Genomic DNA, 288,358 nt, shown 5'->3' with positions numbered 1-288,358 from the left:
CTGGCGCCTAGGTTTTTGCAGGCCCAAATATGCGCAACTTGAACAGGCTAGAAAAAGCCAAGTCAGCATTGGTAGTAGCCTTGGTATTCATCCCTCCAACTAATCTAAAGCTGCAATTCTAAGGTTGGCACACACCGCCCCGCCCACCCCCTTTTCCCGGGCTTAAGTGAAAGTAAAAGAAGAACAGCTGCCTGCAGAGCTTCCTCTTGTGCTGCCAAAGACCTCGCAGTTGTGCTCCTTTACTTCCAATTCTGACCAGTTCTTGGATCGTGTAGGTGGGCGGGTTTGAGAGGTGAGAGCCGGGTTTGTGCAGTGGGAGGGAAAGGCAGGAGCTGGGAGTCATGGAGGAGGTGAGAGGTGATTGCCAGACTTCTTTGTGCCGTGGAAGGAGAAGCTGAAGCTATGAACGGTGAGAAGGGAAAAGGTCAGAGGTGAGAGCTGCATTGCTGCCACAAGAAAAAGAGGATGAGGATGAAGCTGTTTGATGCAAGGGGAGGGCAGGCACTGGCTGTGTGCAGCTTGAGAAGGACGGCTGGGAACAAGGACTGGATGTCTGTATGCAAGAGGGAGGAGGGGGAAAGCTCCGGATATCTGTTGGGGAGAGAGAAAGAGCTCGGGTTTGGTTAGGGAGAAATCTGTTGATAAGGATGCACACATTAATGTTTTCTGTAAGGGGATATAAGTGAAATGAGTCTTTAAACTTTCAGATGCAAATGTATTGTTAGTCCAGTATGAAGGATCCTCTGTATCCAAGTGGACTATTTATTTTCATTATTGAAAAATTTCCAAATTATTACTTATTACATTGAACTGAAAGTGATGTATGAGTATGATATACAGGCAGGAGTGATGTTTAGATGGTGAGGGAAGTGGCAATGTGAAGCAGGAAGGAGGGAGCTGAGTCTCTGTGTGCTGGGGGAGGTATGTGCAGGAGGTGTGTGTGTGTGTGAGAGAGAGAGAGAGAGAGAGTCATGGGGAGGCATATCCTCGGTGGGGGTGAGGTTAAAGGGAGGCAGAACGAGAGATTGCTATGGGGATGTATGTGCCGGGGACAGGATGTAGCCACAGGTTGGCCTGAGCCTGTCCATTTTCACCTCAGGCCAGCCCAGCAGCAGTTGGTCTGACTGGCAGAACAGAAAATCAGCCACTAAGTGATAGTTTTCTGGCAGCTGATCAATAAACGCAAGTTGCACTCCCTCCTCCATCCACCACCACTGACATGGCCTGCATTTGACAGCGTGAGGACCTGTAGTAGCAATATTATCCTCAGAAGGTAGTGCAGGACCTCCCAGGCAGGTGTGTGCTGATGGCTCTGTAGTGTCCGGCTTCTACTTCCAACCCCCATCCCCAGGGCACAGACTTTCTGTTTCTGTGAGGGTGAGACACTGCAAAGCCATCAGCATGCACACTGCTGGGAGATCCCATGATGCCTTCTGAAGATGACATTGCTGCTGTGTCTTTGGGTGAGCTGATGGCAGCCTAGAGTAAGGGGCTATTGAAGCTTCAGGGCAGGGAGCAGCTGCAGAGAACAGGAGGATTTGGAGAAGAGATGTGGTTGAGAAAATATGTATCCAGAGGAAAGATATAAGGACACTCAGGGAAGGGGGAAGGAGAAATAAAGAGAAGCTGGATGGGGTTTGGAGAGAAAAAGGATATAGAGAAGAAATGGTGGACATGGGGGAAATGGGGGGATTCTGAACACAGGGAGGAACAGGATTTAGAGAGGGCATATTAGACACAAGGAAAGGAATGGACAAATTCTGGATTCAGGGAAAGTACGGCAGTTGCTAAGAAAGCAAATAGAATGTTAGAAATGATTAGGAAAGGAATGGAAAACAAAGATGAAAATGTTATAATGCCCTTGTATCGCTCTATGGTACTGTGTGCAGTTCTGGTCGCCGTATCTCAAAAAAAGATATAGCGGAATTAGAAAAGGTACAGAGAAGGGCTATGAAAATGATAAAAGGGATGGGTCAACCTCCCTTGAGGAGAGGCTAAAGTGGCTAGGGTTCTTCAGCTTGGAGAAGAGACGGCTCAGGGGTGATATGATAGAGGTCTATAAAATAATGAGTGGAAAGGGTAGATGTGAATCTCTTGTTCACTCTTTCCAAAAATACTAGGACTAGGAGACATGCAATGAAGCTACTAAGTAGTAGATTTAAAACAAACCGGAGAAAATATTTCTTCACACAACGTGTAATTAAACTCTGAAATTTGCTGCCAGAGAATGTGGTGAAATCAGCTTAGCGGGGTTTAATAAAGGTTTGGATAATTTCCTAAAAGAGAAGTCCATAGGCTATTATTGAGATGGCTTGGGGAAATCCACTGTTTACTCCTAGGATAAGCAGCATAGAATCTAGTTTGCTACTTGGGATCTAGCTAGGTACTTGGGACCTGGGTTGGCCACTGTTGGAAAGGCTTGATGGATCTTTGGGCTGTCCCAGTATGTCAATTCTTAATGTATGTTCTTATGAAAGACTGCACACAGAGGGTTGATCACTGACATAGGGAAGGATGGGGGAAGAGTAGGGACACAGAGAAGGACTAAACTTGAGAGAAGGAATGGAAAGAGATTCTGAACATGGAAAGGACATGCTGGGCATGAGGGAAGGAATAGGGGAGATTCTGGATATGGGGAAGGATAGAAGCAGGGTCAGAGAGGTGAGATGGTTATGGGAAGATGAGAACAAGAACACAGGTGGGATGCTGGACACAAGGGAAGAAACAAACAGAGACATAGAAGACATCATTTCTTCCCTCCATCCATTTGCACCATCTCCATTACCTTTCCTCTTGCCTTCCCATCTCCTCCATCCATGTGCCACCATCTCTTTCTTCTCCCCTCCATCCATGCATTAAAAGGTTAAGTTAGGGAGAAAAGCAGAGAGATTTCAATTGAACTACATGTAGGATGCTGTTTTACTGAATCTTTGTTGCTAACCAGACCATTATTTAATAATGTAAAACACATACTGTGAGCCTTAATGCAAAAATAATAATAATAAAAAAGAGGCTACATTTTAGCCTGAGAGACATATAGGGTCCTTTTTACAAAGCTGTGGTAGCAATTCCCACCTAGGTCCCATTGACTTCCCAGGAAGTCAATAGGAACTAGGTGATTCAATTCTTATGGGCTATGTTGCATTTGTCATGCCAGGACTTACTACCAAGGCTATGTATAAGGAACCCTTAATGCTGCAAACAATCTCCCTGGTTTGTCAGAATAATCTCAGAACTTAGGGAACTGAAAATGAGTGAAAAATAATGAATAAGCAAATAAAACATTTATAGCACTGAATAATATGAAATTCTTAACAGCTATTGACATTTTTTTCTTTGTTCCTGACACTGATTAAATTGATGACCTTACACTAAAAAAAAAATCATTAAAGGCATGTTATATTACTCATCTCTGCAGAGAAAGAATACCAAAGGCGCTGTATCAACTATATGAAAAGATGTCCTTCAAGATAACGTTTTCTACCTTGATTTTTAACAATGGTGCTTCACTCAGCATCCTACTCATAGTGATATTTCTTGATTACACATATATTTTTCTATAGGAGATATACTGTATATATACAGTATATATAGATAGATATTCTCATTCTCGGCTGAGAATGTTTCAGTGACCCCCTCATACATACACACATATACCTATCTACTATAAATATATAATACATATTGCCTCAGAAAGTAACCTCTGTGCCAGCACTAGTGGAGTGATGTATACATTGATGCATGTATGTACCCCTGATGAAGGGAGTGTTATGCAGCTTCAATAGCCGCATAGAATGAAGGAAGCTATGTTGTTGGCTCAGAGCCCATGCTGGAAACAGTGGAAATAGCAGTTAAGAAAATGTGTAACAATGGGGGCAGTGGACCAAGCAACCCTGGAAATAGCAGGTGCTACAGCCAGCAGTCTAGAAGCCGATTGTGTTGGAGTTAGAGGCAATGAGGATTCTTCATCAAATTTCACTGGGTGTTGGCTACTAGTATACTGTATTTTTACAGACTTACTCTTTAAATATTTTGAATTTTTAATGGTCAACAGGAAATAGTAATCTATTATTCACAATAAGGGTAGTATGTACAGTATAGGCATGGTGTCATTAAATGTTTTAATGTCCAGAACCTTGTTTTTCAGGGTTTTTTTTTGTTCTGTTATGTACATGTGATTTCATTTATCAATAATAGTGTATCCCCTCCTATTTTTTTTAACTTGTAAATCACTTAGAATTATTGATAAGCGTTCAATCAAATTTTAATAAAACTTGAAACTTGATATGAAAGTGCATGCCTCTACCATCAGAAAGAGATTGCACAAATTTAACTTGCATGGGAGGTGTGCAAGGAGGAAACCTTTGCTCTCTATGAGAAACACCAAGGCCAGACTGAAGTTTGCCAGAGAGGACATCTGGAATAGTGTTCTATGGACAGATGAATCTAAAATTGAATTATTTAGACACCAGAAAAGAGGAAATGTTTGGTGTACACCAAATACAGCATTCCAGGAAAAGAACCTCCTAACAACTGTGAAGCATGGAGGTGGAAGTGTTATGGTTTGGGAATGTTTTGCTGCAGCAGGATCTGGACAGCTCAACATCATAGAATCCACCATGAATTCTACCGTGTATCAGAGGGTGCTTGAGGAACATGTGAGACCATCTATAAGAAAATTAAAGCTGAAGTGGAACTGGACCCTGCAACATGAAAATGACCCAAAACATACCAGTAGATCCACCACTGGCTGAAAACTAAGAAATGGAGAGTCCTGGAGTGGCTGAGTCAAAGCCCTGATCTTAATCCCATTGAGATGCTGTGGGGTGATTTGAAACGGGCTGTACATACAAGAAACCCCTCAAACATCTCACAGCTGAAAGAATTCTGGATTGAGGAGTAGGCCAAACTTTCCTCATACCGATGTCAGAGACTGGTAGATGGCTACAAGTGTCTCACTACAGTTATTTTAGCCAAAGGGGGTAACACTAGCTATTAGGGTGTAGGGTGTCGTAATTTATTCATCAGTTAGAATACACATTTTGGTGGATATCTTTTGTTTCATGAGTAAATCAAGGAAAACTTGTGGTGTTTACCTGCATTTACATCACTTTCTTTTCCAGAGATAAATTTAAAAAAAAAAAAAAAAGATTTGACATTGATATGTGAACATTTCTTAAGAAAGAACTGAAAATTTAATGGGGTGTCCTAATTTTTTCACATGACTGTATATATGTGTATATATATGAGAGTTTCAGTATGCAGGAACTCTCACTCAAAAATCCCCACAAATCCTCTAGGAACTCTGCTAACTAGCAAATAAAGTCCAGAGTACATTTCTAACGCTCTTTAATTTTGACAATTATTTTTATGTGTGTATATGTGAAATCATTAATGTTATAATAAAACTTCTCTTCAAAAATAGTCTATGGGCAATTGAAACAACACCAGAAACATAGCAATGTTCCAAATTTAAACTGAATCGCCTAACTGAATGTTGGATGCGGTATGACTAATAATGGGCCAGTACCACATCAAGGGGCCGCACTAAAATATTCATCTGCCCTAGTCTCCCCATTACAATTATTTAGGAGCTAAATTTACATTATGTAATTAACCAGACATTAAATTTAGAATAAGCAATAAATACTATGAGAAGGTCCTCAAAGAATTTCCCCATGGCCAACATGTTTGACATGCCCAATCTAATCTCTTCAACATAGCGCAGTTTTTCAGAGAAAAGTCACTATAATTTAGATCAACCCGACCCTACCATTAGATTTTATATTAGGGGACTAAATCAAAGGGTTTTGATGGGCAAGGCATGTAGAGTTAGGACAACATGAAAGAAGAAAGAGTGGCGGGAAGTGGAAAAAAAAGGAAAGATCTAAGAGGAAAGTTGTCAAAAGCAGCACACACTTTTAATCCTAATAGCAAGCACACCAACAGCTAGGACAGATTTGATAGGCTCATATGGTAATATCCAGCGTCACAACATAATGAGAAGCCTGACCTAAAATTAGACAAAATAAAAATAGAAAAGCATCTCTACTAATGCACGGTTAATAAGCAGACAGGGAAATTTGCTAATGACATTATCACATGCATACGAGGAAAGACACTTTTGCTAACTTTGTAACCTTTATAATTGCTAAACTACCCTAGGGAGATATCCTTCTCACTGAATACATTCAGCATAGCATCAGTGGTAGCATATTTTTACTCCACATGTATACTCCATTTGTTTATTTTGTGAATGAACAAACTCCTTTTTGGCTCAGCTTGAATAAAAAGAATATTCAGGGTACACAAGGGCTGACACCACCACAAACACTCCATTAATGCTCCCTTCCCCCCCCCCCCCCCCCCTTCCCTTTCACTGCCAAAAAGGGACTGTTACACAGTCTTTATTCCTCTGTTGGATCCTTCCCTTCCCCACAACCTAAAAATGCTTGCTCTTACCTAGGACAGAACTAAGTCTGAGCTATCTTCCCTTTTTCCAAGCAACTCCCAAGTCAAATCTGTTGGTATTTTTTCCTCCCATAGAACATCAAGGAATCCATGCTGTGCTGCCTTCCATTAAATTAGTCTGCTGTATTGCCTGGAGTGTGAAGTTAGTGTCCAAACAGGTAACCTGAAAGGCTTCACCTTTTTTTTTGTTGTTGTTCTTTGTTGCTTTTATAAAGAGAGAGACTGCAGTGCTTTCTTAAGTGGAGGTTTTCTTCTGGAAAGAAAACTGAAAATTAGACTCCTTTCTAGAACCTTCCCTGCACCTTGAAACCATGGATACACCAATAGGACAGCATTTTTGTGATCAGAACTGTTATGCATGAAGTCTGATCTGACAATTCAAAGCATATTGATTTAGCCCTTTTACTAAGGTATGCTAACCGATTAGAAAGTGCTAATCGCTAACGCATGCATGTTAGTCTAAAAGAGGGGGTTAATTATTATATGCCTCAGGTACCAAAAGAGTACATTAGGATCATAATTTTAAATCAATATAGCCTCTGAATACAAATTTAGGAAAATTGTTTATTAAATATCTGAAAGCCTCTGCCCTGCAATGCTGAAGTTAGCTTTGATCTCACATGCAGAACTATACATTTACTTCAGATTCTAAGCAATGAATTACAACTAGACAAGAGCATGGGAGCAATCTGTGGCTTTTTCTATGTTAATGCAGAACAGGTTGTAACATTTTTGAATAGAAATAGATTTATCCATCAGAGTCAGTGCCTTTAAGGCAACTCATTAGTTAGAAAGTCAACACAGTTGTCCTCTATAGACAACAAAGAACAAAAAAAGGTGAGAAAACTAAAACTGCATTACAGTCGACTCCACCTAAGTGCATATCGGTTAAGCGCACACTTCGTTTATCCGCATGTGACCTGCACAGTCCCGTTTTTTGGATTTTTTTTTTACATTAAAGTAAATGGACATAAACTCTGGATAATTGCACAGATGTTATAAGTCCAACCGCCATTCTCTCACGTCACGTTCACTCCGGTTAACTGCATTCACACGTTCTGACAAGCCAATCAGATACGCACACGTTCATATATATTGGATGAGCCATGTGTTTCAGAACTACAGCCTAGGCCTAACCAGGTGTTCGAACTTTCGGAACTACAGTACTGTACCATGGTGCCGCGTGGACAAAAATCATTGTCTTTGAACGTGTCGATGTGTTAAAGAGACTTGACCAAAGGGAGAGTCAGGTCTCTATTGCAAAACATTACAGCGTTCCTCCTTGTCAGATTTCTCGGATTTACAAAAAAAAAAAAAGGAAGCGATATTGAAAGACTGGCAAAACAACAGCAATCCTACCAGAAAACGGAAAAGAATTGGGAAGGCTGGAGACGTTAAACAGGCGTTGCTGCGATGGTTTGCGGAAGCTAGAAGTCGACAACTGCCAATCAGTGGACCTCTGCTGATGGAAAAAGCAGCACAGTTATCTGAAGTAGAGGGCGCAGAAGACTTCGTCAGTGAGGACATGAAGTCTGCCAATCAAGTGGAGCAGGCTTCGTCCAAGGCAAGACAAATCATGGGCTGCATACGAAGGGGTTTCGTCAGTCGTAAGGCAGAAGTCATTATGCCATTGTATAGATCCATGGTGAGGCCCCACCTGGAATACTGTGTGCAAGTCTGGAGGCCGCATTATCGCAAGGATGTGCTGAGACTGGAGTCGGTGCAAAGAATGGCCACCCGGATGGTCTCGGGACTCAAGGATCTACCATACGAAAAACGGCTTGACAAATTACAGCTATACTCGCTCGAGGAGCGCAGAGAGAGGGGGGACATGATCGAGACGTTCAAGTATCTTACGGGCCGCATCGAGGCAGAGGAAGATATCTTCTTTTTCAAGGGTCCCACGACAACAAGAGGGCATCCGTTGAAAATCAGGGGCGGGAAACTACGAGGTGACACCAGGAAATTCTTTTTCACTGAAAGAGTGGTTGATCGCTAGAATAGTCTTCCACTACAGGTGATTGAGGCCAGCAGCGTGCCTGATTTTAAGGCCAAATGGGATCGGCACATGGGATCTATTCACAGGGCAAAGGTAGGGGAGGAACATTAAGGTGGGCAGACTAGATGGGCCGTGGGCCCTTATCTGCCGTCTATTTCTATGTTTCTATGACTTCAAAGCGACAAATGGATGGTTAAAGAAATGGAAAGTTTGTAATGGCATAAAATTTAAGAAGCAGCAGGACTAAAAACAAGATGCGGATGAATTTGGTGCTGAAAGATGGATCATGGAAGTGTTACCATCAGTCATTGGTGGATGTGAACCATGTGTCGTGTTCAACTCCGATGAGACAGGCCTCTACTGGCGTGCCATCCCTGACGGAACATTGGCTTTCATATGCAGCAAAGCTGTTGGCTTCAAAGTGCCAAAGGAACAATTGACATTGCTGCTCAGTTGCAATATAGATGGTAGTAAAATGCTGAAGCCACTGGTGATTGGGAAGAATCAAAATCCTCGGTGCTTCAAAAACATTAAACGCCTGCCTGTTGAATATGAAAGCAACAAAAACACATGGATGACTGACATTTTGGATTGAATGGTTATATAAGCTTGACAATCTGATGAAAAGGCGTAGGAGGCACATTGTAATGCTGTGTGACAACTATGCAGCACACAGCAATGATGTAAGACTAACCAACATCAAACTCATGTTTCTGTCGCCAAACACGACCTCTTTGATCCAGCCGATGGACCAAGGGATAATGTCAAACTTTAAACGTCACTCGTCTTATAATATGTAATGGCAGTGATTAATGCAAGCATGGAATCCAGCCACTGAGCTGGCGAGAAAAATGACAGTGCTCGACTCTCTTCATATGGTATGGAGTCGAGTCTTATCATCAACAATTTCAAATTGCTATCGACAGGCGAGTTTCATTCATGCATCTGATGAGACAACTGAAACAGACACTTCATCCATTGAACTCCCAGTTGGACTCTTGTCACAAGAGTTTGAGCTGTATGTTGCCTACATCATCTGATAGCTTTAATTCCGATATCTGTATAGTCATTAAAAATACTGCAGACAACCAAGAGTCTGATGATGATGGAGATACTGCTGCTGTCATCATGACTAATGAACCACCAGCAGAGACTGTTTCCTTATCGGACACATTGAAATTCCTACACACACTGCGTTGTTATCTGGAGATAAGTGGCTGTCACGACTATAGACAGTTTTACAGCATCAGTAGTCAGATACACAACATGAATCGTGCAATCTGCGTGCAGAAAACAATGACTGATTATTTTAGTAAAGTGTAGCCTATTATATTATTAGCTGTGTAAGCTGCGTAATACTTATGTGCTCGCGGTATATCAAATTCAATTTAAAAATTTTCCAAAAGCGTGTTTTTGGTTTAAAAAAGTTTTACTGCATTAGACCGAACAGTACTGTTTCTACAACTGTACCATATTACATTGTATTTGGTGTGTTTTTGGTGGAATAAAAGTTTTATTGCGTTTGACTACAACGTACTGTTATTTTTCATGATTAACAAGTGGTACTCCTATTAAGCGCACACTCCGTTTAAGCACATGTGGTGATCCGATCCAAAGGCCGTGCACTTAAGCGGAGTCGACTGTATTTCAAGAAAACTAAATATTGCTTTCATATACATGTGCGTATGCACACTTAAATACATTATATTTATGTTTATTTAAGATTTGATATACCGTTCCTGCATTTTAATGACCTAAGCAGTTTACAGTGTATCAAACTAAAATGAAATTAGGTACTTGAGAAAAACTACCCTATCTGTCCCGAAGGCTCACAATCTAGCTACATACACACACATGTATAAATATGCACACACTTAAAAACCCAAATGTCTGTGGGTGTGTATATACTCACTTAAAATACACACCACATAAACAACAAAAAGAGCAACATGCATAAACACAATACACAAAATAATGCAATAGTTTATGAAAATATTTTTTTCACTCAGCGTGAGGATGTGGTAAACATAGTTAATGTAGCTGGGTTTGAAAAAGGTTTGAACAAGCTCCTGGAGTTATCAATGTATACTTGGGTAGTAGCAAGGAATCTTTCTACTTTCTAGGAAACTATCAGGCTCTTGCAACCTGGACTGGCCACTGTTGAGACCGGGCTACTGGGCTTGATGGATGGACCTTTGGTCTGACCCAGTATGGCAATTATGTTCTTGTAATTTCTTTTGTTGGTTCTTTGAAAACGCTTAGTTTTTCTCCAGGACCAATGACTACTAGAATTTTAATTAGCTTTAGAAACATAGAAACATGATGGCAGATAAAGGCCAAATGGCCCATCTAGTCTGCCCATCCACAGTAACCATTATCTCTTTCCCGCTCCGAGAGATCCCACATGCCTATCCCAGGCACTCTTGAATTCAGACACAGTCTCTGTCTCCACCACCTCTTCCGGGAGACTGTTCCACGCATCTACCACCCTTCCTGTAAAAAACTATTCCCTTAGATTACACCGGAGCCTATCACCTCTTAATGTCATCCTATGTCCTTTCATTGCAGAATTTCCTTTCAAATGAAAGAGACTCGACTCATGCGCATTTACTTTAAATAGGTATTTAAATGTCTCTATCATATCTCCCCTCTCCCGCCTTTCCTCCAAAGATCTTTAAGTCTATCCCCATACGCCTTATGATGAAGACCACATACCATTTTAGTAGCCTTCCTCTGGACCGACTCCATCCTTTTTATATCTTTTTGAAGGTACAGACTCCAGAACCTACTATAATAAAATGCTAAACGCGCATGCGCACTCCTACCTGCGTGATCCATGATCTGTAGGTCTGTGGCTGGCAGGAGTGCGCATGCGCGCTTAGCTGTGCCAGTGGCCGACAGAGAAATTGAAAAGCGCTGGCCTCCCTGCTCTCCACCTCCTCAAGCCATTGAAGCGGCAGTCCTCCATCCAGGAAATATGGCCTTACCGGCTGCCCTACTGGCCGAAGTTTATTTTTAAGTTAAAAGCCGCTGTGGCGGCTCCTCTCACGAGCCGCACCTGCATCGGAGAAGGCTTCCGACGCAGGTGGGGATCGTGAGAGGAGCTGCTGCAGTACCTTTAAACTTAAAAATAAACTCCGGCAAGGGACCAAGGGAGCCGGCCAGACCGCGGGAAAGGAAGGGGGGCCGTAAGGGACTAAGGGAGCAGGCTAGACCGTAGGAAGGGAAGGTGGGGGTAGGGGAAAATGCTGCTGCTGATGTACAGGGACGTGGAGAGGGAGGGAAATACCGTTGCTGCTGCTGCACAGAGAAGTGGAGGGGGAAGGAAATGCTGCTGCTGCACAGGGAAGTGGGGTGGGGGGGAAATGCTGCTGCACAGGGAAATGGAGGGGGAGGGAATGCTGCTGTGGCTGCTGCACAGGGAAGTGGGGGATGGAGAGGATTGCTGCTGCTGCTGCTGCTGCTGCTTAGGGAGCAGGAAGAGAGACAGATAGATAGAAAGAAAGACAGACAGCGGGAGGGAGACAAAAAGAAAGGAAGAAAGACACAGGGGCAGGGAGAGAGACAGAAAGACAGACATACAAAGGGGGCCAGGGAGAGAGACAGACAGACAGAAAGAAAGACAGTGGGAGGGATAGAGACAGAAAGAAAGAAAGACAGACATATATTCTAGCACCCGTTATTGTAATGGGCTTAAACACTAGTTGTACATAATATTCTAAATGAGGTCTTACCAAAGTCTTATACAAGGGCATCAATACCTTCTTTTTCCTACTGGCCATACCTCTCCCTATGCAACCAACCCTTTCTCAGCTGAATATGTGGTAAAATCAAAATTAATGAACAATTATCTTCCCCATTGTACTTGGAAGAAGAAATATGTAAGTTAGACTTTTGTCTCTTTCTGTTTTTCAACGGTTATAGAAATGTTTGCAAAAAATAACCCTCTCAGTCAATATATAAATCCCCATTTCCACACTATTCAAATCATTATAAGATGATATTCTTTTTTCTCTCAGAAATCTCTTTAATTCAACAAAGATTTTATAAAGAAAAGTTTATTGATAGTTATTTTATGTAGTCATTGATCTGGAGAAAGACCTCAGTGGCTACACCCAAACAAACATATTTCATTCAAGTTCGGGTTATATGTAGCTAGCCTCCTCATTGGTCTACCACTCCACTAACAACCATATTAAAGTTTATTTCAGTTGAATATATAATTTTATAGTTATTTCAAAACGAGCACTTATCATATATTTAAAGCTGCTCGGTGCTCCCAAAAAAAACCCCTCTACATCACAGCCAGAGAAAAGCTATCACTTGGTTTTACTAAGATGCAATAGAGGTTTCTACCGCAGCCCGGAGCGCTAAATGCTCCATTGCTCATAGAATTCCTATGAATGTCGGAGCAGCATGTCTTAGTAAAAGAAGGCCTATATTAGCTGATTATTATCTTCTGATGATCTGAAAGCTTTACCCTTTGAATAACCAGGATGGTTTGGGGAATGTTTTTATTCTTAAAAATAAAATTCAACAAAACCAAAGCCTTAAATTTCACTTGTGTTTGAAACTGTGGAGTAATTAAAACTTAATTTTAATTTTAAATGGACACCAGTCGATAAATGTTTCTGAGATAATCCAGCTGGCTTAAATAAAACCCCCTTTCAAGTCAGTAATGTTTGCTTCCTTCCACAATGTTTCCCTTCATTTGCAGCCTCACAATAACATATTTCTCTTTGGGACTGCAAGACCAACTTATTTTGCAGCTCCAACAGAATGAAGATGTGAAGATGCTCAGACCACCCAAAAACAATAGCAAGGACAAAGAGGCAGTCAGTGACACTTTGTACACTATTACTCTATCAGCACTCAAAAACAGGTTCAAGCATATTATTTGTATATCTATTTATTTATTCATTTATTTGTTTTTGCTAATCCATACAGAAAAAAGTAGGGCCAGATATTTAAATGAGATATGCTTCTAAATAAGCATATTTGAAAAATTTACTAGGGCTGAGTGTCTACATTTGTACTTAAAATTTCACTAAAAGTGAGCACAATATAAGTGGATTAGGGAAGGGAAAACATTAGAAGTTTAGCACTAATTTTCATCACTGGGTTTATGGATTAAGCTCCTAAATCTAGCTAAATTTACAAGCAGAGGCCCTGATATTCAGCCAGAATGGAACCTGCTGTGACTCAATGGGTAAAAGCTCTGTTCTTATTTTCCAAATGTCATGGGTTCAAATCTCAAAATGGTAAGCTCCCCCAGTACATGTTCCTATTTTATTAATCATATACTAATATCCTATCCTATCCTATCCTATCCTATGAGAGCTTGGGCCTTTAAAGAGCTGAAATGGATTTACAAACAATTCCCTGGCTCCCATAGGTTTAAATGAGGAGACTGAAGGGTTGTCTATCCTATGAGAGCTGAATGATGTCATTTCTGGTTCAGCCTGAGTTGTGCCCTGCACCGGGAGTAGGATGATGTCAGACTCCTGATCATGTGCGAGTGGCCAGTTGTATTTAATGAGCAAACTTGCAAATCGTGGCCATGTTACAAGGCAATTGCAGCTCCCTCAAACCGGTAAGCGCAGGGTTTCTGTGGTTCTATTTTTACTTTTATTCCTAAGCATGAGTGAGGAAAGGCATTATCTGTTGTAGTTTGTCTTATATTTATGAGAAAGTAAGGCATGATTTTATGTGTTTACAGTTTCCCTCGACCCTGAAGAAAGGTTTCTTTTTTGAAACATGCATGTTGGGAGAGGTGAAGACAGCACAGGCTCACTATAAGCTAAGTGATGGTCTGTTATTGAAAAAATGATAGGTTTTATATATATTTAAAAAATACATCACTAAAAAAATGGCACTTAGATAAATAGGAGAGTGATTCATTGAATTAATAAAGGTTGAACCGACGAAGCATTAAGCAACTGGTTATATACCCGATTGCTGCCTGAATGTCCATACATATGATAGATGCACCCCCAAGGGTAGATGCATTCAATACTTGCTTGTCCTTTAAGTTAGTTGTATTAGACAAACCAGTATATGACTTGTCAGACTGAACAACAGTGGTTTGTTGATTACTTTGCCTATTTTATTAGTGGCATTCTACCTTCCAGGTGCACCTTGATGATCTCACAATGAGGTCACTATTGTGTAGCTGGAAACATCCATATACTCTGAACTAGAAGCCATGGAAAGGTATGTATCTCTTTTTTCTGTTCTTAACCTTTTGGAAATGAAGTTATCTATGCTATATATATATATATATATATATATATATATATATATATATTTATTTATTTATTTATTTATGAGCCTTGCGTGCTTAATGCATCTCTTCTCAAGACTGCACATTGCAGCATTCTTTACTCAGAAAAAGAGAAGCTTTTTAAATAAGCAATATAAAGATTTCTTTGTCATGAGCTGTGCTTGTTAATAGATCTTTCCTATAATTAGCAAATGCCATTGCTGTTTGACCACAAAAATAGAAGATTTTGCATGCAATATATCTATATTCATGTTCCCTGTTTATGTGGTGCATTATTAAATGTATTTTGAGCTTAACAAAGCAAAAATAAAAGCCCCATAAACCTATCTAGCAGAGCACATTGGAGACGTCCAAAGCCTGCCTAAGTCCCATCCACCTAACTCACACCTATTGATCGCCCAAACCACGCTCAAAAGTAGACCTGCTTTACAATGCCTATAAGACCTAGTTTTACAGTTACTTTGCAGTTTACTCTGTAACACACTGGTTAGACTTACAGTTTTCCACCCTGCCATTGCTGGTTCAAATCCCACTCACATTATAAGGACATTAAGGACATCTAAATTCCACCTAAATTCCACCTTATAAGGACATTGGATGGACATCTAAATTCCACCTAAAAAGCGATTCTCTAAAGAACGTCTAAAAATGTGGACGTCTACCTGACGCTGAGCGCGATTCTATAAAGGATGTCTAACTTTTGTAGAATCGTGTGTAGCTGGACGTCTAAATGATGCCTAACTTTAGACACGCTTTACAGAATCTACCCCCTAGTATAAGTTATGCACCTATCACCAGCACTTAGGTGCACACATTTACACCAGATGTATAAATGATTTTGCTTACAAGTATATACACATATATACACCCAGTTACTCTATTATCTATAAGGGAAATCAGCTTATAGGCATTTACTTTACTTTCCCTGTATAGAATATGAACCTATCAGGCACTCTGGATGATAATATGGTGCACTGTCATAGAATTACCTTCAAATGGATTATTCTATAAGTAAGGGCTAACATTTACATGGGGAAAACAAGCATAATTGACCAGAATAGCAGCACATATGTGTGTAAATGCAAAAAAAAAACCCCAAAAACAACATGCTTAAATGCTATTCTGTAAATATGCATGTACCTTGCAGAGCATGGGTAGGACTCAGACTTATACACATGGGGAAATTCTAGAAATAGCACTCAAAGGATGCCAAATAAAATCAGCACTAAGCACTGATTCCTGCTCCAGACTTATGCCTACTGGAGCCTGGAATATATGCTGGAGCCCAAGTTAGGTGCACATGCCCAGTACTGTACAACTACCGTGTTTTTCCAAAATTAAGATAGTGTTTTATATTCATTTGGGGCCCAAATGACATCATCAGTACATAGACGACCCCAGCGAGAAGGCTGCGAAGCAGCCTGTGAGTGCTGCTGGCCTGACGCTCCTCTGCAGAAAAGTATTTATGGTCGCAGTCAGCGGGGATCGGTTGGGAGGGAAGGATGGAGGGTCAGTGGGGGTTTGGCTGTACGGCAGGGGGAAGCGTGGTTGCCTACGACAAGGGCTTATTTTTGGTGAAACACGGTATGTATGTAACTTTCCAGAATGCCTCTGACATACCCATGCCCCTCCCATGACCACACCCCTTTCCATTTCTTCTCTTACCCTTTTGGGAGTTGGGTGCCCTGTCTTATAGAATAGCATGAAGCATATGCAAGTTTTAATGCGTACCATTTAACATCAGTAACTGGTTATTAGCATCCAATAAATGATAATTAAGAGCTCATTAACCAATTAATTTGTGCTCACATCAAGAGATGGCTTAGAAAAATCCACTGCTTATTCCCAGCACTTGGGACCTGGATTGGCAACTGTTGGAAACAGGATACTGGTCTTGATGGACCTTCGGTTTGTCCCTGTATGGCAATTCTTATGTTCTTATGATCCTGGAGTAGCCTAATGGGCGATGTAGTCAAACACAGAGATGGGGACTTGGGTCCATATCCTACTCTAACTATTACACTTATGGTGGAATGTGTGAGCCTTCCAAAATCTACCCAGATTCCACTGTACCTACATATAGGTAACACTTCAGGCATAAGGGCTATTAGTGTGGTATACAGTTGAGTCCTTTAGGTTTTGGAGGGCTCCCCAAATGCTATAAGAGAGTTATATTGAGGTGTACTTGGGCCTTTTTATGTGAAGCTCCCTAAGGTGCCCCACTGCTCTGCTAGGATGACTGTGTAGTCAGTCTACTAAAAATACTGGTCACTCCTACATCCCAATGGCTTATTTTGTACTTTTTTTTTTTTGGATGTGGGTTTGTTTTTTTTTTGGGGGGGGGGGTTCAAAAAAATAGATGTACATCTGAAAAATGGCAATTTTTGAAAGAACAAGATAGACATTTTACAGTTTATGAAATGAGCATGTTTGGTACTGGATTTTTGTGTATCTCTTGAAAAACGTCCAAACTCTGATTTGGACATCATATTGAAAATGCCCCTTCACTTGGATTAGGGGCTGAGAAGTGTGCTCACCCCCTGAAGAACTTGGCTACACTATTTTATTTAAGCTTTTGTTAAGGACTCTGTTGGATCCAATAAGGGAAAGGGGTACGAATTGTCCCTAAGTTTGGAGAAGATTAAGAGAGCATAAACCCTTTTTAATTTTTTGGGCATTGATTAAAACAACTGCCCTCTATTTGAGCTCCCATCCGGGATCTGTCCCAGGTTCTCGTTTGGTTTTCTGTTTTTGATATAAAGTTTGTTTGGGACTGTGACCAGTGGCGTTTTGATTCATTACCTACTCTTCTGGCACTCCACCTTAGGCATGGCAATATTCATTGTGAATAGAATGAAAAACCAAAGGGACTAGGTGTGCCCTGAGGACTAGTTTGGGAATGGTGACCTTAATCCCTCCAGTGGTCAGCTAAGTCTAGGTAAAAACTAGGTAAAAACATTCTTCTTTTTATTTATTTAAAACATTTGTAGCCCACATATCAAACATCTATGCGGATAACACCATTACATGCATAATAAAACTAGACAAGACTTAAACAAATCAAAATAAAACATCAATATACAGTATACAATTCAAAAACATCTACAAATAAATAAACGATCAGACTCTCAGTCCCTTCTAAAACATGCCCACAACATGTCCTACTTTTGTTTGGATGAACTGCAATATGAAAGATCCAAATTCTGACTTTCCAAAATCAGGATGTGCACATTATTAGCAGATGGGGGGAGGAGGGTTAGGCATTTTGCAGCATTCGTCTTCTTTGAAAATGAGTACCTAGCTGTTCAGTACACTTGCCTATGAAAATGTAATTTCTGTACCTAATTGTAGTCAAGTTTATTAAAATGTTGATTAATTGGCTATTGTGATTTCTAGGCAATGTACACTTAAAAAGGGATACATGTAATCAACAAGAAAACATAACAGTAATTGTCAAGACATTAACAGACATAACTCTAAAGAAAGTGGGATGAGGTAGAACTACAATATTTCCAGAAAAGCAGACATAAAAGGTTTAAAAAAAAACCCAATAAGAAGGGGCGGAAAGTTTCAGCCGTTAATCAAGAATAAATAAGAGCTGGAAAACTGGAAAGGCTGAAAAAAGCCTAGAACATAAGGAAGTTCTTCTTCACCCAGAGAGTGGTAGAAAACTGGAACGCTCTTCCGGAGTCTGTCATAGGGGAAATCACCCTCCAGGGATTCAAGACAAAGTTAGACAAGTTCCTGATGAACCAGAATGTACGCAGCTAGGGCTAGTTTCAGTTAGGGCACTGGCCTTTGACCAGAGGGCCGCCGCGTGAGCGGACTGCTGGGCACGATGGACCACTGGAGAAACAAATTGGAGAAAATATTTCTTCACTCAATGGGTAATTAAACTCTGAAATTCATTATCGGATAATGTAGTTAAATCAGTTAGCTTAGCAGGGTTTAAAAAAGGTTTGGATAACTTTCTAAAAGAGAAGTCCATAAGGGAAAATACTTAAGAGTATCTGATTACTCTTCAGTGTATTGTGAACCGTGTTGAGTGAATCAGTTCATGAAAAAGGCGGTTAATAAATCCCAATAAATAAATAAGCCATTTATTCTTATGTTCTTACTCTTTGGGATCTTGTCAGGTACTCATGGTCTAGGTTGGCCACTGTTGTAAACAGAATACTGGGCTTGATGGATCTTTGGTCTATCCCAGTATGGCAATGCTTATGTTCCTGTGGAGGCACTCTGTTGCAGAACTGTCTCTATTAACTCCCTTATAGAATTACCCTATAGCAGTGGCATAGCCACAATTTAGGCTCAGGTCCACCCAAAATTCTTACGACCTTGTTATGGCTGGTGGGGATCCCCAAATTTCAGCAGCTGTAAGGGTCCTCCAATGGCAAGAACTCCTCCCTCTCCCACTTGATCCAGCCCGCAGCACTATCTAAGCGCTAGCATTGCACTGGCCTCTTCCTTGCAGCACACACTCAGTTTTGCACATGTACAAAAAAATTAGCATGTGTGGGTAGGGTAGGACAGTGACAGTGCATTGAGTCACAGACTGGAGCAAGTAGGAGAGGGAGGAGCTCTTTCTGCTGGAGAACCCTTGCAGCTAGTGGGGCTTGGATATCCCCACCAGCTCTGGTATTTTTAACATTTTGATTTGGCCTGGTGAGGAGGGGATGTGGAGACCACTTGTGCCCATCAAGTTTGCCCAGTGGTTCCCCAAAATTTGGGGTCTGACTACGTCTCTGCCCCATAGAGAAAAATTGTATAACAGGTCACCTATTGGCAACCTATTTTAGAAAGCCAGATATGCCCCAATGTGTCTTTATAAAATACTAGCATAAATCCTGCAGAAATTGTGGGTAAAACCAACCCACATATATTTTATATCTGCTCGAGAGCAGGTGTAATTGTTTGTGCAAAGCATTTGTTTTATTATCTAGATGTCCTCTGCCAATTTTGTCAGAAAGTCTACATTTATTTTGTTTTCGTATCGAGGGGGGGGGAGATAAGAGAATATTATATGTATCATTGTTGATTATTAAGTGATATATTTATGGTTATTTGTATGGATATGTTATCACACTTATTATAAGTTTAAAAATTAATAAAGATTTAAAAAAAAAAAAAAAAAAAAGAAATAAAAATTCTGCTCTGAAGAAGACTTGAGGCGGTCCAGAGGAGGGCGACGAAAATGATAGGAGGCTTGTGCCAGAAGACGTATGAGGAGAGACTGGAAGCCCTGAATATGTATACCCTAGAGCAGGGGTGTCCAATGCCGGTCCTCGAGGGCCGCAATCCAGTCGGGTTTTCAGGATTTCCCCAATGAATATGCATTGAAAGCAGTGCATGCAAATAGATCTCATGCATATTCATTGGGGAAATCCTGAAAACCCGACTGGATTGCGGCCCTCGAGGACCGACATTGGACACCCCTGCCCTAGAGGAAAGGTGGGACAGGGGAGATATGATTCAGACGTTCAAATACTTGAAGGGTATTAACGTAGAACAAAATATTTTCCAGAGAAAGGAAAATGGTAAAACCAGAGGACATAATTTGAGGTTGAGGGGTGGTAGATTCAAAGGCAATGTTAGGAAGTTCTACTTTACGGAGAGGGTGGTGGATGCCTGGAATGCGCTCCCGAGAGAGGTGGTGGAGAGTAAAACTGTGACTGAGTTCAAAGAAGCGTGGGATGAACACAGAGGATCTAGAATTGGAAAATAATATTAAAAATTGAACTAAGGCCAGTACTGGGCAGACTTGCATGGTCTGTGTCTGTATATGGCTGTTTGGTGGAGGATGGGCTGGGGAGGGCTTCAATGGCTGAGAGGGTGTAGATGGGCTGGAGTAGGTTTTAACGGAGATTTCAGCAATTGGAACCCAAGCACAGTACCAGGTAGAGCTTTGGATTCTTGCCCAGAAATAGCTAAGAAAAAAAAATTAACAAATTTTAAATTGAATCAGGTTGGGCAGACTGGATGGACCATTCGGGTCTTTATCTGCTGTCATCTACTATGTTACTATGTTACTATGTATGTTACTATGAACAGGGACTCTCATTCCTTGTGACCCTGGGCAAGTCACCTAATCCCCCATTTGCCATAGATACATTAGGTAGAGTGTGAGCCCACCGGGACAGATAGGGAAAAAATGTTTGAGTATCTGAATGTAAACCACTTAGACTATAAGTGGTATATAAAGACATAACATAAATAAATAAATAAATAATTTCTTGCTCTCAAAAATGAAACACAGCTTTATTTTTATCAGTGCGGTTTCTGAGCTGGGATCAAGGATAGCTGCAATATTATTATCTTCTAATGCCAAATAGGATGTCATACGTCAGAGTAACAGAGAGAGCAGCCAATCGAACAGAAGGTAAATGTTTTATTTTGAGACATAATAGCTGACCCGAATTCTCCAATGGAAAATGTGATGCCTCGATCAGTTTAGAAAGCTTGTGGCTTTTATATAACTTCAAATTGTCAAATGAGGGCTGGCTAAGTTTCGGATGTCAAGGTAAAGCGCTGCAGCAACTTAATTTACTCTTCCTTTGAAAGTGTATTCCAGGTCCAACGAGAAGGTGAGATGGATATTCATAGGGGTAATTTTCAATAGGAAAGTATGTGCATGCTTCACTTTTCAACCCTAGTAAAATTGCCATGGCTAAAAAAAAATAGCTGCAAACTTTCCAACCTGGTGTTAGACAGGGTAAAATTTATACAAAACCTCCCCCTCATTCCATACAGTTAAGGTTAGGCCAAATGTTAGGTGCCAAAAGAGTGTTAAAACAACACTTAACCCCCCTCTTTTACAATGGTGCGCTATGCTTTTTAGCGTGCGGTAAATATTATCGCACGCTAAACATGTGCTAAACGCTATGGACGCGTTAGCAGTTTGCGCATGGGTTGATTCAGTGCGCGCTAAAACGCTTAGCACGCCTTTGTGAAAGAGGCCCTTAGATGCTATTCTACAATTTTGTACCTAACCAGCTGATATTCAGCTGGAGGCTGTCGGCGTTTTTTACGCTTACGCTCACCGGCTAGATTAACTCCTAATATTCAGTGCTGGGCCATGTTCGGACACTAGCACTGAATGCTGAGGGCTACATTTGGTGGGATCAGTGGCTTAGTAAAGGGAGGGAGGTAGACTGCCCCGGACACTCTCTTTACAGAGGGTACTAGCATTGGCGCCTCTCCTCTTCTCTATCTCCCCCCCCCAACATACCTCTTGAAATGTTCACCGGCGCAAGCGGCATCTTCCACTTGTTTCTTGTGTTGACCTCGGCTCCCTTCTGATGCCACTTCCTGGTTTTGGGACCAGTTTATGGCATCAGAAGGGAGCCAAGGCCGGTGTGTGAGCAGCAGGTGGAGGATGCTGCTCACGCCGGTGAGCATTTCAAGAGGTGTGCATCAGGGAAGAGTGGGGGAGACACGGTGTGGTGGGGGAAGGGTGGGAGGGCACATGGCACAGTAATGCCGGGTGCCAACCTCCTTCTCTATACCACAGCCTATGTGAGCCCTGGCCAATATTCAGCTGGGGCCTATGTGCCCCGGCTGAATATCAGCCAGGACCCACATAATTATATTTTAACTGTCACTCATGTGAATGTGCTTGTGAGTCATTATTAAACCAGCACAGTTAAAAAGATGTTCAACAACTGCACTTGCAGAAAGTGGATTGCTCAGCCTGTTTAAAAAGTTTCTTCAAATCAGGCCAGGCTGCAATATTACTGATCACTTTTGACCGAGTTTGCAGATTTTGATCAAGGAAATCTCTAACTGAAATACTTCATTATCATCATTGTCCTTATCATCTACTACTGTATATCAGAAAGAATGTGTTCTAATTCATTACTTGCATTTTCATCTTTATTATCATTCTCATACTGTCCAGTTATAGAGACGACTTTCACAAAGTTGGAATCATTGTCTATTGTTGTTCTAACATTTTTTTTGTCTGAAGGCAAACTCTGAATATCTTCAAGAACTGATGCAAGAATGTCAAATGTGTGGGAACCCTTCAGTTTGGGGGCCAGTCAAGCAGACTTCCTCTCTGTAGACTATAAATCTAGTGAACAGTCACCCCCAATGTAAAATCTTCCATCAGAAGACCATCAGTCTGTTGTGGTAGAGGCAACAGCTTGTCTTCAGCTTTATCTCTGTTTCAAAGTGATCCAGCTCATACTGTTCTGTTTGGCTGGAGACTAGTAACCAATTCAACAAACACAGGCAACTCTATTGTTCTCATAGGCTATATTCACTGCACAGCAAAATTTAAGATGAAATGATCAACTGTTTGTGTGACGAGGTTTGCAGTAGCAAAATCCTGTTCCAGATTTTGCTATTTCATTTGGTTTACTGAGGAATTGTCATTTACATCTTGCCTCCATTTTTATTTTTAACCACAAGCATCAGATGTAACTAGTTTAAGTAGTAAAAATTGGTGAAATTATTACTTCAATTAAAGTAACAAATGCTATCTCGTATTTCTTTCCAAGTAAAAAGTAACAAAACTTTTACCTAAGTACAGTAACTAGTTACATTTGCTAAGGGCTCCTTTTACGAAGCCGCGTTAGCGGTTTAACACACATAATAGCGCACGCTAATTTGCTAGCCGCTACCGCCTCCTCTTGAGTAGGCGGTAGTTTTTCGGCTAGCGCACGCTAAAAATGTGCGTGCGATAAAGCCGCTAACGCGGCTTCGTAAAAGGAGCCCTAAGTTATTATGCAACACTGCTATTTACAGGTTCCCAGTTATAGATGCCCCATGGTGCTTATTTTAGAATCACTATTGAGGTTTTAAATGTGCGCAGAGGGAGAGCGCTATATGTGTTGTATTTAGATTTTACCAAAGCCTTTGATGCTGTTCCATACAAGCATCGAATAAATAAACTGAGTACCCTTAGTATAGGTCCCAAAGTAGCAGACTAGGCCAGGAACTGCTTTAATGGAAGGCAGCAGGGGGGTCCTAATCAATGCAGATCGCTCTAAGGAAAGGGATTTTACCAGTGGTGTGTCGCAAGGTTCAGTTTTGGGGGCCTGTTCTTTTTAACATTTTTGTAAGTGATATTGCTGAACGGCTGTCTGGTAAGATTTGCCTCTTTGTGGATGGGACCAAAATCTGAAACAGAGTAGTCACCCTTGATGGCGTGGATAACATGAGTAAGGACCTAGTGAAGCTTGAAGAATGGTCTGAAATTTGCATCTAAGATTTAATGCTAAGAAATGCAAGGTCATGTATTTGGGCTTCAAAAACCCGAAGGAACAGTACAGTTTAAGGGGTGACGAACTTTTGTGCATGAAAGAGGAGCGGGGCTTTGGTATGAGAGCATGTGATGAACTTAAGATGGCTGAACAAGTTGAAAAGGTGATTGCAAAAGCTAGAAGGATGCTTAGGTGCTTATGGAGAAGAATGGCCAGTAAGAAAAAGGAGGTATTGTGTACAATTTTAGAGACCTCAATTTCAAAAACATATAAACAGTATGGAGTTAGTCCAGAGGAAAGCTACTAAAATGATTGGTGGTCTTTGTCATAAGGTGTACGGGGACAGACTTAAAGATTTCAATATATATAATTTGGAGGAAAGGTGGGAGGGAGAGATAGGTATTTAAATGTCTCTACAGTGCTGCATATATCTGGTAGCGCTCAAGAAATAATAGTAGTAGTAGTGGCATAAATGTGCATGAGGTGAGTCTAAATTGAAAGGAAACTCTGGAACGAGGGGGGGCATAGGATGAAGGTGAAAGGGGGTAGATTCAAAAGTTACCTCAGAAAATAATTTTTCACAGAAAGGGTAGAGAATGCTTGGATCAACCTCCCGATGGAGATGGTAGAGACAAAAGGTGTATCTGAAGTCAAGAAAGTTTGAGGCGAGTTCTTTGGATCTCTAAAGGAAAGGAGAGGATGGTAGATGGCATGGTTAGACAGACTAGATCGGCCATATTGTAACCTGCTCCTCTCTCTGAGGAAATTACCTGCTGCTCTCAAAATTTGTTTAGTCGTTAGCTGAAGTAATCAGTAGAAATTTTCCAGGAAGGAGAACCAGGGTTTCATGAAAATTTAAAACTTCACCCAGTATAAAAAACTAGAACTGGTGAAACAGAGCTTAAATTTTAAAACTCCGACACAGTCTGTAAGTGCGAAGAATTTATTGCACTGTAAATGTTTAACACAAATAAAGTTAAAATTCTTATTTGCAATGAATAGTTGTAACAAAATATCTATTCCCAGTATTTAACAGATATATAGGTTATATGGATTATAACCAATTAACTAATGGTTTTGTTCTCCCAATAGGTTTTTAACAGTTACCGGGAAATTAACACACTTTATGAAACATTTCCCTTCGCCTCAACAGTGAGTTTCTACAGGAAAAACAATATTATCAGATAAGTAAACTTTCTCTGATCTTTCTAACTAAACATTTAATAATAATAATAACTTTATTTTGTATACTGCAATACCACAAGCAGTTCAGAGCGGTTTACAGAGGAAGAGACTGTACACAGACAGCGATGATACAGAAAAAACTTTCAAATTACATTAGTAAGCCGAGAGTAGTTAGGTATATCCGGAAGCATTTCAGAGATACGATGAGACAGGAAGGAGTCAGAGAAATTTATCAAAGAGATAGGTTTTAATTGATTTCCTGAAGGATAGGTAGGAGGGTGAATTTGAAATGAAAGTGGTTAGACATTTATTCCATTTGCCTGCTTGGAATGACAGTGATCTATCAAGGAATCTCTTGTAGATACAGCCCTTGAGGGAGGGGAAGGCAAACAGATAGACATTACGTGTGCAAGTTGTGCCTGGAAATTCAAAATGGTGCGACAGGTAGATTGGGGATGAACCTGTTATGGTTTTGAAGCATAGGCAGGCAAACTTGAAGACAATCAGATTTAAGCAAATAGTAAAATCAAGGATTTGATTCTTTTTGTAAATGTTCTGTCTTACAGGAGCTACAGATCATAATTGGACTTAAACTCAGCAAACACGAGTAAGTATGCAGAACTTTCTTGAATCTTCTCTTTTTTCCTTTCTTGCATAGGGTACCAGCATGCTCAACTGCAGTTCCCAGTGAAGAGGAAGACAACCTACTAAAAAACTTAATAAGGCAAAAACCTATTCCCTAACAATACTTATATTTAATTACTATCCTTAGCTAGCTACAAAAAAAAGATAATTTAGAGAGTCCTATATTAAACCCTCCCACAAAGTTTAGGACAATCAGGTAAATAAAACCTCACAGTTTCAGGTTTGTAACAAATAAACATCAGTCCAACAAACTTTAGTCAGGTTCACTGTCGCCACAAGTTAGATTAAAGTTTACAAGGAACCTTCAAGGTTAAAAAAAAAATGTTTGAACTACTTTAATTTGATGGAACCTTGTTTCATACACTCAAGTGAATTATTTTGCAAAAACCAGCCAAGCAGAGTTTAAATTAAATTTTCCAGAAGAACTAGTATAAACCTTTCAATCAGGAACTCCTGTCACACTATCCACAGCATTTATTTAGTGTAAAGAAAAGCCACTATAAATGAGACCCATCTATCACCTTTTTAAAAAGTAATAAAATTAGACACCATCAAGAGTCCACATGTATTAATTCAATATCAGAATATGTAAGAACCAATAAAATACAAAGTACAGAGTCCAAATCCACAATATTAAAACAATCAGTTCAGCATCTCAGAACTTCACACACACCTAGGACCATACCGTGGACCCGACTTGTTTTATTAAAACAAGCACTCTTTACATAATTTGTGCTAGTATAACAAGGTCCCCATGCACCTGCTACTCGGCTCTGCTCTCTAGCCAACTCCAGGGTTACCAACGCTTCTGTGATTCTTTTCATTCCTTTCTCTGGCATGCATCCACTACACGGCTCTGTTCTCGAGCCATTTCCCAAGTATCCCAATGCTTCCCAGCCCTTCACCATGCATTCGCAAATCTAGTGATGTCATCATCACACCTATGTGGTGACATCATGTGTATGCACGGCATCAGCAAGAGCCAGACCAATATTGACGGCACTCCTGCTCTGCCCACCCATCCTCCCGGAAGCACTCCGAACATCTGTGACCCGAAATGGCCACGAATCAGGTCTTATTGGACTTTCCTCAGGGCTTCTCTTCTTCTGATTCAGGTTCGGCCTTCTGTACATATGTGAGAGCATGACATCATCACACACATGCAGCACAATCTGGCCTATCTACTCTCCCCAGAACAGGTCCAAGCTGTTTCCTCCACCCAGCCGAGCCTCAGGAAAGGCTTGTAGATTGTCCAGGTCACCCGCCTTGCTCCTCCTGGCCCTCCAAACTTGCAAAAATGACCTGGAACAGCCACATCATTTCCCAGATCTGGCTTGAATGTCAGATCTAACGCCGGACCTACAGTTAGGTCCAGGATTGCTACCCAGGCTGCCCCAAAACTTCCCCTGGTATTTATTTTTTATAAACAAATTTTTAACCTTGGTTACAATATAGAGGGGCTTTTTCAATAGGATATTTAAGTCCAAGTTTGGATGTTTTGAGAAACAAATCAAAAAATCCTGTAGAGAAATTGACCATTTTCAAAACAGCAAAACGTCTTTCTTTTATTTTCAAAAATAACCATTTCTAATTGTGTTTGCCCCATGGAAGTCCGTTTGCCTTAATGTCTCATTTACTTTTTAACATTTATATGACTACATTAAAGAACCTCAATTTAGCCACAACTGAAACAATTTTTACATACGCAGACAATATCTTTATTTTATTGGAAGTAGATCCAAAACTGAGCAACTTTGATCTAAATATAAATTCTTGTATTTCCAGACTCCAAATGTGGGCTACCTCTATTCAAATGAAACTTACGGCTTCTTTTACAAAGCCGAGCTAGCGGCTACGCTGTGCTAACGGCCCTGAAGCCCATAGAGATTTAAAGGGCTTTGGGGCTGTTGCTGTGCGGCTTTGTAAAAGAGGCCTTTGATGCAGCCAAGATAAAATTATTATGGTTTGGCCCAAAAATTGAACAGTTACCTCTCTCTGTAACTTTGAATTCTGGAGAATCTTTGAAAATTCCCAAAGGTATAAACTATCCTTCCCCTCTCTACACGGTATTCGCTATGCAGGCAAACTGGGAAAATCCCTTCTCTTCAGAATCAAAAGTCTTTGGAACGACCTTACTACCCCGCTGCGGAACCTGGGCTCCCTCCAATTATTCCGTAATCAACTGAAAACCTGGCTTTTCACTAAAATGTAATTCTATCCCCCTTACTCTTCTCTTCTATATATAAGTTCATGTAAACCTTTTTTTCCTTCTCTCCCTATATTTTAAGTTCTTGTAAACCGTGCCGAGCTCCACATCCGTGGAGATGATGCAGTATATAAACTTAAGGTTTACTTTAGTTTAGTTTAGATTGTATAGAGTTCTAGGAATAATATTGGACTCTTCTTTATCATTTTAATGTCAGGTTAATCACCTATCAAAGAAATGTTTTTTTCTGCTTACGAATGTTAAGGAGCACGATATTATTCCCCTCAGAGATATGGGAAACACTTCTGGCCATTTCTGCAATGCACTGGTAGAGTGTGGATTCTGTAGAAGAAAGAACTTCTTGAGATCAATGGAACTGTGAGTTTATTTATTTGTTTTAAGTTTGTTTTAAAGAACTTTGTTTAAGAAATACAGAGTCCAGCCCGCTAATATTTTAGGATATAAGTTAGGGTATCAGATTTTCCATCTGGAAAATCCAGACCCCTAGACCCGCCTCCAGGCCCGCCCAGCCTCACCCATCTCCACACTATCATGCCCCAGTTCTGCCTTGTCATGTATCTGATCCTGCCCCCCAATCCCACCCCAACCTCGACTTCAATCCCACCCCCCACTGCTTGCTCTCGTCGGGCAGGACATCCATGCATGCGATGCAATGATGTCACGTGACCCTCCTCCTCCTCCCTTCCGTGTCCCAACGTGACCCTCATCATTGTTCTACGTTCCAAATTTGTGCCTCCTGCGGGTGTCTACCTCCTCTGGCCTGCTTCCTTCTCCCAGCTGTACTTCTGTTGGCAAAGCTGCAAGTGGCGGCTCCTGCACACGGTCCCCTGGTCTTCGCAATGCCGTGATCGGTGGCTCATGCATGCAGCTCACTGAATTGGAAGCCTTCCCTCTGACGCAGATGGTTTAAAAAATGGAACTCATTCTTAATCTGTATATCACTGTTGTATGGTAGTGAGCTATGCAAGTGGTATTTTGTTGATCAGTTATCAACTGTTCTATCCACAGGGAGGAATGTGAACAGTGAATGTGTAAGAAGGAGACCGAAGAACATCAGAAGAAATTATAGAACAGAGAAATACAGTGGCAAATGCAGAAAGAGAAAGAGTAGCAAAGGAAAGATTATGAGTTATACAAAACTTTTCAACAAAAACAGGCATGACATACTATTACTACTAATCATTTCTATAGCACTGCTAGAAGTACACAGTGCTGTACATTAAAACATTCAAGAGACAGTCCCTGCTCAGTAGAGCTTACAATCTAATTAAACAGACAAACAGAACAAGTGGGGGGTTAGGTAGTTTCTCAGGCATGGGTAATATACTCTACATTACATGACAGAAAATGAGCAAGAAAGATCAGAGGAAACTACTGTATATGGCAAGAGACATACAGCTACAGAAAAATAAACAGAAAAGTTCACAATAAACTACCAAGCAGAGAGAAAAATGAATACAGAAACAGATGTAAAAAAACAAACAAACCCAACAACCCACAGTGAAGCTACAGAACAAAGAGGACTGCAGCAGGTTCTATGCATATTGAATGCGAGCCTGACACATGATGAATTCTCAGTGGTGAGGGATCGGGGGGTATATGCATATTTACTATTTTTATCTATCGTTGGTATAATCTAATTCCCACTATAAGGACACAACACATGTTTCATCTGAGCACAGAATGTGTCAAGGGAACAGATAATGCTGTGAGCAAGATGAAATGGCTGTGAGCATGGAGTGTTTTCTCGTCTGGAAATGCCTTTTCACAGAAACCCCGTTAGATATGCTGGCCTGGTGCATACTTTGAGCCACCTGCCAGTAGCATTTGTTGTTTTTAGGACTGATTTTGAAAGAGGGCTGTTTCACATTTATGTGAGCAGGTATTAGTCATTTTGAGGTCATTATTCTTTGGGCTGGACATTTAATTTGAATGTCTAATCTGGATATTTCAAATTATATGCATATATAGATTTACATATGTAGGCCCGGATTCTCAAAATGTGCTAATTGGGACCTGTGTTAAGTGCAGCTGCTGCCCTCTCCTATGGTGGCTACAACTTCTCCTATACACCTCGTCCTACTGGTTGAGGTAGAAGTGTTGGGCTTCTTCTCTCCTTCTTGCAGATTCCAACTTCTTCTCTCTCTATCCCACAGCCTTTCTTCATTTGAAGTCCAGTCCATCCATTTACCTCTGCGGTCATTTATCATCCCCCCAACAAATCCCCTTCCTCCTTTCTCACTGAATTTGACTCCCGGCTTTTGGGCTTCCTTGATTCATCTTCTCCCTCCCTCATTCTTGGGGACTTTAACTTTCACCCTGATGATACCACTGACAAGTATGCTGCTAAGTTTCTTGCCTTAACCTCCTCATTTGACGTACAGCTTTACTCCACAACTCCCACTCATCGGGATGGCCACCCCTTCCTCTCTGAGCACACTACCCAGACCCTTATCCAAGCTCTCGTAACCTCATGCCTAGATTACTGCAATCTACTTCTAACTGGTATCCCTTAGTGTCGCCTCTCCCCCTTGCAATCTGTGCAAAACTCTGCTGCATGACTCATCTCCTACCAACCTCGCTACACTCTCCTTAAGTCACTTCACTGGCTCCCTATCTGCCATCGGATACAATTCAAGATCTTATTGTGTGTTCATTCTGCTGCCCCTCAATATCTCTCCTCACTTCTCTTTCCTTATACACCTCCAAAAGAATTCTGTTCCTCAGATAAGTTGCTCTTCTCCTCCACTGCCAATTCCAACTTCATTCCTTTCATCTAGCTGCCCCTATGCCTGGAATAAATTACCTGAGTTTTTCTGTCAAGCCCCTTCCCTTCTCTTGTTTAAGGCAGACTGAAAGCCCACCTTTTTGATATAGCCTTCAATCCTTAACCCTACTCCTCTGCCCTCCAACCCAGCCAGCAGATTAACCATTCCCCTTAACTGTATCCATGACATCCTGTTTGTCTGTCTTGGCTGTTTAGATTGTAAGCTCTTTTGAGGAGGGACTATTTCCTTCTTCTTTGTGACCTGGTAGCGCTATAGAAATAATAGTAGTAGTAATTGACAATTAACAGTACGGTAATTGACCGTGTTGTTAAAAAAAACAATTAAAAAACTAATTAGGAAAAAAGGCACCTGAATCGCGTCTACTTACCGCACCAAACTTCAAGACGTGTGATATAAACTCAGTTTGCTCACCTTTAAATCACTTCTTTATAAAACTCCAGCTTTCATTCACAAACTGCTAATCCCTTATACAGCTAATAGAACTTTAAGATCTGCCGAACAGCATCTACTAACTATTCCATCGCTAAAAATAATAAATACGCGTCGTCAGTTTATTTTTTCAGTCACTGCACCCCAGACTTGGAATTCTCTGCCGAGCTTTCTAAGAGATGAAATTAATTTAGAAAAATTTAAATGTAAACTAAAAACATTCCTGTTTAGTGATGCATTTATAAACTAACTAGCTCCTAAGTGACTTTCTTAATAACCATGAGAATCTTTTAAAGTTATTCTTTCAAGTCTCACTTCCAATTTTTACTTTCTTTTTAAATTTTATCTTTTTAAAACTATTATCATTACCCTCCCCTTATGTGCCTTCCCTATATGTTTATTTTACCTTATTTAAAATGTAACTTCTTCCCTATATTTTCCTTTTGTTTCCAATTTGTCAAATTTGTCTTTAACCTTGTTAGTTTTATTTTCTATGATTTTGTTTTTACAATGTAATTTTATCATATTGTACATCGCTTCGAATTTAGATGAAGCGATTAATCAAATATGTATTAAACTTGAAACTTGAAACTTGATTATGGGCAGGGTTGACATTTGGTGCCACTAAGCATGAATCTATGTTGAAGATAGGCGCCAGAAATGTAGGCCTGTCCTGGCCTGCATTTCTGGTGCCTATCTTCGACAGAGACCACAATTCTCAAATTGGCACCATAGTTTGAGTGACATGCAACTGGCGCCGTTTATTTCAGGCGCTGGCCAATTCTGGCACCATTTTGAGAATCCGGGCAATAGTGATTAAATGTTGCCACTTACATGTACAGGCAGTCCCCGGATTAAGAACAAGTTTCAGTTTTTAAACCGTTCTTAAGTTGAATTTATATGTAACTCAGATCTGTACAGTACACAGTACAATCATTAAAGAACATTAAACATTAAAGAAGCAGTCCTCAAAATAAAGTATTATAGTTTAAATAGAAAGAAAAGATAGGTTTACACTTACTTTCGCTCTTTATCCATCTCACTGTTCCCTCTCCACTACCACGTCCAACATTTCTCTCTCCCTCTCTATGCCCAACAATTCTTTCTTCATTTCCCCATGTGCATCATCTCTCTTTCCCTCTCACTCAGACACCCATGCCCAACAATTCTCCTTTTCTATTCCCCCACCTCAGCATCTCTTTCTATCACTCCCTCTATTCTTCCATCCTGTGTCCCAAGTTCATGCTCCCCTCTCTCCCTCCATTTTGTGCCCCAAGTTCATGCCTCCCTCCTTCCTTCTCTCCGTTGTCTGAAGTTTGTGCTCCCTCTTTTCCTTCTGTGTCCCAACGTGACCCTGCCTCTCCCTTCCTGTGCCAATGGACTCCTTCTTCCTCCCTTCCTATGGAGGTGTTAGTGTGTAGTGTGCACAGCTTAGTAAAAGGAGCCCTAAATAAAGGAGCCCTAAATCCTATAACTTTTCCAGCCTTATCAATTAAGGCAATTCTAAGAAGCAGAGAAAGGAACCAACTTGAGTCCTCTGATCAAACAAGGATTAATTAAAGACTACATTTTTAAGTTTGCAGGGTGAAACTGCACGTTAATGTGATCTTTTACTATTATTTTTTTTTTTTGCTGCAACTACTGTACTGTATTTCTCCAGTGATGGACTTTGAAGATTAAGTGTATTTTCCTTTTAGGACATTTTCTTTGTTTGCCTACTATGGGGCTCTTTTACTAAGTGGCAGTAAACACTAACATGTGCTTACCGCCACCTTAAAACAGCGCTAGTGGCATGCAATTAGGAGCCACTGAAGGCTCAGTGCATGCCACTTAAAAAATACATTTTAGTCCCCCATTGCCCCAGGTACATTAGCTAGATTGTGAGCTCACCAGGACAGACAGGGAAAAATACTTGAGTACCTGAATGTAAACCACTTACGCTATTAGTGGTATATAGATAAATTGTCTTTAGTGCGGGGGGGGGGGCATATTTGGGTGCAGAGAGTAGTTTTGCCCTGCACTAATCAGTTAATGTGTGGAAATTGGCATGAACTAACCAATTAGTGCCGGAGCCTTTAATGTCATTAAATAGATGCATTGACCAAATTCTAATTTTGTAATTTGTGCATGTCCATTAATAAGAAAATGGCATTGTTGACCACCTACTGCAACATTCTTTATCTACCATGCCACACAGGCATTATAAAACAACTACAGACTGTACAAAACACAGCCCTCAGACTGATCTGCTCACTAAGCAAATATGACTACATCTCCACTGCATACCTAGACTCACACTGGCTCCCAATGCAAGCACCTGCCTCACCTACCTGAACGATCGCCTCATCTGAAACAACTCAACCAGGCCAAGGCCAAGAATAATCCAGACTCCATTTACTCGCCCCCCCCCCAAACAGAGGCACACTGTGCAAGAAGGTGTACGATGGCTTACTTCTAGCAACTCAGGCAGCAAAACTTGACTACCACCTCTCCAACTTACTAATAACAATGCCAGATTACAAAACCCTCTTAAGGGAAATGAAAACCCTGCTATTCAGAAAATTTGTCAAGACAAATAAATGCAGTACCTTAATTATCTCTGATCCTGTAATCAGTACCTAACCCTGTATCTCTCCTGGTAATGTCCAGCTTACCCTTTTGTAATCTGCCTAGAACTGTAAGGTTAAAGCAGAATATATGTCACTAATGCAATGTAATCTTAGAGCAACGCTAAAAAGAGGCCTCAGCACGTGGGAAACCCATGTGCTAAAAACAGTATGGGTCACTTTTTAGCAGAATCTTAGACCCCTCCCAGTTATCCCAGGGTGCACCAGGAAGGGGCATAAGACTCAGTTTGACCCAGGCACCTAAGGCCCCACCCTTCTGACCCACCTGGGCCAATAAGAGCCTTACGGCCTTCCCAGTGAATCCCAGGATGTACCGGGAAAGGAAAGGCCTGCTATTTTGAAGAGGTGGGCCTCCCAGTAGGAGGAAGTGGGCATCCCTCCTGGCAGATTTTCATTTACGGTACAGGGTTCAGGGGATTGGAGTGTCTGGGTGGGGTGTTGGGGGTTTAAGGGGTGTCGGGGGTGGGGTTTTGGAAGATGAAACAGGGAGAAGGGAGTGGGCATCTCTCCTACCAATTTCATATGGAGGGGTGTTGGGGGGTGTCAGACAGGAGGGAGTGGGCATCCCTCCTGCCGATTGGGAGGGGGTCCTCTATCTGCCACAGCTGGCTCAGATGATTGTAGCAGGAAAATTTCCCCTCAGTCAGCTAGGCCAGCTGGACCTCCTGTCTGCCATAGCTGGCTCAGCTGATCAGGGATAAATTCTCCTGCTGCAATCAACTTAAGGCAGATGCGGGCTGGCTTTAGGATCCTGTGGCATAGATAAGCAGCTGAAATGTAGGCCAGGGTTTCTGAGTTTACATTTCAGCTGCCTATCATAGCATGAATTGTGACTAGGTAGCCACTTTAGCCCAATAACGCCACTTCTAGCATTGGCTATGCCTACTTTGACATTCTACAGCCTAAAGTGACTACCTAGTCATGATTCCAGAGCTTTTTATTTAGGCGATGGTAGGCACTTAAACCTTGTCATTTTTTTGCCATTTTAATGGCATTTTTCAATTAACTTAGGCACCAGCAGGGCACCTACCGATGTCTAAGTTTAGGTGCCAGTTTTAGAATTTCCCCCAGACTGTAGAAGTCTGCCTAGCACTCTTATATAAGGTCTATTGTACTTAGAACTGTGGACCAATGACAAGTACTAAATGCTGCCTTGTTTTAGTGGGGAGGTATGGTGAACCTTCCCGCTTCTGTTTAGCCTTGGCAAAGGAGAGAGGATTCATTCAGAGTATCTACTATTTATCCTGCCATCTTTTATTCAATTTATATAAACATCAAGTCAAAATTATCTTGCCAAAAATTTTTCTAATTTGAAGGAAAAAGCTTGCATTAAACAAAAACAGATAAATGAAATCTTAGTTGCATATCAAAACTGTTATAGAATACTTAAACCCATGGAGAGGCATAATAAAAAAATTACGTCTAAGTCTGTTTAGGACCTAAGTTGCTAGTTGCCCAAAGTTGGACATGTATAAAATCTATTCTTTAAAAATATGTCCAAAATATATATAGTTTGAAATCGTCCACTTTTATGTCCAGCTGTTTGATCGTCCAGACCGCTAAGTCATCTGTCTTTATACCCCATTCTTGTCCAAATATTCGTCCACTTTAAAAACACCTAAAACAAAACCTTTTGGACGTGGGAGGGGTCAGCAAAGTGATGGAGTGGACACCCAGACATGGCAACAGAGTAGTGGGGCACTTTATAGGGCACTGCTGTGACCTTCACAAAAAGGGTGCCACATAAACATCTCACCACATCTCCCTTGCAGATTATGGTGAGCCCCCCAAAACCTACTAGAGCCATCTGTCTACCATCCCAATAGCCCTTATGGCTACAGGTGCCATCTATATGGCAGCACAATAGGGTTTTGGTGGATTTTGGAGGGTGCACATGTTTCACCATGAATGCAGTTGTTAGAGTGGCTTAAGGGCCTGGGTCCTCCTCTCTATGGTTCACTAGCCTACCCCCCAGACTACTTAAGCCACCTCTGTGCAGCTCTACTAAGCTTTCCTATGCCAGGTGTTTTATTTTGATTTTTAAGGCACAGTGGGGGGGGGGGGGGGACAGTGATCACTGGGGGAGTGTGTGGGGGGTCTGTACTTTGTGTCTGCAGTGGTTATCTGGTCAATTTGGACACCTGGGCATTGAGACCTGTTTTTAGATCGCCTCACTATGTATAATTTCTGTCTACGCAGTCTCGTTAAACTTTCGATTATACTTGCAGTATGACTAAGTCTAGGTCAGTCCACATCGCACCCTCACCACTCCTCCTAAAATGCCCCTTTCAGCTCTAGGCGTACAGTGGCACTGAAAAGGCCTAGGCTGTTTTTAGATACGTCTAAAACCTGTTTCAATTATCGGCACTTGGATGACCTGTCTTTAAGGTCATTGAAGTGCCGATTTGGGTGGGTTTTTAGACGTATTTGGTTTTGGTTTTTGATTATGAGCCCCCTATTCTTTAAAATAGTGCATCTAACTTATGTCACACATTAACGCCAAGGGATATTAATGTGAGACAGGCATTCCGGCTATTCTTGCATGAACTTTATAAAAGAGTTGCATTTCTGTGTCAACTCCTTCACTTGGGTTCTACCATTTATGCCAGCCATAGACATGGCATAAGTAATAGTGTCTAAATTTATTGCATAACTTCAGACTTAGGGCTCCTTTTATCAAGCCACGCTAGCGGTTTAACACACATAATACCGTGCGCTAAACCACCGGCCGCGCTAGCCGCTACCGCCTCCCTTGAGCAGGTGGTAGTTTTTAGGCCAGCGCGGGGGTTAACGCGTGGTGAAACGTCCAGCGCATTAACACCGCTAGCACGGCTTCATAAAAGGAGCCCTATAACAGATTTGATATTCAACTAAGATTTCCTTTATCTGTTTCTGTTTAAAGCTAGGCAAGATAATTTTGTCTTGATGTTTATATAAATTTGATAAAAATTAAAATTATATTAAAAAAAAGAAAGAGATTTAGTGCGGAACTCTGCTGTTATACAATGCTTAGTACCCAGTTTTTTTTTTGTTCCTTTAAGCAACCTCTACTGAAATTACCCCATATTATAAATATAATACAGGAAACATTGTTTCCATTAAATGATCCTGATGGATTTCCCTTTTTCTAATTCTGAGAGGATTTTTTTCAAGTGCTCTGCCAAACTCTCGTTCTTTCCAAGTTTCCAAGTTTATTAATTTTTTAATATCCCGACCATCAAGTGAATATCTGGCCGGTTAACAATGTTTTGTATAGGCTAAAAATATTATAAGATAAAGTGAACATAGATGACATAGACTAGACAAACTGGATAGTGAGGAAAGTGGGGGTGGAGGGGAGAAGTTACAAAATTTAGAGAGAAAGGGGGGGTGGGGAAAGGATAGAACGAAAGGGATAGGGTGGCATTGTTGAAGCAAGTACTTATTCGCAGTAGGAGGTAGAGAAAAGGAGAGGGAGAAACAAAAAAGAAGATTTGAAAAAAGTGATCTAGGTTCAATTAAAAGCGTCTTGAAATAAGAATGTCTTTAAGCCTGACTTGAATTTAATTAGATTTTGTTCGTCCCGTAGAAATTGTGGGAGAGAATTCCATAGTGTGGGGGCGGTTACTGCGAAGTTGGTTTTTCGGGTGTAGTAGAATTCTTTTAAAGAAGGAATAAACAGGAGTTTTTGGTCTGTAGATCTTAGTATACGAGGGGAACTTTGTGGAATTAGTAGTTTATCGAGGAATAGTGGTTGATGATAAAGTTTAATTTTGAAAGCGAGTAGGATGATTTTGTAGGTGATGCGATGATTGATGGGAAGCCAATGGGCCTCTTTAAGGAGGGGAGTGACATGTTCATATTTGCCTTTTTTATATATTAGTTTTATTGCGGAATTTTGTATTAATTGCAGTCGTCGTAGTTCTTTTTGAGGGAGTCCGTTAAGGAGGGAGTTACAGTAGTCTAACTGGGAGATGACTAGGGAATGGGTCAAGATGTTGATAGAATCAGTATTTAGGATAGGACAGAGTGATCGGATAATCCGAAGTTTAAAATAACAAATTTTAACGACCGAACTTATGTGGTCGTGAAAAGATAGTTCTCTGTCGAAGATGACGCCGAGAAGTTTAATTTTGGTTAGCATTTGTAAAGGTAAAGATTTGATTGAAATTGTTCCCAACAATGATTCAGATGATTTGATGGGAAGAAGAAGTCCACAAGATTTATCAATGTTGAGTGAGAGTTTGTTTGAATGTAGCCAGTCGCTTATGGTGTTTAATTTATTGTTTATTTCGGTTATGTCTGAAGTGTTAGTAGTATTGATAGGATGAAGGAGTTGTATGTCGTCGGCATAAGCGTAGATAGTAAATCCTATGGATTGAGCCAAAGTAAGAAGTGGAGATAGAAATAAGTTGAAAAGTAGAGGAGATAAGATTGAACCTTGAGGAATTCCAAATGTTTGGGGTATGGTAGGAGCAGTTTCGTTTTTTGCTTGAACTTTGGAGCAACGTTCATGAAAATAGGATGTGAACCAAGAGAGGGCACTTCCGGTTATGCCACAGTCTTTTAATCTGAGGAGAAGAAGGGAGTGATCGATAGTGTCAAAAGCCGCGGATAGGTCGAGGGAAATTAAGATAGTAGATTTCTGATGATCCTGATAGTAGTGTATGGTTGAGATAAGTCCTAAGAGTGATAGTTCTGTGGAGTGTGAAGAGCGAAAACCAGTTTGACATGGATGTAGTGCATGGGTTTTTTCGAAAAAATCAGTTAATTGCGAATGAATAATTTTTTCTGTAAGTTTAGAAACTAAAGGTAAATTAGCTATAGGTCTATAATTTTTAGATAGAGTGGGATCTGTATTATTTTGTTTGAGTTTAGGAAAGATGAGAGCTGTTTTCCAGGCAATCGGGACCAAGTTCTCGGAAAGAGATTTGGAAATCATTTCCCAGAGGTATGGGCCGAAGAAAGAGTAGAATTTTTTAAGAAGTGTCGGAGGGATACTTTCCAAGGGGTTATTAGAGGGATTAAGAGATTGTAAATTGAGAGATAGTTGAGATAAAGTGGGCATTTTGAAGCTATTGAGGGAGCTAAAGGGAAGTAGAGTCGAGTCAGCTGAAGTTTGAGCAGAAAGTGTAGGTGATGAAGAACCTAATAGTGATCTGATATCTTTGATTTTAGTGTCAAAGTATTGTGAAAGTTCCGCTGCTGAAGGTAGGGTTGAAGTAGGTGGGTTTTGTTTTTTTTTAGAATATTTAGAAAGCGACTGTGCAAGACTGAAAAGAGTAGAGGAATTACGGGTAGATGAAATGAGTTTAGCATAATAATCTTTTTTAGTTTGTTGGATAGTTTTTTTATAAGAGGATGCTTTTTCTTTGTATTGAATGAGGTGATTGTTAAAGCGTGTCTTACGCCATTTATTTTCTGCTGATCGCAATTGTTTGCGGAGAAGGGCTAGTTTTTCGTTATACCAGGGGTGGTGGTTTTTTGTTTTTTTTATTTTGGAGAATTGATTGTTGGTGGGTTTATGTTCGGATTTGGGTGCCAGAGAATCTAGTAAGGAGGATGTATGTGTTTCCCAAAGAGGGAATTGTTCAGAGAGTGAAAGAGAAGAAAAGTCTTTGAGATTTATGTCAAAGGAAGACTGAATGGTCGGAAGTGTTATTTTGTTAATGTCTCGAGTAAAAGGAATATTAGGTATTTGTTGATCGTGCTGGGGAAGTAATAGTAATTTTAATTGCCAAGTGATCAGAGTATGATCTGACCATGGTACCGGATGAAAGAGGAAATTGTTGAAAAGATGATTGATAGAGTTTGAGCTTAGAATCATATCAAGTGTGTTTCCAGCGGAGTGTGTAGGCATGTTGATAAGTGGAGAGAGGGAGAGATCGGAAAGCAAAGTTAATAGTTCAGAGGTATTATAATGATTAGGAGAGTTAAAATGTATATTGAGATCCCCGAGTATTATAGATTCAGGATAGGCAATATTAAAGTCAGATAGGGTGGAGGTAAGGGCAGAAAGTGAGAGTTTGGATACAGGTGGGGGTAAGTAGATCAAGAGGAAATTGAGAGAAGAACAGTGTTTAAGGGAGAAATGGAGAGTTTCAATTAGAGGATTGGAGAATAGGTTGGTAATATTTGACTGAAGAAGAATGGAAGTATGGTAGATGACAGCTAAGCCACCTCCTTTTTTTTTGTTTGGCCGGGGTTGAAAAATAGCTTTATAGTTGGGGGGGCAGGCTTGAGTGATGTAAGCATCTTCTCCCAGTGATAGCCAAATTTCAGTGAGACATAATAATTGAAGATTATGTTGTATGATAATGTCGTGTATTAAATGGTATTTATTCTTAATGGAACGTACATTAATCAGGCCTGAGTTAAGTTTAGAGGAGGGGTTATTTTGTTTAGGGTTGGAAATGTTGGTGGAATGTAATGGTATGGAGATATTATGCCTAGGTCGGATGATGGTGGGTGTTACAGGAGGTGTGTGTTTGTGTGGTCGATGGCCCCAAAAAGAGGGGATAGAGGACATTCTTTAATGTTTCTGTGAGGACTGCTGGACTCTTCCATTCCAGGGGTGAGGAACAAAGGCCGCAATCCAGTCGGGTTTTCAGGATTTCCTCAATGAATATGCATGAGTTCTATTTGCATGCACTACCTCCAATGTATGCAGATAAATCTCTTGCATATTCATTGGGAAAATCCTGAAAACCCACTTGGATTGTGCCCTTCATTCCCCACCCCTGGAAACTGTGAGGAAGCTGAGCTAATGCAATGGTTTGTTTCCATGAACAGCCAAAGGTCCTATCTTTGTACAGTTCACTTGCATAATATAAACATGTAATGACAGAAGCCCAATATTGCTTTTAAATCAATTCTGAGTTATGAGTAATATATGTGGCTATCTCCTCAGTTTACCTGAGTGCTCTGCTTGTTTCCTGCATTAATGCATTGCGCTTTCTACTGCAAGGATTCTTTTCTCTATAATTATTTTGCTAAGTTCATGCACTTGGTATTTATGGCAGGCTCCTGCTGGTGTAGCTGATTTTCTTGTCATATTTGCCTGTCCAAGTTAGATTGTAAGCTCTTCTGAGCAGGGCTGTGTGTGTTGCAGCAGTTAGAGCTACAGCCTTGGCACGCAGAGATTGTGGGTTCAAATTCCACACTACTCCTTGAGATCCTGAGCAAGTCACTTAGTCCACAATGCCTCAGGTACATTAGACAGAGACTGCCAGGACAATTAGGGAATAATGCTTGAGTACCTGAATAATTTGTAATCTGCATTGAATTGTAGGATATGCAGAATATAAATTTTTTTTTTTTAAATGTACATCACTATGTATGCTTTTCAGCGCTACAGAAGTTATAAATAGTATGAGTAGTAGAGCTGAAGCAGGCTTCCTTAGTTTTCACCCTAAGCTACTCTTCCAGTTCTTTTGAAAGAACAAAGGAGCAGCCTGTGATTATGTCCCCAAATACCAAATTCCATCAGCATTTACAGTTTGCACAGTATTGGTGAAGTTTATTTCACAAAGGCAAGTGATGACAAATGTGGTTTGCCAGCGAAGTGCAAATGTATGAATTTTTGTCAATGTTGCTTTATATCCATATCAACTGTTACAGCTGGATATGTGCAAAAATATATGGTGATGGACCCTGGTTAATTTTTGAATATGACCTTTATAAAATAGGCATAAATCAGGTACATTTTTTTGACATTTCACCTAGGCACCCTATGATGAAATTTCCATATTTGTTTCTGTGGGGAAAATAGGAAGTACATTTGACTCAAAGGGAGGAATTCAACAAAAGGCACCTAGGGCCAGATTCTGCAAATGGCGCCATTACCGGTGGCTGCCTACAAAAGTGGTGCCATTCGTGTGTCAATCATACTGCAGTGCCATTTGCGGAATCATAGCCATGTCAAAAGCAGCATCAGGAAATCATCAGGGTTTTACAGGCCTACATTCACGCCACCTACCTGTGATGAGAATCGTGTCTACAGAGGCAACTACTGCACTTATGTCCACTTCCAGTGCAAACCACACCTACTTTTGTTGTAGGCACTGGTAAGCGTCTCTATAGATGGGACCTGGATGGCATTCTTTGTAGGTGCCTGCAGGCATCTACATTTTTTAAAAAATTACTTTTTAATTGGATTTAAATTACCATGCCATTTATCATCAATTAAACCAATTAAGTTAGGCGGCAGTAGAGCATAAGAACATAAGAATAGCTTTACTGGATCAGACCAATGGTCCATCTAACCCATTTTAACCAGCACCAATAAATGATCTTTTTTGAGGGAATAAACAGCCAGATGGATAAGGGGGAATCCATAGACATCATTTACCTTGACTTCCAAAAAGCCTTCGACAAGGTACCTCACGAACGGCTACTTAAAAAGCTGTGGTACCACGGGGTGCAAGGGGATATATACCAATGGATCAAACACTGGTTGGCGGGCAGGAAACAGAGGGTTGGAGTAAAGGGCCAATACTCAGACTGGCAATGGGTCACGAGCGGAGTTCCACAGGGGTCGGTGCTGGAACCTCTACTGTTCAACATATTTATTAACGATCTGGAGGCAGGGACAAAATGTGAGGTTATCAAATTTGCTGATGACACCAAACTCTGCAGCAGGGTTAGAAACACGGAAGACTGTGAAGACCTGCAAAGGGACCTAACGAAACTGGAAGACTGGGCAAAAAAGTGGCAAATGAGTTTTAACGTAGAGAAATGCAAGGTCATGCATGTAGGGAAAAAGAACCCGATGTTCAGCTACAAAATGGGGGGAACACTGCTAGAGGTAAGTAACCTTGAAAGGGACCTGGGGGTGATGGTCGACACATCACTGAAACCATCGGCGCAATGTGCGACAGCCTCCAAGAAAGCAAACAGAATGCTGGGCATCATCAAAAAGGGTATTACAACCAGGACGAAGGAAGTCATCATGCCGCTGTATCGCGCAATGGTGCGCCCGCACCTGGAGTACTGTGTTCAATACTGGTCGCCGTATCTCAAGAAGGACATGGCGATACTCGAGGGAGTGCAGAGGAGGGCGACTAAACTGATAAAAGGTATGGAAAATTTTTCATACGATGACAGGTTAAAAATGCTGGGGCTGTTCTCCCTGGAGAAGAGGAGACTTAGAGGGGACATGATAGAAACCTTCAAAATCCTTAAGGGCATAGAGAAAGTGAATAAGGACAGATTCTTCAAACCGTGGGGAGCCACAAGCACTAGGGGTCACTCGGAGAAATTGAAAGGGGACAGGTTTAGAACAAATGCTAGGAGGTTCTTTTTTACCCAGAGGGTGGTGGACACATGGAACGCGCTTCCGGAGAATGTGATAAGCCAGAACTCTGTACAGGGGTTCAAGGAGGGTTTGGATAGGTTCCTGAAGGATAAGGGGATAGAGGGGTACAGATATAACTTGAGGTAGGTTATAGAAGTAGGCAGAAACCACTCCACAGGTCGCAGACCTGATGGGCCGCCGCGGGAGTGGACCGCTGGGCGAGATGGACCTTGGTCTGACCCAGTGGAGGCACCTTCTTATGTTCTTATCTCAAACAAAGTCCAAAATGCACAGATAACAGAGAGAAAAAGGTCCCAGTAACCCGGCAAACAATCCAATCAGCATAAATTAGTTTGCACTAGCAGGGTTCCGGTATCTTTCACTGACCTGGAAAAACCTCTCTGTAAAGTGCTTTAACAATTCTTAATTTTTCTTTTTAACTTTGTAATTTTTTCTTTTTAGTTATATGATAAGTTAGGAATAAACAACTTTAAGAGAAACAAAAACTTAAATCCAAACTTATCTTTAGTGTGGTGCACAGATTCCCTCTGCAGTATAAACCCAGTCAAGTTTTGTCTCATCCCCAACAAAATAGAAAATCATTGACATTGTTGGACACTTCAAATGCCAATCATGCAGTGTTTGCGAGCAAAGTCTGCAGGTTAAATCTTTAATCAATCCAGTGGATGGGAAAGAATATTTTCTCCGTCAATTTACGAATTGCAGAACCTCTTACATTATTTATATCATACAATGTCCTTGCATAAAACTCTATGTAGGCAAATTACCTGGTGCTTACGAGCAGGAATGATTGAACATAGGTCAAATTATAAATTGGGGAGACTCTCTGAACCTTTGGTTTCTCACTTTACTGAGGTTGGACAACTTTTTTCAGATCTAAAGTGCTTTTGTATTGACATAGAACCTTGCACAGAAAGAGGAGGCAATAGAGAAAAGTGTTTACTACAATGGGAGGCAAGGTGGATTTTTCACCTTGGTTTCTCTTTATCCAAAAGGGCTAAATAGTGCCTTAAATTGGAGCATTTTTTTCTAGACTGCAATTTTTTTCTGGTCATGTCAATGGGGTATTATTTACAGTTGTAGTTCCTTCCTGTTTGCCAGTGACAGCTGTCATGTCAAAATGTACGTCAGCAACAGCTGACATTCAATACATGAAATTGAAGCATTTTTTGGCACAATCATGATAAAATCAAAAGTATTTTTGTACAATCATAACAAAATTTAAAGTTATTTTTAGTGTATTAATACAGAACAGTCTTATCCTAAATAAATAAACAAAAAGAGAGAGGTTCAAGATTCACATCTCAAAAAGAGGCTTGAGACGCAAAAAAGATAAAGTCTGTGCTATTACGCATGTGCCAGTGTCCATTTAAAAATTGATTAATTTTCAGTTACTGGTTGTGCATGCTGGAGTTCAGTGAATGGATTTCTACATCCAATAAGTTCAAGCTGCTGATTTTAAAATTTAAAGAGATATCTAAATAACATTATAGTGTGGAAATATGTTAGTAAGAATGTTTTTTCTCGTATTTATCCCCTGCTAAAAGTTGACCCTTGAAAAAGCCGTTATTTAGGCCGAAACAGGTTCCATCGGATTTGAGACAAACCTTGACTGGGTTTATAGTGCAGAGGGAATCTGTGCACCACACTAAAGATAAGTTTGGATTTAAGTTTTTGTTTTTGCTTAAAGTTGTTTATTCCTAACTTATTACGTAACTAAAAAGAAAAAATTACAAAGTTAAAAAGAAAAATTAAGAATAAAGCACTTTATGGAAAGGTTTTTTCAGGTCAATGAAAAATACCGGAACCCTGCTAGTGCAAACTCATTTATCATGATTGGATCATTTTCTGGGTTACTGAGACCTTTTCCTCTCTGTTATCTGTGCATTTTGGACTTTGAAATCATTTATTGGTTCTGGTTATATTTTATATGTAAATATCTACATCTCAGTATTGTGAGTTATACCATCTAGCCCAGTATCCCATCTTCATGAAGGCCAATCCAAGTCACAAGTACCTGGCAAAAACCCAAATAGGGGAGAGTGAGGAAACACTTCTGCCTGGGAGAGTAGAGAGACCCATTAGCTTTGCTGCACTTTTCATCTTGTCAGTTGTTCCTGACCTCCCTGTGCTGATTTCAGGGGGCAGGGCTACATCGGAGTTATGAACTTGCCACTTCCTGAGGCTTTGCCACAGGGCGTGCCCTAAGGGGCACACCCCTTGGGAGCCCCTTTGGAGTCCCGGTGGAGTTCCGTGGCATTAGAGAAAACGGTTTGAGATATTTGCCTACTTTTTGTTCCTGTTGTGAAAATAAGCATAAGGTAAAGCCTAAATTGTTACCAACTAGTACTCCAACTCTCCCAGGCCTAACTGAGAGATAGGGCTTCTTTTACTAAGGTGCGCTAGCGTTTTTAGCACGCGCTGCATTGCCACGTGCGCTAACCCCACGCTACATGCCAAGAACTAACGCCAGCTCAATGCTCAATGCTAATGCCAGCATTGAGCTGGCATTAGTTCTTGGCACTTAGCGCGGGGTTAGCGCGCGTGGAAATGCAGCGCGCACTAAAAATGCTAGCACACCTTAGTAAAAGAGGGAGTTAGTTTTGGCTTCTAAGCCTACTCCTTCCTCTCTTATCACAGGAAATGTATCGGGTGCTTCATTAAGTTCTGGGGAAAGAATTTTCCCGTGTCCACCCGTCTCTTGTTTTTCTCCAGACATCTGTCCTAATGGTAGTCTTCCTTTAGGAGAAAACATAGCTTCAGACCTATTGATACAACAACCATTAGAGTGTAATAAAATTCGACCAGTTGAGTTTCCTATTGGGAACTCATCTAAGGAGGAAATTCCTCAGAATAGAACTTTAAAAGATATATGGACTGTGGTTAAAAGGTCTGAAGCTTTACTATAGAGTCCAGTACAAAAGCTTTGTGTTTTTTCAGATCAAGTAGTGTCTAAATTGGAAAAAACGGATGAAAAAAATGACCCAGTTGGAAGGAGCAATTAAAAAATTAGAATCTCAGATGGGTACTCTACAACAAACTAGTACCTCTGCAATCAAGGATAGTCTTTGGTTGCATAGGCAGTGTGAGATTATGGAAAACCATATGAGAGCTTCTAATCTGAGAATATTTAATTTCCCAAAATGCTCATTGCTCTCACCTGAGATACTACTTAGAAAATATTTTAAAGAGGTTCTACAATTGGGCAATGCTGGAACTATTGTGTTGAATAAATGTTTCTATCTCCCAGTGAGGGGATTGGTTAACCAAGAAGATGGTATATCCGATGAATCTAACCAGAGGAAAGACCCATTGGAAAATTTAACATTATTTCTTGAAACAAGTTATGATGATATTTCAGATTGTGGCACCCTCTTGGTTACCTTTGCCTCAGAGAATTGTAAAAGTATGGCGTTGAAAAATTATTTCTTGAAAAAAGATTTCCTCTTTTGTGGGCAGAAACCAGAAATGTTTCCAGACGTTTGTAGAGCTACCCAGTTTAGGTGGAAACAATTTCTTCAATACAAATCTCGACTATTATCTTTGGGAGCAACCTTTTTCTTATAATTTCCCGCTAAATGGATGGTTACTTATTTAAATATGTTATATGCCTTTTTCGAACCTGATCAGTTGGAAAGATTCCTGATAGATAGGGAAAAGGGTGTTCAAACTAAAACTTAAAATAGAAATACACAGGCTTGATTTTTCTTTTTCTTGTTGGTTATGTTTGTTTAAGAATGACCTCTTTTTCTCCCTTGATGTGGACTCATATTATTTTAGAATACTGTATGTATTATAATTGTTATATTAAAACAAAACAAAACCCAAATAATAGCAGCATTCCATGCCACCGATCCAGGGCAAGCAGTGGCTCCCCTATGTTTGTCTCAAAAGCAGATTATGGACATCCTCTGGCAACACATTCCAGAGCTTAACTATTCTCTGAGTGGAAATATATTTTTTCCTATTGGTTTTAAAAGTATTACTCTGTAAATTCATCAAGTGTCCCCTAGTCTTTATAAATCTTGACGCAGTAAAAAATCGATCCACTTGTACCCATTCTACACCACTCAGCATTTTGTAGACTTCGATCATAACTCCCTTCAGCCGTCTCTTTTCCAAGCTGAAGAACCCTAATGTATGGTGCAGTTTTGAGAATCAGGCCCTTAATACTTTAGTGTGTACAATCGTGTTAGTGCATGGTGACACCAGGAAATATTTCTTCACCGAGAGAGTGGTTGATCCTTGGAACGAGCTCCCGGTGCAGGTGATCGAGGCAAACAGCGTGCAAGAATTTAAGAGCAAATGGGATGCCCATGTGGGATCCCTTAGAGGGTTTAGCCAAGGGAACCTGTCACCAGGAGTGGGATCCCTAGGATAGTAGACTTGGGGGTGGGTCAGTAGAGTGGGCAGACCTGATGGGCTATGGCCCTTATCTGCCGTCATCTTCTATGTTTCTATATATTCCTTTGTTAAATTCCCCTCTAAATATAATAGTGATTTAAAAATACACATAAAATGCTGAGGGGACAATGGCGGATAGGATGTCATTGTGTCACATCTGCGCATGCCCTCCATACGCGATCCCAAGCTCTGGTAGAGCCAGGGCCATCCAAAACCCAAAGTGCGGGTTTTTAAAATCCATCTGGACATCCAGACAGTCCTCTAAAAAAGAGAGCATATCCGGGTAAATCTGGACATCTTGTAACACTAATAATTCAAGATGTTCTTTGTGGAAATATTTTAATGAAAGGTTGGCAGGGCAGGAGAAGCATTTTTGTTTATACTGAATTGCTCACACCTTAAAGGTGGTGTTTCCTAAATATGTACAGAAATTATGGGTTAGAGAAGAGTAAAGAACATCAGTGGGAAAGGGAAGACTTGGAAACAGAAAGTGATGGTTTTCAAAATTTACAACTCCCTAATGGTAACAAGTGTTTAAATTTGCAAGGCAACAAGATTATTCATGTAGACAGTATCATGCTTACAAAGATTTGTGTGTTGGCTTGGGAATATTTAGGCTTTCTGACAAATATAAGGGTTCTCAAAGCAACAGCTTATGAATTCAAAACCACAGATATTTCTTTCTTACCAGGGAAAAGGTAGCACTAAGGAACTTGACTTCCATATTAGAAAAGATTATAGCTGTAAGCCTAGGATATAAAGAGGTAGGTTTTTTTTAATTATCAAATGATTCAGCCATTATTAATAAGGAAATTAAAGATCTGCAATAGACAGAGAAGATTAATTTATATAACAGCAGTGGTGAGTAAAATGAGTGTGTGTCAGAGAGTTCACAGTGATTTTATTTCAGCTGAGTCCTGCCACCATTCTACTTAATAACAAGAGATGTGTCATAAAAAGTGTGTGGCATAACAGCAATAAAGAGGCCAGTGCAGATCCGGGGGCCAAACATTCTATTTCAGTTAGAGGAAATGGGCCATGAGAGTTTTAAAAGGCTCAGCAATGTTTTAGGTGGGCACCAGAACAACAGTATTCTCCCCAAATCGGGCAGGTACTGTAGGAAGCATAAAACCATATACAGATGCAATTTAGGATAAGCATGACTACTGATGCATAATTCATCTTTCTGAGATGGCATATTTAAAAGGGCATCAAAATGAGATTGCATGCTCTTCTTCCACAAAAGGTGTATTCCTCTCTTAGATGTTCTCAACAGATCAGCATATCTGATACATATGGATGGGAAAGGCTATTTTTGAAGCTTGTTCGGTGGCTTAAACAGTGTTTTATCTAAAAAAAAAAATTAGCTATTTGAAAATTGTCCTCATATATATGCATGAAGTTCCATAACATGTATAATTTAATCCACATTTAGGACCCAGTTCTATAAATGGTGCCCATAATAAAAACTAGTGCTATTCTATAAAAAGCACTCAGAGTTGGGCGCTATTGGATAGCACTTGGTGCCAGGATCCACACCCAATTATGGGCATGAGGATTTATACTACGTGAAACCTGGTATAAATTCTCATGCCTAAATTAGGTAAGAATTTCCCTTATTCTATAACACTATGAGCAACCAAAATGATAGAGGGGATGGAATTCCTTTCATATGAGGAAAGGCTAAAGAAAAGAGTTGACCAAGGGGAGATATGATTGAGGTCTACAAAATCCTGAGTGGTATAGAATGGGTAAAAGTTTAATTCGCTCAATGACAAAATATTTAGAACCGCAATCCTTAAATATTTTAATGCACTCTCTTGTCATATCAAGACTTGACTACTGCAATTCTCTTCTACATAATATTACTCAAAAAGAAAAAAAACGCTTACAAATTGTTCAGAACATAGCAATTAAAATAATTCATAAAGGTAAAAAATACGACCACGTAACACCTCTTCTAATCAAATCACACTGGCTGCCCATAAATAACCGAATAACTTACAAAATAGCTTTACTGATTTTTAAAACATTACATACTAATGAACCACAATTTATAGATTGTCTATTAATCCCCCATTCTTCAAATCGCTCTTTACGATCCGAATCCCAAGAACTATTAATGGTTCCCTCTTTAAAAATAGTAGGGACAAAACGCCACGATATTTTCTCTGTAGTAGCTCCTCTTACTTGGAACACCCTTCCTCTATATATCAGAAATAATAAAGATTTAAATCAATTTAAAACTAATTTAAAATCATTTCTTTTTAAACTCTCTTTTGATCTCTAAATTCACTTCATTGCCAATTTCTATTTTAGAATTTTTAATCCCTTCCTAATGTTTCTTCCCTCCCCTCTCAGACCACTCTCTCTCCCTTTTAGGGAAACAATATTTTTGTAACTTTTAGCCCTCATGGTCATTCCATATGTGTCATAGTATGTTTATATTGTTTTGTGTGTCCAATTCCCTTATTGCTAAAGTAGTATTAAGAAATTGTTAATTTTACCCTTTTAATGTTCAATATTATATAATTTAATCAATGTTTGCAATATTTTGTTAATCGCTTAGTTCGTAATAAGCGATACATCAAATAAAATTAAACTTGAAACTTGAATCAATTTTTTAACTCTTTCAAAAATTATGAAGACTAGGGGATACTCGATAAAGCTACATGGGAATACCTTTAAAACAAATTGTCAAGCTTTATTTGGAACTGAATTCATACTTACGATGGGCTGCTGAAACGTTCTCAGCCCAACCAACAAAGCTGGGGCAGTCTCCATCGAGGTCTATACACGTTTAGGGCTCCTTTTACTAAGCTGCGATAGCGTTTTTAGCGTGCTCAGAATTGTCGCACGCGCTAAATCCTTGCTATGTTACTAGAGCTAATGCCAGCTCAATGCTGACATTAGCGTCTAGCGTGCACGGCAATTTAGCGCATGTTAAGCACGTGCTAAAAACCACTATCGCAACTTAGTAAAAGGAGCCCTTAGTCCAGTGATTTTCCAATTTTGTGCTCTGTTGGAAAAATATGGAATGAAAAAATTGGAAAATCACTGGACTAACTGGGTCTTTTACTAAGGCACTTTAGCGGATTTAGCGCACGCTAAATGCTAGCGCAGCCATATAATATAATGTATATAGTGTATAGCCCTAGATGGAAATTGCCCCAACTTTGTTGGTTGGGCTAAGAACTTTTCAATGGCCCCTCATAGACACTATCTTCTAAAATTTGTAAGTCCTTGGCTAGGGGTTCATTTACCAATGCACTGAGAAATAAATGCAACTCAAACCTCGATGAATATCTTGTCTTTATTCATATAAAATTCTATTCCCTCCTTTTATCAAACTGTGCCACCAAGCAAGCCGAGCTGAATGCCGAGCCGCCCATAGGATTAGAATGTTAGCACGGCTTGATAAAAAGCGGAGTTTATTTGCTGTTTTAAGGGCATAATCCTTAAAGCCTACATGACAACAGCTATGAGAGGGGATATGATAGAGATGTTTAAATATCTCTGTGACATTAATGTACAGGAGGTGAGCCTTTTTCAAATGAAGGAAAACTCCATAATGAGAGGGCATAGGATGAAGTTACTGCAGCCTATCCTGATCTGTGATGCCATATAAGCTCTCATTCCTACTTCGTTTCCCCCCGTTAGAGGTTGTAAACTGAAAAAACACCATGAACACCTTCTTTCACATCAAGCAACTTTGAGGGGTAAAGACCTAGATCAACTGCTTTCGCCCACTACTTATGAGGAATTCAGAAAACATCTAAAAACTCAACTGTTCCTAAAGTATCTAGACAACTGACCCTCTCATCTTCTTTCTCCTCCATAGTGATTCCTCTGTCCTAGTAATCTCTCCTCAACAACGCATTTCCGGTCCTATTAACTCTCCTCTTCCCCCCCTCTTAAATTCAATCAATTTATACCTCGCTTAATCTATTGTAAACCGCATAGAACTTAACGGTATTGCAGTATATAAACTGTTATTATTATTGTTATATACAGGACACAGACTGTAGCAGTCCATCCGGCATTGGCTTCACTTCCCCACTGCTAGAGCTGCCATTTAAGCATCATAAATGAAGTTATAGCTGTTGATATGCCAAGTTTTGTTTCAATACTATCCTCTATTTAGAAATCTTTTGTGCCTATCTCAAACATTTTTAAACTCCACTACTGTTTTTGTCCCCACCAAGAGGGCATCCAGGCTACTACCCTCTCTGTGAAAAAGTATTTCCTGACGTTACTCCTATGAGCTACTAATGCAGAAGCTCAGTTTGATGAGCCAAGTTAGGCACTTTGTACTGCATAGCAGTGCTAGTTGTCTAACGCAGTGATTCCCAACCCTGTCCTGGAGGAACACCAGGCCAATCGGGTTTTCAGGCTAGCCCTAATGAATATGCATGAGAGAGATTTGCATATGATGGAAGTGATAGGCATGCAAATTTGCTTCATGCATATTCATTAGGGCTAGCCTGAAAACCCAATTGGCCTGGTGTTCCTCCAGGACAGGGTTGGGAACCACTGGCCTAACGGCCTCTTTTGCAAAGCCGCGCTATCAGCCCCGAAGCCCATAGAGATTTAAAGGGCTTCGGGGCTGTTGCCGCATGGCAGCCGCTAGCGCGGCTTTGTAAACGAGGCCATAAATCTCAAGCCTTGCTCTAAGCCTCTCTTATTAGCCTAAATTTGTTGCCTACACTTATGAAACTTTCATCAAAGTTAAAGTACATTACATTACATTACTGATTTCTATTCCACCTCAACCTTGCAGTTCTGGGCGGATTACAAAAGAGACAACTGGACATTTCCAGGATAATTACAGAGAGAATTCTGGTCATTTCCAGGAGAAATTACAAGAATAATGGAGCTGTATATTTCAAGAGCTACAAGATGCTGTACAAATAGGAAATAATGCAGATCCAGTATATATACCGTTAGGGAAGCAGTTGACATGCTTGAGGCTAAAGAGAAGGGAACTGGTGAAGGAGGGAGGAGGGGGGAGTTGCATTGAGGGGGGGGGGGGTCTGTTTGGGGTTAAGTACTAGTCCAACTCTTTTTTTCAAAGAGCTGAATATAAGCAATTACACTAATTACTAAAGATAGGCCCCTGAACTCCATAATAACCAACAGAATTAGTTTAACTTTGATGAGAGTCCCTGCTTTGACTGTACCGACAAAGGATTATATCAAGAAGAAATTGGACTTCCTAGTGTTTGAGCTAAACTCACGGAACCCCATTTTATGAACAATGTAGAAATCAGAATTGAGATGCCCATGCTTATTCCCAATGATATTTTTTTTTAACGGATCTGCAGACTTAGGGCCTTTCCTAAAATAACTGCAGGAGTGCATGTGCATTTGCCAACAAGTGCAATGGAAGCAGATATTTTACAGATATATTTGGCAAAAAAATCAATGGAGACGCCCCCTTGCTATTTGGATGAACTGCAGTGTAGGACATCCAAATTCTGCCGTTCCAAAATCGCAATTTGTAAATTTTTGGCAGATGGACTTTTTGGGCCATTTTGAGACGTCTATGTACTTTGAAAATGAGCCCCTTAGTATTGGTACTTATTTGTGTATGAGATCCATTTTGTAAACCTATACATATTAATGCTGTTAAACAACTACAGATGGCCCAATTTTATAAAGTGCACCTAAAATTTAGGCAGCAACTGGTGCAGCACTAAGCATGATTCTATAAAGTTAAATGCACTAAAATCACGCTAGGCATCCTAACTTCAGGTGTACCCTATTTATGCCTAAATACCTGCACCTAAGTTAGGTGCCTAACGGTGATTATTCACAAAGAGGTGCCACACCCATAATCCGCCCCTATGCCCAATGTTAGGTTGGCACTTTGGATTAGGTGCCTACTTTTTATAGAATCGTGTTTTTTTTTTTAGTTAGGTGCGTAACTTTCAATTGTCCAAGTAAAGCCAATTATGAGATGCTAAGTTCTAATTATAGGTGCCTATTAAGCCTATTAATCAATTAAGTTAAGCAGACTATGCAGAATTTGCCAGAGTGACATTTTTATTTTCAATTTGGAGGGGAAAATAAAACAAAGGATTGAAGAGGTTTGGGCAAATTCTTGGAGGAAAAGTCCATAGTCTGCTATTGAGACAGACATGGAACAGTAGCATGGAATGCTGCTACTATTTGGGTTTTTGCCAAGTACTAGTGACTTGGATTGGCCTCCGTAAAGACAGGATACTGGGCTAGCTAGACCACTGATCTGACCAAGTAAGCCTATTCTTATGTTCTTATCCTTCCTGTAAAGGGCTGGCTAAAGCAAGCAAGCACTCTATATGCCTGGGAGCATTTATACATCCCATTGTGTGTGTGTGTGTATATATATATATATATGACAGGTCATACATGTGTATGCCCTTTATGAGGCATAGCAAGGTGAGGTGCAAGGGGAACAGCCACTCCCCCAAACAGATTTTGAATAAAATGGCACCTCTATGCAAATTGGGCCTGCAGCACTTATTTTACAAAAGGTTTGCTCCCCCAGACATCAAATCCTGGCTACACTTCTGGTGGGGAATACATAAGTAGATTGTTGCTATACCAAGACCACACCAAAATCATGTCCCCAACATATTCCTTTGCAATTTCTATGTATTCTGGACACCCACATGTAAGATGAACCCTTTCTAAAATCATGATATAAAAAAAATTATTTTTTTTTTCCACATGTAAATTCCTGAATTATTTCATGGAAATTGCAAAAAGATTTCAAAATAATCACCATAAACTAGCTCTACATCAGACAATATCCACCTTTGGGTAAATGTAGTTTCAAATAGGTTAATGTTGTACATGTTCTTACAATATATTGAGCAAAACACAATTTTCCAGTATGTGAGTTTAACCACCCATCTTATATGATGACTTGCAATAACTGAGTTACATTTTGCCTCTCTATGCATATCTTTTATTCAGTCTTTCCCATAATTAATTATAAAAATGCATGGATAGTTATAATGGCAAGAGAAACATTGACTGCTTACTATCTTGTTTATTACTTATAAATTGATGTCAGTTTTCAGATCTTTTAAGAATGCCTCATGCTATTATGGTATATTGAACACACAGTGCATGAATTTTAGGCAAGAAAAATTCCAGTAGCTGTCACTAGATGTCAGCTGAGCCCTAATGCAAACAAAATCATAAGGACCTGGAAAGCTGCAGGAATCTATTTATCACAACTGAGTATAAGGGGACAAGTTCTCAGCCCAACCAAGAAGAGAATGATGTGGAGCCATGAAATTTACAGGCTATTCCACACTTTCCTCTTCTCTTTTAGAAGTGGAAAAGTCCCAGATATTCCAATGGAGAAATGTTTATGTAGATCAATGTAGAAACAAATTTATTTAATTTTCTATACTGCTCTCCCAAGGGAGCTCAGAATGGTTTACGTCAGGGATCTCAAAGTCCCTCCTTGAGGGCCGCAATCCAGTCGGGTTTTCAGGATTTCCACAATGAATATGCATTGAAAGCAGCGCATGCACATAGATCTCATGCATATTCATTGGGGGAAATCCTGAAAACCCGACTGGATTGGGGCCCTCAAGGAGGGACTTTGAGACCCCTGGTTTACATGAATTTATTCAGGCACTCAAGCATTTTTCTGTCTTTCCTAGAGGGCTCACAATCTATCTAATGTACCAGGGGCAATGGGGGGAATTGAGTGATTTGCCCAGGGTCACAAGGAGCAGCAGCAGATACTGTAATTTTTTTTAATTAAAAATTAGATATTAGCATAAAATGGCAGTCAATGGTCATTGTCATTATACTATATAAATGCTGCCTTATTCTCAAATGTAAACTTTAAAACATTAGTGGTATCTATATTTTATACCTGAAGCTTCAGTGCAAGAAAATATTAACAAACAAGGACCAACATTGCTTGTTTGTAATACATTTTTATTCATTTGGCAATTGCAGAGAATACCTAGAATTTTCTCTAAATGCAAAGCCAAAATACTTCATATGTGGGAAGATTCAGACCATAACCTCCCCTCTAGGACAATTATTCTGTATTTCTCAACAAAATTTCAAAGTTCAAGACCCTTTCCTCAAAAAAATTTTTTTTTGTGTTTTTCAGGCTTTTCCAGGAAGAAAGGTATTTTACTAAGTAAGCAATTATCCTCCACCCCCCCTTTTTTACTAAACTGTGATAGCAATGATTAGCACAGGGAGCCATGCAGAATGTTCCACGCTGCTTCCGACACTCATATCGCGAGCAGCGCAGAGCATTCAGCGTGGCTCCTTGCACTAATAACTGCTATCGCAGTTTAGTAAATGGGGGGGAGGAGGGGGCATATAAGGTTTGTAAATAAAATTAAGATCTCAACTTGTGAAGTTATTTGAAACTACTCTTCAAGAGATTTCTCCCAGAGCTGTGAGTAAAATACATGTGTGTATGTAGCTTAAGCAAGTGAATTCCTCATTTTTTCTCGAGCTGCAAGAAAGTACATCCCACTGGAGGTAACACTGAGCCAGCCATATGGTGCTACTCCCATAATGCAAATCTCCACAGTTCTCTCTTAATATACAATGACACTCATTTTCAGAGCAGATGAACATCTCAAAACAGCCAAAAAAATGTCCAAATCATGACTTTCAAAAGGCCAAAGTTGGACATGTTACACTACAATTCATCCAAATAGTAGGGGGGGGGGGGAGGTTTGGAGACATGTTTTGGGCGGGACTAGGATGAATCCAAAATTAGGACATCTTTCTGCAATAACGGAATGGGAAGAAATCTCAAAAGTAGAGAATGACACGGGGACAAATTTTTCCCCGTCCCTGCGGGAACTCATTTTCCCATCCCATCCCCGCGAGTTCTTTTCCTGTCCCTGCCCCATTCCTTCAAGCTCCATCCTCATCTGCACAAGCCTCAAACACTTTAAAACCATAAGTGTTTGAGACTTGTGCGGTTAAAGTAGAGCTTACAGGAATGGGACAGAGACAAGGACAGCGACAAAACTCGCGGGGAAATTGAGCTCCTGCAGGGATAAATTTGTCCCCATGTCATTCTCTAATCAAAAGCAAAAGAAAGGACTTTTTAAAAATCTAGACCTGTTTTAAATCACATCCAGGGTACAAAAAAGTGCCTTAATTGAGCAGCTGACCACTAGCAAGATGAAGTCATGACTCCTCTTTAATCTCCCAGTGGCTACCTACCCTATCCCCCCCCCCCCCCCCTAAGAAATAAAAGTAATGATAGATACCAGGCTCTATAACAGCTTTGGGTATTATGGCCATTCCTAACAGATCAGCAAGCAAGTGTAAAGAGAAGCCTACAGGTTAGGGAAGTGGATTTTGAACAATGGGACCCAGGTGTAACTCCCACTTTAACTCTTTCATTTCTATACAAATATGTGGGCCCTCCTGGAACAAAGAAATATCTACTGTATCCAAATTTATAAGACACCTGCAAGAGTGATGCCTATTGTAGATGTGCTAAGAACAGTCAAAATTTCTTTAATAACTACGTTGCAGCTCTGTCTGTGAGTTTTCTTCAGCGGGGTTTTACAATATATCATGTTTATTGAGTTTGATATAATTTGATTACTAGGGGCCATTTTACTAAGCGACGCTAAAAAGTGGCCTGTGCTATTTTCAGTGTGTCTCTAAAATGGTCACAATTTGGCTTTCCCTATTAATAGCCACACTACCATGTGAGCCCTTACTGTCACCTAATTTTTTATCTGGTAACGGCTCTTGCATTAATTGGTCAGTGCATGCCAATGTATATACGCTAACAGATTAGTGCAGGGCATGCAGACTCTGCCCCCAAACACACTCTGTGCTATAAAATGTACTTTTTAATATAAGGGTGGTGCACGCTAATACCACAGTTAGTGCATGGCTCCTGAACATGGCCCACTAGCACTATTTTTAAGCATGGAAATCTGTTGCAGAACATGGAAATGCAGAAACCTTTGATGTTTCAGGTATATTGGAATATGGAGATAAGCCTCTGTGAGATCCAAGGTGCCAAAAACTCTTCTGGAGAGAAAGCTGCTATGACTGTGCGCACTGCTTCCATACAGAAATAAGGAATCTGCAAGAAGCAGTTGACCAACTTGAAATCCAGAACGGGCCTCCAGGCTACCGAGCCTTTCTTTGACACGATGAAATATACGGAGTATCTGCCTAAGCCCAATTCATGATCTGGAATGGGTTCTATTGCTTCGATGTCTAAGAGACATTGCACAGTAGCGTGGACTCGGGCCTCCCTTTCCGGCCAACCTGTCGGAGAGTCCAAAAATAAATCCGAAGGCAGGCAAAAGAAGTCTCTCTTGTGCCCCTCCCAAATGATGTCCAGTACCCATTGATCCAATAAAACACAAGTCCACTCCTAATAAAAATGAGAAAGGTGACCTCCAATGCAAGGAAGTTCCGACTGACTCCTGGCATTATTGGGTCTTCTTAGGAGCAGCCGTTGCTCGGGAACCTGAGGCCGCCTGGCGTTGGAACTGTTGCAACAAGGGCAGTAGACATGGGAATATCTCTGAGAGGAAGATCCTGCAGAGCCCCTGATGAAATCTGCGGGAGGAAAGAAAATTAGTATGATCCCCGCCCACTTACTGACGTGACCTGTTCACAGGGAGAGACTTAGGACGGCGTTCAGCCACACTGGTCTTAAGAACGTCTCTTTGGCCTTTACCAAAGAGAAGCTGGCCCTTGGAATGAACTCTGCTTGAATCAGCCCAAGAAGCTGTGGCTGGGATGGAAAAAAGGAAGACAGCATCTTGGAGTGGTCCACCGAGAAGTGGAAAGAAGAGGATACAGTTTGAGCTCTTTGAGAACATCAGCAATGAGAAGAGAAACAGAACCAAGCTGAAAAAGCCTGCATACCGCAGGGTCATCCCCCAAATCCAGACTCTCAGTCCTGGCAATGGTTTCAGCCGGATCCAAAATAGATGCAGTGTCAGGAGACATAATGGGCATTACTTCTGAATGGCAACTGAAGCAATCGAGGTCCACTATGGCAAGACGAGAGGGCTCCCAAACAGGAAGCTCTGCTATGAACGAGTGGGGTCCTTAAACAAAGCTTTCCAGAGAAGCCAAATAAATTCCAGTGGAAATTCATGCCCCACATCAACGGCAGGGAGCTGTTGAGACACTACAAAAGTTCCCAGACTTGGAATGCAAGTGTTTTGTGCCAGCTGACAGTTTTGTGCTGGATGATATATATATATATTTTTTTTATAAAAGTCATAGACCCAAAATAACAAACACTCGAAAATATAAAATAGTGATATGGGATCTGGGGAGGTGGGAGACCTGAACCCTCCCCTCAAAAATGTGAAAATTAAATTAAAGCTCCTCACAAGCCATCCCTGAAGTTCCCATAGAACATAATGGAGGTGCTCACAGTTCTGTAGTGCCTTTGCCTGTCAGCATTTTTTTTAAGCATTTGAGTTGAGAAAAAGGACTTTCTTCCTCAGAAACAGCACCAAATGCAGAAAACTGAAGATCTTCCGACTGCCAGCCAGCAAGACACTGACTACAACCTCCACCCCCATGGATCCTCTGCCACGCGGTTGGAGGCAGGAAAGGCAGCCTGCCCCTTGAAACTCAGATGGGTTTCCCTCCAGATGCACACAGCCTCTGCTTGAAACCTGTGACAGGGTCACCAGCCAGCAGACTCCCAAGGGAAGGCATCCTAGGTACTCTAAGAAGGGTGGCACACAACAGGCTGGCTCCACAGATCCACCTGAGTTTCTCTGTGAAGCTGCAGCCTGGCACTGCAGGACTGCATCCTTTTCTCCGATAGGGGACCACTGGGGAGGGGTCTCAAGGCACAGAAGCCACCGAGAAACAAACTTTATGCGAAAAAAATAAGAAATAGAAGCAGAGCAACTGCAAAAGACTTCCACAAGGATTTCTTGAAGAAATTGTAACTGAATATGTATACTGGTTCTCAGGATAAGAGGGTGGAGCATGTGCTTAGAAAAGTTGTGGATTTATTCAACTCCCAGATTGCGGGTTGGGATTGAATACCTAGCATATGGAATTCGGAAGGGACATAACAGAAGACCCATTGGTGCAGATTGGTCTAACACAGTGGTCTCAAACTTGCGGCCCACCAGATACTATTTTGAGGCCCTCGGTATGTTTATCATAATCACAAAAGTAAAATAAAACAGTTTCTTGATCATATGTCTCTTTAGCTATAAATTACAATATTATTGTTAAGACTTAGCCAAAAGGAAAGATTTATAAACTATAAAAAGTTTTACCTCATGCAAAATTGTCATTTCTTTAATAAGACATTAACTATTTTTTCTGAGGCCCTCCAGGTACCTACAAATCCAAAATGTGGCCCTGCAAAGGGTTTGAGTTTGAGACCATTGGTCTAACAGGTTGAAAAGGAAGACTCATACAAAACAAAAATTTCAGGTTTCTTTAATCGGTGTTCAGTTATTTAAAGGCACAGAAAAAATTTGCCTAGTTTTATTAAATAAATGTACAACTGTTCCTTTTATGGACTATGCCTAGTTCACAATGAGACATCATCCACTAGAGCAGTGGTTCCCAACCCTGTCCTGGAGGAACACCAGGCCAATTGGGTTTTCAGGCTAGCCCTAATGAATATGCATGAAGCAAATTTGCATGCCTATCACTTCCATCATATGCAAATCTCTCTCATGCATATTCATTAGGGCTAGCCTGAAAACCCGATTGGCCTGGTGTTCCTCCAGGACAGGGTTGGGAATCACTGCACTAGAGTAGGGTGGATGTTAAAACATTTATGGAGTTCTTTCATCAAGAAGGAAGGAGCATCCTTTACAGATTCAGACAACTTTTATTGACTTAACGTGTTACCAAATGAATACATATGGGAAGTAGTTTTACAACAGCGGTCTAGTTAATTAAAAAAAAAACCCCAACAACCGACAATTCTATTTTATAAAGACAAGTTATATGTTTAGCTCACTTTATCCAAGAGGCTCCTACAATAATCCTTAGCAGTGCACAAAAGCTGTCACACAAAGTTACACCTCATTCAAGGAAAATGCAACTGTGCATATGAACTCTAAAGCAGACACATATTAAAAATAAATAAATATACAACAGCTTCATCCAAATGCAGATGCCAGGAACACCTCTTAATAGTGAACAAGCTCCAGTTGGCAAGTATACTTACACATGCACATATATACAGTACACATTTTAAAAAAGCCATTTCCACATGTACGCAACTCACACACAGAAAATACTTAGAGACATATTCAAAGTAGTTAAGACGGAAAACCCATTTTCAAAACTGTAGAAAAATAAAGCTTAAGGGTGTAGAAAAGTTTTGCTTCACATATTCCAAGGAATTCACGGTGGGAACGTCCAATGCAGTGGTTCCCAAACCTGTCCTGGGGGACCCCCAGCCTGTCAGGTTTTCCAGATATCCCTAATGAATATGCATGAGAGAGATTTGCATACCTGTCACTTCCATTATATGCAAATCTCTCTCATGCATATTCATTAGGGATATCTGGAAAACCTGACTGGCTGGGGGTCCCCCAGGACAGGTTTGGGAACCACTGGTCCAATGCATATGCAAGTCCTTCCAAGCGTGTGCAAATTTGAGTGCAATGCATGAGTCTGGGAGACACTTCGCAGGCTCCCGAAACCTAAGCTACGGCTCGGGTGTTCTCTCCTTAGAGAAGGCAAACAGGTCCTGGGCCCTTCCTCCAGACAGCTGTCGGACAACCCCAACACAAAGACTCAGTGAGCTGGAAGATAGCAGTGCGGTCACAGGTAAATCAGAACTTGGAAGACATTCAAAACGCAGATCCCCCCCTCCTCCTTCTTCAGCGTCCCGCCCCCCCCCCCGAACGCAATTTCCTGTTTCCGGCGGGGCGGAACGCGGCCGAAGGAGGGAAGTTGCGTCAGAGGGGGCGGGGCGCCGGAGAAGGAACTCGGTGGGGTCGGTGGCGATCGACCTCAGGCATGAGTTTGAAGGTAGGATGGATGGGGGATTGTTTGAGAGAGGGATCGGGTCGCGTTCGGGGAAGGGAGGGAAAGGTTTTGCTGGGCTGGAAAGAATGAGAGGGAGAGCAGTAACTGTGGAGGAGAGGAGGGGTGTTCGGCGTGCGAGGGCAGTCAAATGGTGTGTGACTTGGAATCTCTGCCAGTGCGATCTGCAGACCTGTAATGACGAGGATGTGGGGCTGCCGATGCCTCCTCGTGCATTGCGATTTTCTGAATGATGTTCCTGATGGAAGCACCAGGCGTTCTCGCACCCTCTCGGGCCGAATTCCGGCTTTGATTGGAACGAGGGGATTCTGTTGTAGTTGCGGGAGGCAGAGTTAATTGTGTGAAAGGAACGCAGGAATTGTCTTGACGTTTATGACCGCTGTGTTTGCTTGTTGTGTATCATTTGTCTACCCTTTTTGGTGCCAATCTTTCTTAGTTGTCTTCCATACCTACGTTATGCTTTAAAGCTCTTTTGGGGCAAAGGTACTTAAAGCCCTTTTGGTGTCTGATGGGGTTGGCAGTCACTTATCGTTTATAAAGAGACTTTTGTAATTTGGAAAAGTATGGCAGCCCCTTAAAACACTAGTTTACCAGCTACTAGAACTGCCTTGCATGCAGTACTGTAGATAGTAATTGGGCCATCAACGTTTGTAAGCATTTTTAACCACATTTTTTTTATTTCAAATAATTTTTATGTCAGTCTGAAAGTCTTTTATCCATATGAAATACTTAGGTATAATAATCTACTTCATATTTGGTAGATATATCTTTTCACAGCTCTCTTTAGTAAGGAAAGTTATCTAAAACCTGCTCACTTAAATTAACATGTATTTTTAAACGTTATGCATGTTTTATTGTATCTGTGTGGATAATGCGAGATATAAGTTATAAATAAAATAATTCAAAAATAGACCATAAGATGTTTTGTATTGAGTCAGACCAAAGGCTCATCAGTTCCAGCATCCTGTCTCTGACACTAGCCAATCCAGCTGACTGTGACATTCCTGGTAGATCTCAAAGAGTGTGTGGGTTGGGTGGGGAGGGGGAGAGAGAGATGCTGGAGCCACAGAGAAAGGGAAGGAGATATGCTGCTGGACTTTGGAGGGGAGGTAGAGGTTAAGGGGGGAAAAGGAACAGGAGGAAGGGGAATAGGACTGTGGAGTTTGGAGGGGAGGTAGGGTTGAGGGTGGAGAAGGAACAGGAGGAAGGGGAGTAGGACTGTGGAGTTTGGAGGGGAGGTAGAGGTTGGGGGGGAGAAGGAACAGGAGGAAGGAAGTAGGACTGTAGAGTTTGGAGGGGAGGTAGAGGTTGAGGGGGGAGAAGGAACAGGAGGAAGGGGAGTAGGGCTTTGGAGTTGGTATACCAAACCTTTGATACATATAATGATAAATTTACAGTTTATTTTAATGTTAAGTTTTTATTTTGAAGTTCAAATCAGTACATTTTTACCAATTCGGAATCTACCTAAAATTGCTTCTGACTCGACAGCCCTGAAGAGAAGCTGGACTTGGGGAGGGACAGAGACGGACACAGGGGGCAATAATGCACATGGATAGAAGGAAAGAGGGATGGAGGAGATGGTGTAAATGAATAGGAGGGAAAGGAAAGAATGGAAAAACTAGATAGATTTTAGAAGAAAGCTGAACATGGAAGATCAATGCTAAAGATGGATATAGGGTAGAATGTGAAAAAGTAAGGAGGAAAGAAAAGAAATAAATGTACAGGAGGCCTAGTAACAGAATTAAGAGCACAGGCAGAGGAAAGCAGAACCAGAGACTGGGAAACATGGAAAGGGGATAGGTTTTGATATACTGCTTTTATGCATTTGCAGTCATAGTTGTTTACATATTATATGCAGGTACATTTTTGGACATGGAGGGTTAAATCCTGCATTTCCTTGTGACTCTTGGCAAGTCAGTCAAATCTGGTTCTTGATCCACTGCACTAATCATTAGGCTAAAATCACTAGACAACAAAGATAGGAAAATTTATTTTATTTTCAGTTTAGTGATTGAAACATGTCAATTTGAGCATTTACATCTGCTAGCTTTTTATTTTGTACTGTACTGGAGGAACTGCATTTCTTTCTATTGCTTTAGTGTTGCATCGTGTACAGTCTGGCATCTTAGGGTTTCAATTTAACTTTTTTCTTCCATTAGTGTTTTAGTTTGTGGTTATCTTCCCCTCCATTTCAAATACAGGATGTCTGACTGCATGGGGGAAATAGATGTAGGTATACTTTGGTCAGTGTTGTGACTATATGTTGGCTCTCCTTCAGTGGCCCCAACTTAAAGATTAGTGAAGTCCCCTCTCCTAAGGAATCTCTTATAAAGAACTTTTTCAGAAGACATTTGATAATACTGCATGTCAGCTGGTTTATTTTTATTTGCATGTGCATTCATACCTTGGAAGAATTCTAATAATTAAAGCACAGCCTTCCTTGATCTTCTATTGGACTTTGTTCAGGAGGGATAAACATAGTGGCTTAAGACTTGCAAACTTGTTAGAGGAAAGAAGAGGAAAAGAGTGTATGATAGAAACTTTGAAATGTTTGATGGTCTTATAGAAGGGGTATTTTGATATTGAAGGTACAGAAAATGAAGAAATACTGCTTCTATGAGAGGAAGTGAATATCAGTACTGAAACAGAATTTAAACAATACTTAAGACGCACATAGAAGGCTGCAAAAAGAACAGCATTTAACAATAAGTTAATTTGTAGGACCATTATACCTATTGGGAACTTGTATGACCATCTATCTAGACTAGTAGAAGACCAAAGAGGAGAAAATTACAAATACTGACCTGGATAGGGAGTGGAATCCTGAAAGAGCTCACACTTTTCAGCTGACAGCAGGATGACCTGTTAAATTCCACCATTTACTGACATCGAAGAAACATTCAAGAAAAGGGTATACTAGAGAGAATGATTTCTTGTCATGCTGTTAAGGAGTATCTTATCGAATTGATTTCACCACTACTTTTGAATTTTTAAGTGAGTCTTCCAACACCTTATCCTTTGAAAATTGATCTTGGTAATAAACAGAAAGAAAACAAAAGAAAGAAAAAAAAGAAGATACCTTTTATTATTGGACTATCATTTCCTTTTCTTTGTTCTGTTTCTATTATCTTTGAAAGTGGACCACCATGGCTACCACATCACTTTTATCCAAAATTAATCTTGAAAGCTTTTCAGCGTTTTGGTTCAACAGTATTTAAAAGACAAATTTTAATGTTATATATTATTCATAATTGAAAATAAAACCCCAGTAAAAATATTAGCGTGACCTCTGCTATGGTGGATAAGTGTATTTACAAATGACATGCTTTTTACAGATGATAAAATAGTAATTGAGTTGGAATTCTACCTCCTTTTTTTCTTCGTGATATTCACAAAATTGGTGACAATTAGATAATTTTGTGATCTTGGATTTTTATATTCAGCATTTTATATATTTTTAATACTAGATTCTCTTGACAAAATAATTTGATAGTAGTGTAATTGTTCTTTTGTGGGATAAGTTAATTTTATACTGACAGCAACAAAAAAATTGAATGTAAAATCACCTTGCCCTACAATATTGAATGAATGATTTATATCTAATTTGCTATATCATCTTTAACTGACAGTGCAGGACAAGATGGTGCACAGCCTAACAAACAAGAAAATTCAAATAGAAAGGCGCTACAAATAATTGATAGTAAAGTGTTTCACTCATAACAGCACATCAAAATACAGAGATTCCAACAGACAGTACAGGATCCAGTATAAACAATCTATCTTGATTCTGATTTCATCCAGACCAGCTGATTGTGTATTGGATTTTATGTTGTGCTTTTGCTTCTAATATAAAAGTTTCACTAGCTTCAAAAAACATGAAGGGGGAAAAAAGCCTGACCGCTAAAACCTCAGGCAGAGATTTTCTGTGGTTTTCTTATTATCATACTTGGCAAGACTTAACAGATTTCACTTCCTTGTTTTTATTTGCAGGGTGGTTTTTTTTAAACCAGCTTTCACATTCTCATTCATAAGACTGGAGCTTGAAGTGATGAGGGCACAGATCATTTTGCTGCTGTTGAAGCTTTACAGATACACAAGATTTGTGGAATTGATAGTCCAAAGAAAACTGTTGGCTTGCTTCACTTTTTATTGGGAGCTTTCAAGCTGGCACTGCTTCTGGCAGGCTTTATGTTCTATCTTAAACAAGTGTTACATTTCAAGACTGGTCTTCCTTTTGCAGAGTCCACACACTTGAGTAATTCTATCTTTCTGAACCAAAACGCAGCATCATACTGAAAAAAAAATAACCCAAAGGCTGGTAGAATCTTTTCTATACGGTAACATAGAAACATGATGGCAGATAAAGGCCAAATAGCCCATCTAGTCTGCCCATCTGCAGTAACCATTCTCTCTTTCTCTCTCAGAGAGATCCCTTGTGCTTATCCCAGACTTTCTTGAATTCAGATACAGTCTCTGTCTCCACCACCTCTTCCGGGAGACTGTTCCACACATCTACCACCCTTTCTGTAAAAAAGTATTTCCTTAGATTACTCTGGAGCCTATCACCTCTTAACTTCATCCTATGCCCTCTCATTGCAGAGTTTCCTTTCAAATGAAAGAGACTCGACTTATGTGCATTTACATTATGTAGGTGTTTAAACGTCTCTATCATATCTCCCCTCTCCCGCCTTTCCGGCCTTTTCATATCTTTTTGAAGGTGCTGCCTCCAGAATTGTACACAGTATTCTAAATGAGGTCTCGCCAAAGTCTTATACAGGGCATCAATACCTCCTTTTATCCCAGGACAAGCAGGCAGCATATTCTTAACGTATGGGTGACGTCACCGACGGAGCCCCGGTACGGACACTTTTAACTAGAAAGTTCTAGTTGACCGCACCGCACATGCGCGGGTGCCTTCCCGCTCGACGGAGGAGAGCGTGGTCCCCAGTTTCTTCGTTTCCGCGGAGCGAAGAAGACGCATGTGCTTTCAACGGCTGTTGAAATATTCTACTTTGCCTTCCCGCTCGCGTAATTTTCTTCCTTTTTTGCTTTTTTCCCTTCGGGTCTCTTTTTCGTCTTAAAAAAAAAAAAAAAATTCTTTAATTTGTCTTTTTCTTTATTTTTCTGGCCGGCCCCGGCGGGGCCTGTTGCCAACATACAGGCCTCCGGGTTTGATTTTGCGGAGGCCGTGTTTCCATTCATGCCCCCTCAGCCGGGTTTTAAGAAGTGCCAGTGGTGTGCACGCCCGATCTCTCTCACTGACCCGCACAATTGGTGCTTACAGTGCCTGGGTCCAGAGCATCGGGCTGACACCTGCACCCGCTGTGCTACTCTTAAAAAACGTACGTTAAAGAATAGGCAGATCCAGCAGAACATCCTTTTTGGCACCGGATCTGCCATGGAGTCTGCCACACCATCGACGGCGCCGCTAAAGTCGGCACCGACTACCTCCACACCGCCTGATCCTTCCTCGGGGTCGATGGCATCAGGTAAGCCGGCTAAGAAGCCTTCCACTTCCCTTGAGCACCCTCCTGCCACGGCGGCGACACCGGTCCTCCCGGCATCCAGCCGACCCCGTAAACGCTCCACCCCGATTTCGGTGAGTGCCTCATCATCGGCCTCCTCATCGCCGGGGCGTAGAGCAGCAACTATGGTACTGAAAAAGAAAAAAGCGGTACCGGTGCCTCCTCTGGACGACCGCATTGCGGCCATACTCCAAACTCAATTACAGGAGCAGCTACAGCAACAACTACAGCACCTGTTGCCAACCATATTGACCCCGCTCCTTCCGGTACCGGACCGGCCCGAGCCTTGCACCATACCACCGGAGTCGACTCCATCGGTACCATTAAACACGTCCATGCCGGTGCTCGCGGCGGAACCCATCAACCCTCTCGTGCAACTACACTCTGATGCCGATCCTCTCCGACATTGGGACCGTCGCCAAGCCCCCCGAGACCGGCACCGCTCCTCTTCCCCCGGTACCATCTCCATGCGTTCTGGCAAATCTCTCTCTAAGACTCACCACGCAGAACCATCCACACCACCGTCCCGTCCTATACACACCGACGTCAGGGACCCGGACCTCTGGGAAGAATCCCAACCCGGTACCGACGATGAGGCTTCTTCAACCGACGAGGAGCCCTCCACAATCGATACCGGTTCCAAGCCTGAACAATCCTCGTTCACCAAATTTCTTCGGGAAATGTCAGCGGCTCTCTCTATCCCATTGGAATCTGACTCTAAGAAGTCACAGGCTTTCTTAGATGCCCTAGACTTCGAGCAACCCCCCAAAGAATTTCTAAAGTTACCCGTCCACGACATCTTACGGGAAACTTTCTACAAGAATTGGGAGAACCCTCTCTCGGTACCGGGGGCCCCTAGAAAACTGGATAGTCTCTACAGGGTCAACCCTATCCCGGGGTTTGACAAACCCCAACTACCCCTTGAATCTCTTCTTGTCGAATCCACCTTGAAGAAAACCCAGGGATCCAGTATTTATGCTTCTACCCCTCCTGGCAGAGAGGGCAAAACGATGGATAAATTTGGCAAGCGCCTTTATCAAAATTCAATGCTTGCAAACAGAGCCACTAATTACACCTTTCACTTCTCCTTCTACATGAAGCAACATCTGGTTCAACAACTCTCTTCATTACAAAAGTATCTTCCTGAACGTAAGGTCCCTCTTTTCCAACAACACATTTCCAGTCTGCTCCAACTCTGCAAATTCATGGTGCGCTCTATTTATGATTCTTTCGAGCTCACCTCTCGAGCTTTGGCCATGGCGGTTGCTATGAGACGTCTGGCCTGGCTGAGAGTTTCCGACCTTGACGTTAACCACCAAGACCGCCTGGCTAATGCACCTTGTCTTGGTGATGAACTTTTCGGAGAGTCCCTAGACTCCACCACCCAGAAACTCTCTGCTCACGAGACCAGGTGGGATACTCTCATCAAACCGAAGAAGAAGACTCCGCCTGCTCGCCCCTAAAGACAGCAGTCTTCATACCAACGCAGATTCTCAGCCAGACCTCTTCATCCACCTCCGCAACAACCTCGCCGACCTCGTCAGCAACAGCAAACTCAGGCTCGCTCCCAATCTCATCAACCTGCCAAGCCTCTCCCTTAGTCAAAACCTTCTCAGCCCTTTTGACTCCTTTCTCCAGGGCATAGCCAGTCTCTCACCAGCGTTACCTCTTTCTCAACCTATCGGAGGACGCCTGCAACTTTTTCTCAGCCGTTGGAAGGTCATCACGTCAGACCAGTGGGTCCTTACCATCATTCGCCATGGCTACTCTCTCAACTTCCAGACTCTTCCACCAGACAATCCTCCCGTAGAGTCTGCTTCTCACTCCTCTCAAACCCTCCTCCTTCTCAAGGAGGTTCAATCCCTCCTTCTTCTCAATGCCATCGAAGAAGTCCCCCAAGACCAAATGGGTCAGGGATTCTACTCTCGCTACTTCCTGGTACCCAAGAAGACAGGAGACCTACGTCCCATCCTCGATCTCAGGGACCGACCTCAAGGAGGCCTACACTCACATTCCAATCAATCAGACTTCACGTCGCTACCTCCGGTTTCAGATACAGCACCATCACTACCAGTACAAAGTGCTACCCTTTGGCCTCACATCATCGCCCAGAGTGTTCACCAAGTGCTTTATTGTGGTGGCGGCCTTCCTCAGGTCTCACAACCTCCAGGTGTTCCCCTACTTGGACGATTGGTTGGTGAAAGCACCTACGTCTCCGCTTGTGCTACAAGCCACTCAACACACCATCTCTTTCCTCCATCTTCTGGGGTTCGAGATCAACTACCCCAAGTCGCATCTGCTTCCCACACAGCGACTTCAGTTCATCGGAGCTGTTCTCGACACCACTCTGATGAGGGCGTTCCTCCCCTCCGACCGTCAACAGACCCTGCTCCATCTTTGCCGCCAGGTGCTCCTTCATCACTCCATCCCTGCTCGGCAGATGATGGTCCTCCTGGGCCACATGGCTTCCACGGTCCATGTGCTCCCTCTGGCACGACTCCACCTCAGAACACCTCAGTGGGCTCTAGCCAACCAATGGTCTCAGACCACGGACTTTCACCTCAACCAGTCCATTGTTTTGCCTGTCTTTTTTCCCAAACCCCACTCTCATCCTGGGGAACAGGCGCTGCATACGCTGGACTGTAAGCGTGCCCTTGCTTACTATCTTGATCGCACCAGGGCTCACCGCTCATCCCCTCAGCTCTTTCAATCTTTCGACCCTAACCGTTTAGGTCGCCCTGTCTCTAAACGGACGCTTTCTAACTGGCTTGCTGCCTGCATTGCCTTCTGTTATGCTCGGGCCGGTCTCTCACTGGAAGGTGCTGTCACGGCCCACAGAGTCAGAGCTATGGCTGCTTCCGTGGCTTTCCTCCGTTCCACGCCCATCGAGGAAATCTGCAAGGCTGCCACTTGGTCCTCAGTTCACACGCTCACTACTCACTACTGTCTGGATGCCTTCTCCAGACGGGATGGACTCTTCGGCCAATCTGTGTTACAAAATTTATTTTCCTAATGGCCAACCATCCCTCCTCCCCCTCTGTTAGCTTGGAGGTCACCCATACGTTAAGAATATGCTGCCTGCTTGTCCTGGGATAAAGCACAGTTACTTACCGTAACAGGTGTTATCCAGGGACAGCAGGCAGATATTCTTAGGACCCGCCCTCCTCCCCGGGTTGGCTTCTTAGCTGGCTTATCTTAACTGGGGACCACGCTCTCCTCCGTCGAGCGGGAAGGCACCCGCGCATGCGCGGTGCGGTCAACTAGAACTTTCTAGTTAAAAGTGTCCGTACCGGGGCTCCGTCGGTGACGTCACCCATACGTTAAGAATATCTGCCTGCTGTCCCTGGATAACACCTGTTACGGTAAGTAACTGTGCTTTTCCTACTGATCATACCTCTCCCTATGCAACCTAGCATCCTTCTAGCTTTCACTGTCATCTTTTCAACCTGTTTGGCCACCTTAAGATCATCACATACAATCACACCCAAGTCCCACTCTTCTGTTGTGCACATAAGTTCTTCACCCCCTAAACTTTACCGTTCCCTTGGATTTTTGCAGCCCAAACGCATTACCTTGAGGACATTACATTACCATTTGTATTCTGCCATAGTCCTTATGAGTTCATGGCAGATCACTGTGAATTCATCTGCTGGAAACGGACTCAGTTAAACATAGTATAATATCAAATTCCTTAAAATACAATAAGCACACATCATAATCAATTTCAAGATAGAAATTTCTTAAATAAAATTTTTTTAAAAGTTTCCTAAAAATCATTCAACGAACTTCTGATCTAATTAAAAATGGTACATCATTCCAGATTAGAAGTACCTGATAATAAAAAGATACATTCCATTGCGTAAATGATTGTTTTAGGGAGGGAAATTGAAGGTAAAACTGCTTCCTTAAAGCATATCCTGATCTATGTGCTAATAAGGAGAATAATTCCATCAGATAAGATCCCCCTCCCCCCCAATTTCCCTTATTGCATACGTTGAATGGTTTTTAATCTTTAAACAAAATGTTATTCTTGTGCAACAGAATTGGTAGTCTTGACCATTGGGTTAAACCCCCATTAGTTGTGAGGGTTGTAGAGAGCCACTGGGTCATTCCATGTCAAGTAATCAGATTCTTGGAAAGTGCCCTGCATGACCATCACAGATTTTGATGAAACTTCATATGCAGCGTCTACCATGTCTCAAACGAACTTTGGTAAAGTTTTAGTTTCGCCTGTGGAATATTTGTGGAGATATAGCCATTTGTTTGACCCCATACCACAATGAAATACAGTACGACAATGACATTCTGACAACTTTGAGACACAATATCTCCCGAGCTGTGTTTCCAAAAAAACTGAAACTTAGCTACCCTGCACAACTTTTGGAGCTCTGTTCATTGCTACCAATAACAATTTTTGCCGAGCACTGATTGAATGCCTGAATTACAGTAAACTTAGCCGAAAAAATTAGTGCTCCAAAAAAAGTCAAAGTTTGACATTACTTAGCTCCCACAATAATTGAGTAATAAATGCAAAATTTGGCGCATAATGTCTCAGTACAACGTTGTCTTCAAAAGTACAATTTCAACCTCCAAGCTCTTTCCATTAGTTTACAAATTAAGTGTAAAGTTGCTAATTTGTGTAAAAAGGCCAAAAATAGGGTATTTTCAGCCTGCTTTTACAGAAAAATACCTTTTAGAAACTCTTTCAAATCAGTCTCATTAGAAAGAGCATATTTCAAACCCCCTAGAAAAGTGGACTTCATTTTTCAACGCAGGTTAACAATGGCTGAAAAAGGGGGACAAAGTTGGGAGACGTTGCCACGGCAACAACCTCTATTTCAACATAGTTCTGTCATTTTTAAAGTTACAGTTTTGTATTGACGTAGTATTACTACTACTCTATTGCGTTGGTCCATGGTGACATTGTCACTACCAGTTCAAGAGTTTGAACTGGCAACCCCATCGCCATAGGGGTCACGCCCGATAGCTGTGCAATACCAGCCACGGGTGGGCCACTTCGTCCAGGTTCCCAAGCCTCGCATTTGGTTTCTTTGTCAAGGTTCCAAAGCCTTTTGTTGGTATCTTTCTGGTTCCAAAGCCTAGGGTGTCTTATCCTAGGTTCGCAAGCCTAAATTGGGTATCTTATATGGTTCCCAAGCCGAAGTGAAGTCCACTTTGATTTTAACTGCCAGCAATCTTTATAACATTCTGTTAAATTTTTGAGCCACTTTCTTCAATGCAGTTTCTGGAAATTGATATTGGCGGCCGGATGATGTAACTGAAGGGGCACAAAGCATGCAGATGAGGTGTTGCTCTGGAACCCAACAAACGTCTTGCCTTTCTGGTCAATAAAACGAATGAGCTGGACCGTGAGGATGCATAAATTTTATCAATGCATCATTTTGTTCAATTGAGACTTCAACAACGTTTCCTATCCACCATTGATTATCGTAAGTACAGGCAACGTAGCAACCAGGAAAGATTTCGGACACTTTCAAATTTGGAATGGCAGTATCAGAAATTTTGGCAACAAAATTTATTGTGTCATTTGAAACTTTGCTGACATGAACCGAGTTTGAGTCGACTGGTACAAATTGGTAGTGCTCTCTGGTACCGGCTACTGTGCTGCTTTCATGCCATCTTTCTTCTTGAAACTTTTTGCTTTCTTCAATTTCTTCTTTTGGAACATAAATGTATTTAACTCCGTGTATATTTTGGTCACAAAAGTTAAATAGATCCTTTGGCGTCAATATTTGATCCGTTGATGGTCTTTGGAGGCTAGCCCGGGCAGCCAGTCGTTTAGTTGTTCCACCAACTCCATCGCAGGGTGATTTTCCGTGGCTAGTTCCAAAAAAATTCCATTCAGCCTCAATGTTGAAATCATTTCTGTGATTGCACAAATTCACAAAGTTCTTGTAGTTTTTATATTGTGCAGCTGAGCCGTCACTGAAGTAGTATATTTTGGTAATGTTTGTTTGAGTTACCAAAAATTCGATCAACTTTTGAATAAACACGTGTACAGATATCGTATCATGTTGCATATGATCAGAAATAATGCAACAGTTTACAACTTGCAATGTGCCCACTTCATTGAGGTAATATGCAACAAAAGGATGTACCGTAGCTTGTGAATTTTCCCAGTGAAAGCCTTGGGCGGCATCCTGTACAACAAATGAGTAATTTTCAGCGAAATCCATCAAAACGATCATTTCCGTTTCTTTTAAGCCTGTCTTCAACATCTTCAAATATTCACTTTGATGTTTTGAAATGAAATGGTGGCTTGTCAATTTCCAAATCTTGCTTGCAAGTCTTTCAATAAAGTTGTCCATGGTTAGTACGCTTGTTTCTAATGTTTCACGGTCAGCGTGAACCCATTGCTTAAATTCTATTGATTCTTCTGGATCTAAATCCTTGAATATTTCTTCCAGGTATGCTGTTAGTGCTTCTTCACCAGGGCAGTTTTGACATCATTGTAGCATACAGTCCTTGACATTTAGGTCGCACACAGTTTTTTCCATAAGAACTTTGTAGTTCTCTTTGACATTGGCGCCTTGTAGCATGAACTTTACATTTTGATGTATCGTGCAGACACACACGGAGTGTGCACCTGATGCACCAACGGTTACACACCACTTTGGCCTGAGCTCACATAATTTGTAAAAACCAATTTCAGTTCCGTATTTGTTACAGTACGCCACGTACAGCTATTTTAAATTACACAACAGCAGTCGCTTTTGCTTTTGTACTTTTAAACCATTGAGGCGGACTGAAATGCAATCTTTTTTGCCAGGACATATTCTGCTGAATTCATCGTCTTCGTAAAAATCTTGAACTCTATTTGCAATTTCTTTTGGAAGGGACTTGCCAATTTTTGCATCAGGTATAGAACAAATGCCTTTCTCTTTCTTTACTTTTTGGGCTGTTCTGACCATGCGCTCTGAAACGCCAAACTTCATTGCTGTTTCCTTTATTGACCAACTTTTTGGGGCCATCGTCAATAATTGAACTTTCATTGACCTGTTGGATATTGCAATTTTCGTTTTCATTTCTTCAATGAGGTCAGTGTAATCTTCACATAACTTGCATTCTACAGACTGACGAGATGGCCCAACTTCTTCAGCTGAAACTCCAGCAGCAGATGTAATCTTCTTGGCTATCACATTCTGCACACGTTCAATTTTTCGTATCACATAGCCGGCTTTATCTCTACTAGCTAACCTTCGAATTTTCAATGGAGAGGTTCCTAAAGCAGTCAAGCTTTGATCAACTGCATCGGAGATGCTGATATCAAAATCGTCTGAAGATGAAGATGCTGCAGTAGCTTCACTCATTGAAACGTATTGGGCTTTGCACCTACTGCAAAGTTTCTGACCTGTTTTGATATTTATTTTTGCCACTTTTCTTTTTTTTTTTTTTTTTTTCTTTTAGTTCAATGATTTTATTGAATATTATAGGAATTATAAACAGAAAGCAGTTCAAACATATAGATCATAATGAAATTCATGTATCAAATATTCGTATCTACAATCATTTGAATAAAACTAGATTAATGAGAAGGATCCAGAGTATCTGGAACTGCTTAGAAAAGGAATAGAAGAAGACAGAGAAGCAGGAGGGATAAGAGAAAGAGAGAGAAAGATAAAAGAAGAGAGAGAGAATGAGAAATAGAGAGAGATAGAGAGAGAGAAAGAGAGAGGCAGAAGTGTCTATAGAGCAGAACGAACATATGAATCTAAGAATGGCCAAGGTGATTTGTTTCGTGTCAAGTTTGTGGAAGATCGAGAAAACAATTTCTTCTCATATGCATAAGATTCAAATTTATGGTACATACTTAAAGAGTTCCACCAAAAAGTGTAGTCTAGCAATGAGGATGATTTCCAGTTTTTCAGAATATGCATTAGAGCTGTCACGAACATGGTGTCAATGAGTTTAGGCGGGCAATTTGATTGTGCAAAACATGGGTGTTGAGAACGAAGAATTATAATGTCCATGGAGATCACTTCTGAACATTTAGTGATAGATTTTATGGTATCCCAAATACGAAGCCAAAAGGAATGAACCATATTGCAGTGGAAAAGCATGTGATCGAGAGTTCCGGGTGCTTTCAGACAGTTCCAACAGGTAGAATCTTGTTGTAGATTCGCTTTCCACTTACGATATGGAGTCCATACTGCATTCCACATAACAAAGTACATTGATTGTGAAACTCTGGATGATAAAAGAGGACGATTTGTGGAAGACCAGAAGAGTTCCCAATCTATTTCAGAAAGCGTGGTTTTCAAAATAGAGTCCCAATGGTTCATAGATTGAGTTGAAAAAGTGAAGAAGTGATCTCTTAGTATACCATAAAAAAGAGATATTGCCTTACCCTTCAGTAAAGCCAGAGTAGACCAATGACGAACAGTATGAATAGAGGTCATAAAATCAGGGCGTGTATGTATATTATCTAATATTCCAGTAAGCATAAGCCATTGTGATCGTACAGAGGATGGGAATGAGTATGTGGAACGGAAAATATCAAAGGGGACAAAAGAATTAGAGGAGATCAATTGATGAACAAACCACACACCCGCCCGCTGCCACCTTTTCCATGAGAGGGATCTTCCATTGATCTGAATTTTAGAGTTATTCCAAAGGGACATGAGTGGGCCTTCATCAGCGTGAATTTCAGCCGCTGCATCTAATAGGCGTAAAGCATGCTGCGTTGCACATAATAAAGAATACCTTCTCAAGTGTCTAGGTATTGACACTGTAAGAAAGCACGAGACGTGTAGTGGTGTACATAAAAAGCGTTCCATTTCGAACCATGCTGGTTGATCTTGAGGGTTCGAGTCAACTATCCATTGAGCTCCATATTTGGCTAATGATGCAATGTAATAGTAGTAAAAATCTGGTAGATTTAGGCCGCCATTAATCTTAGAGGCCTTCAGCTTGGCGAGAGCAATACGAGGTTTTTTCTTGTTCCAAATAAATTCAGAAATTTTCATATTAAGCCAATGAAAGAATTTTTTCCGGCATCATTAGACATGGCAAGATCGACTTTTAACAATCCACTTTGAACAATGTGATTTTTCTTTTCAAATGGATTACAACACGATGTTTGCTTTAATTCGTATTTGTCGAGATACTTTGCTTTTTGGTGGAGGCAGATTTGGTCTTTATCCATCAGTTCAACTTCAGAGCGCCGAGTGATAAGCAATTTTTCATCGGTTGACAAATTATGTAAAAAAATGAGCCCACATTTTTTTAGAATAAAATGTGCCGTCATGACACTTTGACAACAATTTTTGCCCAATGGCACAGTCTGGCAGAAAAGGATTATTATTAGTCGATTCGTTGGCATCCATTTTAAACTGAATTAATAATAATGTGGATCTGAAAAAGAAAACAAGTTGTAATTTGTGATCTGCATGCAACAAAATTATCACCTCAATTTCTAGTTAGGAATAATCATTAATTAAGAACACTATAATTGTACCCAAAGCTTGAGTAAAAAATAAACAGGGAAAAACAATGTGAAAAGTGACATAATTGTAAGTTGAAACGTAGGCCGTTGCCATGGTGACATCTCCCAACTTTGTCCCCCTTTTTCGGGCATTGTTAACCTGCGTTGAAAAATGAAGCCCACTTTTCTAGGGGGTTTGAAATATGCTCTTTCTAATGAGACTGATTTGAAAGAGTTTCTGAAAGGTATTTTTCTGTAAAAGCAGGCTGAAAATACCCTATTTTTGGCCTTTTTACACAAATTAGCAACTTTACACTTAATTTGTAAACTAATGGAAAGAGCTTGGAGGTTGAAATTGTACTTTTGAAAACAACGTTGTACTGAGATATGCGCCAAATTTCACATTTATTACTCAATTATTGTGGGAGCTAAGTAATGTCAAACTTTGACTTTTTTTGGAGCACTAATTTTTTCGGCCAAGTTTACTGTAATTCAGCCATTCACTCGGTGCTCGACAAAAATTATTATTGGTAGCACTGAATAGAGCTCCAAAAGTTGTGCAGGGTAGCTAAGTTTCAGTTTTTTGGGAAACATAGCTCGTGAGATATTGTGTCTCAAAGTTGTCAGAATGTCACTGTCGTACTGTATGTCATTGCAGTATGGGGTCAAAGAAATGGCTATATCTCCACGAATATTCCACAGGCGAAACTAAAACTTTACCAAAGTTCGTTTGATACATGTGGGACTTTGTGCATAAAGTTTTATCAAAATCCATGATGGTCATGCAGGGAGCCCTTGATCACTTGACATGGAATAACCCCACTGCTTGTTTTCATGCTCTACCTCCCATCACTCTGGAATGAGCTTCACCCCTTCAGTCTTACTGTCTACAAGAATTCGCGGGAGCCAGTCAAGAAGCCACTCAGCGCCAAGCAGGAGCGCCAAAGCACGCTCCTGTTTGTTGCCGCTCAGTGGCAGAAAAAAACAGATCTTGCGGCAGCCACCACTGACCGGGTTAGCAGCAGGGCAGAAGTGCAGAAAGCTCGCTCCTGCCTGCTGCACCTCTGGACCACCAGGGATTGGCAGAGGAGGTTAGAGGGCAGGGAGGGGGGACAGGGTGCAGAGCCTGACAGGGGAGGGAGGGAAGGAGGGGGCTGGGTAAAGAGCCTGACAGGGGTTGGGAGGGAAGGGGGCTGGGTGCAGAGCCTGACAGGGGAGGGAGGGAAGGGGACTGGGTGCAGAGCCTGACAGGGAGGGAAGGGGGCTGGGTGCAGAGCCTGACAGGGCAAGGCACTTGAATATTAAGCCGCCCGACTTATATTTGAGTCCACCCGACTTATATTTGACTTATATTTTTCCTCCTTTTGGGGGAGAAAATGGGGGTCTCGACATATTTGGATCGACTTATATTCGAGTGTATACATTAATCTCTTTTTAGCTTAGTAGGGTTTAAAAAAGATTTGCATAATTTCCTAAAAGACAAGTCCATAAGCCATTATTAAGATGGACTTGGGAAAAGACACTGCTTATTTCTAGGATAAGCAGCATAAAATCTGTTTACTCTTGGGATCTTGGCACATACTTGTGTGACCTGTATAGGTCACTGTTGGACTCAGGATTTTGGGCTTGATGGATCTTTGGTCTATCCTAGTATGATATCTTACATTCTTAAGCCTAAAGGAACCAGCAGAAATTACCAGCATTAAAGCCAACACACACACAAAAAACATTCAGATATACGTTCTGAAGACAGTTAGTGAACATGCTTTTCAAATGCTTTCCTTGGAGAGATGTCTGAAGGTATAAAAGCTTTGACTTCTTTGCTACTCCTATCCTTATAGAGTAATTATAAAACAAGAACTCAAGAAAGAGCTTGATGTATTATATACACAGTGGCCCTGATTCTACAAAGTGTGTCCCGATTTTAGGCAGCTGTAGGTGTCCTACAGCTGTCTAATCAGCCAATCGGGATGCACGTTTTTTTAAAAAATGCTCCCCAGGCAGGCCGCCTATATTGAAGGCGCCTCCGGGAGCCTAGAGAGGCCCGCAAGACGCCTAAGCTCGCCTAAGGGCCTTAGGCGAACCTAGGCGGCCCTACGCGTCTCCCTAGTAGAGGAAGAGATGCTTACAATATAGGCCAACAAAATGCTGGTCTACATTGTAAGTAGACGCGGCCGCTATACTTATTGCGGCAAGGGATCACTCTGCCGCTATAAGTATAGCGGGCCGCGGCCGCCTGTCCAATTGCCGGCAGGAGGGTGCCCAAACCCTCCTTCCAGAAGATGCCCCCCCCTCCCCGACACTACCGACCGCCCACCCCGACACTACCGATCGCTGGCAGGAGGGTGCCCAAACCCTCCTGCCGCCCCCCCCGACACTACCGATCACCGGCAGGAGGGTGCCCAAACCCTCCTTCCAGAAGACGCACACCCTCCGCACCCCCCCCTGCGCTAACAGCCCCCAAACTTCCCCCCCCACCAAACTAACCTTTTGTTGTTGGCCAGACGGGACTTGCCCGTCCAGCCGGCAAGCCCGCCTCGTCGAAATGAGACGGGCCCGCCCCTTCCCGGCCCATCCTTTCGAAGCCTAAGGCCTGATTGGCCCAGGCTCTAGAAGCCTGGACCAATCAGGCCTTAGGCATAGCGGGTCCGCCCATCCCCACTTAATCTAAGGCCTGATTGGCCCAGGCTCTAGGCACCTGGGCCCACCTCATTTCGACGAGGCGAGGCTGCCGGCTGGACGGGCAAGACCCGTCTGGCCAACAAGAAAAGGTTAGTTTGGTGGGGGGGGAAGTTTGGGGGCTGTTAGCGCAGGGGGGGGTGCGGAGGGTGTGCGTCTTCTGGAAGGAGGGTTTGGGCACCCTCCTGCCAGCGATCGGTAGTGTCGGGGGGGGGGCATCTTCCGGCAGGATGGTTTGGGCACCCTCCTGCCGGCAATCGGACAGGCGGCCGCGGCCCGATATACTTATAGCGGCAGAGAGATCCCTTGCCGCGATAAGTGTAGTGGGCCGTGTCTAATCTAACCCGATTCTCTAACCAGCGTCTGTACCATGGACGCCGGTTACAGAATCGGGGTTTAGTGTAGGCCCGATTCTGAATAAGACACCTCTCCTGGGCGTCCTATACTGAATCAGGGCCAGTGTGTGGAATTTATGGTAAAGTATTGGACTGGTTTTGTTAATCATTCTTTCTATGTTTTGACAGGCTCTGATTTTATTTTGGGATCATTTTAGCCAATGTGGTATACCACAGGGTTCGATTCTTTCACCGATGTTGTTTAATATTTTTGTTAGTCCACTTGCAGTACTCATCCAGTCATTTAATATTAGATTTTTTATGTATGCAGATGACATTTTACTTTTTTCCTGGTTTTTGCCTTTTAATATTAATTTAACACCATTACAGAAATATCTCAATGCAATTGCAGATAGTTTATTCTAGCATAAACTCAAATTGAATCTTGATAAGAAAATAGCATTCTGGATTTTAGGAACCTTGAGTCTCCTGACTTCAACTTTAACACTTTTTTAAAATAAATCTATATCACCAGTTTTGGGTTTTCGATATTTAGGAATTTGGTTTGATAAGTTAACTTTTCATCAGCAGATATCTAGGGCTCCTTTTACTAAGCTGTGCTAGCGGTTTAAGTGCGTTCTACATTGTATTGAGCTGGCATTAGTTCTTGGCGCGTAGCGCGGGGTTAGCGTGCGCGGCAATGCAGCTAAAAGGAGTAAAAGGAGACCCTAATGTAGTAAAATCTAGTTTCTTTTGTTTATGTTCTCTAAGATCTCTTAGAGATTTTTTGGATTTTGATTCTTTACATGCATTGATAACGATCATTATTGATTTCAAAATTGGACTATTTTAATACAATTGTATGCGGGATTAATTTTGAACCAAATTAAGCAATTGTAAACATTACAGAATTGTGCAATTGGATTACTATAGAGCAAGGATGTCCAACCTGCGGCCCGAGGGCCACATGTGGCCCCGTGAAGTATTTTGTGTGGCCCCGGTCAAGGACGATGCAGTGTTTCCCTGGGTGTTTACCGTCTTGCTGGCTCCCTCCTCTGTCTTGCGGCTCCAGAAATATTTTTTTTGGCCAATGCGGCCCAGGGTAGCCAAAAGGTTGGACACCCCTGATGTAGAGCTTCAAAATTTGAGCATATTACATCTTTATTTACGCAATTACACTGGTTGCCAGTTCAGAAAAGAATCAGATTTAAGGTGTCCATTTTTACATTTCATGCGCTTCATACTGGACTACCACTTTATCTATCAGCTTGCACTATTTTGTATACACCGTCGCATGTTCTTCGATCGCTTGAATCAAATAGATTGATTCTTCCTAACCCTAAGCAGGCCTATTCTGAATTAACTAGAAACTCTGCTCTTTATTTTTGGACCCTTTTATGGTGGAATGCTCTTCCAGGAAATACAAAAGATGAACAATTCTTTGCATGTTTTAAGACTTAAAATATATATATTTTTACATTGGTGGTATAAATTTGATATTTGTCATTGGGGTTATCTTTGAAGACAATAGCAACAGTTATAGTGATGGTTTGAATGGATGAATAATTGTGTGTGAATTATTGTCTTTACTTTCATTAAAATTTTATTGTTTTTGTATTGTAAGTGGCTTTAAGTCCTTGGATGGTAAAAGCGGGATATCAAATTTATTAATAATAACACTGCTTAAACTGAGAAATGAGATTTATATTAAATATTGTAAAGTTGTCAGCTTTCCCTAAGAATCCGAAAATTCTAAACGATTTTTAGAAATCTGAATTGGAACTGACTATTAGTAAATGGGAATGTTTCCACATATACTGTCCCACTGTCTGAATGCCATGAAGCTACTAAATCTTGTCTAATTGTTCTAATCTGTTTTTATAGTCTCAGTATCACATCCTCCCTTTCAGACTAGAGACAACTTGTGTTAGCATAGTGACACCTGGTTTGAATTAATCTATCTGTACATTTGCCTCTTAATGTAGAAAGGAGAAGAGGAGATCAAAGAAAGTACATGAAGGTAGGAAGGAAAGTTTGAAATAGAGAGGAGAACATTCCAGAATTCCCCAAATGCTTCTAATACCAAGCTGGTATGTGGAGACAACTGTACAAGGTATCCAATTATGCTCTGGTCCTGCCTATTAAGGGTTTCAAATTAGACTGAATTTAGGATGCTTTTTTTTTTGACTAGTCCAGGGGTCCAATTCCGGTCCTCGAGAGCCGGAGCCAGGTTAGGTTTTCAGGATGTCAACAATAAATATTCCTGAGATAGATTTGCATCTCAAAGAGGCAGTGCATGCAAATCCATCTCATAAATATTCATTGTGGGTATCCTGAAAACCTGACCAGGCTCTGGCTCTCGAGGACCGGAATTGCCTACCCCTGGACTAGTCTGGTGGGGAGGGGGATGGTTAAAATAATGTTATCAAAAGAGCCTATGTACCATTTTTAACACTGTACACGGTGAACAAGCAGCATGGTATGACAATTTGAAATGTATTGTGTGCATGTGAGCAGTCTGGGCATTCAATTGGGAGAACACATTAATGGCAGTAGCCCCCATGAACCAAACAGGCATCAGTGGCCTAGGTGAGCTAATGGGAGGAAGAGGAGGCAATCTTATCAGCCTGTCAAGAGATGCCTTTATCACCAGCCTGCTATTGCCCTACTGATGAAGGGAAGTGTGGTGAGAGACTACTTAGGATGAAGGGTCTGAGAATCTTTGACTTTCTTCCTTTGCCGCCATCTGGTAGCCCCCTAGATCCAATTTAAATGCAGTTAGCAATGGTAGTAAACTGAAGAATTAACATCTGTTTTATTTACTACTTAAATCTAGTCTGTATTTCTGTATTGCACTTATCCAGTACAGGTTCAAGGCAATTTACAAGTAAAGAGATCCATAAGAAAGTTAGGGGAAAGGTGGCAAACTAAAACATAAGAATAGCCTTAGTGGATCATGCCCAGTAGCCCGTTCTCACGGTGGCCAATCCAGGTCACTAGTACCTGGCAAAAACTCGAAGAGTAGCAACATTCCATGCTACCAATCCAGGGCAAACAGTGGTTTCACCTATGTCTTTCTCAATAACAGACTATGAACTTTTCCTCCAGGAAATTGTTTAAACCCTTCTTAAAACCAGCTACCGCTCTTACCACAACCTCTGGTAATGCGTTCCAGAGCTTAACTATTCTCTGAGTGAAAAAATATTTCCTCCTATTGGTTTTAAAAGTATTTCCCTGCAGTTTCATCGAGTGTCCCCTACCTAGTCTTTGTAATTTTTGACAGAGTAAAAAATCGATCCACTTGTACCTGCTCTACTCCACTCAGGATTTTGTAGACTTCAATCGTATCTCCCCTCAGCTGTCTCTTTTGCAAGCTGAAGAGCCCTAACCGTTTTAGTCTCCATCCCCTTTACCATCTTGGTCACTCTTCTTTGAACCTTTTCTAGCGCCACTATATCTTTTTTGAGATAAGGAGAGCAGAATTGAATGCAGAACTTCAGGTGAGATCGCAGATTTTCCTCAGAAATGGTCTGCCTTGCTTCTTAATTATCAAAAGAGCTGGAGGGAAAGACTGGAAGATCTGAATATGTAAATGAGGGGGTGCTGAAAAATTCTCAGCCCAACGAACTTCCTAAATTCTGAGTGTTATTTTGCCACTATAGCTGAAAAGAGTGCTATTTTATTTTACAAAATGCTAATCTGCAGAATCGTAATGCTATGTTTTAACATTGTTTCAGATCATTGATTGAATCATGTTAACAAAAAGTGGAATTTTCAAGTGTGGAACTCCGAGCAGTCATGAAGTTCCTATTCCCGCAGAAGAAAATTCCAAAGGAAATCCATGAATGTATGATGCAAACACTGAGTGACAAATGCCCATCATACTCCACAGTGAAGAAGTGCTGTGCAGACTTTCAGCATGGAAATTTTGAGACTGAAGATACAGCAAGGTCTGAAAGGCCTCAAAGTGTATTAACTCCTGAAATTGTTAACAATGTCCGTGACCTGATTTTGGCAGATCAGCAAATAGTGGCTAAAACAATTGCTGCGACACTACAGATATTCAAGGAAAGTGTTGAGTATATATTATGTGAATGGATGGATTTATTAGAATAAATCTCCACCAATAAAATATATATCGCCCTCAAAGAGAGGAATATATTTTATTTAAGATATATTAATTTGGGGAAAGAATATATAGCTCTGCCTGTTAAAACTTAGCTCTATAATATATGTGTATATTGAAGGACCAAGATTCAAAGCATTTGCAATCAAGCTAGAATTTTATTTCTTCCAGAGCAGAATTAATTATAAAATCAGGCAGGTAGAGCAGGTTACAGATAGGATCTTTTAACAAAGAGAATGTTCTACAAGACAAGATATTGCTAAAGCAGAGTGATTAATCAAAAATTACTCTCAATAGCTGGTTGAAAAGTCCTTAGTTGGAGAGACCGCATGGTAAAACTGAACACATGGCCTATAGGAGAGATGTTGCAGCAAGATGATCCCCAGGAGGGAAAAAAAAAAAAAAAGGTAAGGAAGATGTGTAAATCTTCTGGCTTTATAGATGTGGGTGGATTGAAAACTGGCCCCATGATGCATCAGAATCCAGGAGCAATTGCCTAATCCCAAGTCAGGAACTCAGGGGCTATGGCCAGGATTCACTAAGCAAAACGATCCTGTACTGATCGGTTTGCGAGCCCTTTGCGACCAAATTTCCCTCCTGCACTATTCACTAAGACCTATAGTGATCCGATCCCAATCCTCCCATGCAAATTAGTAAAACCCCATGCAAAATAGCCAAGCGATTGATTCACTAACAATTGCTTGGCTATTTTGAGTCAGGTTTTGGTACTGACAAACCCGACTGCTGCAGACCTGTCGGTAACTGAGTTACTGACAGGTCTGCAGGTTTTTTGACAGGCCTGCCTGTCTTTTTTATTCATTTTTTTCCATGACACAGATATTTTGCATGTAACATAGTAACATAGTAGATGACGGCAGATAAAGACCCGAATGGTCCATCCAGACTAATTTAAATTTTTTTATTTTTTCTTCTTAGCTATTTCTGGGCAAGAATCCAAAGCTCTACCCGGTACTGTGCTTATGTTCCTACTGCTGAAATCTCCATTAAAACCTACTCCAGCCCATCTACACCCTCCCAGCCATTGAAGCCCTCCCCAGCCCATCCTCCACCAAACGGCCATATACAGATACAGACCGTGCAAGTCTGCCCAGTACTGGCCTTAGTTCAATTTTTAATATTATTTTCTGATTCTAAATCCTCTGTGTTCATCCCACGCTTCTTTGAACTCAGTCACAGTTTTACTCTCCACCACCTGTCTCGGGAGCGCATTCCAGGCATCCACCACCCTCTCCGTAAAGTAGAATTTCCTAACATTGCCCCTGAATCTACCACCCCTCAACCTCAAATTATGTCCTCTGGTTTTACCATTTTCCTTTCTCTAGAAAAGATTATGTTCTACATTAATACCCTTCAAGTATTTGAACGTCTGAATCATATCTCCCCTGTCTCTCCTTTCCTCTAGGGTATACATATTCAGGGCTTCCAGTTTCTCCTCATACATCTTCTGGCGCAGGCCTCCTATCATTTTTGTCGCCCTCCTCTGGATCACCTCAAGTCTTCTTACGTCCTTCGCCAGATACGGTCTCCAAAACTGAACACAATACTCCAAGTGGGGCCTTATCAATGACCTGTACAGGGGCATCAACACCTTCTTCCTTCTACTGGCTACGCCTCTCTTTATACAGCCCAGCATCCTTCTGGCAGTAGCCACTGCCTTGTCACACTGTTTTTTCGGCCTTAGATCTTCGGACACTATCACCCCAAGGTCCCTCTCCCCATCCGTGCATATCAGCTTCTCTCCTCCCAGCATATACGGTTCCTTCCGATTATTAATCCCCAATGCATTACTCTACATTTCTTTGCATTGAATTTTAGTTGCCAGGCATTAGACCATTCCTCTAAATTTGCTGATCTTTTTTCATATTTTCCACTCCCTCTTTGGTGTCTACTCTGTAACAAATCTTGGTATCATCTGCAAAAAGGCACACTTTTCCTTCTAACCCTTCAGCAATGTCACTCACAAATATAGTGAACGGAACGTTTGAACTCTTCTGTGTTACACACGCAAAATATCTGCCCCATAAAAATAATTAATAAAAGACAGGCAAGCCTGTCAAAAAAATGTGCCCCCCACAAACAAACGTGCCTCCCTCCCCTCCCCCTCCCCCCCCCCCCGGAGATAAAAGCAGGAGGGATACCAGCGTTTAAAAAAAAAAAAAATGCATGCAGCACGGCACTCACTCAACCCCCTGACCGACACGGACCTGGCCCCCCCCTCCCTGACCAGCACGGCCTACCTGCGGCACCAAATAGTTGGGAGCAGGAGGGGTGCTCAGTCCCTCCTGCTCCTAGACCTCCAACCCCTGGCCCATCCCTGGTCAGCCCAGGTGGTTGGACCCAGCCCACCCACCCCGGTACTTTTAATATAGTTGGAAGCAGGAGGGGTGCCCGGTCCCTCCTGCTCCTATGCCGCATCAGTCTTCGGGAGCAGGAGGAAAGTCCTGCTGTTCCGGCCGCCCGCCGCCCAATAGTGGCCTTAGGCCCCACAGCGGCGCATCATCTGATGCACGGGGAGAGACCTAAGGCACTGATTGGCTGAGGCACCTCAGGCTTCTCCTAGGGAGGAGCCTGAGGTGTCTCAGCCAGTCATTGCCTTAGGCCTCTCCCCGTGCATCAGATGATGCGCCAGGGCGGGGCCTAAGGCCGCTATTGGGCACCTCTCCTGCTCCCGAAGATGAGGGAGCCTTTTTGCAAGGAGCAGGAGGGACCGGGCACCCCTTCTGCTCCCAACTATTTTAAAGGTACTGGGCTGAGTGGGCCGGGCCCGACCGCCTGGACCTGCCAGGGGTGGGAGGCCTAGGAGCAGGAGGGACTGAGCACCCCTCTTGCTCCCAACTTTTTTGTGCCGCGGGGGGGGGGGGGTGGAACTGTGCCGGGAGAGCTGTACCATGAGGGGGGCGAGGACCGTGCTGGTCGAGGGGAGGGAGAGATCAGGACAGGCAGGAGAGATCGGGGCTTGGGGGGGGGGGGGTGTCGGAGCAGTGCCCGATCTCTCTTCCCTGCTCGCCGGACTCTCCTGTTCTCTGCCGCTGTTCCCCGCAGTGCAGGCCCACTTTAAAACCACAGGCTTGCACTGCAGGGAATGGCAGCAGAGAACAGGAGAGTCTGGGAGCAACAAGAAAGATCTGGGCTGAACCCTGACAGCAGTGACAGGAGGCTGCTTCTCCTCTCACTACTGTCAGGGTGTGCGCTTGAGTGGGGATAGCTCTCTACTGATCCTGGCCATGGGTATGCTAACGATCGTCTCCATTTGCATGCAGGCCTTTACTGAATTCGTCGGCTGGCATGCAAATGGGGATCATGCACGTTTTGGAGGTTTAGTGAATCTAGGCCTATGTCTCCTCCCTGAGTCACAGACAGTATTTCAATTTCAACTTTTTCCTCTGTTTCTGGGTGGATGATGTCATCTGATTGAATTTTCTTATCTCTGTTTGAGTGGCTTAAGTTCTCACACTGTTGCTTTGTTGATTAGTCTGAGCTGCACATGGCCATGTCTTTCTCATCCCTAAATAGGTGCATTTAACATTGTCTGAAGGCAACTGGCTGAAAGCAGTGCTGGTTCAAGTCTTTCCAAACCCAAGTTAAAAATTCAAAATTCACTCATTTCTTGGTTCAGGCAATGACTTCAGCAAAATTAAATATATCATGCTACATATATAATTCATGAGCAGCTGGGTAAGCAGAAGCTGTCAGCCAAGTGGGTGCCCAAATGTTTAAAATGCTGTCAAGAAACAATGTTGAGTGGACACTTCAAAGTTGATTTTGCAGCATTTTCAGTAAGCTGGTTGCCAACTTTATGGAACGACTCAGGGGTGTGGAGCAAGGGCTGCAATCCTGTCGGGTTTTCAAGATTTCCCAACGAATATGCATCTATTTGTATACAATGGAGATACAATGCATGAGATACAATGCATGAGGTCTATTTGTATACAATGGAGATACAATGCAAATAGATCTCATGCATTTTCATTGGGAGCCTGAAAACCCAACTGGATTGCGGCCCTCGTTCCCCACCCCTAGACTAGTTACTGTTGATGAAATATGTTTATACCACTATGATCCTGAGACAAAACAGCGGTCCATGCAAAGACGGCACTCAGGTTCTCCAAGGCCAAAGAAATTCAAGATCCAAAAGTCAGCAGGAAAGGTCATGGCCACAGTGGTTTGGGATCAGGAAAGTGTTGTAATTACTGACTGTTTTCCAAAGGGCCAAACAGTTAATGCAGAATACTACTGCAACTTGCTGTGCTGATTAAAGGAGGCATTGAAAGAAAAAAAAGGAGAGGAAAGCTGTGAAAAGGAGTTCTCATTTTGCAAGACAATGCACCTGCTCACAAAGCTGGCAAAACGATGGATGTTTTGACGCAGTTGTGGGTTTCAATGCAAAGACCATCCACCCTATACACCGGATCTTGCTCCATCTGACTATTTTCTTTTTCCAAACCTTAAAAAGAGTTTGAAAGGGTGACAGTTTTCGAGTGATTTGGAGGTGATTGCAGCAGCAGAGCAGTATTTCAGTGATCAGATATCTGAGTATTTTGGGGAAAGGTTGCAAAAACTTCAGACACAATGTGCCAAATATGTTGAACTTAGAGGTGACTATATGAAATAACTTGTAAGTTTCTTAGCTCTATGTCATTCCCTTCTTGGTTGGGCTGAGAACTTTTCAGCAGCCCCTCATATTCTAGAGCAGTGTTCTTAAACCTTTTTACACCTATGGACTGGCAGAATTAAAAGAATTTAATAAACCCGTTTGCACCCTGTCTCCGCGAGCTTGGTCCCCGCAAACCATCTGATGCCATCCGCACAAGGCATTTTAATAATTTTATATTGAATGTATTTTATTAAAGTTTAAAAAGAAACAATATTACATTACATTACAGATTTCTATTCCGCCATTACCTTTCGGGTTCAAAGCGGATTACAAAAAGAGTTATGGAAGAAGGGTTACAACGTACAATATTCTGTACAATTGTCATTTTATAAATACAAATAATACAGAGCAAGGATCAGCAAAACCCCTGTTTCCCCTCTCCCCTTCACATATATCTCCTATACTATCAAGAAAACTGAATAAGCCAAATTATTACAGAATGCTACACAGAAATATCATGCTAACAGAATACCGCAGTCACACATGACAGGAATAGTGTTAGAAAAGTACAACTAGGGCACCTGCCCCCTGGTCAGAGAGAACCCTAAGCCAGCTGGAAGCTAAAGAAGCACTGCCTGGGCTTTGTAGTCCCCAGGATATATACTTCAAAACGGATATATTCTAATCACAAAATAGAAATAAAATTATTTTTTTCTATCTTTTGTTGTCTCTGGTTTCTGCTTTCATCTTCTTTTCATTCTCTTCCTTCCAGCGTCTGCTCTCTGTCTCGTCAATCCAGCATCTGCCCTTTCCATCCACTGTCTGCCCTTTCCCCCTTCCATATGGTATCTGTCTTCTTTCTATGCCCCTCTTCCCTTTCCATCCAGCCTGTGCACCCTCTCTCCTTTTTACATGATTTATTCCAGCTTCACTGCTCTCTTCATTTTTATCTCTCCTACACCAGATCTAGCATCTTTGTCCTTCTCTGCTTATTTCTCTGATGACCCCCTTCCCAGCATCAATCTCTCTACTTTCTCATTCCTGTCTCTCCCCTTTGCCTCATCTGATCTCTCCATTCCACCCTGACCCCTTCCCCTCCTCTAATCTCCTTGCCAGCTGTTTCCTTCCTATTTTCCTTCTCCCTTCCTTCCTCCCCCTGGCCAGCACTAACTCTTCCCTTTCCCTCTTCCCCTCCCAGCCGCATCTCTCCTTCTCCTTCCCTCCAGGTCCAGTAGCAACTGTCCTTTTATTTTCCCTTATCCAACAGCTTCTCAGCCTCCAATAATGGTTTTCTCCCCTCCCAGCAGCTCTCGATACTTGCCAGCGCAGCGATTCACTAAGGCAGGCTTGGGTCCTTTGATGGGTCGTGCCGCTCCTGAGGAAAGAGGAAGTTGCATCATCGGAGGCGGGCCGCGACTCAGCAAAAGCCCCAAGGCTGCTGAACTGAATCACTGCGCTGGCAAGTACTGAGAGCTGCTGGGAGGGGAGGAAGCCACTGTCGAAGGCTCCCCATGATCTCGCTGGCTCTGTGCAAACTGGCAGAAAATTCATCTTGTCGATCTCGCCAGCCTTGCGCGGACTGGCAGGAATTTTCTGTGAACTGGCGGTTGAAGAACACTGTTCTAGAGCAGTGGTTCCCAACCCTGTCCTGGAGGATTACCAGGCCAGTCAGGTTTTCAGGATAGCCCTAATGAATATGCATGGAGCAGATTTGCATGCCTGGCACCTCCATTATATGCAGATATCTCTCATGCATATTCATTAGGGCTATCCTGAAAACCTGACTGGCCTGGTGGTCCTCCAGGACAGGGTTGGGAACCACTGTTCTAGAGGACAGGAAAGGCAGGCTGTTCTTCCTGTAAGATACAGTGCTAACGAATATCTGGTTTTTAACGTTTTACAGTTTTATTGCTGAATGTTTAATTAATGTCTGTCTATTGTTTATTCATATCTATGCGACTAAAGGGCAATTAGTATAATATGTGTGTAATAACCACATAGTTTTAAGTGTTATATAAATTTTAAAATAAATAAATACTTAAAAGTTATTGATACAAAACCAAATCTTTTCCAGAAAAGGGAAAATAGTAAAACTAGAGGGCATACATTGAGGTTGTAGAGTGCTAGAGTTAAGAGTAATGTTAGGAAATTCTTTTTCACAGAGGGTGGTGAATGCTTAGAATGCCCTCCCAAGAGAGGTGGTGGAGAACAAAATGGTGATGGAATTCAAAAAAGTGTGAGACAAACACAGAAAATCTCTAATCTAGAACATGAAGGGTATAAATTGAAGAACTAGGGCCGGAACTGAGCAGACTTGCATGGTCTATGTCCCATGTATGGCTTTTCATTTTGGGATGGGCTGGGGAAGGCTTTGACAGGAAAGCCTGTAATTTGGGGTGGGGCTTAAGGTATCCAGGCCAATCAGGGTCTTAGGCCCTTCCCTGGTGCAACCCAGGATGCACCGGGAAGGGGAAGGACTGTGATTTTGAAGAAGCAGGCCTTCTGGCAAGAGGGAGTGGGCATCCCTCTTGCTGGCTTCTACAATGGCATATAGGGGAGGAGCTGGGGGGGTTGCTTGAGCACACCAGGACTGCCTGTTGGGGTCTTGATGGGGTGGTGGGAGGGGTGGATCTTTGTGTAGGGTGGGGGTGTCAGTGGGAAAGGGAAGGAGTACTGAGGGTGAGTGTTTGGGGGGGGAATTGTCAGGGTGATCCATGTGGCCTGGATGCACAACCAAGTTGCTGAGGCAAGAGGGAGTGGGCATCCCTCCTGTCTCTCGAGTGCATTGCTGTCAGGGGGTGCATGAATGGTATCGGGGACTTGTGGTTGTCATGGGGGTGGGGAGGTCGGCTCAAGGTTTTGTTGTTTTTTTTTAAATGGGGCAGATATTGTAACAGGCACAACATCTGTGTCATTTAGAAATATTTAAAAAAACAGGCAGACCTGTCAGTTATCGACAGGTCTAGGACCTGTTGGTTTTCTTGGGTTGGTCAAAGTGATCACCATTTTTTTGTGCATGGTGAAGAAAAGTTAGAACATCGATCGGTTGGCTAGTTTGCATGGCATTTTAATATTAATGACCTATTTGCATGGGTGAATTGGAGAATGAGTGTCGCATAGAAAAACACACGGTGAGCCATTTTGTGCATCAGGTTGGCAAATACGATCGGTCACTAAACCAGTCAAACCACTTTAATGACAATTGTTAGACAATCTGAGACTGTAGTGCATCTAGCCTTCTGTCTTCTGTTTTTGTCAGGATGCAGCCAGGCCCTCAATTTACAGCTTTATTGTACACAATTTGGAAGATGAGTTTACTGCTTAGATAACATCACCTTAGACATCTTGGTGAATGAGTGGAACAGTTACACAGCTTTATCACCTTGCAAGTAAGACATTTATTTTTATAAGAGGAAAAAATATCATATTTACAACTATTGCCACAATAGATTGCTGAAGTGCTAGTTCATAAATGATCTTTCTCTAGCCACTGATATAAACTGATAAAATTTTGTTTTTCAGAGGTTAGTCTTCATTTGCATATTAATGTTTTGAGCCACAGCACTGTCTTTTTCTCTTCTAATAAGGAAACATACATGCCTGGCCTTTCCCATGTAAAATTGTGCTTCAGAATCTAACTTATGTTAATTTCTGCATATTATATGAAGTGTCTACATCGCTGCTAACCACTGACTCAGTTACCTAACTTATATGCAATTAATACCAATCCCTACAAGCCTACTGCATACGCTTAAATATTGAGGGTTTGCTGACCGGTTCCAGCATTGAATTTCTGGGGAAAACATAGCCGGTTAGGTGCAGTGGAGTGTGTGGCATAGTGGTTAGAACTACAGCCTCAGCACCCTGAGGTTGTGGGTTCAAATCCCATGCTGCTTCTGGTGACCCTGGGCAAGTCACTTAATCCCTCTAAAAAATACTCTCTTCACCTTTATTTTCTTTTCTCTACTTTTTAATAAGTGAAAACATAAATGTAATGGGAAAATTCTACTTTAGTTAGAACAACTGTTATATGTTCTTACTTCGGAGGAAGAACCTCAGGTCCCAGTTTGCCGCTGGCTATTTGGCTAAGCCTGCAAACCACAGTGGGATTCTCCTTATTGGTTTCAACCTCCACCTTCCAGTTACTCCGAATATTTTAATGTTGTTTTTTATTTTTTTGGTTGCTTCTTAACTATTTATATTTGATTTCCCAAAAATATATATTCTAAGCACTTATATAATGAAAGTACTTAGCTTTGCAAATCAGCTGTCTGTTGCCGACGAAGGCCGCCCGTGTTTCGCTGTGTCAGGGCATTGGCCAAAATCTAAAAAATATTTGCAAACAAATCACTATCAACCTCATACTTCAATATATCGCTCCCTAACATCCACATTATCACTACTTTTTTTAGTCGGCAGTTCCTGTTCACAACTTCTAATGGTCGTGGTCTAGAGCAGCCTCGTTTTAAAATGAGTTGAAAGCTGACATCAGCTCACTCACTAAACTTTATTAACTGTATTATATGTTACAAGGAGCGGAGGTGCCAGAGCAAGGAGGGAGAGGGAGAGATAGGAAAGGAGAGAGATGCCAGGGCATGGGGGGAGGAAAGGGAAGGAGATACAGATGCCAGACTATGGGGTGGAATGGGAAGGAAGGAAAGGAGAAGAGCGATGCCAGAGCATAGAGGAGGGGGTGGAGACAGAAAAATGGAGGGGGGTGAAGCTGAGATGAATCATGTACAAAGGAGAGAAAGGGCACAGGATATACAGTTTATTGAAGGGACATAAAAAGAGGGAAGATATTGTATGGAAGAGAGAGAGCGCAGACACTGGATGGAAAGGGCAGAGAGGGTGGACATTGGATGGAAGGGGCAGAAAGAGGGTGGACAGTAGATGGAAGGGGTAGAGAGAGAGGGCCGAGGCTGGGTGGAAGGGGCAAAGAGAGAGGGCAGATGTTGCATGGAAGGGAAAGAGGACAAATGCTGTATAGAAAGATAGTGAAGAGAAGATGATTGAAGCAGAAACGACAAAGGCAGAAATAAATATATATTTTTTTTTTTGCTTTACATAGAATCAAGTAGTATTGTAACTATATTGATAAAAGTTTATAAATATGAAAGGGAAGCAAGGCATATTTTGGGGACTAAACCCCTTTCCTCAGGTCAGGACAGGATACCATAACAGCAGTATACTATACTGTCTTGAAGAAAGATTTGGCATCTGAAAGCTAATTGAAAAATGGATTAGTCCAATAAAATGGTATTTTCTTATTTCTCGTTATTTGTTTTATTTCTATTTCCATGGACAGAATCCCTAATCCCCCTTTTCCCACTCCTCTCACCCCTCCCACCAACGATCTGAAATCTCCCTTTACTTCTTCTTATTGTCATATCCCTACCTAACCCCAATGACTTGTACAATCCCTTCATGCTTACCTCAACGACTTCGTTGCTTGTAAATCTATTTAATTGATGTGAACCGCCTAGAACTCCCTGGGTATGGTGGTATACAAAAATAAAGTTATTATTATTATTTGTTAATTTGTAAAGTGGTGATTGTTATGTATCAGGTTTTTTTCAAATTTACATCTACTGTCTTTATATTTTGCACAGGATTAGGGAACATATGTCACTGTTTCTGTGGTGTTGCATTGTATGCAGAGTCTGGTTTCTTGGCGGTTCAGTTTAACTTTTGTCTATATATTTCTATTTTTAGTTTGTGATTATTCCATATTGGGCGAGGGTGTTTGTCTTCTTTGTGTATGAAAGGGACATGGTTTTCTGTTAGCATCAACTGTACAAGATCAATTGATTGTGCAGGATCTCACTGTAGTGTTTAAGATACTGCCTTTTCCTAGGTACACCTTTGTTGTGTGACTCATGGATTATTACTAAAAATAACTTTTTTATATAGAGGAGGGGGTTGTTAAAAAATGATCAGCACTGGCTGTCATATATACTAGATACGCCAGGGGATTTAATGACCCTATTCTAACCACCAAATTTCCCCGTCCTGCCCCACCCAGCTACTTTTTCATGCCACCCGGCTGGAAAAAATTTCTGGGGAGAATACTGATTGTTTCTAATCTCTGCTATATTTCTAAACTGACTGAGAAGCTTGTTTTTCCAGCAACATTTACAACAGGTTTCCCAAGTAAATGTTCTTCATCCTTACCAAACAGGTTTTTGTCCAGGACACAGTACAGAAACTGTTAACTTCTTTTTTAAGTGATTTATCTTCTTTTCAACATGCTAGGATATAGAGAATGACACGGGGATACATTTTTTTCTCATCCCTGTGAGTTCTTTTCCTGTCCCTGCCCCATTCCTGCAAGTTCTGTCCTTATCTGCACAAGCCTCAAACACTTTAAAATCATAAATGTTCCAGGCTTGTGCAGTTAAGGCAGAGCTTGCAGGGACGGGGAAATTGAGTTCATGCGGGGACAGGGAAAAATTTGTCTCCGTGTCATTCTCTAGCATTGGTAGTCTCCTTAGACCTTCAACAACTTTTGCTTTGGCTGAAGGAAATTGGCTTTTTCTCAGTCATAGTTTATCAGTGGTTCTCTTCCTCTCTTTATTGTAGAACTTTTTGAGTTGTTACTCTATCTGCTACTTCTTCTGTACATTCTCTGATCTGCAGTGTCCCTCAGAACTCTGTACTTGCTTCTTTGTTGTTTAACATCTTTTTAAGTCTGCTGGCAACATTTATTCAAAATTCTGCCTTTGTTGTTTATTATTATGCAAATGACATTCTATTGATTCTGTATTTGGACTCATTAGACCCAGACATTTCTCCTTTGCAATATTGTCTTGATTTGATATCTATGATTTATCAATAATCGACTTTACTACAGGAAATTTCTCTTCCTCTTCTTTGACCTAAAATGAATGAAAAACTTATTACAATGGTACCTTGGATTACGAGCATAATCCGTTCCAGGAGCATGCTCGTAATCCAAAATGTTCGTTTATCAAAGCGAGTTTCCCCATAAGAAGAGAGCCATAGTGCAAAATATAGACAGCAGATATAAATTCTCAAAATGGACACATTTTGATCACTAAACTGAAAATAAAACCATTTTTCCTACCTTTGTCTCTGGTTGCACTTTCTTCTTCTGACTGTGCATCCAATATTTCTTCCCTTCTTTTAGCCTCCTGTATGCTTCCTCTCCTCCAGACCTCATTCTCTCCCCAACTTTTTCTTTCTGTCTCCCTGCCTCCCTTTCTTTCTCTCTCTCTCTCTCTCCCCTTGTCTCCTTTCTTTCTATCTCCCTGTTCCCCCTTTTTTTGTTTCCCTTCTTTCTTTATCTCCATGCCCTCCTCCAAGCCACTAGGTTTGCCGCTGCTTCCATTGGGGAACAGGCCCCCAAGCCGCTGCCACCCCAAACTCTCCCTGCAGAAGCGTTGCGCTCACCAGCATTTTGCTCCCTGACGTCAATTCTGACGTCGGAGAGAAAGTTGCAGGCCAGCCAGGCAGCGATTGGCTGGCCCAGAACTTCCTCTCCGACATCAGAATTGACGTCGGGGAGCGGAATGTTGGTCAGTCCGATGCTTCTGCAGGGAGACCTTGGGGTGGCGGTGGGGGACATTGGGGAGAGGAAGGCTGATCGGCCCGGTAGATCGGGACGGTAACACGAGTCTCTCACAGAGCCCGGGATGGGCTCTGCGATCGACTCACATCTTCCTGATCTACCGGATGATTGCGATCGACGTATTGGGCACCCTGCCTTAGAGGCATTACATTTAAATTTTTGTAGCACACAATTTTTGCTGGTCTGTTTTCTTGACTGCTCAAACATTTACAGTGTGTTCAGAATACCGCTATTAGAATTCTTTGTGGTGCCACCTGATTTGATCATATTACCCCTTACTTGCCCACCAACATTGGCTTCCAATAAATTACTGTATACAATTCAAAATACTGATTCTTATACGATAAAATACTATAGAGGTTTTCCTTATCTCTCATCACTTTTAATTCCCCATACTCCTTCATGATGGCCAATTTTAGTTATTCCATAGGCAAAATTTGCCCAGTTGGAATCAATAAAGAAATCTGCTTTCATTTTTTAAGCCTCTTCACGTTGGAACTTTTTACCGTGGGAATTATGTGTTAATGTATCATATTTTAAATGTAGGTCAGCGCTTAATACACCTTGTCTTTGTAGGTAAACCACTTGTCTAAGCAGTATATAAAAACCCCATTCCCTTTTGCTGAAGATGCATCTTTTCAGCTCTGCATATTATGGTTTTTCTTTTGCCTGAGTTGGTATGTGGGGCATATGTTGCAGATTTTTTATCCTTCCCCTCATTTTCTTTGTCTTTATAGATTTTATTGGCATTCCAATTTCCTCGTTCTTAATGTTTTTATTGTAAACTACCTTGAAGTTTACATTGAAGGCAGTATATCTTATTGAATAAACTATAATAAGTTTATGCAAGCAAGAAAAACGCACATAGAAACACAACACAGATAAAGGCCAAGTAGCCCATCCAGTCTGCCCATCCGCAGTATCCACTATCTCCTCTCTATAAAGATCCCATATGCTGCCACACTTTCTTAATTCAGACACAGTCTTTGCCTCCACCACCTCTACTGGGAGACTATTCCACACATCTCGTACCATCCTTTCTATAAAAAAGTATTTCCTTAGATTACTCCTGAGCCTATCACCTCTTAACCTCATTCTGTGCCCTATGCTCTCTCACTTTGGAGTTTCCTTTCAGTTGAAAGAGACTTGTCTCATGCGTGTTTATGCCACATAGGTATTTAAACGTCTCTATCACATCTCCCCTCTCCCTCCAGAGTATACATATTGAGATCTTCAAGTCTGTCCCCTTACTCCTTATGTAGACCACCAACCATTTTATTTGACTTTCTCTACTGGGATTTCTCCACATCACATAAAAGAAATAAAGTCACACAGTGGTCACAACTGTGACTGGCAGTTGCTGTTCAGTAGAGACTAAGGACTGGCACATATGTGGTAACTACTGATTAGAACTAATGGTAATACAGATATTGAAAAATTTTGTACAAACTTGATTTTCACAAGCTTGCAAAAGAAATGCAGTTGAAGAGAGCACTCTGTTAACATCTGTCAAAAGAAAACTTTGATGTTAACTACTAAAGAGAGATTGATATCGGTAAGGTTCTTTACGTCAATTACTGGCCCCTACTAGGTTAAAGGATAAAAGATCACATCATTCATTTCCAGATTTACCTGCCTGTTTAGCTTACTAATATTTTCAATGAACCTTTTATTTTTCCTGAGAGAGCATGAAAAATGGATTTCAGAGTGGAACTTAACCATATACAATAAGATAGGCAATTATATTTTTATGTTCTCAGCAGAGCACCGACCTGCCCCAGTCTACCAGTTCACATGACACAAAAGTAAGAAGAATGCATGTGGTAACGGTAAGCATACCAGTTAGGAAATTATACAGCAGAACTGGAGAGCAGACTCCATTCTGAAAAAAAAAATCTGTGCCGTTTGATTGTGGTCTTAGCTCATCTTCCATCCTGAAATGAAAGGAATGTTGTATATGTTAATGTCCAGTAATTCTTCATGCACCTGCTCTGGCGTTTGGATACTCAGCTGTGCTTTTCCATCTTAGCTATAACAATTACTGAAAGAAAAAAAAAATCTTAACAGCAACTGAAAATGCAAATAAACTAGGAAAATCTAAAAATACATAACAGCACAGTTGCTCCTTTTGGTTTAACTTGGTTATGCAAGCTGCACATAAATGTAGCGTAGTCAGTATCATTATAATCCACATGAAGAATTAGCTTGGGCAGTCTAGTAACCGTCACAAGGACAGACAGTCTGTCTCTTTGCATGGGAAAGATTGATTTGGATAAGAAATTTCTACACTTAAACAAAATTAGACAGCTCCATCCTCTCCCTTTGCTATAACATTCAACAGTGGAACAGTTTGGTACTGTGAAGGCTATCCATAATGAATATGCATGATGAGAGTGAGAGAGATTTGCAGTGGAGGTGTGGCCTAGTGGTTAGAACTGCTGCCTGAGCATCCTGAGGTTGTGAGTTTGATCCCAGCCTGCTCCACTTGTGACTTTGGGCAAATCACTTAATCCTTCCATTGCTTCAGGTACCACGGTTAGAAAAATACTTCAGCACCTTATTACTATTCAGTGTATTGTAAACCCGCTTTGGGTTTTTCTCTTAATGAAAAAGGTGGTTAATAAATCCCAACAAATGAAATTAATAAATAATACAATATAATGGATGTAATATTTAATTATTTGTTTATTGGGATTTATTAACTGCTTTTTTCCTGAAGAAATTCACCTAAAGCGGTTTACATTGAATAGCAATCAGGTACTCTGAAGTATTTTTCCTGGCAGGCCCACAATAAGAACCTAAGAATTGCCGCTGCTTGGTCAGACCTTAGTCTTCGGGATGCTGGATCCTGTTCCAGTCTACGAATGGAGGCTTAGGCAGATACTATTTATGCTTCCTCATGTCACCCACTTCTTGTGAATTCCCTTTTTCTGAATGGACAACACACAATGCTAGCTGCTGTCTCCAGGGGAGTTTCTAGTGTCCTTGGATCTCACAGAAGCTTTTTTCCATATTTCATTATGGCCAGAGCATCGCAGGTTTCTGAGTTTCCATGTTATGCAACAGCATTTTCAGTTCACAGCTCTGCCCCTTGACCTCGCGACGGCTCCCTTACTTTTGTCAAAGTGATTGTAGTTGAGATGGATATCCACCAGCAGGGAGTCCAAGTCCTCCCTTCCTGGGACTGCGGGTGCTCCGGGCTCCAGCTCGTTGGGTGTACGAAGGTGTGTGGGGACTCTAGTATCTCTGTTGCAGTAGTTGGCAGGTTCAGGAGACGCTGGGCATCCTCCTGGTCCCTGAAGATTCTGGGGCTTCCTCTTTGTGTCCGGACACGGTAGTGTATTTCTTCTCAAGTCAAGTAGTCAGAACCCTTGTCAACAGATTAGGATTCTCTTGGACTGTCCAGCTCTCTCGGCTGGTTTTATTTGCAGGTTCTGGAGTCTTGGGCAGCCTCCTTGGAGGCAATCCCTTGAGCCAGAGCGCCCATGCACTCTTGATGGGAGTCCCTCATATCTTGGTGATCTCCGCTGAGTTTCCCTCCCTTCAGATGCTGCTCCCCGGACGGAACCAGCTAGTAGCAATTTGAGCTGATGGCTTCAGGAGGTAGCATTGGATTTCCAAGTGAATGACTCTTAGGACGGATGCCAGCTTCTTGGGTTGTAGGTTTCTTGCAGGGCCCACGCCATTCAGAGGTAGTGGAATCATGGTCCGCAACACCCACCAATCCTGCCACCTTCACTTACTCAAAGCAGCAGCGGCAGCACTGTAAACAGGATGTTTGCATCACTTCCTACACGGCAAAGGAAAGGCCCTGCCAGGACTGGCCACGAGCAGCCTGTTTACAGCACTGCCTCTGCTGACTGGCTACCACTGCTGCTTTGAGGGAGGGAGGGAGGTTGGCAGGACAGGACTGCTTCGGGTAAGTGAGGGGAGTCCAGGAGGCCAGACCCAAGTAGAGGGAGGAAGTGCAGACCTGGGGGGAGGGGAGATGTGCACCAGAAGTGTGTGTGGAGAGGGTCCAACAGGGTGAAGGGGAGGAGAGATGGATGGATGCTGGACCCATATGTGGGGTGGGGGGAGAGAAAGTGACCCAGACCAGAAAGGAGGTGGGAAGGGAGGAACAGATGCTGGACCTACAAATGGGGGTGTGGGGATCATAGAGAGAGGAAGAGAGTGAGGTGGGAAGGGAGACAAAACTATTCTTATAATAACTCTCAAGCAACCAAAAAGTACAGTTATCTGACATCTAACAATCCCCATGGGTGTCGGATAACTTAGAGTTTACCTATATATATTTAAGTCAATTTGAATGTGTAACCACAAAAAGGCTGTATACAAGTCCCATCCCCTTTCCCTCTAGTTACCTCCAGTAACCACTACCCTCAGCTTTCTTGATCAACTACTACTCCCATGAGACACAGCCCCCAGCTTTCTTCAGCCATTCCCAGTGCATACAAATAAACTCCCTTCTCACTCTACTTGTTCCAGCAACCCCCTACCTCCATTGTGGCCCCCAGCTTCTCTCTGTTGTCCCTCTCCCCCCACCCATGCTACTTATATTAAGTTTGTCTGTGTTTCCTCGTCTTGTTTGCAGCAGTAAAGGAGGTGGCAAATCATTCAGTCCTAGGGTGAGAGGAGGAGGATGTGGCCCTACAAGAAGCTGTTTACCAATACCTCTTTCTGCTGCAGTCTCAGTAGGAAAGAAAGTAGGCACACAGAAAAACTAACATTGGTACCTGTACAGAATTCCAAACAAATTCTGTATTGTGTATTTGCACATAATTCCCTTGAGTAAAACTTATTATTTTTGCTCCAAGATTCCAGAAAAAAAAAATAATATATATATATACAGTGTTCTCCCCAGAAATGTTTTCCAGCTGGGTAGCATGAAAAAGTAGCCAGGTGGGACGGGGAAATTTGGTGGTGGGGAAAATTAAGAGCTCCTTTTACTAAGCTGCAATAGCGTTTTTAGCGCGTGCAGAATTGCGCTACACAGCTAGAACTAACGCCAGCTCAGTGCTGGCGTTAGCGTCTAGCACATGCGGCAATTCTGCGCGAGCTAAGCGCGCGGTAAAACCGCTATCGTAGCTTAGTAAAAGGAGCCCTAAATGTGTACTATTTGTATTAGTTATTTTCCAATGTTCAATATGACTGCCTTTCTTATTTTTTTTTTATTAAATTTAAGAAGTATCCAATTCTAGAAGTGAATAATTAGATATTTGCCCTCTTTCAAATGGTATAGAGCAGCGTCTCTCAAATTTTTTAAACTCCGGCACACTAAACGGAGCAAATGTTTTTTGTGGCACACTAAATGCAGCAAATGTTTTTCATGGCTGGAAAAAAATTTCTGGGGAGAACACTGTTGCCGTTAGTTTTCAAGGTCCAATCACGTCAAAGAATGATGCCTATCTGGGCAGTTGTATAATAAAAAGAATGGCTAAGATAACATGAGAAGTGAAATTGCCATGAATCAGAGAGATACATACCCTGTAGGTCCTAAAAGCAGGCTTGTGGATTAGATATAAACTATGAAGGCAGTGGTGTACCTAGCATACGTGACACCCGAGGCCCATCATTTTTTTGACACCCCCTCATCTGAATGAAAAACATGATTTTTAGTAACAATCCACACATCACACAAGAGTGTACCTAGGAAAAGGCAGCATCTTACATACTGCAGTGAGCAGTACATCAATACACCCATTGTAAAACTAAACAAGCCAGACTAGTACAGATCATTCCTACACAGTCAATCCTAACTGAAAACGTGAACTCTCAGGCCTTGAGCATGCGCACATGCTCAAGGCCCAGCACAGGAGGCAGATCTTCGGGCACTGGCAAGACATGCTGGTGCCGGTGTGGAGGCTACACTGAAGTAAGAAGAGGGTTCGGGTGGGTTGGGGGACCTCAGGTCGCGGTGGGGGGGTGCCCGATGGTGGCGGGGGGGTGCCCGATGGCGGCGAGGGGATGCCGGTTAGCGGGGGGGTGCTCGCAAATCGAGGCGTGCTCGGTTTCCGAGGCGCCGATTTTGCGAATGTTTTGCTCGTCTTGCAAAACACTTGCAAACTGGTGCACTCGTAAACCGAGGTACCACTGTATCTTGAAAACATAAGCCGATAGTAGCTCAAAGACAAGCCGACCGGGTAGATAAAAAGTGAAACCTGAGAAAGATCTAAATTATTGTTCAAATGAGCTTCTATTAAAACCAAAGAATAAAACCACAGCACTCAGGAAAGTAAAAAAGGGAGAGTAAAATGGACTTACCGAAAAGGTCTCTGCACTGATGAGATAAACTCGTACGCAGAATAAATGTGAACACACGACAGTGGGGCTATGATATTTGATCCGTTGAAAGAGGCGCCAAAAAAATCGGCAGTGGATTGAATGCACACTGATAGGGGAGGAGCATCGGACTGTTAAAAAAGGCTGCTTTAATAAATAAATGAAAATACTGGTGAAAAACTAAATAAAAAACAAAACCATGCTAAAATGCCGAACCTGATTGCAAGTGGTAGTGAAAGTAGCATAAGGCACCCGTAGTACTGTTATTGCTAGAGCTGCTTAGAATAAAGAACCGTGCTGTACATGAGGAGAAAAAAGAAAGAATGAGGTGATAAGATGTAAAGTGCTGGCCCCTCACTGCACCACTTGATAAAACTAAGGAGCCGACTTGATAAAACTAAGGAGCAGGGATGCCCACACTTTTTGGGCTTGCAAGCTAGTTTTAAAATGACCAAGTCAAAATGATCTACCAACAATAAAATTTTTAAAAAACACAAAGCACACTGTACGCATAGAAAATATTAATTATCATTCCTATTCCGGGTGTTTTTCAAAGAGGTCAAGGCAGATGACTCTATGCACTGTCACCTCAGTAACAACCATAGAAAAATAGACAAATATACCCCCCTCCCTTCTTACTAAGCCACGATAACAGTTTTTAGCGCAGGGAGCTGCTCTGAATGCCCAGCGCTGCTCTCGACGCTCATAGGCTCCCTGCGCTAAAAACCACTATTGCGGTTTAGTAAAAGAGGACCATAGTGTAAAATATAGACAGCAGATATAAATTCAGACACATTTGATCACTAAATTTAAAATAAAATCATTTTTCCTACCTTGTCTGGTGATTTCATGAGTCTCTGGTTGCACTTTCTTCTTCTGACTGTGCATCCAATCTTTCTTCCCTTCTTTCAGCCTGTATGCTTCCTCTCCTCCAGACCTCATTTCCTCCCCCGACTTTTTCTTCCTCTCTCCCTGCCCTTTCTTTCTTTCTCTCTTCATACCCCCTTTCTTTTTTTCTGTTTCTCTTCTTTCCTTCTGTCTCCCTGCCTGCCCTCTTTCTTTCTTTCTCCTTGCCCTCCCCCAAGCCACTGCCAATGCCGCCGCCATCGGATAACAGGCCCCAAAGCCGCCACTGCCACCCCAAGCTCTCCCTGCTTCGGGCCGACCAGCATTCCTCTCCCCGACATCAATTCTTCCGTCGGAGAGGAAGACTGATCGGCCCAAGATCGCGATGACCTATTGGGAGAAATGCTGCCGGGTCCTGCCTTCGCGTAAACAGAAAGTAGGCAGGACCCGGTAGCAAGAAGAGCAAATTGTAAGCTTCACTGACCTGTCTCCCGCCTTAGTCCATAGCGAACGCATGCTTTGGGGCTCTAACGTGCGTGCCAGCTTCCCTTCTCTTTCCCCCCCCCCCCCCCCCCCCGGGACATAATTTCCGGTTTCGGAGGGAAGAGAAGGGAAGCCGGCACACACACGTTAGAGCCCCGGAGCATAAGTTCACTACGGGCTAAGGCGTGAAATCTCCAAGCTGTTTTTTTGTTTGTTTGGTTTTTATAATGTTGAGCAGCGGCGGCAGCAGAATTTAGCTGGCCAGTCATCTAAATTACCCAGGCGGACTGCCCGGCTAAAAGGCCGTAGGGAGAACACTGTATATTTATATATATATATATATATATATATATTTATTTATATTTATAATCAAAACTAGAATAGCTTGTAATGCAATAGCCTAAGCATTGATTGATTTTTGTTTGAATAAGGCCTGTCTCATAATTACTCCCTTTCCTGTAGGACCTGAGTTACAAAGACTGTTTTCCAAAGCTATAGAAACTGAGAATACAGCAACTAAATTATTTTAATAACTCTTTATTGGCTAAGGCAGATATGATTTCAACTTCTAAAGGAACTGAAATTTAGGGAATAATCTACCACTTTATCGCTCAAAACCAGGGAACGCTGCTTCATCCAGTGCAGAGTTTGGCTTTGACAGCATGAATGTTGAGCACAGCTTGATATCTCCTGAATTGCCTTCTTAGATTCAACAGATTTAGCATCATCAAGAAAACCTTCAACTACAAGAATTTATTGTTTTTAAATAGAGGAGATTCATTCTTTTGTGTAGCAAAACACCTTTACCCATAGGAGCCAGCTTTGCTTGAGCACCCCCAGGAGGGGTAATTTCTGTTGGGTTTAGCACGCTCAATGATTTTGAAAAATTGGTTTTTGTACCTTTATGTATTCAGTGATGATATTACTTCATTAACTTTTTCACCTTTCCCAGCAAATTCTTTACACTTTCTCATATAATGTATCTCTCTTTGCTATTTCAGGTTTTCTATGAAACAATCAGGCTTCAATTTCAAAACACCCTCTCATTGCAAAATTTGAGAGGCCTTTTATTTACTAAATTACAGTACATATTCTAAAGCCACAGGCTCCATAGGTCTTTGGCTTGGTTTTAAATCATCGTCTTTAAAGTGTCTTCCTAGGGGGGAAAGCAATGCCAGTTACTGCAGGAGGCAGGATGGAGGACAGAAATGGTGGTTATCGCGGGGAGCAGGGTGGAGGAGAGAAATGTCAACATGGGGAGGAGGAATGGAGGAGAGAAATGGTGCCTCCATTAATAGTCCACATTTTAAATGTCAGAAAACCCAGGGTTTCTAGTAATAGAGGGAATATATTATGTAATCTGATTTTCAGTCATGGGCATCTGTGAGGTGCTTCAGCAGTAAGCTGCATATTCTGTCCCATTGGATTCATAATGATTCCTTAGATTAAAAGTTCATTTTGTCATGCCATTTCAAGCTAATACATGAAAACCCTGGAAAGCACCTAATAGGGAGACTAGAGTGAAATTAGAGATCTTTTGAATGGTACAGAATAGTGTAAAGGAAAAATGGTTTGATAACCCTCAGGGTTGCCTCTGTCCCCAAAAGTTGTTTTCACTAACCAAACGAAAATACAACAGCATACAATGAAATTGGATGTTAAAAAAAAAAAAAATACAACTTCTAATTATGGCTTATCCTTGAGCTTGCCATTTGTTATCTTCCAGCATTGTAATGCATGATACCATTATATTATTAGTTCCCAAAGTGCTTGTTATTGCTATCTAATTATTTCTACTTACATTGTTTTGGGGCTTAATTTTCTTTTCACTGACTGACTACCAATTGAACTTGTAACTTTGGGCTCCCACAACCTTCTTACCATCCCCTCATTGAAACATTTAAGCACAATGAGGACTACAATTTTCTCTGTTAGCGCCCCCCCCTTTCTCTGGAACAGTATTCCAGATTACTTACGTGAAAAATCAACTCTTGCCAACTTTAAGGTGAAGTTAAAGACATTTCTCTTTCTCGATGCTTTTGTAATATAAACTGTCCTTTTAAGGGCGACTTAGATCCAAGAAAGGTTTTTACCTTCAGCCCTCCTCTCCCTTTGTTATTCTTTACCTTGCACGTTCTCTTTCTCTCTATCAATTGTAGTTCTAACCCTCCTCCCAATGCCTTTGCTTCTCAATATAGTAAAAAAATGAAAATGGTCTTTATGAATTACCATATAATAGTTGTTAAACTGTATCATGTGACTTTTTTCAATATTTTCTTTCAACTCCCATTTTTATTTTTGTAGGACTAATCATGGGGTGTATTAAAAGTAAAGAAGACAAGGGACCATCCATGAAATATAGGACTGATAATCCCCAAGAACCTGTTAGCACCCATGTTGGCCAATTTGGATCAGATTCCACTCAAGCAACACAGTCACCTATAATAAAGGGACCATCCACTAATTTCAATAGTCATTCCATGACACCATTTGGAGGCTCATCAGGGATAACACCTTTTGGAGGAGCATCCTTTGTAACTGGTCAGAGTCCTTATCCTGGTAGTATAACAGGTAAGCATTTGCACGTTTTCTCTCTTGCTAATAATCTACTTCTAACTTTTACTTGTGAATGAGTAGGTCAAAAGCCCAGAAGGTGACCACTATGAAAAGACATAGGTCAATGAAGTTCATAAGGCTGGCACAAGCAAGAAAATTGTTCTTGATTGAATAGCAGGAAGAGTGGATCCCACATGAATAGGAAATAGAGGAAGAAGCAGAGTTCACTGTGCATCAGGTTTAGTGCTGTTGCAGTAAACTGATTTTAACTTTTAAAGTCCATTCTGGACAAAAATTTCATTAAACACAAGGTACACCTCAGTGAACCATTCCAATTAGTTCATGTATGATCTGCACAAGGCAAATGATCATATGCATCCTGAATCATTCTGGTTATTCATGCCATAGTTTAAATCCCACATATATTCAAATATAAACTGAGTTTTTTGTGACACACCACAGGCCTCTTTTTGGACCTCCAGTACTGCCCTGGTGGTCCAATGGTGTGAGGAGCTGGAGCTACCAATCAATCCCTCCCTTCCTCACAGTGACTTTGTCTCTGCAACTAACCAGTCCGCCACCTTCCCTCCTGGTCCACCTGCAGGCCTACCTTAGGTTCCTGGTGGTCCAGCAGTGAGGCACAGCAGCCATTTGTTTACTATGGAGACTGCCAGGCAGGAGCGTAGAAGGATCTCTCCTGCCCTGCCTCACTGTTGAACCACCAGGGACCTAATGCATAGAATGGAGGTGAGACCTCCATTCTTTCTTGGGATCTTAGTTTTGCATGGTCTCAGTCAGGCTCCATTTGAGCTGCTGAAGGAGATGTCCTTGATGGATCCGATACTCAAAATGGGTTTTCTGGTGGCAATTACTTCAGTGAGAAGGGTCTTGTAGTTGCAGGCCCTTTCTTGCAGAGAGCTTTTCCTCAAATTTATTGAAGCTGGAGTCTCTTTGCGTACCGTTCCATCCTTTTTGCCAAAGGTTGTTTCAGCATTCCATGTTAATTAGGAAGTCAGATTGCTGGCGTTCCAGTCCGCAGGTTCCAAGAAAAGGGACCGGATTCTGAAGAAGTTGGAACTTGAAGAGTGCTTCTCTGCTATCCTAAGGATACCAACGAGTTCAGGCTATCGGACCATCTTTTCATATTTATAAATCTAGCCTGACGTGGGTCACCCACTTCCAAGGCCACAATTTCCTGATGGATCCATAGGGCCATTTCATAAGCATATATTGTTTGTGGGAAACAGTCACTTGTTTCTGTAATGGCACATTCGACTGGAAGTGTGGCTTTGTCGTGGATAACCCGCTGAAACGGGGAGAGAAAAATTAGTAGTCGCTGCGGGGACGGGGACAAGGCCATTCACCGCCCCATGGAGCGGTGAATGGTCTTGTCTCCGCAGTGAAGCCAGCACGGATCGCGTGGTCTAGCATTCCCACCCGATCACTGCATCCCACGTCCTGCCATTTCCCTCCCTCCACCTCACCTTAGGTGCCGAGTCCGACTTTAATTCTTCTTCTCCCAGCCACATGCTTTTAATAAGCCACGCGTGCACGGCTGCTTGAATTGTTGAATCGTCTCCTCTGATGGAACTGGAAACAGGAAGTTGGGTCACATGAGAAGATTCAAAAGTTCAAGCAGCGGCGCGCACAGCTTATCGAAAGCGTGCGGCTGGGAGAAGAAGAATTAAAGTTAGACTCGGCACTTAAGGTGAGGTGGAGGGAGGGAGATGGCAGGACATGGCGATCAGGCGGGAGGGGGCTTCTATACCGCGTGATCCATGATCGCGAATGTTCCCTCACACTAGGAAGGAGGGAGTGAAAGGGAAATAGAGATGCTGGGCCAAGGAGATGAAGAGGGAGAGAAATATCAATCCCACAGGCAGGAAAGAAAGGGGAGGACAGGCAGGTGAGCCAGATGCTGGAAGCAAGGGAGGGGGATAAAGAGGGAAAGAAGCTAGATGGGGTTGGAGAGAAGAGACACATTGGTGTGGAAGAGAGGGGAAATTTGGACACAGGAAGGTAACAGAGGGGAAATTATGTGCATGGGGGCATAGGGACAGAGACATAAAGGGAACATACATGGGGATGGTATATTGACATGGGGGGGAGGGGGCAATGCCAGATACAGAGGGGAGATATTAGAAATGGGGAAAATAGGAGCACAGAAATGAGATGGTTTGTGGGGACGGGACGGGGACCTTGCTCACAGGCTCCGGTGGCTTGCACAAATTACATTGTAACGCGCCACGAAGGTAAGAGGGAGGGAGATGGTCGGACCGCGCTAGAGATGCTGAAGAGCGGTAGAAAGGAACAGACGCTAAAGGGGGTGGCAAGAGGGAAGGGTGGTGGTGGAAAGGAATGGAACAGACTCTGAAGGGGGTGGAGATGAACAGATGCTGAAGGGAAATGTGAAAGTCAGAGTGGGGAGAAGACCCTGAAGAGCAATGGGGGACAGAGAGTGGGGAGAAGACGCTGCAGGGAAATGGGGAACAGAGAGTGGGGAGAAGACGCTGATGGGAAATGGGGAACAGAGAGTGGGGAGAAGATGCTGGAAGGGAAGAAGACAGAGATGCCAGACTATGGGGGGAGCGGAGGGAAGAAGATGGGTTTCCAGGCCAATGGTGGGGAGGGGGTGAAGGAAGAGGCACAGTAACAGAGCAAATGGAAGATGCAGAGAGAAGACAGATAGTGGATGAAAGGAATTCAATGAGAAGATGAGGAAAGCGGAAAGCAGAAACCAGACAACAAAGGTAGAAAAAAATTTTCTATTTATTTTATTTTTGCTTTAGGATAAAGTAGTATATTAGTTGTGTTGATAAAAATTTATAAACAAAGCCCTGCCAGCTGAACATCTCTTTCTCTAGTTCAGCAGCCAGAACTTTGATTTATAAGGAAGAAAAAACTAAATATTGCAGTACTGAGGCTTGTATGGATGCTGCGTGGACAGTAGTCACGGGGATGGGGCGTGGACAGGGATAGTGGTCGCGGGGACGGGGACAAATTTTTTCTCCGTGTCATTCTCTAGGCAGAAGCTCGAGCGGTCTCCCCTTAGATTTGTAGGGCAGTGATTTGGTCCACTCTGCAGGACATACATTTTCCAAGATTTTATAGAGTGGATGTAGAGGCATGAGGATCCTCAGTGTTACAAGCTGGCACAGTGGTCCTGCCCTAGATTTCTAAGACTGCTTTTGTATGTCCAGAATGACACACCTATTGCACTAGAAAAAGTATCTCACCCAAAGATTACCAGGATGATAACGGAGCATTGTGACATGCCAGAAGATCCCTTAATGGGGGGCGAGGGAGGTGACAAATTGTCTCGCATGGCTTCAGAATTTCAGCAATTGTTTATGCCATCTAAGATGGATTCGCTGGTAGCGCAGGTTACTTAATGAACTTCTCTGCCTAGTGAAGAGGATGTGATCCTGAAGGATACGCAGGGTCACAGAGTGGATTTGGTCCTCAAAAGACAATTTGAAGCGCTGGCTTTAGGCCTTAAGGCAGCAGCCGCAGCATCCTTTGTGTTTCCAACCCTGGTTGGAGGGCAGGAAACAGAGGGTTGGAGTAAAGGGCCAATACTCCGACTGGCGGAGGGTCACGAGCGGAGTTTCGCAGGGGTCGGTGCTGGGACCGCTCCTGTTCAATATATTTATAAACGACCTGGAGACGGGGACAAATTGTGAGGTTATAAAATTTGCAGATGACACCAAACTCTGCAGCAGGGTTAGAACCACGGAAGACTGTGAGAACCTCCAAAAGGACCTAACGAAACTGGAAAAATGGGCAAAAAAGTGGCAAATGAGCTTTAACATAGAGAAATGCAAGGTCATGCATGTAGGGAAAAAGAACCCGATGTTCAGCTACAAAATGGGGGGATAATTGCTGGGGGTAAGTAACCTTGAAAGAGACCTGGGTGTGTTGGTGGATACAACACTGAAGGCATCGGCACAATGTGCGGCAGCCTCAAAGAAAGCGAACAGAATGTTGGGTATCATCAAAAAGGGTATCACGACCAGGACGGAGGAAGTCATTATGCCACTGTATCGAGCAATGGTGCGCCCCCATCTGGAGTACTGTGTCAAGTACTGGTCGCCGTACCTCAAGAAGGACATGGCAGTACTTGAGGGAGTCCAGAGAAAAGCAACTGGTAAGAGGTATGGAAAACTTTTCATACACTGATAGGTTAGATAAGCTGGGGCTTTTCTCCCTGGAAAAGCGGAGACTTAGAGGAGACATGATAGAAACCTTTAAAATCCTGAAAGGCATAGAGAAATTAGACAGGGACAGATTCTTCAGACTTAGGGGAGCCACAAATACAAGGGGGCACTCGGAGAAATTGAAAGGGGACAGGTTTAGAACAAATGCTAGGAAGTTCTTCTTTACTCAGAGGGTGGTGGACACATGGAACGCGCTCCCGGAGGCTGTGGTAGGGCAAGGCACGCTACAGGGGTTCAAAGAAGGTTTGGATAAATACCTACAGGATAAGGGGATTGAGGGGTACAGATAGACATAGAGATAGGTATAGGAAAGGCAGGGACAGATAGACATAGAGATAGGTACAGGAAAGACAGGGTCACTTAACAGGTCATGGACCTGATGGGCCGCCACGGGTGCGGGCTGCTGGGCGCAATGGACCACCGGTCTGACCTGGCAGAGGCAACTCTTATGTTCTTATGTTCTTAAGCCTGTCACAAAATGCTAAGCCACAATGCAGGCACAGAAGGGGCAGTTTGCCCCCTGTCATCCTGATGGGGGTGGATTATGTGACTGACACTATCTATGATATGCTTAGAGTTATGAGTAAAGTCTCAGCTTATAAAATCTCTGTCTGCAGAATGCTCTGGATCAGGCAGTGATGGGAGATTTGGCATCTAAAGCTGCTTTAGCAGACTCCCCTTTAAAGGGCACATGCGGTATGGCAAAGGACTGGACAACCTGATGACAAGTGTAATGGACCATCATCCTAAATTCTTGCCAGACATTAAATCATGAGGATCAGGCAGTTTCAATTGTTCCTTTTGTGGGTACAGACCACGTTATGGGACTACTGTACAGACCACGTTATGGGACTACTGGATCCTTGTCTCAAAGGTTCTATCAAGGATCTAGACAGGTTTTGTAGCTCAAAGAGAGCCCGGAAATCCAGCTTGCATTCAGCAGCCAATTCTAAGAAGTCCCAATTATGCCAGGTCAGTCTCCAAGGTCCCCCACATAGAAGGGAGACTTTCGGAGTTCTGTGAGACTTGGATGCAGATTTCTTCAGACCAGTGGGTGCTGATATAATTCAAGAGGGTTAGAAGCTCAAACTTTATCACCCACTCTGGGACCTCTTTTTGGACTCTCTGATAGGAAGACAGGAGAAGGCTGTCAAGGTCAGAGCGACAGTGCAAAGGCTGTTACAGATTAGAGCTGTAGAGCCAGTTCCAGATGCAGACTCAGGCGCAGGGAGATACTCTGTATACTTCATCATGGCCAAGAAAAACTCAGACGATTGGAGACCAGTTCTAGATCTCAAGGCAGTCAATATGGTGTTGAAATTTCCCAGATTCTGGATGGAAACTAAAATCTGTCATTTCCTCAGTAGCTCTGGGTGAAGTTTTTGTCTCACTGGATCTGACATGTGCATATTCCCAGATCACAGAAAATTTCTCAGGTTTCATGTGCTAAGGAAGCACTTTCAGTTTTCAGTGCTGTCTTTCAGGTTGACCACTTGCTATGCACTTTCACCAAAGTAATGGTGGTTGCAGCAGCTCACCTGTGAAGGCAGGAGTCCAGGTTCATCCTTACTTGGACAATTGACTGATAAGAGCACCGTCCTTGCTGAACTGTCGCCAGGTAGTTGCTCAGGTAGTCCTGCTCTTACAGGATCTTGGGTGGATTATCAGTTTCATAAAGAACCACCTGGAACCAACTCAGTGTCTGGAGTATCTGGGAATCCTGTTCAGCATGGCAGAGGGCTGAGTGTTTCTTCCAGAGCCAGGCAAACTGAAGCTCAGATCCTAGACATCTTGGCAAACTCGGCTCCTACTGCTTGGCATTACCTGCATAGTCTGGGATCTGTGATGGTGATTCCATAGGTAAGAATGCATCTGTGACCCTTAAAGAAATCACTGCTTGCACATTGTCTTCTCAATCAGACTTATTCCAGAAGGAGTTAGCCTGGACGACAGAGAATTGACAGAGCTTAAAATGGTGGCTCCGGCTGGAATTGTTATCCAGAGACCTTCCTCTCCACATAGTTGTGGGCGATTCTAACGACAGATGCTTGTCTCTATGGCTGGGGTGGTCTTTGCAAGGCCGATGGCTGCCATCACAGAGAATATGGTCCATCAACAGACTGGCGTTGAGAGCCACTCAGTTAGCTCTCTGCTTTTTTCAATCATGGCTAAAAGGCAAAGCAGTCAGAGCATTCTTGGGCAATGGTACAGTGGTAGCATCTCAGCCATCTCTCTCCCCTTCGATCCATTCAAAATTCTGCTGCACAACTTATTCCGCGAGAACTGCCATACTTACATTACCCCGCTCCTCAAGTCACTTCATTGGCCCTCCATCCATTTCTGAATACAGTTCAAACCCCTCTTACTGACTTACAAGTGCTTCACGCTGCAGCTTCTCAATCTCTCTCCTCACTTATCTCCCCCTTGCTCCCTACCATGAACTCCATTCATCTGGTAAGTCCCCCTTATCCATATCCTTCTCCTCTACTGCCAGCTCCAGACTCCGTCCCTTCTGTCTTTTTGAAACATATAAACATAGAAAGATGACGGCAGATAAGGGCTACAGCCCATCAAGTTGCATACCTGGAACAGATTGCCTGAGTCATTACGTCAGGCTCCTTCTCTAGCTGTATTCAAATCCAAGTTAAAAGCTCACTTTTTCGAAGCTGCTTTCAACTCCTAACTCCCACTCACTGTAAGATACCTATGTCCATCCAGTTGTTCTTAAAATGTTTGTACCACTTAGCCGCTGCTCCTGTACAGTTCCCTAAAGAGGAGCCAAGTGATATGAATAGTATTCCACTAAGCGAGGGGTAATCATATCTTGAAATGCCAAGTAAAATTCTAATGTTATTCCATCCAGTCCTTGAGATTTATCTTTAGCCATACATTTTATTGCTTCTTCAATTTCTTTTACATCTATTTCTTTAGAAAGCATTTCGCAAGTGCTGAGTGGTAGCATGTGGTGCTCCAGATTGTATTTCTTCTCATCATTCTTCCTCATTCTTTTTATGTCTCCCATATTTGGTTTTACCTCTCTTGTAATTTATGTCTGCTTTTAACATTTAACCTTTCTTTATACAATTTGCTTTGTTGTACACCACTTAGATTTTCCTAGATAGGCGATTTATCAAAAACTAAATAAACTTAAACTTCTTGGACAGAGTCCAAGGCAGTGCCACCTGATGATGAAATTTTCAGGGCAGCAACATGGTCCACTCTTCATACCTTTACGAAGTTTTACAGAGTGAATGTTTCAGCACAAGCAGGCGTGGCCTTTGGGTCCTCGGTTGCAGGCTCATCTGTCTCACCTTAGACTCGAGGAACTGCTCAGGTAAGGAATCGCATGCTGTTTGCACAGGAAGGACAGATTAGTTCTTACCTAGATAATCCTCTCCTGCAGAACAGCATATGATTCCTTACACCCTGCCCTGTCGAAGATGCATACAGCCTGCAATGAATACTGTAATAAGAACATAAGAACATAAGCAGTGCCTCCGCCGGGTCAGACCATAGGTCCATCCCGCCCAGCAGTCCGCTCCCGCGGCGGCCCAAACAGGTCACCTGTCTGAATCACCAGAAGGGGCCCCTTGCCACCTTGGTTTCCCATTTAAGTCCTATCTTCCCATCGAAGTCCTAACCCTCCAGTCTTGCACATGCACGACCTGGTTGGGTTTCTAGTCTGAGTTGAATTTCCAATGGCTGGACTTGTGGCAGCCAAAAGAGAAGAAAAAAAATTATTGTAAGGCAGTGGGTTAGAATTCTACTGCTTGCTGCACGCTGCTTTCACAGAGCCATACAAGTGTTAGTACTGGTTGCACACAGGTAGATGATGAGTTGGTTCCACCTTTAGTTTTGCAATTGCAATGCTTGTTTGCTGTTTTTTTTCCTATTGTAGAGCAGAGCAAAGGTAACATTATTGGGAAGTGCCCCCAAGCTCCTCCTTATCATCATTTTCTTTCTTAGGAGTTATTGCTTGCTTTGGTATAGTCTGAAGAGAGAGGGTACTGCCCAAGAAGACAAGGAGTTGGAGCTGAAAAAATGATTAATGCCATCTACAATCCAAATTACAAGTTGAGGTTCACAATCCATCTGTAAGGAATCGTATGCTATTCTACAGGAAAGAGGATTATCGAAGTAAGAACCTAATCCTTTCTGCCTCCAAATGCTTCTGCTCTTCTGCCTACATGAAGATGGAAAAATCGACAAGAAAAGGTTTTACATTTTGCATATTTCTTCCCTATAGATATGAATTTTATAGATGTAAATTGACTGTGCATGCACAGCCATGAGGACACAGACACACTCAAATAAATATGGCATAACACTCATAATGTGAAGTCCAAAAGTTTCAAAACTAGAATCCCTGTATCATTATTAGATGCTTTTATGTTACAAAAAAAAAAAAATATATATATATATATATATCTTTGAAGATTATTGTATTGGACTTGATAACTAATACATCCGAGTCTTCTTTTCCGCTTAGGTGGTGTGACTATTTTTGTGGCCTTATATGATTATGAAGCTAGAACGACAGAAGATCTTTCATTCAAGAAGGGTGAAAGATTCCAGATAATAAACAACACGTAAGTTCTTCCCCTCCTACACTCCCCCCCATTTCATTTGTTGATATTGTATGGAAATTTAATAGCATCGGGGCAGGCTTATTAGTGCAGAACCATTTCTTCTAATGACATTAGGAAAATGGGTGGTGGTTGACTTGTAAGAAACATTTGGCAGACCTACAGTATGTCTTATCTTCAAGGAATGTTTTGTGACTAAGAACTTAACTGACCTCTATTACGCTAAAGCTCTATTGAAAAATAAAACTAGTAGAGAATACATGCAGAGGCATGACTTTGGGAATGCTTTCCAATATAGATTTGGGCAGTGGTGGGCTTTTGGGAACTGGAGGATATAAAGGAACTTAGTTCATACCTTTCTCGCTAGTTACATTCAGGCGCAGTATATGGGTGTGTGTTAGTAGTAGGTGCTTATGAGGGATTGTATTGGGTATGGAGGGTGTGCATGGAAGTTTCTGCTGGGGAATGTGTGTGTGTGTGTGTGTGTGTGTGTGTGTATATATGATGTGGTAGGAATGATTGTACATATTAATATAAGGGTAGAAAATGTGTAGGAGGGTTTTAGCAGATGGTTTGGCCTTATGGGTGAGGCTGAAGAGGTGTGCTTAAGGTGACTTTGTTTGGGTTGTTTGGAGAGGGTGTAGGAAAAGGTATGAGGGGGTGGAGTTAGGAGTGAATGACTAAGAAAAGCACTTGAGAAACACCACCCCAATAGTTCCCGCATCCCTACCCAGTTATTCACACACCTATGCCTTCATAAACTTTCACATGCCCTGATGCTTTCACCCTTGATGAAGTCCAGACCTACTTAATAACCTCCAGTCACTCATATGTCTCCTAACAAATATACTTTAGCATCATCCTTTTGGAAGTAGCTTCTGTTGTTTTTCCATGTTTGTATCTGCCAGCTTTGATGGGGGAGGGGGGGTTGAATGGAGTACTGATCAGCATTCTAGAGCTAAAGGGATTTTTCTTTGGAGGTCTGTTGTCTGTGAATACTGATCCAGTGTTTCTGTTTTAACTGGTGTGAGAGATTCACATTTTATTTCATTTTGCCAAACTTGAATTTCTGTCACTTTTTTGATTATTATGTCTATAGACAGGCATGGCTCCCTTTTTATATAAGGATTTGAGACACTGCATTTGTTCAAAAGCATAAAAAGGGAATAGCTAAGGACCTCATTTACATACGAATGACTACATTTTAATGCTACTTGCCATCTAAGACGTGCACATTGTCTCCAGCGTTAGTGCCCTGTGGACATTCTACGTGTTCTAACACCAGCTCTATTTCTTAGCATTGGCTCCACTGGGTTGTTATCTCTCCCTACCAGCAAAAAGAGGTAGAGAAAAAATTCTACCAGTGACATCACTGTATAAACTTTGGTGTTCATAAGAACATAAGAATAGCCTTACTGGGTTAGACCAATGGTCCATCAAGCCCAGTAGCCCGTTCTCACGGTGACCAATCCAGGTCACTAGTATCTTGCCTAAACTCAAGGAGTAGCAATATTCCATGCTACCGATCCAGGGCAAGCAGTGGCTTTCCCCATGTCTTTCTCAATAACGGACTATGGACTTTTCCTCCAGAAAATTGTCCAAACCTTTCTTAAAACCAGCTACGCTATCCACTCTTACCACAACCTCTGGCAACGCGTTCCAGTGCTTAACTATTCTCTAAGTGAAAAAATATTTCCTCCTATTGGTTTTAAAAGTATTTCCCTGTAACTTCATCGAGTGTTTCCTAGTCTTTGTAATCTTTGATGGAGTGAAAAATCGATCCACTTGTATATGTTCTACTCCACTCAGGATTTTGTAGACTTCAATCATATTTCCCCTCAGCCGTCTCTTTTCCAAGCTGAAGAGCCCTTACCTTTTTAGTCTTTCCTCATACGAGAGAAATTCCATCCCCTTTATCATCTTGGTCATTCTTCTTTGAACCTTTTCTAGTTCCGCTATATCTTGAGATAAGGAGACCAGAATTGATACCAAGAGTATCAACACTCAGCTAGCTGCACTAGGAAGTCCTCGCAGAGGAAATCTCTTCCTTTTTAAACAAGTCTGGCTCAAGAGACTTTGGTTTCTTAAGCTAACTTTTTAATTGGTGTCTTCCCCACCTGCAATCTGGTATATGTGTCTCTTCTTTGCCACCCCTGCACACACCTGTGATCCAGTATCTCCCCATCTCCTGTTGGACCAGATTAGGCAATGGCTCAGGGAACTGAAATCCAGGCAGTCTACTATCTATGTCTCTGAAGGTAGACTGAACTTAGATTTTGGCACCCTTTATCACTGGCATCCTGGGCCAGTGCCCTACCTGGTCTATAGGTTGAACTGGTCCTGTTTTAAAAGGCCTACATAGTCGAGTCTGTTCCATCAGGGGAAGAAGGGCCTCTTCCAAGTACTTCTCATTTCCAGTTAAATGAGGAGATTTTGTCTCATTGTAGATCTGAGGACCCTGATCAAATATCTGGTTACAGAAAAGTTCAGGATGATTTACCTGGGCGCCCTCCATCCCTTGATTTAGGAAAGTGATTAGTTATGCTCTCTGGACTTAAAGAATGCTTATATCCACATTCAGATACGTCTCAGTATACGATACAATACAGCAGTGTTCTTCAACCACCAGTCCATGGACCAGTGCCAGTCCACAGAAATTTCCTGCTGGTCCACAGGGCCAGCACGTGCATCAGGCCCAAAACAGTGTTCTTCAACTGCCGGTCCACGGTGCGATCGATGTGGGCGTTATCTTCAAGCCAGCTCCCTCTTTCTAACTGATTCATTGCAGAAAGCCACGGGCAGTGGCTCCGAAGGGCATCCTGCGCCTGAACCGGAAACCTTCTCTCTGACGTTGCAACGTCAGAGGGAAGGCTTCCAGATGAGGCACAGGACGTGCAAGGTGCAATTAGTACTATTATGGGGTCGGGGTGGAGATTGGGTAGAGATGGGGGGTGTTTGGCCCACGCCTTAGCCCAGTGTTCTTCAACCGCTAATCCACGGACCGATGCAGGTCCACAGAATAATTCTTTTATTTCTGCAGTCCATAGGTGTAAAAAGGTTGAAAAACACTGCAATACAGTACTGTGTCTTATATCCCGCAAGTCTCTACAAGGAATCTATGTAGTTTACAATAAGAATTATATCAAGTTCTTGAGGTTATATATTTTAAGTCATATCTTATGGTTGTCAAAGAAAAGAGATGACAGGATAGGAGGCTGGCTATAGAGAGAAGAGCTATGTCTTTAGTTTCTTCCAGAAGTCAAAGTAAATGGTAGGTTGTCTTAGGTATTTTGGCAGTTTGTTCCAGATAAGAGGTCCTTGGTATTCAAAGGTAGCCTTGAACATCTTTCTCCAAACTTGTTGAGGTGATGGGTAGGATAATTTGAAACATTGTGGTCCTCATGAAGTGTGAGACCTTGATAATCTGATGTTAGTCCATTCGAGTTTTCTCCATAGATTAATTTGTGACCCATGCATGCTTTCTTGAATTGGATTCACTTTTTCATTGGCAGCCAGCATAGTTGTTCTAATAGTGGGCTTGCCTTCTCATATCTATTCATTCTGAAAATCAGTCTGTCAGCAGTGTTCTGTAGTAATCGTAGTCTCTTTATTTCTTTTTCTGTTATAGGTAGTTTAGGTATGGTATTGGAACAGATTGTGCTACTGTCCTGAAACTTGCCTTGGTTAGAACTGGTTTTATTGTTCTCGGATGTCTCATTTAAGATTTTGAATAAGGAAACTCCATTTCTAGTATTGCATTCTGTCTTTTGGCCTTGCATCTGCCCCAGGAGTGTTTACGAACTGTCTTGCTATAGTCACAGTGTCAACGCAGATGGGCCATGCACATGTTACCCAGTCTTGACAACTGACTAGTACATCAAGGAAAGATGCTCAAGAATCAATACAGCGAACTGTTTGGGTGTTGGAGCTACTAGGATTCGTAATAAATTACTCAAAATCCCACCTTCTCCTAGTTCAACAGTTGAAGTACCTTGTAGCTCTGCTAGACACGGTTCAGTTTCAACCCTTACCTTCCTCAAGTGAGAGCAGATGCACTCCATTTGCATTGTTTGTTGGGTTCACAGCAGTCTGCTGGTCACAGGGCTTCCGCAATGCATGTCACACCCATTTGTAAGATGCCAAGTAGACTCTAGCTTACCAGTGGTATCAATTCACAGGGAACATAAAGGATGCCTTCTCGGTCACCCTACTGAGGCAATCCCTCCTCTGGTAGATTTGAACCAGTTTGAGTCAGGGAGTTTCATTCCAATTTCCTCCTTCCCCAAAATCCTGACTACAGATAGTTTATTGTTTATTTATTTATAGCCCACCTTTAACAAAGTGGGTCACAAAAGTATACACATATTAATCATTACAAACATCCATAAATAACAAACAATTAAAAGAGCCTCCTCAGAAGCACATCCAACCTTTATTGGGATGCTCATGTAAATGAACTTCATATACAAGGTTCACTCAGAACATTCAACCTCAACATCAATCTCCTTGAGCTGCTGGCTGAAACACTCTAAAGGTTTTCAGATATTGACTATCAAATTAAATTATTCTGATCCAAACAGACAATCATGTTGCCTTGTACTATGTCAACATGTGTGTGTGTGTGTGTTTAAGGGTTACTGAATCTTACCCCTTGTGTCAGGAGGCAGTCGGGAGGTAGCAATGCATCACCAGCCATGGCATGCCACTTATCTGGGCAGAATATGACAAGCTTCGTTGCAAGTTTATGCTGAGTTCCTCGGCTAGTGATTACCCTAGGTTAGTACAGGTTTATGTTTATTATCTATTTGAATTGCGGTTTAATTCGAAACCTTATCAATCTTGGATCCCTGAAGAAGGCGTGTTAACTGAAACACGGACCGTGTCGGGTCCCTTGGTTTGTTGAAAGGTGATACTATTAACCGCATTTCATATAATAAACATAACCTGCATCTTGTACATTTTGTCTGCAGTTTTCTCTTGTTTTTCGTAAGCTAGCTTAGGATGCCTTCTATCTCCATTGGGAGGAGGGCCTTCTGTATGCGTATCCTCCAATAGAGAATGACACGGGGTCAAATTTTTCCTGTCCCCACAGGAACTCATTTTCCCGTCCCCGCAAGTTCTTTTCCTGCCCCATCCGTGCAAGCTTTGTCCTCATCTGTACAATCCTCAAACACTTTCAAATCATTAAGTGTTCAAGGCTTGTGCGGTTAAGGCAAGAGCTTACAGGAATGAGTCAGGGACAGTGACAAAACTCATAGGGACGAGGAAATTGAGTTATTGCAGGGACTGGGACAAACTTGTCCCTGTGTCATTCTCTATCCTCCAATCCCTCTTAGGGGGAAGACTGTCCTGAAGCTCAAGTAGGACTGGGGAGCCATGTCTGTTCTTCAGCAGCCACAACCCAGCAATAAGTTTAGAGCTTAAGTTTTGTTTCTGTTTACAAATTGCCATCTTATTTATAGAGAAATAACTGCTTGTACTCAAACTTGAAACATTCAGGCAGCCAAAAAAATGAAGATTTCTCTGAATAAAAGAGAGAAAGAGAATGAAACACGATTTGGATCTTTCTCAGTATATAGCCATGCCTCCTTTCCCTCTCCCTGAAGTGCCTGTCCCATATAAACTTGTAAATAAAGTAAACCCTTTTATAGTTTGGTTGCCCAGACATTTTTTTGTGTCTGTGGAATTGGGAACTGACCTTGGTACTTTGCACCACCAGCTGTTTGTATGATGCTTTAATGTTATGATCTATCAAAGCCATGTCTTTCTGTGCAAAATAAATATGGTCCATCGTGTTTTTGTACAGTTTGCGGATTATTAGTTTAAAAATATAGTTGTGCTTGTCCATTTTTATTTCCCACAGGCTGGCTGTTCTGGATTTTGTTGGGTGAAGGGTTGTCTGTACAGTATTTCTGATATGATTACATTACATTACATTAGTGATTTCTATTCTGCCAATACCTTGCTGTTCAAGGCGGATTACATAAAGGTTTTCAAGAGGTTACAAGAATTGTGACATAGCATCTGTGATCAACTCTCTAAAGATAATTTTTTTAAAAATTTTGCAGAGAAGGAGACTGGTGGGAAGCAAGATCAATTGGTACAGGAAAAACAGGGTACATCCCAAGCAATTATGTAGCCCCTGCTGATTCCATCCAGGCAGAAGAGTAAGTCATGGCTCCTGTGTTTTCCTTGCTTATTCTGAGTTGTGCAAATAATTATTAGATAGTATTGTAATGTTATGATTAAATTCCCCAAAAGGCTGCAGTTGTAGAATACTGCTGCCAGATTAATTTCTAGAAGAAATAAATTTGATAATGTTACTTCACTCCTAACTGGTCTTCATTAGCTGCCTATAAATTTACATATTCAGGATAGATTAGCTTGTTTAGTTTTTAAATCTGTATGGTAAAAATTCAGAGGAAGTTAACTAACCTCCCCCCCTTTTTTTTTTTACAAAACCGTGATAGCGGTTTTTAGCGCAGGCCAGCTTTGAATGCTCTGCACTGCTCCCGACACTTATTGGAGCTCTATGAGTGTCTGGAGCAGCGCAAAGTATTCAGCGCACCGGCCTGCGCTAAAAACCACTATCACAGTTTTGTAAAAGGAGGGATAATTTACTTGTTATTCCTGCTTATAGACATAACTCACTTTTTTGAGAAATATTTGATTAAAGCTTTTTTTTATGATCATTTGTTTTATTATATTACCATGAGAATTAAGACAAATTCCATCTATCTATGTTTTAGAAAAACTTAAATAAGCAAAATATATATCTGAATTATAAAATAAGTAAAGTGTTCACATACACTAATGATCTTGGTCAAATTTCACAATTCTGAGTGTATGTGAACACTTTACTTATTTTATAAGTCAGATATATATTTTGCTTATTTGCATACTGAGAAGTCTTATCCAGTTATACAGTAATTCTTTGACTTCTTTGCCCTTTAAGCTACGATTACACACCCACTACTATATTCAGTGTGACTTGGAAAAACTTAAAAACATATTTGTTTACAGAAAAGAGCTAATGGTTTTTTGTAATTAACTGTACATCCCTCAAATGTTGAGAATTAAACCAAGATAACCACTCCGCATCCTTTTTGGAGTGTGGGTAGAATATAAAACTTGTAGAATAAAATAGAGTAGAACTTCCTTACAATGCCTTGTGTCAATTATAGAGGTAAAAGGTCAGTTAGATTCTTGGATTTCCTAAGGTTTGCCTGTCTGAGCAATTTTTCTTCCAGCACGTGTCTTGAGAGTCAGTTTGTAGATCTGATAACTATATTTTGTGCCACAATTCTGTTCAATCTTAGTTTGCAACAGATATCTGCAGGCTATAGGAGTTAAGGGCATGATGAACCTTCAGCCTCTGCTATCTGTTACTGTGATTAAGAGATCAAAGTATTTCACTGTGGGATAGATAATCAGATGCTCTCAGACATTTCTTGAAGGCACGATTGTTTCTTCAAAGACAACTTTTATGTAACTTGTTTAGGTCCTTGAGTCGGCTTATACATAATTGTACTTTTCCATGAGCACCAGCTTGATAGATTAGTTCACGACATGATGTGTTTGACTGTGTTTCTAAGGTGGAGATCATATGTTAGGTTTAAACTCCAGCTTTGAAGTTTATAGTTTACAGTTTGTTTAAAAATTTGCCATACTACCTCTAATGACACATATCCAAGCGGTTAATAATACTAAAGTAAAATCAATATGGAAAGGAACTACAGTTTGCAACAAGAAAGGTACCGTATTTTCACGTAGATAACGCGCACCCATGTAAAACGCGCACACGGGTATAGCGCGCGAAAACCACAAATTTATGTACAGAAATTTTTGTATACCGCGCATGCTGCCCGACTCTCCTTTCGCCCGCCCCACTCTCCTCTCCCCCTTGAAGTCCTGTCCCCACCCTGAAAGCCTGATGCCCCCCCGATGTCCGATTCACCCCCCCCCCCCCCCCGCAGGACCGCACGCACTCCCACCCGTACCCCCACCCTGAAGGACCGCTCACACCCACACAGCCTCCAGACCCCCCCATCATGTAGAAACTCCTACCGGTGTCCTACTGCTTCCTCTTGGCGGTCCCGACTCCCCGACACGATCGGGGCAAGAGGGAGCTCAAGCCCTCTTGCCCCAGCCAACCGCGGCACCCCCGATACGATTGGGGCAAGAGGGAGCTCAAGCCCTCTTGCCCCAGCCAACCGCGGCACCCCCGACACGATCGGGCAAAAGAGAGCCCAAGCCCTCTTGCCCCGCCGACTCCCCAACTTCCCGACAATATCGGGCCAGGAGGGAGCCCAAGTCCTCCTGGCCCTGTCGACCCCCCCCCCCGCTAGTTGTTCGGGCCAGGAGGGAGCCCAAACCCTCCTGGCCACGGCGACCCCCTACCCCCACCCCGCACTACATTACGGGTAGGAGGGATCCCAGGCCTTCCTGCCCTCGACGCAAACCCCCCTCCCCCCAATGACCGCCCCCCCCCCAAGAACCTCCGACCGCCCCCCCAGCCGACCCGTGACCCCCCTGGCCGACCCCCACCCCCCTTCCCCGTACCTTTGTGTAGTTGGCCAGACAGACGGGAGCCAAACCCGCCTGTCCGGCAGGCAGCCAATGACGAAATGAGGCCGGATTGGCCCATCCGTCCCAAAGCTCCGCCTACTGGTGGGGCCTAAGGCGCCTGGGCCAATCAGAATAGGCCCGGGAGCCTTAGGTCCCTCCTGGAGGCGGGGCCTTGGGCACATGGTCGGGTTGGGCCCATGTGCCTCAGGCCCCGCCCTCAAGTGGGACCTAAGGCTCCCGGGCCTATTCTGATTGGCCCAGGCGCCTTAGGCCCCACCAGTAGGCGGAGCTTTGGGACGGATGGGCCAATCCGGCCTCATTCCGTCGTTGGCTGCCTGCCGGACAGGCGAGTTTGACTCCCGTCTATCCGGCCAACTACACAAAGGTACGGGGAAGGGGGGTGGGGGTGTCGTGGGGGTCAGCCAAGGAGGTCGCGGGTCAGCTGGGGGGGGCGGTCGGAGGTTCTTGGGGGGGGCGGTCGTTGGGGGGAGGGGGGTTTGCGTCGAGGGCAGGAGGGCCTGGGATCCCTCCTGCCCGTAATGTAGTGCGGGGTGGGGGTAGGGGGTCGCCATGGCCAGGAGGGTTTGGGCTCCCTCTTGGCCCGAACAACTAGTGGCGGGGGGGTGGGGTCGCCAGGGCCAGGAGGACTTGGGCTCCCTCCTGGCCCGATATTGTTGGGGAGTTGGGGAGTCGGCGGGGCAAGAGGGCTTGGGCTCCCTTTTGCCCCGATCGTGTCGGGGGGGCAAGAGGGCTTGAGCTCCCTCTTGCCCCGATCGTGTCGGGGGTGCCGCGGTTGGCTGGGGCAAGAGGGCTTGAGCTCCCTTTTGCCCCGATCGTGTCAGGTGTCGGGACCGCCAAGAGGAAGAAGCAGGACACCGGTAGGAGCTTCTACATGATGGGGGGGGTCGGGAGGGTGTGGGGGTGCGAGCGGTCCTTCAGGGTGGGGGTGCGGGTGCGGGTGGGAGTGCGTGCGAGCGGTCCTTCGGGGTGGGGGTGCGGGTGCGTGCGAGCGGTCCTTCGGGGTGGGGGTGCGAGCGGTCCTGCGAGGGGGTGAATCGGACGTCGGGGGGGGGGAACTATGTAAAAAAAATTTTGTACAACGTGCTCACGCGTATAACGCGCAAGAGTATGCGCGGTACGTAAAAACCACGTATAACGCGCGCGTTATATGTGAGAAAATACGGTAATTACATTCACTCAAGGAAAGACAATCAACCCAGGTAGAAAGGAAAGCTAGGAGTTAGAGAAAGGTTAGAGTAAGGGAAAACTTAAGTACAGTTATATGAAAGAGGAAAGACAGGTAATTGAGAAAGCCTCTTGAAACAACCAGGTTTTCAAAGCACACTTGAAATTTTTAAATGATCATTCTTTCCAAGTTAAAAAAAGAAGAGAATTCCAGAGCAGGATGCAGGAGGCGGGGAAGTCTTTAAATCCTCAAGAGAGAGGGAGGATTTGCTGTGCACTAGCAATCAGATCTATTCTCAAATTTAAATATCTCCTTTGCAGCCAACTCCTCCTGTGATTATGACCAAGTTTACTTTAGATTTTGCCTCTGCTTGTTCAATTTATTTGGTGGAAATTGTAGTTATATTTTTTTTCTCTTTCTTGGTTTGCCCTTTCCAAAGTTGTTGTGGGCTTTCTTTCTATTTAAAACTTATGTAAATATCTTCCTAAATGCTCTAGAATTTATAAATATATATAGCTGGCTAATTTTTTTTTTATACAAGAAGTTATAAAATATAATAATTATGAAGCAAAAAGGCTTCCGTTTGCCCCCCCCCCAAAAAAAAAGTCTTCCTCAGCTGAAATTAACACCTCTGTACAATAACTTTGAAGGGATAATTATTGAAAAAGATTTCTATGCATGTAAAATAACTTTTATAAAATAACTCCAGGTTATGCATATAAGTGTACTTTTGAGAAGAAGATGCATACTTTTACTTACCTTGCTTGTAGGTGTATTCAGTGGTAGAGTGTGGGTGGATTGTACATGGAGTCATGATTTTTGTCTATTGTTTGTAAAATATGCAAGGGCATTTACACCTGCCCCTGAGTAGACATAAATATCTGGCTTTATTCTAGCCACTATTTCTGCTGTTTTAGCCTCAATATTTTATAAAGAGAGATAGGTGCCTATGTGTCTTTTTATGAAATATGCTCCCATTTGGCCTTCACACATAGATGACCCTCTGTTTGTCCAACCACAGTACAGGAATCTGTGAAAGTGAAGCAAAACTCCTTGGAGGTTCCCAGGCTCAAAGTATAATCATTCTGGAATACATGTAACCATAACCCTTTGAAAAAAACCATGCCATTGCTGGTTTATAAAAGGAGGTCCCCTAAGTGCAAGCCTGTGCATCTGTCTCCTAGTACAGTCTAATCGCTCAAAAGAAACGGTACCAGAACACTGCCGCTAACAAGTTTCAACTCCTGGCAGTACATAGGAGCCACCTCTATGAGTGCTTAAGCACCTCCAATATTGCTCTGCCCAAGGATGAATAATTTTTGATGGGCTTAGCATTCACAGCTATTCAGAAAAGTTAGCTCCCTATGAGTGTCATCATGACATGTACACAGCGCAAACTGTGGATTGATACAGCACAAGATATTGTTCCTGTTAATAACATACTGTAGATATACTGCAGAACTACTCTTGATCCATAGTTTAGCATTACCGGTACTCTTCACCTATACAGCAACCACTGCTTAGCCTTCAAGCCTTATCTGCTTACAGTAGCAGTCAAAGCCTCATATTTTTCTGCTCTTTTCAGAACATAAAGATTTAAGGAGTACTGCGATAACCTGCCAAATCTTCAATCTTAGAAACCAAGCACAGCACTATCTCAGTCTGGTATAACTTCTGATTTGTAATAACAAATGAATGAAGATTTAAAAAAAAAAAAAAAAATCTGTTATAAAGGGGAGGGGGGATTTTGAGAGAGAAACCACAGAGGGCATAGCATGTTAAAGCCCTTCTTGAGATGCAGTAGTTTGATATTGTGCTTTACAGCCTCAAGGCCGCGACGTTTTGCAGCGTTTCCAGAGACTTGAAGCAACGTTTAGGTTGGTGGGTACATTATCTCGTTCAATTCTTTGTACAGTCAAAGACTCCCAAGACTCCTGATGCAGGCCGGGTAGGCCGAAGCATGTACATGTCGAGTCATTGAGTCAGTGTATGAACTTACGGAACCTTGAATGAATAAAGACATTTGGCATTCAACAGATGAGTTGAAGGACAATTTCTTGGTACACCGTTTTGTTTGGAACAATTCCACTTTGGTTTTGCTCTTTTGAGTTTTGTGGTTTTGTTTCCCCTGTTCTTTTCAGCCTCAACTTCTCTGCATGATCTCTCACTCTAGCCATTGCTTAGGTTGATGCTGTAGACCCAGCAAGAAAAATATGTCTTGTTTTTAATATGTTAGAAACAAATCAAGAAAATGCAACTTCAAAGTGTATATTCACAAAAAGTGCAACATGCAAACACACCCATAAAATGATTCAAACCACTTCAATATATCAGAGGATGAAAAGACTTCAGAGACCTTTAAAAAGCCACAATGCTATTTAGCAAATGAAGCAGGTCATGTCTCAATCACTGGTCAAAACCCCATGTGATATTTAATGCAGTGTTCTCCCCAGGGCCTTTTAGCCGGGCGCGCCGCCCGCCTAATTTAGATGACCACCCAGCTGTCATCTATCGGGAATCCTGCAGCTGCCGCCACTCAATGTAAAAAAAATCCCCCCCAAATACCACCTCTCACCGGCTTGGAGACGCAAACTCATGCTTCAGGGCTTTAAGGTGTGTGTGCAGGCTTCCCTTCTCTTCCCTCCGAAACCGGAAGTTACGTCCGGGGGGGGAGGAGAAGAGAAGGAAAGCCGGCACACACACCTTAGAGACCCGAAGCATGAGTTTGCTACGGGCTAAGGCAGGAGACTGGTCAACGACGGATGGAAGCTTACAACTCGCTGCCGGGTCCTGCCTACTTTCTGTTTCTGCGAAGGCAGGACCCGGCAACGAGGAAGGCCCGAAGCAAATTGTAAGTTTCCCTCCGTCGCTGACCTATGGAGGGAAGCTTAGGATTTGCCTAGCTACTTTACCGACGGATATGTGAGTTGGGAGGGAAGGGGCGGCTGGGCAGGGCTGATGCTGTCGATGCTCATCTCTCCGCCCTTGTTCTCGTTGCGCGGCCAGTGGCGGAAACAGTGTAGAGCTAGAGCTGGCTGTGGACCGGGAGCGGGCGTTGCTGGCTCAGTGGCGGCAGTTGCACATGCTTTTCACACGCTACGGCAAAAACAGCTCGCTGACGGTGCAAGGCTTTCGGCAGCTCCTGCGCAGTATCGGTTTGGGGCAAGTCAAGTCAAGTGGCTACCGGGGGAAGAAGAGGTGGAAGATGCCCGGCACCGGGGCTGGAACCACGGCGGCCATGGCTCTGGCTGCTCGGCTCCTGTTGCCCACTGCAGCTTGGCTCTGGCAATGCCCACAAGCCCCGAATCGCTAACCAGACACAACTATCCCAAGGCCTTTACAGCCGGAGCCCCAGGAGGTGAGACACCGAGTGCCACTGTGACTAAACTAATTCATTATTTGCCTGTGACTTTCTGGTATTTAGGATTAACTCTTTCCATTCAACCCTTGACTTTAAACACACAAGTCTGGAAGTCTAAGCATATTTATTTATTTATGTTTACAGGTATTTGGGAACATAAAACATAGTGAAACCTACTTCCGGCCGGTGATAGGACAAAAGCGCGCCCACATTTCAGCAAAGACAAATCGGCGCAAGACCCCAGCGCGCCGCCTAAAAAGTTACTTTTAAAGAGCTCTGACGGGGGTGTGGGGGGGGGGGAACCGCCCCACTTTACTTCATATTTTTTGCGCTGCCGTTGGGGGGGTGTCATTATAGAGAAAACTGAACTTTTTCCTAAAAAATCGGGAAAAAGTTAAGTTTACTCTGTAATGGAGGGTTCCAACCCCACAACTCCCCCCCCAATGGCAGCGCGAACAGTATGAAGTAAACTGGGGAGGGGGTTCCCCACTCACACCCCGCATTGGAGCTCTTTAAAAGTAACTTTTTAGGCGGCCTGCTGGAGTCTTGTGCTGATTTGTCTGCGCTGAAATGTCGGCGCGCTGAAGTCCCGTGCGCGAATGACTATGAACCGTTGTGACCTTGCCCCCCCCTCCAAAAAAAATGATTCTGCAGTGGGAGGGTCGTAACTGGTATTATTTAATAGAGTAGGGACTGGATGCTTGAAGAATGTATGGTAGTCCTGGGTTTATTGATGCAGTTGCAGTGCTGTAGAGAAACACTTTTCTAGATTATACATCTTATTGTTTGGGGGTGTATTGGGGGAAGCTTATCCTTGCTTTTAAAGTTGGACTTATAAATGTATTTTGCATTATTATTATTTTTGTATTAATATGATTTTTATAATTTTGACATTGGGAAGGAGTATTTTAATGGTTGTACAGTAAGGTTGTGTGTACATGAAAAATGAATGGAAGAAATTGCATTCCAATTAGTACTATTATAAAGGGAGTGGGGTCAGAGACGGAGCTTGGACTGAGGTACTCAGTTGGTATTTGTTAGACTTAGGGGGGTACTTGGCTTGAAGAAGTTGAGAAACATTGGTCTCTAGGTGACTAGTATGGAGTTCACTAAGTAAGGGTCCCTTTTACAAAGCCACAGTAGCAATTCTCCCATGGCAAATGCACCAAAGTCCATTCAGTTCCTATGGGCTTCAGTGCATTTGCTGTGGCAGAATTGCTATTGCAGCTTTGTAGAAGGAGCCCTAAGGCAGGAACTACTGTCTCTGTTCTTTGTCTTAAAACACAGATTGCCGGGGATGCAAAGCATTAACTGATTCAACTTGAGTTTGAAGTACGGTAGTTTTGAAAGAAATGGAAGGTTTGATACTGGTCATTAGTTATTCGTAATAAGAGGATCTGCATTACTTTTTTTCAAGGGTGGCTTAAATGCTACTTGTCAAACCTCAAAAAAGAAAATCATATTGAGCATTAGAAAATAATTAACTAATAAAAATCGTGCACATTTAGTGATCTTTTTACTAAGGCGTGCTAGCTATTTTAGCGCACACTAAACGCTAATGCATCCATAAACTATAATAGACACGTTAGCGTTTAGCGTGTGTTAAAATGGCTAGCAAGCCTTAGTAAAAGGACTTTTCATTTTCCCCACCACCAAATTTCCCCATCCCGCCCCGCCCGGCTACTTTTTCATGCCACCCGGCTGGAAAAAATTTCTGAGAAGAACACTGTAATGTGAAAAGTGCAAAGCGCAGAATAAATTTTCAACAATAAATTAATTTGAATGCAAAAAGCACAAAACTTTAAGAACAGCACTTATCTTGTACAGTAAACACCACAATGAAAAATGGTATTTTTCTCAATGAAAAGCAGTACAAAGCACAACAGCACTTTCCCTGACGAAGCCTGGGTTATTCTGGACTGGTGAAAGAGAGGCCATGTAGGGCTTGAAGAGCAGTGCTGGAGTTTCATCGTGGCGTTTTTAATATGCCCCGTGCTCTTTAAGTATAATCAGTCCTCCAGCGGTAGGCAGTGCAACACTGGCTTTTGACGACCAAAAAAATACTGGCTGGCTGGGCAAAGTATCAATTCCACTTAATACTGTTGGATTTCTTATAAATATACTTGGGCAAGTCACTCATAAATCCATCAATAATTCTGTTCACCCAAGTGCTCACAATATATGCTCACAGTATATGCTCATAAAGTCTTCAACATTTAATTACCAGGACCTCAGCACCACCAATCACCGCCCCATTTTTTTTTAAAGCGGTTACATGGATATTTCTTCACTGATCTTGGAATTATGCTAACATGAATCTTATTAAAATAATGATTTATATTTTTCTCTAATAAACTCTATTTTTAACTTTCCCACACAATTTTTTCATGACTGGAGGAGGGTCACGAGTGGTGTCCCGCAGGGCTCGGTGCTTGGGCCGTTGCTATTTAATATATTCATAAATGATCTAGAAACAGGGACGAAGTGTGAGATAATAAAATTTGCGGACGACACAAAACTATTTAGTGGAGCTCGGACTAAAGAGGACTGCGAAGAATTGCAAAGAGACTTGAACAAACTAGGGGAATGGGCGACGAGATGTCAGATGAAGTTCAACGTTGAGAAATGTAAAGTACTACATGTGGGTAGCAGAAACCCAAGGTGCAGCTATACGATGGGAGGGATATTATTGAAGGAGAGTACCCAAGAAAGGGACTTGGGGGTAATGGTGGACATGACAATGAAGCCGACGGCACAGTGCGCAGCGGCCGCTAAGAAGGCGAATAGAATGCTAGGCATAATCAAGAAGGGTATTACAACCAGAACAAAAGAAGTTATCCTGCCGTTGTATCGGGCGATGGTGCGTCCTCATCTGGAGTACTGCGTCCAATATTGGTCGCCGTACCTTAAGAAAGATATGGCGTTACTCGAGAGGGTTCAGAGAAGAGCGACACGTCTAATAAAAGGGATAGAAAACCTTTCATACGCTGAGAGATTAGAAAAACTGGGACTCTTTTCCCTGGAGAAGAGGAGACTTAGAGGGGATATGATAGAGACTTACAAGATCATGAAGGGCATAGAGAGAGTGGAGAGGGACAGATTCTTCAAACTTTCGAATAATAAAAGAACAAGAGGGCACTCGGAAAAGTTGAAAGGGGACAGATTCAGAACGAATGCTAGGAAGTTCTTCTTTACCCAACGTGTGGTGGACACCTGGAATGCGCTTCCAGAGGAAGTAATAGGGCAGAGTACGGTACTGGGGTTCAAGAAAGGATTGGACAATTTCCTGTTGGAAAAGGGGATAGAGGGGTATAGATAGAGGATTACAGTCCAGGTCCTGGACCTGTTGGGCCACCGCGTGTGCGGACTGCTGGGCACGATGGACCTCTGGTCTGACCCAGCGGAGGCACTGCTTATGTTCTTATGAATTTTATAGTTCTGAAGAACCAGCTGCACTTACTGTAAAGCTGTTCTACTGCACGATCAAAACAACCCTACTTCTTCCTTCCTGTGCCAACATGCCCCCCTCTTCCTCCCTTCCTTTCCCAACGTGACCCTCCAACTCCCTTCCTTGTCCCAACATGCCCCTGGTCGTCCTTCCTTCTATTCTGCGTCCCAAATTCATGTCTTCCTCCCTCCCACGGGTGTTTACCTCCACTGGCCGACTGCCACCTCCCAGTCGCACTTCTCTTCGCAAAGCCACGAGCGGTGGCTCCTATAAGCAGCTAACCCGGAAGCTTTCCCTCTGACATCAGGCCGATTGTTGGACTGCGTCTGCAGCTTTGCGAAGAGACATGCAGTTGCAGGAGGCATCTAGCCAGCAGAGGTAAACACCTGCAGGAGGGAGGGAGGCACAAATTTGGGATGCAGAATAAAGGGAAGGATGACAAGGGATATGTTGGGACATGGAAGGGAGTTGGAGAGTCGAGTTGGGACAGGAAGGGAGGAAGATGGGGCGCATTGGCACAAAAAGGGAGATTGCATTGGCATAGAAAAGAAAGAGAGGGAGCACAAACTTTAGACGAAGGAAGAAAGAAGGGAGTATGAACTTGGGACACAAAATGGAGGGAGGAAGGGGGCACTAACTTGGGCATAGGAGGGAGGGAATAGAAAGGGAGAATTGTTGAGGGACGGGGCCTGATCGGCATAGTGAGAAGACACATGGAGTAGCAGCTCCTCCACACTGCATCACATTGATAGAATATTGTGGCTATTCCTAGCAAATAATTTTGCTTAATTACGATATATTTTGCTCCTGCATACCCACTCCTATGACACTGCCAAAATACAGCAAAGGAGAGTCAGTCTTGACCACTCAGCCCAGCGGGAAGAGGCCCAAAACTGATCCCTGCTCACCTGACAAAATGGCGACAAAACATGAGGACTCCCAGATCGACATCCTGATTAAAGAAATTAGGTCCTTCAAGCATATTATGCAGGAGCAGGTTGAAGAGACTAAATTATTGCAGGTGGAAATAGAATCCCTGAATGCACAATTCATTGATGCTCGACACCGCATTGACGCGCTAGAGGTACAAACAGCTGCAATACAAACAAAACTTACCACTCTTGAAAAACATGACAAGCTGATATCCACCTTACAACTTGATCTGGAGGACTTATCAAATCAAAGCAGGAGGAATAATGTAAGAATTGTAGAGATCCCTGAAGCATCAGAAGGCTCCAACATATTGCGTTTCTTATCGACTTCCTGCCTAAAGCCTTAGACCTTAAATTCACGGAGCAATTCAAGATCGAAAGGGCACATTGTGTCCCCTCCAGACTCACAGCTCATCAGACCAAGCCAAGGCCTATTGTGATGAAGATTCTCCGCTTTCAACATGTGCTTCAAATCACAACCGCAGCTAAAGCACATCCTCAACTGCTCTATCAAGGACAGAAGTTCTTTATTTTTCCTGACCTTGCATAAACCACAGCTCTTAAACGCAAAGAGTTCCTCTCCTGTCGCTAAGACTTAAAAGAACTAGGGGCAAAATATGGACTCATGTACCCAACTAGAATGAAGGTAACATACAATAATCGCACCACCTCATATGTTGATCTGAAAGATCTCAAATTCTTTATTGAATCTCTGAAAATGCACTAATTTTCTGTTACTCTCGTACTAAGAATGTATCTTCCTCCTATGTGCTTCCATTACGCTAGGATGGCCGTGTACTTTATTTTGATAATTAGTGTAGAGCTTTCTGTATGGTCTGTAGCGCTTCTCGCTTGTTAATTTCAGGAACACACTTACATCGTGTTCCCTTTTGTGCATGATAACACGTCTTTTTTCTTAGACATGTTTGGTGCTGTTTTCCTACGTTTATCTCTCTCCTTATTTCATGTGTGTTGCATATCACTGAGTAGACAGGATCAGTTTCAGGGTGTTTTTTATGAATCCCATACTTATGCATATATGTTTGTATTATTTCTGATACTTCCTTGGAATTTAGATAATGACTGATTGCATATAATTTCTTACAATGTTAATATAATAATAATAATAATAATAATAATAATAATAACTTTATTTTTCTATACCGCCATAGTCAGGCGACTTCTAGGCGGTTTACATTGTAAGAAGGCTGGACATTCAGCGAATAACAAGTACAGTACAATACTAATACAATACAGTAAATCCACATATAATACAGTAGAGTGAGTCCAAATTCAAAACATACAATAAGTTTAAATACAGTACCGAATAAAGAGTCTAGATGCAGTACAATAGTCTAAATGGTAACTTACATATTAATTGGAGATCTAAGGGTAATGAGTGTCTGAAAGATTTAGAACATCCGTGAGAGGGGTCTTAGTGGGGAGGGGACCGTTTTAGCCAATGAATTTAGCGAATAGGGTGGTTTTGATCGATTTGCGGAAAGTATTATAAGTCATGTTTGGTTCGTTTATGTGGTTTTTCAGCCAGGTTTGCTGTCTGTTCGCTTGGAACTGGAAGGTTCTGTCCAAGAAGGATTTGTATCTGCAGCCTGTAATCTTTGGGTATGCAAAGATGTTTTTGTTTCTGGTCGTTCTTGTGGGGTTGTATAGGGTGAAGTGAGTTTGTAGGTATGAAGGTGCTAGTCCCCAGGCTTGTTTGAAACAGGTGCAAGCGAATTTGAATAGAATTCGCGCTTCTATTGGAAGCCAGTGTAGTTTTTTGTAGTAGGGGCTGATGTGATCATTTTTTCTTAGTCCAAAAATTAGGCGAACGGCGGTGTTTTGTATTAGTCTCAGTTTTATTATTGTTTTTTGTGGGATGCCTAGGTAGATGATGTTGCAGTAGTCAAGGAGGGATAGGATCAGTGCCTGTACCAGCAACCTGAATGAAGAAGGGTCAAAGTATTTTTTTATGGTTCTTAGTTTCCATAGCGTGTAAAAGCATTTTTTCACTAGTGAATTTCTTACAATGTTAATGGACTTAATCATCCAATTAAGCGTAAAAAGACTGCTAATTATATTATACACATACATCCATATGTTATTTTCCTACAGGAGACCCATCTTCTCCATGCTGCAGCGCTTAAATTTAATATTGCAAGTTATCCATCCCATCTCTTCTCTCCAGCTACCCATAATAAGAAAAATGCTATATCTATTTTGTTCAAAGCTAATTTACTTGTCACTATATTATCTCACAAAACTGATGCAGAGGGGAGGTGGTGCTTGGTTCATGCTGTTTTGCACTCAGTGGAGTATGTCTTTCTCAGTATCTATGCTCCCGTGTTGGATCACCCGGAATTTTTTTTAGAGAGCTTCAAACACTTCTTCTTGAATTTGGCTCTGGCCCTCTACTTTTAATTGGAGGTAACTTTAATCAAACTCAAGATTTTTTGTTGGATAGATCATCCTCATGCAGACCCTCTAAAACTAAAACATTTCAAGAATTACATAATCTAATGGACAACTTTTCCCTAATTGATCCGTGGTGCTTATTGAATCCAAAGGGTAAGGAATTTTCTCATTTCTGACCACCTCATATCACTTACACAAGAATTGACTATTTTCTTATTTCTTCCCGGTCACCCAAACATTGACCAATGCTATTATACACCTGATTACCCTGACCGATCATGCATCTGTCTCCATTTATTTAAACATTACTCCTCCTATTGCAGGTACCCCTTCCTGGAGATTAAACAGTCATCTTTTGGTTGATGAAGAGATTCTAGAAAAAAAAATAAAACTTTTCACTATTGAGTTTTGTTGACATCAATACCAAAGATCCCGAAATATGTCCTTCAATAATACGAGAGGCTTATAAAGCCACCCTTAGGGATAAATTGATTAAATTAGCAGCCTGCAGGAGAAAACAACTGGTGCGAAAGAAAAGGAGTTAGAACAATCTATTAAACAATTAGAACTCCAACATATTGAAGATCATACGCGAAATTCCAGAAATTATCATCAACTTTTGAAACTCAAATACGAATATAACTCCCTCGTATCATATAAGGCTAGACAAGATCTTTTTGTAAACTCTTCTAGTCATTACTTGGGGGATAATGTGATGGGCAAACCCTTTGCCAGACACTTGAAAACCAATAGGAAAAAATTCAATATCTCCTCTATTTGAGATCCTTTGGGGACAGTGGTAACAACTAATGAGCTAATTTCATCTCAGTTTGAACTTTTCTTTGCCAGTCTTCATCAATCCGAACTGTCCTCTTTGGAATCGGATATTGATTCATTTCTTGACAAAATTGAGTGTCCTCTACAGACTGATCTCTGTAAACAGGATCAGGAACCCCCAATTTCCATTTCAGAAATCATAGCTGCAGCTTCTTCTCTAGCCAACAATAAGGCCTCAGGACCAGATGGGATTACTAATGAATTTTTCAAGAAATTTAGTGCTCTTCTAGCCCCGCATCTCTTAAATTATTATAACTACATACACAGTACCCCAGAAAAACAATTTAATTTTGCCGAAGCTACCATTATAGTCTTTCCAAATCCTCTTAGAGACCCCACTCTTGTTAAAAACTTTAGGCCTATATCCCTGTTGAACTTAGACTATAAAATTATGGCCAAGATTCTTTCACTGATTCATAAGGATCAAGTTGGATTCATTAAAAATCGTCATATAGGTGACACAATCTAAGACTATTCCATAAGACTCTATCACTAAGACTCTACCGAAACCTGTAGTGGGATTGACCATTGATGCTGAAAAAGCTTTTGACCAGGTAGAATGGCCTTTCCTACTACGAGCTCTACACTAGTACAGTTTTGGAGACTACTTCATCAACTGGATCAAGACTCTCTACTGGCATCCCACTTCACAAATTCTTATTAATAATTCACTTTCCAAAAAATTTTCACTTTATAGAAGTACCTGACAAGGTTGTCCCCTCTCCCGATTATTATTAAATTTGGCCCTAGAACCCCTTCTCTCTGCAATAAGACAGTGTCCATATATTAAGGGCATAGCCTTGACTTCTAGGCAAATAAAATTAGCTGCTTATGCAGTTGATGTCCTCCTTTTCATTCAGGATCCCCTTCAATCTTTACCAGCGTTTATTTCACTTGTTAAAGACTATTCCTTACTCTCTGGATACTTGGTCAATTGGGAAAAATCGGAAATCTTTCCTCTTAACTTATAACTTTTTCAAATTTATTCCATTTCCAATTTAAATGGTCATCCACAGCTATAAAATATTTAGGCATCCAAATACATAAAGATCCCCTCCATATCATGGACTTAAACACATCAAAAATTAAAACATTGGTACAACAGACTGTCTCTAAATGGTCCCCTCTTTTCCTTTCATGGTGGGGCAGAATTGTTTCTATAAAAATGACTCTCACTCCTCAAATTACATACATTATGTCAATGCTTCCCGCCATATGTATACCATCATTTTATAAATGGATTGATAGGAAACTCTCAGAGTTTATTTGGAATAATAAAAAAAACCAAATTGCTCTTGCAAAATTGAGAGTTTCCATAGGTGATGGGGGAATGAATGTTCCAGATTTTTACTTATACCACGTTGCCTCTCTTGCGAAATATGGAGCTCATTGGTTTCAAGTACAGATCTCACAAGACCCCCCTGCTTGGTTAGAAATGGAGCAGTTTGTTTGTCATCCTTACCCATTGTTGGTCCTTTGTACTATGAATATCCCCAAGCAACTTAAGGGTTTTACTCCACTGGGTGCGACAGCAGGCCCTGCGCTATCTTGATAAATTAACCGCTATATCCTTTTACAACTGCCTCTATATGTCCCTTTGGTATAATTTGAAATTTAAACATAATGGCAAGATGTTCCACTGGAAAAAAAATGGCAAAAAGCCTGTATATGGTATATACCTCAACTGCTTCATGATGGCTCAATTATTTCTTTCACTTCATTATGTACTCAATTTCCAATACTACAAAATTGTGAAGCCAATGGTTAGTATTGATTTCTGTCATTGAATCCACTGTTTGGGCGTCTGAATTTAATAATGATAGTAATGGTGTGAATTTACTCTTTCTCATGGAAAAGCTGTCTCAGTTCTCTATCAAATTATGCGAGATCATCAATATCATTTCTCAGCCCAGGCCATGTCTCAATGGTCTGATATGATGACAACCCCCTTTTCGGATATTAATTGGAAGACCTTCTGGTCTAGAACCAACTGTCCACTTCTTTTGTCTAGAGTCGCACAGTCATTATATTTTGCTATGTGGCAAGCTGTTTGGACTCCTTTTCGTATGTGGAAAGCTAAACTGAAACCTGATCCTAACTGCTGGCACTATCTTAGTGCAGATGATACCCTGGGTCACATGCTGTTCCATTGTATTCTCATCCAACCCTTTTGGGCTCATATCTGGACTACCATTCAGGATGTCACCTCCTGCCACTCTGACCTAACTCTGGATATAATATTTCTTCACTCTCAACATCCTTGTTTCTCTAATTCAGATTGTCCTTCTAAACTGATTGACTCTATGTTTGTGACGGCCCTTATGCATATTTTCAAGAACTGGAAATCTGCCTCACTGTTGGACTATACTTTCTGGTGGAACTGTTTAGTCTTTACAATAAATACGAGCAGTATGCTTTAGAAAAACAGTATATTTCTTCATCACATTGCCATAATTCTCATCATATATTACCCTAGAAGCTTCTGGATCAGTATGTTCAATTGTCTTAACTGATTATTCAGATTATTGTAGCTGCCCCTTTTTCAACTTTTTTCTTCAGTTTTAGGGATATGGAGAGAGATAACTGTTCGTTGTTTTTCCTGTTGTTTCTAATGTTATGCATCTCTGATTGAATTCTTGTGTAAGCATTTTATGTATTATCCAAAATTTTCAATAAAAATTTTGAACTAAAAAAAATAGGGAGAATTGTTGGGCGTGAGAGGGAAAGAGATGGTGGCACATGGGGAAAGGAAAAAAGAGGAAAATTGTGCATAGAGAGAGGTAGAGATGCATGGAGAAGAGAAGTATGAGAGGGAGAAATGTTGGATATGATGGTGGAGAGGGAACAGAGGGACAGATTGAAGAGGATTGCAAGGTTGATATTTGTTAGATTTAGGAGGTACTTGGCTTGAAGAAGTTGAGAAACACTGCTTTAGTACAGAGTCCCAGAATGTTTCCATTAAGGTGTCCTGCCAAATAGGCTAACTACTTATTTAGCACACTATACTTGTCATGATAAATTGTTACTCTTTACTTTCTTTCAGATGGTACTTTGGTAAGTTGGGTAGAAAGGATGCAGAGAGACTTTTGCTAAATCCAGGAAACCAGCGAGGTACTTTCTTAGCACGAGAAAGTGAAACCACTAAAGGTATTTTTTAATAACATTTTTCCTACACTTTTAAAATTCATTTTTCTTTTTCTGGCCAATTAAATAGCATTTTACAAATAAGTAAAAATCTAGGGGAATCTGTATGCTCTCAGAGGTGATGTGACAAAATCTGTAAATAAACTAAATGAAACATTCAGGCTTTTATAAGGATGGGAGATCTTCAGTTTATATATTGACAATATGGAGAAGGAGCCTAGTGGTTAATGCAATAGGCTGAGAACAAGTTAAATTATGGTTCAAATCCCACTGACACACTTATGATCTTGGGCAACCTTCCTTTTCCTCAAGTATAAACCTAGATTGTAAGTACTCTGGGGACAACAACCTGCTGTACCTGAATAGATCTCATCTTGAAGCAGGGTTTGGATTGGTTTGTGTGTAAACTGAATTCTAAATTATTGCCTCAGATGTTATATAAGCTGAGTTTTCCCAGATTAGTAGTAATAAAATGAGCATCAATACATTTTTTCCAGGTAATGTTATAAAAACAGAAACATTTTTGAAAATGAAGAGCCCTGCATTTGTGAGAACAAGTTGTAGAATAATACCATAACATAAAACTCACTTGTATACTGCAAATACCATTAAGTTCTATGTGGTTCACAAAGACTAATAATACAAATGAATAGACATCTGATTTCTAACTTCCGAAGTATTCCCTGAAAAGATACGTTTTTAAGGCACGTCAAAATTGTTGATATGAAATTGGGAATGTAAATATATGAATTAAATCCCTAGTCCATGAGGCTGCCTGGAAAGATAGTAATCGTTCCTGAAATAATAATTGCTCCAGAATACATGGCTTTGTTGTTTATTTGGGAAGAAGTGCTGGATTGCATTTGGAGGTCATTAGTGAGGTTAATGTTATAAACTTCTCTCTCTCTCTTGCTATTGTTTTATTTCCAGTGTAAACTTGGAGTGGAAAGTACCGTATTTGCCGGCGTATAAGACGACTGGGCGTATAAGACGACCCCCCAACTTATACAGTTAAAATATAGAGTTTGTTATATACTCGCCGTATAAGACTACCCCTTCTTCCGCACACCTTCTGCACAACCTTCTGCCTTCCTGTCCCCCCCTTGAAGGTCTGCACCCCCCGAAGGCCTGTCCCCCCCCCTTGTAGGCCTGTCCCCCCCTTATAGGCCTGTCTCCCCCTTGAAGGCCTGCCTGCCTGCCTTTCCCCCCTTGAAGGCCTGTCCCCCCTTGAAGGCCTGCCTGCCTGCCTGTCACCCCCTCCCCCTTGAAAGCCTGCCTGCCTGCCCGCCCGCCCACCCTGAAGGCCTGATGCCCCGACCCACCCCGAAGGACCGCTCGCCCCCCTGGCCTCCCCGCACCACCTATGAAGCAGCCGCAGCAGGATCGCGAAGTCAGCGTCAGCGATCCCTGCGCTGCTTCCTGCGCCACAGTCCCGCCCCTCCTCTGACGTCAGAGAAGGGGCGGGATCGCGGCGCAGGAAGCAGCGCAGGGATCGCTGACGCTGACTTCGCGATCCTGCTGCGGGCTGCTTCACAGGTGGTGCAGGAAGGTCAGTGGGGCGAGCGGTCCTTCTGGGGTGGCGGGGGACTGAACGGCAAGGCCGGGAACACCCCCTTAGGGCTGGCACCCGGGGCGCACCGCCCCCTCCGCCCCCCCCTTGGTACGCCACTGCATGTCAACAGTACCCGGCGTATAAGACGACCCCCGACTTTGGGGAGGATTTTAAGGTACTGAAAAGTCGTCTTATACGCCGGCAAATACGGTAACTGGAATATTCTACTAGTTGGCATGGATGGAAACGGGCTTTATTATGATTGTGATCTTTAACATATCATTTGTCAACATTATAGATCTGCTTTTAAAGGGGAAGGATAGTACATAATGCATTCTGGGAAACCACTTGTAAGTTTTGTTTGTTTGGTTTTTTTTTGCCTAGGTGCATATTCTCTGTCCATTCGAGACTGGGATGAGGTACGGGGAGAAAATGTGAAACACTACAAAATCAGAAAACTTGACAATGGCGGTTACTACATTACAACCCGAGCACAGTTTGAATCTTTACAGAAACTGGTCAAACATTACATGGGTAGGTTGGTGTTTTGATGATGAGTGCTGATGTAACGGGTGCTTTGTCATGTTTTTTCCCCCCATGCAGTGCCTAATTAAACTAAGAAATCTGTTGCTGGAGGATGGGGTCATGGTGACCAGCATAGCAGGATTCAAAAGAGGATTGAACAAGTTTATGAAGGAAAAATCTATAAATCATTAGTCTTGCAGACCGGAATCTCCATTGTTCATCCCTGGAAATTAACTGGGAATAAATAAGATGCACCTTTTTGAGACCTGGGGGGATACTTGCAACCTAGACTGGCTTTATCACAGGCAGGGTTCTGAGGTCTCTGCATTTCAGCATTGCTGATATTTGTGATATGTAAGAGTAATTCTCTTGGTGCAGCTGCATGGCTACTGATGCTTGCATAGAGTGCTTTATTTAAAGCTGAACAATAGTAAAGTCCTTTGCACTTCTGTGGATAAGCTGTATTCAAGCTGTACTGATATTTAGTTAATTACAATAAGTTTTAAGTACTGCACTGTAAAATATACCATGCGTATTCTCTTATATTTACTAGTAATATTCAAGAGATTGCATTTATGCACTTTTGAGGCTAGTGGTAAGGAAGCAATTCCTTGGTCATTGGAGAACTTATGACCTTACTCATATCTTTTTCACTTAAACCACGAGTTCCATAAAATTGGCTAGTTATGGGATTTTCGGTATACTACTAAGCCTTTTTGTGCAGCTGGTGCATATCAGCACAAAACATTTTAAAATCTGACCCTGGAGAGAAAATTCATTTCCAGACCTGCTTAGACAAATGGCTTTAGTTGTCTGGGGCTTTATGCTTAATTGTAAAGAATCAACCTGTACATCCATTCATACATACAAAAGCTGAAAACACTAGTAAGGGTTAATTTTCTGATTCCTCCCAACTTGAGGCTCATGCACCTCCTTTCCCCAATTTCAGGATGTGTATCAGATATAACTATGTTGCTTCTCTCTCCGTGGCACCTGGGGAAATTTTTAAAGAGCTGCCACCAACTTTTCTTGTATACTGACATCATAAAATTGTTTTTCTTGTAGATGAATATCTGCAAGGTGACTTAAATCTTTTAAAGCATGTTTTTTTTTTTCTTGTTGGCACACATTTCCACTACAGTGTAATAAAAACATAGGCCTCCTTTTACGAAACTGCGATAGCAGTTTCTAGGGCAGGGAGCTGCATTGAATGGCCTGCAGTGCTCCTGACGCTCATTGAATTCCTATGAGGTCGGGAGCAGCACGGGCCATTCAGTGTGGCTCCCCACGCTAGAAATGCTATCACAGTTTGGTAAAAGAGGGGGATTGTTTTGAATGTGATTTTTTTTTTTTTTTTTTTGGCATGCTTGTAAAATCTAACCAAAATTTCTTTCATTAGGATCTTTGCGCTTCTTTTACTAAGGTGCACTAATGGATTTAGTGAATTCTAATGATTAGTGCATGCTAAATGCTAAGAAGCCCATAGAAATAAAGTTTACTTAACATGCACTAAATTTGTTAGCACACCTACCAAAATGTATGCAGCTTTACCAAAGACAAATTTAAACAAATGAACAGTCAAAACTGATTATAAAAGAAGATACTTCAAGTTACCTTTCTCCCAAAATACAATACAATACAGGTACTTATATTCTGCAGTTATCCATCAGTTTCAATTTAAAAAACTTGGAATTACAAAATAAAAATTACTAATCCATCAAATTCAAGAATTTTACCCTTAGTAAACTATCCTTTTCATGAATTGCTGAAAAGAAAACCTCATGGAAAAGAACTCCAGACATTAGGGACTTGATTAAAAAACAGTTGATGAGAACATTTTTTTGGCTTTGACTCCATTCACAGATGGAAAAGTGCAGGGTCAAATAACTTCAATTACAAAATATTTATCTAAATGTTTAAAGGTCAGCAAGTGTCTCATATAGGATGGGCTAATCCATAAATATTTCTAAATACAAAATGTATTTAGTTTAAACATAATACTGGCCTCTATTGGCAGGCAATGTAATTAAATCAATAGAGGAGTTTGATCATATTTGCTAGCTTTGCACAATAATCTTGTAGCTGTAATTTGCAAGGTTTGGATCCATTTTTTGCAATCACACTGAATACCTGACATATAAAACACTATAGTAATCTAATTGTGTAAGAATAAAGGTCTATATTACTACTTTAAACCGCTGAAATACAATTTTTTTTCAGATATGTTAAAGTTGTCTCATTTTACAAAATACTTTTTGTACCAGAAATTTGATTATCCATTGCTAAAAGAGAATCCAATGTAATTCCCAAAACCTTCAGAAAAGTTTCCAATGAAAATTTCATATCACTTTTTTCCAAAACATTTAACAAGTCACAAAAAACTTCTTTTACAAAGAAAGGGTGAGGGAGATGCCCAAATGGCCCTAAAGCATCGCACCAGCAGGCCCTCTGACCATTTCGGGCCCTAGGCCTGTGCCTACTGGGCCTATCCTTTAATCCACCCCTGCTCAGGGCACATCTGGAATCCTCTGGGGCACACACTTTGCGATACACTGCCTTAAATGATGGAACATGCATGATCAAAAAATCTCTCTGCTTAAAGAAATTATTATAAGACTACCGTATTTTCACGTAGATAATGCGCACCCGTGTAAAACGCGCACACGGGTATAGCGCGCGGGAAACCGAAATATATGTAAAAAAAATTTTTTTGTATACCGCGCACACCCGTATACCGCGCATGCTGCCCGACTCTCCCGTCGCCGCCCAACTCTCCTTTCGCCCGCCTCGACTCTCCTCTCCCCCTTGAAGTCCTGTCCTGACCCTGAAAGCCTGATGCCCCCCCTTGACGTCCGATTCACCCCCCGCAGGACCGCTCGCAGCCCCACCCCGAAGAACTGCTCGAACGCACTCCCACCCGCCTCCCCACCCTGAAGGACCGCTCGCACCCCCACAGCCTCCCGACCCCCCCCCCCATCATGTAGAAGCTCCTACCGGTGTCCTGCTGCTTCCTCTTGGCAGTCCCGGCCCTTCTGTGAGCCCTGCGCTGCTTCCCCTTTCTCTGACGTCAAGCCCTCTTGCCCCGCCGACTCCCCGACACGATCGGGGCAAGAGGGAGCTCAAGCCCTCTTGCCCCAGCCAACCGCGGCACCCCCGACATGATCGGGGCAAGAGGGAGCTCAAGCCCTCTTGCCCCCCCGACTCCCCGACTCGATCGGGGCAAAAGGGAGCCCAAGCCCTCTTGCCCCGCCGACTCCCCAACTCCCCGACAATATCGGGCCAGGAGGGAGCCCAAGCCCTCCTGGCCCTGGGCCCCCCCCCCCCGCTAGTTGTTCGGGCCAGGAGGGAGCCCAAACCCTCCTGGCCATGGCGACCCCCTACCCCCACCCCGCACTACATTACGGGCAGGAGGGATCCCAGGCCCTCCTGCCCTAGACGCAAACCTCCCTCCCCCCAACGACCGCCCCCCAAGAACCTCCGACCGCCCCCCCAAGAACCTCCGACCGCCCCCCCCCAACCGACCCGTGACCCCCCTGGCCGACCCCCACGACACCCCCACCCCACTTCCCCTTACCTTTGTGTAGTTGGCCGGACAGACGGGAGCCAAACCCGCCTGTCCGGCAGGCAGCCAACGACAGAATGAGGCCAGATTGGCCCATCCGTCCTAAAGCTCCGCCTATACTGGTGGGGCCTAAGGCGCCTGGGCCAATCAGAATAGGCCCGGGAGCCTTAGGTCCTTCCTGGGGGTGGGGCCTGAGGCACATGGGCCCAACCCGACCACGTAGCTCTCGGCCAGAGGCACCGTCACGCTAGCCGTACTGCCGTAGGAGCGCATCTTGGTGCGAGCCAGGCTCTGGGAGAGCTTGCGCAGACCTTCATCAAGGAAAAACAGCACTACCGGTCAAAGTTTATTTTAAAGTTTAAAGCCGCTGCGGCGGCTCCTCGCACTATCGCTGCCTGCATCGGAAGCCTTCTCCGACGCACGTGTGGCTGATGAGAGGAGCCGCTGCAGCGACTTTAAACTTTAAAATAAACTTCGGCCAGTGGTGCTGTTTTTCCTTGATGGAAGTCTGCGCGAGCAGGGAGGCGGTGTGGGGCCATTTATTTTTAATTTTGAAGGCGGCGTGAGCTGGAGCAAGTCGTCTTATCTGCAGACCGTCCTGGCCAGATGTCTGCCCTCCACCGACAGCCGCCTTGCCTCAAAGCCCTCCTACTGGCAGCTGACGCTCTGCAAGTGCTGGTGTAGCGCATGCGCACTCGTGCCGCCACATCCCAACAGATCAGGGAACACACGGCGCAAGTGCGCATGCACGCTTACCATTTTATTATTATAGATATTTCATTTATCAGCGAGAACATATATTGAGGTGCCAAATCATGTATCCTAAAAACAATAGCACAGACATTAAACTACTATATCCGAGCATGAAAAGACAGCCAAGAGTTTAATCAGTAGTGAAGTTACTCTATCAAATTTGCCAGCAGAGTAGATCAATCTGAGTGCTGTGTTCTGTAGAGTCTGGAGCTTCCTGAAAATTACTCGTATGAATCTGATTGCAGGAAAAGAAAAAAAGAAGAAATCTTGCCTCAAAGTCTACAACAGTACAACAAAAGAGGCAAGCGAGATGTCCAAATCCAACTCACATTAATCTGAAACATAACAATTTAACTAATCCAGTTGGTTTATTATCAGAGCTTGTTCAATTTATATTGAGCACATTCAAAACAATGTCTGATCTATCTTAAGTCACTGTAAATAGAGGAAACTTTCTTTGTAAGTAAAGTAGTCTGCTTAACAAAGGATAGGCTAATATCTAGAACCACTCCCAGGATTTTTGTGTTGGTTTCTAAAGGAACACAAGTTCCACTAATTGTCAAAATATAACAGAAAGCAGTCTGTTTTGCAGGATCCGATAAGAAACATGGCATAGCTGAGTGCTTTACTGATTCTATTTAGCATCATTGCATGGATTTCACCATGAGGCAGGTTCCCACAACTGCTGTACCTCCATTAAAAAAATCATATGTATATATGTAAAAAGGTTTATCTATCTATCCATCCATTCATGTGTGTGTATCCTAGATTTTATTTATTTACTGGGTTTTAACCATGTTTCCATAGCTTCCCGCTATATCAGCACAGATGGTTATTACATATTCCTACCAGCAGATAGGGACTGAGACCCACTGAGCTTCAACTTAACCTATAAGTAGACTGTGCAGTCCTCTGGAAGCCAGTCTGTTCCCTGTTTCGAACGATGGTAGATGTGGTAAGCCTGTGCAGTCTCCCTGAGGTCTTGGTTCCTTCCTGGTTGTAAGAATTCCCTATTGATTGTCGTTTTATGGAAAAATTAAGAATTTTCTCTCTCTCTCTATTTGTTTTACTGGCTACTGGATTGGGACTGGGCTCGAGGGGGTCTCTCGAGTCCCAGGGTTTCATACTCGATTGGCTGGGTCCCTACCCCCTTCCCCGTCCTAGATCTTGTCCTTTTCTTTGGGTTTTGATCTAGTTTAAAAAAAGCCTCAGCTGATCTCCTCTGCTTGAAAACAGATGGCCAGTCTGGAGACCCTGAGGGGTCTGCCTGCTATGCAGCCAAACGAGCAATAAAAAAAAGTTAAATAATAATAATAAATTGACTACAGGGAACAAGAATCATTCTTTCAATCTGTTTCTCATAGCTGCCAGTCTGTCCTTCAGTATATGGCGCTGTCTGATGGTTTTCTTCTCTCTGTGAGACTTCCCTTTTTGTGTCAGGTGAAAGATAAGCTCACAATGCTAGAAGCACTGCGATTTACTAGCATCGAGCTGTGGATGTGGCGGGAATCCACACTTTTTGTGGCAGCTGCAACTCTAGGGTTCTTTCATCTGTGGCCTTGGGGTGGGGGGGAAGCTCCTTTGCTGAGTACTTTGCACGTACTGAGAGGAAGTGAACTTTGCCGGTGACTTCCATTTTGGCGAGAACTGCCACCATTTTAAAATCATCATCAGGGTCTGATTTGCCGCCATGTTAGATCTCAATAGAGGAGAGTAAACAGCGAAGTGCCGCAGGGGTCTGTCTGGGACCGGTGCTATTTAACTTATTTATAAATGATCTGGAAATTGGAATGATGAGTGAGGTGATTAAATTTGCAGATTACACTAAACTTCAAAGTTGTTAAAACGCATGCGGATTGTGAAAAATTGCAGGCAGACCTTAGGAAATTGGAAGACTGGGCGTCAAAGTGGCAGATGAAATTTAAAGTGGACAAATGCAAAGTGATGCACATTGGGAAGAATAACCCAAATCACAGGATCTAGGTGTCATCGTAGACAATACAATGAAACCTTCCCAATGTGCGGCAGTAGCCAAAAAAGCAAACAAGATGCTAGGAATTATTAGAAAAGGGATGGTAAACAAGACTAAGTATGTTATAATTTCGTTCAGTTCTGGTGTCCTTATCTCAGGAAAGATATAGTGGCGCTAGAAAAAGTTCAAAGAAGAGCGACCAAGATGGCTATATCTTCAGCTTCACTTGACTGTAAAAGCTCATATTGCAAATCTTGGAAGTACCTCATGGTACATGTCTGCTGGTAAAGTTGTACCCTCAACTGACTTACCTACCAGCAGCAGTATGGAGCCAAACTGTGCCAAAAATTTTCATTTGTGGAATTCCTCAGGGTTCTCCTCTATCCCCGATTCTTTTCAATGTTTATATGTCCTCCCTGAAACTCCTCCAACTGTCCCCCTTGGAAACACTTTACACTTACGCCGATGACATCCTTGTCCTCCTCGAGACCAACTCTAACCTCATCATTCTTTCTGAGAACATCTCATGTATATCGAACCTCCAATCCTGAGCCCTCACCGTACAAATGAAATTAAACGAGACCAAAACAAAACAACTTTAGCTCGGCCCAAAATTAGATCAACTACCCACCCTCATCCCACTATCCTCTGGCACCACATTGCAGCTTGAGCACTCATGCAAAGTTCTGGGCATCATCATTGATTCCACACTGTCCTTCAACGACCACCTTAATTCCTTAGTAAAAAAATACTTTTTCAATCTTCACATGTTAAGGAAAGTGAGATCCTGCTTCCATCATCAACACTTTGCTGTCCTCGTACAATCCATCATTCTTTCCAGACTGGATTACTGTAACTCCATCTATTTAAGCCTAACAAAGAAAAGCCTTCATAGACTCCAGCGGATTCAGAACACCGCAGCTAAACTAATCTTCGCAAAAAGCAAATTTGACCACGTCTCCCCGCTTCTGTCTAAGCTTCACTGACTCCCAGTAATCCTTAGGGTACACTACAAATGCGCCTGCCTAACCTTCAAGTCTCTACACGGCATCCTACCTCCCCTTTTTCCACTATCTTGGAACTCCTCTAATTCCAACACCACCAGATCCACTCAAAAATTCAAACTATCCTTCCCCTCTTTAAAAGGCATATCCCATGCTGGAAAATTAGGGACTTTCCTCTTCTTCAGGATCACCCAACTCTGGAATAGCTTTACTACCCCGCTTCGGAGCCTGACCTCCCTCCAACTCTTCCGAAAACATTTGAAAACTTGGCTTTTCTCTAAAATGCAATGATCCCTCCCTCTTCGATATACTAAGTCCCTCTAAACTTCTCTTTACTTTTTCATTGTAGTTCTTTTCTATTTCAATTCTTGTAAACCGTGCCGAGCTCTACTTCTGTGGAGATGATGCGGTATACAAACTTAAGGTTTAGTTTAGTTTATTTGTGAATTTTTATGCCTATTTTGCTGACCTGTAGAAATGGAAGCATGTTCACAAAAGATTTATTTTGCAGGGCAGTTTGGACAAGGGCTTGTCCCTGTCTTTTCTGAAGGTCCAGTTAGCAACCTTGTCTTGTTTTGAAGGGTTTCTCTGTGGTAGTCCTCTAGCTTCCCTTCTGAATGTTGTCTGTGTCCTTCAGTCCAATCCTTCTTTCCACCTTGGGACCTCAGTGTGGTCTTATCAGTGTTGGTGGCAGCTCCTTTCAAGCCCCTTTTCAAGTTGTTCGTTGAAGGATCTCACTTTCTCAGCTTGTTGCATCTCGGAATTGTAGGTGCTTTCATATCAGGAGCCGTTCTTGAAGATGTTTAAACAAAAAAGTGACACTTTGGATGTTCTTTCCTTTCTCCCCAAGGTGGTGTCAGCTTTCCATGTGAATTGGGCCATTTCCCTTCTGGTCCATGGTGATCATTCAGAGTCAGGAGAATAGAAGAGTTTTACATTGCTTGGATGTCTGGAGAATCCTCTGCTGCTACTTGGCCTAGACCCAGGAGTTTCAACATACGGGACTGCCTGTTTATTTTGACACGGGGTCCTCGAAAAGCCAAAGCAGCAGCCAGGGCTACTATTGCTTGGTGAATTAGGAAGACAGTGGCATCAGTTTATGTTGCAGGGTAAGGCTGTTCTGATTTTAAGGACTCATTCTATCAGAACTCCGGCAGGTTCTTGTGCCGAATTTTCCTTGGTTTTGCCTTAGATGTCTGTAAGGTGGCAGTTTGGTCTTCACTCATCATTACAGGCTGAATGTTTATGCCTGTCATGATGCTTGCTGCCTCTGGGGCCCAGGTTTTGGAGACAGATTTGTGGGGGTCCTGCCCTTGATGCACACTGCTTTAGTACTGCTCATCTGTGCTGGTTAGAGGGATGCTATGGAAGGAGAAATTAGGTCTTACCTGTTAATTTGCTTTTCTCAAGACTAGCACAGAGCCCACCCGTTCTTTGTCCTTACTGTGGAACCAGTTGCCAGGTAATTTGAGATTATTTAAGGAGTTAAAAATCTTTTAAAAAGGAATTGAAAACTTACTTATTTGGATGAGCTTTTTTCTAGAGTGAAATGTTGTGAAATATTCCTTTTTGATTGAAATGTTGTTGTGAAATATTCCTTTTTGATTGAAATGTTTTTGTGAGATTTTATATTTGAAATTTTTGAAGAGGGAATGATGTAGTAGGGGACTCCAGAAAGTATTTCTTCACTGAGAGGGTGGTCGATCATTGGAATGAACTCCCACGGCAGGTGATTGAGGCCAACAGCGTGGCAGATTTCAAAAATAAATGGGATATTCATGTGGGATCTCTAATGAGGTAAGGGCAGGAGGTTGGTGAGCAAACTCATGGGGGAAGGGTCACTGGAGTGGGCAGACTTGATGGGCTTTGGCCCTTTTCTGCCGTCATTTTTCTATGTTTCTATATTAGGGTTACTTGTTGCAGTTTGTTTTGTTGTGAAGATTATGTGAAATATTCTGTGTTTGTTTTATTGTAATCCGCTTAGGTTGTAGGCAGAAAATAATTTTTTAAAATAAATAAAATACTGTTTGTTTCCTGTATGTACCTCGGTTTGGTCTGAATTGCAAGGGTTTGGTTGTTAGGCCAGAGTTAAAAGAAAGAAAAAAACAAAAAAAACCCAGAGGTTTAATGATAATTTGGCCATATGAGTTATGATGCTGCTATTTAGCGTATTCATGAAGGATATAATTTTGTATATTACTTCTGTGTGGAGCACATCAAGTGGTCACTTATGTAGCTGGGGATGCCCTATGAAGGGTTCTCTGGACTATTCTGGAATTGACTAGGTCAGGCAGCAGCAGCTCAGGTGACTTGAGTTTTTTGAGAAGTGTTCAGCTGTTCTTTCCTTTTCCTTGGAGGGACATCTGCTTTGACTGTTCGGTGACTGGTTACTAGGGGACTGCACAGCCCACTTATAGGTTAAGTTGAAGCTCAGTGGTTCTCAGTCTCTATCTGCTGGTAGGAGTGCATAATACCCATCTGTGCTGGTCTAGAGGGACTGAAAGAAAGCAAATTAGCAGGTAAGACCTAATTTCGCCTTATGAAGAGATTCACCCAAGGTAGTTTATAACTGTATCTAGTTCAACTTTTCAGAATTGTAGCGTTCTTTCGTAAATGATGACTATAATTAATTATGATTAGCCATTTATATATATATTTAAAAAAAATCTGCAATTTATTTGAAACAAACTTTTACACTATCTATGGGGGTACCTGAACTGAGCAAGGTATCAAGATGACATTTTGTTTGGGATAAAAAAAACTTAGGCCCCCTTATATCAAGCCTCATTATGTGTTTGTTTGTTTTTAATTACTGGCCGCTGAGGTAAAAGCTCCAATACTCATAGGAATTCTATGAGCATTGGAGCTTTTACCACAGTGGCTGGCAATAAAGAAAAAACAGCCCTAACGCAGCTTGATAAAATTGGACCTAAGATAGCATTTTGTTAAATAAAAAGCACTGTAATGCCTTCTTGAGGGCCAAGTCATTGCCATAGTTTAGTCACCTTTCCAAGATCTATAATGCCCAATTTTAGTTTAAGCAAAATATGCATATGTGAATATAAAAGTCTCTTTCCCAAGTAAAATTTAGGTAATCTGTCAGCAATGTTTTTTCACAAGCTGTACAGAATATCTTTGGTGGGGCCACTGGGTGGTAGTGTAATCAAGGGCCATATGAGCACAGTGTTTTATGAATGGTACATTGTTGATGTCAGTGTATTATCTCTTGCAGAAACTTCATAATCCTGGCTTGTATATTTTGTTTACTTTAGTTGACGGAAGCACTACTGCAGTAATTTTCATTTGTGATATAGTTAACTTTATTTGGTAAATTTATAAAGGTCCTTTATTTTAAATCAATTATCCAGAGCATGCCGATGGTTTGTGCCATAGACTAACAACAGTGTGTCCTACTGTGAAACCACAGACCCAGGGATTGGCAAAAGATGCCTGGGAAATCCCTCGAGAGTCTCTGCGACTAGAGCTTAAACTGGGACAAGGATGTTTTGGTGAAGTATGGAAAGGTAAGCATATGTGAGCTAAGTAAGGTGTTACATAATTTTGGTTCACACAGAAAAAAGCATACCAATTAATGCATGTGCCCTTTTAAAAGTTTCATTTGCTTCTAACATTTCATGACCTCATTCATACATGTTAATATATTTTCAATCTGATTTAGTATGCATACTAGTGCCTTCATACAGGACCAATACCGGGCACATGTTGGTGGCATTCTCACAGATAGAACCAGGCAATAAGTAGCCTAATGGTTCCAGAAAAAAAATATTGGAAGTTTATAAAAGATGTGCTTATTTGGAGGAGAAAAGAATGATTAGCAAGCAATTTGAAGCTTTAATATAGGCCTAATTTGTGTGTTTTGAAAATATAAGCTGTTTGAAATAAAAGATTTGACTGGTATTTGTTTTGTTAACTTTTCTAATGCATCCCCATAAAAGTTTGATTTTCAAATTGGGAAAACAGCAGAACTTTGAAACTTGTGAGCAATAGCATCAAATGTCAAGACTTCAACCTAGGCCACTGTCTACATGTGCATCCTTTACTAACATTCATAATTTGATTGCCTTATAAAGAGAGATATAAAAAATCATTTATATGTGGGACTGATTCTTATGTTAACTCACACCATATTCGGTGTTCTAACTGAAGACACTAAGGCAGGGGTAGGGAACTCCGGTATTCCAGTTGGGTTTTCAGGATTTCCCCAATGAATATGCATGAGATCTATTTGCATGCAGTGCTTTCAATGCATATTCATTGGGGAAATCCTGAAAACCCGACTGGAATATGAGGACCGGAGTTCCCTACCTCTGCACTAAGGGATTGTCTTCGGAAAATTAACGATCATTGTGGAAGCCTGTTTGCAGGAGGATAAGCACACAAAAATAGCTAAGAAGCTTACTTTGAGAGACTGTGAAAAATGTATTAAATGTATTTAGAAATCAGATTTGTGATTGTGGAAAGATGGGCTGAAGGAAGGTACTGATAGGTTTAATTTTAATGCTAGATTTTTATCAACCTACACCATTCTATACCATAGAAATCTGAGCAGTATTGCAACAATTACTGTAAAATAATATGAAACAGTCACCAAACGTACAATTTCTTATACAGTTATACAATACATATTATCCTAGGACAAGCAGGCAGCATATTCTCACATATGGGTGATGTCATCCATGGAGCCTGGTACGGACAGCATGAAAAGTGTACTGTCACTTTAAGTAACTTAGCTACTGCCCGCACCGTGCATGCGCGAGTGCCTTCCCGCCCAATGTCCGCTCGTGGTACCTCAGTTCTTTGTTTTCCACGGAGTGAAGAAGTCTATTTTTGACTGAATTCTGTTCAGCCAGAGTTGCCTTCCCACTTCTTGTTTCTTTTTTCCTAGTTTTTAGTCTAGTTTTACTTTTGTTTGTATAGTTTTTTAAAAAATTAATTAATAAATATTTTTCTTTTTCTTTTGTTCAACCTCGGGCTTCAGCCTCAAGGTTCTTTCCCTGGCGGGACTTAGTTCAACCATTGAGTTCAATCTTGCCAACGAGATTTTTCTCCTTGTTGAAACCTACAACGAGGTTTAATAAGTGCTGCAGGTGCCAGAGGCCTATTTCCATAACTGACCCACTTAATTAATGTCTTTAATGTTTGGGCCCTGATCAACAAATTGAATCGTATGTTAAGTGTTCCACCTTGCAAAAGCGTTTCATTAAAGGCCGTCATATTCAACGAGAGAAGCTGTTCGGCTCTGCTATAGATATTGGAAAAACTTTGAAGCTATTGCCTTTGAAAACTCCTACATTGACATCAGGAAATCTCCTAGCATTGGGGAAGCTAGTTTCTGAACCATCCTCTTCCCAGCAAGCGTCGCAAGTCTTGATGCAGACCATGCATCGACACCATCGATCTAAGGATCTGCAGATTGTCTCTCCTAGGTGTGCATCCTCGTCGAGGTCACTCTCTCTGAGGCAACCTGCTGCACCGATAGTGACGGCTAGTGAGCCCTCAGTACTGGTGATTGCTGCTCAGCAGGCATCACAGCATCAACGGCATTGAGTCTCTTGATGCAGGCCAAAAGACATCATCATTATTCTGCTGAACTGCAAGTTATTACTTCCATACTTCTACCAGGTCACCCATACCGAAACAACCTGTTGCACTGATGATACCAGCTGTTGTGCAATCACTATTGGTGCGGTCTTTTCGAGAGAAGCTCGATTAATTCTTTCATTTGCTCCAGTTTATCTCAGTCATAATTTCTGGACTGATGGTCTCTTCTGTAAAGTCTACAGTTTAGAATCAGTATGCGCATTACAACCTGTTCCTACTGGTTTTTCCAAGAACCAAAGGAAAACTGCAGAAATAATGTACTTGATGTAGGCTTTTCATTTTCACAAGCAAAAGTTGTTTAAAAGAAAACAGCACCTTGTTTCCAAAGAAACGAGGACCCAACATGGTCTGTGTTTCGATGAACAAATCTTCCTCAGGGGTCCTCATGAGAGATATATGGGTATCACATGTTTGTATGAATGTGATAAATGATGGGAAGGCCTACTTTTTAAAAGATATGTGGAACTAATTGAAAAAGTCATGATATGCAAAGTGACGGAGAGTCAATAACTCCCATTTGTGATGAAGAATCGTGATACACTGTATGATGGAGTATGTGCCAAGTATGGTTGGTTGTTGAAACCCCGGGATGTGACCTAAGGGGAATCATGTGAAACAGTGATGTTGATTAAAAAAAAGAGGCTGTGCACTGTGTTATTGGATATAGAAATGCTTGTGACAATATGTGCATAGGCAAGGTGCTCCAAAAAATACTGATGAGACATCAAACACATTGGGAAGAATAATCCGAATCACAGTTACTGGATGCTAGGGTCCACCTTGGGGGGTTAGCGTCCAAGAAAAGGATCTATCAGTACACCCAGGTCCTTTTCATGTTCACTCTTACCCAGAGTTGCACCTGACATTCTATACTCGTATTTCTTATTTTTTCTGCCTAAATGCATTACTTTGCATTTCTCCACATTAAACTTCATCTGCCATTTCTCGGCCCATTTCTCTAACTGACACAAGTTGCTCTGGAGTTCCTCGCTATCCTTCTGCGATATGATTGCCTGGCATAATTTTGTATCGTCTGCAAACTTGATGATCTCACTGGATGTTCCTTCTTCTAGGTCATTGATATAAATATTAAATAAGATCGGCACAAGTACTGAGCCCTGGGGTACACCGCTAGTCAATTTCTCCCAGTCGGAGAACTTCCCATTTATGCTCACTCTCTGTTTTCTGTTCTCCAGCCATTTGCCTATCCATCTTTGTATATCCCCCTCTATTCCATGGCTTTGTAGTTTTCTGAGAAGTCTTTCGTGTGGAACTTTGTCGAACGCTTTCTGGAAGTCTAAGTATATTATGTCCACCGATTCTCCACTATCAATTTGTTCGTTCACGGTCTCAAAAAATTGAAGTAAATTCATTAAACATGATTTTCCTTTCCTGAAGCCATGTTGACTGACTTTCAGGTCGTGTGTATCCAAGTGCCGGACTATGCTATCTTTAATCAGTGCTTCAACCATCTTTCCAGGGACAGATGTAAGGCTCACAGGTCTGTAGCTGCCCGGTTCTCTTCTCGATCCTTTTTTGAAAATTGGCATAACATTCGCTACCTTCCAGTCCGGTATCTGTCCAGTTCTAATAGTCAGGTTGGCAAGTTTTTGCAATAGCTCTCCGATTTCAATCTTCAATTCTTTTAAAACTCTCGGGTGAATTCCATCTGGTCCAGGGGATTTGTCACTTTTAAGTTTGTCGATCTGGTAGTACATCTGGTCCAAGTCCACTTCTACTGTGGTGAGGCTGTCTTCTATTACTACTTTAAACATTTCCACTGCTTCTGGTATTGTTGCGGTGTCCTCCTTCGTAAAGAGAACATATAACTCCTCCACAGCAGCAGAGGCACTTTCTTCATCTGAACTTTCGGCACATTGTGCTGCAGATGTGGAAGAAGGAATTGGAATTGGATTCTCCAAGTCATGAAGGAACGGGTTTAATTGCTGACGGGCAATCAGGATACACAATTTTTGATTTATTCCTCTTTGTGAATCCAATAATTTTTGTCATTCAAAAATAACAGTCTGAGTAATGATTTGTTGGATCACGCCACACCATGGGTACAGTGAAAGGCATCTTCTTTTGTTTCCCATTCAACCACTGTGTTAATCCGTAATAGCAGATAGTGCAGCACACATGAGGTGTCTATGCTTTATCTTATTCATTAACTTTACAGCCAAAATAATGCTTGCATTCACTTTGAAGTCTGCTGGACAGATTCTTTTGCTGATCTTTTGCAGTAAATTGTCCGCAGACATAACAGAAATTATCAAGATGTTTAATACAACCTCGTCTGTTCATAATAATTAGGGAAACAGTCCCCTGTTTCTATTAAGGTGCATTCAACCAGAAGTGCATCTTCATCGTGGACAGAGGGTAGGGCAGTCTGTCCAGTGGAGATTTGTAGAGGTGCAACTTGGTCCACTCTACACACATTTGCAAAGTTTTACAGGGTGGATGTTGTGGGAAGAGAGGATTCTGCCTTTGGTTCCTCAGTGTTACGAGCCGATGAAGTCAGCTCACCCTAGATTTTTGGGATTACTTTTGTATGTCTCACTTGTCCAGAGTTACACACCTATTGCAATGGAAGAAGAGATTATGTTCTTATCTTGAAAATATATTTTCCAGTAGATAGGTATGTCATTCTGGACCCTCACCCTGTCTTTCCTGTCTCAACTGTCTCATTCTGTTTGTTCTCCTCAAAATGTATATCTTGGATGTCAGTCAGCCCTTTGGGCTATGAAGAATTGCATATACCTTATATATTCGAATATAAGTTGATCCAAATATAAGTCGAGACCTCCTTTTCCCCCAAAAAAGGAGGAAAAATGGTTGACCCGAATATAAGTCGGGCGGCTTAATATTCAAGTGTCCTGCCCTGTCAGGATCTGCACCCAGCCCCCTCCCTGCCAAGCTCTGCACCCAACCCCCTTCCCTCCATCCCTCCCCTGTTAGGCACTGCACCCAGCACCCTTCCTTCCTTCCCTCCCCTGTCAGGCTCGCTCTGCACCCAGCACCCTTCCTTCCTTCCCTCCCCTGTCAGGCTCTGCACCAAGCACCCTTCCTTCCTTCCCTCCCCTGTCAGGCTCTGCACCAAGCACCCTTCCTTCTTCCCCTCCCCTGTCAGGCTCCTCACCCAGCACTCTTCCTTCCTTCCCTCCCCTGTCAGGCTCTGTACCCAGTATCCTTCTTTCCCCTGTCAGACCCTGCACTCTCCCTCCCAGGCTCTGCCCTCTGTCTCCCCCTCCCCACCCTATCTTCATACCTCTGCCGATCCCCGCTGCTGCTTGTGCTGCTCCCCACTGCTGTTCGTGCCTCTCAGATAAAGAAACTGGATCCTCACAGCCGGTTATCAGTGGGGCAGGAGTTTGGAAAGCTTGCTCCTGCCCGCTGCACCTCCACCAGGAATCAGCAGAGGACCCGCTGCACCTCCACTAGGGATCGACAGAGGTATGATAGGGCAGGGAGGATGAAGGGGGCAGAGCCTGGCGGTGGCAACCTTAAAAAATTCTGGGAGGGGGCATTGATTTAAATATAAACCGGGACCCCCATTTTTGGGCCAGTTTTTTTGGCCCCAAAATCCCAGTTTATTCGAATATATACGGTAGTCTATTTTCAGCATGTGCAAGGGTACTACCTGAGCTCTTTTGATACTTCTGTTGGGTTTGGTTATTCTCCACCTGCTCATTTGTTATTTGTTAGAGCAGAACTATTATGTGCCTGGGACATTTTCCTATTTTTCCTTACTTCACCTACTCTCGGAGAAGCTCTTGCATGCTTTGACAGTAACTGTAGATGGCAGTGGAGCTATCGGTGAAGTAAGAGGGGTTACAGAAAAAATTCAGAGTGGATTCCTTCTGCAGAGTGTGCGGCAATGGAGAAATTACCCACTTATCTAGAATGACACACCTATCTACTGGAAAAGATATCAAGGTAAGAACATAATCGCTTTTTCTGTACTAATGAAATATTTTATAGCTATTCCATTATTTTTGGATATCATTCAGTAATTTTACCTTCAGTTCCTCTGGACTTGGAACAGCCATATTGATGAGAATGCCATCGTTATATAATAGGTAGAGAGTAGAAGCACAAAAAGCAGAACACCATCTCCATAATCATGTAATTTATTACTTTATCAAGCTGTCAGCCTGTGTATGCAGTTTATAGCAGATCCAGACTAATTCTGAGCAGGATCTGAATGTCATTGTATATGTCAGCTGTGCACTTAAGGATTCATTTGGTGTGCAAACATCAATGTTTTTAAATTAAGGCTCCCAAGTGCTTCATTTTAGGCCATCCTCAGTAGCATGAAGGTCACTGTAAACAAGGCTGATGGCAGTTCCAGTAAAGCAGGAAACCAACGTACTTAATTAAAATTTTCATTTTTATTTCTTAGGAACATGGAATGGAACCACAAAAGTAGCAATCAAAACATTGAAACCTGGAACGATGATGCCAGAAGCTTTCTTGCAAGAAGCGCAGATCATGAAGAAACTTCGACATGATAAACTCGTTCCCCTCTATGCTGTTGTTTCAGAGGAGCCAATCTACATTGTCACGGAATACATGACAAAAGGTAACCAGCCAAAGAGAATAGAGTGCCAAGAGGTAAAGTGAAAGCAGTTTAGCTTTTTTGATTGGTGAAGTATTGATTAAAGCACATCTACAAGAAATTCACTTTGATTTATATAAAGTTCTTGTAGCGGGGCCTGTAACAGATGTGTAATATTTTCTCATTTTATGATGAGAACTTTACATATAAGGGGAATGGTTGAAGTGGTATAGGTTTGAGCACATCTGTAATAGCAAACCCCCCTAATCAGGAATAGGAAAAATGCATTTGAATTTTCTGAAGTGTGGTTATGTTCATTAAGTGAAATGTAAAAAAGCATATGAACTTACAATCTCAGCAGTTGAACAGTTGACTGATACTATGTTCTGGTCATATCTTTGCCTCTTCCTGTTTTAGAATTTTTAAAATGCTTCTTAAAATTCCTGAGTTCCCATAAATGTATAAAACTGCTTATTTTATTTCTGTAGAGCCCTTATTTCCTTGAGTTCAATTGTGTGTCTAATGTCTATCCTACTTTTCTCCAAAGATAAGATGCAAATTTATTTATATTTTCCATTTTTCTTTTATAAAAATCTGGACAGAATTCTGTAATAAAAAAAGTCATAATATTGGTATGCAAAAATAATAACCATCAAAAAAATGTAACTCCCTGTAAACCGTTTTGGAAAAAAATGGTATAGAAATTTTAAAAATAAATAAATAAAAGCCCCCAAAACATAGAAAATACAACAAAAGATTGAAAACAAAATATAATGTGATGTGATGTTAATCGGGTTTTCTATTCTATCTTTACGTATTCAGTTCAAGGTCAGATTACATTAGAAGTGGTTGGAAGAGTTACCCAGGAAGTTAAAATGCACAGACATTCAATAGGGTTGCTAGTACAGGTAGATCAGTTTAACTATTAATACAGTTTCAACTATATAGTTACAAGTACAAGTAGGTCATTGTTGGTTCTTTGTTTTGTCCCAGGAGTTGCATTTGTCAGTTTAGGAACGCGCTTTTACAGTTACTGTTTCAGTTACTTCAGGGTTGGTTTCCTGTCTTGGTATAGAAATGCTTTTAGAAGTTTTCTGAACCTAAGGTAGTGGTCACAAGATCATAATGTAAATGGTAGTTGGTTCCAGCATTTTGCTAATTGATATTGGATGGATAAGGTAATTTGCCTGGTAGACTTTATATTGTGGCATGCTTGCAATTTTAATTGGAAAAGATTTCTGGTGGAATATCTATTGGAGGTACCTTGGAAAAGGACAATCAACTCTATTAGGTAGTCAGGGGAATTCCCTCTTAGGATCTTAAAGGCACTGATACCCTATTTAAACTTGATCCTTTATCAGCAGCCAATGTAGTTTCATATAATAGGGCTGCAGGTATTACAGTTTCCATAGTCCATATATAAGTTTTACCGCTGCAGTTTAAGCTAGTTGTGGATGTGATAGTAATGTTTTAGAGCAAAGAACTAGCATTATATTACAGTAGTCTAGTTGAGATAAGATTAGAGATTGCACTAAAATTCGGAAAGCCTCTATTTCAAAGTATTTTCTGATGGATCTTAACTTTCTCATTATAAGGAAAGATTGTTTACGTGGCTTTTCATGGATAGGTGGTTATCTATTTCTACTTTTAAGATTTGGGATTGTAGTTCTAATGGAAAGTCTGTGTTGTCTGTTGTGATCCTTGGAGCGTAGTATGGGTCATTTGAGGGTCCTCTGTAACACTAGACCAGGGGTGCCCACACTTTTTGGGCTTGCGAGCTACTTTTAAAATGACCAAGTCAAAATGATCTACCAACAATAAAATTTTAAAAAAACACAACGCACACTGTACGCATAGAAAATGTTAATTATCATTCCTATTCCAGGGTTTTTCAAAGAGGTCAAAGCAGATGACTCTATGCACTATCACCTCAGTAACAACCATACAAAAATAGACAAAAATATACCCCCCTCCCTTTTTACTAAACCACGATAGCAGTTTTTAGAGCGCAGGGAGCTGCGCTGAATGCCCAGCGCTGCTCTCGACGCTCATAGGCTCCCTGCGCTAAAAAAACTCTATTGCGGTTTAGTAAAAGGGGACCTTAGTGTAAAATATAGACAGCAGATATAAATTGAGACACATTTCGATCACTAAATTTAAAATAAAATCATTTTTCCTACCTTGTCTGGTGATTTCATGAGTCTCTGGTTGCACTTTCTTCTTCTGACTGTGCATCCAGTCTTTCTTCCCTTCTTTCAGCCTGTATGCTTCCTCTCCTCCACACCTCATTCCCTCCCCCAACTTTTCCTTCCTCTCTCCCTGCCCTTTCTTTCTCTCTGCCTCCCTTTCCTTTTTTTCTGTTTCTCTTCTTTCCTTCTGTCTCCCTGCCTGCCCTTTTTCTTTCTTTCTCCCTGCCCTCCCCCAAGACACTGCCACTGCCATCGGGGACCCAAACTGCCATCGGGGACCAGGACCCAAACCGCCACCAATAACAGGCCCGAAAGCCGACGCCAATAACACGCCCAAAAGCCGACGCCGCCCCAACCTCTCCCTGCTTCGGCCGACCAGCATCGCGAGGAACTGTTGGGGGAAATGCTGCCGGGTCCTGCCTTCGCGGAAACAGAAAGTAGGCAGGACCCGGCAGCAAGAAGAGGAAATGCTTCACTAACATGTCTCCCGCCTTAGCCCGTAGCAAACGCTTGCTTCAGGGCTCTCAACATGTGCGTGCAGGCTTCCCTTCTCCCCCCCCTCCCCCTCCCCGGGCATAACTTCTGGTTTCGGAGGGAAGAGAAGAGAAGCCTGCACACACACGTTAGAGCCCGGAGCATAAGTTCGCTAGGGGCTGAAATCTCCAAGCCGGTTTTTTGGGGTTTTTTTTTTAATGTTCAGCAGCGGCAGATGACAGCTGGGCGGACCGCCCAGCTAAAAGGCCCTAGGGAGAACACTGGAGAGGAAGGCTGATCGGCCTGTAGATCAGGACGGCAACACGAGTGCGATCGACTCGAGTTGCCTTCCTGAGCTACTGGTCGATCGCGATCGACGCGTTGGGCACCCCTGCACTAGACGATATAATGGGTCAATTTGACAAATTGAACAGTAGCAAATCACCTGGACCAGATACATACATCCCAGAATGCTGATAGAATTGAAAATGAACTCGCAGAACTATTAGTAATTAGTAATTTTCTTTAAAATCCAACATAGTACCAGAAGACGAGGTGCCAGCGTGATGTCGATTTTTAAAAAGAGTTCCAGAGGTGATCCACGAAATTATAGACTGACGAGTCTGACATCGGTGCCAGGCAAAATTGTAGAGACTGTTATAAAAAAACAATAGCCAAGGAGGCGAAAAACTTTAAACCGTTCTTTCAATATATTAAGGGGAAACAACCCGCGAAGGAAGCAGTGGGACCATTGGATGACCATGGAATAAAGGGAGTGCTAAAGGAGGACAAAGCAATCGCCAACAAACTGAACACATTTTTTGCGTCTGTATTTACCGAAGAGGAAATACACAGCATGCTGGAACCTATCAGGCTATATGCTGGAAATGAAGACGGGAAATTGACAGGGTTGACGGTCAGTCTAGAAGAGGTACGCAGGCAGATCGATAGGCTTAAGAGCAATAAATCCCCGGGACGAGATGACATCCATCCGAGGGTCATCAAGGAACTGAAAGGGACTATAGCTGAACTGCTTCAACTAATGGCCAATCTGTCGATCAAATCGGGAAAGATTCTGGAAGACTGGAAGGTGGCGAATGTTATGCCAATCTTCAAAAAAGGATTGAGGGGAGATCCGAAAAACTACAGACCAGTGAGTCTGACCTTGGTACCGGAAAAGATGGTAGAGGCGCTGATAAAGGACCGCATCATTGATCACCTTGATGGACACGGTCTGATGAGGACCAGCCAGCACGGTTTCAGCAAAGGCAGATCTTGTTTGATGAACTTCCTGCACTTCTTCCAGGTCATAGTACAGTCCCTAATACTAGGCCTACTAGACTACTATAATATTCAATAATAAAACAACTACAAACAATCCAAAACACAGCTCTAAGATTCATCTACTCATTGAAAAAACATGACCACATTACAGAAGCATATCTCAAATCACATTGGCTTCCAATTCCAGCAAGAATACAATTTAAATTCTACTGTCTACTATTTAAGACTTTATATGGAGACAGCCCAAACTACCTAAACAACCGCCTCATCCACAACACCTCAACCAGACATAGGAAAATGCACCACCAATCATGGAGGTTAAACGGAAAAAACTATATCATGGCCTCCTAGCGACCCAAGCAGCCAAACTCACCAATCTTCTGACGACATCCCCAAACTACAAAACATTTAGAAAAAAAATAAAGACCATACTCTTCAACTAAACCCTGAAAAAAGAAATAACACCGCAAGTTTCAAATCCCACCTCTCACTAAAGCCCCCAACCCAAAACAACAATCTTTATTCATTTCTTACTCTCCTTGAAAATGACTAGATACCTTTTGTAATATCTTTTGTAATATATCCTTGATAATTATTTTGTAATCTGCCTTGAACCGCAAGGTAATGGCGGAATAGAAATCCCTAATGTAATGTAATGTAAACAGGTAGATAAACAAGGGCGGCCCAGTTGACGTATATCTGGATTTTCAGAAGGCGTTCGACAAGGTTCCACATGAATGACTACTTTGGAAAATTGCGAGCCATGGAATCAAGGGTGAAATGCTCACATGGATTAAAAACTAGCTGGAGCATAGGAAACAGAGAGTGGGGGTAAATGGAAAATACTCGGACTGGAAGAGCATCACCAGTGGGGTGCCGCAGGACTCCATGCTTGGACCTGTGCTCTTCAACATCTTTATAAACGATCTGGACATTGGTACGATGAGTGAGGTGATTAAATATGCGGACGATACGAAGTTATTCAGAGTAGTGAAGACACAGGGGGATTGCGAAGATCTGCAACGTGACATAATCAAGCTCAAGAAATGGGCATCGACATGGCAAATGAGGTTCAATGTGGATAAGTGTAAAGTGATGCATGCCGCTGTACCGAGCCATGATGCGCCCTCACCTGGAGTACTGCATCCAGCATTGGTCGCCATACATGAAGAAGGACACGGTACTACTTGAAAGGGTTCAGAGAAGAGCAACTAAAATGGTTAAGGGGCTGGAGGAGTTGCCATACAGTGAGAGATTGGAGAAACTGAGACTCTTCTCCCTTGAAAAGAGGAGACTGAGAGGGGACATTATCAAAACATTCAAAATACTGAAGGGAATAGACTTAGCAGATAAAAACTGATTGTTCACCCTCTCCAAGGTAGGGAGAACGAGAGGGCACTCTCTAAAGTTGAAAGGGGATAGATTCCGTACAAACGTAAGGACGTTCTTCTTCACCCAGAGAGTGGTAAAAAACTGGAACGCTCTTCCGGAGTCTGTTATAGGGGAAAACACCCTCCAGGGATTCAAGACAAAGTTGAACAAGTTCCTGCTAACTGGAACATATGCAGGTGAGGCTGGACTCATTTAGAGCACTGGTCTTTGATCTGGGAACCGCCGCATGAGCAGACTGCTGGGCACGATGGACCACTGGTCTGATCCAGCAGCAGAAATTCTTATGTTCTTAATGATAGAACATATATGTAAGCATGAATTTAGTCAAGAGAAATCTTGTCTCACCACTGCATTTCTTTGAAGGGGTGAATGAACATGAGGATAAAAGTGAACCGGTTGATATTGTGTATTTGGATTTTCAAAAGGCATTTGACGAAGTACCTCATTCTGAGGAAATTAGAAAGTCATGGGATAGGAGGTAATGTCCTATTATGGATTAAGAACTGGTTGAAAGACAGAAAACAGAGAGTAGGTTTAAATAGTCACTATTCTCAATGGAGAAGGGTAAATAGTGGGACCGGCAAAGACAGCTGGAGATTCATTACACCTGCAGTGCACAATTGAAGCTAAGTTTTTTTCTTTTTTTGCTTTAAATTTTGATTCAAGAGAGCATTGAATACATTTTGCTAGGCAGGAGGGGGTGTGGGGCCAATTAGATTAATTCCCTATCCAGTGCAGTTGCTTAGTTAACATACTTACAACGCACAGGGATCTGAGGCCCCTTCACCTTTAAAGTATTTCAAGCAATCTTATGTTTAAGACAAGTCTAATAGAAAGAAGCACTCACTGCTGTTTCTATTGAAAAAAAATTCAAAGAGTTTGATAAGAGAGATATTTCAGGAGTAAATAGTGGGATTCCCTAGAGGTATTTGCTGGGGCCACTGCTTTTTAACATATTTATCAATATTAATTTTTAACATATTTATCAATATTAATTTCTGACCTAGCATTATCTCCCCTTATTTCAGTGCCTACCCATTCTGCAGGAAATACCCTAGATATGGTTCTTTGTCCGACACTAATTACACATCTCTTTCAAAACTTCCACTTCTATACTCTACCATGGTCAGATCATACTCTAATTACATGGCACCAAGATTTTCCAGTACCAAACAGTCAAAAACAACAAACAAAAAAATATAATATCCGCAAGACCAATGATTTAACCCTATCTGCAATTCAAACTTCTTTCAACTTAAACCTTAAAGACTTTTCTTCTCTCTCTATCTCTGAACAGTTCTCCCTTTGGGAGACTTCCACCAAATCCTTATTAGACTCTCTGGCACCTCCAGTAGAAAAACACTCCTCTTTAAAACAAACTCATAAAAAACAACAACCCTGGTTCAACCAAAATCTGGCCTTACTCCGCAGACAACTTCGTTCTATCGAACACAAATGGCGCAAAACACGTCTTAATAACTTTCTTACTATGTATAAGGAAAAAGCTAATCATTATAAAAAAACCATTCAACTAACTAAAAAAGAATATTATTCAAAACTCATTACCTCCACTCGCAATTCTTCCATCCTCTTTACTATAGCCCAATCTCTCTCAAAATACTCTAAGAAAAAAAACCTATCTCCTTCTACCCAACCTCACGCAGACGAACTATCATCTTTCTTTGATACTAAAATTAAAAACATCAGATCAAACCTTGGACCACTACTTCCAGATTCCTCTTCTCAAATCTCTAACAACTCTTTACAACTTTCATTCAGCACTCTTTCAAATTTCAAAATGCCCTCATTGGTAAATCTTCACCTTATCTTTCAATCATTAAACACATCCAACAATCCCTTGGAAAGTAACCCCCTTCCATTCTCAAAAAATTTTTCTCTTTCTTCGGCCCATTCATCTCAGAAATGATATCCAAATCTCTCTCTGACTGTATCGTACCTAATGCCTGGAAAACAGCCCTTATTTTTCCCAAACTCAAACAAATCAACTTAGATCCCTCTCTACCTAGAAATTACCGCCCCATCGCTAATCTACCCATGATTTCCAAATTAACCGAAAAAATCATCCACTCCCAACTTACAGAGTTTATCGAAAAAACCCATGCTTTACATCCTTGCCAAACCGGATTCCGTTCATCCCATTCAACAGAATTATCACTATTAGGTCTTATCTCAACTATTCAATATTACCATGACCATCAAAAATCTGTCATTCTTATTTCCCTTGACCTAGCAGCAGCCTTTGATACCATCGATCACTCTCTTCTCATCAACAGACTCAAAGACTGCGGCATCACAGGCTCAGCTCTTACATGGTTTATATCCTTCTTTAACGAACGCTACAATATAGTTCGCGTAAACAACATTACTTCTGCAGCTACAACACAATCCTACGGTGTCCCTCAAGGTTCGATCCTATCCCCACTATTATTCAATATCTTTCTATCTCCTCTCCTTACATTAGCCCAATCCATTGGATTTACTATCTTCGCATACGCCGACGACATACAACTACTCCACCCAATCAACACATCAAACATTTCTGATATAAAAGACATAAATAACAAATTGGACATTATATATGATTGGCTGTTCACAAATAAACTCTCTCTTACCCTAGATAAATCCCGAAGCCTCCTACTTCCAATCAAAACCGCAGAATCCCTACTGGAAAATATTTCAATCAAATCTACTCCAATTCAAATGGACACTAAAATAAAACTATTAGGCGTCACCATCGACAGGGATCTCACCTTCCACAACCATATAAGTTCAGTTGTCAAAACCTGTTTTTTCAAATTACGTATCATCCGATCTTTAACCTCTGTCCTAGAGATCAACTCAATCACCATTCTGATACACTCATTAGTCATCTCCCATCTACACTACTGCAATTCACTTCTCAATGGTCTCCCTCAAAAAGAAATTCGACGCCTACAACTAATACAAAACACTGCAATAAAACTTATTTATAAAATTGGCAAATATGACCATGTCACTCCTCTTCTAAAAAAAGAACATTGGCTCCCCATCACTCACCGTATCACCTACAAAATCATCTTACTTTCCTTCAAAATAAAACAGTCTCATCTGCCCTCATTCCTTGATAAACTCCTCATTCCCCAATGTTCTCCACGCACATTAAGATCAACTGATCAAAAACTCCTTTTCATTCCCTCCATAAAAGATTTTTACTATACACGAAAAGTAAACTTCGCAGTAACTGCCCCAACCATAAGGAACTCCCTACCACAGCAACTCCGCGATGAACAACGATTAGATAAATTTAAGACAGGCCTAAAAACTTTCCTATTCCGCGATGCATTCGCTAACACTTAGACTCCTCATCTCCCATCTTCTTACCAGCAACAAACCACTTTGATAAAGCGACCCCACCCACTATGTCTTATCCTAACCCCACTATCCCCTTCTTCTTCTCAAATATGTAACTTTTCCCCTCCTCTCCCCTCTCCCTCACTCTCTAGTATGTCTTGTAATTGTTATTCATGTTCACACAATATTTTTAATATGCTAATTCTATTTTAGTCTTCCTATCTTTTAAATTTATTGTCAACCGGCCAGATATTAATTTGATAGTCGGTATATTAAAATCAATAAAACTTGAAACTTGATCTAGAAATGGGAATAACTAGTGAGATATTAAATTTGCTGATGACACAAATTTGTTCAAAGTTGTTAAATCGCAAGAGGATTTTGAAAAATTGCAAGATGAACTTGTGAGACTGGAAGACTGGGCATCAAAATGGCAGATGACATTTAAAGTGAGCAAGTGCAAAGTGATGCATGTGGGAAAGAGGAACCCGAACTATAGCTATGTGATGTTGGGTTCTCTGTTAGGAGTCACTGCCCAGGAATAGGATCTAGATATAATTGTTAAGGATATGTTGAAACCCTCGACTCAATGTGTGGCAGCGGCTAAGAAAGCAAATAGAATGTTAGGAACTAGTGTTTAAGCCCATTACATTAACGGGTGCTTGAGTAGATATCTGTCTGTCTGGCTTTTTTTTTCTTTGTCTCTCTCTCCTTGGACGCTGTCTGTCTCATTCTTTCTGTCTTTGTCTTTCTGTCTCTGTCTCCCTGGCCCCCTGTATTTCTCTGTTGCACCATGCCTGCTTGTCTCTCCATGGCCCCCTTCCTATGTCCATAGTGTCCCATCCTATGTCCTTAGTGCTCTCAGTTCCTCCTTCCTATGTCCTTAGTGCCCCCAGTGCCACTTTCCTATGTCCTTAGTGTCCCATCCTGTGTCCTTAGTGCCCTCAGTGCGTCCTTCCAATGTCCTTAGTGCCCTCAGTGCCTCCTATGTCCTTAGTGCCCCTTCTTATGTCCTTAGTGCCCCCTTCTATGTTCTTAGTGCCCCAGTGCTTCCTTCCTATGTCCTTAGTACCCCTTCCTACATCCTTACTGCCCCTAGTATCTCCTTCTCATGTCCTTAATGCTCCCAGTGCCTCCGTCCCGTGTCCTTAGTGCCCCCAGTGCCTCCTTCCTATGTCCTTAGTGCCTCCAGTGCCTCCTTCCCATGTCCTTAGTGCCCCCAGTGCCTTCTTCCCATGTCCTTAGTGCCCCAGTGCCTCCTATGTCCTTAGTGCCCTCAGTTCCCCTTTCTATGTCATTAGTGTCCCCAGTGCCTCCTTCCTATGTCCCTCTCACTGCCTTCTAGACTTTGTCCCACCCCACCCCCCGAAGCCAGCCTGCCTGTCTCCCTCCATCCCATCCCCCTGTGCAGTAGAACCCTTGAGCAGCATCTTTCCATTTCTACCCCCCCCCCCCCATCCCCCTGTAGAGTAGAACCTGGCATTTTTCTATCCCTCCCTCCCTCCCTCCCATCCCCCTATGCAGTAGAACCGTTGAGCAGCATGTTTCCATCTCCCCCCCCCCCGCCACTACCGCCGCCGTGCAGCAGACCCCACTGGCCTCCCATCCGACCCTCCCACTGCGAGATGACCTACAAACCTCCCGGCTCCAGCAGCGTCCGCAGCACTCTAAACACGTTGCTTCGCGGCTTTCTACTGCCCGTGATTTCCTCTGCTGTGTCTCTGTCTCGATGTCAACAGAGACGCGGCAGAGGAAATCAGGGCAGTAGAAGGCCACGAAGCAGCGTGTTTAGAGTAGTGCGGATGCTGCTGGAGCCAGGAGGTTTGTGGTCATCTCACAGTGGGAGGGTCGGATGGGAAGATAAACGGGGGGTTTGGGTGCGCCAAGGAGGGGTGCACCGGGGTGGATCGACGACACGAGCTGCCTTATAGTGAGTGAGGGGGTAGTCGAAGCGCACATGCGCACTTCTGCTGGCCACGGACCTACAAATCATGGATCACGCAAGTAGGAGTGCGCATGCGCGCTTAGCGTTTTATTATTATAGATTATCAGGAAAGGAATGGAAAACAAAATGAAAATGATATCAGCTACACATCCTGGAGGAGTCACCCTTTAATCAAGCACTATTGTTTAACTGAAAGGCAACTAAACAAAAGAGCAGTTTCTAACTGCTTAACTGAAAATACCTTTGCAAAAAATATGTTCTGTAGAGATACTTTTTTTTTTTCTAGCTATATTTTAAATTAATGTTAAAACACTAAACAAGACTTTCCTTAACTGCTATCTGTGCCCTAATCTGATTTTATCTTATGCTCTGAAATGTGATCTAAAATACTAATCTAGACTAAAACAAAACCCCTAACAGAGACTCTAAAGGCTACACTATTGCCTAAACTGACTTTGCTGTAAAAGCAGAGTACTGAACCAAAAAAGTAAGAGGATAATGAAATAACCAACTGAAGCCCAAGTTTTGCTTTTTCCCAAGTTTGAATGCTATCAGGTAAGATATTCCAGTGGAGTTTTTCTTCCCCTTAGCAGATCCTCACTCAGCACCAATTCAGGACATAAAATACTATATATACAAAAGTATAAACATAGAAAATGACTGCAAATTAAAGACCATATGGCCTATGGAGTTTATCCATCCATACCAACTACTAATCTCTAAAGTCACTTCCTCTTCCTTAGAGTTCTGCGACTTGGAGCTTAATTAGCCAGATTCCTCTTTGAGCTAGAGGTGAAAAAGATCTTAGAGCAAGCAAATTACCTCCTTAAACAAAAAAAATAACTCAACAGCTAATCAAGCAATATAAAAGTTAGAAATAAGTTGCTTAAAAAAAAAAAAAAATCAAACAGAACTCTTGATATAAGATGGCCAGAAAGATTACCTCAGTTTGTAATGTACTCCTCTTAAGATGCCAGAGGTTTCTGAGGCCTGTATGTTTGGTACAAAGCTCTGAAATCCTGACTGTCAGGAAGTCCTGCTGACTATTTACACTTCTTATAGAATTATTAAGTTGCCTAGTATTTGGTAGGAACATAAGTAAATGGCAGTGCTCTAGTCATTTGCATGCATAAATGACCTCTTATAGAATAGTGACTAGCAGAAATATTGGCATGCACTTTTACGATGGGTTTTCACATGGGTGGAGTAAAATTGCAGTACAATAGGTCCTCTCTATCTTCAGGTTTCACATCCACGAATTCAAACAACTGCGGACCTGACTGTAGCTCGCTCTCTTGCCACTTCCCAGTCCCTCACATCTGCAGACACTCAATTCCAAGTCTACCTGGTTTACCTTGCAGCCAGGACCCGACTGCTTCTCACTGCCTTCCCACCCCCTACATCTGCAGATGCTCAAATTCACCCTGCGTACCTTTGCAGCCAGTATCAGCCCTGCAGCAACAACGGCAAAGGCTGCCTTCTTTTTCTGAAGCAACTTCCTTGGATGGGCTGGGTCAGAGTTAAATGCCCTGTGTAGGCCACAGGCAGCCTTTGACTATGGCTGCTACTCTTGCTGTAGGACCAAGATTGGCTACAAAGGTAGGTCGGGTGGACTTTAGCATCCGTGGATTTTGGTATCTGCATGGGGGTCCTGGAACCAATCCCCACAGATACCGAGGGCCGACTGTATTCTAACAATTTGTATGCTGTGGCTAACTAGGTGCAGGTGTTAACAGCAGCTGTAGGGCTGGTTTAATTAATTGCGTCATGAATGTAAGTGCATTTTTCTACCATTGGCTAGTATTCTTGTATGGCTTGGAAAAATTATGTTAGAGGTCTCTTCCTATCTTGATTTTAGAAAATTGTTAAAGACTCAACTCTTTGATAGGCTGGTATCTTAATGCATTCAGCTTCATTTTTTCAATCAAGTTCCTTATATTCAACTTGATGTATTTTAGCTGTTCTATGTATTACTTCTTTCCCTGCCATGCCGATATTTTCTGCATTATATTGTATATGCTTTCTGTCTTTATCTGTTTTTAAGTCCATTATTCTAATTTGTATTTTATCTGTATCCCATGTATTAGCTCACCTTGTTGTGAACCGCCTAGAACTTTTTCGGTAAGGCGGTGTATAAGAATAAAATTATTATTATTATTAATTTTATAAAGAAAATTAGGCACTTAGGCCCTGTGTGCATCCCGATTTTAGGCAGCTGTAGGCGTCCTACAGCTGTCTAATCAGCCAATCGGGATGCACGTTTTTAAAAAAAAATGCTCCACAGGCAGGCTTTCTATATTGAAGGGAGGCCCGCAAGACACCTAAGCTCGCCTAAGGGCCTTAGGCGAACCTAGGCGGCTCTACACGTCTCCCTAGTAGAGGAAGAGACGCTTACAATGTAGGCCAACAAAATGCTGGTCTACATTGTAAGTAGACGCGGCCGCTATACTTATTGCGGCAAGAGATCTCTCTGCTGCTATAAGTATACCAACCGCCCCCCCCCCCTACGACACTACTGATCGCTGGCAGGAGGGTGCCCAATCCCTCCTGCCAGAAGATGTCCCCCCGACACTACCGACCGCCCCCCCCCCCGACACTACCGATCGCTGGCAGGAGGGTGCCCAATCCCTCCTGCCAGAAGATACCCCCCCTGACACTACCGACCGCCCCCCCCCCCCCGACACTACCGATCGCTGGCAGGAGGGTGCCCAATCCCTCCTGCCAGAAGATGCCCCACCCGACACTACCGACCGCCCCCCCTCAACACTACCGATCGCTGGCAGGAGGGTGCCCAATCCCTCCTGCCGGAAGACGCACCCCCACCCCCGCGCTAACAGACCTCAAACCTCCCCCCAACCAAACTAACCTTTCCTTGTTGGCCAGATGGGACTTGCCCGTCCAGCCGGCAGGCCCGTCTGGTCGAAATGAGGCGGGCCCGCCCCTTCCCGGCCCATCCTTCCGAAGCCTAAGGCCTGATTGGCCCAGGCTCTAGAAGCCTGGACCAATCAGGCCTTAGGCATAGCAGGTCCGCCCATCCCCACTTAATCTAAGGTCTGATTGGCCCAGGCTCTAAGGCGCGGAGGGGGTGCGTCTTCCGGCAGGAGGGATTGGGCACCCTCCTGCCAGCAATCGTTAGTGTCGGGTGGGGGGCGGTCGGTAGTGTTGGGGGGGGGGGGCAGTCAGTATACTTATAGCAGGAGGGATTGGGCACCCTAGGTTCGCCTAAGGCCCGCCTAAGGCCCTTAGGCGAGCTTAGGTGTCTTGAGGGCCTCGCCTTCAATATAGAAAGCCTGCCTGGGGAGCATTTTTTTTTAAAAAACGTGCATCCCGATTGGCTGATTAGACAGCTATAGGACGCCTACAGCTGCCTAAAATCGGGACGCACTATGTAGAATCAGGGCCTTACTTTTTTTAAATAGAAAGTTTGATAGCGGCACCTACTTACTTTCTTATGCCAAGTAACCTATTATGGAATAACCCTCAGTGTAATATTTGACCTGTATGCAATTGGGGATGCGACAGAAATGAGAAGACACTTTGGGCTGGATTCTATAAATGGTGCCATTGTCGGTGACCACCTAAAAAATGACTGCCGATTACGTGTCAATCACAAAATGGCGCTGTTTCTAGATTCGTGGCTTCATGAAAGTTAGGTGCCAGAAATGTAGACCAGAATTGCGGCTACAGAGGCAGTTAATGATGCCTAACACCACTTCCAATGTTAGCCATGCCTACAGTAGTGTTAGGCGGCATAAGCGTCTTTGTAGACAAGAGAACGGTGGTCGTTTTGGAAGTGCCTTTAGGTGCCTCCAGTTTTAAAATCAGGTTTTAATTGGTTTTAAATGACATGGTCAATTACCGTGCTATTTATCACCAATTAAAACAATTACGTTAGGTGGCAGTAGACGCCTACTGCCACCTAACTTAGAGCACCGTAACTAGAATCATGGTCTTTGTGCTGGGTAGTCTAAATACATTTTTTCTTTTTACTACATCCTGAAAGGCTTCCTTCCTCATTTCTTCTTATTCACTGTACAAATTATTCATCTTTTTCTACAGGTAGCTTACTAGATTTTCTTAAAGAAGGAGATGGGAAGTTTCTCAAACTGCCCCAATTAGTCGATATGGCTGCGCAGGTATTTAAATGTGCATGTTGGTTCTAATTTACCTATTTTCTATCAAAACAGCAGTCTTTTTCCACTTATGAAGTGTTCCTTAATTTATTTGTATCCCATGTTCTAATACACATGACATCTTATCCCTTCTTTTGTTTATGCTGGTATTCTTTACTTCTTGTGTCTGTGAAACACGCAGAATATATATTTTGTCTTGTCGTTTTAATAGGGGTGTATGTCGATTAACAATGCAAGATTAATTGCGATTAAAATTTTTAAACACATGATTAATCACATCAAACGCCCCCTGTACAGTGCAGTATAGAGATAGCAGATGTAAATTTTCAAAATTTACTTATTTCAACTAAACTAAAAATAAAATTATTTATCTTACTTTTGTTGTCTGGTGATTTTATCTTTCTAATCTTCTCATTACCTGACTCTGGTGCTATTTCCCTGTGTATGCAGCACAATTCTGTGCTGTCAACTCTGGTTCCAGGGTCTCTTGACTATTCAATGTTTTGTTTTTTTTCTTCTCTTTCACTTCCTGCTCTATATCAATCATTCACATTCAACTTTCATCCATTTTTCTTCCTCCATCTCAAATCTTTCATTATTTTCTCTTCCTCTCCCTTCCACGGGCACCGTCTCCTCTCTTCCCTTTCCCTCTCTTCCATGGGCACCGTCTCCTCCCTTCCCTTTCCCTCTCTTCCATGGGCACCATCTGCTCTCATCTCTTTTCTCTTACTTTCTCCTCTTCTCATGAACATCATCTCCTCCAGTCTCTTTGAGCTCCCTTTCCTCTCCTCTGCATGTGCACCATCTCCTCCCATCTCCCCTCTCCTCCATGGGCACCATCTCTTCTCTTCCCTCTATCCATGGTCCACTATTTCTTCCCTCCTGCTCCCAGTCATGCTCCCAACATAGTCCCAACTCAAGTTAAAATTTTGATTAATCGCCTATCATAATTTCTAGACAATGGTCAGTTTTTCAAGTTCCCCTCCATCCATTGTCATCATCTTCTTTCTTTGTTTTTCTATCCTCTATTTCCAGCATCTCTCTCAAAAATCCCCCACCCACATTTCTCATTCACCTCTCACATCTTGTCTGCATTCTCTCAATCTTCTACCTGGCCCTCTTGACCCTACAATTTTGCCTTTAGCGCTGAAGTGCGGGTGCCTTTCTCACCCGCCCAACCCCCCCCCCCCACCAGTCTCTTTATAGCATCCATCCCATATCTCTTCTCCATTCTAGGCCCCACCTCCCAGTCAGGCATCTGCCCCCCAAGCAGCATCATTCTTCCCCTCATCTTGCAAATTGGGTATATTTTTTTTTTAATCTTTATTCATTTTACATCTTACAACAAGTGTATCAATAGATAACAGTTAAATTGAATTGAATACAACACTTGAATCTCTATCATATTCAACATTAAAACATTAAAATTTTTAACCCATTCCCTCCCAATCCAACTATAACCTACGAGGGGCATAATAAAAAAAAAGTCTAAGTCCCCTTTTGGCCTAAGGCCTTAAATGTTGAAAATAGAAGCAGGGTTTGTTTTTTTTATAATGGCCTGCCTCTACGTTCAGCTGTTTAAACACCCAGACCACCACCATGTCTAAACATATACCCTATAATCAACCTAAAAAAAGCCTAAGCCTCAAACATCCAAAACAAGGGCTTTTAGGCGAAGGAGGAGCCAGTCCTTCGCCTAAAAGCTCAATTCTGTAACCGGTGTCTGTCAAAAACAACACCGGTTACAGAATCCACCCCCACCCCTACAACGATCGGGCCAGGAGAGAGCCCAAGCCCTCCTGGCCCCGCCGACAATGATCGGGTCAAGAGGGAGCCCAAGCCCTCTTGCCCCGCGGCACCCCCGAACTTTCCCGACTCAATCGGGGCAAGAGGGAGCCCAAGCCCCATTGGCACCCCGATTACATTCGCGGCAAGAGGGAGCCCAAGCCCTTTTGCCCCGTGATCCCCAATCCCCCCCCTGAGTCTGATGGGGCAAGGAGGGAGGCCAAGCCCTCCTGGCCCTGTGCTTTCCAACCCCCCTCCCCTCCCCACGATCCGGCCAGTAGGGAGCCCAAGCCCTCCTGGTTCGTGACCCCCACCCCCTACAAGATCAGTCAAGAGGAAGCCCAACCCCTCCTGCCCAGGTGGATCCCCCACCCCCACTAAAATACGGGCAGGAGGGATCCCAGGCCCTCCTGCCCTCGAATCGAACCCCTGAACGCCCCCCCCCCCCCCGCCGACCCGCAACCCCCCCCCCCCCCGGCCAACCCCACGACCCCGCCCACCCCCAATCCCACCATACCTTGAAAACGTTGGCCGAATGGACGGGTGCCAAACCCACCCGTCCGGCAGGCCAACTTGGTCTAAGTCAAAACGTATAAGTGACTTGGTCTAAGTCAAAACGTATAAGTGCCGACTAGGCAACCTGCCTAAAGTTTTGGTTATACCTGCTGCACGCCTAGGTGTATGTCGGCCCACCTCCCGCCCTTTCCCCTCCTCTAAAAACGCCTCTTTTCTCTCTGTGCATTTAGAGGCAGGGGAAAGGCCTAAGCTGGTTTTAGATACGTCTAAAACCAGCTTTGATTATGGGTACTTGGACGATCAGGCTTTTTGATCGTCCAAGTAGCTATTTAGGCCATTTTTTAGACTTTTTTTAAAATTTATTATGAGCCCCTATGTGTTCACAAAGCTCATATACAATATTCTTTATTATTGATCTAAATATTTAATACAATTATAAAATCCCTCCCCCATCCCTTCCTTCTTATTGCATTTATAATGGAAAAATTGTATTTATTCATTACAATATCTTGTCAATGGCCCCCAGATTTTATTAAAATTATTATAGTTCCCTCTTTGTATAGCAATTGCTCTTTCCATTTTATAGATGTGACATAATGAATTCCACCAGAAGCAATAATTGAGTCTATTCCAGTTCTTCCAATTAAATGTGATTTGTTGTATGGCGACTCCTGTCATGATCAATAAAAGCTTATTATTGTTAGACGAAATTTGAATCTGTGCCCTCATTGATAGTCCGAATAGAATTGTATCATAAGATAACACCACATGGTTTTCCAATAAACAATTTATTTGACCCCCAAATAGATTTCCAAAAGGCTAAAATAAAGGGACAATAAAATAATAAATGATCTAGAGTACCTACTTCGAGATTACAATGCCAGCATCTATTAGACTTAGAGCTATTCAACTTTTGTAATCTAACTGGGGTCCAAAAAGCTCTATGTAAGAGAAAAAACCAAGTTTGTCTCATAGATGCGAAGACTGTAGATCTCATTCTCCAAGACCAAATCCGTGGCCATTGAGACGCAGTAATCTGAATAAAAAAATAATAAAAATAATAGTAAAAGTAAACTGAAAACCACAAAATGGTCAAACAATCTGTACAAAAAGTATACATTAAATACAGAAAGCACACAAAGCAGTAATCTGATGCTTAATCTCAATGCTCCAAATATCTCTAAGACCATTTTTAGGCTTCTTTTTAACTAATCCACTTATCAATTTATACTACTGTGCAGCCTGGTGACCCAGAAAGTCCACCAGAAAGCATAAGAACTCCAAACTAGAATGATTGTTAAGGGTTTTCCATTCAGGGAATCCCGCCTGAATGGCCTGCTTCAATTGCAACCATCTAAAACTTTGCAATTTATTAAGACCATATTTATATTGCAATTGTGAAAATTCAAGCAGTTTACCATTTGAAATAACATTTTCCAAAAAACGTATCCCTGCTATCATCCAATGCTTCCAGATGACCTTAAATCCGCCAATTTGAATCCTGGAGTTTAGCCATATAGTCTGATTTGTTGACTCTTGTATTGGATCAGATGTTAAATTATTAATATATCGTAATGTTTTTCCATGTATCCATTAATATTCTCTTTTCTTTATACAATCTAGGCATTTTAATACTAAGAACATGACATAATCGTAGAGGAAACATGAGTCGCCATTCCAACCATAACCAGTCTGGGGTATTATATATGAGTTCTATGGTGCTAGTATGTTGTACTGGCACAAAAATGCTCAGAGGGAGAGAGCTGCGTTAATGTGCATTAAAATTTTTAACGCGCATTAAACATTTAACGTGTTAATTGCGTAACCCTACTTTTTAATAAATGTCAGTTCCTAAGAACCTAAAATATAAGACACTTTAGAAGTTCAGTTTATTAAAAATCAAATTAGCTTGAGGAAGCTAATAATACCATATTTTTTTCTGTTAAAGATTGCTGATGGGATGGCATACATTGAGAGAATGAATTACATCCACAGAGACCTTCGGGCAGCCAACATCCTTGTAGGTGATAACTTGGTGTGTAAAATAGCAGATTTTGGGTTGGCAAGGTTAATAGAAGACAATGAATACACTGCAAGACAAGGTAAGGAGTTTTTGACTATTGAGGAACAAATAATTTGAGAGTCATACTCAAAACCTTACAAGAAAACAGCATTTACAAATTAAATTTGAAATAGGAAATAATATATAATAAAAAAAATAATAGTAATAATAAATGTAAACTGAAATGCACAAAATGGTCAAACAATATGTACAAAAAGTATACATTAAATACAGAAAACATGAAAAGCAATGTTATGTTATATTGATTTAGAGGAATGTACCATAACACCGCCAAGGGAGCGCAATTTATATAAGGGTTCTTTTACTAAGCTGTGGCAAAAAATCGCCAAAAGTGGCCTTAACACATCCTTGCACAGTTTGTTCCCAAGCGCTAAGGACATTTTGCAACAGCTGTAAAATGGCCATTTTTTTGTGTATTAATGGCTTTTCTCTAATGTTGCCATTAGTTCACTGTCATTAAAAAAAAACAAAATTACCACAGGAGCATATTTTTGTAGGCAGTAATGGTTCGTGCAGCTATCCTGCAGTAACCAGTAAGTGCACCCCAGGTCACCTGAACACATCATGTGGTATGCCATTTTAAGTTGCATTGGACACATGCTAGCACCTAACACAATTTAATAAAAGGGCCATATAACTCTCTGTTAAAATTGGAATTTTTCACCTCTCATGTAGTCTAAAATGTGGGGATATGAAGAGAACACACATTGGTCGTTTGATTATTTGAAACAAATCTGATAATAAATAAATTTTCCAAATCTGAAACAATGGAAAAATGTAGATGACTAGAAAAAAATTAAATGGTATTTCACTCCTTCTATTTTTAATGATTATTTTACCAAATTCTGGCCATGAGGTTAAAACTGGTTCTCTAAACCAACATGCACATTTCGTGGGCTGTATTGCAATCAATAACCAATCAACAATCTGGTTATCTGTATGTGATTGGTGCATTGTGACTGGTAAGCCCAAGTATCTCGCTGGAACATCCAAACTGTAATGGAAAGAACAGTTACAAAAGCATGCTGAGTGTTTTGCAATAGTTGATTAATATATAGAAATCTCACACTAGGAATTAATGTCAATACTCTATCTTACCAGCGATACATCTATTTATTGATATACTGAAATTATCAGATATAGAAGTGTAATGTTACACATACTATGTCATTGAATGGCAATCTTCTACTTAGTAGAATTTATGTAGATATCTATAGGAACTTGGCTATAATAAAAGGTTGGGATTAAAATAGCTCAAATGTTCATGTTCATGTATGGGTTACATTAAAATAAAAAAGCCATAATTACATTTCCTTAGCATCCTTAGACTATTCCAGAAGAATGGGTGTCATGACCATTGACCAACAGATGAAGATAGAGAACTCAGTATTATGGTGTACTCTGTAAGACCTGTTTACAGCTCCTACAATTAAGTATTTTTCTATCTCAAAGTTGTGCTCCGAAGCTCCTGTTTTAGTCTGAAGTTCTCCTGGTCCAGTTGGTCAGCTGGCATCCAGTTGAGCTAGAGGTGCGATAACTGTGTCTGGGTCATATCTAGAGGATTCTAGGTACGGTCGTATTCCACTCCCTCCTGCTGTTTCAAGTCATGTCATCCTTCTGGGAGGAAAAAACTGCCAAGGATAACAAGACTGTGGGAAGTTTCTGAAGAGCCCTTTTTTGTTGCTACTACTGTTAATTATTTCTGTAGTGCTACCAGACGCATGCAGCGCTGCACTGAGTCACAAAAAAGAAGAAAATAGTCCCTGCTCGAAAGAGCTTACAATCTAAACAGCCAAGACAGACAAACAAGATGTCATGGATACAGTTAAGGGGAATGGATAATCAGCAAGCTGGGTTGGAGGGCAGAGGAGTAGGGATTCCTCTGTAGGGAGGACTCAAGTCGGGAGGTTTGAAGCCACTAGGGGTAAGTCTGACTACTTTGTATGTTCTTTCTGCAATGGAAGCATTTGCTTTTTCTTTCAGGAGTGCTGCTTGCTTACTGTTTTCATCTGTGGCTGTTGTTCCACCATCATTGTATTGCAGCACTGATTTTTACCTCAGCTGCTTCAGGCAAGACAGCTCCTGCTAAAGCGGTGAAGCATTGTTTCTGCTGCAGAGCCTGCCACTCAGCTTCCGAGATGTGTAGCTCATGCAAACCAATAGCAAAAGCATTTTGATTCTGCACCTAGCCAGAGAGAGGGAACTTCTAAATATATTTTGCAGCCACCATTTCTGGTTTTATCCCCAGCTTTTCCTTCTCCTCTTCTTCTCCTCCTCCCAACCATGGTTCTCCTCAGAAAACTGATGGGATGGCAGCCATTTTGAGTCTTTTGAGAATTCAGCAGTGAGGATTCCTCCCGTTCCCCTGTCTTCTGCAGACACTATGTTGAATTGCAAGTTCTCAGTCCATGTTCCCTTCCCTGAACTTCCAGTCCATAAAGGGTCTATTTGGATCATACAGGCAGGACAGACACCAAACCTTTGTCCCTGAAGGAGCCCCTTAAGAAAGGAGGGCTGTCTCTGAGGGGAAGGAGATAACCTTAAGATGCTATGGTTATTTCATAAAGAAGAGTTTTCTTTAATCTCTAAAGCTCTACAAATTCTTACTACTGTGGACCCTTATGCTCTGAGTCCTCTGCCTAGACTTTTGTCTATTATTGCTAGCCTCAGATGTCCTTCAAAAGCCTGACTCTGTTATTACAGTGGGCAGAGCTATGGCACACCTGTACCCACTTGTTTGTGAAGAGAAAGAAAAGCTTCAGTTGCCCAGAGTGGACTCCCTGGGACATTAGTGACAAAGAAGGCCAGCCTTCCTACGGAAGGGGGAATTGGCCTCAGGGATTTGCAGGATTGTAAGATTGAGTCAGCATTAAAGCAGTCCTTTAAGGTGGCATTCTCATGGAGATGATGCGGTATATAAACTTAAGGTTTAGATTAGATTAGATATATTTCCTCTCTGCAGCTTGAGTTCTCGAGCAAGGTCTTGGGCATCATCATTGATTCCACATTGTCCTTCAATGACCACCTCCAATCCTTGGTAAAAAAATGCTTTTTCAGCCTTCACATGCTGAGGAAAGTTAGATCCTGCTTCCATCAAAAACATTTTACCTTCCTTGTCCAATCCATCATCCTCTCCAGATTGGACTATTGCAACTCTATCTACTTAAGCCTAACTAAGAAAAACCTCCACAGACTCCAATGGATTCAGAATGCCGCGCCAAGCTCATCTTTGCTAAAAGTAAATTTGACCATGTCTCCCCGCTCCTGGCCAAGCTCCACTGGCTTCCGATAATCGCCAGGGTCCATTATAAATGCGCCTGTTTAACTTTCAAAATCCTATATGGTATCCTCCCTCCCTTTATCCCTCTTTCTTGGAATTCCTCAAACCCTAATACCACCAGATCCTCCCACAAATTAAAACTATCCTTCCCCTCGCTAAAAGGCATTTCCCACACAGGAAAGCTAGGGACCTCCCTCCACTTCAAAATCACTGAGCTCTGGAACAACCTTACCTCCCCTCTTCGGAACTTGAGCTCTCTCTAAGTTTTCCGCAAACATCTGAAAACCTGGCTTTTCTCAAAAAATGTAAGTCTCCCTCCAACTTAGGAATCAAGGAAACTCTTATATCTTGGCATCCCAAGTCCTGTAAATTTTCTTCACACTTCTACCTCTAGCCCTCTGTTGTAGTTCCTTCCTATTTCTCCTACTGTAAACCGCATCGAGCTCTACAAACGTGGAGATGATGCGGTATACAAACCTAAGGATTAGATTAGATTAGATATATTTCTATTTCATTAGTATCCTGGGCTTATTTCATGTTGCATCAATGCCTTTCTTGTGGATGATTCTGACCCTTCTTATGATTCTTACTTGGAGGTGGGCTTAGTTTGTTTAGTTGAAGTGCTTTCTGCCAACTGTGGTTGTGGAACTGGTCCGTAGATGCAGCATCTGAGTGTTAGTTGGTCAAGCTCCCATTTAAGAGCAACAGGTTGTTTGGTGAAGATCTTACTAAGCTGGTTTATAGAGTTGAGTAAGTCTAAGCCTCAGAAGATAAACCTAAGCCCTCTGTTCATTCTTCCTCAACACATTCCTCTTGTTTGAAGACTACAGAAATAAAGGGCTACAGGCCAAGGTATCCGCAATATGGTCAGCATCCCTGTTTTCAAGCCAGACAGCATTCCTGTGAAACTTATAATAGCGTCAGTTCCTTGAAAATCCAGTACAAGTATTCGTCGCTCACATTTTTTATGTTAAATCTTTTTTATTGAAAAACATAATTCAATTAACAGTCAAGTCATACAAGGGTCCAATATTTTTTGTCTTTCCAAACAATCAACTTCTAATTCTTTCTTTATCGTTTATTACACTTGATATACCGCCTTAGTTGCAGCACAATTCAGGATGATTTACAATAAAATATATATCAAATAAAACAAAAAATAATTGAAATAAAATAAAAGGATAGCACAATATTTTCATACAGAGTATGTAAAACCATACATGGTCTATCACTGCAAAATTGTGTTCTCTATTATCAAGTTAACAAAAAGATATTTGAAAAGATAAGTTTTCAGAAGGACTCTGAACTGAGTATATGAAGGTTCTGAGCGTAGACTCGATGATAAAGCGTTGCATAAAGCGGGCGCTATTGCAAAAAAAAGCTGAATTTCTAGTTCTCTCCCATTTTGTTATCGAAGGGTGCGAAATTACTAGTCTATTGTCCTGTAGGGATCAAAGAACGCTAGACAGGGAATGTGGAATAATTAACGATGCCAAATAATCAGGAATACCTGAGTGTAATGTTTTATAAGTCAAGGTTAGAATCCTTACTCTCCTTCCCCAATGATATTATTTTGTAATGACAACATTATAGCTACTCTTGGTGGAATTCTGCTCTACTACGCAATGCAGAATTCTGCAAGTTGGGGGAAGGAGGGGACATGGATCTTGAACTGCAAATGGGGGAGAGAGAAGGAAACATTGATCCTGGACTGCAAGTGGAATCATATGAGGGTAAAAATTGGACACACACTACTACTACTCTGGGAGCCTTGGTTTTTATGCCTTGTGTTCCAACCCCGCCCCCCCCCCTCTACCTTCCGAGCGAGACATCTTATCTTCAAATCTCCCCTCTGTCTAGGATGCAAGCAGGTTGTTTCTTCCATCAAATTGCCCCCCCTCCCCAAGCAGTCCCACCATCACAGCATATTCAACAATAAGCTTCGCCCTCTGGAACTTAGGCTAAATAAGCATCCCAGGTAAGTAAACAGTATTTCCTCCATTTATAATGGCCCTCCACTGCTTTTGCTTCCCTTGTAACTAAAGTATCAAACTGGTTTCTCCATTTCCGGAAGGATGGAGGGTCGGAAGAAATCCATGACTGTCATTATACCTTTTCTTGCAAGGAGACATACCTTATGGTACATCAGAATCCCACCCCTGGATACTCCTCAGAATGCATCCGGCATATCTAGCACCAACTGCACCACTGTGCCTGCTATTTTACAATCCAACAATTTCTGTAAATATTGGACTATGGTAGCCCAAAATTTTGGAACATGCCAACATTCCCAAAAGGTGCGAGAAAAGGTATTGGGCTCCCTATAACATTTCAAGCACAATGGAGAATATTTCTCCCATTTTATATAGCTGTGCCTGAGTAAAATATGCTCTGTGAAGCACCTGAAAGTAGCACTCCATCAATATCACACTGCCAATTAATAGGGGTATACCTTTTAATGTTCCCCAATATGTCCAATGTACCAATGCAATTTTAAGCTCTCCCTCCCATTCACAAGGACTCTTTTGTTAGTCTACTCTTTACACCCCTTATGCCTTACAATCCTCATTGCATATACATATATCTAATGGAGCTTTACCACTTGGTTTTCAAAGTAGTGTTCTGTTAAATCCCTTATGCAGTGTATGGAGGACTTTGGTGCAGAGGCTGGGGGGTGGATCCTGGGGTTACGGATCAACTGTCAATAAGAGGGAATCCAGCTTTTAAAACCAGGATAGATAATCCTGCTTTTTTAGATCTAAACTAGGATCCCAGGCTGTATTGAAAACTCCTCCTAGCAGTAATGGGCATGTGTCATATGATAGTAGTAAAGTTTTTAAGTGTTTATAAAATAGTCTGTTAAAAGTATTAGGGACATATACACTACCCAAGATCAAAGATGCATGTTCTATATCAGTAAGATGTATCTCTTGAAGCAATGTTATTTCAACCTTAAGTCTTTGTAATTTTTGCAAAATTTTTGTTTTTTTCACTGAGGAGTTAATACCTCCCACATTCCAAGTCACTATATGGACCATTATGTTATAGCAAAAATTTGTACAAGCCATCGAAATATATGGGAGCTTTAATCCCAGAGAACTGTCCCAATCACTGATTTCCAGTTGTAATATTCCATCTGCTACATTGTATTGGTGGCACTGTCCTAAACATAATGGGGGAATCTTCATTAACAGTATTTCACCAGTCAGTATAGAAAATAACACTAAGATCCCTCTTTCAAAAAACTTTCTCTATTAAATCCCTCCTGTCCTCCAGTCACCTTTCTATACTTTCCTATGTCCCTTTCTCTTACCTTCCTCCTCCCTACCCCCACCAACTCTGTCTAACCCAGGTAGTTCTTTATCCTTATCATTCCCACCCACTCCAAACAGTCATCCAACTTTGTCTCATTTTCCCATATCTTATTCAGCTCACAAAAAAGCAAGAACAAAGTCTGATTAACATTCAAATAGTCACTCTTCCCATGAAGCGTGAGCAGGAATGACCACGAATTGCAGATGTCACCAAATACTGTCCCCCACATTTACACTTCCTAGTTCTATCATATTCACATACAGGAATGCCCCTTATCTCCTTTGCTTTTTGATATTGTTTTGGAACCCTTGTTGGCCATTCGGCAGGCAAAGGAGATACAGAGGATTTCTTATGCAGGTCGGGAATATAAGGTCTCTGCTTATGCAGATGATATTTTGCTTCATTTGAAGAATCCTGAATCTACCATTCCACATTTACTGGAATTGATTGATAGATTTGACAAATTTTCAGGTTACAAAATAAATTGGAGCAAATCGGAAGTTCTTCCATTGAATGTGCATTGTGTAAAAGGACTATTTGATTCATTCCCATTCCTTTGGAAGGAAGAAGGTATAAAATATTTGGGTATTATGATTCAAAGAACTTTGGAAGACACAATGACAGTAAATGAAAAATCTTTATTGCTGAAAGTCAAAGAAATGTGTGAGCATTGGAACCCATTACATCTTTCTTGGGGGAGAGTCCAAACCATCAAAATGATGATTTTGCCTGTGGTTTGCTACCAAATGAGTATGTTGCTGATTTATTTCCAAGGGTCCTTTTATAAAAAGTTGAATAGAATTCTCACTAAATTTATTTGGCTGGGTAAATCTCCTAGAATTGCTTCAATATCTTTACAAAACCCAATTGCGAGAAGTGGGGTAAATTTTCCACATTTTTGTTGATATCATCAATCATTTATTCTGTGACAGGGTATGTATTGGATCCTTCCTGAACTCATTGAGCATCTTCCGGATTGGCTAATATTAGAATGGCAACTCCTGTCTCCATTAAGATTGTGTCATATTTTGAGTATCAAGTAACCTAGGATTTATAAGGACAATAGAATCTTATTTTCCACCTGGCAGACTTTAAAATGTGTTAATAATTTAACACCTATTCCGATTCATCAATCCACATGTCAATCCTTAAGGTTGAATTCCAAGATTCAAATTGGCGAGTCTAAGATCCTCTGGAAGCATTGGCTGCAGGCAGGTATATGTACTTTAGATGATGTGTTATCAAATGTGAAAATGCTTGATTTTTCACAACTGCAACAATCATTCGGCATTACAAAGTCTCAAGCATATAAGTGGTTGCAGTTGAAGCAGGCCATTCAGAAGGGGTTCCCTGAGTAGCGAAATTTAAATAATACCTAAAACTAGTCCGAAAGACATTTGGAGCATTGAGACTAAGCAGCAGATTTCTGCTACTCAATGGCCACGGATTTGGACTTGGAGTTATGAGATGTACAGCATCAGCATCTATGAGGCACACTTGTTTTTTTTCTGTTGTATAGAATTTTATGGACCCCTGTTCGGTTGCAAAAGTTAGATAGTTCTAAGTCAAATAGATGCCGGCATTGTCATCTCGATATTGGGACACTGTTCTATAGTCCTTTGATACTTAAATTCTGTAGATTACTGCTTATAATGACAGGAGTTGCTATGCAGCTTATTATGAAAAATTGGAAAAAATGGGATAGGATAAATTATAACTTTTGATGGGAAACCTTGTGCCAGTTTTATAAGTTTGAGAGAATAAACTCGATACAGTTGGGACACTATAATAAGTTCAATGAGATCTGGGGTCCATTGGCGGAGTATTGCAAGAATTGATCATTAGTATCACCCTTTGATTTCTGAATGAGTGACATACACATCCAGGATGGGTGGGAGGGAGGGAGAGAGGGGGTGAAATGTATTTTAGCTTATTATTATTTGATTGCTATTAGTGCTGTCTATTGTATCACTTATTTATAATTGGTTGTTGTTTAAAAATGAATAAAGAATTAGAAAAAAAAAAGATTGCACCAAAAGGTACTTTCAGTCTCCAACTTCTGAATGTATTTCCTGCTTTCCAAGAGCCAAGCTGCAGGATGGGTGGGGGCAGGGCTTGCATATTGGACTGGTGGACAACATTTCACAATTCTAATAGTTTTTCATAGATGATTATTATTATTTTTTTTTGGTCTGATTTTTCAGCTTGACCGAGATATTCATCTTTTTTCCTTACTTACCAAATTTAGTGTATTTCAATCCCTTTTTCATAGTGGTGTTGTGCCTTTGCAAAGTTAGACAGAGGAGCATTGGTTCTTTTTAGAGATATATTCTCAAGCATTCCAAATGTTGGAAAGCATTAAAAAGGACTATTGGTTTTTATTACCTTGAGTTCCTCCAGTTATTAGAAATTCACCTGTAACAAAGCAGTGTACTGTATATATGGTTTCTCTAATCCTTTGCCAATAATTCTAGGGAAGGGCAGATTGGCAGTTAATAGCTACAGTGCTAGGTATTTAATTTTTTATCCTTGTTATTTGTAGGAGCCAAATTTCCAATCAAATGGACAGCTCCAGAAGCAGCATTATATGGTCGATTTACAATCAAATCAGATGTGTGGTCTTTTGGTATCTTGCTTACAGAGTTGGTAACAAAGGGTAGAGTGCCATATCCAGGTAAATGGCAATTTGAAGACTATAATCTCTTTTGTCATGTCTTTTTCTGTACTGCAGTTCTCTATAACCACAGATTCCTATGTATGGCTGTTTACCCCCCAAAAAAAATACCTGTACAGGAAGAAGTCTTTCAACTTAGAGCAGGGTGGTAAATTGCAGTAGGTAATTATGATGCACGCAGTAGCATTGTGAGAGAAGGAGGTGTCCAGGGTGATGATGCCTGGCATCACCAGGCTGCATGCCCCCCTCTTCCCTGCTGCAGCTGCCCCCTCTTTGTATTCCTTCCCCATTGCAACCCCTCCCCAAGCATACTTCTTCAGATGTTTGCCAGCAGTGAGCAGCGTCTCTAACCTACTGCTTGTGTCTTGGGATCAGGAAGTGATGTCAGAGCTGAGACCAGTGCAAGCAGCAGGTGAGAGATACTGATCATTGCTGGCGATCATTTGAAGAGGTAGGTGGGTGGGCAGAGAGGAATAGAGGTGCTAGTGCCCCTGCCAAGAAAGAGCTCCCCCCCCCCCCCACTGGATGCAGGATATTGTTTGGGCCACTGTGTGATTGACTTTTATTCTGAAGTAACAAACAATGTTTCTTATGGAGCGAAGGTACCATTTAAACACCCCCCAACCTCCGCCGCACCATTTTAAACACCTACCAGCCCGCCGTAGCCGCACCATTTTAAAACTCCCTGCCGCCATACTGTTTAAAACACACACACACACGCCCGCCTGCCGTCATCGCTGCCGCCACCATAGCTGCACCTTTTAAAACAGCTACCCGCCCTCTGCTGCCTCCTCCTCCTTCGTTGTCATCGCTGCAGTCTCTGGTGATCCAGCATGTGTCCCTCCCTCGGTAGCGGCGCACAGGTCAGGAGCGCAGACATCAGCAGCAAGCTTTCCGTACTCCCGCTTGCGCCCATCAGCTCTTGCGGGACTTGCGAGAACTAACAAAGCCATTTAGAAAACATCGCGGGCCCAAGCGGGAACATGGAAAGCTTGCTGCTGATGTCCACGCTCCTGACCTGTGCACCGCTAACGAAGGAGGAATACATGCTGGACCACCAGGTACGGGGGGATGATTTAAAAATACTGGAGGGTGGAGATAATCTAAAAGTACTGGGAGAGGATGATTGATCTAAAAATACTGGGGAGATGATCTAAAATTACTGGGAGGATGATTGATCTAAAAATACTGGGGGGGTATTATCTAAAAGTACTGGGGAGGATGATTGATCTAAACATACTGGCTTTATTAGTTCTCGTGAGTCCCGCAAGAATTGATGAAGCCATTTAGAAAACAGCATGGGCGCAAGCGGGAGTGCGGAAAGCTTGCTGCTGATGTCCGCGCTCCTGACCTGTGCGCCGCTAGCGATGGAGGGACACATGCTGGATCACCAGAGACTGCAGCGATGACAACGAAGGAGGAGGAGGCAGCAAAGGGCGGGTAACTGTTTTAAAAGGTGCAGCTATGGTGGTGGCAGCGACGACGGCAGGCGTGTGTGTGTATGTGTGTGTTTTAAACAGTATGGCGGCAGGGAGTTTTAAAATGGTGCGGCTACAGCGGGCTGGTAGGTGTTTAAAATGGTGCGGCGGCGGTTGGGGGGTGTTTAAATTGTACTTTCTCTCCATAAGAAACATTGTTTGTTAATTCGGAATAAAAGTCAATCACACAGTGGCCCAAACAATATCCTGCATCCAGTGGGGGGGGGGGGGCTCTTTCTTGGCGGGGGCACTAGCACCTCTCTTCCTCTTTGCCCACCCACCTACCTCTTCAAATGATCGCCAGCACGCTCTCTCTGTCCTTGCCTCTTCCCTCAGTGGCATCCCTGCTTCCTACCCACCCCCAATCCAACATGATTCCTCCCCATGCATCATCTCACCCTCCCCTCCAGTGTGTAGCACCTTTCCTTTCCCTCCCTTTCTGCCAGGTTCAACAGCACCTCTTCACTATTCCTTTTACCTCTCCCCTGTCCAGCAGTACCCCTTTTCCCATCCCTGTTCCCCTTGTCCAGCAGTACCCCTTCTCCCTTCCCTGCTCCCCTTGTCCAGCAGTACTCCTTCTCCTTTCCGTGCTCTCCTTGTCTAGCAATACCCCTTCTCCCTTCCTTCCTCCCCCTCCCAGCAATACCTCTATTTTGCGGCCCGCAATCTATACACAATCTCGCACACTGGGCAGGAAGAGAAGCACCGGCGTCAGCTGACTTGAAACATCCTGCTACCGTCGCGTATGCCAGGACTCATGCCTTCGCGTATCTGCCGGGACTTCTGCCTTTGTCTTGTCTCTGCATCCCCAGACCAGTAGTGGCAGGCTAGAGAAAGAAGGTAATGAGTCCTAGCAGATATGCAAAGGCAGGAGTCTCAGCATATGCAATGGCAGCAGGAAGTTTCAAGTCAGCTGGCGCCAGAGCCTCTCTTCCTGCCCAGTGTGCGAGATCGCGTACAGGCCGCAAAATAGGATCTGGGGGGACCGCGAGTTTGAGACCACTGCTCTATCTTTCATCTGCTGGTAGTTGGGCACAACCCACAGGTATCTGGATTGATCTAATCTTCCATTTGTGAGTCGCACATACCTATACAGGCTCAAGGGACTAATGGAAAGAAAATTATCAGGTAAGGACTAATTTTTTCTTACTTGTTTTGTGCATAATGCTGTGTATATCTAGAAGCGATGTAGAAATAAGTAGTAGTAATCAATAACTGTGTCCTGGTTTTGTCTTGAGAGTTGACTGTATATTTTGACTCTTATATGTCTTGAATGAGAGCAAGGTGCCTGTTGTTTCTCACAGGAACAAGAGGAGGAGAGGGTAGCTCCGCTTCCTCCTGAGGATAATATAATAATAATAATAATAACTTTATTTTTGTATACCGCCATACCCCGAAGAGTTCTAGGCGGTTCACATTATTTAAACAGAGATTACAAGTGGTTACATATCAAATTGATCATGGAGTAGTTTGACAGAGATTACGAGTGGTTACACAAATTGATCATAGAGTAGCAGACAGCAAGGAGAGAGTATTTACAAGTGATTACATATCAAAATGGTCATAGAGTTGCGAACATCAAGGAGAGAAGTAGTGGGAAGAGGAGGGAGAACAGGGGGGGGCGAGGATCAGAAGGGGGGGGAAGAGGATTGGAAGGGGCATTGAGGGTCTTGGTCTCGGAATAGGTGAGTTTTGAGTAATTTTCTGAAGTCGAGGTAGTTGTGGGCCTTGAGGACCATTTGGGCTAGCCAAGGGTTTAGTTTGGCGGCTTGGAAGGCGTAGGTTTTGTCTAGGAATTTTTTTGAGTGGCATAGTTTTAGGGAGGGGAAGGCGAAGAGTTGAATTTTACGGGCGTTCTTGTAGTTGTGGTTAAGGGTGAAGTGAGGGGTGATGTAGCTTGGGGATAAGCCAGATAAAGTTTTGTAGCAAAAACAGGCGAATTTGAATATGATTCTGGATTCTAGAGGGAGCCAGTGAAGTTTATGGTAGAAAGGGGTGATATGGTCCCATTTTTTCAGGCCAAATATGAGGCGGACATCGGTGTTCTGGATCATCCTTAGTCTCCTGATGGTTTTCTTTGTGGAGCTTAAGTAGATGATGTTGCAGTAGTCCAGTATGCTGAGTATGGAGGATTGCACTAGGAGGCGGAATGAAGAGTCGTCAAAGTATTTTTTTATGGTGCGGAGTTTCCATAGTGTCGAGATACTTTTCCTGACTGTGATATCAGTGTGTTTCTCGAGGGATAGATGTTTGTCCAGTGTTACTCCCAGAACTTTTAAGGTTTGTTCAAGGGGGAATGTGGATCCTTTCACTTGAATTGTGGTGTCTTTGATTTTGTCATTGGGGGTTGCTAGGAAGAATTTTGTTTTGTCTGAGTTTAGTTTTAGTCTAAAGGTTAGCATCCAGAGTTCTATCTGACTAATTATGCTTGTGAGGGAGTTGAGGAGCTCTTGAGTGAAACTGGTTAGAGGGATGACTATGGTAATGTCGTCTGCGTATATAAAGAATTTTAGCTTGAGGCTTTGCAGGAGGTTTCCTAGGGAGGTGAGGTATATGTTGAACAGGGTGGGGGACAGGGTATCTTTGACCATACACACACACACACACACACACACACTCGATTGTAAGTGAAGGACTCCTATTCAGCTTAGAGGGAACAATGTCTGGTAGACATGGACAGTGGGTTAGTGTTGCTTAGGAGAGTGATTTTAGAGTTTTCATTGTTGTCTTTGAGTAGACACTGCATCTTTTACCTTGTCTTCACAGGTTTTCTGTCCTTTGCAATGTTGGACCAGAGATTTGAGGTTCACAGCCCTGTGCTTATAGTTTATGATATCAGGAATGATGCTTTTGATGCATTTTCAAAGGCTTTGTTGGTCAGCCTGATCAATGTGATTTCCATACTACTTCCCTTTGCCCACTAGTGATCTAAGTTTCTTAGATTTCTTTGAGGAAGAGGATCTTGATCAGAATGTCATTACTGGTTCATGAAGAGTTGGTAAGAAGCTAATGGGAAACAATAATATTCTGAAACGTTACTAGTATCCCTCCTTAGGAATGCCAGGGTATAATCTTGTACTTTGATTTCCTTGAGTGCATTCGATCATCACTGAATAATGTGGTACATATTACTTTTCAAATCCAGTGACCTTTAGGACTTTATACATAGTGCACAGATTTGAGGATCTTCCAAACATTCATTTTGTGCATTCCTGAAGACTTGGGCAGTGTTGTGCCTGCCTTGGGAAAGTTGAAGAATTGGAGGACATGAAATGAAAAGCACTGCACCATTGTTTTGCCAAAATCTGTGATGGTTAGACATCAGAAACCTGAATAAACACATAACATAGTTTTTTCATGTTGTTATATATTTATTACATTTTCAATATAATCAAACATTAACTTGTACAGAAAGGAAATTCAGCAAGAAATTAATACAGTGGTACCTCGGTTTACGAGTGCACCGGTTTGCGAGTGTTTTGCAAGACGAGCAAAACATTTGCAAAATCGGTGCCTCGGAAACCGAGCATGGCTCGATTTACGAGCACCCCCCCTGCGATCCGGCACCCCCCCTGCCTCGAACTGGCACCCCCCCCCCGCCACGATCCGACCCCCCCCCTCCAACACGATTGGGCACCCCCCTGCCACGATCCGACCCCCCCAACACGATTGGGCACCCCCCTGCCACGATCCGACCCCCCCCGACACGATTGGGCACCCCCCGACACGATCCGACCCCCCCGACATGATTGGGCACCCCCTGACACGATCCGACCCCCCCGACACGATTGGGCACCCCCCCGACATAATCCGACCCCCCCCCCCCGACACAATTGGGCACCCTCCCGCCGCTTCTTACCCTCATCTGGGCACTCTTGAAGATCGGCCCTCGTCTGCTGGGCCTTGAGCATCTGAGCATGCTCAAGGCCTGCGAGTTCACGTTCTGAACGTGAACGTGAACTCGCAGGCCTTGAGCATGCTCAGATGCTCAAGGCCCAGCAGACGAGGAGTCCGATCTTCTAGAGTTCCCAGATGAGGTTAAGAAGCGGCGGGGGGGGTGCCCAATTGTGTCGGGGGGATGTCTGATCGTGTCGGGGGGGGTGCCGGATCGCAGGGGGGGCTTCGAGGGGAGTAATGCCGGTTCTCGAGGGAGGGGGGGAACGCATCAAAGCGAGTTTCCATTATTTCCTATGGGGAAACTCGCTTTGATAAACGAGCATTTTGGATTACGAGCATGCTCCTGGAACGGATTATGCTCGTAATCCAAGGTACCACCGTATAGTATAAACGATATAAAAAATATCAAATATAAGCATAAATTTCAACTCAAGTCCTCAAAAAGATCCAAGGTGGGTAATCGGCGAGTAATAAGAAAACTACATTTACAAGGTAATAACTAGTTGAATGAGGTTAAAGCACCCTTTCTTAAACTGAGCACTCATGTTTCATCTTTCTCCCGACATGAAGTTGAGAGAAAGGTTGTCAGTTGAGATGGCTCAAAGAAAACAAATTTATGTGAACGATAGATAATTACACATTTACATGGATGTCGCAAGTAAAAGGTCGCCCCTAGGGCTATAACACCAGGTTTCCTTAACAAAAATTCACGTCTCCTTCTGTGTGTATCCCTAGCCAGTTCTGGGAACATCTGAATTTTACAACCTAAAAATTATTTTTGTTTATTTTTAAGAAAAGTCTCAGCAACCAGTTTTTTTTATGGTGCGAGAGCTACTGTCAAAAGTAAAGTTGCTGGGCAGTGGGGGTGTGGCTTCGCAGCGCACAAAAATGGCTGGGTGAAGGATTAGCTCCGTTGTGACAGGCAAATTTTATTAAGATTTCGGCAGTTAAAACTAATGAAAAGCGAGTAAAAAGAAAGAGTTTAATTGGAAAATGGCATCGGGTAAACCAAGTAAAAGTAATCCGGTGAATTCAGGGGCAGGAAGTAAAAAAAGAACAAAAATGGATTCGGTATCCCCGACAGCGGTCCTGTTACCTCTGGATGAAATTGAAAACAGAGACTTGATGAATGAACTACAAAAAATCAAAGAAATAGTAAGTGATAACGCTAAAAATATAAAAGAAGTGAAGGAGGAAATAGAGAGTCTGACAAATAGAATGCAGGCAGTTGACTTTAAAATTGAACAGTTAGAAAAGCGCGCCGAAAAATCTGAGGCAGAAGCGCTGGTTTGTAAAAAAGACCGCATAGAAATAGAGGCGTTGAAAAAGGACTTTGAAGACTTGTCAAACCGTGAATGAAGGAATAATCTGCGTCTGATTGGGATACCTGAGGGGATTGAGCAGAATGATCCTATTCAGTTTGTGGCTAATTTTATCCCAAAGATCTTGCTGTTTAAAAGCTCTTTTCCTTTAGAGATAGAAAGAGCACATCGGATACCGATGAAAAGATCAAGTAGCCAGAAAGGTCCTCGTCCACTAATTTTCAAGCTGCTAAGACATCAGCAAGTGGTAGAAATTATAAAGCTGGCTAAAACAAACAAGGATCTTAAATGTCAGGACTCTAAGATTTTTATAGTACCTGACTTTGCAAAAGCTACTGCCTATAGAAGAAAACAGCTTTTGGACTTAAGACCTAAACTAAGAGCATTGGGGGCAAGATATGGATTGATATACCCTGCTATTATGAGGGTAACTCATGAGAATAAAACTTATAATTTTGAAGAAGCAGTAAAATTGAAGGAATTTTTAGATCAATATGATTTGCCTATGGATTCATGAAAGTATATGGACATTGTAATTGATGTATACTGAGTTTGGTTTATTGTTTATATTTTTATGGTGAAAATTTGAAGATATTTTACAAATGAGGAAAAAGAAGGGGGGGGAAAAAAAAGGAGAAAAATATCTTATAGAAAAATTGTTGCAGTTAAGGTTCAAAGAAGGATCAACATTTCAAACAGGATCAGAAGAATGGTTAGATGGAAGGCTTACTGTAATGTAAGGTAGGATTGTTAAAGATATGGAAAAATATAAGACATATGATAGATTTCTAAATGATAATGAGGAAATAAGAACTTCAATGAGACAAGAAGAGTAGAAGAAAAGAAGATTTTGACAAGAAGAAAAGTGTGATGGCACTTATATGAAGTGAAGAGAATATGAGGATCACTTATAAGATTTGGATGGATTCTTAATGTGACTTTATCATTTACATCTGAATGAGACTGAGATAACAAACTGAGAATGCATAAATGATATATAGGTAAAAGGCTGATGATGCATAAGTGATTCAGTTGAGATAGATGGAATAGCAAAATGCAAGAAGAATGGAATCTATACTGAATCTTGGCGTGCAACAGTGGGAATGTAAGGATCATTTATAAGACATGGATTTATCCTTAATTTATTTTATAAATCATATCCTGAGTTTGACTGAGATTACAAGAGGAAGATGCATAAGAGATACAATACAGATATATGGACAATCAGAATATAGGATGATACAAGATGTACTGAACTTTGGAGTGAAGTGATGGGATTGTGAGGATCGCTTAAGGCTTGATCCTTAATTGGTTATTGATTCACATATAAGTGAGACTGAAATAATAGGATGATGATATATAAGTATTACAGTTGAGAGGAGTGGAGAATAGACTGTAATATGATGGAAATATAATGAAACTTAATGAGAGCTCTTGAAAATGTGAGGAATGCTTGATTGAAATGGCTTGATCCTTCTTTGATTTATAAGTTAAATATAAAAATGAATAAAATAAGTTAAAGGAGATATATATGTTACATAGATGGTATGGAAAAATTCTGTTAGACTTGGAAAAGGGGAAAAAAAAAATTACAATAATAATAATCCTGGGTGGGTATAAGTATAAGAAAAGATTTTGAAATATTGGGTATATCCTTTTATAAGTTTATTAAAGGTATAGGATGGAAGAATGTTTGGAAAAGTTTATAAAAAGGGATTATAGTAAATGTGGGTATGTAGGGTATTGAAGAATGGATTGACTGCAGGAGAGTTTAGAGTTGATTATTTTGGAAGAATTAGAGAGAGAGAAAATGAGTATGTTTGTTGCCTGTGGGGAGTTTTTTTTTTTTTTTTACTCAGTTAATATGTGTGTTTCGAAGTATTCAGTCATGTTAGGGGAGGGGAGGGGAGGGAGGGGGATGGGATTAGGGGGGGATGGGGAAGGATGGGAGGGGATATGCATATACTGGTTTAAGGAAAAAGAAAAATTATATATTTTATGTTTAAGAGGGATATATTTGTATATTATATTTTATTTGTAAAATGGGTTTTAAAATTTTTTCTTTGAACGTAAATGGCCTCAATCACCCAATAAAAAGGAAAAAGGTATTGTCATATATTAAACAACAAAATATAGATATTTGTTTTCTGCAAGAGACACATTTGTCTGGAATAGAGTCTATGAAGCTGTCAGGTAATTGGATAAAACAATGTTTATTTGCACCAGCGATAAAAAAGAAGGCAGGAGTAGCAATATTGATTAATAAAAAATGTCCAGCAACATTTAATATGGTTAAGGCAGATCCTCAAGGAAGGTGGTTACTTGTTGACATGAGCATGGGCAATAATACAATGGCGTTACTAAATATATATGCCCCTAATTCGAATCAAAGTGAATTCTTTAAATCTCTACAACAATTAGTTTTACCATTGGCTACTACTAATTTAGTGGTGGCTGGGGATTTCAATGCTGTTATGGATCCAATAATGGATAAAAAGCCTAGTAGAATTATGAAATCAATGGGATTAGATAATTTGGTACAAGTATGTAATTTAAAAGATATATGGCGTATTCTTCATTTTAATGATCGGGAATTTACATTTTGTTCACATGTTCATCAATCGTTTTCAAGAATTGATTATATTTTTGTTTCGGATCAGATGGTACAGCAAGTTATAAAAGCTGACATAGAACCAATAATAATATCTGATCATGGTGGTGTGTGGATAGAAGTTAACTTAATAGATCAAGATAATTCCAAACCTGTATGGAGGTTTGATAATACTTTGCTTGCTGATTCTAAATTTTGCACAGAATTTCAGATTAAAATGAATGAATATTTTAGACTTAATGATCTAGAGGAAATGTCGATTGGAATTTTATGGGATGCTTTCAAAGCAACTATGAGAGGACAAATTATATCATATTCTGCGTATAAAAAGAAACAGCTAAGAAAGCAATTTGCAAATTTGGAAAAAGAAATTAAAAATTTGGAATTAAAATTGGTTAATAAATGGGAACAGGAGACATTTCAAATATTGTTTAAAAAAAAATGTGAATATAATGAAATTTCCTCTGGGTTAGTAAGGAAAGATATTTTTGCTCAGCAAACAGTGTATTATGGTAGTGCAAATAAGGCTGGAAGATTATTGGCAAATTATTTAAAAGCAAAGAAAAGAAAGGAGAAAATAGGCATAATTAAGGATGAGTTAGGAAATTCTCATTCTCAAATTGGAAATATATTAAAACAATTTTTAAAATATTATAAGTCACTATATTCTTCTGAGTCTTATTTAGATAAAGAGAAAGATGGGTTAGATTTTTTGAGTTTAGTTGAAGGTCCTAAGGTTCCTGATCATATAAAAGGAAGTTTAGATAAACCTATATCATTAAAAGAGTTACAAATGGCATTGAAATCCCTTATTGTAATCACTTGTAAATACTCTCTCTTTGCTGTCTGCTACTCTATGATCAATTTGATATGTAACCACTTGTAATCTCTGTTTAACTAATGTGAACCGCCTAGAACTCTTCGGGGTATGGCGGTATACAAAAATAAAGTTATTATTATTATTATTAGAGTTGGGACCGCTCCAGGTGGAGATGGATTTACAGTAGAGTTTTTTAAAGAATTTCAAATTTCCCTTTTACCATATTTACTAAAACTGTATCAGGATCAACTGAATAAAGGTTGTATAACAGGCACTATGGCAGAATCTTTAACTATTGTTTTGCCAAAGCCAAATAAAGATCCAACATTGGTGTCAAATTACAGGCCTATATCTTTAATAAATGTAGATGGTAAATTATTAGCTAAGATTTTAGCATTAAGATTGGCTAAAGCTCTTCCGCATATAATAGGAATAAATCAAACTGGATTTGTTGCTCAAAGACACTCTTCTAATAATACTAGATTGGCATTTCAGATGTATTATTTAACAAAACAAATTAATGATCCGGCTTTTTCAGTATCACTAGATGCTGAGAAGGCTTTTGATCGTGTAGAATGGAATTTCATGTATCAAGCTATGGAATGGTTTGGTATTGGTTCCGGATTTATACAAATGATTCAAGCACTGTATAGCTCCCCAACTGCTCGTTTATATATAAATAATAATTTTTCGGATGCTTTTAAGTTGCAGAGGGGAGTTAGACAGGGTTGTCCATTATCTCCTTTGCTTTTTGATATAGTTCTTGAACCCTTATTGTTAGCTATTCGACAGGCAAAGGACTTACAGGGTATTCCATGTGCAGGAGTGGAATATAAAGTATCTGCTTATGCAGATGATATCTTGCTTCATTTGAGGAATCCGGAAACAACAATTCCATGTCTACTGGAGGTAATAGATGCATTTGGAAAATTCTCAGGATACAAAATAAATTGGACTAAATCAGAGATTTTACCTTTGAATGTGCATTGTACAAAAGGTATACTTGATTCTTTTCCTTTTATTTGGAAAGAGGAGGGAATAAAGTACTTAGGTATTTGGTTGAATAAAACACTCGAAGAGACAATGAGAATAAATGAAAAATTTTTATTACAAAAAGTAACAGAGTTGTGTGAGCAATGGAATCCTTTACATTTGTCATGGTGGGGAAGAGTTCAAACTGTTAAAATGATGATTTTGCCTGTGGTTTGCTATCAATTGGGAATGATACCAGTGTTTTTTCAGGGGTCTTTCTATAAAAAAATAGTATTCTGGTTAAATTTATTTGGCTGGGTAAAATTGCAAGAGTGGCTTTAGTGTCTTTGCAAAGACCAATTGAGGAGGGTGGGGTAAATTTTCCCAATTTTTATAGGTATCATCAGGCCTATATCATGCGCCAAGGTATGTATTGGGTCCTCCCAGAGCTTTTGGAACAATTACCAGAGTGGTTAAGGGTGGAGAGATCACTTATCTTTCCACTTAGGCTTGATCTTTTGCTTGGTATAAAAGTGCCTAGAATACGTAAGGACAATAGAGTATTAATGGATACTTGGAAAACATTAAGGTTTGTAGACAAATTAACTACTGATTCTATTTTAAAATCGAAACAACAGACTATTTGGGTAAACTCCAAGATACAAATAGGCGGGTTTAAGGTTGTCTGGAAGGATTGGATTAAAGCAGGTATAAGATCATTAACGGAAGTAATTGATAATGGTAAACTGCTTGATTTTTCAGAATTGCAACATAAATATGGTTTGAATAAAAAACAAAGTTATAAGTGGTTGCAATTGAAGCAGGCTATTCAGGAGGGGTTCCCTGAATGGAAATCTTTAAATGATCATTACAGCTTAGAATTCTTATGTTTCCAGGCAGATTTTCTGGGACACCAGGCCGCAAAGTGGTATAAAACTATATCTAATTATTTGAATAAGAAACCAAAAAATGGATTAAGAGATATTTGGAGCATTGAGATTAAGCATCAGATTAATGCATCTCAATGGCCACGTATTTGGTCTTGGAGAATTAAAGGTACGATGTCAGCATCTATTAGGCAAACATAGTTCTTTTTGTTGCATAGAGCATTCTGGACCCCTACTAGATTACAAAAATTAGATTGCTCTAAGTCTAATAGATGCTGGCATTGTAAAATTGAAGTTGGAACTTTAGACCATCTTTTATTTTATTGTCCATGTATTCAGGCATTTTGGATATCAATTTGGGACCAAGTTAATATATTGATGGAAAATCATGTAGCATTATCTTATGACACAGTGGTTTTTGGAATGTGTATGAGGGCCAAAAGTCAGATATCAGCAGCAAACAATAAATTATTGTTGTTTCTTACTGGAGTGGGAATTCAGCAAATAACGACTAACTGGAAAGACTGTTCTAGACTGAATAGTAGTTTTTGGTGGAACTCAGTTTGTCATATGTATAAGATGGAAAGGTTTCTTGCAGTACAGAGGGGATATTTTAAAAGGTTTAAGGAGGTTTGGAGGCCATTAATTGAATATTATAATGATTAAGGTTTATTCTTTTTCCTTAGGGGATAATTTGTAAAAGGGGGAGGATGGGGGGGATAGGATAACCTAATTAAACAGCGGTATAATTCAACTGATTAATAGATATAAGAAACATGATATATAGGAATGAATAGAAAAGGAAAGGGGGTAAATTTATTGGAAATATGTTGATATGAAATAATAGGGAATATATGTTATATGATAAGATATATTTGTTATGCATTAATTTATATAATAAAATAAACAAAGAGTTTGAGGAAAAAAGGGTGGAGGGAGGGATAAGATAATGTAAGATTAATTGTAGTGCGAAAGAGGGATGTATAAGTATGAATATGTTTGGATAGAATATTTTGTTGATATGGGAAGAGGTGGGAGGTGGGTGGGGGGAATTAAAACATGTATAACAATATTGTTTAAGAATGTCAAGTGAGTTATGTAAATTAATTGTAATAATATTGTACACTTGTTGAAAGAAATAAAAAGGAATAAAGAATTAAAAAAAAAAAAAAAGTAAAGTTGCTGGGGTCACTAATTCTTTGTCAGATATTTCCAAAATATTAGATATATTCATTAAGTCTTGTCCCAATTTCTGGTGTTGTTGTTGATCCTGAGTCCTATAAGGGAGATAATAAACATGCGTAAACGGTGGTAATGACTCTTCAGAAAGTTCCAATACTTCCATCATATAACATTTCAACATTTCCCTAGGGGCTATCATAGGAATCCTAGGGAAATTAATCAATCTAAGGTTATTGTTTCGAGAAAAATTTTCCATTGCCTCCATCTTCCTTCTTAAGTCTCAGTGATTTGCTTGGAGACTTTTAATTCTTGGTGGACATTCTGTATTGAAGTCTTAGAGTTCTCAATTTCAGTCTTTAAGTTTTTAATCTCAGTTTCATGATCATTAAATTTCCTTTCCAATTGTAACTGCGGATTTATAGATCTTGCCAAATTAGCTACAAGATCCCACAGAGAATCCAATGTTACCTCCTGGGACTTCTCAATTTGAACAGAGTGTAATTTTAATTGAGTTAGCTCACCCTCTGGCAACATATCTCGTCGAATGTCCTGTCGAGTTCGTTTATCCCCCTCCGCTTCCTCCTCAGTCTCCATGCCCCGGCAAGGAATCCGGCAACACAGTCCCCCTCTCGTTCTCCTTACACATAACATAGTTTTTAAATCATTACATCCTTTATTTGAAGAATAAAGTTCTCTAACATCCATGTAAAAAAATAATTGCACCCTAAACTGAATCACTGGATGCACCAATCTTTAGCATCAATAATTGTATCCAAACATTTCCCTTTGTCATATTTCACCTACATTTATTTAAAGATCAGAAACGATTCATTTGACATACATGCAATAATGAGAGAAATCAGAATGGAGGAAATCTTTTTTACATCTCTGTGCATATTGCATACACATAACAGCTTGATTAAAGCTTTCTATTTCTTTTAGGGATGGTGAATCGTGAGGTTCTGGAACAGGTTGAGCGTGGGTACAGAATGCCTTGTCCACAAGGCTGTCCAGAGTCTCTCCATGAATTAATGAAATTATGCTGGAAGAAGGATCCTGACGAAAGACCAACATTTGAATATATTCAGTCCTTCTTAGAAGACTACTTCACTGCTACAGAACCACAGTACCAGCCTGGAGACAATTTATAATTCAACAGTTTTCACTACATGCACAATTCTGCCAAAATTAAAAAGACTTGCACAAAGATCCTTGCTTGTTTAAAGAAAAATAAGAACATCTTTCCACTCTGCATGCTTTCAATGGCAACTGGAATTCTGGATTACAATTGCACAAAAACCACTTTTTAATTCCTGTCTCCACCCTTCCACACTGAAGTACCAACAGTGGGATTGTGAGACAATTTCAGGGTCCACAGGAACCTAAGCTTGAACATGATTGGTAAAGCAAAGTGTTAGCTTGGCACTTAATTACCACAAGGTTATTTTCTTAATTCATTTAAATTAAATATTGGTATGGGCAAATAAATCAGTTACATGCAAATGTGGGGAATGAGTGAACAACAGGTAACAAGGAACCTTATGGGACCAAAAATTCCATTCCTGTTTTACAAAACTTTCTACCCCCTTTTTTCATTAAATAATTTTTCATTTAATTTGGATAAATCAGCCATACTTTGATTATAGTAGTACATTGCAATGATTTAAGCTTCCTTCTGCATGGACTTGTTTAGCTTAGATGATGCCGAATTTAATATTAAACAGTGTATGATAAAATCTGATTATATGGTAGAAGACCTTGGCAGAGGGACACAGACAGTAATGCACTGTTAATAATGTAACTGGAAAAGTAGCATGAGAGGTTTTATATTTTTTAATGTTCTTTTCTGCATAGCTCATTTTTAAGATGTTGCAGAGAATTAGAAATTGAGTTAATGTTTTATAAAGTTCTGTTGATAAAGTGTGACAATATTTGACTTGAAACCCTATAATACAATCAGAAGAGAATGGTACTTTATTTGAATAATTTTTGTAGACAGTCCATTTTAAACTCAAATCTGGCACTGCTCAGTGTAGCTAATATATGTTTAATGGTGATGGGTGCCACAGCTGTAAAATGTCACTAGTTCAGGTTCTTACAATGATTGCACTTTTTCCTTTTTTTGGAACATGGCAGGCGCACAGTGAGATGTGTTCTAGCAGCGGGTAAAAAGAGTGAGGCAATGTGAAGGCTTTAAGGACAGAGATGGGCAGGGCTTTGCTTGGCCAACTCTGATGTAGCAGTTGCATTCTGCACAGCTTGGATTCAACAGCTTCATGTCAAATGCAGATACCTCCAGCAATAAGATTGCATCTTCTGTGAAACATGATCTTCGGTATAAAAACAAGATAATTGCAGCTGACCTAATTTTTTTTTCAATAATTAAAACTTCTGATTCAGCAAAGGGTACTACATCATACATTTTTAGAATGATTGTTGCGGGCTCTGGCAAATTGCTACCACGAAAGTGAGGACATGACTACATTGCTGAAACTACACATCCATGTTTACACTGCTTTAGTATTGAATCCCTCTACCACAGATTTCTAAAAGGTGTGCCATCATTTCATATTGTTTCCCTCATTTCCTATCAACCTGTGAGATCAGGATTTTTTTTAAAGGGCTTTATATAAAGACTATGGGATTGTAATTTTTCTAAACATTTTAAAATGGGTAATACAAATCATGTAAGTTTATGTACTAATACAGTTAAAATAAAACAAGAGTGCTGTGAAAAAATGTTGGCATTTGTTAGATTATTATCAAATGTATTTTGTGTAAGAGTATTTGTATAGTAAAAGAATCTTAAATATTATCCCAATGGGTACATTAATATCCAGTGACAGTTTCAAATGCAAAATTCCTGTTGTGAGGATCCAGTAAAGGCTCCCTTTTATCAAGCTGCATTAAGGTTTTTTTTATTGCAGGTTGCTGTGGAAAAGCTCCGATGCTCATAGAATTCCTATGAGCATTGGAGATTTTACTGCAGCGACTCATGATAAAAAAAAACCCTAATGCAGCTTGATAAAAGGAGGTCAAAGTTAAGTGTATTCGGACCCCTCCTTCCCTGCTTCTCTCTCCTTCAGCACTGATTCCCAGTCTTCTTGCCCTTTCCACAACTCAATGGCATTTTTCCTGGGTTTTTATCTTTTGCTGGCCTATGCTTAACTCATTTTTCTACTCCCTAAGGACCTTTATACTCTGGGCAACTCTTTCACTATATTTTAAGAGTTGGTTAAATTGCAACAGGAAAATGGACCTCAATGACAGCCATAAAATCTGCCTCTACTGCTTGACTTTGGAAGAACACAGTGGTTTACATTAAAACAAAAAGAATACAATATACCATTGATTAAAAATAAGAGATAAAAGGAACTCTTTACATTTTTGCAGTTTCTCTAGTAAATCCATTCCTTTTCATCCAATTGAATATCAAATGCTTGTTTAAAGAAATTAGTTTTAATAGAATTTTGAACTATTTAAATATTGCCTCTGCACAAAAAACAAAAACCTATTCCGGCTTACCTCCCATTTGGCTTTGGTCACATGAGGTATGATCATCCTAAATTCCTGTAGAGAACTTATGACCCTAGAACAGGGCTGCCCAAGTCTGGTCTTCGAGATCTATTGGCAGGTCAGGTTTTCAGGATATCCACAATGAACATTCCTGAGAGAGATTTGCATACCAAGAAGGCAGTGCAGGCAAATCTCTCTCATGCATATTCATTGTGGATATCCTGAAAAACTGGCCTGCCAGTAGATCTCGAAGACAGGACTTGGGCAGCCCTGCCCTAGAAGATGTGTATGGAATAGCTAATGAAAGTAAGTAAGAAGGTCATGGCTTATAATAAGCTTTATGTGCTACTAGTCTTTAAGCCCATTACATTAACGGGTGCTAGAATAGATGTCTGTCTTTCTTTCTTTCTCTCTCCTTGGCCGCTGTCTGTCTTTCTGTCTGTTTCTCTGGCCCCCTGTCTGTCATTCTTTCTGTCTGTGTCTCTCCCTGGCCCCCTGTCTGTCTGTCTTTCTCTCTCTCTTTCTCCATGGCCACTGTCTGTCTGTCTTTTTTTTTGTCTCTCTCTTTTGCCACTGGCTGTCTGTCTCTCTGGCCCCCTGTATGTCTGTATCTCTCCCTGGCCCCCTGTCTGTCTGTCTTTCTCTCTCTCTCTCTCTCCATGGCCACTGTCTGTCTGTCTGTCTGATTCTCTGGCCTCCTGTCTGTCTGTCTGTGTCTCTCCCTGGCCCCCTATCTTGTCTGTCTGTCTTTCTTTCTCTTTCCTTGGCCGCTGTCTGGGTTTTTTTCCTTTGTCTCTCTCTCTTTTGCCACTGGCTGTCTGTCTCTCTGGCCCCTTGTCTGTCTGTCATTCTTTCTGTGTCTCTCACTGGCCCCCCCTGTCTGTCTGTTTTTATTTCTTTGTCTCTCTCTCTTTTATCACTGTCTTTCTGTCTGTGTATCTCCTTGGCCCCCTGTCTGTCTTACTTTCTGTCTGTCTCTCTCCCTGGCCCTCTGGCTGCCTGTCTCTCCATGGCCCCCTTCTGTTTCTCCCCCAGAGCAAACTATGATTGCTGTATGCCCCCAGCACACTCCCTCCCCCTAAAGCAGCCCCCTTTCCCTCTCCCCCTCAACTTCCTGTGCAGCAATAGCAGCATTTTTCTGCTTCCTTTACACCAGACGTCTTGCAGCACTCGCAGGAGGCAAACCGCCGTGTGTGCCACGTGCCGCAAATGGAACACAGCCACGGAGGCACACATCACAGAGACAGGGATCATGCCGTTTTAATTGCGCATGCTCTAGTAAGGGTTTTATTATAGAGGATTGTTGGTACTTTGAAGCTTATTCTAAAGAAAGATAATCTTCATTTTTGCAGATGTCTAATAGTACTGAACGCTAGAATTATGTCCCTGAACCCGCAAGTTGACTGCTGAAGGATGTCGCACATCTTTCAACTCCGCCGCCTCCTCAGTGGGCTGGCTAATGCCCTTCAGTTTGTCCCAAAACAGTCAAGAACTACTATAATACATAGGAGACATAAGAAGAAGGAGGGGTACCGGGAACTCCCTGACAACACACTTCTGTCCTGCTGTGTAAGAACTGTAACAAACACTGTTAATAAAACTCAAGACATAAGTGCAGCCAGCACTAACATTTATGGAGCTCATAGCTAGAGAATGACACAGTGACTGTTACCCGCGGGTAGCCATCGGTAACCCGCCAAATCGGGGAGGGAAAAAAATGGTCGCTGCGGGTACAGGGACAAGGCCATTCACCGCCCCATGGAGCAGTGAATGGCCTTGTCCCCACAACTAATTGAGGGAATGCGCACAAAATACCACTGATCGTGATCCAGCATCTCCCTCCCTCCTTCCTCCCAATTGCCGTGGTCCTGGCATCTCCCTCCCTTCCCCTCACCTTTGCTGGTGATTTTCATTGTATCCGAGCAGCATGAGTCTTTAAACAAGTCGCGCGCAGCTGCTGAACTTCTCCTCTGACGCAACTGGAAACAGGAAGTTATGTCAGAAGAGAAGTTTTGTGCAGCTGCATGCGACTTGAGAAAAAGGCTCCGGCTACTCGGAGATAATGAAAATCCCCAGCGAAGGGGAGGGAGGGAGGGAGATGCCCAGACCGCAGCGATCGGGAGGGAGGAGGGCTGCTGGACTGCGTGTAGGGCGCTGAAGGGAAGTGGAAAGAGAGGAGGAGGCGTGAGAGGAACAGACGCTGAAGGGAAATGGGGAGGAGAGATTGAGGAGAAGTTGCTGAAGGAAAGTGGGTAGGAGAGAGGGGAGAAGATGCTGAAGGAAAGTGGGGAGGGGAGAGAGTAGAACAGATGCTGAAGGGAAGTGAGGAGGAGAGAGAGATACTGGATGGAAGGAGGAGATAAAGAAAAAAGGGCACGTGCTGGATTGGGGAGACAGATACCAGATCTGAGGAGAGAGATGCTAAAAACCACCTGGGGAAGGGAAGGAAAGATGGAAGGGAAGAGGACTGAGATGCCAGACTATGGGGGGAGTGGAGGGAAGAAGATGGGTGCCAGACCAATTGGGGGGGGCAGAGGGAGAGGCACAGTAACAGAGCATATGGAAGAGGCAGAGAGAAGGCAAACAGTGTATGAAAGGAATTGAATGACAAGAAGATTAGGAAAGCAGAAACCAATTTCTTTTCTTTGCTTTAGGATAAAGTAATATATTAGTTGTGTTGATAAACATTTATAAACAAAGCCCTGCCAGCTGAAGATCTCTTCCTCTAGTTCAGCAGCCAGAACTTTGATTTATAAAATGACAATTATACTTTAATAAAATAAATTCAGTATAAAAACTATTTGAGGCTTGTGTGGATGGGATCAAATGGTTTGCAGAGACGGGGACAGAGCTCTTGGGGACGGGGTGAGGTTAGGGACTGAGCTCGGGACGGGGACTGAGCGCACAGAGACAGGGACAGATTTTTTTCCCCATATCATTTTCAACTCATAGTCACTTACATGCCCTGATACTAGGCATAAAAAGTTTTTTAAAAAAGCTTATCTTTGGCAACTGGCAGAATAGCATTCCAGTCACAGATTTACACTGACTGAGGCAGAAAACATGCAAAACTTACTGACAGGGTGAGGCTTCAGGACTACTAGACATCTATAAGAAAGAAAATTATCGAGGTAAGAACCTAATCTTTATTTCCAGTGCAATGTGTCTAGTAGTCCTGAACACTAGGGAAGTACAAAAGCAGTCCCCTGGATCTAGGGCTGGACAACTGAACCTGCCTTCAATACGGATGACCCAAAAGTGGCATTCTTGCTGGTTGCCACATCCACTCTATAAAACTTGATGATAGTATGAAGAGTGGACCATGTAGTTTCCCTACAGATCTCCTTAGGTGAGACTGTCCGAGCCTCCACCCATGATGAAGCCATGCTACTGGTGGAATGTGTTCTCAAAGAGATGGTGGTTGTTTACCACAGTCAATATATGCTGAGAAAATCACCAGTTTAATCCATCTAGATACAGAAGCCTTAGATGCTGTTTTGCCTCACTTAGCCTGGCTGGTGAGCACAAAAAGGTGATCTGAGACCTGAAAGTCATTGGTCACTTCCAGATAACTTAAGAACTCTAAGGATTTCCAGAAGTTTCAATTCTTTTTTCGACCCCATGGAATGAAACAGGCAATCGGACTTCTTGAATTCAGATGGAAGGCCGAAATCACCTTTGGAAAAAGGATAGGACTATGTAAAGAAAGCCCTGTTTCTGTAATTTTGAGGAACGACTCCCTGCATGAGAGAGCCTGTAACTCAATCTGGCACCACCAGAACTACTAAACCCGGAAGATTCGCAATCCAGCGGATGACTTGACCTATCATTTACAAGAGCCCTCTCTCTGGCCTAGGTTAACCAATGCGTCCAACCCTGTGCTTCCAGGCTCAAATCTGCTGAAAAAATTATCCACTTTTTTTGTTTATGGCTGCTGCCATCAGATCCATCAAAGAGTGCTCCCACCGTCTAATGATGCATTCAAACACCTGTGAGGACAGTTACCGCTCTCCAGGGTCTAAAGTTTGCCCATCCGCACCCTAGGATGTACACCATCCGGCCCCATTGCTTTGTCTACCTTTATTTTAGCTAGCTCCTCACGAACACAACCCTCTGAAAATCGATCAGGGTCTATTACTCCTCCATCCCTATTCACGTTTGTCTTCTGCAGTCCCACTCCCAGCGCTTCAGCTGTGAACACAGAACAGAAATATCTGTTAAGCAATTCGGCCTTTTCTACATATTGTTCCCCTTCACCTTTGAGTCTCACAATGCCACTTTTGCACTTCTTCCTATCACTAATATATCTAAAAAAGTATTGTCTCCCTGTTTTACCGTGTTAGCTATTTTTTCTTCCATTTGCATCTTTGCTTTCCTGACTACAAGACCAGCCTCTCTTAACTTTTCCAGATATTTTTGCCTGACTTCCTCTTTCTGCGATCTTTTTTCTGAAAGCTAACCTCTTATTCATTACCTTCTCAGCTACTACTTTTGAGAACCAAAGTGGCATTTTCCTCTTACTTTTACTTACTTGCCTCACAAAAAGGTTTGTTGCCCTTACAATCGCTCCTTTCAGTTTTGCCCACCGCATTTCCACTCCTTCCAGACGTTCCCATCCAGACAATAATTCCTTGCCATTAACCCCCATCCAAACAAAGTTAGTTTTTATTAGAGTCTAGAACCTTTGCTTTTGAATGAGCCCTCTCTATACCCATCTTAATATTAAACCGTACCATACAGTGATCACTGGATGCCAGATGATCACCCACTGTAACATCAGAAACACGTTCCCTATTTGTAAGCACTAAGTCCAGTATGACCCCCATCCCGTGTGGGTTCAATTACCAACTGCTAGAACCGTTCTTGTAGAGAATCCAGAATCTTCCTACTTCTAGAAGACCCTGCAATAGGGATACCCCAATCAACATCCAGCATGTTAAATTCACCTATTAGCAAGACTTCCCCTTTTTTAGATATATTCTGAATATCTGCTATTAAATCTCTATCTACTTCTTCAGTCTGTGAATGGCCCCAATGTGGTGGAATGCTTTTCCAAAGAAATTAAAGCTAGAAAAGAACAGCATTCAAGAAAGGGATAAAGCCTATCCTTTTCTCAAACTACTTCAACTGAAATTATGAAGTTGACAGAGCGGAAACTAGAACTTTCAGGGATGTGCATAAATAGATTATAGCTAGTTGAAATGGCCAACCTCTATAGGAGGTTATAAATATAGGCCTAGATTTACTAAGGTCATCGATCGTTGCTAAACCTGTTTGCACAGGTTTAGCAATGATCGCTGCTAACTGACCCGATTCACAAAAAGACCTACCATGTGTTTTTCTCCTCAATTGCCCATTTTCTGATCCAAAGCCCATTCAATTCCTATGGGTTTTAGAGTATTTACCGTGGCAGCATTGCTAACCATGGTTTTGTAAAAGGGTCCCTATATGAAGAAGTATTATTATTATCAAATGTTTTCTAATTTGTGTTATTTGCCTAAAAAAAGTTTTCTTTAAAACCTGAGGAAGATGCAGTAGGAGAAATGGGGAATGTGTCTGAATTTGATTTAACTAAATTTCTAGAAACTTTTCAGGATAACTTTCCCCCAGAATGCAATCCTTTTGGTTTCTTTTATGAAAGAGACAAATTTCTGGTTATGAGAGCTTATTTTAAAAAGAACAATTTTATTTTTTTGTGGTCAAAAACTTATATTTTCTGATGTGGTCAGAGTCACTCAGTTAAAGAGGAAATAATTTTTGCAGTTAAAGTCACGAGTACATGCATTGGGGGTTACATTTTTTAAAGTTCCTATGCAAATGTTTGACCACATAGCAAATTTTAATGAATATATTTTCTTTGATTCTATTCAACTAAAAATTTTTCTGTTAAACCACACTGTCAAGACCAAAGGAATAGTTTAGTACTTTAGGGATTGTATGAAGGCCAGATACAGTATATGGTATATTGTATGTATGATTTTTCTTGATGTTTCTTCTGCTTTGACTCCAGAGCTTTTATTGATGTGGGGTTTGAATGGCTATCCTTTTTCATGTGTATTTAAAAAAAAGTATTTTCTTTGTAATTTGTTTCTATTGAGACTTATAAATAAAGTGGCCTTAGCGTTCCCTTATGTGGGTCATTGCTTTACACTAAAGCCATTTTTACTGCTGGAGTAAAATAGCTGATTTTCAGAATTTTTTTTTCCCCCCCCCCCCCATTAATGGCTACACACTAAAGTTCACATATTATAGTGATAAGGTCTCGTATACTAAACCTGCACTAATCAGTAACCCCCCCCCCCCCTTTTTTTTTTTTTTTTTACAAAACAGTAGCTGCAGTTTTTAGCACCGGCCTGCCACTAACAGCTCCGTTGCTCACAGGAATTCTATGAGCGCTGGCCTGTTACCGCTGTGGCTAGCATTAAAAACTGCGCTATGGTTTTGTAAAAGGGTGGGTAAGTCTATGATAGTGCAGCTGCACTTATGATTAGCACAGAACCAGGCCAGCTCTTCACCTCAGACACTATTTTTTAGCATGTGGGTAGCACATGACAAAATCAGTGAGATACTTTTTTTTTTTTTTTTTGGGGGGGGGGGGGCTGCAGTAAGCACATGTTCATGCTTACCGCAGTTTGGTAAAAAGAGCCCCATAGTTTGGAGTGACAAACTATACACTGCAATCGCTCTCTTTATGGCTATGCTTCAACTATAGCCTATGTTGCCTGGGACCAGGGTTCTATTATTTTAGATACAGGCAATTATTCTGGATTATAATAAACCCTGTTTTCTATGTTTTACTCAATAACTGACATTTTGAGCATCATTACCAAGCTCCCGTCTCTTTCTGGTTTGTTTTCAATCTTATCTCCTTTGGATTGCCATTAGCACATGAGCATTGACAAAATCCTCTCCCGGACTTTGACACAAGGGGCAAAGTTCAGCTAATCAGCTTTCGAGGTAACGAGCCAATAAGAGCTCGAGCCCTGCAGTGTACCATCCAACCAACGAAGGCAGAGCTAAGAGGGCGTGGCATTTTATATCTCGTGACACGCCGTAGAGTTCAGTGGCGCTGTGTGCAGGTCTGGGAGTGGGTAGCATGGTACGCGGCAGAGTGATCGCGCTGTCTGTGACGGACGTGCGATTCCCCACGTCCTCCGACCAGCACGGTTCCGATGCAATGGTAAGAGACACGTTTCTGTTGGTCCCGCCCTTCCCAGGGCTCTGTTCTGCTATCCACGCCCCTACCCTTTCTAGTCTCTCTGCGCCGGGTTGTGGACTGCTGTTATTTTTAAGTTACAAAGTAGTTTAAGTTAAAACAATAAATAAAAGCTGAGTTTTTTTCTGTTTGTTTGTTTTTATACTTACTGGTTGGATTTATTCTAACAAAGTAAAAGAAGGCAGAGATCAAGAAATCGCTAAAGCCTGTTGATTCTTCCTCTGTATAATATTATCAGAATCCGATCTCTCCAAAATCTTTCTCCACATTCTCATGGCCTCTGCTTAGATTACGGCAACTTGCTTTTCTCAGGCCTTCAATGCGTTCAAAATACTGCTGCAGGACTTCTGAGAGCCGCCATACTCACATTACCCCTTTCCTTAAGTTTCATAGTTTATTTAAAACTTGATTACACTCCTATCAAAATTCTAGGCGAAAGTACAATATTGATAAAAATAAGGGTACAATAGTTTAAAACAGTGTTTTTCAACCTTTTTACACCTATGGAACGGCAGAAATAAAACCAATTATTCTGTGGACCGGCATCGGTCCGTGGACTGGCGGTTGAAGAACACTGGGCTACGTTGTGGGCCAGACCCCACCCATCTCTACCCAATGTCCACCCCAGACCCCGCCTCCATAATAGTACTAATTGCACCTTGCACATCCCTTGCCTCATCTGGAAGCTTTCCCTCTGACGTTGCAATGTCAGAGAGAAGGCTTCCGGTTCAGGCGCAGGATGCCCATAGGAGCCACTGCGCGTGGCTTTGTGCACTGAATCAGTTAGGAAGAGGGAGCTGGCTCAATAACGTTGCATCGATCGCACCGTAGACCGGCGGTTGAAGAACACTGTTTAGGGCCTGATGCACGTGCTGGCCCTGTGAACCGGCAGGAAATTTCTGTGGACCGGTGGTTGAAGAACACTGGTTTAAAACACAGATATCTTCAAACTAAAGACAAACCATACAGATTATACATGGAAAGTCACTTTATTGGCTCTCCATCAATTTCCGAATATAGTTCAAATGTCTCTTACTGACCTACAAGATCCACCCTGGGTGCCAGCACCTGCCCTCCTCCCCCTATCACACATGCCACTTCTCTCCCTACCTCTTTAATCTTTGCAGCGTGAGCAGCAATCCCAACCTACTGCTTGTGCCAGCATTGGCTCTTCCTCTGATGTTACTTCTTGGACTCGCACCTAGGAAGTGATGTCAGAGGAAGAGCCGACACTGATGCAAGAGGTTCGGGGGAAGGGAAGGGGCGTGTACGTGCTGCAGGAGGGAGTGGGGAGGGGAGGGGATGGGCACCATTACCTTAGGCACCTCTCACTACTATACATATGCATTGACTGTGCAGCCCCTCAATCTCTTCTCACTTATCTTCCTCCTATGCTCTCTCTCTTGATCTCCATTTATTGGGTGAGTCCCTCCTATCCGTACCATTCTCCACTGCCAACTCCAGACTATGTCTCTTCTATCTTGCTGCATCTTATGCTGGGAATGGACTGTTTTGAGCCATTATGTCAGACTCCGTCTCTAGCAGTATTCAAATCCAAGCTAAAAGTCTACTTTTTCAAGGTTGCTTTCAACTCCTAACTCCCACACTGTAAGATAAGTCCATCTTATCATTCTCTCTGCAAGAAACTCTCCAACCCCTATATGTCCTATCTATCCCAATTAGATTGTAAGCTCTTCTGGCTGGACATTTCCTCTGCTGCATCCTGCTGAGCTGATGCAACATCCATAGGCAGGACACAGCAAAGAAAAGATACTGATGGTCAGCCTTTATCGTTGTGGAGAACCCTGTGGGTTGGCAAGTAGCTAATCGGGGGGGGAGGAGGGGAGGTGCCCATCTTTGTCCTCCTGCCCAGGGCCCGCCTAACGCCCAAAAGTTGATCTAGTTTTGCAAAGGAGTCCTCTTTACACCAAAAAAATAGAAGATTTAGTATGCAATATATTCTGTGTTTCCCCCAAAATAAGACCTACCCCAAAAATAATTCCTAGATAAGATTTCTCCCTCCCATCCCTTTGTGCACCGGAACCCCATCGACCCTCCCACTGTGTTATATCTATCCCTCCCTCCCATCTCTTTGTGCACCGGAACACCACTGACTGCCTTACATACCTCCGAAGCCTCAAAACCAGTGGCAGAGGGAAGGCCCCGGCTGGTAAGGTAACTATGTCTCTATGATAGCAACAATATCCAAGTCTGCCTCTAACATCAGGACTTGTAGGTTTTGTTGCTTAGACTAAGTCCTGAATTCTGTAACCAGTGCTGTTGTCAGCTACTGCCTTAAAAGCAGCCGTCAATTATGTGTCAATCACGTGATGGCGCCAGGTACAGAATTGCGCTTCCTGAAAAGGTAGGCGCCAGAAATGTATTTCCGGCGCCTACTGGTTGTCAATGGAGGCACGAATAATGTTTAAGTTTGCCTGTATTTGTTTCAAGCAGCCAGGGGACTAGCTCCTTACTATCATCTACCTCATTTCGTGCTATTCAGCCCCACACGGACAACCAGAAACTGTAACTTATTTGCATACCCAAGGATCACTGGTTGCAAATATAAGTCCTTTTTGGATAGGTCTTTCAAGTTTCAAGCAAGCAAACAGCAGTCTTGGTTAGGCAACTACATCAATGGAGCCATGGTGACTTAAGTTGCCTTTCGGAAAGAAATTAAAACTGTACTGTTTGACAGATTTATCTCCTAAACAGAAGCCATACTAAATTTATATTTTCCTTTTGTCTATTTCTTGTGTAATATGTTGTACTTTCACCATTTGCATTTTGTAATTCGCTGATTGTCCAGCTCTCTTCAGAGTGAACCGCCTAGAAGTCATCTGACTATGGCGGTATAGAAGAATAAAGTTATTATTACTATTATATTACTCATGATATGATTCATGCCTCCATAGGCACTTTAGGCCATCTAACGCCACTTCTGGCATTAGCCATGCCCATAGTGGCATTAGGCAGCCTATGGAGGCGCCATTCTGGAGCTGATTTTTTAGGTGCTGGGGGGCACTTGAAGCTCAGTTAAAAATGTAATTTCAGTGGGGGTTTTTTTGGTTACCTGCTGATGCCTAAAATAATTGGTGCTGGTTAGAGAATTTGAGCCTGAGTGTTTGTTGTCATTGTTTTCCAGCTACCTCTTTGTAATTTTTTTTTGTAGTTTTTTTGTTTAGTCTCACTTCCTGTTGCATTGCTAAGAACTGATTTGCTAATATTGTTGTTTTCATTGCTATCTTTACTTACTTTTGCTGGGAGTGGCCACTGGAAGTGACATGCATATATATATGCTACCTCCATCTTCTAGTTTAAATACCTAGAAACATATTGCCTGATTTCTCAGCAAGGATTCTTTTTACTGCCATAGTAAGATGCAGCCCATCATTTCAATATAGTCTCTTGTTTTTCCATGTATTATCCCATCTTCCTATGTACCTAAAGCCTTCTTGATGACACCAGGCTTTGAGCCACCTATTGAAGTTCTCAGTATGTTGTACTTTTTCGTCATCCTTTCCATAAGTAGGCAGTAGTGCTGCCTGATTCACTGATTCACTTCAGGTGAATCGATTTGTTTTTGAAGAAAATCGGACTTACTGATTCATTGGCCCCCCTTGGTAGAGACCCATTCGGGCTTTCCCTCTGCCACCGGAGTCCTTGCTTCTGATGCAACTTCCGGTTTTGCAAAACTGGAAGTTACATCAAAGCAAGGACTCTGGTGGCAGAAGGAAATCCCAAACAGGTCTCTGCATGCAGATCGGCGGCAGCAAGGCTCTCTCCTTCCCGGGCGTTAGTATTTCTCCTCATCCCTGGCCAGGCAAAAGCAGCGGTAGCGAATGCAGTTCACTACCCTCCGCTACTCTGGGTTTCTTCTCTCCATTCGGCCGCCCAAGCAGAAACATGAAGTTTTCACTGAGGGCGGGCTGCAAGGAGTGGTGGCAAGAGTGGATCGCTAAATAACTACTGCCACCGGCAACACGTTGTAACGTCAAAATAAAGGGAGATGGAGGGAGAGGGGAAATGGACTTGGAGGAGTTGGTGGACTGGAGGAGAGATGGGGAGAAGATGGATGGGAGAAATGAACTTGGTGGAGGGGGAAGATGGATGGTGGAGGGGGGAGATGGACTTGGGGGAGATCATGGAGAGGGGAGATGGGGGGAGAGAGAGAAGAAATAATGGATCTAAAAATAGGAGAGGGAGAGAGACGGTGGACAATGGGATTTAGAGAGGGAAGGAACAGAAAGGGAAAGAAGTTGGACACAAGGGATGATGTGTGGAGGGGATAGAGATACTGGATAGGAGGGTAGTTAGAAAGATAAAGGGAGAGCTGGTGAGGAAGGAGGGAGAGATGCTGGATGAAAGGTTAGTTGAGAAAAGGAGAGATGGTAGATCTGGGTATGGTGGGGTTCATCGCTGCAGCTACGGGAATAGAGGCAGAAAAAAGGAAAGATGCCAGTCCTCCAGGGGAGGGAAGGGAAATGGAAGGGGAGGACAGAGAGAGAAGAAAACGACAAATGAGCAAGAGACCCTGGCAAGCAAGTTATCAGAAGACGTTTGTTGCAGAGCCTGGGACCAAGATGATTTGAAAAATGACCAGACAACAAAAAGTTTAAAAAAAATAATAATTATTTTCTGCAATGTGTTGGATTTGAAATTTGTATCCTTCCAAGCTGGTATTAGACCACGAACGTTAGCTAGGATTTAATAGAGAGAGGAAAAGTCTTTTTTGTTTGTTCATTTGTTTAGACCACAGCACCTGTATGGGTAGGAGAGGGCAAAGGGGGTGAAGATGCTATAAAATAAACTCACCAGGATGTTTGGAAAAAACACCCAATTGTGCAGGAAAATCAAATAAAAAAAATTGGTTCAATAGACTGAATCGAATCGAAATATTTTTTCCTTAATCGGGCAGCACTAGTAGGAAGTACTTCCAAAAGAGCTACAGCCTTTACAAAAGGTTTCAACTCCTCCTCCAGTTCCTGAAAAGCTTGCTGTGCTGCAAATGGAGTATTGTTGGCCAGATCATTTGTTCCCAGGTGTATAATATCAGTATTGGTATTCTTAGTTTCTTCCCTGGTACTTCTGATAGCCGAGAATCCTGGAAGGCATTTCACTATTTGGGGCTCATTGTCCTGTTCCAAGGTTAATGCCTCTGATGATGGAATCCCCTAGCTTTTTTTTATTTGTGTTTTAAGCTGTAAAGAGGTAGATTCATGAGCAACACCAGAAATTCTCTACAGGAGGAGGTGGTAGGGATGAAATATGTGAGAAATTCAACAAGATATGGGATAAAAAAATGATTTCATTCATGACAAAAAAGAATGAAAACCAAATATTATGATAACTTGCATAGAGTGGAGTTTGAACTCAAAGTTAAATATTTTTTATCTTCTAAGAAGAGTGATGCCCTTCATGGGTGGCTGTTATATGCAAGGCCTGCTCAACTTGTAGGCAAGTTATGGCAACAGCTTCTTAGAGGCAGCAAAGAGTAGCTGCAGTTAAAACAAAACAATAGGTCCTGATAGTCACACAAATTCAAAAGGATCCTTTTACTAAACTGCAGAAAGGGCTAACACACGCTTACCACAAATTAAAAAGGGACGTGCGCTAAAAATTTTTTATTTTCTTCAAAGGGGGTAGAGAGTGGGCATGACTATGCTAATCCATGCGTGAGGAATTGCTGTGAGCTAATTGATTAGCACAGGGACTGTTGCCGCCTACAAAATAGGCGGCGTTAAGGGCTCACATGGTAAATTAAGAACATAAGAAGTTGCCTCCGCTGGGTCAGACCAGAGGTCCATCGCGCCCAACAGTCCGCTCCCGCGGCGGCCCATCAGGTCCAAGACCTGTTAGGTAATTGGCGTCTAAGCCCTTTTAATCCCCTTATCCTTCTCTGTAAGCCCTTTCATAACTTATCTCTACCTCTATCTGTATCCCTCAACCCCCGTGTCCTTCAGGAATTTATCCAATCCTTCCTTGAAGCCCGGTAGGGTACTCTGTCTTATTACAACCTCTGGAAGCGCGTTCCAGGTGTCCACCACCCTTTGAGTGAAAAAGAATTTCCTAGCATTGGTTCTAAACCTGTCCCCTTTCAATTTCTCTGAGTGCCCCCTTGTCCTTGTTATTTTTTAATGGTCGTATGCTAATGGGTAAATTAGCATAGCCATTAATTTGGAAAATGGGAAAATCAGCCATTTTCTAACTGCGGCCTTAGCACACGGGAAAGATCTTTTGCCACAGCTTTACTGAAAGGACCCCAAAGAACTGTCAACTCATGCTCTGACCTGTGTTTTTATTGGGATCTATAGTGATCATAGGAACAGAGAGTTTAAAATCTTGAAATGGGAGGAGGGCTGCAAGTTAGGAGCCTGAAAGTTAATTGAAGTAGGTACCGTATATACTCGAATATAAGTCGAGACCCCCTTTCCCCCCCAAAGAGGAGGGAAAAATAAATAAATAAAATGGTTGACTCGAATATAAGTCGGGCAGCATAATATTCAAGTGTCCTGCCTTGTCAGGCTCTGCACCCAGCCCCTCCCTACCAAGCTTTGCACCCAGCTCCCTTCCCTCCATCCCTCCCCCATCAGGCACTGCACCCAGCACCCTTCCTTACACCCCTCCCCTGTCAGGCTCTGCACCCAGCACCCTTCCTTCCTCCCCTCCCCTGTCAGGCTCTGCACCCAGCACCTTTCCTTCCTTCCTCTGTCAGACTCTGCACTCTTCCTCCCAGGCTCTGCCCTCTGTCCCCCCCTCCCTGCCCTATCTTCATGCCTCTGCCAATCCATGGTGGAAGTGCAGCGGGTCCTCTGCCAATCCGTGGTGGAGGTGCAGCGGGCAGGAGCAAGCTTTTCAAACTCCTGCCCCACTGCTAACCGGCTGAGCGATTGAATTTCCTCATCTGAGTGGCACGAGCAGCAACGCGATTTGGCACTGCTTCTCGACGCTCAGCGGATTCCTTACTGGCTCCCATGAATTCTCGCAAACGAAGTCTAGCCTTGCCTTCTTGATCACAGTTTTCTTATAGCCCCCTCCCCATCCTTTCCTACAAGCCTAATCCCCTTCTTTCCCTTACAGATCCTTTCACCCATGTTGTTTAATCTGTTTCTCACACCTTTATTAACCATCGCTCAATCTGTTGGATTCACAGTTTATGCATACATGGACGATATCCAACTAGTCCATCCAGTCTAGGTCCATAATCATGGAAATTAATCAAAAATTACATCTTATGTATGACTGGCTCAGCCAAAATCTTCTTTTCCTCAATATCTCAAAAACTAAATGCATGCTTTTCTCACAGAATCGAAATGAAACCCTTGCATCCCCAATATGTATCTCTTCAATCCCAATTCAGTTTGTACCAAACATCAAAATTCTAGGAGTGATCTTAGATAACACATTATCCTTTAATTCTCAAATCAGTTCAGTGATACAAAAATGCTTCTTTAAACTAAAAATGATAAGATCTCTCTCGTGACTACTCAACTCTAATTCGATTAACGTTCTTATTCATTCATTAGTAATATCAACCCTAGATTACTGTAATTCCCTTTACCAGGGCATTACTTAAAAAGAGATTAGGAGATTGCAAGACATTCAAAATACTGCCATAAAATCATCTTTAACGCTAAGAAATTCTATCATGTCACCTCCCTCCTCAAAAAAGCTCACTGGTTACCTATTTCCCATAGGATTACTTTTAAAACTCTTCTTTTTGCTTTCAGAGTTCAATCTAATCATATTCCCTCATTCATATACAGATTGCTGATCCCCTATGATTCACATAGGGCACTACGCTCTTCCTGACAATATCTCCTTGCAGTTCCTTCTGTCCATCAGTTGTTTTATGATACAAGACGTAAAACAAGTTTTTCAGTAACCGCACCCACATTGTTGGACATCCTACCACTGACCCTGAGACAAGAAAAGAACCTCAACAACTTTAAATCTAATCTCAAAACATTTCTTTTCAGAGACGCTTTTTGAGATCTATGCCTAGATCTCCTCATTCAAAATACTCAGACATTAGGCCTAACATTAAAGATTCCCTCTACACCTTTTGTATTTCACTTCCCCTTTCTTTTATTTTAAGCAATATATCCTCCCCATTTGCCCTTATATATCATGACATGTCTGTACTGTTATTGTGAATCTGTCCTCCATAATTTTATATTTTTTAATTGTTTTTCATTCTTTGTATAAATTGTAAATCGCTTTGCACATAAAAGCGGTATATCAAGACCTAAATAAACTTGAAACTAGATGCCAAGATATACTAAACATGGGTTTATGGGACAGTGAATATTTTAGTAAATGCTATGTACCCATGGGAACTTTTCTCCACTCCTCCTTGGAATGTAGCAAACCGCAGCTGCTGTGGTGCCATATATTACATATCATAGTGCAGGTGACACAGCAAACAAGCATATGAGCTGCTATTGATGGGGGATATCTGCCATGAGTTGCCAGCTGGGCTGACAGATGATTGGAGTTTTGCTTGGTTGGCACCACTGTTGGTTTGGAAGAATTCATTAGCTTTCTGGACTATGGAGGGCCCCCCCCACCCCCGACAGTGTGGGGTAATTATGCATGAAAAAACTGAATAGGAACAAAAAAAAACAAACAGTCAGGGTGACTACATAGACACATGATGGCAGATGAAGGCCAAATGTTCATCCGCAGCAACCATTATCTCTAAAGACTAGAGAAAAAAACCTATACTATGAGCATGAAAAAAAGTTCCATGCTCAGTTTCCTGTCAATTTACCACTAACAGAGGGTTGAAATTAACTTTTATATTTGCATGCCTTTTCACACCTGAGCCTAGTGTGTACCAAAAGGCAAAATTAACTGTCTAGAGTAGGCATCATATATGTTAGATGTTTTGTGTCATTAGACTGGTTGGCGCACAGTTTCACATGGAAACTATCAAATTTGAAGGATAGAGGCCATGCCAGTGTTGAAAGACCTCGGTACTTTACAGTTTAGAGGGGGGAAGCATATGGTACCTGGGCTATGACTCTGGATCTTAGAGCAGAAGCTGTAGTAACAGAAACTGCCCCCTATTCACCTGTAATAATCCATTAAAGGTTGAGCTGTACTTGGCATTTTGAGTCTTTTCAAATAATTACCGTATTTTCACGCATATAACGCGCGCGTTATACGCGTTTTTACCTACCGCGCATACCCCTCGCGCGTTATATGCGTGAGCGCGGTATACAAAAGTTTTAAAACATAGTTCCCACCCCGCCCGACGCCCGATTCACCCTCCCAGCAGGACCACTCGCACCCCCACCCCGAACGACCACTCGCACGCGCTCCCACCCGCACCCGCATCCACGATCGGAGCAAGAGGGAGCCCAAGCCCTCTTGCCCGGCCGACTCCCCGACGTCCGATACATCCCCCCCCCCCGGCAGGACCACTCGCACCCCCACCCCGAACGACCGCCGACTTCCCGACAATATCGGGCCAGAAGGGAGCCCAAACCCTCCTGGCCACGGCGACCCCCTAACCCCACCCCGCACTACATTACGGGCAGGAGGGATCCCAGGCCCTCCTGCCCTCGACGCAACCCCCCCTCCCCCCCAACGACCGTCCCCCCCCAAGAACCTCCGACCGCCCCCCAGCCGACCCGCGATCCCCCTGGCGACCCCCACGACCCCCCCACCCCCCTTCCCCGTACCTTTGGTAGTTGGCCGGACAGACGGAAGCCAAACCCGCCTGTCCGGCAGGCAGCCAACGAAGGAATGAGGCCGGATTGGCCCATCCATCCTAAAGCTCCGCCTACTGGTGGGGCCTAAGGCGCGTGGGCCAATCAGAATAGGCCCTGGAGCCTTAGGTCCCACCTGGGGGCGCGGCCTGAGGCACATGGGCCCAACCCGACCATGTGCCTCAGGCCGCGCCCCCAGGTGGGACCTAAGGCTCCAGGGCCTATTCTGATTGGCCCACGCGCCTTAGGCCCCACCAGTAGGCGGAGCTTTAGGATGGATGGGCCAATCCGGCCTCATTCCTTCGTTGGCTGCCTGCCGGACAGGCGGGTTTGGCTCCCGTCTGTCCGGCCAACTACCAAAGGTACGGGGAAGGGGGGTGGGGGGGTCGTGGGGGTCGCCAGGGGGGTCGCGGGTCGGCTGGGGGGACGGTCGGAGGTTCTTGGGGGGGGCGGTCGTTGGGGGGGGGGGGGGTTTGCGTCGAGGGCAGGAGGGCCTGGGATCCCTCCTGCCCGTAATGTAGTGCGGGGTGGGGTTAGGGGGTCGCCGTGGCCAGGAGGGTTTGGGCTCCCTTCTGGCCCAACTACCAAAGGTACGGGGAAGGGGGGTGGGGGGGTCGCCAGGGTGGTCGCGGGTCGGCTGGGGGAGCGGTCGTTGGGGGGAGGGGGGTTTGCGTCGAGGGCAGGAGGGCCTGGGATCCCTCCTGCCCGTAATGTAGTGCGGGGTGGGGTTAGGGGGTCGCCGTGGCCAGGAGGATTTGGGCTCCCTCCTGGCCCGATATTGTTGGGGAATCGGCGGTCCTTCGGGGGGAGGGATGTATCGGACGTCGGGGGGGGGGCATCAGGCTTTCAGGATGGGGACAGACCTTCAAGGGGGGACAGTGCACGGAAGTCAGGGGGGGTGAACGGAGAGTCGGGACAGCGCACGGAAAGTCGGGGCAGTGCACGGAAGTCAGGGGGGGGTGAACGGAGAGTCGGGGCAGTGCACGGAAGTCAGGGGGGGGTGAACGGAGAGTCGGGACAGCGCACGGAGAGGCGGGGCAGTGCACGGAAGTCAGGGGGGTGAACGGAGAGTCGGGCAGCATGCGCGGTATAATCGTGAGCGCGTTATACCAAAGTTTTTGTGCTTATCATCGTGATTTCTGCGCGCTATACACGTGTGCGCGTTTTATACGGGTGCGTGTTATTTGCGTGAAAATACGGTATAGTGCTAATGAGGCTGTTGTAGTAACTTGTATTTTCCTTTTTTTTTCTCTCTCTCTCTCTTATTGCTGTGGGAGAGATTTGCGGTTGCAGCCTTTATATTTTTTATAATTTTATGTTATTTATTCTATCTTGCATTCTGCATTTTTTACTTATTGTTTATTTTTAATTTTTATAAATTTACTTTTCCTTTGATGATGGAGTTCCTTTCCTTCTGTTTTATATTATGTAAACCGCTATAATGTTCTAATGAACAACGGTCTATAAATACAAATTAACATAAATATACACATAGTGCCATAACAGTCAGATGAGTGTATGTTTATGTAGTATATTTAAATTACAGCAGTTGAGGTGGTTATTTATTTATTTATTTTAACTGTCATGTCCTATTTTATGTATTATGCAGCACACAGACCCTGACTATTCTGCTGCTTATGTTGTAATAGAAACAGATGCCACAGATGGACTTAAAGGTTATGGGTTAACTTTTACTTTGGGCAAAGGAACAGAAGTTGGTAAGTTGTTATTTCATCCATGTAGACACTGTCTAGATCACTGGTCTTCTCTAATTTTCAAGCAAGGGCTGTTTTGGGTCCAAAAAGGCTGAAGGAGAGCTGACACATATCTTCCTTCTTGGGGCCATGATGCCAATAGCACTTCTCAACATTCATTCCTAACAGAACACATGACCTTGGTTACACAGTGAACCTTTTGCAAGTACAGGACCACAAACTAAGTCTTAATATACACAACTGAAACCCATTGAAGCAAATTTGCATGCCTATCACTTCCATCATATGCAAATCTCTCTCATGCATATTCATTAGGGCTAGCCTGAAAACCCGATTGGCCTGGTGTTCCTCCAGGACAGGGTTGGGAATCACTGCAGTACACCACCAGAGAAACAGAGAGACAGAGAGACATACATTTTTTCCTGAGTAGTGCAAAATATAGGGCTCCTTTTACGAAGGAGCGCTAGTGGTTTTAGTGCATACACCGGATTAGTGCGCTAGCTGAAAATCTACCGCCTGCTCAAGAGGAGGCGGTAGCGGCTAGCGCACGCGGCATTTTAGCGCGCGCTATTCCGTACATTTAGGCCCTAATGTGCCTTCATAAAAGGAGCCCATAGACAACAGATGTAAATTCTAAAAACTGACGTATTTCATTCACTGAATTGAAAACAAAATCAGTTTTCCTACCTTTGGTAATTTTTATTTTTCTAATCATCTTTTCCCAGACTCTGGCTGTACTTCTTCTGTCTGTTCTCTTAACTGTTTCCAGGACCTTCTTATCCATTTGCTGTTTTTCTCTCCTTCACTTTCTGCCCTACATCCACCATTGTCATTAACTTTTAACATTCAATTTTCTTCCATTTTTCTGCTGCCTTCTCACTTTCTATCTTTCCATGTCTTTCCTCTTCATACATGTGTACAATCTCCTCCCTCTCTCTTCTCTGCCCTTCATCTCATCCTCCCTCTGCCTCTCTCTCTCTCTGCCTTCAGCAGTCCAAGAAGCTTTCCCTCTGCTACAGCTTCATATACCTGCAATAGGAAGCTGTAACAGATGGAAAGTTCCCAGAGCCACCGAAAGCAACGTGTTTACTTTATTTGCACTGCCCGCAGTTCGAAGAGTGCAGGACTGTAGTGCGGGAAACAAAAGTGCCAGATCCCACCAGGGGTGATGATATTCTGCACAGGCTCCTGGGACCACAATAGAGGTCTCAGAGGGTCGCTATTGGTTCGCGGGCCTTGCAATGAAGACCACTAGTCTAGATTTTTGTGCTCTATATTAGAATTTGCTCTGTATTATTAAAAAAAAAAAAATAGTTTGGTTGGCCAGAAATTTCTTTCATCCCAACAGGATCTCATGGTGCTCTCAAATAATAACACCTCCAGAAGTATCCTGCCAATTAAATCATCTTTTGTTTAGTCTTCTTTTTTCAGGATGTGGTAATTAACTAGAACTTTGCCTCTGCTTGATTAAAACATCATATTTTCAGGTATTATTTCCCTCCTGCAGCTATCAGGGAATGCTGTGCCATTATGGATGCACTGGAGCTGTTGGCTCTTCATCTGCTCATTGTGCCTTTGTGTATTCTAAGTGTAGCCTTGGCATAGCACAAGGTATCTTCTCCCCTCCTCGACTCTTGGTTTCTACCTCTCCCTGCATGTGCTTCTCTCTGCCTAGTCTGGCTCTCAGTAGTGCGCTGCGGTGTGCATTACATTTGTGTCCTTAAGGTCCTTAGCAGCCCCTCCCCTCTTATGTTGTAGGCAGCCAGGGCCACTAAGCAATAGGAAAAACTGTGCAATTGCATCTGTATAGCATCCAGCCCAGCAGACCACTGGCTTGTGTGTCAGGTAGGAAGGGTTGAAGTTAGGCGAGGCATAGGCATGGAAACTGAGCACAAAGACATGGGTATACATAGGGATTTGGCCGAGAACGAGCCAGAACTGGGCTTTGGACAAGCACAGGCAATTTGAAAACACTGTAGTGAGACTGGGGAGTCAGTCCTTCAATGCATGGGTAGCCTGGACTCCCACAGTTAGAGAACAGTGCTTTAAATGAGAATAAGGATCACAGCTTTTCAGCTCCTTCTCCCCAGTCTATGCTGCCCCCTTCAGTTCTTCCTTTTGCAGGCAAGTATGAAAGTGTCATTCTGATCTGCTCCCTTTTTTTCTTTATTATTTTGCAGTGTTTTTCGGTTGTTTGCAGTTTTTATGTGGCTCCAGGGACTGCTTCTGCTGGACATATATGCTGCCCCTGTATTTTTCTTTTGAACTTCTGCCTCTCATGCAATTGGCAGCCCCAGACCTGCCGGCTTTGCTTTTAATGAATGCACATGAAACACACTTTTAACACACATGTATATGAACACCCCCCATCAAATATAATAAATGTGTCTTCAACTTCCATCTCTCATGCAATCTACATCCCAGACCCACCGGTAATTTTAGAGTGTTAAAGGTCAGCACTTCATTCCATGCATCGCCAAGCAATGCCTGGGCATTGCCCAGAGTGCTCATTTTAATATTAATTTATACATTTACATAGCATTATCAGAGGATGCTATGAAGCATGGAAAAGACCGCGCAGAGCCTTTATGTGCATTGGAAGCTAAAATAACTTTGACGCTAAACAGGTAAGTTTAGAACATCGGGGTCTGATGGGGCAATTCTGCTTGGCCCTCTGGTAATTTATATGGCTTTTAAAATGTAAAAAATGTGCCTTTAAGAGCTTTACTGCTTAATTGGTTGCACTGACATACACAGTTTCTACAGTATGGTCTTACGTGTATTAGAGCCGTACCGAACATGAATGCCAAATATGAATAATGAGCTTTGAGCTTTAACAGAACAAATAATAAAAGAAACAATGTGAAATCAGAGATGGAGTGTTTATTTTAGTAGGATTTAGCACAATTAGAGCCCTGGAATATTTATGTTCAAATTTAAATCACTATTTGGCCGAATACAAACAATGTATTTGGGGTACTATTTGGAGTCGAACCAATTTGAATATGATACAGCCCTAATGTGTATAATCACTAAACTAAACCTTAGGCTTAAATACCGCATTTTCTCTATAAAAATAGAGCTTGGCACAGTTTACAGAAATTAAAAAGAAAAAATTCAATAGGCATTAAGGATGATATAGAGCAGTGGTCTCAAACTCAAACCCTTAGTGGGGCCACATTTTAGATTTGTAGGTACTTGGAGGGCCGCAGAAAAAAATAGTTAATGTCTTATTAAAGAAATGACAACTTTGCATAAGGTAAAACTCTTTATAGTTTATAAATCTTTCCTTTAACAGTTAAAGGAAAGATTTATAAACTATAAAGAGTTTTACCTTATGCAAAATTGTCATTAACTATTTTTTCTGCGGCCCTCCAAGTACCCTATTTTTTCTGCAGCCCTCACATTTAAAGTTTAATATCTTTCCTTTCTCAAAACTGACACATTTCAATCACTATATTGAAAATAAAATCATTTTCCCTACCTTTGTTGGCTGGTGACTATTTTTCTGTGCTTTTAACTATGTTTCCAAGGCCTTCTTGTCCTTTGACTTTTTCTCTCCATCTTCACTTTCTGCCTTGCATCCATCTTTGGCATTAACTTAATATTAAATTTTTCTGCTTTCTTTTCAAAATCTACGTTTCCATCCCTATTTCCATGGTTTGACATCTCTTTCTATCCTTTCTCTCCCTCCCTCCCTCCTTCCTTCCTTCCTTTCCCCTGGTCTGGCATCTGTCTCCTTCTCTCCCCCAACTTTTTATTTCTTTCACCCTGCCCCCTTCTTTCTTTCTCTCTCTTTCCATGCCCCCTTTCTTTCTATATGTCTGTCTTTCTCTCTCTCCGTGCCCCCTTTCTTTCTTTTTTTCTTTCTCCATGCCCTTTCTTTCTTTCTGTCTTTCTCTCTCCATGCTCCTTTATGTCTGTGTCCCGTCTCCCTTCTTTCTTTCTGTCTCCCTGTCCCCCCCTTTCTTTCTTTATTTCTCCCTGCCCTCCCCAAGCCACCACCATTGGGGAACAGGCCGCCACCGCCGCAATAGGGGAACAGGCCAGCGCCGAGGTCTTAGCTCTCCCTACTTATCTTCCACAGCACAGGGCTGACCAATTCTCGCCACCCAACGTCAATTCTAACGTCAGAGAGGAAGTTCCAGGCCAGCCAGGCAGCGATTGGCTGGCCCAGAACTTCCTCTTCGACGTTAGAATTGACATCGGGTGGCGAGAATTGGTCGGCTCCGCGCTGGGGAAGATAAGCAGGGAGAGCTAAGAACTTGGTGCCGGCCTGTTCCCCGACTGCGGCGGTGTTAGCCTATTCCCCGATGGTGGCAGTGGTAGCCTATTCACCCGCTGTGGTGGCAGTCTGTTCCCCAATGGCGGTGACTTGGGGGAGGGCATAGAGAAGAGAAGGGAAGCATGTTGGGACCTCCTGCTTTAGGCTAAAGAGCCACATGCAGCTCGCGAGCTGCAGTTTGCCGACCACTAACATAGGCCAATGTGAAGAAACATCACCACAGGAGAAATCATAGGGGGGGGCGGGGTAAAAAAAATTTCTGTGTGACAGACAATTGTAATAAATTAAAGCCTATGTGAAGAAACACCACCACAGGAGAAATCATAGGGGGTTAAAAAAAAAAAATTTCTGTGGGACAAATAATTGCAATTTCCAAAGAAACACATTTTTCACATACTTGCCAAAGGCCTACAGCCCTACACTGCAACCGCCACCACAGCCTGGGATGCCTCGTTGCTTGGTTCCGGTGCTTGTGGACGAGCTGCAGGGCAGAGTGAGCTGTGCGCTCCGGATCCGGGCTGAGAGGGGGCGGAGGGAGGCTGAGACCGCGAGATGCACAGCGCAATCCTGCGGCCGCTCACTGACATTCATGCCAACTAGAGACGCAAGTTAAAGCGGGCGGAGGGAGGCTGAGACTGAGAGAAGCACAGCGCCAACATTCCCTCCAGAGAGATGCAAGTGAATTACAACAGTCGTGGTCTGTACGCGATTGTCCTCTCCACAATAGGAAAACTTGTGAAGTGGAGAGGACAGACCGCGGGCCGCAAAATAGTCCCTGGGGGGCCGCAAGTTTGAGACCGCTGATAATAGAGGAAGCGCAGTTTATCAAACTAAACTAAGGGCTCCTTTTACAAAGGTGCGCTAGTGCTATAGCACGCGCTAGCCGAAAACTACTGCCTGGTCAAAAGGAGGCGGTAGCGGCTAGCGCGTGGCAATTTAGTACGCGTTAAGGCCTTAGCGCAGCTTTGTATAAGGAGCCTTAAACCTTAGGCTTATATACTGCATCTTCTCTTTAAAAATAGAGCTCAGCACGGTTTAGAGAAATTAAATCACCAGCATTTGTACAAGGAAAGAACATAAATAGGCATTTACTGCTATTGCTTACACATGAAGCAGCTTTTTCTGAATGTTTGGTTATATGAAATGATTTACATAATTGTATAGAGACTCTGTTCTAGTGGGCCTTTTATAAAATAGGCTGGAAATTGTACACATTCTGACTTTGATGTTCCTTTTATGAAATACATACTCTCTGTAGAATGGGATGTTGGGTGTGTGGTTTTGTTGTGCACAAGTAACTACAAATCTGTGTTTGTTTCCTAGTTGTATGTGCTGTGAAGGCTCTCGCTGTGCATATAGTCGATAGAGAATTTGAAGAGATTGTTGGCGATTTTAGAAGATTCTACAGGCAGCTCACCAGCGATGGACAGCTCCGATGGGTATATATAGATATAGATATAGTTTATTGAGTCTCTGGGTATCACTGTATCTTCTGAGGCAGTGGTCTCAAATTTACGGCCCGGGGGCCACATGCAGCTCACCAGGTACTATTTTGAGGCCCTTGGTATGTTTATCATAATCGCAAAAGTAAAATAAAACAGTTTCTTGATCATATGTTTCTTTAGCTATAAATGACAATATTATTATTAAGACTTAGACAAAAGGAAAGATTTATAAACCATAAAGAGGTTTACCTCATACAAAATTGTCATTTCTTTAATAAGACATTAACGATTTTTTTCTGAGGCCCTCCAAGTACCTACAAATCCAAAATGTGGCCGTGTAAAAGGTTTGAGTTTGAGATCACTGTTCTGAGGTATAAGCTATTCAGTTAAGCAAAATGAAGTACCGGTAACTAACTTCCCCCGCCCCTAACTTCTTACCTATAATTTCTTCTGCAGCTTTGCTCCCTAAACAGCCTGATAAAATTAGCTATTTCTGTTGATAAGTATCAAGAAACAGCAAGCATATGGCACCCAATAGACCTTTTTTAATGGATGACATGTTGAAACATGAAAGAGAATACAATGATTTGTTTTAGATTTGACTGACTAATAGATTTTTTTTTCTCTTAAAGAGGACTGACTTCATGTTTCTGTGTGTCCCTTACCTTGTGTATTAGTCGGTCTGTAAGTTTATTTGTCTAACCCATTATTTTAAATTGTATGTCTAATTATACGTTTATATTTTTATCAATTTTGTACCTCACTTAGTAAAACTAAATAAGTGATTCATCAAATTAAAATAAAACTTGAAACTTGACACATGTTCAGAGGCCTAACAGCAGTGACAAGGGAAGCAGCCTCCTGTCACTGCTGTAGGGCTTCTTTTTTTTATAATGGCACAGATGTTGTACATGTATTACACACTCACAATCTGCCCCATTTAAAAATAGAAATGAAAACTCCCCTGTGCTGATGGTCCTCCCCAATGAGCCCCCCCATGTGAGCAAAAATGGCAGGAGGGATGCCTACTCGCTCCTGCCTGGCCGAATACCCCTGTGCCATACCTCCATCCAGTCCTGGACTCCCTCCCCCCAACCATACCCTACCTTCCCCCCAGAAAAAAAGGCAAGAGAGGTGCCCACTTCCTCCTGCCAATGGAGCCCCCCAATCCTAACTATCCCCTCCCCTTCCCCCCAAAAAGGCAGGAGGGATGCCCACTCAACCCTCCCACCATCCCCACCCCTATACCTTGGTAGTCGTTGGGAGCTGGAGGGAAGCACGGTCCCTCCAGCTCCGAGAGCCCGCCTGTGGAAAATGATGGGCCTTTCCCTCTCCGGTGCACCATGTGATGCACAGGGATGAGCCTAAGGCATCTGAGCCAATTGGCTCCTCCCCATGCATCACATGGTGTACCGGCGAGGGAAAGGCCCGTCATTTTCCTCAGACGGGCCCTCAGAGCTGGAGAGACCATATTTCCCTCCAGCTCCCAACGTCTACCAAGGTATGGGGGTGGGGATTCAGGGGAGCATCTGGTGACAGGAGGGAGTGGCCATCCCTCCTGCCTTTTTTTTTTCAGGGGGAAGTGTAGAGCAGTGTTCTTCAACCACCGGTCCATGGGCCAGCAAATGCATCTGTCCCAAAACAGTGTTCTTCAACCGCCGGTCCACGGTGCGATCGATGCGGCATTATCTTCGAACCAGCTCCCTCTTCCTAACTGATTCAGTGCACAAAGCCATGGGCAGTGGCTCCTGCGCCTGAACCGGAAGCCTTCTCTCTGACGTTGCAACATCAGAGGGGAAGGCTTCCAGATGAGGCATGGGACGTGCAAGGTGCAATTAGTACTATTATGGGGGCGGGGCCTGGGGTGGAGATTGGGTAGAGATGGGCGGGGTCTGGCCCACGACTTAGCCCAGTGTTCTTCAACTGCCGGTCCACGGACCGATGCCGGTCCACAGAATAATTCTTTTATTTCTGCCGGTCCATAGGTGTAAAAAGGTTGAAAAACACTGGTTCGGGGGGGGATTCCATTTGCAGGAGGGAGTGGGCATCCCTCCTGCCAATTTTCTCTCTGGGGGGGGGAGGGATTCCCGGTGCTGCATTCATCGGGGAGGGCTGTCATCGGCGGTGGGGGACTTATTTCTTTTTTTTATGGGACAAATATTTTGTATGGCACAAAATATCTGTAGCATTGAAAAAATAAAACAGGCAGACCTATCGGTAACACAGTTACTAGACCTGTTTTTCCGATCGCTAAAACCCCAGGATTTTTTGGGGAATAGCCAGGCAATGTTAGTTTATCAATTGCTTGGCTACTTTGCATGGGGTTATAGCTAATTTGCTTAGCCGGATTGGAAAATGGGCGATCGAAGGGAAAAACACACGGTGAACCGTTTTGTGAATCGGGTCGGTAAAAGCAATTGTCGTTAAAGCTATGAAAACAGGTTTAGCGACAATCGCTGAATTTAGTGCATCTAGCCTTATGTGGTGACTATTGTGGGACCTTTAAGGCTGGTCATAAATGGTTAGTAGGTAGGGATAGAAACAGAAAAAAAAAAAATGGCAGATAGAGATCATATGGCCTATCCAGTCTGCCCATCCATGGGGTGGAGGGTCTTTGGCTCAGGAGTCCCACAGCAGAAGTTATGCTTGATGGGGAAGGGGAGAGGTGAATCTTTAATGTAAACCACTTGCATCCCATGTACTGACTAAACGTATCTTTATTGTAAACCGTTTCGAACTTCACAGTATAGCGGTATATAAGAAATAAATTATTATTATTATTATTATTGGTGTCTCTTTAGATTTCCAGATTTCAAGATGTGCTTTGTTTTAAATTTCTATTTAGTTCTTTTGAATTAAATGGAAGTTGAAATCTTTACTTCATGTTTTGGAATGTCATGAAAAATGAGCACTAAGGGACGACGTAAAAAAATGAATTTAAGTTTAGCACACTTTCAAGTTTATCAAGTTTCAAGTTTATTTAAAATATTTGATATGATCGCAATATCCAAATCCACTGCGATTTACATTGGAAATACAGGTCCTCGTCGACTTACGACCGCAATTAGTTCCGACTGACGTAAGTTGATCTGGACGTAAGTCGGCCTATTTTAACTACAGTAGTTTTTACTCCTCCCCACCTACCTTTTCCCTGGTGGTCCAGCGTTGAGGGGTAAAAACTAGTTAGTATGGGCTAGGATGGGAGAATGGGGAAATGCGTCGTAAAGTCGAACCGTCAAAAGTTGCATAGGTCATAAGTCGACGAGGACCTGTAACTCCAAATGCAGGACTTTTGCATGCAAAGTGTGCTAGACTTTTAACAGCTTTTAACTTTATTTTCAGTATGTTTTTTCCCATCAGGTCTTTTTTATTTTGTCTTGCTGCTTTGTTTGCCTACATTTTGTACCCTTTATTTTGTCAGGTGTTTGGCTTTATTTAACTGTGAATGTAAAATGTTAGGGCTGTTTGTGCAGCTGTGGAAATTTCACCTATGGTTTACTTTCCATTATCTGTATCCCTGCTGTGGAATGTTTGTGCTTTTGTTTAGTATTTCTGTGAACAGCATATCACTAGCTGAGCCCCAGCACTTGCTGACTCCCCTCCTGCAACAAGGTCAAAAGCATTTTACCCATCTTGGTTTGAAATAATATATTATGTCTTTCGTGCAGAGCCAGTGTGAATCCATGAAGTTCTCTCTGTACTAAGCATTCCTAAATGTTGTCTGAGGTAGGATTAGCGGGCATCCTGGAAAACCTGGACATGTCCTGTTTTTAGAGGCCTGTCTGGGAGTCCAGACGGATTTTCAAACCCCGTCAGTTTGTCTGGGATTTGGAAGGCCCCGAGCTCGGTTGGTTCCATAAGGCTGTTGATATAGGGCCACGTTAAGCACTTAGCAGATTTTGACTAATGGCTCTTGCCTACAGGAGGAATCTGAAAGATATAGGCCAGTCACCATCACCATCCTGAAGGAATAAATGATGCTTAAGGAAAGGGCTTTATTTTATAGACTGTTGGGTTCAGCAAATTACAGGATAAACAGAATGGATTCTGCAAGGGGGAAATGTAATATCAAACAAATTCCTTCAACTTTTTTTTTAATTATTATTATTTATTTGTATTTGAACAAATTATCAAGAATATACTTCTTGTACAGAATATTGATTAAGACAAATAATAATATAACAATAAGAAAAAGAAAAATCTAATTACAAAGAAAACTATTTACTTAATCAGTGTTAAAGTCCCAAATATAGGATCAAAGGTTCTAAATGAGTGATAAAGACAAAATAAAGAAAGGAACGATATGAAATTACAAAGAAAGGCGTTAGCTGTTAGAGCAGGGCTGCCCAAGTCCGGTCCTCGAGATCTACTGGCAGGCCAGGTTTTCTAGATATCCGCAATGAATATGCATGAGAGAGATTTGCCTGCACTGCCTTCTTGGTATGGAAATCCAACCAGACTCTACATGGTCTGTGTTTCGGCGTACACGCCTTCCTCAGGGATCCAATTGTTTGCAAACTCACATATAAAGAATTGGACTGAAAGCAGTCTATTGTCTTTAAACATGTGAGCGATTTTCATGTTTTTATATGTCAGTGTATAATAAATTATCTCCAGAACATCTGTATCTACAAGAATACATATCATGTGCAGCATGGTACCTGGTATGCTGCTGCCCCACTCGCTTACATTGCACTGGCAAGGGAAGCCAGTGCACAGAGCACAAGTCTGACATCCCAGCTTCTCATTTGCCCTGTACTTCCACACCAGTCACAAATAGATGCCCTTTTACCCTGCTGCAGTAATTACTAATTAGTGCTTAACGCAGCAAAAATGGCTTACCTTGGGGCACGCTGATTCATCAGTGGTAATTTTGTGATGTACATACGCTGTCCATGCACTTAAAAATAAAGTTTTATTTTTTAGAGCTGGGGCAGAGAGTGGGCATGTTCTGCACTAATTGGTTAGCGCAGCTACATTGTCATACACTAACTGATTAGCGTGTGTTTAGCATGTGAGCCCTTACTACCTACATAATGGGTGGTGGTGGTAGGGGCTTACATGCTAGCACAGGCCATTAATAAGGAAAATAGAAAAATCGGCCATTTTACCTCAGCAGTGAAAATGGCCACAGTGCATGGAAATGACCTGTGTAAGGCTACGCTAAGGCCACTTTTTATCACAGTTTGGTAAAAGGGCCCAATAGCTAGCTACGGCCCTGATTATATGTACTTGTCCACCCAGCTGAGTGTAGAATAAGCATTGTCCTAATTTAGTGTATTAAAGCGATTCAGGTTTTTAATTAAAAAATTTTCTTTCTGGAACTGTTCTATGTTTTCTTTATATATAGCCTTATGCACTAAGCACTGTATTAACTTGCTAATGTTTTTCTTAACAGATTGGTCCAGAAAAAGGAGTTGTTCATTTGGCTACGGCAGCCATTCTGAATGCTGTGTGGGATTTGTGGGCAAAACAAGAGGGAAAGGTACTTATTCTTGAAGAACAAATGTTTATTTACTTACTAAACAACTTATGTACATATCACATATCTTACAATTTTAAATGTATACATATCCATAGACATTAGTCTTAAGACATTCAAGAAACATAGTAACATAGTAGATGACGGCAGATAAAGACCCGAATGGTCCATCCAGTCTGCCCAACCTGATTCAATTTATAATTTATTTTTTTTTTTTCTTAGCTATTTCTGGGCGAGAATCCAAAGCTTTACCCGGTACTGTGCTTGGGTTCCAACTGCCGAAATCTCTGTTAAGACTTACTCCAGCCCATCTACACCCTCCCAGCCATTGAAGCCCTCCCCTGCCCATCCTCCTCCAAACGGCCATACACAGACACAGACCGTACAAGTCTGCCCAGTAACTGGCCTAGTTCAATCTTTAATATTATTTTCTGATTCTAAATCTTCTGTGTTCATCCCACGCTTCTTTGAACTCAGTCACAGTTTTACTCTCCACCACCTCTCTCGGGAAACAAATATGCAAACAAGTCTACACAACATAAAATTCCTAAATTAAAAAAAAAAAACGGTTAAAGGTTTTTCTACATTTTATATACTTTTTAAGTGCTACACTGGAACTACTTCACTAACATAAAATTGTCGTAGCATGCTCTTTATGATGAAAGACCTTGCCAATTTTCTGTGATTAAAAAAAAAAAAGAACCAGTGTAGTTCAAAACCATAGCAAAGACAGAAGTCCCATACTTTCTATCCAGTCTGCCCATCCCCAACAGTTGTTTAGTTCTGTAATCACTTCCCAGGTTGCGAATTCCCCATCTACCACTCTAAAGAACTATTTCTGTAAGTAATGCCTGAGTCTACCTCCTTTTACTCTCATCTTGTGAGACCTTGTTTGAGAGCATCCTTTATATTGGAAGAAGCCTGCTTTATGTGCATTTGTATTATGGAGGTATTGAAATATCACTATTATATTTCTTGTGCAAACAGCATATGATTCCTTACAAATGGGTTAAGCACCTCAACTCACAAGTTGCTTTCAGAAGACATCAATCAATTTCTTCTCTCCACCCCTTTGTCTCTCTGGGCAGCGAGTTGAGAAGATGTCTTTTCATCTGTTCTGCTCTAAATTTTTTATTTTTGGGATTTAATCCGTTCTTGTTTGAGGCTTCCCTGTGTTAAGAGGTTACCAGTAGTCCTGGAACAGCTGCCTGTGAGAAGGGTCAGACGTTGGAGTCTGAAGTCAAGAGGCTCACACTTTTAAAGAAAGCATTTGCTGGCTGGCCTGCTCTAACACTTGGAGCTCAGGAATAGGTTCTCTGGGAGTGGTGCTTGCCCCTACAGAGTCAGGCGCATCTGCGCAGGCTGATTTGACCCCACGACTGGTCAGGAGGTTTGATAGAGGTCGGCTGTGTTCCTCCCTGAAGAATCATGTGGGAGCAAGGGTCAAGGGTTTTTTTTTTTCAGTGCCTTCCTCCATGGTAATTTTAATTTGTCTAGGAATAGAATTCCAGATAGAAGCTTGATTAAAAAAACAAAAAAAAAAAACCAACTAGAATTGATAGGGGAGAAGCAAAAAACGTGACATTGAAATCATCAACAAACAAGTAATAAATATTAGCTATTTCACGAAACCAGCCACACAGTCAGCTTGAGAGTGAATATGTTTAATGTCAGTCTTATATGACAACATTTTGAAGGATGTTGTTTTATTTTTTGTTATTTATTTATTTTATTTGGTTTTTTATCCCGTCCTCCCAGGAGAGCTCAGAATGGGTTACAAGTTTACCTACATATTAAAGAGCACTTATACAAGATGATGGCAAACATGACATGGCAGGACATTGTCTGACAGAGATGGCAAATCAGGAATTCATAAGCATCGGGAGCAGCACGGAGCATTCAGCGCGGCTCCCTACACTAATAACCGCTATCGCAGTTTAGTAAAAGAGGGAATAGTTAATAAAGCATGGTAAAACATAACATAACAAACATGGTGTGATGAGATATAGTATTACAAGCGTGCTAACATAGCATGGCAACCATATTATTATATTAAAGCAAGGCATATCTGACACTACTGTCCATGAGGGGGGCCGCAACACTTTTCTGAAATTTATAGGAATCCTTTACCACATCTGCAATCTGAATTCATAAAAGATTACGGCCACTCTTCAGGAAGTATCGGTTTGCTCTGTCTCGGAAGCGAGCATGCACTGACCCTCGCACCTGAAGGGCAGAGCAAGGAGGCTCGTCTGTCAAGAGGCGTAGGCGTAGCCACCAAATCTGCAGAGGGTCGACGACGTGTCACTTCAGGGCCTCATCATCATCCACTACTACCGCTGCAACAATGTGACCTTAAGCAAGCAGGCGCTGAAAGGGTTAAATCGCCCTTCAGAAGGATAGCGGGGAGCAGACCCATGTAAGTCTGTCCCGAGGAAGTTTAGCTCGCAGTTTATTCGGCTCTTCTGTTGCCTTCAGGACATTCGTACCTCATGCATATGCACATTCCAGGAAAGCGATATTACAGGGCTACCGAGACCAGGAGAGGTGTTGAACCAATGTGTGCAACCTTCGAATATGCAAACAATGAGTACACAGTGCTTATAAACCGAATTAGGCTCATTCCCTTCCCCCCTTCAAGAATTAACATTTATTTATTTTTTAAATTTTTATATAGTCTAATTCCTAGGTTTGCAGTATATCCACATACATAATACCTAAAAACAGTGCAGAACATGGAGCCCCCACACTCTTACAGAACCCATTATGGCGTTGTGCAACAGTTGTGGACGTTTTTTCCCATACTGCACGATGAAAGTGGTACTGCAGAAATGACGTGTAATTTTGTGCATTCAAAGACCACTGCTTTATAGAATTATTCCCGAATTAACCTTACAGAACATCCTCAAATATTATTCCACAGGTCATCACATAAAACACTAACTGTAAGATTTGTTGTAAGACACAGGAATACAGATATCTGTGTGCTTCTCATTAGCACTTAGCTGTGGGCTTGGAACTTGAAGCTAATTCTGTTCAGGATGGCTTCACTGTGCAACCAATGTAATATACTGCCAGTCTCTTATCAAGAGGCTTTCGGCAGCTCTGATGCTCCATTCAGTGTGACAATTTGTTGTCCTAAAATGAGTTAAGAAGGGGCTCAAAGGATCTGTTGCCACCTTGCCAGAAATTCTTATTTCAATCTCTGAATACATTTTTATTTTTAATGTATATTCTTTGTAAATCTTGTGTTTCTTTTTCTTTCCCCACCCCCAGCCTTTATGGAAGTTACTAGTTGACATGGTAAGAAATTTTAAAGCATTTTTTGGGGTGGGATTTTTGTTGTTTTGTTTCATTTTAACTGCCCACTTTTTTATTTACAGAAGTTACAGAAAGGATCTCCATTACTTGTAGGAGTACCTGTCAAAAATTACCCTTTTTCAGAGTGTTTAATAGTTACTAGATATTTATACTAATCAGGATGGAACAATCTTTTCCCAAATTTAAGTCTCTTTTAAAAATGCATTTTTTAAAATATGGCTTTTAATTGTTCCCTTCGGGAAGACTGATCTGAATAAGATGACACAATTGGATTTTATGTATGATTGACTCTTGGATTTATGTATGATTGGTTACATATGAAAGTAGACTTTACTATAATTTTATAGCGTTCCGTTCTTCTGTTATTTGTTTTTAAATTGTAAGCCGCCTAGACCTTTTGCATTGGTGGGATATCAAACATACTATAAAGAAAACCAAAAATGCTGAGCTTTTCTAGGTATAAATCTTAACCTCACATTTTGTCTGCTTATATGTTAAAGAGTATCTAAAACTGTAGACCATTTCTTTCTGTCCTTTATTTTAAACCTTTTTAAATTTACTACCTCCCTTCCAAGAAGAGAATCTAGGTTCTAACCCTAAAATATTACAACTTTTGTTCCACTTGGAAAAAGCCGTGGGCTTAAATCAATTAATTACTGCGGATCCATCAGAGCTCCTTTCAGAAGCATCCTGCCATGCCCACGACATCACTTTCCCCCCCTTAAGGCAGATTTTAAACACGACTATTTAAACGAGTTTATGGCAACAAAATCTGAGCAAGACTGTGACTGTTTTGAACCCAACAATCTTATTCCCTCATCCTTATTGTCCCTAACTTTCCTCTCCTGTTTCCCTCTCCCTTTCCTATGTTAGCTTTCTGAGTGTATGCACTATTGTCCTTTTATCATAGTAACATAGTAGATGACGGCAGATAAAGACCTGAATGGTCCATCCAGTCTGCCCAACCTAATTCAATCTAAAAAAAAATTTTTTTTTTTCTTAGCTATTTCTGGGCAAGAATCCAAAGCTCTGCCCGGTACTGTGCTAGGTTCCAACTACTGAAGTCTCCATCAAAGCTCACTCCAGCCCATCTACTCCATCCCAGCCATTGAAGCCCTCCCCAACCAATTCTCAACCAAATGGCCATATACAGACACAGACCGTGCAAGTCTGCCCAGTATTGGCCTTAGTTTTTCACTATTTACTATTATTTTCTGATTCTAGATCCTCTGTGTTCATCCCACGCTTTTTTGAACTCTCACTGTTTTCCTCTCCACCACCTCTTTCAGGAGCACATTATCATTGGAGTTCCTTTCCTATTTTTCTAATTTTAGATAATACACCACTTTATTCTGCCTGTCACAGCGATATAGAAAGTTTTAAATAAACTATAAAGAAGAGTGGAAATGCTTTACAGATTAATTTTTTTCCTCAGCATATCAAGGGAGTTTTCTAGTGTCTGATTGTATGGTATCTATTTAAAAGAGAAAAAAATGCCATTTTATGCCATGCATTCTTTTTCCTCTTTCAACTTCAAAATGTGTATTATTATAACTAACTATGACTGTTCTGATATAGAGATGAGAATTTTCCATCATGCTAAGTCAGTCCTCCTAACAAGGTTATGCCTATTTATGACTGTGTAGGGGTCAATGGTATATAGTGCTCTTGAAAGGAAGGATCATCGGGGAATTTCATAACTAACCTGCCTTCTCCATAGATTATCCTCTCTATGCCATTTATCTTCTCACTGAGAAGAAAGAGTTTAAGGTTCAAGTTTAGTTGTTTTAACTAGGCCGTTGAAATAACGAACAGGCTTTGATGGGCTTCCCAATATTAGTGACTTTCAACATACACTTTTTCTCTAAATACTAAATATTACTTTACTAGGATCCCCAAAAGTTGTTATCCTGCATAGATTTCCGATACATTACAGATGCCTTGACTGAAGAAGAAGCATATGGTAAGCTGTACTCTGATACTGAATTTCTTATAATAGTGCTTTGTATATCCAAATAGGAAATCTGGATTTGATTCATGGCATATTCTCCTGTTGCTCACAATAGTTGTTGGTAGTGGCGTAGCACTACTTATTCATGCCATGCTCGATAGAAAGCTAGTAGATGGTTCTTATGCTTAGAAACATGACGGCAGATAAAGGCCAAATGCCTCACCTAGTCTTCCCATCCGCAGTAACCATTATATCTTGCTCTTTCTGAGAGATCCCATGTACTTATCCCAGGCCCTCTTGAATTCAGACACAGTTTCTAAGGCACATGTGTGAAACACAAGGCCTGTGGGCCAATTCCGGCCCGCCTGGCCTTTTTATGTGGCCCGCAGCAATGCTCCCCGAACTTCCCCTTCTCACAATCCAGCGTGTCTTCTTCCCGTGCCGGTGTGATGTCGCCATCACGCTGGAAAGTCTGCCAGCCTTCGCAGTGATTTGGCGGTGTTGCCCGTGGCTCCCCTTCTTGCTTTCTGTCTGCCGTGGTCCACCTGGGTGGAAACAGGAAGTTGAGCATCATTGGAGACAGACCGCGGCAGGCAAAAAGCAGAAGGGGGAGCCATGTACAACATTGCTGAATTGCCGAGGCAGGTTTTTCAGCTTGGCAGCGACATCAGACCGGCGCGTAGGGGAACACATGCTGGGCTGTGAGGAGATTGGGACCGGCATGTGAGGAAACACATGCTGGGCTGTGAGGAGATTGGGACTGGTGCTGGAGGGAAAGGCATGTTGGGCTGTGAGGAGAGAGGGTCCGGTTGGACCTGGGGTGGTATGGAGGAAAAGGGAAAGAGATACTTGAAGGAAGAACTGTTGGGAAGAGAGAGGGAGAAATGGTGGACCTGGGGGGAAGGAGGGAGGCAGGCAGGGGGAGAGATGGGATGGGGGGCAGAGAAAGGGAGAGAAGTTGGATCTGGAGATGGAAGGGAGGGAGGGAGAAATATTAGGCCTGAGAGTGGAAAGGAGAGAGAAATTCAGCATCTCTCTTTCTTTTTTTTCCCATTTTATTGTTCAGCCTCAAGGGTGGAAGGGAGAAGAACAACAGAAAAGAGAGGGAGCAAAATGTTGGACCAAAAGGAGAGAGGAGGAGAGATAGAAGGAAATAGGAGGCTGGGAAAGGAGGGAAATGGGAGAGCTACAGAATAAGAGAAGATGGAAAATTGATAGATAGCTGAAAATTTAAAAAGAAGGAGAAGGATGAGAAAGAGGGTGAGATTTGAGTGGACAGAGGCAGAAAAGAAAAACGGAGAAAAGTTGAAAGTGAAAAATCAATATGTTGGAGACAAGGACTGAAGCAAGAAAGAAGAAGAGAAAAAAAATTGACAGTAGACACTGGAAAGAGAATTAGAAGATAGACAAAATCAGAAAGAGAAACTGGGACCAAAAGCAAAATGACTAGACAACAAAAGATAGAAAAAATAATTTTATTTTCTATTTTGTGATTACAATATGTCGGATTTGAAATGTGTATCCTGTCAGAGCTGGTGTTAGACAGCAAGCATGAACTAGGACCTAAAAGAGAGAGGAAAAGTCTTTTTTATTTATTTTGTATGTAACACATAGCCAGCGTGGGGTTGGAGAGGTTGTATTCATGTACTTCTACTAAGGCTAACACCCTCTTTTGTTGGTGCGTAGCGTGGGTTTTGGTGCTGGCGTGATTGATTCGACACTCAGAAGTCCTGTGAGAGTCAGAGCAGTTTCCGCCGGTGCTGGGGCCCACGCTGTGTGTTAGTAAAGGAGGGGGTAAGTATCTTAATAAAAAATTTGGCCTGCAACTTAGCCTGTGTTTTAGATTTCAGCCCCCTTTGTGATTTGAGTTTGACACCCCTGCTCTAAGGGATCAGTGAACAAATAATATTTGAAACAGTTCTTTAGGAAGCTGAATGCTAGAGAAACCCCTGTAGTGCTTACCCTCTGTGAAAAGAGATGGCGGTAGATCTGGGAGACCATATTTACTAGGGTCTAATGAAATCTGTTTAAAGTAAAATTAGCAAAGGATAGTTTTAAAAAGAAAAGCCCGACAACACCTTTTGAAGGTAATTCTATAACAGGTTGTCTTCAAAATGTACTAGTTATAGCACCTATGTTTGTTTGTTTTTTTAATTGAGATGTGCTTGGAAGGAGGACCCTGGGGGGGGGGGTTCTTATTTTGGGATGGGTTGTGTTGAGATGGGGTTTTATGTAGGGATGGGTTCTGTTTCTTAAAATGTTGAGCTTATGTATTCTTGCTGTATATTATGCTTTTGTTGAGCTCAATAAATATATTTGAATATAGCACCTACTTGAAGCCTCTTCTATTAACAAAAGTATACACTTTTCTTTATAGAATACTACTGTAGCACAAGTGCCAAAAATACACATACATTAGCTGGTATAAATGCTCATACCTAGATGTTAGTACATACATGCATAAATATAGCATTCTGTGATTTATCTATTCACCTATGTGCTCTGCCTATGTTCCAGCCAGTGACGTAGAGAGCTGGGTGGACTACTCTGGGCACCTCTTCACCCACCCACCTCTTCAGATCTTCATTGACAGCAAGCAGCATTTCCTTCCTGTTACTTGCATCAGCCTCGGCTTTCCTTCTGACATCACTTCCTGGTTGCGGGACCGGGAAGTGATGTCAGAGGGAGAGCTGAGGCTGGTGCAAGCAGTATATAGGAGATGCTGCTTGCTGCTGGTGAAGATGTGAAGAAGTATTTGGGGGGTGCACAGCGCAGCAATGCTGGGCACCACCGGCTCAGGTGCCTACTTCCCCCACTACACCACTGGTTCCAGCCAACCTCTATCCATATGTTCGCCAGCAAAGTATTCTTTAAGAGGTCATTTATTGACAGAAGTGGCTGCTTATGAAAGCCAATAGCTGAAATATCATTAACACAGCTCTTTCTAGAATTACTCCCTTTATGGTTTGTTTGGTTTTTTTTACATAAGGGTATAGCTTAACAAGTTCTTTCTTTTGCAGATATGCTGAAGCATGGTAAACTTGGCCAAAAGGAAAGAGGTACAGTATTAAATATAATTTTCCACTTTCTGCTAGAAAACTACATAAGGAAATGTTTAGCTAAAGAAAATGATCTCATTTCTGTTTTGTGCCAAAAAAATTTTTGTTACTACAGTTTCAGCTAGGGTAATTCATGGAATGGCCTCCAGCGGATGTGGTGGAGATCACGACTGTATCTGATTTCAAGAAAGCTTGAGACGAGAACATAGGGATGTATAAGGGAGAGGAAGGGATAGTAAATAGCAGATGGCATGGATGGGCAGACTGGATAGGCCATTTGGTCTTTATCTGCCTTCATTTTTCTCTGTTGCTATGTAACTTTGTTAAGCAGCCACAGCTTAAAAGTTAAATTGCAATAATTAAAGACAAGTTTTGAGAGCATTAAGTTCACTTGTTGCTTTAATTTCACAAGTGTTTTATTTTTCCTAATTTTGTTCACTGTCAGTTAATAGAATTTGTGTATTGCATTACATGTTGAACTGTGCCTCAGACTGCCGTCTATTCCACCCCCTTGCCCTGACTTGCTTTGGTTGGTTTGCCTTCCATAGTTTCAAACATTAGCAGGATTCCAGTGAGCATTTTTAGCTCATTCCTTTAAGTGGCTCAGTTAAATTAACTACGTAGAACCTAAAAACTGCCATTTGCCCAAATTTTTCCCCATAAATTTAGAAGTCTGAGCAGTGCTGTAATTTTAAGCATGAACAGTACTCCTTTCTAGTGTAATGTGCTGGAATGGTGTACTGGTATTTAGTGAATGGACAGCAAAAATACATTTTGCTACCTGCAAAGAGAGTAGAGGAGGTTCTCAGCCAAAAAGAAAGAGCAGACCCAAAGGTAACGGGGTTAAATATATGAAGGCAAATCAGAAATTAAAGGCAATCGTTAAATTACACAATAATAATAATAATAACAGCTTATATACCGCAGTACCATGAAGTTCTTTGCGGTTTACAAAAGATTAAGCAAAGGTACAAATTGATTGACTTCAAGAGGGGTAGAAGAAAGAGAATTAATATGACAGGAAATTCATTGTTGAGGAAAAAGTGATCAATAGGACAAGTTAATCGCTATTGGGGGGAGAGAGATGAGTGGATCAGTTGTCTAGATGCTTTAGGAACAGGTGTGTTTTTAGACGTTTCCTAAATTTCTCATAAGTAGTGGGCGAAATTAATTGTTCAAGGTCTTTACCCCATGATGCTGCTTGGTGTGAGAGAAGGTGTTCATGGTGTTTTTTCAGTTTGCAACCTCTCACTGGGGGGAAACGAAGTTGGAATGTGAGCTTCTCTTGTGTCTGTTGGCTGAGAAGGAGAAAAAGTCAGTAATGTATTTAGGGGCAAGTCCGTATAATGCTTTAAAGCAAAAACAGGAACAGAGCTAGCGAAACGCAATATATGTGCTCGTACATTGCCTGTAGATAGTTCATACACACACAGTGTAGCACTCGGCCTTTAGTCGTGTGGCAGCCACGAGGTCAGAACATGGATGCTCCATTGCAAGTTTGCACCATCGAAGAAAAACGTGCAGTAGTATGCTTTCTTTGGGCAGAGGAAATGAAACCTGTGGATATTGACTCAATATGATCATAGCACCATGAATCAATGAAAGGTTTATGAGTGGGTAAAAAGGTTTAAAGCGGGATGAACAGGTGTAACCGAAGAAGGTCATTCTGGTCGCCAATCAACATTGTACACAAGAGCACATTGACAGTAGCGACAGAAGAGACAGTGCAACAGCTTGGGATCTGGTGCCTAGCAATTGTCACATCTTCGGTCCACTGAAGAAGACGTTGTGAGGTCACAGATTCACCTCCGATGATGAAGTAAAGGAAGCAGTGTTCAGCTGGCTTTTGGAACAGCTGATAAACTTCTCTGCAGGAATATAGAAGCTAGTTCAGCAATACAATGCGTCGTCTTGCATGGGGACTTTGTGGAAAAGTGATGTGTTCCGTTGCTCACAGTTACTTCTATTAAAGCTATTAAATGTATTTTGTCTTTACTTTTTGATTTACCCTCATATTTAATGAAACAGTCACAAGTGCCTGATATCACGAGTCACCAAAAGGCTGTGTCAGAGGCAGAACTAGAGAGAGAAAATCAAAGCACAAGCTTCTCTCTAATATAACACTAAACTCAAATTCTAAAAAACAATAAAAAAAGATTCATCGGTCTTAGAAAACTGTTGAAATAACAATTAAAATGCTTAAAAACACTGTATTTTGACTTTAAATATGAAACAAATTCTCACAGCAGCATAGAAAGTCTCCATAGAAATGCTCTTGTTTTTGAGATGGAAATGCTGCTGGACTGAAGAGAAAGCTGTGAATTTCTGAGTGACTATATTTGCTGACTGATAGGTAAAGGTTCCTTACCAATTTCCTATAGATCTTACCCCTGACGCAGGCTGTGGGTGAAACCTGGCCATGTTGAGTGTATGGTTTAATAAACCACACTTTTCTTCAAGCCTGGAAAGCAAAGACAGACTTTGAAAAGAAGATTTTGCTGGAAGTAAAAATACACAGTAAAAAATTTTTTTTAGGTATATTAAAAGCAAAAAGCCAGGAAGAGAATCAGAGCACAATGATCTTTTCGGTTGGTAATTAGCCATCTTACTCTTAAAGAGTTCAGGGATCATACTGAACATGTTGGTCTGTCCAAGTTAGATTGTAAGCTCTTCCAAGCAAGGACCATCTATAAATATCAAACTGAAGCTGGGACATTAGATCATTTGTTATTCTATTGTCCATTAATACTTGCTTTTTGGAAATCAATATGGGGTCAATTAAATAATTTGTTAGATAATCCGATGGCATTATCCTATGACACCGTTTTGTTTGGTATGTCATTGAGGGCAAAAAGCCAAATATCCTCTAATAACAATAAGCTTCTACTCATTATGACAGGGGTTGCCATACAACAGATTACAAATAATTGGAAACATTTGGATAGGCTGAATTATAGCTTTTGGTAGAACTCTTTGTGTCACATTTTCAAAATGGAAAGGATAATTGCCTTGCAGCAAAGAAATTTTAAGAAATTTCAGGTTATTTGGGAGCCATTAACAAGATACTGTAAAGATTGAAAATATTGCATAGAATAAATATTAATTCCCTGTTGTTCATACACATCTAGGGTGGGGGAGGTATATTTTATGATTTCTTCTGCTTATGATTAATTGTTGGATATGAGGGAGGGGGGGATATTTGATGAAAGCTATAATTTGATAATATAATAAGTAATGTTAAAGTATAAAATGATTGTATTTGTGTTATACTTATTGTGAGTTTAAAAAATGAATAAAGATTTATAAAAAAACAACAACTGTACAACGCTGTGTATGCCTTTTAGCGCTATATAAGTGATAAGTAGTAGTATGAAAGTCTTCTGAGGAAATTAGAAGGTCATGGGCTAGGAGGTAATGTCCTATTATGGATTAAAAACTGGTTTAAAGACAGAAAATAGAGAAGGTAAATATTGGGGTTCCCCAAGGGTCTGTGCTAGGTCCGCTTCTTTTTAAACATATTTAACAGATAGGAGATAGGAATAACTAGTGAGATAATTAAATTTGCTAATGACACAAAGTTGTTAAATCGCAAGAGGATTGTGAAAAATTGCAAGAGGACCTTGTGAGACTCGGAGATTGGGCATCAGAATGGCAGATGACATTTAATGTGATCAAGTTCAAAGTGATGCATGTGGAAAAGAGGAATCTGAACTATGGCTACGTGATGCAGGGTTCCACGTTAGGAGTCACTGCCCAGGAAAAGGATCTAGGTGTCAATGTTGAAGATACATTGAAACCCTCAGCTCAATGTGTGGCGGCAGTTAAGAAAGCAAATAGAGAATGACAAGGGGACAAATCTTTCCCCATCCCCGCAGGAACTCATTTTTGTCCTGGCTAGTTCTTTTCCTGCCCCAAGCTCTGTCCTCATCTGCACAAACCTCAAAACACTTTAAAATCATAAGTGTTCGAGGCTTGTGTGGTTAAGGCAGGGCTTACAGGAATAGGGTAGGAACAGGGACAGTGACAAAACTCGCAGGGATTGGACAGGGAAATTGAGTTGCTGTGGGGACGGGCAAAAATCTGTCCCCGTGTCATTCTCTAATATCAAGTTCAATCCTCTCCTAGATTTCATAGCACTCAGCTGCCACATCAGTCATCGGTGGTACAATCTGCCTTGCAGCGTGCCCATAGTTCCAGGACATATGCTAGCATGCCTCCAGGAAAACAGGTGTATTTTCAAGCATCTATTCTTATCAATAGAGTCATAAATTACCAATTTTACATGGCTTTATATATGAAATCTCTTCTTCAGATATCAAGCTTTGAAAAGCATCTTCCACCTGACCTGGCTAAACCCTATGATCAGCTGGTTGCGTCTTTTCTTACCACCAGGAAGTATCTTGCCAGAGCAACATATTTTTGATATGTCTTCTTGAGCATCTGCCATATCTATTATGCATTGATTAGCTTGGCTTACAATATCAGATCTTCCTACTTCAATACAAAACCGGCTCACCAACTTCTCTTGCAAAGGAGAAAACATTTTCAATACTCGTATAAAGGAAGCTTTTGGCAAAATAATAATAATAACTTTATTCTTCTATACCGCCACAATCTTGTGACTTCTAGGCGGTTTACAATCAAGAGTGCTGGACATTCAGCGAAATACAATAAGTAGATATTCAGAGGAAATACAGAGATCAGAGACCTCAGGAGGCAATAGTATAGAAGAATAGAACAGAACAAACAGTATAGAAAATAGAACAGAACAAACATACCCGACCTGTTGCAACATCTAGAGCAGGATTATCCAACGTTAGTCCTCGAGGGCTGCAATCCAGTTTTCAGGATTTCCTCAATGGATTTGCATAAGATCTATTTACAAGGACTGCTTCCATTGTATTCAGATAGATATCATGCATATTAATTTGGGAAATCCTAAAAACCCGACCTGGCGAGGGCTGAGGTTAGACATCCCTGATCTAGAGATTCACCATCTACTCTTGTCATATGAGCTCAAAACTTTGTAGTCTCTTCCTGAAACTATTCTACTGGAACTAGTTCCCTCTTTTGCATCAGAACTGGACCCTCATATTAATCATCCGGTTCATAGTCGTGTGCGAGACACTAACGTGCCAACAATCGAGCGCTGACAATTCGGCGCAAGAAAGAAGCACACTACAGGAAAACTTAGTTTTAAAGAGCTCCGAAGCAGGCTGTGAGTGGGGGAACTCCCCACTTTACTGTATAGTGTTCGCGCTGCTGTTGGGGGGGTTGGAACCTCCATTATAGAGAAAATGTAACTTTTTTTTATTTTTATCGGGAAAAGTTCTGTTTTCTCTATAATGGGGGGGGGTTTCACCCCCCCCACACACACACACACCCCTCAACGGCAGCACGAATACTATGCAGTAAAGTGGGGGGTCCCCCCCACACACCCCCATCGGAGCTCTTTAAAACAAAGTTTTCCCGCGGCACGCTTCTTTCTTGTGCCGAATTGTCAGCGCTCGATTGTCGGCACGTTGGTGTCTGGCGCGTGATTATCCCGTCACCAATCATCCATTCAATCTCCGGATGGGATGTTTTGGTAAAATAATGCAGAATAATAGTAAGCATGTGATAATGCGGTAGTGCATGTTAATAGTAGGGATGGGCTGACTCTTGCTAATAAGTGTTTGCAGTATGTGTAAAAATGGCATATGTAGCGTGCACACTATGCCATTTCGTCTTAGCAAGTGCATTCTTTCCCAGTAGTATGCACATGTATGAACCTCATGTATGTAGACTCCACCTGCCTGGCCTTTTCGGCAGCAATCGGCCTATCAACGCCGTTATGTGGCTCACCCTTTACTACCAGCTCCTCAACAGCCTAGGCATCAGTGCCAGCAACAACGGCAGACCCCTAGGCCACCACAGCAGCAACAGGTGAAACCTCCTCCACAACAGAAGTCTACCCAACCCTTTTGACTTCGTTCTCCAGAGTATAGCCAGTGTTCTACCATCTGCCTCTCTTCCTCAACCCATAGGAGGACGTCTTGCTTTCTTCATCAGCCGTTGGGATATCATCACCTCGGGTCAGTGGGTCCTCAACATCATCCGCCACGGCTACTCTCTCATGTTCATGCTTGCAGACACTGTTAGGAAGGAGTGCACCCTTGTCTGAAACAAAAAGAAATGAGGACAAACAAAGAAAAGACACAAAAATGTTTTGGCTGCCTAGTTAGTAAACTGTTCACTGTTAGATTGTAAGTCGAAGGGGGGGAGAGCCTACTGTATGTAAATTTAACTCATCTTTTGTTACTGCTGAAAAAGCATGAGCTGAGTCTAGATAAGTACAATCCTCACTAGAGACATTTGCTATGTTGCAGAGGAGCAGATGTTGAAGAATGGATATCCTGCTTATACCACATCTTGTGCCTGGCTTGGATACTCTGATCAGCAACTGAAAGAGGTCTGAATCCTTGACATTGTCGCATTACGCATTTACTTGCAAATTCTATATAGTCTGCCTACATCAGCATACCTAGCCGAAGTAGGCACCTATCTTTAATTGATTAATAGGCTTAATTGGTGCCAATAATTGGCCTTAATTGAAAGTTAAGCACCTAACTTGAAAAACACGGTTAGCAGCAAATTGTGGGCATGTTTTCAAGTTAGGCGCCTCTTTGTGAATTGGTACCAGTATTTAGGCAAAGAAAACTCAGATATAAATTGAGTGCACTTAAATTTAAGATGCCTAGCGACGCCTAAGCCTTGTTCTATACAGTGTGCCTAACTTATATAGAATTGCACTTATCGCTGTACTAGTCAGCATTGATATATTTTAGGTGGACTATATAGAATCAGGCCCTTAGGGGTTTTAACTGAAATGTAGAGCATTGATATTTGACTTTTTGATTTATGGTTTACAAAGACTGTTCAACAAAATATGGTCTAATGTCCATTGTTAATGTTTCATTTGATTTTGCAAGTCCAGAGGAAGAGGGTGAAATCTCATAAGATCCCTGTTCTCTCTGCAAAAAAAAGAAAAAGAGATGAGGAGTTGGTGATCTTAAACTGAGCCTACAGAAGCTAACAGGCTCATTACTCATTGCAGAAAGTTAGATCCGGTGCTAGCAGGTTTCAGTGCAGCATATATACAGGAAAGGTCAGTCTATCCTGTCAAACATGTTGCCAATGTCTAGAGAGATTAACAAAGGTTCTGTTTCAGACACTTCAGTCTGTCAGTTAAATTCACTTTACAGTGAATGTTGTCAGCACTCTGGCTCTCCTGAAAGCCCATTTGATCTCTGTTAACCTACAAGCGAGGAAAATGCGTGGGCTTACATGTGAACACTTGGCTAGAATCTTGACATCCTACTTTAGTAAGGAGATTGATCTGTACAAACTGTACTGTTGGCCCTTCCTTATGGGTAATTGAAATATGAGAAGAAAATGTAGAGTTAGGCAACTTTTTGCCTGCAAGTATGGTGGTTATTCCAGGGACTAGAATTTAAGAGATTAAGGCTGTCACCACCTGGGCTCATACCAGGTTTTAAAGCCATATTCTCCTGTTCTAGTTCCATGCATGAGCTCTCAGTCTTAAGCCTGTTAAGGGAGTCTCCTGGTAAAGGTTAAAGACATGGAGGGGCATTTTTGAAAAAAAGTCTAAGTCCAACTTGGACATTTCCAGTTAAACGTCCAAAGTTGGAGGTACAAAAATGGCCATTTTCGAATGGCAAACTGCTAGACGTTCAAATATAACTTTTTTTTAACCTCTTCTTAGACGTGTTAGCCACTGGGATATCTAGGCCGCTAGAATGTCTAACTTTATACACCCACTTTCGATCAAAAAAGCATCCAGGTTGAAAACGTCCTAATCCTGATCTTCAAACACATCACAATGATACAACTCCTTAAAAAGCCTTCACTGGGCAGTACCTGCCCTTCCAACTATTGCCCCATCTCCTCCCTTTCTTATCCACCACCATTGTTTTGACTTTCTTTCATCTCAAGCTACACTTCCCCCTCCGTTTTCGCGGTTTCGTTAACCATAGTTTTTGTTATTCTCGGGTTTTTTTGTTCCCAGGCTCTGCCCCCCCAATTTACGTCACAATAAATCGCTGCTCCCTGTGTTGCACAGAGGAAATTGCTGCTCCCAGCATTGTACGGAGAAAATCGCTACACTTGCAGGTCAGTTTATTTGCGGTTTAGTGTCGTCTTTTAGGGTTTTTTACAGAAAAACCGCGAATAACAAACAAAGTTATTTGTGGTTTTTCTGTATTCACTGCCATTCTGTTCCCCTCTCACTGCGAATGCGGAGGGGGAAGTGTATTCTTGACCTGCTTCAATTGGGCTTTTGCCCTCTTCACTCTACGGAAAACACCCTCAATAAAGTCTCCAGTGATCTGCTCCTGTTCAGATCTAAAGGCCTATATTCTATTCTCATCCTCCTTGATCTGTCTGTGCTTTTGACACTGTTGATCACCATTGATACGCTGTCCTCACTTGAATTTCTGTTATTGCTTGTTTTTCTTCCTTTCTTTCCCATTGTACTTTTAGTGTATGTTCTGGTGGATTCTCTTCCAACACTATCCTACTATCGGATAATGTACCCCAAGGCTCTGTCTTGGTACTTCTGTTTTCCATCTAAGTAGTATAATGGGTACACTTCATGTCAAACTGATTGACAGATGAGATAAGGATCTCATCTACATTTATTCCCTTGGTTCTCTGAGCTCATTCCATGGTTTTTTGTATCACCTTTATGCTGATGACTCACAGCTTTATACCTCTACACCTGACGTTTCTATAGGAATCCATGCCCAAGTTTCAGCCAGCCTGTCTGATATTGCTGCTTGAATGTCTCACCACCATTTAAAAACTAAACATGGCCAAGACTGTGTTTCTTATTTTTCCTTCTAAACTTTCCTCTCCTCTTCCCCCATTCTCTATTCCTGTGAATAACACTTATCTTCCCTATCTCGTCAGCTCGCAACCTTGGAATCATCTTTGACTTATCTCTCTCCTTTGCTGCACAAATGCAACAGTCCGCTAAAACCTGGCATTTCTTTATCTATAATCACCAAAGTCTGAACTTTTCTGTCTCATCACACTACCAAAACCCTTATTCACACACTCATCACCTCTCAGCTAAACTACTGCAACCGCTTCTATCTGCCATCATGTTTCTATGTAAATTGTCTTTCTTTGCCATTTCTGGGTCATAGACCATAGAAGTCCGCCTGGCACTATCCTTAGGTTCCAACTACTGGAATTTTTGTCAAAGCCCACTCCGGCCTATCCAGATCTTCTTGTCATTTACGGGACACAGAACATAAAAGTCTGCCCAGCACTGTGCTTATGTTCCAAATTACTAGAGTTTCCATTGAAGCCCTCTCCAGCCCTCCATATACAGGACACGGACTGTGTAAGTCTGTTCTGTACTGGCCTTAATTCTTCACAGCTGGAGCTGACATCTAAGTATTCTGTTGTTTAATGTTTGGTTCACAATGAACTACAAATGACCTAAAGTTACCCTATTACTAATGATTAATCTCTTGCTAATGAAAATCCCCAGACAATTAGCAAGGCATTTTGTCATTCCTTGCCCTACTCATATTTGAATTTACTTATAGTACATAGAAACATAGAAAAATGATGGCAGAAAAGGGCCATAGCCCTTCAAGTCTGCACACTTTATCGACCCTCCCCCTTAACCCTCTGAGAGATCCCACTCTCATGACCCATCCCCTTAACTCTACCCTCTTAGAGATCCGACATGGGCATCCCATTTATTCTTAAAATCTGGCACGCTGCTGGCCTCGAACACCTGCACTGGGAGCTCATGCCAATGATTAACCACTCTTTCGGTAAAGAAATACTTCCTGATGTTGCCATGAAAATTTTCCGCCCCTGATTTTCAGCGGACGCCCTCTTGTGGCCGAGGACCCTTTAAGAGAGAAAATATCGTCTTCCACCTCGAGACGCCACCCTCCTCCATGCACGCCCCACTCCCCAACATCACACTTACCATTAGTACTGGAAACATGCTGCTACTGTCAATGCTATATTCTGATCTGGTGCAGGGCCCAAGATTCTCAGAGAAGATGGGGAGCAATGAGCTGGCGTTAGTTCTTGGCGCGTAGCGCGGGGTTAGCGCACCTTAGTAAAAGCAGCCCTTAGTATACATAGATACTTTGGTTTCATAATTATACTGTAACATATTAACCTCGCTCTCTTTTCTGCCTAGCTATGTGTAAAAGCACTGAAGGATGGCTGGACAAGGTAAGCATGACTTGTGCTTTTTCCAGAGGAAGCAAAATGGCAGAAAATTGGGTTATACCAACTGCAATATGCTATTGTTAACAAATATTTTATTCCTGAGCAATTTGCTTAAAATGTGATTTATCAAAAACTACTATCACTACTAATTACCAAATACATTTCATTACGAAACAGGCTCAATACCTCAATTACAATATTTCTTAACTGGTGTGTCTGGACCCACCTGTAGGTCTCCAAGAGTTGGGAGGTATGAGTATATCGCCAAACATTTAGCACAAAGAAAACAAGCGTGTGTTGCAGGAGAGTGCAACACAGAAAGCCAAGTACTTGAAATCCCTTTCGCCATGCTTTAATTCTGCTTTTCCTCTTCCCAGTGATCATTGTTGGCTGCAACACAAGCTGTTGTAGGTCTGCTTCCCCTTTCCCGTTTCCAACTGGAAATCAGTACCATTACATTCTGAACCTACCTGTGCTTCTATTGTGATAAGTGATGCCACAAGCCCAAGCTGGAAATGGTGCATTCTGCACCCTCCCTGTCACCATAGGGTGCTGCTCCTTCCTCTATGGCCAGGATCACTGTCTCTGGTGGATGCAGAGGAGAAGGCATTGGTCTGATATGGAAGATTTGCTTCATCACTTCTGAACAACATATTTTCAGGGTCTGTGTTACTTCACAAAGGAGCCCTTCTATTAAAACTTAACTCGTGCTAAATGCTGAGAAGCCCCAGGTATGTTAGATAGATTGTGAGCCCACCGGGACAGAGAGGGAAAAATGCTGGAGTACCTGATTGTAAAAACCGCTTAGATAACCTTGATAGGCGGTATATAAAATCCTAATAAACTTAAAACTTAAACTTAAAAGGGGCTTCTTAGCATTTAGCATGCACTATTGAAATTATTGCACATTAAGGGCTCTTTTTCTAAGCTGTGATAGCGGTTTTAGAGCGCACGCTAGATGCTAACGCCAGCATTGAGCTGGCGTTCTAGCTGTGTAGCTTGGGATTAGCGTGCGTGGCAATTCGTGCGCTAAAAACGCTATCGCAGCTTAGTAAAAGGAGCCCTAAGCTTTAGTAAAAGGGCTCCAAAGTATCTTGCAGTGGAAGGATTTGTGTTATTACTGAGGCAATGCAAGAATTTGAATATTTTTGGGGGTACAGCAAGCTGTCCTAGCTCTGCTGGACTCCAAAATAGTGAACAATTCTAGATATGTACAGCAAGTTTAGTGTGAATTTATCTACTGTTCAACCACATATTTAAAAAACTATATGTAGCATGTCAGACCCTGATTCTTATAAAGTAAATGGCAGTTGGCGTTTAATGTGAGCAAGTGCAAAGTAATTCATGTGGGAAAGAGGAAGCTGAACTATAGCTACGAGACTCCACATTAGGAGTCACTCTCTAGGAAAAAGGATCTAGGTATCACCTTGAGGATATGTTGAAATCCTCAGCTCAAAGTGCAGCAGCGGCTAAGAAAGCAATGTTAGGAATTATCAGGAAAAGAATGGAAAACAAAGATGAGAATATTTTGATGCCCTTGTATTGCTCCATGGTGCAGTCACACCAAAAATACTGTGTGCAATTCTGGTTGCTGCATCTCAAAAGAGATATAGTGGAATTGGAAAAGATACGGAGAAGGGCAATGAAAATGATAAAAGGGATGGGATGACTTCCCTAAGAGGAAAGGCTAAAGTGGCTAGGGCTCTTTAGCCTGGAGAAGATATGGCTCAGGGGTGATATGATACATGTCTATAAAAAACTGAGTGGAGTAGAAAGGGTAGATGTGAATGGCTTGTTTACTCTTCCCAAAAATACTTGGACTAGGGGGGCATGCGATGAAGCTACTAAGTAGTAGATTTAAAATAAACAATAGAAAATATTTCTTCACACATCGTTTAATTAAACTCTGGAATTTGTTAACAGAAAATGTGGTGAAAGCAGTTATCTTAGCAGGGCTTAAAAAGGTTTTGGATAACTTCCTAAAGGAAAAGTCCATAAGCCATTCTTAAGATGAACTTGGGGGAAATCTCTTTGGAATCTTGCCAGCTACTTGGTTGGCCACTGTTAGAAATAGGAAGTTTGGCTTGATGGACCTTTGGTTTGTCCCAGTATGGCAACTCTTATGTTCTAACATTGATTTCAATAAGTTACCTCCTCGTCTATGAAACCGCGCTAGTGTTTTTTAGCACAGAGAGCCGTGCTGAATAGTCCACGCTGCTTCCAACGCTCATTGAATTCCTATGAGCATCAGGAGCAGCATGGCCCATTCAGCGCGGCTCTCTGCACTAAAAAACGCTAGCGCAGTTTCGTAGAAGAGGGGGTTAATGTTGTTAAAAACAGTTTATATTTCCCTTGATACAATTTGTAGCTACAATAAAATGAGATTTGGGCTTTCTTTTGTTCAGCTGCAGATTGAAATTTCAGCATGCTACACGCATTAACACAGTCTATAGGTGTCACAACCGAACCACTGTTCTGTCATATTCTTTTCATACCTTACGTACCAGCATTTCAAAATGAGTGAGGGAGCCATACACAATACCAATTAGCCTTTCCTTCATGGTAAAGGAGCTTGCTCAGCACCCACTGCACCTAAAGCGCTGGCTCCTATGATTCACACTATTGAATTTACCCGGTTGGATTAATTCAGTAGGTTAAACTGATCCAGAACTTCTGATTACTGAGTGAGAGAATTATAAGATGACCTGACATAGGAGAACCCTTTTTACCTCTTGGATACTATCAACTTAGGTAAACAACCAAAATTCATCACTCTCTGAAGTGTACTTAGTGACCAGCCTATATGAACGCAGGGTCTTATTTCAAGTTGTCAGGTGTCCACTTCATTAAAACTACTCCCAAAATTGATATTATAAGTACTTGGTGTTTTTTTTTCTTCTAGAGGTACCTCAAGGTATTATCTTGCTTGCTCTTTCATCCCATTGGTTTGCCTTTTCAGGTTCAGGAAACTATTGACATGACAAAAGTTTCCAAAGTAATACAAAAAAGGCTCTTGATTTTATAACAGGACACCATGGTAACATAGGTGCCTATATGTCTTCATAAAACAGATGCCCAGAACCATCCCCTGTAGTGTGCAAATGCTAGTATACACATTTGCACCTGCTCCAAAGTTGGTGTAAAATGGGGGCATGTTCTCTTAAGCACTAACTAGCTTAATTTATAACATATATGCATAAGAAAGGCAAAGTTGATGCCTTTCTTATGTTTTGCTTCTTGCTGTGCTGGGCAAAGGAAGACTCCTCTTTTTCTGTTGAGTAACATATTTACATCATATCTCCACTCCTATGCCACTCATAACTGTGTTCTGAGAATGCCTACATGTGATGCATATATAAGTACAGTACTCCCTGATATTCGCAGGGGTTCTGTTCCAGAAACCCCCGCGAATGTTGAAAAACAGCGAATATGGTTTTTAGGCAGGGGAGACAGGAGAGAGGGCAGCTGGAGAGGGCAGCCAGAGAGCCGGCGAGTGAAGGAAATCACTCGCTGTATGCTCTGACCGCCTCTTCCTGTACTAAAGTCGGGCCTCACCAATCAGGAGCTGCTTTGACACGCAGCTTGTTGTTTTCTTTACAAAGCCAACGACGTTTCCAAGTTTTATTAGAGATTTGATATACAGGATGAAAAGCACCCCTTCATATGTGTTCATAGCTCTAATTAAAATTACAGGGTACAATCACCAGGTTCTGCTGCTTTATTGTATTGTCCCTGGTCACACATACAGGGATGCTGCTCCATCTCTTAACTAGTACCCTGCAGAGAAAAGCCCTCTGCTTCCTGTTCCATCCAGCCCCTCCCTTCTCCCAGGCAGCAGCTTGCAGAGATCAGAAAGGAGGGGTAAAACTGGAGCAGACGATATAGAGTAAAGAATTATGACTATGCTGTAAATCAACCCCTCTTCTCATCATTTCCCAGGGGCTGATGCTACAGCCTCGGCACCCTGAGGTTGTGGGTTCAAATCCCACACTGCTCCTTGTGACCCTGGGCAGGTCACTCAATCATTGCCCCAGGTACGTTAGAGTGTTAGCCTACCGGGACAGATAGAGAAAAATGCTTGAGTGCTTGATTGTAAAACGGTTAGATAACTTTGATAGGCGGTATATAAATACCTAAAATAAATTAATTAAATTTTAAAAACCAGTAGAAAGCACCCCCTTGTGAGTACTAATTGACTCTGTTGCTGACAACATCGGTAGAGAAAGGATTGAGAGCTGACGTGGAAAATTAATTGCTGTTTCATATTTTAGAGTTGGTTCTTTCAGAGAAGGTTTGAGTCACGCTGGCAGAGCAGTGTGCGTATAGAAGATTGCACTTTTACGAAGTATGATTCATTTATTTTGTGGATTGACAATTTTAGTTCAATTATTGCCCATCTGGGCATTCTCAGAAGCACAAAACTTACCAAAAATGAAAAATCAGAAACATGGAGAAAATGTAGTAATCGGAAACTTAGCCAGATTTTGCTGTAAGGGGGAAAAGACCTTTAATAAAATAGGTGTCAATGTGAAGCTGAAGGACTGATCTGCATAAAGACAATTTTATTCAAAATCCATTTGGGGGATTAGTTGCTCCCTTTGTACCCCACCTAGCTATGCCTCGGATAGAAATAGCCAGTAAAGTCTGTCTATCTTGCATTGCAATAGCATGTTGTATCTGGTTCACTTTTATGCAACACCTTTAGCATGTAGATAAATGGAAACAGCAGATCACATATCCAAAGAGAGAAAATCTTTATCCTTAATAGGAAAAAAAATCAATCTCATATCAAGGTTTACTGAAGTGGCCACATTTCACCCACCATCAGGCTGCATCAGAAGTTACTGTCAATACAATAAAACCAACTTTGGGCTCCTTTTACAAAGGTGCGCTAGCGTTTTTAGCGCACGCACAAGATTAGTGCGCACTAGCTGAAAACTTACCGCCTGCTTAAAAGGAGGTGGTAGCGGCTAGCTCGTGTGGCATTTTAGCGCGTGCTCGCACCTTTGTAAAAGGAGCCCTTAGTGGTGGTCGAAAGGTGACCACATCAGAGAAATCTCATGACGCAGCTCAATGTTGGGCAAATCGTGGCCATATCAGGCAACTTCTCTGATATGTAATCCCCATGATATCTTCGGATTGCCTGTCCATTTTTGGTAAACAGTACCTTTAGCATGTTACTTTACTGACCATGCTAATGGAGTGTGTTTATGACAGCACAAGGTGTCTTTCTTGGTAAGTAGTCAATTGGTATTGGTAACTGTATTTCTCTCTTGGTGTAGCCTAAGGGAGAGCCAGTAGCTTTACCTCTTTATCCATGGCACATACAATACCCTTATTAAATGAGGAAACAAAATGTCCCCATGATCTATTCCAGTTTTCTCTTATTTCTGTCTGCTCTCAGTTCAATGGTAAGCATCCAGTTCCAAAAATACAGTACTTAAGTCAAATCAGTAAAGCTGCATACCTCCTGAAAGTAGGAAAAGAAAGGGAGCGATCGATCATTATGTGTTTTTGGGCTAGATTCACAAACCTGCCCGATCGGGACCGACCCGTGCCCGATCTGGGCAGGTCCGATGGATTCTTGAAACTCAGATATGCAGATGCCGGCACCTGCATCTGCGGCACGGATCGCTGGTGTGAACATAAGAATTTCCGCTGCTGGATCAGACCAGTGGTCCATCGTACCCAGCAGCCCGCTCACTCGGCGGCCCTTAGGTCAAAGACCAGTGCCCTAACTGAGTCTAGCCTTACCTGTGTACGTTCTGGTTTAGCAGGAACTTGTCTAACTTTGTCTTGAATCCCTGGAGGGTATTTTCCCCTATAACAGCCTCCGGAAGAGCATTCCAGTTTTCCACCACTCTCTGGGTGAAGAAGAACTTCCTTACGTTTGTACGGAATCTATCCCTTTTTAACTTTAGAGAGTGCCCTCTTGTTCTCTCTCTCTGTAGATGATCTGCACATGCATCTAGACCCGTCGAAGCCACAACTTTTTTTGTTTGTTTGTTTTAACTTTACTCTTTTTTAATACTTAACCCAGCGAGCCTGTGGTTTTAACCTGCCTAAAACCACGGGCTCACAGTGTGGGGAAGGGCAGGAGAGATTTGCGGTGGCAGGCAGGAGAAAACCAGGGACGAGCAGGGCGGCGATTCGGGGCAAAGCAGGCAGGAGAAGAGCATCAGGGCAGCAGAGAGCAGGGCTTCCGAGAGTCAGAAAGACGTTTTCGGCTGGTCCCCAGCAGTCACTTCTTGGGTTGAACGGCCAGCCCAGTTGGTTTTAAAAATTTGGTTGGTGAATCTCATCCCTGTCTACTTTGCATGTGTTTCTCCTCATTTGCATGCACGGATTTGAAGCGGCTCGCAGGAGAGGTTAGTGAATGGGGTCGGAGGGAAATCTGGTCACAAAGGGGTTGCAAACTGATTGGAACACGATTGGTTTGCTTTGTGAATCTAGCCGTTTGTTCTTTTTCAAAATTAAAACCAGAAAAATATATACAGCAAAAGTATGCAATACTACTTACAGTGACAGTGCTAAAGATGAAACATGAATGAAATAGAAACATGACGCAGATAAAGGCCAAATGGCCCGTCTAGTCTGCCCATCCACAGTAACTATTATCTCTTTCTCTCTCTGATAAATAGTGATCTTGATGGAACTAGGCTGTACTGCCAGTACAAATCGAAAAGCCATTAATCAGTCCTGTCACATAAATATTACTCTCATAGGATAACTGTGCTAAACTCTTACATTTATATTTTTAGGTTTAAAGTTAAAGTTGGTGCAGATTTGCCAGATGACATTCGCAGGTGTAAACTTGTAAGAGAAATGATTGGACCTGACAATCTCTTGGTGAATATAAATTTAATTTTTGCTAGTACAGTTCAAAGGTAGAAACAGGCAGGGCCAGATGTAAAATTGCAGCAACCATAGGCAAGACTGAAGGGTGAAGGCATGATTCCTGCCTTCTAGTGTAAACTGCCACGGGGCCCACTTAAGACTAAAACACAGGTGGTTGGGCTTCTGTTGCTTTTGATAACAACATCATTGTTGAACATGGTAGTTGCCTAATTCCTAGTCACAAAGAACACATGGGTTTGCCTGGTTGAACTCTTGTTTGAATAATTTTCTTATTGAGAAATTTCATGGGTGTTTTGAAGTGAGAGCTAAAGATCAGGGTTGATTCCCCTGATTCTTATGAGTATGAATAGTATGGCTCTTAAAAGTATGAATAGTGCTTTGCTAATGTCTTCAGATCTTTGTACATTTTTCACATTTTCTTGCCAAAAAGTATAATTGAAAATGCATAAAGTAGAAGTTTTTCCACTGAATTATTTAACCTACTTATGCTTTCAGTGTGCAATTAAAAAAAATTATAAAACTACCCAAAAGGTAACTAAGAAAGAAGGAATTTTTCATACATTTTGACTCAGTACGTTTATAGTAATAACAGCCAGAGATTGTTTAGGATAAGTATCTGCCAAGTTTGCCCAATAGGATGCAGCAGTTTTTGCTCATTCTTCTAGCAAACTAACTCGAGCTCTTTCATGTTGGTTGCGACCATCTATGGACATCAAGGGCCAAATTCTATAAACGGCATCCCGATCGTAAGCGGCCAACTGCTGCCTAACCAGCCAATCGGGATGCATTTTCAAAAAACCCCCCAAAAACTCCTCCTGAGGCAGGCCGCCTACATTGTAGGAGCCTCCGGGAGCCTAGGGAGGCACGTAGGCCCACCTAAGCTCACCTAAGGCTAGGCGTGGGTGTGCATTGGCCCAGAAGTAGCCTTAGGCGGGCCTAGGTGGCTCTAAGTTCCCCCCCCCCGAAGATCGCCCACAGGAGAGATGCCCAGTCCCTCCTGCTGGAAACCCCCCGCTCCCCCCACACTGCTCCTTGTGACCCTGGCCAAGTCTTTTGGGACACAATGAGTTTGGGGGAAAATCTGCATTATCTGTCAAAATCAAATGAAGCTCCGATCCTTATTTTGAGTTTATTTAACATTCTACATGCATTCTTCTATTTAAACAACAATAAAACCCAATCCAAATTTTTTTTTTTTTTTTCAGATGCTAGATGCTAACCAACGATGGGATGTACAGGAAGCCATAGACTGGGTCTCCAAGTTAGCAGAATTTAAGCCGCTGTGGATTGAGGAGCCCACATCACCTGATGATATTCTTGGACATGCAACAATTTCCAAGGTAGCAAGGCTTTTCCTCTTCATGCCTGACCAGTTGCATACATGATTTTATTGGGTATTCACAGTGTACAGTATCTTTATGAAGTACATTTTTGTACAGTAATGCTAACCAGAATGACATTAATTTTGCATGTTTGGTCATCCTAGCATTTGAGCCATATGACTTTCCTGTCCACTCTTTCTGTAAATCATTGAATCATAATGATATTTTTGTGTTATCTAATATAATAAAATGGTAGGACGCGCATGCGCACTAAAAAAAAGTGTTCCCTGATCCGTCGGGTTTTTTTTAGTGCGCATGCGCAGGTTTACGTCACCAAACTCGGCAACTTGGATAACAATCGCGCTTATGCTCAAGCCGCCGCCACGAATCCTCTCTCGAACCGCACCAGGATCGAGAGAGGAGCTGCGGCGGGGGCTTGAGCATAAGCGCCATTGTTATCCCCCTACCTAGCTGCGAGGCTGCGGCGGCCTTCCTCACGGTTTCACGGTGCTTGGTCCGCCAAATAATTCCTGCCGTTGACCAAATTTGCCCCACCGTTCCTTCCCTTCCTCCATCAGGTACAGTTCAGCTCCGCCTATGTTAAAAGCAGCTGCTTTGAAATTGGAGCCCTGCCGCCACCGTAACACGTTCCCTCTGCCGCGGTCCCATATGTCAGAGAAGGGGCGGGACCAAGGCAGAGGGGAAAGTGCTACGGCAGTGGCAGGGCTCCGATTTCGACGCGGCTGCTTTTAACATTGGTGGAGCTGCACAGCACCTGATGGAGGGAGGGAAGGAAAGGTGGTTGTGCGCTGTTGAGCCCCTCTGCACGGACCCAAACCAAAAAAGGAGCCAGGACTCTTCCCAACCCGGCGCCGCCAGACCCGACAAAACGGCCCTACACTCACAGACCCGCGAGCAGGGTTGCCATGGAAATCTAACCGGAATTACATGCAGTCGCGCAAGGGTCAGTGAGAGGGGATCAGGAGCTAAAGAGAGATTGAAAAAAAAAAAAAAACAGTGCACAAGTAGAGAGAGACACACAGACAGTCACAGAAGGACAGGGGGCTAAAGACACAGATTGAAAAAATAACAAAACACAGAGGACAAGGAGAGAGAGACACAGGAAAAAAAATGACAAACAGACATACAGCAGCCAAGGAGACAGACATACTTACATACAGCGTCCAAGTAGACAGACAGAGAGACAGCAAAAAAATACAAACAGCCAAGGAGACAAACAGAAAAAAATAAAAATTACAATGCCCAAGGATAAATTCAGGAAAAAAAACCTTCCAGACATACAGTGGCCAAGGAGTTAGACTGAAAAAAAGGCATACAGACATACAGCAGCCAATGAGACAGACAGACTGACAGCGACCAAGTAGACAATCAGCAAAAAAACACAAACAAACACACAAAGCAAAAAATTAGAAACATACAGCGGCCAAGGAGACAGGCATGCAACAAATAGGAAAAATAAAAAAACTTTTAATAAATCAACCATACATGAAGAAGGAATAAAAAAAAAAAAAAGGGAAAAGACACCTACAGGGAAACACAGGATCAAGAGCATACAGAGAAAACAGAAGTTTGCAGGAATCAGGAACATATAGAGAAAGGAGAGCAGAGACCCCTGCAAGAAGAGAAAAATAGCAAAGAGACTGGGGATGAGAAAGAGAGCAGAGATGCTTGCAGGGAGAAAAAGCTAAGCAGTAATGTTACAGCTTGAGAGTGCAGACTGAGGAAGAAAGCAGAGACAGCGCTACACAGGGAAATGGAGGGAGGAAAGAGACAGAAAGAAAAATACAGACAGACATAAATTCTAGCACCCGTTAATGTAACGGGCTTAACGACTAGTACAAGAATATTATCCTTTGCTTTTTTTTTTCCTTTAAATGTTTTTTTACAGAAATACTTGATTCAAATTTCAGTAAATGATTTGATTCATTTAATTGTTAGTTTAGCACAAAGGGGCTGATTCTATAAAGGCACCTATCTTAATTGGCAAAATACCCTTCATAGCCTCAGTAATTGGGGGAAAAATTTAACTGGGAGATACGCCTATCCTGTTCTATAAAAGATTAGGTGCCTATCACAGGGCACTTAGCAGTGCCTAACACCTAAGTGGACGTTTCTATGGGCAGAGCGTGACAGTCACCGCTAAGTGATATTCTCCAAAAACTTAGGCACCTGAAATGTATTCTTTTAAAACCCTCACCTACATTTCAGGCACTTAAGTTTTTACACCACCAGCTGCAATTCTGTAAATGGTACAGCCGACATCATTTTTCTAGACCCCAAAATATTAAGATATGATTTGTTTTGTGATGCATAACCCTGCTTGGGAAATGTAATAGTTCATTTTGCATATTACTTTCAACTCCTGCATGTTACATAACACATGCTAGAAAGAAAAAAAAAGTATCTATATAGGAGACCTCTTATGATGATTGGCTTGTCCTTACAAATTATCCTGATGTAGTAAAGGTAAACTACAATTTTGTTCCTAGAAATGGTCTCTCTTTAGGATGAGGAAGGGAAATCATTTGTTGCACTCCTTCTATGGCTTACAGGGCCTCGAAAGAGCTCATTCATGCAAATGAATCTCAAAAGCAAACTCCAGTCTCCTTTTTGTTTTGGTTTTCTATTGAAAGATCTAGAATAGTTTTCATTTTTCCTGATTAATTTTTTGAATCTTTGTTATATAAAAAAATCCACCACCATCTCTTAAAAAGGCTGTGCTTACATCTATGCACTCACAAATTGATATTTTAAGGCACTTGGACATACTGGAGTGTTATACAGGCACTGCATTCATGCTATGATTTATCTCCTGAGGAAGTGTTTGGTGAAACGGGTATCCCTGTAGGGATATTAAACAGATAAGTGTTTCACATGTATAACACTCCAGTATGCTCAGCCAGTTTGTGTGTGTGTGCTGCCTGATTGCAGCCTTTTAACTATTTGGATTTTTTTTGTGATTTTTATATTGTTTTTTTTAATATACATATAAGACAGCCAAGGACCCATTAAGACCCCTAAGGAAGGCATTTTTATTTTGTCAGGTGATATGTAATTTTATATATCATTTGGGGTTGTTGTTGTTTTTTACTGTGGGCCACTTGTGGATTGCTTTTATGTTTTTTGGACATTTATTAAACTACAATCCTATTCCACAATTTTTGTTGTTTTTCTATACTCCTTTTTGACTTATCAAGTTTAGAGAAATGTAAGCTTTTTCAAGTTTCCATTTAGAAAGCTCTAGCAAATCTAACCTTGTATATAATTTTGACTTTTTTTTTCTTGAAGAATGGCTTTATAACTATTTTTGTATTTGTTTTAGGCCTTGGCTCCATTAGGAATTGGAATTGCAACAGGAGAGCAAGTGAGCTTGTGTATTTTCATTATTTAATTGGTCTCTTTTTAGGTAATGCCAATTAATATGTAACTTGGAAGTATAACCCCTTTGCTATAGTTGTAATCCCTACAAAAACTCTCAGACATCGTATGGTATAAAATAGCAAGGCAACCATTGACTGATAAAGTCCCTGGGTCAGCAGTTTTTTTGGATGAAGTCACGCTCTATTGTCACATGTAAACTAGTACTAATAAACCTATTAATATATGTGTATTTATGTAGGATGATTGACTTGGTATAAATGTGTGCATATAAGTAGGATGATCAATGTTCCATTAACATAAGTAGGATGACTGATTATGGAATAAAACAGTGGAACCCGGCCCTGGACTCCAGGAGTTAAAATGTCAAAATTTATTGGTGTTCAAAACTAATCACTAACGCAATAAAATAAAAATCCGACAGATGCCAACAGGATAAAAACATAAACATCAAAATTTTCTGTGTTTGAGGTGAATAGGTCCATTTGCTGTGGAAGCTAGGACTGCCTTCGTGTTGTAGACCACCCTGCAGTGTTTTTTGTTTTTCAGGATGATTGATTATGACATAATCATGCTGATATTATTAACTGTATTGTAACTCCACCACAGAGCTTTGTGTATTTCAGTACAGAGCCCATGTAGTGTAACACCTTTACAGAAGCTCATGTAAACTGCCCCAGTCATTAGTAATGGTATAGAAGCTCTCAATAAACATAAATATGCACTGCTCTTTTTTCCTTTTACTGCTTATTTCACTATCTTTCCTAGATCTGCAAATGCTGTAAACCAGGGGTGTCCAACCTTTTGGCTTCCCAAAAAAAAATTGTTTCTGGGGCCATGCAAATGCTGCAGCAAGACAGAGGAGGGAGCTGGCAAGATGGTAAACTCCCAGGGGCAGCAGAGGAAAACACTGCATCGCCCTCGACCGGGGCCACACAAAATACTTTACGGGGCCGCATGCGGCCCTTAGGCCACAGGTTGAACACCCCTGCTGTAAACTTTATCAATATAAGGGCCCTTATACAAAGTTGTGTTAATCACTTACACAGCTTAAAATGTCATACCTCACTCGGGCATCCGACAGTAACTGACAAACTAGTGCACAGTAATTGTGCAGTAAAAGGTTGGGGGTTTTTTTGGAGGAGGAGGTGTTGGAGCAGAGAGTGAGCATTCCTGCGCTAATCAACGCAGCTGTGTTACTGTGTGCTAACTGGTTAGTGCAGGAGTACCACGTGAGTCCTGATGGCCTACAAAATGAGTAGTGGTAAGTGTTCATGTGGTAAAATTTATTAATGGCCACTTGTTAATGGCAACATTAGCCATCAATAAATTTTACCACATGGCCATTAATGCAAAAAAAAAAAAAATAATAATAATACAAAAAGGCCATTTTTACGGCTGTAGTAAAAATGACATTAGCATGCAGGAAAAACACATGTAAAGGCATGTTAAGGTCACTTTTTGCCACAGCTTATAAAAGGACCATATACGGTAGTTTATTTACCTCCCTTTTATCTAGCTACGCTAGAGGTTTTTAGCGCGGGCCATCAAGGTTAATATTCTGAAGCTCATAGGAATTCTATGAGCATCGGAGTATTTACCGTGCCAGCTTGCGCTAAAAACCTCTAGCACAGCTTGAGTAAAGGGGCCCTTAACGTACCTATGAAAGGTTAGAATACTAGCTGGACAAGGGTAGAAGGGCACGGTTACAGCAAGCTATATAAAAAAGTAGCCTTTTGGAAGTAGTTTTCAACCCATTCTTCAGGGACTACCTAGCCAGTCAGGTTTTCAGGATAGCCACAATGAATATGCATGAGAGATCTGCATATCAAGAAAGAAATGCATGTAGATCCCTTCATGCATTTTCATTGTAGATATCCTGAAAACCCGGTATCAACAAGAGATCCAAGAGGAAAAAGAACAAGGAACCGGCGTGGCTCACTGTAGCGGTGAAGGAAGCGATCAGAGACAAGAAGACTTTGTTTAAGGAATGGAAAAGGTCAAAAATGGGCGAAAACTGGAAAAAGCACAACAACATCAAAGCAGGTGCCATAAGGCGGTAAGAGGGGCCAAAAGAGACTATGAGGAAAAAAATAGCCAAGGAGGCAAAAAACTTCAAGCCGTTCTTTTGATACATTAAGGGGAAATGACCCACGAAGGAAGCGGTGGGGGTGTTGGATGATCATGGAATAAAGGGAATGCTAAAGGAGGACAAAGCCATCGCTGACAAACTGAACACATTTCTTGCATCTATTTACCAAAGAGGAAATACACAACATACCGGAAGCCGACAGGCTATACGCAGGAAACGAAGACGGGAAACTGACAGGGTTGACGATTGATAGGCTTAAAAACGATAAATCCCCAGGACTGGATGGCATCCATCCAAGGGTAATCAAGGAACTGAAAGGGATTATAGTTGAACTGCTTCAACTAATAGCCAATCTGTCGATCAAATCAGGAAGGACTCGGTACCGGGAAAGATGGTAGAGGCGCTGATAAAGGACCGCATCGTTGATCACCTTGACGGGCACAATCTGATGAAGACCAGCCAGCATGGCTTCAGCAAAGGAAGATCTTGTTTGACGAACTTGCACGTCTTCGAGGGAGTAAACAGGCAAATAGACAGGAGTGACCCGGTTGACATTGTATATCTGAATTTTCAGAAGGCGTCCAACAAGGTCCCGCATGAACGACTACTTTGAAAACTTGCGAGCCATGGAATCGAGGGTGAAATACGTGGATTAAAAACCGGTTGGCGGATAGGAAACAGAGAGTAGGAGTAAAAGGACAATACTCAGTCTGGAAAAGCGTCATGAGTGGAGTGCCACAGGGTTCAGTGCTTGGATCCGTGCTATTCAACATATTTATAAACGACCTAGAACTTGGTTTCAATGAGAAAGGTGATTAAATTTGTAGACGATACGAAGTTATTCAGAGTAGTGAAGACACAGAAGGATTGCAAAGAACTGCAACATTACATAAACATGCTCGAGAAATGGGCCGCAACATGGCAAATGAGGTTTAATGTGGATAAGTGTAAGGCGATGCATGTCGGTAACAAAAATCTTATACACAAATACAGGAGACCCCCCCCCTCAGGAAAGAGACTTGGGAGTACTGGTCGACAAGTCAATGAAGCCATCCGCACAATGTGCGGCGGCGGCTAAAAGGGTGAACAGAATGCTAGGAATGATTAAGAAGGGGATTAAGATCGGAAAAGGTTATCATGCCACTGTACCAGGCCATGGTATGCCCCCACCTGGAATACTGCGTCCAGCACTGGTCACCGTACATGAATAAGGACACAGTACTACTCGAAAGGGTCCAGAGAAGAGCGACTAAAATGGTTAAGGGGCTGGAGGAGTTGCGGTATAGTGAGAGATTAGAGAAACGGAGCCTCTTCTCCCTAGAAAAGAGGAGACTGAGAGGGGACATGATCGAAACATTCAAGATAATGAAGGGAATAGACAGTAGATAAAGACAGGTTGTTCACCCTCTCCAAGGTAGAGGGAACAAGAGGGCACTCTCTAAAGTTAAAAGGGCATACAAAGTTCTTCTTCACCCAGAGAGTAGTAGAAACCTGGAACGCTTTTCTGGAGGCTGTTATAGGGGAAAACACCCTCCAGGGATTCAAGACAAAGTAGACATGTTCCTGCTGAACCAGAACGTACGCAGGTAAGGCTAGACTCAATTAGGGCACTGGTCTTTGACCTAAGGGCCGCCGTAGGAGCGGACTGCTGGATGCAATGGACCACTGGTCTGACCCAGCAGCAGCAGTTCTTATGTTCTTATCTGGTGGTCCCTGAGGACTGGGTTTCAGATCCATTGTTTTAGATTACATGGGGGAAGCCACTGCTTGCCCTGGATCAGTAGCATGGAATGTTGTTACTCCTTGGGTTTTGTCCAGATACTAAGGACCTGGATTGCCACCATGAAAACAGGCTACTGGGCTTGATGGACCATTGGTCTGACCTAGTAAGGCTGTTCTTATTAGGGCTGTTCAAAAAGTATCAAACCTTAATTTTTCTTGCGTAAACAAATAAAGCTAGGGAGGTGTTGTTTGGTGCACTTAAGTAGGCGACTCTAATGCGCATGCTCAAATTTTTCCCTGCCTACAGAAGTTGTCAGTCACCGGCAGACTGCTAAGTGAGGAAGTATAATTGAGATCTGTCCGATTTTCATTTTTGACAAAATGACAGAAAAAGTTGAACAACTCTACTGTATTAAATTTTGTGTAAAGCTTGGCGATTCCCAAGTGGAAATGATCCGGAAGATTCAACAGGCCTTTGGGGAAAGCAATGGGCACCACACAGATAAAGGAGTGGTATATTCCTTGTGGTCCGTCGACAAATTATTACTTGATGTCATCCTTCCACTACATAAAACTCGGACTGGAGGAGGGTCACGAGTGGTGTTCCGCAGGGGTCGGTACTCGGACCACTGCTGTTCAATGTATTTATAAATGATCTAGAAACAGGGACGAAGTGCGAAGTAATAAAATTCGCAGACGACACCAAACTATTCAGTGGAGTTGGGACTAAAGAGGATTGTGAAGATTTACAAAGGGACCTGAACAAACTAGAAGAGTGGGTGATGAGATGGCAGATGAAGTTTAATGTAGAGAAATGTAAAGTCTTGCATGTAGGAAGCAGAAACCCGAAGTACAGCTATACGATGGGAGGGCTAGTAATGGGTGAAAGTACCCAAGAAAAGGACTTGGGGGTAATAGTGGACAACACAATGAAGCCGTTGGCACAGTGCGCAGCGGCCTCTAAGAAGGCGAATAGAATGCCGGGTACTCTCAAGAAAGGTATTACAACCAGAATGAAAGAAGTTATCCTGCCGTTGTATCGGGCGATGGTGCGCCCGCATATTGAGTACTGCGTCCAATATTGGTCACTGTACCTTAAGAAGGATATGGCGATACGCGAGATGGTTCAGAAAAGAGCGACACGATTGATAAAAGGTATGGAAAACCTTTCATATGTTGAAAGATTAGAGAAACTGGGGCTCTTTTCCCTGGAGAAGCGGAGATTTAGAGGGGACATGATAGAGACTTACAAGATCATGAAGGGCATAGAGAAAGTGGAGAGGGACAGATTCTTCAAACATTCGAAAACTACAAGAACGAGAGGGCATTCGGAAAAATTAAGAGGGGAACAGATTCAGAGCCAATGCTAGGAAGTTGTTCTTCACCCAGAGGGTGGTGGACACCTGGAATGTGCTTCCAGAGGGTGTGATAGGACAGAGTACGGTTTTGGGGTTCAAGAAGGGATTAGATAATTTCCAGAAGGAAAAGGGAATAGAAGGGTATAGATAGAGGATTGCTATACAGGTCCTGGACAGGATGGGCCACCGTGTGAGCGGACTGCTGGGTGTGATGGACCTCTGGTCTGACCCAGCAGAGGCACTGCTTATGTTCTTATTATCTACATTATAGATTCTAAAATCTCATTTTCAGTCATCTGAATCAGATCTCAATGGTGTGCTTGTTCAACAAATCTACTTGAAGCCAAAATATTCTTACTTGAACTTCTTTTTTGAGGGGGGGTTTTTTCCCCCTTTTTTGGCCATGCATACTTTAGTATTTTTCTTGTCCACACTGAACATGGAAAACCCTGTCATATAATCTGGCACAAACACTCAGGAAGCAGGCACTATCTTTGTATTCTTCCTTGTTTGCACGAAAGCAGGCCTCACAAAACTCATTTGTTCATTTTACCAGTAGTAAGAAACATTTAGGGCTCCTTTTATCAAGCCGCGCTAGCAGTTTAACGAGCGCTAAACCGTCGGCCACGCTAGCCGCCAACGCCTCCCTTGAGCAGGCGTTAGTTAGTTGAGCTCGGGGGTTAACGCGTTATGAAACGTTGCACGCGTTAACCCCGCTAGCGCGGCTTGATAAAAGGAGCCCTTGGACTTTTATTTCAATCTCTAACTTGTTATTGATTTGAATATATTGTATTTAATAGTAATCATTTGAATGTACCAAGAGCAAGACATTTAGCTTGGTAGAATAGAAGCACTTATTTAACATGTATTGGTACAAATGTTTGGCAGGTTAGGCATTATATCTGGATCTAGTGCAATTAATGTACTATATAGAAGGGTAATAGATTGTATTATGTGTTTAAGTGCCATCAGTGTTAAAGGAATATTATAAAAATTCATTTGGATTCAACTAGCCAGACATTCTGTATGGTAATTGTGAATTTGTTCCCTTTATTGTGAATTTGTTCCCTTTATTTTATTTTAATCTTTTTTTAAACTTTGTATTAATTGGAAACCGCTTTGACTATAAAAGCGGTATATGAAGATCATTTGTTTATTTTTGATATACCATTTATCAAAACAAATGTCTAAACGGCGTACAATATAAAAAAGATTTAAATAAACTTGAAACTTAACTTATTGCAGCATCTTACTTTAGGATCTAACATTTGTTGTTTAATTTGGACTGCAGTGCCACAACAGGGTGATGTTCAAGCAGTTTCTACAAGCCAAGGCTCTGCATTACCTCCAGATTGACAGTTGCAGACTAGGCAGCGTCAATGAAAACCTGTCGGTGTTGCTGATGGCCAAAAAGTTTCAAAGTAAGATGTCAAAAAGCATTAAAACCCATTATTTCATGCTTTTCAAAACAAAATATATTGGGCAATCAACAGAGGGTTTTGGGTTTTTTTCATTGTAACTGTCTTGATGTGGATGAATTATGGTAATTTAATTTTTGGTCATGCACTGGAAGTTTGAGTTTTGTTAATGCACAAAGAGTTGAAATTCCAGACTTCCTGTCTCCCAGTGAGTCAACACAAATGTTCTCAGCATTTTAATTTTCAATATAAAAGCTGAGTCATCCATCCTCTCCTTCAGTTGTTCATCACTACCTTCCTCATGTCTTTTACAACCTAATGGCATATATTTGAAAGAAACTTGGGGTCCCGTTTACTAAAGCTGAGCATATGCTAATGTGCATCAGTGTGTCCTATCTTTTGCTACGTCCATAGGAATAAAATTGTTTATGGCAGCGGATACCATATTCTAATGCTATTAGTGTGCGCTGAGCATTAGTATTTCAGAATGAGAAGATAATACGCCTGACAGGAGTTGTGCATAAATCACCACCTATGCGAAATATTGCTATATCCTTGACAGTGGTTCCTAACCCTGTCCTGGGGGTGCCTCAGCTAGTAAGGTTTTCAGGATATACTCAATGAATATTCATGAGATTTGCTTGTACTGCATCCACTGCATGAAAATCTCTCTCATGAATATATATATTATGGATATCCTGAGAACCTGATTGGCTGCGGAGCCCCCAGGATAGGGTTGGGAGCCACTAACCTATGATTACAATGGACCAAGAAAAAGATATTAGTTGCTGTCTGATATAGTGCTACTGCACTTAAAAATTAGAAATCCATATAGGCAAAAAAGCTAAATTTCATTTGATGTTGCAATTGTAGCATATCTTTTAAGCTTATCTACAGCAAAGATAATTATTTACCTTTAACCTGGAGGCAGTATATTGAACTACTTCTAAAGTTGAAAATCAACAGGCCAAAAACACTGCCATTGAGCAGACCATAACTGCTGTGTTGCCAATAAACCTTCTTGAGCTATGCTCAGACTCGGCTGCAGCATTTCTTATCATCTGTCAAAAAATCTTATTTCAGCTTTCATGTAATTAATGCTACTACTTTGGTAGTGCCATTAGAGTGCCAGAAGTAGTGATAACCATCTATCCAAGGGGAGAGCAACCTTTATACACAGAGGGCTGCATGAATGTCATTAATATCCCTAGCAGGCCACAACATTACATAGTATTGGAACCAGAAATGTGCAGAGTTTCATAGACATTCCTAGTAAATAGTGAAAATTTAACTAAAAATAATGAAAACAAGCTGCTAGAGTAGTTATTCTGAAAATATTTATGAAATACAGATTTTAAAATCACCAAAACTCTAGTTAATGATGATTTCTGTGGATATGTCCCATGGTCTCGGAAGCTGAAAAACCTTTTCTATTACCGGTGCTGGGCCCCCCTTTGGAGGCCGAGTCAGGGAGATTCTACCCTACCCCACTTCTTCCCCCCTCTTGGTGGCCTAGGGGAGAGTTAACTTGTCCAAGAGCAGTAAGGTTTGAACCTGGCTTTGCTGGATGTCAGCCTAGTGCTCTAAACATGAGACCACTTCACCAAAATCCTGTGGGAGATATGCACATAAGTTAACCAATTTTCTAAGGGAAAGTATGTTGTTCAGTGTGCAGGAATATCCTGGCTTATTTGGAACACATATAGTGTGCATATAAGTGCTAACTGCTCCGAACCCTGCATATAGAACTGTTTCTGCTCAGATTGGAAAAACTTCTGTACATATACTTTGGATAATTGTATAAAAGTCTATTTCTTTGTGTAAAACCTGCAGAGCTGCATTTTTACATATATATTTGTACTATCAACTGCACCCCCAGTTGAATCAGTTGTGTGGTGTATAACATATCATCATAGTTAGGAACTTCAGGGTTTTGCTTACTCTGGGAGGATGTTTATCCAGATGTTTCCTGGTATGCAGGAGAGTACCAAAAATTGTAGTGTTGACACTAGTTTACCCTTTTGCACAGATAGAGTTGCCAGCAGGAAGATACGAAAGCAGTAAGAAGAGATCGCCTCTTTGGTGGAAAGGAGGAATAGTAGTATAATAAGTATTTGGAAGACATTAGTATATAAACAGCCCTTTTCCAGAGACATAGAAGCATTAGAATTAGAGGACATGAATTGAGGTTTCAGGGGGGTCAACTTGGGAATAACGACAGAAAGTACTTTTTCAGTGAGAGAGTGGTAGGTACCTGAAATGTCCTCCCATGGGAGGTGATGGAATTCAAAAATGCATGAGATAAACACAAAGGATTCCTATGTGGAAAGAAAATGGAAACAAAAGAAATTTAATGGTGCTTAGATGGCAGCCCCTGTAAATGGCAAATAAGACCAAACTTCTATGGTCTGTTTCTCAATTATGACTAAACAGATCGGAATGGGCTTCAATGGCAACTCCAGTGGTTGAGAAATAAGACCACTGCTGTGCAGGCTTCTATGGTTTGTGCCCCAAAAGCAGCAAAGACAGATCAAGATCAAGTATACATATATAATATTGCATCATACCCTATTGTGTGAGTTTGGGCAGGCTGGATGGACTATACAGATCTTTATCTGCTGTCATCTACTATGTTACTATGTGTATGTTACCTCTCTGATGATTGATAGAAATGTGTCTCAAGATGGTTCTTAAGCACCCCCTAGCTATTTTGATGGCCAAAATATCCACAATGAATATACATGAGAATGATTTGCATGTGTTTCCTACATTCCATTCGGAGCCATCTGTGAAGAATTCCGGTATGGATGTTTTAATTTCCTATTTATGGTATTCTATTTCTTATTTCTGCTAATATAGATTGTTTTTGTAAACTGCTTAGATCTTAGTTACAAAATGAGCAGTATAATACATTTTTATTGAACATATAAATGCATATTAATAATGGATATCCTGAAAGACTGTCTGGTTTGGTGATAGTTCACATCATTTGACACTTCATCCCTGTGAACATTTTGTCGCATGACACTCCATCATATATTTAAGCTAAATGTATTCAAACTATAATGGTGTATTCAGAATAAAACAGACCATATTTTGGGTTCTAGAAGAATTTAAATATATGCATATCTTTAATTTCAGTACCTGTTTGCCCCCATGCTGGAGGAGTTGGGCTCTGTGAATTAGTGCAGCATTTGATATTATTTGATTATATTTCTGTGTCTGCGAGCCTGGAAAACAGGTCAGTGATAAATTTTTACTGAAGTATAGCTTTATCGGGATTCCAGTTCATTAGCAAGCTACACTTTACCTATTAAAACTTGTTTGTACTCTTGACACATCTTAGGGAGTTGCTTAAATGCACAAAACCTGTTTTTTTGTCATTAATTCCAGAGCTTCATCTATTCCATCACCCACTCACACATTGATCCATGCTAGATTCCTTTGAAATGGCTGCTAGTATAAATCCATCATTTTAGAAGCAGCAGAGGAACACTTGAGGAATCTGACAAAAGTTGCCATATGTCTTAAAAACTAAATGAAAAATGAATTAATTTTCTTTCTCAATGTTAGTCCAACAGTATTAGAAAAAAGCTGGAAGGATAGCTGCACTTTCTAAAAGTTTGAACCTGTGCCAAGATATCTGATTCAGCTTGTGTTTTTCGATTTCTAGGTTATAGATGTCAGGCTTTGCCTCTCTGTTCAATTGGGCAAGGTACTATGCTATGTAAGCACTTGAATGGAGCCAAAGCAATAAACAAATGGCTAAAATGATTGGTTATAATGGGTTCAAAAGGCCTACTTAAGCCTATCAATTCTGAGTGTAAAATATGAATGGTACACAACCAGCTGATAAACCAGGCGCTGCCTTCACTGAAGAATGAACAGCAAATGAAGCACAAAATATAGTACCAATCACTAAACTCACTCACCACCAGAAAAACATATATTACAGAAATACTGTAGAACCTTTAGAAATCTTTGACATGCATAAAACAGTTGGAAATACAGTGGTATTCAAATTATCGAACAAAAATGCAAATATTGCATGTCACACTGCAAAGCATTCCTAATTTTGAGGTGAATTTGTACATTTTTAAAAATTCTTTATTCAATTTTCATATAAGGTAACTCTTACTTTAGAAAACAACATAACTTTAAACAAAATAGGCAATAGTATATCTTCCTCAGACCACCATAAGCTCAGAAAGAAGACCCAGGTATAGTGAGGAGAAACTCAAGTTAGAAGAAAAAGAAAAGAGGAATTTACTCAACAGACAGTTGCTGCTATTTAAACTTTTGTATTTAAACTAGCTAAACATTCCCCACTGATAATTTCTTCATGTCCAGGAAAAGCTCGCAACTGCTCGGGTAAAAAAAACCAACATATTTAACCCCAAACATTTACATGGATAGGCCAAAAGAAAAGTTGCACCCAAAATCACTGTTTCAGTTCTCACGGCCAAAAATAATTTTCTTTGTTCTTGTGTTTGCCTGATAACATCCAAGTAGATCCAATCTTTTTTTCACAAAGAATAGAACTTGCGAATTATGAAAATATAATGTAAAGAATGCATTCACATCTTGCTCAAACGTGAATGAAACCAATAAAGTAACTCTCTCAGAAGTATCGGATATCGTAGTTTCAAGCAAGTCCGTAAGATTCAAGGGCTCTCCTGCAATCAAATTTCTAACTCCTTCCTCTGGGGCTACAGTTATAATTCTCTAGTTGCTCTATTTTTCTGTTAAGCAAAACTTTGTCCTTAACTATTCCAGAGGATAAAGATTGAAGATCTTCCATCGTCTCTTTTACTTGGTTAAGCTCTAAAGTAAATTGTTCTTAAGTATCTTTGAGGTTTTCACCCAGGGTATTCACTGCACTCACGAGTATCATGATTTCCTGGGAAGACTTATCCACAGAAGAGTTGAACTTCAAGAGAGCCTCCCAAATGCTCTATTGTCACCATTGCTGATTGGGAAGGATCTCCCTCGCTCTCTCCCAAGTCCCGCTGTTCCTCGATGACTCTCACGGCTTCTGCCCCTGTAGTTGGGGTCTCCCCTATGAACGAAACATCGTATGGCTCTACTAATCCAGCCACAGCAATCTCCGGGGACGGTGGTGGAAGAGCCGCTGGAGGGGAGAGTGAAATCTCCCAATCCGATTCCTTGAAGTCTGTATTTACATGAGCTTCCCACCGAGGACCCAAGACACTCCTCCGGAATCAGGATGGGAACTCCCAGGTACGGCGATGAACTCAAGCATAGAGTGTTGTGCAGGGGTTGATTTATGAACCACAGGGGGGGTCAGTTTGGACATTCTCTTTTCGCTTTAAATGGGGCATATTTACAGCTTACAAGCAACTTCGAAATCCTCCAAACTATCTCTCTCAGAGAAGCTGACCCAGAGCTGTTGCCATTTTGGATCTCCCACCATCATGAATTTGTACATTTATGACAGTGGTACTGCAAAACCGAAAAGCATGTATCTTATAGAATAAAATTTTCTCTTTCAAACATTGTTGCTTTTAGGAAGATATAAGGAGACTCTCTTTTAATTGATCCTGAAAATTGACAAGTTTCAGTCCCTTTGTCAAAGATGACAAATTTGAAGGAATGTTATGATGCAGCTATTCATGCAGAATTGCTGCAAATTTGAGAGTGTAGTGTCCAATGCAAGGATAATGTATGATTAAAACAAAAAATCTGAAGTCTGTATTTACTCTTGCTCTGGAGCTATAGCATCTGATAAACTAGTAAAAATCTGTTGCAACAAACCATGACAAATTTTTGGGCACACTTTGAGCAAAATTTTCAGGTGGGCTTTTGCACCCACGATGCTCATACTAGCATTGTTGCAACTAGCACAAAAAGTTATACTGGACTACCAAAAATTTAACACTTGACCAATTATTTGCAATTTTAAAAGCAACTAAAATGACACTTTATTCATCTCGGTACACAATGCCGCCAATATCCAGCCAGACAAGTGGGTCTAGCTCAGTGACTTTTGGAGTAAGGAATCTAAAATCTTAGGAAAATTCTCTTAGTGCCTTGACTATTCTGTGTGCAAATTTTGAACAAAATCTGACACAGCTGAGGAGGCCAGATATGTGAGCAGAGTGTCTCTGTGGATGAGACTCTAACATACACCGACACTTACTTCGGGTCATTTTCTAAGAGTTTCTTCTTCTTTCCCAGGAACCCACTGTGAATGTTGCAGACATTATCCCTGAAGCAACTTTGCGCTATATAATGGAGAAATTGGCTTCGGGAAGTACGCCTGAACCAACAGTGGACCTTAGTTTAGAACAGGTTTCTTTGAGCCCAGATCAGGGGCAGGTTCTGCTCCAACCCAGAAGAAAAACCCCCACAGGTACGGATAGTGCTAACTCTATTGGAGATGGAGGTTCAGTGCTAACTCTTGGAGGAACAGCAGGAGAGAATTGTTGGGAGAATATGGCCCTGCTGCAGCCCTGATAGTGGCACCAGGAGAAGTGGCTATAGAAACTTCAGCTATCCGGAGAAAGGATATACAATTTGGAAACTTGATGAAGCCTCCAGTAGTCAGTTTGAATGCGCTATGGAAGACTATTGAAATCATGGACTTCCAGCCTGAGGAAAGTAGAGACTATACTACGGAATGACAGTGTCTCTATCAACTCAAGGTGAATTGCTGAGACAACATGGTGAGAGTATCCACATGCATGATGAACAGATTAATCAAATTAAGAACTTAGAAACTGAATTTATTAAGGAGAGGTCTGTTATCCAGAAAAAAATAGAATTCATGGAGAATAAACAAAGGAGAAATAATAAGAATTCTGAACTTTCCAAAATCCCCAATTGTATCAGCTGTTGAAATGGTAAGGAGATACATGAGAGAGATATTGTTAATTTCTCCTGAGAATTTACATCCAAAATTGAGAGCTCAATATATCTCTATTGGGAATAAAATAGGAACTTCAACTTCTACTGATATGACTAGAGGGATGTTGAGATGAATTTAACCAAATTTCTGGAAAACTCCTTGGAAGTAATTACATAGAGGACTACCCTCATTGTGACATTTGCTTTGGAATTTGATAGGGACTTAATTATTCGGACTTATTTCAGATATATTAATGAGCAATTTCTAGGTTCAACAGTACATTTATTTCCTGATGTATCTCAAGTAACACAGAAAAGAAGGAAGGACATTTTGGCATACAGACCTAGAGTCCAAGTCTTGGGTGCATCCTTCATATTGAAATTTCCTGCAAAATGTTTTATGACCTTAAGTGGAAAAAATTACCTATTCTTTGAACCAAAGCAATTATTAGATTTCATTGGCTAAAGAAGGGGGAGGAGGCTGATAGTCTCTCCTGTAGCTTAAATAAACCAGCCAATTTTGTGCTCTTGTCACTGTTCCTTTTTTTAATTTTTTAAAAATTTCCCTTTTTTCTTTGTTTTATTTCCTTTCCTTGGTCTCCAATATTGTGGACTAAATATTATGAGTAATTTGCAATTGTTTTGTGGGTTTACTTTATAGATCTGTGTTCAAATATTATATGCTTGTCTGTATTGTAAAAAATTAAAATATAATAAAATAAAAATTTGAACAAAATCTGAAACATAATGGTGGAGACCATTAGACCACTTGGAATGGAATGACCCAGAGATATTTAAATACCTGTTTGGCATAAATGCACATGAGGCAAGTCTCTTAAGTGAAAGGAAACTCTAGAATGAGGTGGCACAGAATGAAGGGGAAAGGGGAAAGACTCAAAAGTAATCTAAAAAAAAAAAAACTTCATGGAAAGGTGCTGGATGCATGGAACAAACTCTGGAGGTGGTGAGATGGGGACTGTTTATTATTTATTGAAAACTTCTATATCACTACTAATGACTGGGGGAGTCAATTCAGAGTGGTTTATATGAGCTTCTGTAATGATTTTGCAATACAGTTTGAGTATTTTTGTGATGGTTTCCCATCAACCAGCAGATGGAGATAGCTAACACAGAACTGTGCTGTATTCTTTAAAAGCTGTGTGCAGCTCCAACAATTCATTAGGAGGATGTGAAAGTGTTCTGCAGCTCCTGGATTAGTTTCATAGGCTGGCTCCTGGTTCAATTAACTGGCTCCTAGCTGAGCAAGAGGATATTCCTAGAAGTCTCTAGATCCTTCCCTCCACCACCATCTCCAATAGCTGTTGTTGTCCTTTGAACACCCCCCCCCCCCCAGTTCTTCAGGTTTTCTAAGGAAAACAATTAGGCTGCCACTTTTAAGTGCCTCTATAATTGGGCTGAGCCACTGGGGTTGAAGTCAGCAGTGGTAAATCTAACTTCTATCTATATTCTTTATATATTTATGTATGAATTAAAGAAAGTATGGGACAGGCATGTGGGATCTCTTAAGGGGAGGAGGAGATAGATGATATGGATAGGCAGATTGGATGGGCCATATGGCCTTTATCTGCCGTCATGCTTGCAGGTGTCTTATGAATTCAGGTACAGTAGGTATTTCTCTGTTCCAGGAGGGCTCACTTATTTGTAAAGAAATAATACCACTTCAAACTGTGAGGAATACACTCTTCTCAATGCTCCCAATAATAATACCAGCATACCATGAGGGATCGGCAAATGCACTGATCTAACTGGCGGTTTCCAGAAATGCACATATCCATAGAACAACTTCTTCGCCAGGAAAGAACCCGTAGGATCCGCATAACCAAATAATTTGGAAACAAAACTTAGAGCAGCAAAAACCTGGGACACCGTACTCCCAGAATAACCCCAAACCCTAGCCTCCAGCAAAAACTGAATCACCCATTCCTCTTTTATAGGCAAAACCAGTTTCCAATGGTGATGAAAACAAAATATCTAAAAATGCTTCCACCCAGCCTCATAAACTTTCCACATACTCTGCCAATTAATTTCTCAACGTCTCTGCGAAAATTGGTGAAGGCAGTCCCAGAGCTCCTCGGGCATCTACCTCGGTGAATCTTCTGCATCTTGTTCCAAAGACCGGAAAAAGGACCATTGAAACCAAGACAGAGCATGCTTCAATAAGGAAATGCAGCATTTTTATCCAGCAAGAAAGACCAAGTACTAGGGAAATCTTAAAATAAGCTAAAGGAGCTAATAGACAATTCATAGAACTGGGCATCCTGCCTTGCAAAAATTCAGAAAAACAACCCAGTAAGAAAAAATTATGTGTGTGGACAAAATGAGGACTTTATAGGTTCAGGAGGTCAGCAAGTCAAAATGGAAGAAATGTATTACACTCCTAACCGGAGCTAAGCTAGGTAGGACATATCCTTATAAATGCATGAGTTGACATGCTTCTCTAAAATTCATCAGGCCCTGCCATCATGAAAAACTGTCCTGATGTGTGGCATCCCAGAACTGCTGTTGCCTCTACCAGGAAAGCTTCTAAGGAAATGAAAAGCAGCAGTGAGAAAATCAATTAGCAGAAAGCAGACACTCCTTAGATTCTCTAGAGCATAAAGGGAAAAGGCATCCAATTTCTACTTTATGTACAGTGCTCTTCTTGCAGGCTTGTTCAAGTGCTAAGTTGCTTGTGTTAACACAGTTAAGGCTAGATTTACTAAAATGTGCTATTGGGTTTAGCAGGCGCTATTGCTGGGAACTAATTGGCCAGGTACTGGCGACCTGGATTGGCCACTGTGAGAATGGCTACTGAGCTTGATGGACCATTAGTCTGACCCAGTAAGGCTATTCTTATGTTCTTATGTTGTTGCAATGATAACTGTAAAAATGGGGATGGACAAAAAAAGAGATAGTAAAGTACTAGAAATCCCTAAGGGATGACCGAGAACAAAAAGTTCCATAGGATGCCACTGCACTAATCCACTGACCAGCCCTTGGGCTCCTACCTTTTGCCTTCAGTCCTCGCCCCTTTGGATGGAGTCCTAGGGACAGTGGCCAAAAAAGCCCCGCCCTCACATAACGTGTACAGCTTGCAAATAAATACTCTGCTTCAGACAACCCAGCACCACAAGTCTGAGCAGCTCCACCAATAATACACAATGTGCCGATTGCCTATTGATCGCATGCACTACCACCCAATTATCTGAATAAAGCAGAACTCTGCACCTGCATCAGGGGCATAAACATGATTCTGTACCCTTATTCAGTCTCCAGGTTGTGAAATTACATTTGGACAAATAAATATATGAAGCAAAAAAGTTTTATCTCAACAAAGCACATGCATGATATGGCCACATTTCGCCTAAAGGCTGCATCAGAGGCAAGAACGAGAGAGGTCAAACGCAAAACACACTTTTTTCTAGTGTAACTAATCAAGAGTAGTACTCCTGCAGCAATTCTCCAAAATTACCTCTACTTGTGTTTGACCTCTCTCGTTCTTCCCTCTGACGCAGCCTTCCGGTGAATGTGGCCACATCAGGCATGTGATTTGTTGAGATTAAACTATTTTACTTCATATATTTGTTTGGTCTGTTTGTGCTTGTATCACATATCATTTGCCTCACTTACATCCCTAGTGAAATTATGTTTGACAGCTGAATTCCAAATTCACTTTTGAAGACCAGTCTCAAGCCAAAGGATCATGAAACTCCTTGTCACTGAAGCCTAACCTATGTGGATTATAGATATAATTTTACTATTTGGAGATTTAATAAGGCTACAGGACCATTGTTTATGCCCTTGTTTGAATAAAAGTGACTTTTATCATACTGCACTAACTGCTTTATCCAATTTTCTTGTATCTTTATGTATGTGTGTGTATAGACACACATCAAACACACATTACAAGTAAGAGCATTTAATCCATGTCCCATCTTGTTTTTTTATTTCTGCAGGATGTGTGAATATGTGGATCACCTTCATGAACACTTTAAATATCCTGTTACAATCAAGAAAGCAGCCTACATGCCTCCTCAGGTATTCCGTGCTGGTAATTGTTGCAGTATATTTGCAATCTAATCTAATCTAATCTAATCTTCCATTTGTGAGTCGCACATACTTATACAGGCTCAAGGCGACATGTACTCTTTGGCTATGCATGAAGTTGATATATTTTAATAGAGGGATGATAACTTCTGAGGTAGTTCAGGTGGATTTAAATACAAAATAGAAATATAAATTATTTGCAATTATTTGTATCGGTCTCTACTATGAAGCAAATTAGGAATATATTTTTTATTTCAAGTCACAGTTGCTTGTATGCAAATACCAGAAGTCTAAAAACTAAGATTAGGCTTAGTAATCTAGTAAATGTTGGCAGATAAAGACCTGCATGGTCCACCCAGTCTGCTACGGCTCTAAAGATAACCAATGGAACACTGAAATTCCAGGGAAAAAATCTGCCTGGAAACTGGACCAAATTGGTGGAGGGGTGGCATTATCTGTTAAGGATGGAAATTGTCAGGCATAATAAAAATTCTACAGGATTGTGCTGGGTACAGCTTTACTGAACAGTCTTCAGATTTTCACTGAGACCTCAGGGTTTTTTTCCTGAAAGGCAGGGGACCCCCTTACAATGATCAAGCACTGTTGAACTCACTGAATTAGGCTGGCAGTTCTCTGAGGCTCTACTTCAGTTAGCACTAAGGTTACAGAAGTAAGAGTTATCAACCAGACTCTCTAGTTTTTTAAAAACTTTATTTAATAACTTGAAGTAAAGAATAAACACTCAGAATTTGATGATTTCAAGGCAGTCCAACTTTGTGTACAGAATCTTCTCACTCTACCAGCAAATCCTTCTTCAGGTATATCAGTGACAGAAATAAGAACTCAGGCGGGATAATACGTCTTAGGAAACCAGATGGAGACTATGTAGAAGCGGACTCGGAAAAAGCCCAACTGTTAAACGAATACTTCTGATCAGTCTTCACCCGTGAAGCGCCAGGACTCGGCCCTCAGCTACAGACAAGGGTTGACGCAGATGACCCGTTTAGTAATTTAGAGTTTACACCCAGCGGTGTCTACTGCGAGCTGTCAAAGCTTAAGGTTAACAAGGCAATGGGGCCTTACAACCTACTCCCCAGGGTGCTCAGGGAGTTGTGTGATGTCTTGGCGGAACCGCTATCCGCGCTCTTCAATCTCTCCCTTAGTACGGGTAACGTCCCGTTGGACTGGAAGACGGCTAACCTCATTCCACTCCACAAGAAATGCTCCAAGATGGAGACAACAAACTACAGCAAACTAAAGTCTCACATCAATAGTGTGCAAACTAATGGAAACGCTAATCAAACACCAATTGGATACGATCCTGAACGAGGAGAATCTACGGGATCCCCGTCAACATGGATTTACTAAGGGGAGATCCTGCCAATCCAACCTTATCAGCTTCTTTGACTGGGTGACGAGGAAGTTGGATGTTGGGGAGTCCCTGGACATCGTATACCTGGACTTCAGTAAAGCATTCGATAGCGTACCACACCGCAGGTTGCTGAGCAAGATGAGTTCTATAGGATTGGGCGACACATTGACAAAATGGGTTGGGAACTGGCTTGGAGGTAGGCTTCAGAGGGTAGTGGTGAATGGCACCCCCTCCGAAATGACGGAGGTAATCAGTGGAGTGCCGCAGGGCTCGGTCCTGGGCCCAATCCTATTCAATATCTTTATAAGAGACTTGGCAGAAGGGCTGCGAGGTAAAATAGCATTATTCGCCGATGACGCCAAACTAAGCAATGTAGTGGGCAAAAGCACAACAGACATAAATTCAATGTCCGACAACATGATGCATGACCTACTCCTACTGGAGCGCTGGTCTAGGTCCTGGCAACTCAGCTTCAATGCCAAAAAATGCAAAGTCATGCACCTGAGCAGCCAAAATCCATGCAAGACTTACACCCTTAATGGCGAGATCCTAACAAGAACTGAAGCAGAACGAGACTTAGGGGTGATCGTCAGTGAGAACATGAAGGCTGCCAATCAAGTGGAGCAAGCTTCATCCAAGGCAAGGCAAATCATAGGTTGCATACGCAGGAGTTTCGTCAGCCGTAAGCCTGAAGTCATTATGCCATTGTATAGATCCATGGTGAGGCCCTACTTGGAATACTGTGTACAATTCTGGAGGCCGCATTACCGTAAGGATGTGCTGAGACTGGATTCAGTCCAGAGAATGGCCACCCAGATGGTCTCGGGACTCAAGGATCTCATGTACGAGGAGCGGATGGATAAGTTGCAGCTGTACTCACTCGAACGCAGAGAGAGGGGTGACATGATCGAGACATTCAAGTATCTCATGGGCCGCATCGAGGTGGAAGAAGATATCTTCTTTTTCAAGGGTCCCGCGGCAACAAGGGGGCATCCGTGGAAAATCAGGGGCGGGAAACTGCACGGGGACACCAGGAAATTATTTTTCACTGAAAGGGTGGTTGATCGCTGGAATAGTCTTCCACTTCAGGTGATTGAGGCCAGCAGCGTGCCTGATTTTAAGGCCAAATGGGTTAGACACATGGGATCTATTCATAGAGAAAGGTAGGGGAGGGTCATTGGGGTGGGCAGACTAAATGGGCCGTGGCCCTTATCTGCCGTCTATTTCTATGTTTCTATCCTATCCAAGGGGAAGCTGGGTGTGCCCACTTACCTTGTGGGAAATAACACTGTGCTCCAGACTTAAATATTGAACCTAAGCTGTATTAGGCTAGCGAAAATAAAGGGTGAAAACCTGGTGAGAGGACAATGCTAGACACAAGTTTTCAAGCAGCCCTGCAGCCCAAACCATACTTCCCCCAACCGCCCTGCTCTCTGCCTCCCTGCTCACACTGCTGCCCCGACTCTCCTCTCTGCCGCCCTTCCCTGCAGTGTGAGCCCATGGTTTTAACCCGCAGGTTTAAAGCGGGGCTGCACTACGGCGTGTTCTGTTCTGTTCCAGAACATGCCGCAGTGCAGCCCCGCTATAAACCCACGGGCTTGTGAGCTGTGTCTGAAGATGTGGTAAATTCGATTCGTATATATCTATGGAGGTAAATAACCAGGGCCTTGTGGCTGACAGTTGCCATAATCAAGTCTTCAGAGCCTCTTCTGTCGCACAAATACAATTTAGCAGAAGCGCTTCTGCTTCACTACCTTATTCCACATGATGCTACACTTTCAATAAGAGAGGGGAGTTTTTTGGGCAATCTGTGTGTGAACGCATGTGCAGACCATCTACAGGCAAAGAAGATGGTCTGCACATATGTCGGGATTGCTCTTCAGCGATCTATGTGGTCGGTGTGGGGCATGCCTTCAATCGCCCCCATTTGCATGAGGACGCATTGTGGATCAGTCGCCCGGCCATGGATCAGATCACCTATGGAGTGGTAAGGTTAGTGAATCTAGCCCTGTATTAGCACAAACCCTACTAGTTAGCACTTCCAAAGCACACAGCAAATTAGATTATCTTCATTCACACTGGCAGCATTTCCTGCTCACAGAGAGTAAAAAGAAACTGAGATACTCAAACATCAGCTGATTGAATGCTCCTGCTGAGGTCAGAAGTCATTGCTGTGTGGTTTGGAATAGAGAATGACATGGTAACAGAATTTGTCACCATCCCTGTCCTCATGGATAACTGTGGGGAACCATCCCATGTCATTCTTTAGTGTCTTATCTCAACCTCAGTCCTTCTACCACAGCATTCTTCAGTGCAAGGCCTGAGGGTCAGTGGTTGTGTCCATTCATACTCTTATTCTTCCCTCTCTCCTTAAAGAATGACAATGACAATTCATTACCAGGATGTTAATACCATATAACCCCTCACAATCTCCCCATTCGACTTCTCATAACCTTCTTTCTGTTCCCTCTTTAAAAATTATAGGCACCAGAAGACACGATATGTTTTCGGTTATGGCCCCTCAACTATGGAACCATTTACCTCAATACATTAGAGAACTAAAAGACTTGTCGTCGTTCAAAAAAACATTAAAAACTTACCTCTTTAATGATGCATTCGATCTTTTAAATTTCAATCAATAACTTTATTTTATTAAATATCAATATGAAGCCCTCTAATTTGGTACCAAATATACCCCCCCTTGTGTTCATTCCATTATTGTTTTTTCCTCTCTTCAACAGCAGTGTAACTCTCTCCCCCTTTTCCCCTCACGACTCATGTTAGTTTTAATCTACAAAATGTCAAAGTTATTTTGTATGTCGGCACCAACTATTTGTTTGTATAGTTTTATTATATTGTACATCACTTAGTAAATTAAATAAACGATTCATTAAATACGAATAAAAACTTGAAAACTTATCTGCGGGGACGGAGACAATGACAAATTCTGTCGCCCTATCATTTTCTAGTTTGGAAGTGCTTTAAGGAGAGAGGGAAGAATAAGAGTATGAATGGGCACAACCACTGACCCTCAGGCCTTGCATTGAAGAATGCTGGGATAGAAGGACTGAGATGCTAACTAGCAGGGTTTGTGCTAATATATTCCCTGCAGTTACTACCCTTGACGCAGCTTGTGGGCGAAATATGGCCATGTCAGGTGTCTGATATTAATAAATCGGATTACTTCCATGGGGACTGATCTGCATTTTGGTTTGTTGCATAATTAGCATGAATTACATAGCTGTTCAATGAAATGTTTTGAACTCCCTCCCTTGATCTCACTCACTCACCCTTCCCTACCTTTCTATAATTCCCTCATCTTTTACCTTTTTGCATCTCTTCCACTGTCCCTCTCTCCTTCCTTTCTACTTTTGCCCTTTCCCACTCCTCCTCACCCTTCTTTCAGCTTTTCCTTTGCTCTCACATCTCTTCCCCTTCCTCCATTTTGCTTTTACCATCTCTTCCCTCCTTTATCTCCCAATCCTTAAACCCCCCCCTTATCTTTCTCCCATATGCTGCTTTCCCTTCTCTTCCCTCCTCCATATTCTATTTTTCACCCTTGCATATACTTTTTCTGCTCTATCTCTTGCACCCTCCTTGGCATACAATCTTACCCCCACTTCCTTCCCAGGTTCATCTCACCCTCATCATCAGCCCCATGAGGTCCAGCATCTCTTCAACCCTAACCAAGTCCTGCATGTCTCCCTTTACTAGGTAGTCTCTTCTTCCTGTCTTCAGGTGCAGCATCTTTCCTTCTCCCTCTCCCTTTTCATCCATCCTCACCCCTATGTCCAGCAGCTATGGAGCCTTCATCCTCCCATGCTGCTGACCCTGCCATGCCACTCCAAATGACAATAGTATGTGCATGTGGGGGAGGGATAGGATAGTAGAACCTTGAGTGTCATGGGAGTGCAAAGATTCCATGGTGACAGTTACTGCTTTCAAATTTGCTATTACTGTGCTGGTAGAAAGAGGGGTGGTGGTACAAAATGGAGACACACTGGGCTTGGAGAAGGAAAGAACAGAAAAAAAAGTAGCACCAGCAAATTTTAGATGGGCTATGGCTCGAAGCATTTAAGCGGGTCATTGCCTCCCTCCCTCCTTGTGCCCTTGATTTTAGCCATAGGTAGTTTTCAAAATGAAATTATGTGCGTATTTTTTCCTTTGAGAATTCATATGAAGTTATGTGGTACTTTTTAGCTATAGACTTTATAGGGACCCACAAAATAAAATATATTTTATTTTTTAATGGTTTATACTTACTGAAATTGCTCAGCTGTAAGTAATCAATAACTTAAATGAAAATAGGTTTGAAAATTGCTCTTTCTCCCCAAGCCAGCCAAGAGAGTAAGCGATAGTCTATTGCATTTTCTTCAAGGTTATTTGTATTTCTTTCTTCAAGGATGCTGGATATTCAACTGAAATGAAAGAAGAATCTGTAAGACAGCATCGGTTTCCTGATGGAGGTATTTGGCAGAAACTCATTTCTGGCCAAAATGTATAGTGACATGAAGCCTAAAATCAACAGCTCTTCCAAAGACAAATAAAATCTTTATGTAGTTTGACGACGACAACAACAACTTTTAAAGTGCACAGTGCATGGACTGGTGTTATGTCAAAACAAATATGACTGTTATAAAATCATAACTATTCATATGGTTTTCTAACTAAATTGTTCTTTACTTGGGCTTTCACCTGTTATGGAGTGGAGGTGTGGCCTAGTGGTTAGAACTTTTGACCCTTAAATTCAGAGTTTGATCCTAGCCTGCTCCTAGAGACTCTGGACAAGTTACTTAATTCCTGTGTTTTCCCAAGAACCACAGTTAGATTTGAGCTTGCCAAGACAGATAGGGAAAATATTTGAGTACCTGATTACTATTCATTGTATTGTAATCTGCTCAGGGTGAATCTTTTTAATAAATCCCAATTAAATAAATAAATTTAGCAAATGTCAATAAAATTATGTCATAAATAACTGGTTAGGCTACCACAGTGTCTGGCTTTACCTGTGCTTAAATAAATCAAAATGGGAACATTCATCTAATTTCTTTTCAGTTTTCTTTCTCCCTCTAGAAGCAGTTGAGTATTGCACTGAGCTCACCATTCTCTCTTTTGTCTGCTTCAGGCTGTTGCCTTTTAAGGGTTAGAGTGATTCACTAGCCTACAGTTCCTGAAGAACCTTCATCAATTACTGATGTGAAATTGAAAGTGGATATGGTCTCCCTGATCAAGGGAATAAAATGCAGTTTAACTTGGGGCAGCTGAAATTTCATATAATAGTTATATAGTGACAACAGAAACTAGCTTCATTTCGGTGCAGTACAGTCATGGTTATGGTGTCTCGGATGTTTAACCTGAAAGAATTTCATTAATTAATCTAATTTTCAAGGTTGTGGTAAAAGCGGATAGCATAGCTGGTTTTAAGAAAGGTTTGGACAAATTCCTGGAGGAAAAGTCCATTGTCTGTTTTTAAGCCACTGCTTGCCCTGGATAGGTAGCATGGAATATTGCTACTCTTTGGGTTTTGGCCAGGTACTAGTGATCTGGATTGGCCACTATGAGAATGGGCTACTGGGCTTGATGGACCATTGGTCTGACCCAGTAAGGCTATTCTTATGTTCTTATATAAAACTAAATGCATTATAACACAAATGATTATGTATTCATAACTATACAAGCAAACCTCCTAGATATTAAACACTTCATTTAGGCTTTTGATTATACCTTTTGAAAAAGAGATTATGTATTTACCCTGGTAAGCTCTTCCAGTAGATAGGTGAAACATTCTAGAAGAATGGGTTGTGTCCTCATGGCTGTGTGACATCTGCAGAAGGAATCCACTTCAGATTTTTCCTTTGTGCCTCTTCTGTACTTCACTGGGCTCCTTAGCTCCACCTACAGTTAGTACCCAAACACTAAGAGCCACCAAATTAACTTGAAGTAGAGACTCCCATGGCAATCAATTTGAGCAACAACCGCTCTACTCAAGAAGTAACATTGGAACCTCAACTGCAAACATCCAACAAAAGCTTCAAAGGAGCTCAGAAAC

The 288,358-nt window shown here is 41.9% G+C and overlaps 2 protein-coding genes across 7 annotated transcripts; both read left to right on the top strand.

The window, feature by feature from the left end:
• The first annotated feature begins 61,440 nt into the window (after window positions 1-61,440).
• YES1 (YES proto-oncogene 1, Src family tyrosine kinase) lies at window positions 61,441-202,618 on the top strand. 3 transcript variants are annotated; one of them, XM_033933944.1, is made up of 13 exons: window positions 61,474-61,555; window positions 91,555-91,684; window positions 105,802-106,068; window positions 114,760-114,859; window positions 120,925-121,023; window positions 138,647-138,750; window positions 140,684-140,833; window positions 151,484-151,639; window positions 158,140-158,319; window positions 172,990-173,066; window positions 177,313-177,466; window positions 186,585-186,716; window positions 200,828-202,618. In XM_033933944.1, the coding sequence occupies exons 2-13, from the start codon at window positions 91,648-91,650 to the stop codon at window positions 201,034-201,036; spliced, it is 1,665 nt and encodes a 554-aa protein (XP_033789835.1). In that variant the 5' UTR covers window positions 61,474-61,555; window positions 91,555-91,647; the 3' UTR covers window positions 201,037-202,618. The 3 variants fall into 3 exon arrangements, with proteins under 3 accessions (XP_033789836.1, XP_033789835.1, XP_033789837.1); XM_033933945.1 differs by lacking the exon at window positions 91,555-91,684 and having other exon boundaries at window positions 61,441-61,555; XM_033933946.1 differs by lacking the exons at window positions 61,474-61,555; window positions 91,555-91,684 and adding an exon at window positions 97,697-97,715.
• A 7,813-nt stretch (window positions 202,619-210,431) lies between these two features.
• Window positions 210,432-287,346, top strand: ENOSF1 (enolase superfamily member 1). Of its 4 annotated transcripts, none has more exons than XM_033934964.1 (16): window positions 210,432-210,581; window positions 221,943-222,051; window positions 227,657-227,772; window positions 233,177-233,263; window positions 236,537-236,563; window positions 238,472-238,544; window positions 241,553-241,591; window positions 247,960-248,042; window positions 251,823-251,857; window positions 258,616-258,703; window positions 259,918-260,052; window positions 263,378-263,419; window positions 269,897-270,026; window positions 273,165-273,264; window positions 280,847-280,928; window positions 286,712-287,346. In XM_033934964.1, exons 1-16 carry the CDS (start codon window positions 210,498-210,500, stop codon window positions 286,811-286,813), a joined length of 1,332 nt encoding a protein of 443 aa, XP_033790855.1. In that variant the 5' UTR covers window positions 210,432-210,497; the 3' UTR covers window positions 286,814-287,346. The 4 variants fall into 4 exon arrangements, with proteins under 4 accessions (XP_033790855.1, XP_033790857.1, XP_033790856.1 ...); XM_033934966.1 differs by having other exon boundaries at window positions 280,847-280,941; XM_033934965.1 differs by lacking the exon at window positions 236,537-236,563.
• The last annotated feature ends 1,012 nt before the right edge of the window (window positions 287,347-288,358 follow it).

This window comes from Geotrypetes seraphini, chromosome 2, assembly GCF_902459505.1.
Source record: "Geotrypetes seraphini chromosome 2, aGeoSer1.1, whole genome shotgun sequence".
NCBI classification, from domain to species: Eukaryota; Metazoa; Chordata; class Amphibia; order Gymnophiona; family Dermophiidae; genus Geotrypetes; species Geotrypetes seraphini.
The sequence above is the reverse complement of the archived record's forward strand: the minus strand, read 5'-3'. Positions and strand labels throughout refer to the sequence as shown.

What these genes read in the sequence shown, in the direction of transcription:
- YES1 (XM_033933944.1), top strand. Translation starts at nt 91,648, where the DNA reads ATGAGTGGAACAGTTACACAGCTTTATCACCTTGCAA. An exon ending in ACTGGTCAAACATTACATGG is followed by an intron (nt 140,834 to 151,483) that starts GTAGGTTGGTGT and finishes TCAATTATCCAG; the next exon opens with AGCATGCCGATGGTTTGTGC. An exon ending in TAGTCGATATGGCTGCGCAG is followed by an intron (nt 173,067 to 177,312) that starts GTATTTAAATGT and finishes TTTCTGTTAAAG; the next exon opens with ATTGCTGATGGGATGGCATA.
- ENOSF1 (XM_033934964.1), top strand. Translation starts at nt 210,498, where the DNA reads ATGGTACGCGGCAGAGTGATCGCGCTGTCTGTGACGGACGTGCGATTC. An exon ending in CTGATCAGCAACTGAAAGAG is followed by an intron (nt 248,043 to 251,822) that starts GTCTGAATCCTT and finishes TTTTCTGCCTAG; the next exon opens with CTATGTGTAAAAGCACTGAA. An exon ending in TTGGACCTGACAATCTCTTG is followed by an intron (nt 258,704 to 259,917) that starts GTGAATATAAAT and finishes TTTTTTTTTCAG; the next exon opens with ATGCTAGATGCTAACCAACG.